This window comes from Stegostoma tigrinum, chromosome 18, assembly GCF_030684315.1.
Source record: "Stegostoma tigrinum isolate sSteTig4 chromosome 18, sSteTig4.hap1, whole genome shotgun sequence".
In the NCBI taxonomy this organism is placed as follows: domain Eukaryota; kingdom Metazoa; phylum Chordata; class Chondrichthyes; order Orectolobiformes; family Stegostomatidae; genus Stegostoma; species Stegostoma tigrinum.
Genome location: NC_081371.1, coordinates 47,747,151 through 48,035,508, shown reverse-complemented (window position 1 = coordinate 48,035,508; position 288,358 = coordinate 47,747,151). Strand labels below are relative to the sequence as shown.

The 288,358-nt window shown below is 42.9% G+C and overlaps 8 protein-coding genes across 16 annotated transcripts; 4 read left to right on the top strand and 4 right to left on the bottom strand.

The window, feature by feature from the left end:
* Positions 1 to 3,127: 3,127 nt before the first annotated feature.
* Positions 3,128 to 31,493, bottom strand: si:ch73-62b13.1 (Carbohydrate sulfotransferase 1-like). 2 transcript variants are annotated; one of them, XM_048548453.1, is made up of 3 exons: positions 31,466 to 31,493; positions 26,812 to 26,999; positions 3,128 to 5,309 (listed from the first exon to the last, which is right to left on the bottom strand). In XM_048548453.1, the coding sequence occupies exons 2-3, from the start codon at positions 26,954 to 26,956 to the stop codon at positions 4,195 to 4,197; spliced, it is 1,260 nt and encodes a 419-aa protein (XP_048404410.1). In that variant the 5' UTR covers positions 26,957 to 26,999; positions 31,466 to 31,493; the 3' UTR covers positions 3,128 to 4,194. The 2 variants fall into 2 exon arrangements, with proteins under 2 accessions (XP_048404410.1, XP_048404409.1); XM_048548452.1 differs by lacking the exon at positions 31,466 to 31,493 and adding an exon at positions 29,994 to 30,143.
* Positions 31,494 to 53,858: 22,365 nt separating this feature from the next.
* Positions 53,859 to 58,724, top strand: mterf2 (mitochondrial transcription termination factor 2). Of its 4 annotated transcripts, none has more exons than XM_048549174.2 (3): positions 53,859 to 53,942; positions 56,050 to 56,182; positions 57,175 to 58,724. In XM_048549174.2, exons 1-3 carry the CDS (start codon positions 53,936 to 53,938, stop codon positions 58,370 to 58,372), a joined length of 1,338 nt encoding a protein of 445 aa, XP_048405131.1. In that variant the 5' UTR covers positions 53,859 to 53,935; the 3' UTR covers positions 58,373 to 58,724. The 4 variants fall into 4 exon arrangements, with proteins under 4 accessions (XP_048405131.1, XP_048405132.1, XP_048405134.1 ...); XM_048549175.1 differs by lacking the exon at positions 53,859 to 53,942 and adding an exon at positions 54,212 to 54,318; XM_048549177.2 differs by lacking the exon at positions 53,859 to 53,942 and adding an exon at positions 54,214 to 54,237 and having other exon boundaries at positions 56,050 to 56,139.
* Positions 58,725 to 71,040: 12,316 nt separating this feature from the next.
* On the bottom strand, positions 71,041 to 87,451 carry zgc:153031. The gene is made up of 6 exons (XM_048548447.2): positions 87,047 to 87,451; positions 82,671 to 82,720; positions 79,273 to 79,369; positions 75,961 to 76,087; positions 72,891 to 73,006; positions 71,041 to 71,139 (listed from the first exon to the last, which is right to left on the bottom strand). The coding sequence occupies exons 1-6, from the start codon at positions 87,130 to 87,132 to the stop codon at positions 71,055 to 71,057; spliced, it is 561 nt and encodes a 186-aa protein (XP_048404404.1). The 5' UTR covers positions 87,133 to 87,451; the 3' UTR covers positions 71,041 to 71,054.
* A 2,532-nt stretch (positions 87,452 to 89,983) lies between these two features.
* Positions 89,984 to 118,521, bottom strand: cry1b (cryptochrome circadian regulator 1b). Of its 2 annotated transcripts, XM_048548445.2 has the most exons (12): positions 118,184 to 118,519; positions 114,104 to 114,212; positions 111,724 to 111,866; positions 110,613 to 110,797; positions 107,540 to 107,628; positions 106,832 to 106,972; positions 105,001 to 105,312; positions 103,639 to 103,790; positions 102,301 to 102,503; positions 99,825 to 99,920; positions 92,179 to 92,282; positions 89,984 to 91,771 (listed from the first exon to the last, which is right to left on the bottom strand). In XM_048548445.2, the coding sequence occupies exons 1-11, from the start codon at positions 118,339 to 118,341 to the stop codon at positions 92,179 to 92,181; spliced, it is 1,692 nt and encodes a 563-aa protein (XP_048404402.1). In that variant the 5' UTR covers positions 118,342 to 118,519; the 3' UTR covers positions 89,984 to 91,771. The 2 variants fall into 2 exon arrangements, with proteins under 2 accessions (XP_048404402.1, XP_048404403.1); XM_048548446.2 differs by lacking the exon at positions 92,179 to 92,282 and having other exon boundaries at positions 118,184 to 118,521.
* Positions 118,522 to 131,741: 13,220 nt separating this feature from the next.
* btbd11b (BTB (POZ) domain containing 11b) lies at positions 131,742 to 231,388 on the top strand. Of its 2 annotated transcripts, none has more exons than XM_059652514.1 (17): positions 131,742 to 132,652; positions 187,560 to 187,700; positions 201,496 to 201,700; positions 204,030 to 204,182; positions 205,288 to 205,453; positions 206,232 to 206,321; positions 209,349 to 209,450; positions 212,567 to 212,660; positions 215,699 to 215,834; positions 216,092 to 216,312; positions 218,857 to 219,035; positions 221,804 to 221,909; positions 222,364 to 222,466; positions 224,843 to 224,933; positions 225,627 to 225,695; positions 227,329 to 227,442; positions 230,527 to 231,388. In XM_059652514.1, exons 1-17 carry the CDS (start codon positions 131,824 to 131,826, stop codon positions 230,734 to 230,736), a joined length of 3,009 nt encoding a protein of 1,002 aa, XP_059508497.1. In that variant the 5' UTR covers positions 131,742 to 131,823; the 3' UTR covers positions 230,737 to 231,388. The 2 variants fall into 2 exon arrangements, with proteins under 2 accessions (XP_059508497.1, XP_059508498.1); XM_059652515.1 differs by lacking the exon at positions 131,742 to 132,652 and adding an exon at positions 169,506 to 169,814.
* A 9,699-nt stretch (positions 231,389 to 241,087) lies between these two features.
* Positions 241,088 to 275,418, top strand: pwp1 (PWP1 homolog, endonuclein). Of its 3 annotated transcripts, none has more exons than XM_048549596.2 (15): positions 241,088 to 241,289; positions 241,883 to 241,941; positions 242,093 to 242,265; positions 243,113 to 243,198; positions 243,389 to 243,485; positions 243,853 to 243,963; positions 244,261 to 244,391; positions 244,969 to 245,036; positions 245,822 to 245,918; positions 264,595 to 264,656; positions 265,374 to 265,485; positions 268,035 to 268,125; positions 270,730 to 270,851; positions 271,832 to 271,937; positions 275,120 to 275,418. In XM_048549596.2, the coding sequence occupies exons 1-15, from the start codon at positions 241,224 to 241,226 to the stop codon at positions 275,224 to 275,226; spliced, it is 1,488 nt and encodes a 495-aa protein (XP_048405553.1). In that variant the 5' UTR covers positions 241,088 to 241,223; the 3' UTR covers positions 275,227 to 275,418. The 3 variants fall into 3 exon arrangements, with proteins under 3 accessions (XP_048405553.1, XP_059508232.1, XP_048405555.1); XM_059652249.1 differs by having other exon boundaries at positions 241,113 to 241,139; XM_048549598.2 differs by lacking the exon at positions 241,088 to 241,289 and adding an exon at positions 241,322 to 241,586.
* c1qtnf13 (C1q and TNF related 13) lies at positions 248,602 to 249,648 on the bottom strand. The gene has a single exon (XM_059652620.1). It carries the CDS (start codon positions 249,646 to 249,648, stop codon positions 248,608 to 248,610), a length of 1,041 nt encoding a protein of 346 aa, XP_059508603.1. The 3' UTR covers positions 248,602 to 248,607.
* A 1,772-nt stretch (positions 275,419 to 277,190) lies between the features above and the next one.
* Positions 277,191 to 285,242, top strand: LOC125460959 (lysoplasmalogenase-like protein TMEM86A). The gene is made up of 4 exons (XM_048549199.2): positions 277,191 to 277,254; positions 278,567 to 278,595; positions 280,825 to 281,014; positions 284,815 to 285,242. The coding sequence occupies exons 1-4, from the start codon at positions 277,191 to 277,193 to the stop codon at positions 285,240 to 285,242; spliced, it is 711 nt and encodes a 236-aa protein (XP_048405156.2).
* Positions 285,243 to 288,358: the final 3,116 nt, after the last annotated feature.

Below are 288,358 nucleotides of genomic sequence, written 5' to 3'. Positions count from 1 at the left end.
CTCCTTCTGAACTTAGTTTTTACAAACTTAAGTATTAGTAAAAAAGAAACACCCCTCTCCATGTTTCAGTAGGAGTTTCTGGGAACCTGATACAGTTTCCAAATATGAGTATTTCTGGATACTGTATGAACCCTGCAAAGTTGAACTGTGGCCACTTTCCAAAGATTTGAATCCAGTTTGATTTTATCCAAACTGAAGATTTCCCATCAGTCTATGGCTGAGAGCAATTGATTTTGTCAACAAGGAACCCAGTGAGCAATGAGAAATCATCAAATTCCATCCTTTCTCTTCAGACCTTTGATGAACAGATGTGTTTTTTTTTTATTTTGCCTCTTTTTAGAAAAACACTTTCACTGTATGACTGTCATCTTGTTAGAGAGTGTCTGTGTTTGGGATTAAGGTGATATAATTTTAGTAGTGAATCACAGCTTAGCTGTTCACTAGCGTGTGCCACTTGTTCAGATATTTTTAATCAATCCATTCAGAGAGATTATGGCGCATCTCTAGAGCAGGTGGGACTTGAACCCAGACAATTAATGAATGAAAAGAATAAATGATTTTATTGTCATGTGTATTTTACAGTGGAAAATACAGTAAACTACAGTGAAAAGCTTTTATTCGTCACCATCATCCAACGTCATTTTGAATAGTTTAAGAATAAGAAGAAAATGAAATAATATAGCCTAAAGAGAAGTCCACCTACAGTCTGCTGACTCATATGTGAGTCCTAGGCTGGCTCAGAATCACCACCACCTCGCTGCTATTGATGCCAGACCCAACCAACATGAGGTCACCATCTTTTGCAGATGGGCCGAATCTCCTCAGCCACTGCCTCACCGCCGCTGCCTACGTTGGGCCCACCAACGTCAGAGTCACATCTCTCGCCTCAGCCCAGCTTATCGACATTGCCGTAATGCCCTTCTGCCACCACTTTGCTGCCACCAGCACCAGGCCCAACCCACAACCTCCTAACTCAGAGGCAGGGAACTACTATTGCATCACGGAGTGCTTCCAGCTTAGGAGCATTTATTTTTGATCAAGCAGTTGAATTCTGGAGTTAGGTGAAAGTCAGACCCAGGCGTTTGCCACTGGTTTGAAAATTAGGTTCTGTTATCATAAACAGATCATTTTGAGTTCATTAGTTTAAGCCTGGTGACGAGGTATCTTTTATTCTGGGTAGTTTTATAAAAGAGAAGCAATTGGTCATTTTGGTGTTAGACATCAAGAAATAGCTGAAGGCCCTGTATATTGAAAACATTCCAATGATGGCACAGAAATAAGACAGCTGCAGCACTGGTATCTACCAGACAGTCTGCAAACATGTCCAAAATTTTGAACAAATCCTACCCAGCTAATAATCGTCAGCAAAGTGAATGAGGAGGTACCTTACAGTGCAATTAAGCAACATTTACACAACAATAACCTACTCACTGACATTCAGCTTGGCATGTGCCAGGGCCATTGAGCTCATGATCTCATTATAACAAGGTGTGGAACTAGAGGAACACAACAGGCAGGCAACATCAGAGGAGCAGGAAAGCTGACGTTTCCAGTCTGGACCCTTCTTCGGAAGATGACCTCAATTTATGACCTCAATAGCTGTATTCCTAATATGGCATCAAGGCGATGTTTAACCAAGTGTGTTGCCAAGGAGGTTTTGAAAAGAGATCACTGGACTGGAAACGTTAACTTTGCTTTCTCTTCACAGATGCTATTGAGTTTCTTCAGCAGTTTCCCTTTTGGTGTCATCAGGGAGCCTACGGAGATGGTAAGAACTGCCGATGCTGGAGTTAGAGATAACACAGCATGGAGCATGAGGAACACAGCAGGCCGGGCAGCATCAGAGGAGCAGGAAAGTCGAAATTTTGGGTCGGGACCCTCAGAAGAAGGGTCCCGAACCGAAACATCAGCTTTCCTGCTCCTCTGATGCTGCCTGGCCTGTTGTGTTCCTTAAGCTCCACACTGTGTTATTGTCAACCAATGGAAACTGGGGGGGGAAGATTCTTCTCCAGTTGTAGTTATACTTACCACCAAAGAAAGATGGTTGTAATTTTTAGAGGTCAGTCATTTCAGCTCAGGACAACACTGCAGGAGTTTGTCAGGTAGTGTCCTAGAGCCAAGTATCTTCGGCTGCTTCATCAATGACCTTCCTCCATCATAAGGCCAGAATTGGGGATGTTTACTGATGATTGTGCAATACTCTACATCATTTACAGCTCCTCAGATACTGAAGCTGTCCATGTGCAGCAAGATTTGAGCAATATTTAATCTTGAGCTGACAGGTGATGACTAATATTTGAGCCACAAACGTGCCAGGCAATGAAAAATGCCATCTCTGACAAGGGAAAAATTTAACCTTCTCCTCTTGATTTCCATTGGGCTACCATCCATGAAACCCCAACCATCAAAAGCTTTGAGAGTTATTATTGACAAGAAACTAAACTTGGTCAGCCATATGAAAACCGTGGAACAGGACAAAGGCTGGGAGTTGTGCAGGGAGTAACTCACCTCCTGACTCCCCAAAGCTGTCCACCATACGTCAGGAATGTGATGGTATGCTGTCCATTTGCCTGGACAGATGCAGCTCAATAATAGTCAAAAAGCTCAGCATCATCCAGTTTGCTTCATCAGCACCCCATCCAGCACCTTCAACATTCACTCCTTCCTCCACCTGTACACAGCGGCAGCACTGTATATCATACACAAGATGCACTGTAGCAACTCACCAAGGCTCCTTCAACAGCACTTTCCAAACTTGCTCCCTGCCAACTTGAAGGACAAGGGTGACAGATACATGGGAATAGCACCACTCCAAGTTCCTCTCAAAGCCACTCACCATCCTGACTTGGAAACATAAAGCCACTCCGATGCCACGGGGTCAAAATTCTGGAATTCCTTCCCTAACAGAACTATGAGTCTACCTACCACCGAACCCATCCAAGAAGGCAGCTCACCACCACCATCCCCACAGTAATTAGGGATAGACAATAAATGCTGGTCCAGCCAGTGATTCGCCTATCTTGTAAACGAATAAAAAGGAATATGACATTTATTTATACATTAATTTCCATTGTCATTTCCAGCAGCATTGGCTCACACATAACATCAGAAAATAAATACACCGCCAAGCGCCCATACTGGTGAAAACATAGCCACGTGCAAAGTAACATTGGATTTAACATCAATCCTTTTTTAATTGAAATAAGATTACAGTCAGGCTCATTTGCAGAAGGTGCAACCTCCCCCACCCCCAAGATTGAAATCACCAAATATCTCCTATTTGAGGTCTCTCTCCTGCTAAAATATGATAAAATCTTTTATTTGCACATCTGTAAATACTTTACATCATTAATTACTATGAAGAGGGTGTCCTGTTGGTATAGAAGCCTCAGCTATAAAATAGGATGCCAGTAACAGTTCGGAGATGAAAGACAAGTTTATGACCCATTGAGAGGAACAATCTCAAGCTCTCCTTCCCCAGAGCTTCACTCTCTCTTTCTCTATCCTATTCGCACACTCTGTTTATTACTCATTCCTCATCATTCTCTTCTCCCTTAATCTCTTACTTTCACTCCCTCCTAATGTTGCCTGACTACCTCAGTCTTTCTTTTTCCTTTTCCAACTGCCCCCTCCCAAATTTTCTCCGTCTCTTTCTCCTATTCACCTACTGTCTCTCCTTCTCCTCCCCAATCTCTCTCTCTCCCTTCTAATATCAATAAACTCTCTTTCTTCCTCTCCAAAGCTCATTTACTCTTTTGGTCTTCTTCCTCAACCTTTTCACTCTCTCTTTGGTTATCTGTTCTGTCCCTTTCTCTCACCTAATCCTTCCGTCTCCCTTCAATCATTCCGTCTCCCTTCTGATAATTATCTCTCCCTCCCAATTCCCGGCTCTGTCTTTCTCTCCTTCCTGATTTTTCGTCTGTGTTGCTACCAGGGATTCAATTAGCCCAAAGTTGCTCCCATGGACTGGATAAGTTTCTTCTGGAGTCTAACTGGAGCCAGGGGCTGTAAAACCAATGGGTCCTTGAGGGCTAATTGTAGATGTGACTTGGGTCACCAGTGAGTATCTTCCTGAACCCAGATTAATATCCAGCCACAGTCTCTGGCTCCCTCTGTTGAATGGGCTTCGCTTATTTCCCCTTTGCTTCAGGAGGTTGCCAGTTAATCATTTAATGATTGCCACATCGGACGGGGCTACAGGAAGGGAGCAAAAGTCTTGGGTTCCACCAAGCTGTTGGACAGGTTCCGCAAATCCTTTAGTGATTGCACCAGTTGGTAGCCGAGTTGGTTCAGAGTGTCATTGCAGAGCTGTTGGACTGTTTGCACAATCTGGAAGGAGAGGTTGAGTCTCCAGTTTTCTGCAGTGGCTGATGAGTTCCTTGTGGTTGTGTACTTGTAATTTCTTACTGAGCCACTTGTTCCTCTGGTGTTCTGAAGTACCCATCTCTTAACTTGACTGTCCACGTCCAAACCGATGAAATGGTAAATCTCGGCGGTCTTCTTGAAAGGTTCCCTCGCCAGGTCTTCATATCTCACCAACATGTACTTGCCCTGCAGCCAGGGTGGTCTGCTTAACCCCGTGCCCGCGGAGTTGAAGAGGTCAGTGCAAGTGGTTGCTATTTGGGAAAGAACCACGCTGTGCGGCTTTCTGCCGGTGGCATTCCAGATTTTCCAGGCTCGGAAATTGTTTGTGAAAGTGCCCATCCTGGAGGTGAGTATGCCTCTGGGATCTCGGACCAGGTGGATGATCTTCAGGTTGAGCCGGGGGTCATCACTCAGTAAGCGGATGTCTTTGATCTCAGGGATCCTGACGGTCTTGATGGCCACGTGAGGTCGTGCCTGACAAACTTGTGATGCCAGGGTCAGGTTCAGTACCCTACACCACTTGGCACAGAGATGTTCAATCACCTCCTTCGAACCCTGATCCCAATGGCAAAGTGGGGGCTCACACAGTGCATTACTTGCCCCCCTCCGGAACAACACGGTAGTCTCATGGTCCCTGGGCACAGGTTTCATGTAATTCTCCAGGAAATTCAGGTTACAGTCAAACAAGTTGCGGAGCAGGTCCCTGTGTGCTCCCAGGAGAGCCCGTCTATCCAACACATTCCTCATCCTAGTACTTGTGTTTGCAAATACCTGTTGCACATGATAGAGAGGCTCATACAGATAAAAGATAGCAGGGTGCTGATTGAATAACTGTCCGAGGAAGGATGATCCACTCCTGGTGGTGGCAAAGATCAGGATGTGCTTTCTGGTGGGTGTCTGGTAATTAGCTTGTGGGCCAGTCACCCCAGAGCAGCCACTGACACCTGCAACAGGAGAAGAGAAAGGTCACACGCTATTGACAGGCTTTGGTATGTGGCCAGGTTTTATACCAGGCAAGGAAATATCTGACTCGACAACTACCCTTGTATTCCTTGAAGCAATTTTTAAAGATACCCGTTAATTGTTTATTTAAGATCAAATATACCCAGTGCCCCAGAAGTCCAGGTGTGAGTCACAGCCCAGGACTGTACCCAGTAATCCAATTTTGAACCACTGCCCAGAACTGTACCCAGTGTTTCAGATGTGATCCAATGTCAGGCTGTCCAGTTTCTTGAAGGTGGAGTTGCAGGTAGACAGGATAGTGAAGAAGGTGTTTGGTATGCTTGCCTTTATTGGTCAGTGTATTGAGTATAGAAGTTGGGAGGCTATGTTGCACACAGTTGGTAGCGCATGCCTGCAAAGAGCTGTCGGAGGAAGTGGTGGAGGCTGGTACAATTGCAACATTTAAAAGGCATCTAGACAGGTGTATGGATAAGAAGGGTTTTGAGGGCCAAATGCTGGCAAATGAGACTAGATTAATTTAGGATATCCGGTTGGTATGGATGAGTTAGACCGAAGGGTCTGTTTTAGAGCTATACAACTCTACAACTCCATATGCACCCAGTGCTCCAGATGTGTATTTCCCAGTGCCCAGAACTGTACTGTGTCCCAGCACTCCAGGTCGGAAAAAATGTCCAGAGCTATACCTTAAGCTCCAGATGTGAATCTGTGCCCAGAACCAGTACCTAGTGCTATGGGTGTAACTTCAAAGTCTTATGGAAAGATTGATAATGAGAGAGATTTAAAATGATTAATAAATAAGCAAAAGTGATGTGTGGAAAAGCTTTCTCACAGTGAGAGCTCGGGTCTGGAATGCACCGCCTGACAGTGGGTTCAATCAAGACATTCAAAGGGAATTAGATTCTTATACAAAAAGGAATGATGCACAAAGTTAGGGGGAAAAAGTGGGAGAATGATTTTAAATGACAAACTCATTTGGAGAGCGGGTGCAGATATGAAAATAGTTTATGTTAATTTACAAAGCCTGGTAATAGTACTTATGATGTTGACAAAGTATCAATCAATATTTAAGATAATCTTATCACAAAGGCAAAGAAATAAATTTGAAGCTTCAGGTACATTAGACAAATAAAAATTGTCAGAATTTAGTTTGGAAGGTGAGTTCATTGGAGTGCGTTTGAGGCAACTTCCTAGAACTAGTCTGAAACTAAGCAGGGAAGGAGGTATTTTTGATTTTGTCCTAGGTAATGAGACAGGGTTAATTAGTAATTTCATGCTTTGAGGACGAGCGAGCATAATGATAGAATTTCATGTTGAGTTGGAGTGGTTCATTAAGTTTGAAACTAGAGTATTGAACTTAAATAAAGCCAATTACATTGATAGGAGGTGTAGGTTAGCTAAAGCCGGTGAATAAATGGGATAAAACATAGGATCATAGACAAGAGATGTGTTATGTTCAAATAAATATTTCATAACTATCAACATTAAAAAATAAAAATCCCACAGGGAAATGGTCAATCTATGGCCTACTAGAGAGGTTAAGGAAAACAGGTTTCCCAAAGAGATTTGGAAGCCCACAGACTGGGGAGTTCATTACAAAGAGATAACAAATGCATTTAATCAGTTAGAAAAACAGCTAACACATCCAGAGATGTCATGGTCAATACAGACAGATGAAGTTGAGACATTGGAGAGAGTTTACACAACTCCAACAACCCATCTAAATGCACACAAGAAGAAGCTATAATTGCAAGTTGATTTCTTTGTTTTGTCCTGTAGGTCTGCTGTATCATTGGAGAACTCCAGTATATTTGTTGCACATAATCTCGCTCTCCAAAACCCACTGTCTAGGTTTTGTTATACCCACTGCCAACCCCCACCCAATATATTACTAAGAAAACATTCAGCATTTTAAAAGTGCTTTATTCCAGGAAGTGTTTGGAAAATATTTCGGTGACTGCAGCAATTGTCAATAAACATCATTATATCCCTGGTTTATGAGTCACTGAATCCACTGAGAATCATGCACGGAGCGGGCAGACAGTGAGGCTAGAAATCTAGATTTTGAACGAGTTCTCTCTCTCATCCAGCTCACTGATCATCAAATGTCACCTTGACTGAATTGGGGGAGTTGGAAATAGAAAGGTTCATCACCAAACAAAAGTTTCGTCTTTCAGCTACATCTCTATAAAATGACAAACTGTCATCTGTCTGCTCTGCAGGCATTGAAGAGGTGATGGTGCATTGAGTGAAATTGCTCTGTGAATAATCACTTAATCCTAGTGACCGGAAAAACAGAACAGCCCTTTCCCTGTGGGGTTTCTGTCTTCTCAGTGGGACATAACCTGGTATGGTAATGGAATCTTGTCAGTAGCTAAGGGACTGTAAGGTCTAAGAAATAGGAACAGGAGTGGACCATTCAGCCCCTCAGGCCTGCTCTGCCAATCAATAGGATAATGGCTGATCCAATACACTTCATGTCCAGTTTCTTGCCCATTCCCCATAGCCTTTGATTCCCCTACTGAACACGAGACTATCTCTCTCAAACCCAAATATACACAAGATATGATTCTGTGAGGATGAATGTGTCAAGCTGTTGCTTGATCATCTGTGGGACAGCTCTCCTGATTTTGGAACGAGCTGCTGGCTGTTGGTAAAGAGGGCTTTGCAGAGTTGGCAGAACTGGGTATGCCATTGTCATGACTCAGCGCCTTAAGTCAAAGTCTATCCAGTTCCATTCTTTTCTATGAGATTTATAACGATTTATAGTGTCATAGAGCTGTACAGCACAGAAACAGTCCAGATATCCTAAATTAATTGAGTCCTATTTTCCAGCATTTGGCCCATATCCCTCTAAACCCTTCCTGTTCACATACCCATTCAGTTGACTTTTAAATGTTGTAACTGTGCCAGCCTTCACCACTTCCTCTGGCAGTTCACTCCATACACCCTCTGTGTGAAAAAGTTGCCCTTTAGGACTCTTTCCCCTCTAGCCTTAAACCTATGCCCTCTAGTCTAGACTCCCCCAACTAGGGAAAAGACCTTGGCCATTTACCCTATCCATGCCTCGCCTGCTTTTATAAACCTCGACAAAGGTCATTCCTTAGCCTCCGACGCTCCAGGGAAAATCGCCCCAGCCTATTCAGATTCTCCCTATTGCTCAATCCCTCCAACCCTGGTGACATCCTTATAAATCTTCTCTCAACCCTTTCAAGTTGCACAAAATCCTGCTCAGTCATTTCAGAGGGTTATTAAGAATCAACAACATATGGGTCTGGAGTCACAGGTAGCTGAAATCAATAGGTTTCCTCCTCCTCTAACGCCTTTGACCTTGGATATTTTCCATGCGAAAGGTGCTCTAGAAAGGATATCAAAAATCACCTGTCAGCCTTTATATGCAACGACATAAATCATCTACCTCAAAAGGTTAGACCATACATATAAATCAACCCATTGCAGGTTTCCAGCAATTGCTGTTTTCTTAAAAAAAATTTGAATCTGCTCTGGTGAATTAGTTTTATGACATTCAATATTTACATTAAATTTTCATAGAAAATCAACCACATAGAAATAGGCAGCATAAATAATCCACATTGCTTGTACACTGACAACATCCTTCTCTTCATAATGATTACAGCTAAATCTGCGTTGTTTATTTTTGCTCAAACTTTGAAATGTCATTCTTGAGATTGGGTTCATTGATTCAAATTTCAAAGGTCTTCCTTATGTATATCAGCTTCACTTTGATCTAAAGAGCTGTCTTGTCCCACCATAAAATTGTATGTGGTTTAACACTGATAGCAAAATCTTCACATCGCACCACTGACCTCCTGTAAATTAACACCAGGATTTTGTCAAGTATTTTTCCTCAATATAATTGAGTTTTTGAACAAAGTATTTGGTTTGCAGAAATCTCCTACATCGGTTAAAAGTGCATGAATCTTTTTGATTTTCCTGGAAAATCAAGGAGTGCCAAGAGAAGTGGAATTAAAGCTTGCCATGTAAGTAGAGCAGGAGACCATTCAGCCCCTAAAATCTGTTCCATCATTCAATGATTGTAGAAACATTGGACTCAGGAGCAGGAAGGGGCCCTTCCTTCCCATGAGCATACTCCATTCAATGACTGATCCGGTTGTGACATCAGCTCCAACTTTCTGTCTCCACCCAATAACCCTTGTCCATCAAAAATCCAGATAACTCAGCCTTGCATAAATTCAATTACCCAGCATTAACTGTTTTCTGGGTTAGAGAATTCCACAACTAACATCCCTCTAACAGAAAATATTTCTGCTCATCTCTGTCCTAAATGGGACCTCTTATTCTTAAACTCCTTCCTTGAGTTCAAGTCCCCTCTTTGTTTAAGGTTGTGGTTCTGAAAGGGTTAGTGTTGGAGATTGCATGCATCTCTACCCAGCCTGATGACATCATTGAGTCTTGGATAGGAACAAGAAGAGATTAGCTCAAATGCGAACTGGAGACAGATGTATCATTCCTGGCTCCTGATAGTCTTAGCAATTATGTTTAAGTGGCCAATGTTACTTGTACCTGGTGGAACCCAAATTAGGGGAGAATCTATTGAGATTAATGATGATGGCAAGAGGTTTTCTTGAGGCTGTGAAAAAACCAGTAAGTCAAATGATGCTCAAGCAAATTCAACAATAAATAGAGTGACCAAGAATATCCTACTATTCATCAGTATTTCAGTGAAGGATGGCCAGACCGATTGTGCAGCACACACGATTTCTTTGTTCCCTAGCAACATTTTGAATCATAGATGGCTTACTAGTTTATGACTGAAGATTAGTTATTCCAGTTTCCCTTTGGGAAGGTGGTTTGGAAAGGATACACAGGAGCCTCTTAGACACTGTCTGGTATACAGTCAAAACTTGACAATGGTGCAGTTGTCAGAAATTTCAAAACAGATTGAAGATACCTTAACTCATGATGAAATCTGCAATTAAGCAGGGCTGCAAATGGTCCTACCATCACTGAAGAAAACTCAGATGGCAGCAACCAACTATATTTGTGAGAAGGTGCAAACAAGGCGAAAAAAAATGAGTAATACAATTCACTGAGCTCACTGAAAAATCTTTAACCAAAATTGTTCAGACACCACAGTGTAGCAAACAAATTGGTGCAGTAGATTTTGATTTGGTGCTGGCCAATAAGCTGACATAAACTCAACAGCAACATTTCAACCTTTTATCATCCAAAGAAGAATTATTGGTACTACTGACAGTAATTACACTAAGTAACCAGCAACCTTTCACCAACACAACTAAGGATATGAAAATGGCTAATCCATCTACAAGACTTCCACAGACGGCAAGTTGAGGTCATAGAGTCATAGTCACAGAGTCATCACAGCATGGAAACAGACCCTTCGGTCCAACTAATCCATGTCAACCATGTTTCCCAAACTAAACTAGTACCATTTGCCTGCATTTGGCCCATATCCCTCCAAATGCCTTTCCTATTCATGTACCCATCCAAATGTTCTCCCTCAGCACCATTTTTCCATGCAATCCCAATAGTCTTTGATATCCGTATGTATCTTAAATCCATTCATTCACCTTGGCTCCACATATTTAGTGTTAACTCTCAAAAATCTATTGGTTCCAAATTTAAAAGTATTGATTAAGCTAGCATCTACTGCTTTTTGTGTGAAGCTTGATAGGCGATGACCACATTGTTCTGGGCTCTCCAAACCCCAAACAAATGGGTTTCTTTTTAAACTATATCTTCAACACTGGCTACTTCAAATGTAATTAATTGGCTGTAAAATGATTTGGAACCTCTTATATTCATGACAGATGCAATATAAATGTACCCAAATCTTAATTTTATGCTTTTTATTCTTTCTGAGCGCTATCAGCTCTTTTCAAATTCCACAGTATCTCAAATGACTCACTCCCAAAATTTTTTTTTAGGAAACACAAAATGAGTTTATATTGGCATAGTGCCAGTGATGATTATCAGATGTACAGAACAGAATCTTTTGAACTTCAAAGAATCCATGCAGAGTGGAAGCAGGCTATTTAGCCCATTGAGTCCACACCGACCTCCAAACTGCATCCCATCCACATCCACTCCCCTACCTTATTCCTGTAACCCAGGGCTAATCCATCTAGCCTGTATAATACTAAACACTATGGGGCAATTTAGCATGGCTGCACATCTTTGGACTGTGGGAGGAAACCAGAGAAAACCCATGCAGACGGGGAGAGAAAGTGCAAACTCCACACAGACCTTCACCCAACACTGGAAATGAACCCTGCTGCCTGGTGCTGTGAGGCAGCGATGCTAATCACTGAGCCAACATGGCTCCCTAACTTCTTCTCAGGACATGGCCACTGCTGAGAGGCTGCATTGATTCATTCTCTGATTATTGTGGACTGGTTCGAGGGGACACAGTAATCGGAGAAGCCTAACATCGAGGGCAAATACTCAGAAAATCCATTTCTCTCAGACGGTTGTTAGTCTGAAGAATTTGCTTCACCAGTGGAGCAGGGTCGTTGAATTTATTCAAGGCTATGTTATATTGATTTTTGATAGGCAAGGGAGGAGAGGATTATGGGATGAGGAAGCTGAGGTGCACACAGGAAAATGGAGTTGAGACCATTACCAGATCAGCCAACATCTTATTTAATGATAAGATTTCCTGAAGGAGCCCCTGAAAATTAAAAGAATATGTCTTGTGATTGAACAAAAAGCATTTTGACCACTGCAGTTGGGTTTTTGTGATAAACCTTCAGTCCACATCTTCACATTTTCTAGTCTACAATTTATTGAAATTATAGAATCATCAGCACAAGAAAACTATGAGCCTTTCAGTATCTTCATCAGGAACAAAAACAAAGTTGCTGGAAAAGCTCAGCAGGTCTGGCAGCTTCTGTGGAGGAGAAAACAGAGCTAACGTTTCAGGTCCGGTGATCCTTCCTCAGAATCCAGCTAGTCACCGGACCCGAAACGTTAACTCTATTTTCTCCTCCACAGATGCTGCCAGGCATGCTGAACTTTTCCAGCGACTTTGTTTTTGTTCTTGATTTACAGCATCCGCAGTTCTTTTGGTTTCTTTTCTCCAGTATCTTCATGGAGTACTTGCAACTAGCAGGATGGTAGAAAGCAATCAAAATATGTTTCATCAACGTTCATCATACAAATCCTAAATTCCTCTTATATAGCAAACCTCAGCCAATGCATTATCCAATGTGTAGTCACCATCATAAAACAGACACTGGAACCAAATCAGTAGATGTGATAATTAACCAATTAAGAACAGTCTTTCTGTTTCTATCAAACATAAAAAAAAGAGAAGTAGGGGGAGCCCATTGAGCCTATTTCATCATTCAATGAGATCAAGACTGATCTTTGACTTCCCCAGTATTTTCCTGCACTATACCTATATGGAATCATAGAGTCATAGAGATGTACAGCATAGAAGTAAACCCATTGTTCCAACTCATCCATGCTGACCATATATCCTGTATAAATCTAGTTCCCTTTGCCAGCATTTGCCATATCCCTCTCCCTTGATGTTTTCAACACGTAGGAATCTATCGATCTCTGTCTTCGACTAACTCAATAACTGAGCTTCTACAGCTCTCTGAAGTATGGGAATTCCAAAGATTCGCCATCCTCTGAGTGAACAAACTCCTTCTCATCTCAGTCCTATTGGCCTACTTCTTATACTGAGAGTGTGTCCCCTGGTTCGAAACATACCTCCCCAACCAGGGGAAATATTGTTTGTGCATCTACACTGTTGAGTCCCTGGTAAGAATTGTGTATGTTTGAATGAGTGAGTGAGATCAACTCTCATTCCTTTTAATTCCAGTTAATACAGGCCCAGTCTATTTAAGCGATCCTCATGGAGCAGTCCCTCCACTTCCAGAATTAGTTTGGTGCACATATATCGCTCTCCCTCAATGGATAAGCATATCTTTCTACAAGTAAGAAGACCAAAACTGCACACCATGCTCCAGGTGTGGTCTCACACATGCTCTATACAATAACTGTGAGATATAAGAACATAAGAACTAGGAGCAGGAGTAGACAATCTGGCCCCTCGAACCTGCCCTGCCATTTAATAAGATCATGACTGATCTTTTTGAGGTTCAGCTCCACTTACCCGGCCACTCACCATAACCCTTAATTCCTTTACTGTTCAAAAATTTATCAAACCTTGCCTTAAAAAACATTCAGCGAGGTAGCTTCAACCGTTTCACTGGGCAGGGAATTCCACAGATTCACAACACTTTGGGTGAAGAAGTTCCTCCTGACCTCAGTCCTGCATCTGCTTCCCTTTATTTTGAGGCAATGCCCTCTAGCCCTAGTTTAACCTGCTAGCGGAAACAACCTCCCTGCCTTTACTTTATCTATTCCCATCATAATTTTATATGTTTCTATAAGATCTCCCCTCATTCTTCTGAATTCCAATGAGTATAATCCCAGCCTACTCAGTCTCTCCTCATAATCCAACCCTCTCAACTCTGGAATCAACCGAGTGAATCTCCTCTGCACCCCTGCCTGTGTTAGTACATCTCTTCTCAAGTTAGGAGAGCAAAACTGCACACAGTACTCCAGGTGTAGCCTCACCAGGACCCTATACAGCTGCAGCATAGCCTCCCTGTTTTTAAACTCCATCCGTCTAACAATGTCAGACAAAATTCCATTTGTCTTTTTAATTACCTGCTGCACCTGCAATCCTACTTTTAGCGAATCATGCACAAGGACACCTAAGTCCCTCTGCACAGCAGCGTGCTTCAATTTTTTACCATTTAAAACATAGTCTATTTTGCTGTTAGTCCTACCAAAATAGATGACCTCACACTTATCAACATTGTACTTCATCTGCCAGGCCTTTGCCCACTCACAGACTATCTATATCCCTCTGCAGACTTTCAGTGTCTTCTGCACACTTTGCTCTACAACCTTAGTGTCATCTGCAAATTTTAACATACCACACTTAGTCCCCAACTCCAAATTATCCATGTAAATTGTAAACAATTGCGGTCCCAACACTGTTCCATGAGGCACACCATTAGCCACTGACCGTCAAGCAGAAAAATACTCATTTACCCCCACTCTTTGCTTTCTACTGGTCAACCAATCCTCCATTCATGCCAATACATTACCTGTAATACTGTGCAACTTTATCTTACGTAGCAACCTTTGGTGTGGCACCTTGTCAAATGCCTTCTGGAAATCTAGATACACCACATCCACAGGTTCCCCATTGTCTACCATGCAAGCAATGTCCTCAAAGAATTCCACCAAGTTAGTTAAACATGACATACCCTTCATCAACCCATGCTGGGTGTTCCCAAGGGATATCTTTACTGCTTTACTCAAATCCTCTTGTAGTAAAAACCAACATACCACATGCCTTAAGTGCTCGTCATACTTGTATGTTCTCTTTCAGATCAACACCATTAAAGAAATACTCGGTGCTTTTGTTTTTCTCCCCAGCAAACCAGATAACTTCACATTTATCCACACAATATTCCATATGTCAATTCTTTTGCCCAGTCACATGATCTCTCCAAATCCCCTTGAAACATCTTTGCATCTTCCTCACAACTCATACTTCCACCTAGTTTTTTTTTGTCATCTGAAAACTGAGAAATATTACCTATAATTGCCATATCCAAATCAATTGCATAAATTGTGAGTGTCTGAAGCCCAACCACTGATCCTTGCAATAACCCACTTTTCCAAATCTCTGAGTTCTGTTCATTGATGAGCTAGCAATCTATGCCTATATATTTCCCCAATCGGTTATGCTCAAATTTTGATTTCTAAACATACAAATTTGATGATAATAAAGTGTGGAGCTGGGTGAACACAGCAGGCCCAGCAGCATCTCAGGAGCACAAAAGCTGACGTTTCGGGCCTAGACCCTTCATCAGAGAGGAGGATGGGGTGAGGGTTCTGGAATAAATAGGGGAGAGGGGGAGGCGGACCGAAGATGGAGAGAAAAGAAGATAGGTGGAGAGGAGAGTATAGGTGGGGAGGTAGGGAGGGGATTGGTCAGTCCAGGGAAGATGGACAGGTCAAGGAGGTGGGATGAGGTTAGTAGGTAAGAAATGGAGGTACTGCTTGAGGTGGGAGGAAAGGATGGGTGAGAGGAAGAACAGGTTAGGGAGGCAGAGACAGGCTGGGCTGGTTTTGGGATGCAGTGGGGGGAGGGGATGATACAATTTTGATGGTCTCCTTTATCTATTCTTCTAGTTATATGCCCAAAAAGCTCCAACAGCTTAGTTAAACATGGTGTCTGTCATCATTTTACATTGTCTATGCCCAATCCTAGCCCATTGTCTCAGAGTCCTATTATCATATTCTATCCTGTAAGTTCTAGAACATATATAGAACATAGAACATTACAGCGCAGTACAGGCCCTTCGGCCCTCGATGTTATGCCAACCTGTGAAACCAATCTGAAGCCCACCTAACCTACAGTATTCCATTCTCATCCATATGTTCATCCAATGACCATTTAAATGCCCTCAAAGTTCGCAAGTCTACTACTGTTGCAGGCAGGACATTCCATGCCCTTACTACTCTCTGAAAAAAGAAACTATCTCTGACATCTGTCCTATATCTATCACCCTTCAATTTAAATCTATGTCCCGTCGTGCTAACCATCACCATCTGAGGGAAAAGGCTCTCACTCCACTCTATCTAATCCTCTGATCATCTTGTATGTCTCTATTAAGTCACCTCTTAACCTTCTTCTCTCAAACGAAAACAGCCTCAAATCCCTCAGCCTTTCCTCATAAGACCTTCCCTCCACACCAGGCAACATCCTGGTAAATCTCCTCTGCACCCTTTCCAATGCTCCCACATCCTTCCAAAAATGCGGCGACCAGAAGTGTTTGCAATACTCCAAGTGCGGCCCCACCAGAGTTTTGTACAGCTGCAACATGACCTCATGGCTCCAAAACTCAATCCCTCTACCAATAAAACCTAACACACCATATGCCAACCTAACAACCGTATCAACCTGGGAGGCAGCTTTCAGGGATCTGTGCACATGGACACCGAGATCTCTCTTCTCATCCACACTACCAAGAATCTTACCATTAGCCCGGTACTCTGTATTCCTGTTACTCCTTCCAAAGTGAATCACCTCACACTTTTCTGCATTAAACTCCATTTGCCACATCTCAGCCCAGCTCAGCAGCTTATCTTTGTCCCTCTATAACCTACAATATCCTTCCGCAGTATCCACAACTCCATCGACCTTAGTGTCATTCGCAAATTTACTAACGCACCCTTCCATGCCCTGATCCAGGTCATTTATAAAAATGACAAACAGAAATGGCCCCAAAACAGATCCTTGCAGTACACCACTAGTAACTGAACACCAGGATGAACATTTCCCATCACCCACCACCCTCTGACCTCTAACAGCTAGGCAATTTCTGATCTAAACCACTAAACCGCCCTCAATCCCATGCCTCCATACTTTCTGCAATAGCCTACCATAGGGAACCTCATCAAATGCTTTACTGAAATCCATATACACCACATCAACCACTTTACCCTCATCCACCTGATTGGTCACCTTCTCAAAGAACTCAGTAATGTTTGTGAGGCACGACCTACCCTTCACAAAACCGGGTTGACTATCCCTAATCAAATTATTCCTTTCTAGATGATTATAAACCCTATCTCTTATAATACTCTCCAATACTTTACCCACAACTGAAGTAAGGCTCACTGGTCTATAATTACTAGGGTTGTCTCTCTACTCCATTTCTTGAACAAGGGGGCAACAGTTGCTATCCGCCAGTCTTCTGGCACTATTCCTGTAGACAATGCCGACATAAAGATCAAAGCCAAAGGCTCTGTAATCTCTTCCCTAGCTTACCAGAGAATCCTAGGATAAATCCCACCCAGGGGACTTATCTATTTTCACACTTTCCAGAATTGCTAACACCTCTTCCTTATGAACCTCAATCCCGTCTAGTCTAATAGCCTGTAACAGGTCTGCAGTTTTGTTTTCTCTCTCCCTTCTTTCTTAAATATTGGGGTTAAATTTGTCACTCTCCAATCTACAGAAATCACATGCTGCAGAGTCCACAGAACTGTGAAAGAAGACTACCAACACATCGACAGCCATCTGTTTCAACATGCTGGGATATAAGACATCAGGTCCAGGGGATTTGAATTTTCAAGCAAGTAACTAAATGTCTAAATGAGAATTGGACAGGTGATGTAATTTATGTGAATTTTAGTATTAACTTTGACAAAGTCCCGCACAGGAAACTGATAAAGAAGGTAAAAACATAGGGATCCAGGTAATTTGGCAAGTTGATCCAAACTTGGCCTAGTGGCAAGAGACAGAGGGTGGTGGTAGAGGCTATCAGTGTGACTGGAGTCCTGTCATACCACAGGGATCAGTGCTGGGTCCCTTATTTTCATGATACGTACAACTGATATTGTTGAGAAAGTTAGGTAGGGGATAATAAGTAAGTTTGCAAATGACATGAAAATTGGCCCAGTAATTGACAATGAGAAAGAAGCTCTTTGGTTACCGGAGGATATATAAACAGATTGGTCAGATGGGAATATCAGTGGTAGATAGAATTTGAGCCCGATAAATGTGATGTAATGCATTTTGGAAGAAGTAGTAAGGGAGTGCTCAATGAATGGTAGGATTTTAGGAAGATCAGGGGCATAGACCATAAGACCATAAGATACAGGAGCAGAATTTGGCCATTTGACCAATCATGTCTGCTCTATCATTCAATCATGGCTGACATGTTTCTAACCCCCATTCTCCAGCCTTCTCCCCATAACCTTTGAACCCTTACTAATCAAGAACACATCTATCTCTGTCTTAAATACAAGCTCAGTGACTTGGTTTCCACAGTTTTCTGTGGCAATGAGTTCCACAGATTAGCCATCCTCTGTCTGAAAAAAATCCTCTTCATTTAAATTCTGAAGAGGCATCCATTCACTCTAAGGCTGTGCCCTCAAGTGCTAGTCTCTCCTACTAAGTGAAAATATCTTCATGTCGACTCAATCCAAGCCTCTCAGTATTCTGTAAGTGTCAATGAGTCTCTCCCTTCTTCTTCTAAACTCCAACGAGCATAGACCAGTGCCCTCAATCGATTCATCATATGACAAGCCCTTCAATCCCAGGATAATTTGTGCAAACTTCATCTGGACCCCCTCCAACACCGAAAAATTCTTCCGTTGATACAGGACCCAAAACTGCTCACAGCATTCCAAATGTGGTCTGACCAGAGCCACATAAAGCCTCAGCATTACATCTCTGCTCTTGTATTCTAGTCCACTTGAAATGAATGCTGCCTTTGCATTGGCCTTCCTAACTGTCAACTGAACCAGCACATTAACCTTAAGAGAAACCTGAACTACAACTCCCAAGACCCTTTTCAAACCTTTCTCAATTTAGAAAAAAGTTTAGGCCTCTGTTCCTCCTACCAATGTGTATAACCTCGCACATTCCCAAACTGTATTCTAGAGGGATTTTGGAGTGTTTGTCCATAAATCCTTGAAGGTGGCAGGGTACATTAATGGAGTAGCTAAGAATGTATATGGGACTCTTACTTTTATCAGTTGAGGCACAGACTGTAAGAATAGGGAAGTTATAATTCTCAGGTGTTTACTCACATGTTCTATGTTCCCCTTCATAATATCTTTTCTTGGTTATTCTTTGCAGAATTCTAAAATACTCCAATCCTCAGATTTACCTTTTTTGTTGTAATTTTATAGGTCTTTTCCTTTGATCGAATATTATCCCTGATTTTTCTTGCTCGGAACCATTTCCTTCCTGGTGTTTGAAAAATTAAAGGAAGGCATTTTTGGTGTAAACTATGCATTTGTTTCGCTAAATGTTAGTTGCTTACTGTCAACCATCATACATTTAAATGCAGTTTCCCAATCCACCTCAGCCAATTTGCCCTAGTACGCTCTTATTTTCCTTTGTTTAAATTTAAAAACCTAGCTTCTAATTGAAATATATCGCTTTCAAAATTTAATGCAAAATCCTTATATTCACACTTCATAAACGCTCCTTTATAAGATTATTAATTAGTCCTTTTTAAGTGCACAGTATTAGGTCTAAAGTAGCCCATTCATTCATCAGTTCCTCTGCGTATTGCTCTAGAAAGCCATTTCACACATATTCGAAGAATTTTCCCTTTACAACATTAGTTGCAATTAGGTTCACCAAATCTCTGAGAATTCCGATGATTATTTGATTAGCTTTGTAACTCCCACCTCTAATTTCCTGACTTACATTACCACGGATATTTGGAAGCCTACAAACAATGTTTTTATGCACCTTAGATAATGGGAACTGCAGATGCTGGAGACTTCCAAGATAATAAAATGTGAGGCTGGATGAACACAGCAGGCCAAGCAGCATCTCAGGAGCCCTCTCTGATGAAGGGTCTAGGCCCGAAACGTCAGCTTTTGTGCTCCTGAGATGCTGCTTGGCCTGCTGTGTTCATCCAGCCTCACATTTTATTATCTTTTTATGCACCTTGCTGTTTTTTCTTCCACCCAAACTGTTTCTCCATCTTGAGCTTAAGACAAAGATGAACTCTCAGTACAGCACTAATTTCCAGCCACTACCCCACCAACCCTTTAAGTAACAGAGCTACCCCAACACCTTTTCCCAACTTTCTGTCCTTCCTAAACGTCATATACCCTTGGATATTCAGGTCCCAGCTTTGATTTCTTTGTACCCATAGCTCTGTAAGGGCTATGAGGCAAGACATATGAGTTTCCAATTAAACCAACAACTATTTTTGTTTTGTTGCAAGTACTGCAAAAACCTACTTGTGTGCCTTATTACACTATTTCTCTGTAAATAATTCAGTAATAGCTGTAAGTTGAACTTGTTGACCCTGTAATGTTGATACTGGCTGTAGATGAACGAGAGAGATTGGTGGTAAAGTTGACTTTGATCCATTATTTCAATAGCAGTTAGTGGAATTTCTTAATCCCACGAGTAAAAATCAGGTACAGAGTCAGCAACTGGAGGGCACAGATTTAAGATAATTGGCAAAAGGCTAGAGAGGGAGCTGAGGAGAATTATTTTTCACAGCGAGTTGTTACAATCTGGAATCCACCGCCTGAAAGACCATGAGAATGTAAGAATGTAAGAACTTCAGCCCCCGAGCCTGTTCCACTATTTAATATGAGCATGGCTGATCTCATCCTGCCCTCAACTCCACTCTCCATAACCCATTAACACATTATTAATTAAAAATCTGCCTACCTTCTCCATTCACTGCACTCTGGGATGGTGAATTCTGAAGATTCACAGCCCTTTGACAGAAGTAACTTCTCCTCATCTCTCTTAAATCTGCTACCTCTTAGCCTATAACTATGACCTCTTGTTCTTGATTGGCCCACACGAGGAAGCATTCTTTCTACATCTACTTTGTCAATCCCCTTTGTCATTTTATATATCTCATTTACCTCTCCTCTCGCCCTTCAAAACTCCAGAGAAGTATAGCTCTAAACCTTGCTTCATAAGACAATCCCTCATCTCTGAAATCAATCTAGTGAACCTCCTGTGAACTGTCTCTAATGCAACTAATACATCCTTTCTCAACTAAGGCTGAAACTGTGCACAATACTCTAGGTACAGTCTCACTAATGCCTTGTACAGTTGCACTTCCCTACTTTTGAATATTCCTCTAGCAATAAATGTTAAAATTCCATTTGCCTTCCTTATTCCCTGCTGGACCTGCATGCTAGTTTTTTGCAATTCATGCATGGGGATACTCACATCCCTCTGCACCAAAGTGCTCTGACATTTCTGTCTATATAAATAATAAGTTACCTTTCTATTCCTCTGACCAAAATGGATAACCCCTTAGTTATCCATGCTAACCTTCATCTGACAAATTTTGGCCAATTCACCTGGCCTATCCATATCTATTGGTAAATTTCTGATTTATTCACTGCAGTTTAATTTACTACCTATTTTAGTGTCATCTGTAAATTTGGCTACAGTACTTTCTATCTCTACACCCAAGTCATGAATGCAGATTGAAAATAGTTGAGGCCTGAAGACTGAACGCTGTGGGCCATCCCTCCCCCATCTAGTTATAACTTGCCAACCAGAAAAAGACGCATTTATCCCAACTCTCTGCTTTCTGTTGGTAAGCCAATCCTCTATCCAAACTAATAAACTGTCTCTAACCCCATGTGATCCACTCTTGTGTATGAACTTTTTATGCGACTGCTTATCAAATGCTTCTAGAGGTCCAGATATGCTACATTTACAGGATCCCCATTACATCTTCAATGAATGCTAGCAAATAGTCAAACATGATTCACCCCTTACAAAACCATGCTGACACTATTACCTTGTATTTTAATTTTTCAAATGTCCTGTTGTTGACTCCTTAGTAATGGATTCTAATGACTTTGCAATGTCACATGTCAAACTAACTTGTTTGTAGTCTCCTACTTTCTGCGTCACTCCCTTTTTAAATAAGGTTGCTATGTTAGCACTTTTTCAAACCACTGGGAACCTTTCCTGTACCATTGGAGTTTTGGAATATTATAAGCAATGGGTCCCCTATCACTGCTGCCACTTCCTTTAAAACCCTAGGATGTAGGGCAACAGGCCCTGGGGACTTCAATCCGAATGGCTTGCTCAGTGCTTTTTCCAACATGTTGATGGCTGTAAATTACTCACTTTCTATAACCTCTGAAAGGATAGTGGAGGCAGATTCAGCTGCAATATTCAAAGGGAAATTGTGAATTATGAACATACAAATTAAGATTGGATAAGGTTGCTCAGATCCTCTGCCTGCTCTGCTGTTCAGTACCAGAAGGGGGAACAGATTTGCAAGGCTTTTTGGAAATAACAAGAGAATGAAATAAATTGAAAAGCTCTTTTCAAGCAGAAGGCCTCCTTCTATGCAGTGCTCTGTGTTACAAAGCTCCACGCTCAAATCCCCCTCCAAGAGTTCAGCACAGAAATCCATGTTGGTGCCCCAGTACAGTGCTGAGGCTGTGCTATGGTGCAAGAGGTGTGGTCTTTCAGATGTTAGACCAAGGCCCAACATGTCATCTCAGGGGAATGGAAGATTCCATTGTGTAATTTCAAAGCAAATTAGTGAAATGTTAACTTGTGTATCCTGGCCGATAGGTATTCCTCAATCAACATGACAAATAGCCTGGTCTTTCTGACATTGCTGCTAGCGAGAGTTCATCTTCTGCTGAGGTGACATGTTCCCTGGTTTGCCCTGAGCTCTTTCCAGGAGAGAAATGAAATTTGGGTGCTACATTTCCTACATTGCAGTGACAACTACACTTCAAACTATTTAATTGGCTGTAAAACATCTTGAGACGTCCAGTGATCATGAAAGGGGTTTTATAAATGCCAGTCTTTCATTGCACCCCTGCAATCCTGTGAAACAGGTACACATGAAGAAGCACAGGTCCTAAGAAATTTGAGTAACATATTCTGCATTCAATTGAATCAAGCTTAGCTGACACCCAGAATAAAATCTCAGGTACAAGACCAATTCTGTCCAACTCAACTCCCTAAATCACTTCAATATTTTCAATAAAATCAATACCATGCTCAATTAAAAGTTATGACTCCTGAGCGATTCAAAGAATCAGCAAACTTTTTTCCCCTTTATTCTTTCAGGGAATGTTGGTGTTTTTGACAAAGCCAGTATTTGATGTCCATCCCTAACTGCCCTGAATTGAGCATCTTGCTAGCCCATTTCAGAGGGCAGTTAAGAGTGAACATGCTACTGTGGATCTGGAGTCACAAGGAGGTTAAACCAGCAAATTTGCTTCCCTAAGAGGCATTAGTGAATCAGATGGGTGTTCACAACTATTGGTAATGGTTTCACAGTCATCATCAGCTTTCAAATACAGATTTTATTCATTGAATGTAAATTCCACCAGCTGCTGTGAATCTGCGTTCCCAGGTCATTAGCCTGATGCTCCGAATTATGAATCCACTGACATTACTGTAATGATCCCAATTGAAGGCACAACTGCACAAGTCAGATCCTAGAATTAAATATGGCTTGATACAGCAGTTCTTTTTATTTTGCTTAGTTAGTTAAAGTGGTGGTTAGCCACTGAATCATATATATGTGAGGCTGCGCATTTTCTCTATCAGCAGAACGTTACATAAAAGAATGAAAGAAAACCACTCTAACTAAATATCGAAGACAGCTGGAAATATTTAAAATACACAGCAAATCAAAGTTTTAACCTGCTTCTCAACATTAACCATTATAAAAAATTGCAACCCCAATCTTAACTCCTTAAGTTTCTCTTTAACTAAATCCTGACAATTTCTTTGCTGTGGACTTTGGAGACAATTCAAAGTGTCCTTTCTCAGTATCACAACATGAAATTTTCTCAAATCTAAGAGCTGAAACTTTCCCATTTCAATAATCTGCAGATTTCTAGCCAAACTCTCCTGGTTTAGAAGTTTCACAAACTAATTTTTCTGCTGAGGTGACATGTTCCCTGGTCTGCCCTGAGCACTTTCCAGGAGAGAAAATGAACTTACTTCTGAACTCAATTCTGGTATCTTCTGAACAGATTTTTGAAATGTACTCAAACCTTGATTCTTCTGAACTGAAAACAATGGTGATGTCATGCATCTTTATATCACACATCTTTATATCATGAACAATTTTTGATTACGATCTCAGGGCTCTGTAGTCACTTGCTTTCTGACAATAGGCTGAATTTTATCACTTTTCCTTTCAAGACTTTGATTTTCTTTTTAATAGAAAACCATTTATAAATCTGCCCCCATTTCAAAATCCAAATTCCATAATTGATATTAATATATACATAGTATATAAATTTTTAAAATATTATATATATAGGCATTTACAGATTTCTTCAGTTAACAGCAAGCAGCTTTAAATATTCAAATGTGCTTTGGAATTGGGATTTATTTGTAATCTTCACTCTTTATATCTGCTTCCTATAATCTCTTCATTGGTTTGAGGACTTATTTAGATTCTCAGTTAGCGCCTCTTCAGACGGTTATGTTTTGCTAACTTCAAAGTTTCAAATTTGAAATATACAGGCTCACAATTTGTGTGACATTTTATAAAAGCATGTACTCATTACTGGATATCACATTACCCATAACTGGAACTCGCCAAATTATAAGATAATTACCAATGATTGTGAGAAAAACATTAATTATCTTGTTGTTGTGGGACTTGTAAAAGGGTTCATTAAATTGCTGCATTATTTTATCAACTGACATTTACTGAAATCCTAAATATAAAACAGGACTCTGATGTTCAACAGCATTATCATCACTGAATCCACTTTCGAGATCGCGGTGTTACTAGTGGCCAGAAACTGAACTGGAACAGCCATATAAATACAGTGGCTACAAGAGCAGGTCAGAAGCTGTGAGTTCTGAGGTGAGTAGCTCATCTCCTGACACCAAAAGCCTTTCCACATGTATAAAGTAGAAAACAGGAATGTGATTAACTAGTTTTCAATTAACTGGATGAGTGCAGTTTTAACAACACTCAAGAAGCTCAACACAATCCAGCCGTTTGATTAGCAACACCTCCACTACTATCAACATTCATTCTCTCAACCACTGATGCACCATTGCTGCAGTGTGAGCCATCTACTAAGGTTCCTCCTACAGCACTTTCCTAACCCATGACCACAACTATTTGGAAGGACAAGAGCAGTAGATGCATGGAAACACTACCATCTTCAAGGATCCCTCAAAGCCCTCACGATCCTGGCCTGGAACACTATCAACCATTTCTTCACAGTTGCTGGGTTAAAGTCCCAGAACCCCCTCTCTATTGCTGCAATGGGAGTCCCAGGGCCACAGTGATTCACAAAGGAGACTCACCACCAACCTCTCCAGGAAAAATAGGCTTGGGCAAATAGATGCTGGGCTAGACAGCAATGCCCATGCTCCAGGTACAAATAAAAACAAAACATTTTTTCTCATCCTCCTCTGGATGTAAAGATAATTCAGAACAATAACATTTTGAAATTTGAAAACTGACCTCAGGAACTTTTGGGGAAGGGTGAGGAGGAGGGCAAAGGAGGCATGGTCTGAGTCCCAAATTTCCATTACCTTTTGCATGAACAAATGATTCCTGTCATCCCTGTGAATGGTCTCAGTCTAACCCTGCACCAGAAGTAACAGTATCTCTCTATCTGACCCTCTTGAAACCTTTTATCATTGAACCCCTCAATGTGATTGCCATCAGTGATTCATCAAGGCACAAATATGCTGACTGTAGGAAGGTGTTTGAGAGCCCTGAAACATGCTGAATGATTGAGTGAGGGTTCACTCTAACGGTACCAGTGAGCGTTTGTATTTAGGGAAGAAAACTCAAAACTTATCTTTTTCCACTGTAACAGTAAATTAAACAAAATTAAAAGATAACAAGAAAGTAACGAAGGGAGTGGAACTGGCAAAATAGTTCTTTCAGAGCCAACCGTACAATGGCCTGAATGGCTTCCTTTTGTTTTGGCTCTTGCTATGATACTATTTATCTAATTCGCCTTTGAAAGTTAACTATTAAATCTGCTTCTGCTGCCTTTACAAGCAGTCCACCCAGTTCTTAACAGCTCATTGTTAAAAATGTATATTTAGAAAGCAGCTCTTTGAATTGATAGTGAAAGTCAACTCCACGTAGCACATCATGCATAGTCAGCAAATTAATTTGCTCATATGTTTGATGAGGGACTACCTAACTCCAGGATCTTATTCCCTATGAGTGCCTTCATTGATCACAAGTATTTGTTGACATTGATCTCTGTCAGAAGTCACACAACACCAGGTTACAGTCCAACAGGTTTATTTGAAATTGCCAGCTTTCAGAGCGCTGCTCCTTCATCAGGCGAAATCCTTCACATGATGAACGAGCAGCGCTCCAAAAGCTTGTGGTTTCATATAAAACTGTTGGACTATAACCTGGTGTCGTGTGACTTCTGACTTTGTCCAGCCCCGTCCATCACCAGCACCTCCACATCTTGACACTGATCTGTGACAAACCTGATTATTTGGACAGATTTGTGACTTCCCTAACCTGTATAAAATCTCAGCCATAAGTTACTTGCACAAACCAGACAAGTGTATTGAATTCTTTCCAGCATGGACATGACCACATCCAACAGGTTCAGCTCCAAGTTGGTTAATGAAGAGAAAGCTGAATGCAAACCACATTCACTGGCACTCCCGCAGACTTCAAACAGCTCCACTCCTGATTCTGCATTCCAGTTCCCCACTTCCACTCCTTATTCACCACTCCCACTCCCCCTTTCCCGACAGACATTCCCAATCCTAAATCTTCATTCCCATTTTTAATTCTCAATTAACCATTGCCATTCCCTTTTCTCCGTCTCAATTCCTGTTCATAATGCCCTCTTCCCTGTCACCAATTCCCCAGTTCTCATTCCTTATTACTTATTCACAATTCTCCATTGTTCCGCTCCCCCATCCCACATATTTACCTCTCTGCTGAGAGTGACAGTGTTTCCCAGGCTGTGTGTCAGGACAATGGGAGTTGATGCTGGTAGTCAGGGATCGGATAGCTGTGTACTGAATGCCTAGGGAGGCACAGACCAGGAGAAGGATAGTTTTCCAAGAGCACTCCATCCTTTCAATATTACATCACGGCCACGGTCTCCTCAGTGTGCAACTATAAGAGAGGAAATAGACATTTGATCAGTGATCATGTTAATCCCAGGGGTTCCAATGAAATAAACAGGGGATCCTTGAGAGATTAAATAGCTCACATGTAAAATAGACCCCTATATAGACCCCATACCTGTTTTTGACAATGAATGGATAGTTATTATTTTAACTTTGATTTAATGAGATAAAGCAGGAGAAATGTCGGCATAAACTTTATTGCTGGACTCGGGTAGAGTTGTTTAAACCTGCTTAAAAGACTCAGCAACTGCTGTACATTGTGAGAACAAATACATTGAAAAACAAGTACAGTTTAGAATCATTCACCATGGACAATTATTGATAAATAGATTCGCTGTGGAAACTGCGTGCAGTAAGTGAGTGTCTGAGCAGATCAAGTGGAGTTGAGACAGAGAGAATTGGGAGAGACAGCGAGGGAAGGGTAGAGGGGGATAAGGGGTGAAGCATGTGGGGGAAACAGAGAGAGGAAAGAACAGAGGAGGGAGAGGCTCTGTGAGGGAGAAGGATAAGGAGAAGGATGGGGAGAGTGGCTTAAAGGGGGCAAAGAGAAGGAGAAGGTTTATGTGGGGGTTTGCAGTGGCGGGGGGAGTAGCAGAGTGAAGAGGCTGAGTGAAGGCAAGAGGGACAGCAAGGGACATATAGAGTGGAGGGGGCTGAGAGCACAATGGGGGGGGGGCGCAGGGAAAGGGGAAGGTCATAATGAGAGGGAAGGTCTGAGAGAGGGAGAAAAATCAGGAGTAGGTGGAAAGGTTATGCATTACAACAATGTGCATTTCCATAGCAGCTTCAATGCAATTAAATGTCCTGGTCGCCACATCATTTTTCTATTTGTTTGTGAGATGTGTGTTTTGCTGGCAAGGTCTGTATATTCATTGCCCCTTCTTTGAGAAGAGCAGTGTGAATCTGAAATTAACTGAACATGAAGCAAGTCTGTCAGTATCAACAGTTGACAAACTAGAAACTAATTCAGAAACCCTTTCTGATTGCAACCACCAGCCCCCTCGCTTCAATTCAAACCGGTTATGTATACATATCCTGACAGCCACACAGACAGTGGGCTGTCAGTGTCCCTCTGTGTGTATATAGTCTGATGCCCTCTGTATGTGTATGTGCACACTGACAGCCTGGAGACTGTCTGCACACCTGTGACAGCTCAGACACTGTGTATGTGCTCTGACAGCCCTGCTCTGTCCGTGTATATACACACACTCTGACAGCCCTGCTCTGTGTGTGTATACACAGACTCTGACAGCCCTGCTCTGTCTGTGTATACACACACTCTGACAGCCCTGCTCTGTGTGTGTATACACGCACTCTGACAGCCCTGCTCTGTCTGTGTGTATATGCACACTCTGACAGCCCTGCTCTGTGTGTGTTTACACATACTCTGATAGCCCTGCTCTGTCTGTGTGTATATACACACTCTGCTGCCCCTAGGCATGCATATATGCACACACTCTGACAGCCCTGCTCTGTGTGTATACACACACTCTGACAGCCCTGCTCTGTGTGTGTATACACGCACTCTGACAGCCCTGCTCTGTCTGTGTGTATATGCACACTCTGACAGCCCTGCTCTGTGTGTGTTTACACATACTCTGATAGCCCTGCTCTGTCTGTGTGTATATACACACTCTGCTGCCCCTAGGCATGCATATATGCACACACTCTGACAGCCCTGCTCTGTGTGTATACACACACTCTGACAGCTCTGCTCTGTCTGTGTATACAGACACTCTGACAGCCCTGCTCTGTGTACACACTCTGACAGCCCTGCTCTGTCTGTGTTTATATACACACTCTGATGACCCTAGGCATGCGTATATACACACACTCTGACAGCCCTGCTCTGTACGTATATACACATACTCTGACAGCTCTGCTCTGTGTGTGTTTACACACACTGTGATAGCCCTGCTCTGTGTGTATATACACACACTCTGACAGCCCTGCTCTGTGTGTGTGATTATACACACTCTGACAGCCCTGCTCTGTTTGTCTGTATATACACACTCTGACAGCCCTGCTCTGTCTGTGTGATTATACACACTCTGATGTCCCTAGGCATGCATGTATACTCACACTCTGACAGCCCTGCTCTGTAAGTATATATACACACACTCTGACAGCCCTGCTCTGTCCGTATATATACACACACTCTGACAGCCCTGCTGTGTGTATATACACACACTCTGACAGCCCTGCTCTGTCCGTGTGTATACACACACTCTGACAGCCCTGCTGTGTGTATATACACACACTCTGACAGCCCTGCTCTGTCCGTGTGTATACACACACTCTGACAGCCCTGCTGTGTGTGTATACACACACTCTGACAGCCCTGAGTGTATGTGTACATACACACACTCTTGACTAATAGCGTGGAGAAAACACAAACGTCTTCTGGCAACTCAGATACTGTGGACACAATTTGAAAAATCTCAAGAACTGTGCGCCCACAAACGGCCAGTTGTGGGGATCTGTGTGTGCACATGCTGACAGCCCAGGGTTTGTGTGTGCACACACTGACAGCGCACACTGCATCCTCACACCCAGCTCCCTGAGCCACTCTGGTTTCAGTCAGTGCTGGAATCTCGGACCGGGAGATGTGAGCGCTGAGGGAGGGCCAGGCGCTCGGGTGTGCGAGAGACCGGGCTTTATCCAGGCTACTATCACTGTGAACAGTGAGGACGGAGCGGATCGGCTGTACAGAGTGGGTCCAAATCCTGGGACTTCTCCAATCTGCCCGGGTTTTTAAACAACAGGAAATCAATTCCCCAGGGGCTGGTTTATTCTTCCAGAAGGGGAATGACTGAAAGGAGCAAGCGAACCGTCCGCCCCGGCACCCTCTTAAATTTTTTCCTGGAGTTTTTTTTTTGGAAATGGAGATCAGAGAAGACCAGGAAAATAAGGTGGAAGAGCAAACATTTTGGGAACTTCTTAAAGCCACCCTCCACTCCCCGTCTCCCCAAACACTCACCCTTTCTCCCTTTTGATGGACACTCCAGCAGTATGAGACTCCGAACCCTTAAAAGTAAGATCCATTGCTCAGTCTGGTCTTCCTCTATATTGCCTGGGATGCATATAGCTGCCTGGAGGGACAGACACTCTGTCCTGGCATTGTTCTCCTGTCGCCCTGGCCTGGGGCTGGCCAGTGTTTCAGGTTCAGCCTCTCCTGCTATCCCCCCCAGCAACCCCCCCCCCCCCCCCACCTCTCTCTCTCTCTCTCTCTCTCTCTCTATCCCCCTACCAGTGCACATTCGCGGTATCTGACAATCACTGGAGTCTCATACACTGCGCTCTGCAGTTTTAACACGTTGCTGTGCACAGGCAGCCTGCTGACAACTTTTCCAACCCTGGCTGTAACACGTACAATCGGCGAGGTACAGAGAGATCCCACGGCCGCCACGTCGCATGAGGGGTTGGGGGAGGGCTATCAGTGCGTAAAACTCTGGCTTCCTGACGCGCTGGCCAAAATATTTGTCTCAGACAGTGCACCTTGTCATCAAAATCTCTGGGATCCTGCTGTGCACCCGCACTTGGAATGGTTACGATGCGCAAGGAGACCGTTCGGCCCATCGTCTCGGTGTTAGCTCTTTTCTCCACCTCCCCGCTTCCACTAGCTCGCTCAATGCTGCTTCACCTCCCCCGCTCCCGCAACCCTACACAATCTTTCTTTTTGTTCTCCCCTAGAACAATCCAATTCCCTTTTGAAACCGTCAATTGAAGCAGGCTGCATCAGACCCTTATAAGCCCTATCCTGTCCCGCAGGAAATTTTTTTTTAACTGTTTGCAGGTAGCTATTTCGTTCCTTTTGCCGATTATTTTAAACTTGTGTTGTTTTGTTCTCAGTCTTCCCACTAACTGGCTCACCGTCCACTCTGTCCGGGCCCCTCATGATTTTGAAGAACTTCCTCAGTTCTTCCCGGAGAAATAAACCAGTCCCAGCTTCTCCAGTTCAATCCTCATGACTAAAATCCCTCATCCATAGAATCATTTTCCTGACCTGACTACTGAACCTGTCCACTTGTCCCTGAGGGCCATGCCTTGATCAGTTGGGTTTTTAACAGGGAATCCAGCAGATTCCAGGATTCCTGGATTGATTGATTGATTGAAATCAGTTTCCCCATCAGGCTGTATGGGGATTCAAACTCTGGGACCAGTGGGATGTTAGCTGCAGCAATGTGATCGCTGGGCAATGTCCAAAACCCTTGGATTAACCACTTACATCTCAAATGGAATTTGTTAGCCCCCTGTAGCACTGGGAGTCCCTGCATTATGTGAATGAATAGGGACCAATTCTTCCCGTCCTCAAACCTGCCACAGCCTTTTCTCTTCTAAATGCACACAGCTTCATATTGTGAAGCAAGCACTCCACATGTAAATTATAATGAGAAGCTGTGAGGCAATGTTCAAAAAGAGGCAGGTGAAAAGAAATTGAAAGCATCCTACCTACAGCTGCTCCTCCGTCACAATAAACTGCGCAAACCTAGCAAGTTCCAGTCTCCTCCCTAGTATGCTTGAAAATAACTCTGTTGCACAGCCTTATTAGGCATTACAAACCCTGACCATTGGCTGTCTGCCTCTCAAACACAAAATGTTTCATCACTTGAGCCCGAAAGTACAGCTCCTCCTGTCAGTCAGACAATTACCATCCAAGCTAGACTTCAGAAACCTCCCCAGGTGATCTATCCATTGTCACCCACTGACCCTGATTGGGTTCCTAACTGCCAAAGACTCAAGCCTTTTTTTTCTGGCCCATATGGATGGAAGTGAATCAATAGTTTGCTCAGATTTATTGTGCATTATCTGGCTCAGATGCCATCTACTGACTTTGCAAATACGATATCTATGACAATGCCTTCTCCTTGTCTTATAACGTCAGATCTTATTTGCACAGTTCTTTTTAAAACAAAAAGAATCTACCTGAAAGTGAGCTGATGGAAGAATGAGCTGTAACACTTCTGGGAAAGCTAGCGAACTGTCGGTGCGAGTGGGCCACAGGAGGCACTTTGTTGTGGTTGTGCTTAAATAGTGAAGTCTGATCTCTGAGGAGGGTCTTCAGCGAGAGAACTGTCAACGTGTATTCAAAAAAATGTACAATGTTGATGAGGTACAGGTAACATTGCTTCATTTGGAGAAGCAACATTTCTGCTTCCCGCAGACACCCTGATGGGATCAGTTCCATCAGTTCCTGAGGAGTGTTGCCAAACAAAGTGTGCAGGTTCACAGTTCCTTGAAAGTGGAGTTGCAGGTAGATAGGATAGTGAAGAAGGCATTTGGCATGCTTGCCTTTATTGGTCAGTATGTTGAGTGTAGGAGTTGGGAGGGTCATGTTGTACTGTACAGGACACTGGTTAGGCCACTTTTGGAATATTGCGCTCAGCTCTGGTCTCCGTGCTATAGGAAAGATGTTGAGAAACTTGAAAGAGTTCAGAAAAGATTTGTAAGGATGTTGCCAGGTTTGGAGGGTTTGAGCTACAGGGAGTGGCTGAATAGACTGGGGTTGTTTTCCGTGGAGCGTCAGAGGCTGAGAAGTGACCTTTTAGATGTTTATAAAATCATGACGGGCATGGATAGAGTGAATAGTCAAGGTGTTTTCGCCAGGGTAGGGGAATCCAACACTAGAGGGCAAGGTTTAAGGTGAGGGGAGAAAGATTTATAAGGGACCTAAGTGGCAACCTTTCGTGCTGAAAGTGGTGCATGTATGGAATAAGCTGTCAGAGGAAGTGGTGGATGCTGGTACAATTACAGTATTTAAAAGACATCTGGATGGGTGCATGAATAAGAAGGCTTTAAAGGGATATGGGCCAAATGCTGGCAAATGGGTCTAGATTAATTTAGGATATCTGGTCTGTGTGGATGAGTTGGGCTGAAGAGTCTGCTTCCTTGCTGTACAGCTCTATGACTCTGTGATTCTACATGGTTACATTCAATCTGATACCCAAATGTCAAGCACAGAGGGGCATGGATGACAGTGGTGTCGAGGGAGTGCACTGGCACTGGTAATTTAGAGGCCCAGTGTAATGCTGCAGGAACACTGGTTGAAATTCCAGCATGGCAGCTGATGGACTTTAAATTTAGTTAATAAATGTGAAATATAAATCAATAGTTACACAACAACGATTGCAATAGTTGTAAAAACCCATCAATAATGTCCCTGGAGGGGAAACCTCTACCTTTCTGGCTTAGTCTGGCCTGTATTTGAGCCTAACTGTTGAACTGGCCCAACAAACCATTCACTTCACATCTCATGAAAGAAGACTAACGAACAAAAGCAACTGTCGAATTTTAAGCGTGCTAAGTATATGGTGTAGGAGTGCATAAATCCATCATCTTTACTCAGTCATCTCTGCTGACAGTGTTTAGGCCAGAAGATTGACTATAGTGGTGCTTGTAAAGGCGATCAAGAGATGCCAGGAGACGGTAGGGAGGATAAGCTAATGAGCTCCTGCAGATGACATCATTTAATGCCCTGAAATAGGAATTTTGGATATCCAACGTTTCTGGTATAGGAAAGGCATACTGTACGCATCATCATTGAGAGGGTCAACAGGTCTGGCAGCAACTGTGGAGAGAGAAAAGCAGAGTTAACGTTTCAAGAAACTGAAGAAGAGCCATTGGGCTCAAAATATTAACTCCGCTCCCCCTTCTTATTTAGTTTGACATTGTGCTTTATTTCAGATCTCTAACATCCACAGTATTTTGCTTTTATCATTGAGAGGGTCTTCATTTCAAGTTGGATGAAGGATATACCCATGGCTAATGGATTCAACTGTCTGTACAGGGAGAAAGTTAAACAATGCTTGCTGAGAACCATGCATAGTATTTGCTGAATTTCAAGATGTGAGATGTGGACAATATTACAGCTTATTAAATCTTAATCTTTAATTATTACATCCTTTAAAACCCAATGTGAATGGTGTTATTGGTGCTCCATTCCAGGGTAATGTTTAGTTATTTTATCAGGAACATCCTACTCCATCTAAACAGACAAAACAGGAACAGTTTGTACTAATGTTTCACAAAGACGTGATCAGACATGAAGTATTCAAAGGGAGACTGACATCTCAGTCAGAGTGATAGATGTTAAGAGTCTCATTGGAGGTGAGAGAGTCAAAGTGAATTCAGGGGAGAGAGGGCAAGAGTAATAAAATTCAAATAAATAAGCTATTGTTATTGGACCATATAATCATTGAATGGTTACAACACTGAAGGAGGCCATTCAGCCTATAGAATCCATGCTGGCCCCTCTGTAAGAGCAGCACAGACTGTTTCATTCCCTCATCCTTTCCCGCAGAACTGCAGCTGCATTCTTTTCTGATAATTATCAAATTCTCTTTCAGAAACCTCAATTCAAGCTGCCTCCATGCTCTCAGGCAATGCTTTTCAGATCCCCAACCATTCAGTGTGTAAAAAAGGTTTTGTAAATATTTTATTACTTCAGTTACACATCACCTTTAATGACCCTCCTCTGGCTCTTGGCCTTGTTGCCAATGGGAACAATTTCAGACCCTTGTGATTTTGAACACCTCCACTTTCTTCCTCTTCTCTGCAGAGAACAGTCCCATCCACTCCCCCAGTCTATCGGCGCAAATGAAGTTCCTCACCCCAGAACCACTCTTGTGAACATTTTCAAAATCCTTTTAAAGTCATCATATCTTTCCGAAAGATAAAGGCTTAAACATTTTCATGCTGTAATTAATACTTCTGAGTTCACACACTGAAACTTGTGTAATTCAAATAGAAAAGCTGCTAGATCCTAATGTGGCATGTGCCTTTGGAGAATGCAATTATCCCCTAACTGACTCAGGAAGACACTGTGGTGTCAACGTTTTAGGTCAGTGATGTTTCACCGGACGCCGACAACTCTGTTTCCCTCTGTACAGATGCTTCCTAACCTGCTGTGGATTTTCAACATTTTCAGATCTGCAGAATTTCCCTTTTTTTCTGAATTTGCCTTTATGTCCTTATTTGCCACGTGCCCTCTCCCCTGTTAAGCCATGTGGGAAATTTGTTTGCTGTTCTTGGTGCATTCCCCATGGCAAAGCTTCTACCAATCATTGTCCATTTACTCACCAATCAGCATTCTCCTCTCATGCCATATAAATTGCTGTTCCATTTTGAGATTTAGTATTCTTGCAATTCTGTCCTGATTTAAGATGAGAATCTCCAAGACAGTGGCTCTCTTTTTCAGAAATAGCAAGAACAGCAGATATAGGAATCAATGTTCACACAGCGTGAAGTTGGAGGAACACAGCAGGTGAGGAGCAGGGCAGTTGACATTTCAGGCCTGGACCCTTCATCAGGACTGGGGAGGGGGAAGGGACCTGGGGAATAAATAGAAAGAGGAGGGATGGGGCTGGGGGAAGCTCAGAGATAGCAAACACTACAGATGCTATCTTTCTCAGCAATACGTCTACGTTTGCAGGCAATAAAACTTAACCTAAAAAAAATCATTAGTCCCAAATCAATTCACCTCCAACATTGTTTATGTGAAATTAAAAATTGGGCACCTTCAAGCCAAACATCCTCATGAATCTCTTGAATTGTATAAAGAGTATATGAGGCATTCTTAAGAGGGAGATCAGGAAGGAAAAGAGAGGATATGAGATAGTTCAGGCAAATAATGTTTAGGATAATCTGAAGAGATTCTGTGAGTACATTAAGAAATCAACTAGAGACAGAGTAGGGCCCCTTAAAGATCAAATACATTGTCTTTGTGTTGAACCTCAGGAGATGGGAGAGATATTACATGAATATTTCACATCAGTTTTTACTGTGGAGAAAGAAATAGAGGCCGGACAACTCGGGGAAATAAATACTGATGTTTTGAAAACAGTTCGCATTACAGAAGAGGAAGTGTTGGAGGTCTGAGAAAATATAAAGGTAAATAAATCTCCAAGATTTATCCACATAGCATATCCTAGGACTTTATGGGAATTTGGGAAAAAATTGCAGGGACCCTTGCAGAAACATTTGTATCATCTATAAGTAGGGGTGAAGTGCTGGATGGCTGGAGAATGACTAATGTTGTACCTTTGTTTAAGAAGGGATGTAAGTAGAAGCCTGGAAACAACCGACCTGTGAGTTTGCCTTCAGTGGTGGGTATGTTGTTGGAAGCAATTCGAAAAGATAGGATTTTTACACATTTGGAGAGGCAAGGTTTGATTAGGGATAGTCAACATGGTTTTGTGTGAGGGAAATCATGTCTCACAAACTTGACTGAGCTTTCAGAGGAAGTAACCAAGAAGATTGTTGAGGACAGAGTGATAGACTTTGATTACTTGGACTTTAGCAAAGCCTTTGACAAGGTTTCACATGGTAGACTAATTAATAAAGTTAGATTACATGGGATTCAGGATGGCCTTGCCAATTGAATACAAAAATTGGCTTAACAGCAAAGAATAGACTGATGGTGGAGGGTTGTTTTTCAAACTGGAGGCCTGTAACCAACAACTCCACAGGGATGCTTGTCATTTATATAGGTGATTTAGATGAGAATAAAGAAGGCATGGTTAGTAAGTTTGCGGATGACACCACGATTGGTGGTCTAGTGAGCAGTGAAGAAGGTTGTCTGAGATTACAAAAAAGATCTTGATCAATTGGGTCAATGTGCTGAAGAGTAGCGAGTGGAATTTAATCTTGGTAAAACAAACAAGGGCACGACTTATACAATGAAAAGTAGGGCCTTGGGTAGTGTCATAGAACTGAGAGGCTAGGGGTTCAGGTAACTAATTATTTGAAGTTTGCATCACATATAGGTAGGGTGGTTAAGAAGGCATTTAACACACTTGCCTTTATTGCTCAGATCTTTGAGTATGGGAGTTGGGATGTTATGTTGAGGTTATACAGCACATTTGTGAGGCCTCTTCTGGATGGCTGCTGTTCTGGTTCTGGTCACCCTGTTTTAGGAAGGATGCTATTAAGCTGGAGAAGGTTCAGAACAGGATGTTGCTGAAAATGAAGGGTTTGATTTATGGAGGAAGGCTGGGACATTTTTCACTGGAGTGTAGGAAGTTGAGGGGTGATCTTATAGATGTATATAAAATCAGGAGGGGCATAGATAAGGTGAATGGCAGATGTCTTTTCCCTCGGGTGGGTGATTTCAAGGCTAGAAGCATATTTTTGAGATAAGAGGAAAAAGTTTTAGAAGACATGAGGGACATCGTTTTTTTACTCAGAGAGTAGTTAGTGTGTGGAATGAACTTCCAGAGAAAGTGGTGGATGTGGATACAGTCACAATGTTTAAAACATATTTGAATACGTATGTGAATAAGAAATTTTGGAGGGATATGATCCAAGCACAGGCAGGTAGGACTATTTTAGTTTGGGATTATGGTCAGGATAGATTGATTGGACCAAAGGGTCAGTTTCTATGCTCAATGACTCTATAACTCTATAACACAAAACAATTAAATAAGTAATAATGGGTGGCTTTAACACTGTATTTATAACAGCCCAGGGTGCTCCAAAGGAACAAAATCAGAAACAAAACTTGACATTGAACTACATAAGGAGATATTAGGACGGATGGCCAAAATCTTGTTCAGAAAATGTTTTAAAAGATCTGAAAAACATCTGAATGATGGAGGGAGAGAGATATAGAGGCTTAGGGTGGATACAACTAAGAATGGAGATGTACAGGGGGCCAGAATTGGAGGTGTGGCCCCCTTGTAGTTATTTTAATCAAACTGTTCAGAAGTGTTATTTGGCATATAACTAGGAATTTTGACCAGACCCTTCGGAGGTTGTAACGTTACAGGAAATTACAGAAGCAGGGAGGGGACAAAGAATGCAATTGTTCCAGGCTGAAACGTCAGCTTTTGTGCTCCTAAGATGCTGCTTGGCCTGCTGTGTTCATCCAACTCCACACTTTGTTATCTCAGTCTGTGAAACTTTCTGCTTTGTACAAGCTGTTGCACAGATCCTTTAGGATGTTAAGCCTTGCTGACCAACACCTGCTAACAGTGCGTCATGGCATATCATTCTTTATTCACTTTATTCACTCTGGAATGTGGGCTTCACTGATTAGGCAGCATTTATTCCCCAAACCTAATTGCCCAGAGGGCAGTTAAGAGTCAACCACTTCACTGTGGATCTGGAGTCACATGTAGACCACACCAGGAAACCATGACAGATCTCCTTCCCTGAATGACAATAGTGAATCAGATAGGTATTTTTTCCCTGACAGTTGACAATACTTTCACGCTTATCATTAGATCCATATTTCCAGATTCTTTATTGAATTCAAATTCCACCACCTGCTGTGAACCTGAGTCCCCAGAACATTAGCTGAACTTCTAGATTAATAGTCCAGTGATGATACCACTAGGCCATTGCCTCCCTTCTCATGTGCAATCAGCAGAAATAGTTCAGAGTTGATGATTTGGTGATCACATGTCTCAGGCTCTTCTCTGTGTTCCATTTCGGGGAGTATTATTGCGCTACATGGTGGGGAAAGAGCTCATAGGCATGAAGTCAGGCAAGAAATGAGAACAATCAGCAAGGAATGATCAAATGTCATCTTAAAACTTTGGGAGCTGCAAACAGGAGAGATGAAAGTACAAGAGTATTGCATTGCTTAGCGTTGTGCTAATAATAAAGAAAGAATTGCATTTACTTAGTGCCTCATCTTGCCATATTGTGGAATCAAGTCCCTGTATTCCTGGAAATGCCAGAAAAGTTAAAGATTTTAAAGCATCCACAGAATTCCTCAGTTTACCTGATTTTCAGACTGGGGTTGACTGAAAGCACAAACCAGGTTTCTGTACTTAACAAAAAATACTATTTACTACAAGTAATTAGATTCTTGCTACAGGTTAAACAATCAGCCTGTAACTCTACAAATTTAAAATTCTAATCCCCTACTAGTGACAGGCAATAAATGCTGGCCCTGCCAGTGATGCCTACATCTCATGGATGAAAACAAACACAGATTATAGGCAAAAGGAAAAATTTGGAAAGGAGTTCTGTGGTTCCTGTTTACAACAGTTGCTGAGATGACTCTTATGATTCTTATGCTGCTCAGAATGCTGTTTCTTAATTGCCCTTTTTCTGCTAGGATCTTCTTTGGACGTACTTTGTGCCACAAAACCTTCTTGTAATACAACTCTAAGGGAATTACATGCATTAAGTGGCGAAGGATTAACCACAAATAAATCTTTGGCAAAGGAGCCACATGCTTAAGTATGCAACCTATTATATCTTCCATTCAGTCAGTGTTTTGCTTTAACAAAGATGTTCAGTTAGCATTTAAAGTTTAACCAAAATAGTGTCTTTGAATGAACCAGTTTCAAGAGCAAGTGGTGCAGAAAACCTTTGTGAGGCTTAAGATCTGAAGTTTGTTTTCATAAATTGCAAGAGTTAATGTTTCAGTTTGAGATGAAAATTTCATCGTTGATTCAAAATGTTTCATCATTTTCTAAACTTAATTTCAGATTTCCAGCATCTGCTGCACTACATTTCATGTTAGAACAAATTTCCTCTCTAGATGCCATTTAACAGGTACTGAAAGTACTTATTGAGAGTTCTTGACTCCTATTCTTAACATTTTGTTATTCCTTACTCATTACGTTAAATGTAACACCTGCTGTACTGATGGAGCAGCAGATTTTGGAAAGAAGGTTGCAGCAATAACTCTATGAACCTCAAATTTTAAAATCATAATTCTCCCCTTTGCCATGACTCCCTGTGGAAAATTCACTGCCCATTTTCCCCAGTTTCAGAATATTTACCCAGCAAATCAGTCGCTCCCTTTACATTTCCCGACACCTTGAAGATTTCGCATAAAGATAAGTTTAATGTTTGGAGAAGCTGCAGGGAAATGCTATTTGCTCTGTGCTCTGTAATAAACCACACTCAGTCTAATCAAACTTTCAATGTCCAATCTGCTCACTGTGGTAGAACTAGAAATTTTTCTTCATGTGTTTACACTGTTATGTGACACAGAAATTGTCCTTATTGTACACTGATTTATCAGTCTGTTAATCTCTCCTGCTCACAACCAGAGCGCAGAGCATTACTCTCACGGTGTAATCACATGAAAACCTGTTTGTTCAGACAGTGAGAGGTCAGCCTTCAGTGTTAATAAGGCCAATTATAGAACATTGGACTGTCAGCAGACGCAATCAATGCCTTGGGAATTCTAACTGCCTTGTATTAATAATCTGATTATTGGAAGGCAATGAGAAAAGAAAACTATAACGGTTCCCTGAGCAAATTCCAACTGTAATCTGCAACATTTGTAAGAGATTTTCAGCCCTACTTTGTAATAGAGAATCAGAAAACATAATGTCAGTACTTGTCAGTGTATTGACATGGCAACAATGAGCGTTTTCTACTGAGGAGATCCTATTGATCAGTTGCTGCATTGCATTCTCCAAAGCTGGACAAGATTTAAGGAGGGAGAAATGGTTACTATTTCAGATCAACGACCTTGCTTCATTTTGAAATAAAGTTAACACCACTTATTTCATCTTTTTTTTAGCATTCAGCAGATTGTGGTGTAATAATAATTAAATAACAGTAAGTAACTGCAATGAGTAACTCATCTCCTGACTCCCCAAAGCCTGTCCACCACATATAAGGTACAAGTCAGGAGTGCGATGGAACACTCCCCACTTGCCTGGATGGGTGCAGCTCCAACAACCCTCAAGAAGCTTGACACCAATCAGGACAAAGCAGCCTGCTTATTGGCCCTACACATATAAACATCCGCTCTCTCCATCACCATGCTCAGTAGCAGAAGTGTGTACTCTCTATACAGAAATTTGCTAAAGAAATGTAGACACTATCTTCGAAAATCACGATGACTTCCATAAAGACGGGGTAACATATACATGGGAGCACCACTACCTGCAATTTCCCCTCCAAACCACTTACCGTTCTGACTGAGAGTCATAGAGATGTACAGCACAGAAATAGACCCTTCACTCTAACTCATCCATGCCAACCAGATATCCTAAATTAATCTAGTCCCAATTGCCAGCATTTGGCCCATATCCCTCTAAACCCTTCCTTTTCATATACCCATCCAAATGTCTTTTAAATATTGTAACCGTATTGGTGTCTACCACTTTCTCTGGAGTTCACTTCATACATGCATGACCCTCTGTGTGAAAAAGTTGCCCCTCAGGTCCCTTTTAAATCTTTTGCCACTCACCTTAAACCCATGCCCTCTAGTTTTGAACTCCCCTCCCCCAGAGAAAAGCCTTAGCCATTCACCTAGTCCATACCCCTCATGGTTTTATAAGCTTCCCTAAGGTCACCCCTCAACCTCCAACACTCCAGAGAAAATAGCTCCAGTTTATTCAGCTCCTCCCCGTGCCTCAAACCCTCCAATCTGACAACATTCTTGTAAATTCTTTCTGAACTTTTTCAAGTTTCACAGCATCCTTCCTATAGCAGGGAGACTAGAATCGAATTGCAAAAGCATCCCAAAAGTGGGAAATATATCACTGTTCCTTCACTGTTCCTGGGTCAAGATCCTGGAATTCCCTCCCTAAGGGCATTGTGGGTACAGCACCTGGACTACAGCAGTTCAAGAAGGCAGCTCACCTCCACCTTCTCACGGGGTACTAGGGACAGACAATAAATGCTGGGCAGCCAACGACAGCCACATCCCATCAGTAATTTAAAAAATTCATTAGAGAGCTCAACAGGTCTGTTGGCATCTGTGGGTAGAGAAATGGAGTTAATGTTTCAAGTCTGATATGATTGTTCTTCAGGACTAGAGCACACTGCTCATAAAGCAATTTTTTTTCAAATGGGAATACCTCATGAGTCTGAATTACAGCTTCACTAACAGTCTTTGGCAGATGCAGGAATGGGTTTGAAAATTATATCATCCCTGCCCTCTAACAATGGTATCTTGCTGAACATACTGCTAATCCCTTCAACATGTCTTTCTTTCTTAAGTCACTGGACTAACCCCAAACCTATCCTGGATTTATAATCCAGTGGCCCAGATTACTACTGTGAGGCCACGGGGCACCATTGTAGCATGTGAAATGTAACATTATAATGCAATTCTTTTGATGGAGATAGTGACAATGGAGATAGGTCCAGGATGTTGGCGTCAGGTTCAAATTCTATCATAGCAGCTGGTGGAATTTCAGTTCATTTAATAAATCTGGAATTGAAGCTTAGTCCTGGCATTGATTATTAAAATGTAACTATCATTAATTGTCATAAAAACAAATCTTGTTCACTAATATTCTTAAAAGAAGGAAATCTGCTGTCCTTTCCTAGTCTGGCCTACGTTGACTTCAGGCCAACAACCATGTGGTGGACTCTTAACTGCCCTCTGAAATGGCCTTGATTTTGTAACAAACTCGTCTGAATCACATGCTTTCTGGTTCAAGATCATCTCCAGATATGGAGCTCAAAAATCAATCTCAGTGCTGAGGGAGTGCTGCACTGTCAGAGGTGTTGGACGGGTGTCCCATTTACCCTCTCTGCTGGACAGAAAGGATCCCAGAGTGCTATTTTCAGAAAAAGCCAAGAGTTGTCCATGCTGTTCCGAACAAAACAACTGTCCCCAAAAAACAGATAATCTGGTCATTAGCGCATTGGTGTTTCTGGAGGCTTGCAAATTCATTGCCCCATTACCTATATCACGGCTGTGACTACACTACCTGGTGGCTGGAGATGACTTTGTGTTGTCCAAGGTCCTGAAAAGGGCTGTAGAAATGCTTCTACAGAGTACAATAAGGAGTGGGTGCTCTGCTAAGTTGATATGAACAGTAGTTTCCTGTGGGAGGCATGGATGGTTGACATTAGAGTGAAGATGATACTCAGTGACAGTAAGTACAAACATTGGTGAAGCCGTTAGGTCACTTAGTCCAAATTAGCTCTCATCGATCTGTCTCCTGCTGTAAAGGAACAATGATAACTCTGAGTAGGCGGAAGAATTAAAGGAGATCCTGTTGCACATTTGGAAAGTTGAATACACATGAGATGTCCTGGGTTTGGAAGCGGATTCAGCTCCTTTGTTGTTTTGATATAGTACATTGGCTGATCCTGTTAGTTACATGCATTCTTTAGTCTTCACAACAAAAATAATTTGTATTTATGTAGCAACTTTAAAATGTCCCCAGGTACTTCACTGGAGCACAACTTGCACAAAACCAAATATTGGATGAAGGTAGTTTTTAAGGATGGAATTCCAGGTTTTAGGGTCCAGATAACTAAAGGCTAGTACAGAGTTACAATTCACCAAAGCTCCTTTGATGGCACCTTCCAAACCCACAACTTCTCCCATCTAGATGTACAAGGAGAGCTGATGCATGGGAATGCCATCTGCTGCAAGTTTCCTTCCAAGCCTCTCACCATCCTGCCTTGGAAATGTATCGCTGCTATTTCACCATTACTGAGTCAAAATCCTGGAACACCCTCCTTGTAGCAGTCGGTGTGCCTGCATCCCATGGACTACAGCAGTTCAAGAAGCAGGGTCCCTACCATGATCTCCAGGATGGTTAGAGGCAATTCATGTTGACCTTGTCAGTAACAAGCTAGAAAAAAACATGCTTGCTCTATGTTCAGATTCCAAGACAGAAAAAATCACCTCCTGTGGTGCACATTTTTTGAGAGAGTTGAAGATTAAAGTTTGAATGGAATGCTCTAGACTGACACCAAGAGGAGCTGAGAGGTTGGGACTAAACTCAAGTCAACATGGATGGAGAAAGTGGAAAGATTTTTCTGCCTCTAAGAGAGCATTGGTTCTGGAGGATCCCAAAGACAGTTGAATTACAAAGTACAGGCCTTGTAGTCATTAAATACTCAGTCCGTAATGCACAGAAATAGACCATTCGGTCTATCATGTCTATGATAATGATTATGATCTTCTTTGTTTAACAGAATGATAGCCATGTGATACATTAGGCAGGACAATACTTTTAGGGGTTTACAATGGTTTTTGTTGAGATGTACCTTGAAGAAGGATGTGTTCCGTCATGCTTCTTTTGAAAGCAAGTGTTGCAAACTTGGAGCTGAGCTGTCTGCTCTGAGCACGGATACTTTTGGTTTGTTTTTAAAGTTGGAACAATAGAAACAGCATGAAGGGGTAGGGTCAAACTCTCACAGAAGCAGGGATTTTAGTGTTAGATTTTAGCAGTTGCTGAGGTGTTGATGGTGGATTTGGGATCTCTTTTTTTCTCTCTCTGCTACAGCTAAAAGCTGGGGTTCTCTTCCTGCTGCTGGAATTGCACATGAGATAATCTATTTTATTGAATTTGCCTTTGGCAAGGGTATATTTATGGGATGTTACTATATTGGAACAGTTGCTATTTAGTAGTTAAATAATCCATCATTCTGTTAAGTTTTCCAATAGAGTTAAGTTATTCCAAATCTCCTTTATTTTGTTTGTATTTTAACTATAGTGTACAAGCAAAGTGTGTTTTTCTTCAAGCATCTGCAGTTCCCATTATCTCTGGTTTTTCTTCAAGCCAGGTAGCTTGACCAATTGAGTTATATCTGGCACACCACACTTTACACTTGCTCTTTAAAAATAGGAAAATGTTAGGGTCCAGGCTACCTTCTTGATATATTTTGAGGGGCTTAGGTCTAGTCCATGACTCTGCCCCAGACGGCAGTGGAGGCCAAGTCTCTGGATACTTTCAAGAAAGAGATGGATAGAGCTCTTAAAGATAGTGGAATCAAGGGTTATGGGGATAAGGCAGGAACAGGATACTGATTGTGGATGATCAGCCATGATCATAATGAATGGTGGTGCTGGCTCGAAGGGCCAAATGGCCTACTCCTGCACCTATTGTCTATTGCCTATTGTGGCATTTTATTAGGAGCCTATAGTTTATCAGAAACACCAGTTATTCCTCTTGTTGTATAAAATTCCTTTATCTGTTTACTAACTTTCCAAAACTTTTTTTGTGAAAATTGTACCGTAATAAATGTAAACATGGTCACACTAGTGTTCAATGTATAGAAAACTGTGGCGAGGTTATAAATTTGGCACATGCACTGGAACCATATGCTAGGTTTTGAGATTCTGTTTATTTATAAATTTTGTAACTTGTGCTCTATTCAGGCTACAAGAGCAAGGCTGAGAAACTCCCAGCAGGACTGAAGAAACATTAAGGCTGAACAAAACTCAATCTGAAATTAATTAATCAAATATTCAGAAAGATAATCTAAGAGTGTGGAATGAGTCATTGGAATATTCGCGTAATGCAGCCGCACCCCCAGCAGGAGAGTTTTGCCAGCAAACCATAAACTGTGAACTGACAATGTCATTCCCTGCTGCATATTCTACCACTTAATTGCCAATGCTGCAAGCCCTAGTGTTACGAAATACATCATCTCCTGTTGTAATGTCAACCAAGAATTGCCAAAAACAAACATCAGAAGATGATATTCCAATTACGTGTAAGGTACGAAATTCTGTCTGTAATTATATTAAAACCTCTACGTCTTTTTTTCCACAGGATAGGGGGATTGCTCGCTATTTCCTACCTCTAATTGCCCCCAAAAAAGTGATGGTGAGTTGCCTTCATGAAACATCGCAGTAGAGTTGAGCGATTTCCCCTGGAGTGTCGGAGGTAAGGGTTAATTGTATAGAAGTTTATAAAATCATGCGGGGCATGGATTGGATGAATAGCTAAGGTCTTTTTCCCCAGAGAAGGCAAGTCCAAAACTAAAGGGGATAGGTTTAAGGTGGGAGGGGAAAGATTTAAAAGGGACCTAAGGGACAAATTTTTCATTCAGAGGGTGGTGTGTGTATGGAATGAACTGCCAAATGAAGTGATGGAGGTTGATACAATTACAACATTTAAAAGGCATCTGGATGGGTATATGAATAGGAAGGGTTTAGAGAGATATGGATGAAATTCTGACAAATGGGATGAGAATAGTTTAGGATATCTGGTCGGCATGGACAAGTTGGAGTGTGGTTCTGTTCCTATGCTGTATGACTCTATGACTCTAGAGTGTACAAGTACTCATGGTGCTGTTAGGGAGTAAGTTCCAGGATTTTGACCCAGTAACACCAGAGAAATGGTGATGTACTCCCCAAATCAGTTTGGTAAGTAATTTGGAAATGAATTGCGGGTGGTGAAGTTCCCATATACCTGCTGCCCTTGTTGTTCTGGACAGTACTAGTTATGGGTTTGAAAAATGCTTTGAGGGACCCTTGGTGAATTTGGGCAGTGGATCTTGTAGATATTATCTATGGCTGCAGTGACAGTGTAGGAGTGAATATTGAAGGTGGTGCTTTGGGTGCAAATCAAGCAATTGCTTTGTCCTGGATGATGTCAAAATTCTTGTGTTTTTGGGGCTGCACTCATCCAGGCAAGTGGGGAGTATTCCATCACACTCCCGACTTATAACTTGCAGATGGTGGACAGGCTTTGGGAAGTCAGGAGGTGAGATACTCACCGCAGAATTCATAGCCATGGTATTTAATTAGCTGTTCTAGTTCGGTTTCTGGTGGATGGCATTCCCCATGGTATTGCAGTGCTGGTAACATCATTTGAGTGTCAAGGGAAAATTTTTAGACTCTCTCTTGTTTGAGATGGTCATTATGGAGCAGTTTACTCATTGCAGTTCCTCATTTAACATTTCTCATTTTGTTTAAATGTGCATACAGTATATAGCAACGTACATTCAGGAAAAAATGAATTAAATTGTGAAAAATTATCATTTTCAAAATTGTGGCACCTCTTTTCTTGATTGGTGTACTGCAGGGAGTTTCAATTCTTTGAAACTGTGATCCTGGAGGGCTGTAATTATTAGTGCAAGACATTTCAAAATAAAAGCTTGCGGTCATTCTAATATATTACAAAATATTTAGAGTAGAACTATCTAAAGTTTTATATATTAAAAAAACACCTCAACTTTCACCAACCCACTAAGATCTGTGTCTGTTTAATATTCCTGCCTATTCAGTTTTGCTGCCATTTATAAATAGGAGCATTCTAAAACATGAATTTTGTAAAACAAAAGGCTGTAGTTTCTTTTAGTGTCAAAACCTTTGCTTCTCTCTGTCAGTCACATGCAATTCTGTGACTGCTTGTTAAATTTAGGATTTTTAAAATTCATTCAAAGTTCTCTATTTTTCTTTGGACAATGCGAAACATGCATTTTTGGAAAACACATAATGGTGGAATGACAACATTGTGAAGCTCCAGATAAATATGCTTTTCCTTCCTTTAATTTTGAGAAGTGCCCAGAGCACCATCTAGCGAGCAAATCAGCCCTGTGTAGAAACTGCCTATCTGTGCCCTGAGTCAGCCTGTCTCATTCATATCCATTACTGACAGGGGTGATCACTCTGAGAGTCTTTCAGCAATCATTAATGCGACAGGAGGTACTAAAAGAGAATAAATCATATAGACTGAAAGAGACATGCACAACATTGGTTATAGTTAGATTTATTGATGGCTGCAAACACACCAACCAAACTCATCCAACTTTTGAATCTGGCATTAGACACAGGCTTAAATTATCTTGCAGGTTACTGAGGATTGTGGGCAAGCAGACTGAACCATTCAGTGGGAAAGTCACGGTGCCAGTGTGAGGGAGTCACATACTGAATAATTTTCCTATAATGGCATTATGTTTCATAGGAGACCGCCTGTTTCTCTTAATGTAATTGGCTAACAAAAATCAACCAATCTGAGATTTTAAATTAAAAATTGCTCTAAGATTCTTGCCATTCACGGAAGATAATATCAAATTTTACACAAGATTTTGTGTGTGAAAATGTTTTGCTCGTGATTTTTAGCCAATACTAAACTTTCCTCAGGCAGATTTGGTGCAACAGGAAAGAAAAAATGCAATTATATAGCACTTTTCATAAGTAAAACCTTAGAACATCCTAAGCCTCAACATCATCCAAGACCAAGCAGTTTGCCTGGTTGGAACCCCATCCATTAATATAAACATTCACTCCCTCCCATTCTTGTCAATAAACTCTAGGGGTCAATGCCTGTATGAAGTGAGTTGGAGTCAGTTAATCCTGAAGGTAATTCTTTATTTTAAGAGCTTTCCAGGTCTTTTCGGATTATTTGTGCTAATCCGTAGAAAGATCCAGGTGAGTTCATCTGTGAAGCTCTACTTTGTCAATGGCAAGCAAGATTTTTAGAGCTCTTTGCTCAGAATTGAGATGAGAAGGGCACTTTTTCACCCACAGAGTGGTGTGCCTGTGGGATTCTGTATCACTGGAAGTGGTTGAGGCCAAAACATTTTGTATTTTCTGAAAGGAGGCAGATATAGCTCTTGGGTCTAAAGGGATGAAGGATATGGGGCGTGCAGGGGTGAGTGGGATTTGGATACTGAAGTCAATGATTATTATAAATGGTGCAGCAGGCTTGAGGTATCAAATGGCCTACCCCTGCTCCTATTTTCTAAGTTTCTATCAGCTATCATTTGATCTATAAAATAGAACTGCGTACATTGTTCAAATAATTGCAACTGAGTAAAGGTGTCACTGGATGCCCAATTCATGATGATGTTTCTGCTTTCCAACATGCACCTTGAAGACTTTGAACTGTGATGAGCCACATACCCTGGATTTCATGTCAGCATGGGTTAATAACTGTTCATCCGAAAGAAAAAAGACTCTGCTGTGGCTGTTCTGAGAATGGCTATAATGGATTAACTGTCAGGAACACAGCATGCTAGCCTTCCAACTTCTCTATAGCACTACACTTGCTTTGTGGCGCAGCTCAAAATTGCACAGCAACATTTCTAATTTATTTAGTTTCAGAAAGGCAATTTTAGAACCTTTAAACTTTGAAATAACATGTTTCAACTGAAAAGAAATTAGCTGTTTTCTTGGTTGTTAACACCTTATCTTACAGATTTGTATGACGATCTATTCACACAGAAAATGATGCTGTTTATTGGTGAGAACATCTCTATTGGTTTGAATGCATTACTGTCCAAAACTATTGTCTGGTTGGCCTTCAATTACATTTTTAAATATCTACCGCCAAGATGGTCATCATTGGGTATCCTGGTATGAGTTTGCCTCTACCAGGCTGTGTTGCCTGTTGCAGCAATGCATAGCAAAAGTCTTGTAACATAAGAAATTGAATGTGGATTTCACATACTATATGGTAAATGCAGGAAGGCTGTTTCTAATCTAGGACACAACAAGAACTATAGATTCTGGAGTCAGAGTCAATACAGTGTGGAGCTGGAGGAACACAGGAGGTCTGGCAGCATCAGAGGAGCAGGAGAGTCAATGTTTTGGGTTTACACCCTTCATCAGAACTTGATGCTTATTAAGGATCAAGGTTTCAAAGGGTATAGGGAGAAAGCAGAAACATGGTACTGAATTGGATGATCAGCCGCAATCAAATTGAATGGCAGACCAGGCTTGAAGGGCTGAATGGCCTACTGTTCCAATTTCTATGCTTCTATGTTCTATGGCACTGGAGAATGCAACAAATATTTATTACAGCTAACTATTGTGTACAAACATTATATGCTGCAGACACATAATTGTCTGGCCTAACGTTAAGTTACTTCCAAAAGAGTGCACATTTGAAATGAATCAAGACAAGACGAGTAGGAGACTATTATCATGCAATTATGCCATGAGCATACTTGTTAAAGGTATACTGACATACTAAAAGTATGAGACTTAACACAGCAGTCCTGATGTTGTGAAAGTTGGAACATCAATGCAAGTTCTGCCTTTAATGCCATCAATCAGAGACTTCTCTGATTGAAATTTTTAAACATGGGGTCACAGGACTGAAGTATGAGGAGAGGTTGAATCAGCAAGGATTATATTTGATCGACTTGGAAGAATCTCATAAAATTCTATAAAATTCTAAAAAGACTAGACAGGGTAGATGCAGGAAGGATGTTTCCAATAGCAAGAGAGTCTAGAACCAGAAGGAAAGAATCTACTGACACAGGAAAAACTATATAGGGTTGCGATGAGGGGAAATCTCTTTTCCCAGAGAGGGGTGAGCCTGTGGCATTCATGACCAAAGAGAGCAGTCAAGGTCACAACATTATATGATTTCAAGAAGGAGTTAGATTTAGCACTTGGTGTTAAAGGCATCAAATGATATGGGGGAGAAACAGAAACAGGCCGAGTTTGATGATCAGCCATAATCATGACGAATTGTGTAGCAGGCCCAAAGGGCCAAATGGCCTCCTCTTGCTCCTATTTTCCATGTTTCTATGCTTCTATGTAAACCAGAACTTGTTTCCATACCAGCATTTGTTAATGCCCATCAGCTACCACTTTCTACCCTACCTGACAGCAAAAGAATCTATGAGACCCTGGGATATTGGCCACAGAGTAGGAAAGGACCAGGAACTCTGAGGGAATCAGCAAAATTCCATTTTAGGACCAGGACAGTTACAGCTTTGTTCTGTTAGTGTATATTTGTCCAATGTTGATAGCATTTGCACTACAGAAGAGTTTGAAAGTGATTACCCACCAGGTGAATAAAGAGATCTCCTTGTGGGTCTGCTCCTGGGCCTGGCTAGGCTGTCTATAAACTGGTCCAGGCAACAGGCCATGGAGGGGTTCATTTCTGCCAACTGCCTGCCCCTCTTCCACAGTTATGTTCAAGCCTGGGTCTCATTGGAGAGGGAGCGTGTGGTGTCCACAAACACTCTCCACACCTTTAGGGAGAGATTGGCACTGCATTAGATTAGATTCCCCACAGTGTGGAAACAGGCCCTTCGGCCCAACAAGTCCACACCTCCCCTTGAAGCATCCCACCCAGACCCATCCCCCTATAACCCACACACCCCTGAACACCATGGGCAATTTAGCATGGCCAATCCACCTAACCTGCACATCTTTGGACTGTGGGAGGAAACCGGAGCACCCAGAGGAAATCCACGCAGACACGGGGAGAATGTGCAACTCCACACAGGCAGTTGCCCGAGGCGGGAATCGAACACGGGTCCCTGGTGCTGTGAGGCTGCAGTGCTAACCACTGAGCCACCATGCTGCCCCTTTATTTCCCCCCACCCCCAAAGACTCTTATTTTGGATTTTGGTTTAATCCCTATCATCCCCTTCGCTTTTTTTCACATCAGCATTACTCTAATCAGGCTTTGCTTCTCACTGATTTCCTGGCTACATGTTTTTTTGATGGTGGAAATATTGAATAAAGTCACCTCACTTACACACACACACAAACACACACACACACACACACACATGCACACACACACACACACACACACACACACACACACACATGCACACACGCACACACGCACATACACACACACACACACACACACACGCGCACATGCACACACGCACACACGCACATATACACACACACACACACACACACACACACACACACACACACACACACACACACTGAAGTGCTGTGGGGAAAAAAAAGCTTTGCTCTGTGCTAGAATATTGTAGGTTAGATGGGATTCAGTTTGGTTTCACAGGTCGTCCAATATTGAGTGCCGAAGGGCCTGTACTGCACTGTAGTGTTCTTTGTTCTATGTTCTAGTTGTGCAGGGGTGATGGGGGGGGGGTGCGCGGGGAATGCAATTGAGGACTGAGAACACCAGCCATTCACAATTCACACCAAAAACAACTGGTTTCGAATATAACAAAGTGTGGAGCTGGATGAACACAGCAGGCCAAGCAGCATCTCAGGAGCACAAAAGCTGACATTTCGGGCCTAGACCCTTCATCAGAGAGGGGGATGGGGAGAGGGAACTGGAATAAATAGGGAGAGAGGGGGAGGCGGACCTCAGATGGAGAGAAAAGAAGATAGGTAGGGAGGAGAGTAAAGGTGAGGAAGTAAGGAGGGGATAGGTCAGTCCAGGGAAGATGGACAGGTCAAGGAGGTGGGATGAGATTAGTAGGTAGGAAATGGAGGTGCGGCTTGAGGTGGGAGGAAGGGGTGGGTGAGAGGAAGAACAGGTTAGGGAAGCAGAGACAGGCTGGGCTGGTTTTGGGATGCAGTGGGGGGATGGGAAGAACTGGGCTGTTTTTGGAATGCAGTGGGGGAAGGGGAGATTTTGAAGCTTGTGAAGTCCACATTAATACCATTGGGCTGTAGGGTTCCCAAGCGGAATATGAGTTGCTGTTCCTGCAACCTTCGGTTGGCATCATTGTGGCACTGCAGGAGGCCCATGATGGACATGTCATCAAGAGAATGGGAGGGGGAGTTGAAATGGTTCACGACTGGGAGGTGCAGTTGTTTATTGTGAACCGAGCGGAGGTGTTCTGCAAAGCGGTCCCCAAGCCTCCGCTTGGTTTCCCCAATGTAGAGGAAGCCACACCGGGTGCAATGGATACAATATACCACATTGGCAGATGTGCAGGTGAACATCTGCTTGATACGGAAGGTCATCATGGGGCCTGGGATAGGGGTGAGGGAGTAGGTGTGGGGGCAAGTGTAGCACTTCCTGCGGTTGCAGGGGAAGATGCCGGGTGTGGTGGCATTGGAGGGGAGTGTGGAGCGGACAAGGGAATCGTGGAGAGAGTGGTCTCTCCGGAAGACAGCCAAGGGTGGGGATGGAAAAATAGCTTGGGTGGTGGGTTTGAATTGTAGATGGTGGAAGTGTCGGAGGATGATAGGGAGGATGACACCCATTATCACTGGTTTCGAATATGTGGAGGTGAAGGGGTTATGCTCCAAAAGCTTGTGTTTTCAAATAAACCTGTTGAACTATAACCTGGTGTCATGTGATTTCTGACCCAGTTTCAAATAGGAAACCCAGAACCCTAGAGGGCTCATCAAGACTGAGAAGTGTTACATTTCAGTAGGGGGCAAGGCTACGGTCCACAGTTATTCCACTCTGGATGACCACTTCGCAGTATGTCCACATTCTGCCTGCAAAACTGACCCTGTTGCAAGCTCCTTTAACGTACCACCCCATTCTCTGGCCAACATCTCTGTCTCGGGCTTGCTGTAGTTTCCAGTGAAGCTCAACACAAGCTGGAAGAACAACATCTCATTTTTCGTTTAGGAACTCTGTAGTCCTCTGGACTCAATATCGAGTTTAATAATTGTAGACCCTAAACACTCTCATGCCCTAGCCCCCTACTCCACACACCAGGACTTGTAATCACATAGTCTGCCCTTACTCACTACTTATTGTTAGTCATTAACAGACCCCATTAACAACTATTCACCCTACTAGCCAGATCATTATCGACTCCTTTTTCCACCCAACTGCTCTCCTCTCTCTTTGTGGTCTATCCTTTATCCTATCATTTATTCCCTAATCCATTCCCCTCCCTATTTTCTGCATATAAACTGATGTTTTCCCAGGTACCATCAGTTCTGAGGAAGCTGGACCCGTCACGTTAACTCTGATTTTCTCTTTACACACGCTGCCAGACGTACTGAGCTTTTCCAGCAACTTCTGTTTTTGTGTCAGTGGATGTTACATTCCGGGATAGACCTGGGCAGGGCCTGGGGGACTTGGGTTGAAGGGGTGGAGCACAGTTATACCCCGGGCAACAACAAAAACATAAGTCGCTGGAAAATCTGAGCAGGTCTGGCAGCACGTATGCAGAGAAAATCAGGGTAGCGTTTCAGATCCAGTGACCCTTGATCAGGACTAGACCTGAAACGTTGACTCTAATTTCTCTGTATTCATGCTGCCAGATCTGCTGAGATTTTCCAGTAATTTCTGTTTTTGTTTCTGATTTACAGCATCCACAAAACTTTCCAAATACAGTGGGGCCGCGGACTGCAACACTAAGGGGCGGGGCTACATGCTGGAGGCGGGGACAGCACTGAGGATATACTGGGGCTATGCTACATGTCAGGGGCGGGATTATAGGACCGGGGCGTGGCTACAGCTCAGGGGCGGGGCTGCAGCCCGGGAGCCGCGCTACAGGGTCACGTGGAACGGGGTTGAAAGGAATGGAGCGGGCTGAATAATACTGGGGTCGGGACCAAATGAAGGGTGCGGAGCTTTCAGGCGCTGAGGCGGGACAACAATGAAAAGTGTGTCCGAGATAACAGATGGGTTTGGGCGGGGCAGGACCGGAGAGGGCGGAGCTATAGGGCGGGCTGTCGTATTGTTCGGGAACCCGGCCCAGAGGGGCGGGGCTATACTGAGGAGGCGGCCGTATTGTTTTTCGGCTCCTGGGGCCGGAAAGGGGGCACATGGGCGGGGTTTAGGGCAGTGGGGCGGGGTTTATGTCGGAGGCGGGGTTATGTCGGGGGCGGGGCTACGGGAAGGCCCGTGTGCTCCGGCGGCGGTGGTGGATAGAGGAAAGTGCTGGTCCTTGGCCGCATGGTGGGTGAGGGTGGGGCGGGTTGGGCGCATTCCTGTGACCTGGAAGCAGCACCCGGAGTAGGTTTGGGCTATTGGGGCCAGGTGAGCCGAGGATCAGGGAGCGAGGGCGAGCAGGCTCAGGGCCTATTGCGGCGACGGTTTGAAAGCCCACTTTTGCTTGGCTCCAAAATCCTAGACTTGTCCATTTGGCCCATCAGACCTTGCTGACCAAGAGCAGCAGTCTCCAAATAGTCATCCAGTAAGGAATCTAATGTTGAGTCTACAGCACCCTTTTTCACCGCATCTACTATCACATCAACTTAGAGTAAAAAAGTGTGGGATACACTTTGGCCTCAGCTGGAGCTGTGTCCAGTTTTGGGATCCCCACTCCAGGGAGTATGTGAAGCATTGCTTCCCAAACGTTTTCCCCTCAGTGACTTCATTTTAATGGTAATACAATGTGAGGCTGGATGAACACAGCAGGCCAAGCAGCATCTCAGGAGCACAAAAGCTGACGTTTCGGGCCTAGACCCTTCTGATGAAGGGTCTAGGCCCGAAACGTCAGCTTTTGTGCTCCTGAGATGCTGCTTGGCCTGCTGTGTTCATCCAGCCTCACATTGTATTATCTTGGAAGTCTCCAGCATCTGCAGTTCCCATTATCTCTCATTTTAATGGTCATGACTGTCAATGAGAATGGAGCAAGGAAGAGGGTCTGAATTAGAGTAGGAGTAAATGGGGCATGCTCTCATTAGTGGACTGTGACTAGGAGGGTACTGCAACGGTCAGTACTTGGAACCTATATGATAAATGACTTAGTTTTGAGACTAAAGGCAATTTCAAAACTTGCTGAAAGTATAAAGATAATCAGATGTTTGTGCTGCGTGGAAAATGAATAGGAAGGATATTATTAAGTTGGAGAGGGTTCAGAAGAGATTCACCAGGATGTTGAGATAATACATTGTAGAACTGGAGGAACACAGCAGGTTAGGCAGCATCATAGGAGCAGGAAAGCTGACGATTCGAGTCGGAACCCTTCGTCAGAAGGGGTATGAAAGGTTTGAATTATAAAGAAAAACCTGGATAGGCTTGGACTTTTTTCACTGGAGCAAAGGAGGTTGTCATTTCCCTCGGGTGGGGAATTCCAAGACTTAGGGAGTGCATTATCAAGTTGAGAGGAGAGAGATTTTAAAAAGACGTGAGGGGCAAATTTTTTACACAAAGGGTGGTTCATGTGTGAAATGAATTCCAGGGGAAGTGGTGTAAACAGTTACAATGTTTAAAAGATATTTTGATGCATTCATGAATAAGAAAGGTTTGGAGGAATATGGGCTAGGACCATGCAGATGGAGCTAGTTTAGTTTGGGATTATGGTCAGCATAGACTGGTTGGACTGAAGGATTTGTTTCCATGCTGTGTGCTTCTGAGTGAAGTAATTTTAGGAGGATTTGGACAGGCACAGTGATTAGGCAAGGACATGACAGTATAATGTGAAAAGCTGTCAAGGTTATCCACTTTGGTTGGAAGCACAGATAATAAAAGTTTTTTTAAGTTGTGAAAAGTTGGGAAGTGTAGATGTACACAGGGTTTTCGGATCAAATCACTGCAGATGCTGAAGTCTATACTGAACACAGTACAAAGAGATTTGGGTGTGCTTGTCAGTAAGTCAGTGAAGGCTAACATGCAGATCCAATTAGCCATTAATAAGGCTAATGGAATGTTAGTTTTCATCACAAGCAGATTTGACCAAAGGGTCAGTGAAAACTTGCTTCAGTTGTATGGGAGCTTGGTTAGACCACACCTTGAGTTCAGTGCATTTTGATTTCCTTTTTTCAGGAAAAATATTACTGCTACAGAGAGAGTGCAACAAAGGATCACCAGACTTGTTCCCAGGGATGATGGAACTGTCCAATGAAGACAGATTGGGTAAACTTCGTCTGTACTCTCTAGAATTTTCAAAGAGTGGAAGGTGATTTAATTGAAACCCACAAACTACTTAAAGCGATAGGGTAAATGCTGATAAAATAATTCCACTGTTTGGTGAGTCTAGAACCAGGGGGCACAATTTAAAAACAAGGGGAATGTCATTTAGGATTTTTTTAAACTCAGAGGGTTGTGAATCTTTGAAATTCCAAAACCCTCTAGAGTAGAGAATTTCAGGTGTAGAATATAGTTACAGTAGATTTTGAAACATTTTTGAATTAATAAATGGTTATGAAGACAGTGTAAGTATATAATATTGATGTGTTCAATCAGCCATGATGGTATTAAATGACAGAGCAGACTCAATGGGTTGAATGGCCTACTCTTGATCTTAGAAGTTAGAGTTCTTTGGCAGCCATCACAGCCTTGGAGCTCACAGCCCCACTTTGGATCCTGACTGCAGCTTTCAGAAGGCCTGATGTGAAGGCTTTAGAAAGCATGCAGAGAAGATTTGTGAGACAGGTTCCAGAGATGAGAAACTTCAGTTTTGAAAATAGGCTGAACAAGTTGGAACTGTTTTCCTTGTAGAAGTGAGGTTAGAAGGAGTTTTGACAGTTATTCAAAGCCAGGCAGGATCTGGACAGAGTAAATAGGGGGAATCTGTTCCCACAGGTTGGAAGGATTGTGAACCAGAGGTGCAGATTCGAGGATCTGGAATATGCAGCCTGCGAACATGTTGGGGACAGGTCCAATTCTTGGTTTTCAAAGTACAATTATATAAGTGAAAAAAAGGTGCAGTGTTGACAGAGAAATAGGAGAGGGACTAACTGAGGTGCTCTTGCTGAGAGCTGGCAGAGGCTAGATGGGCCGAATAGTTTCTTTAAGTGCTGTACTATTCTACATTGACCTTATATTGGTGCCCTCTGCCATTGAAAACTGCATTTACTCTATCAAAACTATTTATGATTTTAAACACTTCAAACTTGTCTAGCACTTGTGTAGTCATCTTCTTCACTGTCAGTTTTCCTTCTGTCCAAGGTGCTACTCAAGGTTAGAAATGTCCAGATCGAGATCTGTCTGGAAGATGTTTCGATTGGGACTGTTATACAGTGGACGGTGTGGAGAACACTGGTTCCCCTCAGCCCAGTGCAGCCAAGGAACGTACAGAAGCTGCCTTCAGTTCACAGTCTCCAGTGCACAGCGAAAGGAAAATGGACAGACTGTGGAGAGTCTGAAGCAGCTGTCAGTGGACGTAGCGAGGATTCGTCAGCTGAAAAGCTGGGTTTTGCTTGTAAACGAGGCTTATGTCAATGAAACCGCCAACATTTTAAAGGAAATGGGAGTTGAGGGGAAGAAGGTAGCCGTAATTTTGGAACGGTACCCTGAGGCCGTTCTCTGCAAACCAGCAGAAATCAGAGCCCAGCAGGAGTTATGGGGTAGATTGTGCACCAATCAGAAAGAACTGGCAAGAATTATTGAGCGGTTCCCAGAATCATTCTTTACAATCAAAAACCACAAGAATCGACAGGACAATATCAAATATTTCCAAGCATTAAACCTGAATAACAGGATTATCAACCGCTTGCTGGTCAGTTCTCCCCAGACTTTCTGTAGCAGTGTGAATCAGAACAGGGCTGTAATTGAGAATTTACAGAAAAGCTACCTTCAGCTGGGTGGCAACCAGGCTAATATGAGGATCTGGTTAATGAAACTGCTGAGCCAAAATGCTTTCATTTTGTTGAAGCCTCCAAACTTGGTGTGTGAAAACTTGAACTTTTTGCGATCCTTGGGTTTCAGCAATGCTGAGCTCCTTAAGCTGTTCTCCAAGCTCAAAGGGTTGATAACTGAGCTATCGCCCGATATTATGGAGAAAAGCACTGCGTTCTGTGGACAGTCATTGCAGTGCAGCGACGAGGAATTGAGGATCATCCTGATGAGCTGCCCGGCCTTGCTGTACTTCTCAGCCCCTGTCTTGGAGGAGCGACTCACTGCCATTTTGCAGGAAGGGTTTTCAGTGGAGCAGGTCAAAGCAAGTCCAGCAGTTCTCGAGCTGTCTCCACAGATTGTGTACCGTCGCATCAAGAGGCTGGTCTCTTTAGGGTATGATGTAAAAAGAGACAGCCTGGAACTGCTCAAAGGAACCAAGAAGGATTTTGAAGTCAATTGTGGAAAAATGAACTGGAGGAAAGAGAGACCCTTGTTTAACCCAGTTGCCCCCTTGAGCATTGAGGACTAAGCAGCTAGTGAGCACTTGGATGCGTCAACCCAAGATGTGACCCTAAAACTGGAACACAGGAGCAGGAGTAGGCCATTCAGCCCCTACTGTACCATTCAGTAATATAACAGCTATTCTGATTGTGACCTCAATAACACTTTTCTGTCTGCCCAACTCTGTTGTCTACCAAAGTCTTGATTGTAGGATGTTGTGGTTTGTGTTGTGTTCAAGTTTAGCACTTGCTGAGAAAATGAGAGATTTCAGTGGAAGGCAGATTAGGATATTGAAATTGATGAATGATTCGAATTGGGCAACTAAGGCAAAAAGGAATGTTTTCACCCAAAAAGTCAGGGAAATCTGGAATTCTGCACATCCACACACAACTCCCCCCCCCCCCCACCCCCCCCCCCCCCCCCCGCCCACTTGGAAAATATAAAACACAACAAAACGTTTACCGTGTGCAAATAGGTGCAGATCAGTCATGGTCTAACAGAAGAGTGAAACAGTTTTGAGGTATGAAATAGCCTCTTATGTTCCAATTGTTAATAATTTGTCACAAACAGATCCCTCAAACTTGTAGTAACTTCTTCCTGTCAACCTTCCCATGAAAATAAGTAGATATGGATATCTACTGCAAGATTTGATTCTGCAATTGGACAACACTTTCTGAGCAATTCAGAGGGTGTTAATAGCTACATTGACAACTAATTTCAGTAAGTATGCGGCTTAGTTAGTTTGATAAAAGTGATATGCTTTTACAGGAAAGGACTCTTGCCCTGCAAATGAAAGGAATATAGACAGTACTTTTGCCGAGTTATTCACAAGCTCTGGAAATCTATAGTTCCCTGTTGCTTTCTCCATGGCAACACTTAATTCAATCAGAGTTGTCTAAGGAATCAATCGCTACCTTTTCTAAACAGTATAAGTTGTGATTGTTTGAAATTCAGCATTCTTTGTCTGTCTCTGTGACTGAGGAAAGGGTGAAGCTGCAAAATCCTGTGATTAATCACTATGCATAGCCAGCTGCGATTGTCAATCCAGTCAGCTTCTGCTCAGTGTGGGGATTTTCACACTTAAGTGTGCATGAGTGAAGACTCTGCTTTTAACAACTTTGAAATCCCCCAACTTATTGGTCACCATGACTTATTTCTCAGTGACTGCATCAGTTCTATAAAGTATTTATTGAAAACTGTCTTTCACTTTATAGTATTCCAATGTTTACAATTTAAATTATCATCTTCAAATAGATTATACCTTGAAAATTTGTTATCACTGATTCTAGAACTATATGACACAGCATGATAGATCTTCTCAGCATTTGCTCCAATATTGGATATGGCAGAAGAAAAAGCACTTCTTAATATCCTGAAGTAAATTATATTTTTATAAGGAAACACTCTTCAAAGGAGCATTTTCCTTGTTCACTGCCCAAAGTGGTGGGGAATATTTCGATCCAAACATATTAAAACAAGTATTTAATTTGTGTATATTCCTGTCACTGTTCATGAAACCCCTTTTTTCGATCTCATTTGGTTGCAAGTTATTATAGATGTCAATCAGATGAACCCAGAGAATGCCACAAACAGACTCATAAATCTTTTTCAAATTTATTGCATTTGTGTGTTTTGGTAAATATTTATTGGAAGGGATTAACATGAGAGTGAGAAGGTGGGAAGCATTCTGTTGGAAGCCATATTCAACATTTCTCACACCAGGTCACTTAAAAATTCAAACTGTTCCTGTCCCTCCTTCTCTCTTCAGTTATTTAAATAGAAATTACGTTATGAAAGATCTGCAGAATAAAAATGCAATAATGTTCATTGTAACTTGTTTCAACAACAGAAAATGCTGCAGTGTGTTCTGTCTGATAGTGAAATGTCTCACCTTTGAACATTGGCCTCTTGCTGTTTCATACTGTAAAACTAAAAATCATTTTTGATTAATTGTTCTATCAAGTTGAACCTATGAAATAGAAGTAGAGTCAGACCATTTGGCCCCTCAAGCCTTCTCTGTGATTCAATGAGATACTGGCTCAACTGCTTGTGTTTTGAATTCCACATTCACATCTATTCAATAACCCTTCCTTCAATGAATGTCTAAGTCCACTTTAAAAGTATTCAGTGGTCCCACCTTTATTGCCTTCTGAGGCAGAGAGTTCCAAAGTTGCACAAACCTGTGGGGAAAAAAATAAAATTGCTCCACACGATTGTCCTGAAAGGGCATTCGCTAATTTTAGAATCCCTAGTTTGGGACTCTCCAACAAGAGGTAACACTCTTTCCATGTTCACCTTGTCAAAATCCAGTCAGGATCATATATACTTCAATCAGCCTTCTAAACTGCAGTGGAAACAAGTCCAGAGTGTTTAACCTATTCTTGGAAGGCAACCCGCTAACTCCAGGTACCAATCTAGAAAAGCTCCTCTGAACTGCGAGCTACGTATTTAAATCTTTCCTTGAATAAGGAGACCAAACCTGCAAACAGTATTTGGGATGCACTGTATAACTGAAGCATAGCATCCTTACTTTGATTTTCAATTTATCTTTTAATTAAGGGTAGCATCCCATTAGCTTTCTCGGTCACATGCTGTACCTGCAAACTAATTTTTTTCTGATTCGCACCACACCTAAATCTCCCTTACTGTTAGAATAATACTATAATTTTAAAAAAAATTTTGGCCAAGTGAGCAACTTCATATATGCCCACGTTATACTCCGATCAGTTAGATTTTTGCCGACTCAGTCAACCTATCTGTATATGTCTACAACTGTCTGAAGTCTTCCTCACATCATACCTTCTGACCTGATGCCCATTTCAAGCCCACCGACTCCCACATCTACCTGGGATACACCACCTCCCACCCACCTTCCTGCAAAAATTCCATCCCCTATTCCTAAATACTTCGCCTCCGCCGCATCTGCTCCCAGGATGAGGCATTCCACTCCCGTACATCCCAGATGTCCTCGTTCTTCAAGGACCGCAACTTTCCTCCCGCGGTGGTTGAGAACGCCCTCGACCGTGTCTCCTGCATTTCCCGCAACTCATCCCTCACACCCCGCTCCAGCAATAACCGCCAAAAGAGAATCCCCCTAGTCCTCACATACCACCCCACCAACCTCCGGATACAACGCATCATCCTCTGACACTTCTGCCATCTACAATCCGACCCCACCGCTAAAGACATTTTTCCATCCCCACCCTTGTCTGCCTTCCTGAGAGACCACTCTCTCAGTGACTCCCTTGTCCGCTCCACACTCCCCTCCAATCCCACCACACCCGGCACTTTCCCCTACAACTGCAGGAAGTACTACACTTGCCCCCACACCTCCTCCCTCACCCCCAGCCCAGGTTCCAAGATGACTTACCGCCTCCCCCTCCCTCCCTATTTATTTCAGAATCCTCTCCCCATCCCCCTTTTCTGATGAAGGGTCTAGGCCCAAAACGTCAGCTTTTGTGTTCCTAAGATGCTGCTTGGCCTGCTGTGTTCATCAGCTCCACACTTTGTTACCTTGGAGGCAATGATTGGTTTCATTGATCTTCCACCTGAAAATGAATGCAATAGAACTTGCTATGATTAAGTAACCTTAGAATTTGAAAAAAATTCTGTTAATTTCTATGCTGTCTTTCTGATAGTTCCAGCTGTGTTAAATTTGGAAATCAGTCTCATAAATTTCACAAATATTCTTTGGGGAACCAAAGTCCGTCTTTGTGCTGACTGATAACACTGTGAAACATGGCAAGGTAGAAGGAGCAAACAGGGTTCACCATAAGTTCATGTACACTAGCTCTGTGACAAGTTCTTGAGAGTGCAATACCAAACTATTGATGGGTTTGAATGATTTGACTGCTGGTAAGACCATCTTTAAACTATTGAAAACATGATTGCAGTGCACCATATCATTGTTTGGATGCCTTCTTATCACCATTGTTTAAATATTAACCTGGATATGATCTGGAGACATATCAATAATATGCTCTTCATTGAAAGGTCAACTTTGCCTTGTGTTGTGGCATTTCTGCAGCAGTGAATAGGTTTACCGTCTCCCTTGTCCGGTCCTTTGATCCCTTGTTTGTACTTGACTTGAATTCACTGCTTTGTCTTTTGAAGTTTTCGCCTTTTCTTCCTCCTGACAGGACCACCAGCATTTTTCTATCACTTCTTGGCCAAAATGTGTCCCTCAACTCACACAAAATAGATTACTTGGTCACCCACAACTTTAGCATTTACTGTGTGTAAATTGGCTGCCATATGTTACAACAGTGACTACACTCCACATTTACTTCACTGACTTTAAAGCTCATTTGGGCATCCTGAGAAGGTCTGCTATGGAAGTGTAACATTTTCGTAAAAGACATAATTCAAACAGGAATATGGTACCTGCCCCTCAAGCCTGCTTCACCTTTCAGTGAGGTCACAATTGAAGCCGCTATGTTCATTTTAACGAAACTGCCTAAGACTGTAAGAAATTACAGAGCTGTGAATACAGCCCAGTCCATCATGAAACCCAGTCTACCTTCCATTGACTCCTACACTTCACACTGCCTCGGGAAAGCAGTCAACATAATCAAATACCCCCTCACCCCAGTTATATTCTCTTCCACCCTCATACATTGGGCAGAAGATACAAAAAACACGTTCGAACAGAAATAAGAACAGCTTCTTCCCCTTTGTGATCAGACTTATAAACAAACTTCTCATGTATACAATGGAGTTGATCTTTTGCTGCATCTTCTGTGCAACTGAGCCACTATATTCAGCATTCTGTTTATTACCCTGATGTATTTATGAAAAGTATGATTTGCCTAGATAGCATGCGAAACAATACTTTTCACCGTATCTTTGAAACACATAACAATAATAAATCAAACCATTGGTGCAAAGGGTTCTAGATGTCCTGGTACCTAATTATAAAACATTAGTTTGCTGGTAGACTAGGTAATTAGGAAGGCAAATGTGATGTTTGTTAGCAGGGATATGGAATACAGAAATAGGGAATATTAACTGCAGCTGCACAGAGTGTTGATGAGACTATTTCTGGAACTATGCATACAATTTGGTCTCATTACTTGAGAAAAAAGATAGCATTGCTCTCAAAGCAGTTCACAAAAAAATTGCTTGGCCCATTCCAAGGGTATAGGATTTGTTTTAAAAAGAAATATTGGGTAGATTGGCCCTTTATCCATTGCACTTTAGAATAATGAGGTGATGAAATTGAAAGATATAAGATCCTCAGAACTGGATACTGGAAGAATGTTTCCTCCTGTAGGATAGACTAAACCTAGGTGACATTGTTTAAACTTAAGAGCTCTCTATTTACAGTTGTCTTCCCCAGAGATCAGTGGAGGCTAGGTTATTGGAATTTATTCAAGGTTGAGATAAGAGGTTTTTGAAAGACAAGTCAAGTGTTAGAGAAGGGGCAGCCAACTGGAGCTGAGACCACAACCTGATCAGCCATGAACTTATAGATTTGTGAAGTAGGCTTGAAGGACCAAGTTGCCTTCTGTTTCTCCTAAGTTTTATGTTTCCAGTTTGATCCAATATCCCTTAATTATCTTAATGGTTGGAAATTTAACAACTATTGTCTTGGATATGCTCATCCGTGGAACATAGCTGTCTGTAGGAGAGAATTCTGAAGATTCGCAACATTGAGTGAAGGAATTTCTCTTCATCTCAATTCTAATGGCCTACCTCTTGAGACAATGCTACCTAATTTCAGACTCTTCACCCAGGGAAACAATATCTCAGCATCTACCCTGTGAAACTCCCTAAGAATTTTACATGTTTCATTGCAATTGCTTCATTCTTCTAAACTCCATGAAATATGAACCAAATCTACTCACAGTATCCTCATAGGGCAATCTTCTGAGCCCAGAACCCAGTTCAGTTAATCTTTACAATTCTCCTTCACTCCCATTTATTACCTTCTATTAGTAAGGAGACCTTTTATTCTTCATTCTAGACTCTCCGGTCAAGAGGCAGCAGCCCCACAGTAGCAAAATGCTGCAGATTTTGTAAAGTTGAGATAAAATGCTTGAAATATTCAAGCTGCATCTGTAGAGAAAGGAATAGTTAATATTTAAGGTCCCATCATCACAACTCTCAGCATCAAACCTGTCAAGCTATATATATTACAAGACTTGGTTCTTCTAAATTCCAGAGAATATAATTCCAGTCTGTTCAATGGATATACAGTGATCTAGTGGCAGTGTCACTGGACTACTAATCCAAGCCCCAAAATGATTCTCTGGAGACAGGGATTTAAATCCTACCACAACAATTTAAATTCAGTTAATTAATAGAAAAATCTGGAATTAAAAGCTGGTCTCAGTAATGGTGACTTTACCACTGATCGTGAATTGTTGTAAACGAAGCATCATCTTGTTCACTAACATCCTTTAGGGAGGGAAATCCACTATTTTTACCCAGTCTGGCTTAGCTGTTACTCCAAATCCACAGCAATGTGTTGATTCCCGACTGCCTTTGCCACTCAGTTCAAGCTTATCTAGGGATGGGCACAGAATGCTAGCTTTGCCAGCGATAGCTATATCCCCTGAAGGAATGAAGGGAAGAGAAGCTGTCTCCATGTAACAATTATCTCATTGCAAGAAAGGAAAGATAATTTCTGATCAAATAGTTGTGGGGTATGGAACTTGTGTTTTAATGCATGAAGATACTTTGTCAATCTTTTCATCCTGCATTGATCAGAATATTTCAGAAGAATACCAATTCAAGGGGAGAAAGCAAAATTCATACTGTATGGCAGGAAGGTGCAGATTGGTTCAGAGAAAATAGGAACTGCGGATGCTGGAGAATCCAAGATAATAAAGTGTGAAGCTGGATGAACACAGCAGGCCAAGCAGCATTTCAGGAGCACAAAAGCTGACATTTCGGGCCAAGACCCTTCATCAGAGAGGGGGATGGGGTGAGGGTTCTGGAAAAAATAGGGAGAGAGGGGGAGGCGGACCGAAGATGGAGAGAAAAGAAGATAGGTGGAGAGGAGAGTATTGGTGGGGAGGGGATAGGTCAGTCCAGGGAAGACGGACAGGTCAAGGAGGTGGGATGAGGTTAGTAGGTAGGAAATGGAGGTGCTGCTTGGGGTGGGAGGAAGGAATGGGTGAGAGGAAGAACAGGTTAGGGAGGCAGAGACAGGTTGGACTGGTTTTGGGATGCAGTGGGGGGAGGGGATGAGCTGGGCTGGTTGTGTGATGCACTGGGGGGAGGGGACGAACTGGGCTGGTTTTGGGATGCGGTGGGGAAAGGGGAGATTTTGAAGCTGGTGAAGTCCACATTGATACCATTGGGCTGCAGGGTTCCCAAGCGGAATATGAGTTGCTGTTCCTGCAACCTTTGGGTGGCATCATTGTGGCACTGCAGGAGGCCCATGATGGACATATCATCTAAAGAATGGGAGGGGGAGTTGAAATGGTTTGCGACTGGGAGGTGCAGTTGTTTATTGCGAACCGAGCGGAGGTGTTCTGCAAAGCGGTCCCCAAGACTCCGCTTGGTTTCCCCGAAGTAGAGGAAGCCACACCGGGTACAATGGATACAGTAGACCACATTGGCAGATGTGCAGGTGAACCGCTGCTTAATATGGAAAGTCATCTTGGGGCCTGGGATAGGGGTTGGGGGAGGAGGTGTGGGGGGCAAGTGTAGCACTTCCTGTGGTTGCAGGGGAAGGTGCTGGGTGTGGTGGGATTAGAGGGCAGTGTGGAGCGAACAAGGGAGTCACGGAGAGAGTGGTCTCTCCGGAAAGCAGACAAGGGTGGGGATGGAAAAATGTCTTGGGTGGTGGGGTCGGATTGTAGGTGGCAGAAGTGTTGGAGGGTGATGCATTGTATCCGGAGGTTGGTGGGGTGGTGTGTGAGAACAAGGGGGATCCTCTTTGGGCGGTTGTGGCGGGGGCGGGGTGTGAAGGATGTGTTGCGGGAAATGTGGGAGACGCGGTCAAGGGCGTTCTCGACCACTGTGGGGCGAAAGTTGCGGTCCTTGAAGAGCTTGTACATCTGGGATGTGCAGGAGTAGAATGCCTCATCCTGGGAACAGATGCGGCAGAGGAATTCGGAATAGGGGATGGAATTTTTGCAGGAGGGTGGGCGGGAGGAGGTGTATTCTAGGTAGCTGTGGGAGTCGGTGGGCTTGAAATGGACATCAGTTACAAGTTGGTTGCCTGAGATGGAGACTGAGAGGTCCAGGAAGGTGAGGGATGTGTTGGAGATGGCCCAGGTGAACTTGAGGTTGGGGTGGAAGGTGTTGGTGAAGTGGATGAACTGATCGAGCTCCTCTGGGGAGCAAGAGGCGGTGCCGATACAGTCATCAATGTAACGGAGGAAGGGGTGGGGTTTGGGGCCTGTGTAGGTGCAGAAGAGGGACTGTTCCACGTGACCTACAAAGAGGCAGGCATAGCTGGGGCCCATGGCCACCCCCTTTGTCTGTAGGAAGTGGGAGGAATCAAAAGAGAAGTTGTTGAGGGTGAGGATGAGTTCGGCTAGGCGGATGAGGGTGTCGCTGGAGGGGGACTGGTCGGGCCTGTGGGACAGGAAGAAGCGGAGGGCCTTGAGGCCATCTGCATGCGGAATACAGGTGTATAGGGACTGGACGTCCATCGTGAAAATGAGGTGTTGGTGGCCAGGGAATTGGAAGTTCTGGAGCAGGTGGAGGGTGTGGGTGGTGTCATGGACGTAGGTAGGGAGTTCCTGGACCAAAGGGGAGAAAATGGAGTCCAGATAGGTGGAGATGAGTTCGGTGGGGCAGGAACAGGCTGAGACAATGGGTCAACCAGGGCAGGCAGGTTTGTGGATTTTGGGAAGGAGATTAGGAAGGTGCAGATTGGTTGGTAGGTGGACGTTGATTGGTTGAGGCATTGCCATGCAGAATGTATCCATTAATGATGATTGACAGTGAAAAACAAGGCTTTGTTGAAACTCCAAGCTAGGCAGGTTGACGCTGATTGTCAAACCCTGGCTGTTAATTTGTCGAACAGTTTAAATGGGGATATTCGCCATGGTGACATCTCTACCAGGCAGAGTTGACTTCCCAACCAATCAACACGCTCCTGTTATACTATATAAAAATGTTAGCTTTCTGCTTGAACCAGTATTTTTACAAATTGTTCCGATAAGTGCAAGACATAACGCAAGACTTAAATCATCAGATTACTGCAGAGACATCATGCACTTCAGTTTATTTAAATCCCTGCAACCACAAAAAAGCACCCCCACACAGTAAACTACGTCAAAGGCAAATCTCTGGCATTTTGATGTTTTGACCCAAACGGCATTTTCAAATCGTTTTCTTTAAAATTTTACAATTGAAGCAGGGCACAAACTCTAAATTATCTGGGAATTAAATGAACTCACCAATTGGATCTGGTTTTAAGTGGGTAATAGAAATGTATTATTTGTTTGTATTAATCCCTTACTTTATAAAACTTAATTAGATTATAAGTACATGAGAATATAATGAACTCAACCTAACAACAAATGATCTACAGGCATTAATACAAAACCGAGAGGGCAATAGACCTTTCATTTCTTTTTGTAAATTAAGAATAATTTATTTGTATGCTGGAAATTATTGATTGTGTAATTTTTTACTGTTTTATTTCTCAGTTCAATAATTGCCTATGACTGTTACAAGTTATGATAACTTGTTTAATTTGTAATGTCCTCACAGTTCTACAGGTGACACCATGATAATCTTCAAGAAACCAGTCTGTTTGAGGCAATGGGGTTTGTACAATCTCTTGAGCTAATAAACACAATGTTAAAATGGGTTGAGCATATATATGTTTGATATATTTGTTGAAAAGACACCCCTTGATCTGTCTGAAAACCGTTGCTATTCCAATGTCCCTGACAAACCGTTACAGACTGACACATTCCAAGGTCCATGGCTAGCACTGAGGAAAGCATGAATGTGTGGGAGAATCTGTTCCCACTGTCTGAGGCCTTCCGGCCTTCATGTATGAATGCATATCTTTATAACTTGATTTGATCTATTACTGTCACGTACATTGACTTACAGTGAAAAATGTTATCTTACATGCTTTACAGGCAGATCAAATTATACAAGTGCTTTAGTGTAACAGAACAGAGTGCAGGATGTGGCGTTACATAGGCCGAGAAGGTGCAGAGAGAGGTCAACATTAACATTAAAGAGGTCCAATCAAAAGTTTAATAACAGTGGGGAAGAAACTGTTCTTGAATCTGTTTGTATGTGTATACAAATATTTATATTCTCTACCTGACAGAAAAGGGTGAGAGAGAGAATATAAGCAAGTGGGAGGGGTCTTTGATTATGGCGGTTGCTTTCCTGATGCCGCGGGAAGTACAGATGAATCTATGGACAGGAGGCTGGTTTGTGTGAACGACTGGGCTGTGTTCACAACTCTCTAGTTTCTTTCAGTCTTGGTGAGAGAAGTTGTAAAACTGTTCTGTGAAGCTTTCTATGGTGCATCTATAAAAATTTGTAAGAGTCTTTATAGAAATGCCAAATTTCCTCGGTCCCCTGAGGAAGTAGAGGTGTTGCTGTGCTTTCCTGCCCATAGTGGCAACGTGTATGGACCAGGATAGATTGTTGGTCACTCCCAGGAACTTGACGCTCTTGACTGTCTGCATTTCAGCACCATTGATGCAGACAGGAGTGTGTCTTCCACTCTGTTTTCTAAAGCCAAGGACCAACTTCTTGATGTTGATGGAGAGATTACTGTCTTTACGCCATGCTGATAAGCACTTTATCTCCTTCTGCGTTTTTTTGAGATCTGACCTACAATGGTGGTGTCATCAGCAAACTTGTAAATGGAGTTGGGGCAGAATTTGGCCACCCAGACATGAGTGTATAAGGAGTATAGTAGTGGGCTGAGTACCATGCCTTGCAGGGCACCAGTATTCAGGATTATTGTGGAGGAAGTTTTTTGCCTATCAACTTACTGACTGTAGTCTTTTGGTCAGGAAGTGAAGAATCCAGTTACAGAGGGAGGAGCAGAGAAACCTAGGTCTCTGGAGTCTGTAGATGAGTTAGTTTGGAATTACGGTATTGAAGGCGGAGCTGTAGTCAATAACTGGGAGCCTGACATAGGTATTCTTGTTATCCAGATGTTCCAGGGATGAGTGTAGGGCCAGGGAGATAGCATCTGCCGTGGACCTATTGTGATGATAGACCACTTAGGGATCAAGGCAATTTGGTAGGTTAGGGTTGATGTGAACCATGACCAACCTCTTGAATCACTTCATAATGGTGGACATCAGAGCCATTGGGTGGTAGGCATTGAGGCACGCTGCACTTTTCTTTGGCATTGGTGGTCTTCTTGAAGCAGGTGGGAACTTAAGATTGTCATAAGGCGTGCTTGAGTGGCAAATACTCACGCAGACCTTATGTCTGTTTCCATAGCTAGATTTCTTTCTGGAACAAGTCTCTAACCAATCATCAGTGGTTGCAGCTTCAAGGGTGCCACTCCACATCCAGCATGGACTCTCCTGAAAAGATTTATAGTTGATAAACAATGACATTTTGGCTATATTATAGGCTGCGACCTTTTTCATTAGAGTGTATGAGGTTGAAGAGTGGTCTTATAAAATCAGGAGGGGTATAGATAAGGCGAATGGCAGGTGTCTTTTCCCTAGGGTGGGGGGATTCAAGATGGAGGGAGATATTTTTAAGGTGAGAGGAGAAAGATTTAAAAAAGAGTGGCAACTTTTCTGCATGGAGAGCAGTTCTTGTGTGGAATGAACTTCCAGAGGAAGGACGCTGGTACAGTTATAATGTTTAAGAGACATATGGATACGTACATGAAGAAAAAATGTACGGAGGGATATGTGCCAAGGGCAGGAAAGTAGGACTAGTTTAGTTAAGGTTTATGGTTGGTATGGACTGATTGGACCAAAGGGTCTGTCTCTGTGTCATATGACCATGACACACATCCACGGTCAACAGACCCTGGCAACTCTGCTTCAGAGGCAAGGACACAACCCATTGCACCACAAGATATCCTCTATGTAGTAAACGTCACTGTGCTACTGCCTTCCATTATGGGAACGATCGATAAGTGCCTGTTCATTGGGAATGGTTGAGACTGACCTGCTAGAAGTCCTCAAAATTATGAACAATATATTCCCAGTCAAGGCCCTTCGGAAGAGAGTTGGATTATCATCAGAAGAGAAAAACAAATGCTATGCTTTAAAAGGCAGAGAAACAGAATTAAGTGAACTGCCCTTGCAAAGGGTCCAGCAACGACAAGACAGACCAAAAGGCCTCTTTCTGTACTGCAATCATTCTGTGATTATACGTACTTTTTAAATTCCTCAATAAAATATTAAAGATTATGAATCTTCTGGAGATCAAACCCTTTAGTTGATCAAAGTTCAAAATCACTCACTCATTCTGGATCTCTTCTGACCCTTCGCACCCCTTTTTGAATTTTTTTTTCAGGATCCCCGAAATTCAATTTAAACTTAAACATCAACACAATGTAAAAATCACACTTCAATACAAACCACACTGAAATGACTGCAACAGAGGCCAGTCTCCTGTGCACAGTACACTGACTGTGGCCAACCAGCTCGGAGTCAGTCCCTCAGGAGATTCTACATCTCCTGTTTATGTCCTGGACCTGATAAGCCCAGGTTAACAACCCTAAATTGAAGATCTCATAGTCAATGGATCCATCTGGTTCCAATCACCACACATACAAAGTTTAATATTGAGATTTATTCTTTGCAAACTTTTTGAAAGACTTGGAATTTGTACTTGATGCCATTTTCCTCTTGGATTTCAGTTGGAACTCCAGGAAACCTAAACACAAAGATATTACATGAAATGCCACAGACATCTCAGAACACTGATGCTTACTTCTTGTAAACCACAAGGCAAATATAAAGGGAGTTAAACAGTATCAGGACAAACAAGAATATGGAATTGAGGTGACCATAAGATCAGCCATGATCTTATTAAATCTTACTAAACGGTCTACTCCTACTCCTAATCCGTATGTTCTTAGCTGTATTCCACTTTTGTAAAACTAATTTCCACAGTCTTTCACAAACAGAAAGACAGATTTTAAGGAGTCTTTTGAAGGTCAGAGATTTGAAAGATTTTTGGGACAGAATCTCAGAGCGTGGAGACAAGATAGTTGAACTCCCTTTTCACTGAATGTAGATGGGAGGAAGGAGAGAGGAGCAATGCCTCTGAAATTGAGAGCACTTTGAACAGGAATTCCATGCAACGGAGAATACCAGGGGTATGGTGCTGGGAGCTCAAACGGGGTGAGAGAACTTATTCAGCCCTGTCATCCTAAGGGTCTTCCCAGGCTTTCCTTGATCAACAGCTATTTTGGGATTTGGTGGAAGCCCTTTGACAGTATGTAGATAGGCATTGCATCAAAGTTCTCTCAGCCAATTGGGAAGATTCTCCAGGAAATTCTCAATATAATGTCCTCCAGCATGGGGCCTAAACTCATTTTAACATTAGCCCTAATACTTGCCTTATCTCAAACGCATACCTGTGTTCCACTGTCCTGCCAAATGAACCTGCCTTGTATGAAGATTAACCATTCCTATTCCAGTTAGTATCATATCTCACTGTGAGGGTCCTGCCTCAATTAAATCCTTTCAAATGTGAGCCAAATTTTCTACTCTTCCCTCCTCCCTCAGTCTTTGACAGAGTAACCAACCTCACTTTGCCAGCCTTTTCCCGACCCCAAAAGTTATGTTTCCAATGTATTCCCAAAGATTCAACCATGGAACCACGGTGCAGAATATCCTTGGAGAAACAGGCAATGTGGATCGATCAGTCCACTCCACATTTCATATAATGCTGTTCTGATTGGCATCGCCCCTCAATCTCTTCCAGCCTCTCCTAGAGATAGTTCTAAATCACTCATTCCATGCGAAATATCATCTGCACTCGGTAAAAACATCCTTAGCATCAATGATAACAAAGTGTGAAGCTGGATGATCACAGCAGGCCAAGCAGCATCTCAGGAGCACAAAAGCTGACGTTTCAGGCCTAGACCCCTCTCTGATGAAAGGTCTAGGCCCAAAACGTCAGCTTTTGAGCTCCTGAGATGCTGCTTGGCCTGCTGTGTTCATCCAGCTTCACACTTTGTTATCTTGGATTCTCCAGCATCTGCAGTTCCCATTATCTCTGATACAATCTTAACATCAACGCCTTTGGTTCCCGTGTTCTCTGTGAAAGCCTGTGGCAGGCTGATCGACAAAGACTGACAGATGAGTTTTGAGTAGGTAAGGCAGAGAGTGACAACGTTGTGACTCAACACATTAAATGTCAGCTGATCTTAATCCCCACCCACACCGGTTTTCACATTCCCAAGACAAGCCTACTGATGCCACTCATGTTGCCCCTCTCTCCACTAATTCTCAGAGACTCCCCGCTCAAAGTCACTGGAATCCATTTGTCCCATCTCCTCAAATCCCCTACCCCCAGTATGACAAGTCCCATGGTCAAAGTGTGCCATATTTCATTTCCAAGGATCTAGTGATCCTGACCTGGGACATCTCTGGTAAAGCAAAGATTTTGATGCTTACTCATCAAGCAGCTTGAATGTGTCCTGGCCAAACTTTGGGAAGAAGGTGTCACAATTGAATTCAGCCATGATATTTGTGAGGTAGATCTGATCGCAGTTTGGATGCTTCATGGCTTCCTGTGAACAGAAAGTTAGAAGTGATTAGTAGCATTACAATCCTTTTATTCTTTCTGGAAACATGGGCTAACATTTTGTTGCCCAGCTCTAATTGCCCTTGAACTGAGACCCTTGCCAGCCCATCACTTTTGCTGTCACTGAATGCCCCACTATCAACATCCTGAGAGTTATTGATCACAAACTCAACTGGACTCACCACATAAATGCAGTGGCTACAAAAGCAGGTCGATGGTTCAGAACACTGCAGTGAGTCACTCACCTCCTAACTCCCCAAAGCCTGTCCACCATCTACAAGTCAGGAGTGTGATGGAATACTCCCTACTTGCCTGGATGGGTGCAGCCCCAACAACATTCAAGAAACCTGACACCATCCAGGATAAAGCTGCCCGCTCAATTGGCACCACATCCACAAGCATCCATTCCGTCCACCGTTGACACTCAGTATCAGCAGAGTGTACTATCTACAAGATGGACTGCAGAAATTCACCAAAGATCTGCAGACAGCACTTTCCAAAACCACTACCACTTCCATCCACAAGAACAAGGCAGCAGGTAAACAGGAACACCATCTTCAAGTTCCCCTCCAAGCTACTCACCATCCTGACTTGGAAATATATCACCGTTCCTTCACTGTTCTGGGTCATAATCCTGGAATTCCCTCCCTAATGACATTGTGGGTCAACCCACAGAAGGTGGACTGCAGCAGTTAAAGAAGGCAGCTCACCACCAACTTCTAAAGGGCAACTAGGGACAGCCAATAAATACTGGCCAGCCAACCATGCCCAAGTCCCAAAAAATGAATAATTTTTTAAAAATCCATTTCAGAGGGCAGTTGAGTCAACTACATTGCTGAGGGGTCACATGTAGACTAGTCCAAGCAAAGGCAGCAGATGTCCGTACCTAAAAGCCATTGGTGTACCAGTCAGGCAACATTAGAATAGCTTTTAATTCCAGCTTTACTCATGGATTTCAAATTTCACCCTCAGTCGTGGCAGCATTTGAACTCATGTCTCCAGGCTGTTACCCTGAGCCTCAGCATTATCCAGGCTAGTGAAACTGTTGTTAATATCATCATATCCCCTCACAGCACAGGATCTTTTAAAAGATCTTTAAGATGGTTACTGTAAAATGTATAAGGAGAGGTTCTTTCTCCTGGAGCAAATTACACAATGACGTGATTAGATCCTGATTACACAGTGGAAAATAATTGCTCACAATATTGTAAATAAGTTAGTTCAGAGCAACATTAAAGATCTATCTCTAACCAGTTCGACCTGTTTGGCTGGGACAATGGAGCAGAGGTTAATATTTCTGGGAATTATTAGGGCCAGGTTAATGTTCTCATTTGTTTTGGTTTCCAAATAGGGATTGCAGCAATCACATACTCCTGGTGAAGTGTAATGCTTTATATTGTGATATACAAGAACAATGAAAACAGGAAGATGAAAAGATGTGAGTTGGGTCGGATCGATTGGAAAACTGTTCTGACCCAGATGGAAGGAGTCCCTTGTCCTACTACTTATGGGTTGCACATTTGTTTCACCCAATTCTCAATAAGGCCAACTGTACATTTTCCCTAAATTAGATTTAAAATAAAGGGACTCATCAACCATCTTTCTTCAATAAACTCAAAATCATTGATGTATCAAAAAACATATCATATTCAATGAAGATGCAATAACTGGTTAATACAGTTTGTAATATGAAAACAGAAATGATTACCTCTCTAAATATTTCCCCCCACAAACACTCACACATCCAAAAAAGGAAGAGAATTATTGCTCTACGCACAGATTTGTTTGGCCAACACATTATCAATTCTTCAAGTTAAAAATATAAAGTGTAGAATACTTAGATGTATGTTAGTCTAGCATTCTATCAGATGTGGTGGTCCTGATCAAACAAATACAGGGTTTCTGGCAGATGCTGCTTGCTCAGAAAATGTAGTATTGAGAAGTGTTCCAGTTGTTTTTCAAACAGGACAATTAGTTTTCACACTAGTTTCACAGCAAAGGTGCTTCTGAAACTACAGCTGTTCCTTCTTACAGGCTTCCTCAAGGAAATATCAAAATCATCTCCAAACTTGCAGAACTCTGTTCAAACAGAACAGCCACTAAATCCAGTATAGTCAGATGCTTTCCCTGATGAGGGCAAACAACAAAGATCAGTAACTATCTAGAGCCATGCAGTTTCAAAAAAATACCTGGTTAAGAAAAATCCAACATGTTTTCCGTTGACCTTTTCCCTTTAAAAAAAAGAATGAGGTATCTCCACAATTCTGTAAACTCACATCCACAAAACTCATTAAACATGAAGACATTATAACAATTAAAATATAAGTTGATGTACAGTGGCAAACATTCACTGGACAAATAAATGGGACTTTCAATCAACAAATCCACAGGATCAAATCGTGTGCAACTCAGTGTTTTAAAAGGATGTAAAGATGGATGTTTAGATGTTTAGGTGGATGTAAAGAAAGTGCAATTTTTGGTCATCCAAAATTCCCTAGATTCTAGAATAATCCCCATGGATTAGAGGTAGCTAATGTATACCCTCTAATCAAGATAGGGAAGTGAAATAAACCAGGGAACTGTAGACAGTCAGCCTAACAGCAGCGTAATAATAAAAACAAACACTATACATGCTGGTGATCTGGAATAAGGCCAGAGAACGTGAAAAATACTCAGCGACTGTGAAGAGAGAAACAAAGTTAACATTTTGAGTCCAACATGATTCTTCTTTTTGAATTTGAAGGATGGTTAAAAAGTGGTGAGTATTAAGCTGCTGATAAAGGGATGGGGGTCAACAGTACCAGGATCTGAAGCCGTGTCCCCAAAACATTCTGTGGGTTTCTGCATTAATAGTCCAGCGATAGTGCAACTAGGCCATCACCTCCCCTGACACAACCCAGTCTGTTAAACACTTGTTTCAAATGTTTTTCACATCTTTACCTCAAAGGGTTTGACACCACCTATGACCCATAGAATTTCAATCTCTTCATTCAGAGGTGGCTCTGAAGCAAGTTGAATAGCGCTGGGCAGGTCTCGGCAGAGATAGTCTGCATTCTCAGGCACCGAACTGATCAAAAAAAAAGTCAAAGTCACTCCTGTTATTGGATACATATATAACTTATAAATTTAAATCATTCTTGAAGCATTTACCTGCTTTTAAATAAAAGCCACATATGATTTTGCTGTCAACTTTCATTTCTCTGATCAATGAAGAAATAATTAAGTAGGAGATGCTTTAGTCTTGTGGGTCTGGAGAATTAAAGGCATTTTTGTTTGAATTAGCAAGCAGATATAAGCTGGTTTTGTTTTTACAAGGAACATTTGTAATAAAAAAAAGCTTTGCTGAGAAAGAAGATGAGCTACTGAAGCTCATCAGGACAGGTGCAAGAATACCAAATTTCAACGGGAAGTGCAATTTGTATGGCATGAGAATGAATGCTGATTGAGAATTTGAGTGTTGCCAACCAAAGAAATAAATTCTTTTGGAACCTGTTTTGTCCAGTATAGTTTAGACTGGCTCAGTTTAGATTGGTATAATTTCGCTTGTTCCTAGACAGCACCCCAATTCAATTGTTCAATATGTGGGCCCTCCAAGCTAGTATAGTGTCATAGTAGTGTCATTGATTCGACTTCAACTCCCTGAAGTGATCAACAATAAATATTTGGAAATAATGAAGACCATCCGGTAAATTTTGCACCACATCCAAACTCTCTCTTTGACTCAGCCTCATTAGTCACCTGCAGTGCAGTGCAAAATTTAACAATTCGTAGCAATAATGGGAGATTTTAAATAAAAAAGAAATTAAATTTCCTGTGATCAGACATAATGGGAACTGCAGATGCTGGAAAATCCAAGATAACAAAGTGTGAAGCTGGATGAACAACGCAGGCCAAGCAGCATCTCAGGAGCACAAAAGCTGACGTTTCAGGCCTAGACCCTTCATCAGAGCTGGACGTCCATGGTGAAAATGAGGTATTGGGGGCCAGGGAATTGGAAGTTCTGGAGGAGGTGGAGGGCGTGGGTGGTGTCACAGACATAGGTGGGGAGTTCCTGGACCAAAGGGGAGAAAATGGAGTCCAGATAGGTGGAGATGAGTTCGGTGGGGCAGGACCCTCTGATGAAGGGGCTAGGCCTGAAACGTCAGCCTTTGTGCTCCTGAGATGCTGCTTGGCCTGCTGTGTTCATCCAGCTTCACACTTTATCTTGGATTCTCCAACATCTGCAGTTCCCATTATCTCTGATCAAATTTCCTGTCATTTATTTTCACTTCTTGTTAAAATTCTCCAATCTGCACTTCTCCAATACTTCAATCCTTGCTGGGGTTTGATTCTGGGTATTGTTCCACAGTAGACTGGAACTTATTATGACTCTGGGCTTGCTATACACTAGTATAGTGTCATGGGTTAGGTGCAGCTTTGAGTTCCAAGTTGGCACTTGCTGATGATGATGAACCAGCTGATCCGATCAAACTGACTTGCTCAGTTAATCAGGGCAGCTCCATCTTCAGCAGACCTCTTTACTTTATGAAAGATCAAACCTGTTAAGAAATGCCTGGCCATCATCGTGGAGGGAAAGCCCAGTACTAGGTGGTTCACCACACTCAGTGGAAAGGGGGAGTGAATATGAAAGACCTTGTAGATACCAGGCACTTGACAGGCTTTGGCCTCACCAGGGGTACAACTTGACATCCACTGAATGCTCTAACCCCTTTCTCGCATCAACACACTCCCCACTGCCCCACTGCTTCCCTGCTAATCGCCCCACACGAACAAATCTACCACCAAATCAGCATTTGGTTTAAAAAACATGTTGGAGGCAGTTCAGAGAGGTTTACTAGGCTGACACTTGGAATGGGGCATATTGACAACAAGGGAAGGTTGGACAGGCTAGGTTTATATCCATTGGAGCGCAGAAGAGAGAGAGGCAACTTAACTGAAACTACAAAATCCTGAAAGGTCTTGACAGGGTGGATGTGGAGAAGATGTGGAAAAATCTAGAACTAAGGGTCACTGCTTAAAAGACAGATTAGGCAAAGATTTTGCCTCAAAGGGTCATGACTCTTTGGAACTCTCTCTCTGTAAAGGTGGTTGAAGCAAAAGCCTAGACTAGTTTTAAGAAAGAGGTTGACAGATTCTTGATATGCAAAGCATGGAAGGTTATTAGGAGTAAGGGGAATACAGATTTGAGGTTACAATTAGATCAGCTCTGATCATATTGAGTGGCAAAGCAGTCTCATGGATCCAAATGGTCTATTCCTGCTCCTAATTCGGATATTCGTAAATGAACCAGCTACTGCTGCCGGAGGTGGGTAAACACTGCCAGTCTTCCTTGTCTGCAGCAATATCCTCTAGCAATAGCAACAGCTTGACCAATCTGCCAGTGCTAACCTCTCCCATGTTCATCCCAGTCCTCCCTTCAAGTTTCTCTCACTGTGGGACTGGGGACACCCTGGCCAATGGGTACGATTTTCTCACTCAAAACCTGCCCATGTAGAACCACATTGGGCTCACAGTAATTTCAGATTCCCGAATAGCTCAGAGTGCTATCTGAACATGGGAGTTAATCCTGCGTATAAGGGTAATCCCTGACACAGAGCAGGTCACCCATTGGTTAAGTCCATATCAAGTGTCAACTTCTTGACATTCTCCTCTGAAGTACAGACAAATTCTGAAGGTAAATTTTGGTTATTATATCAAAGGGCGATGACCATCTGACCTTTAGCCCCAATTTTCATCTGAGATCCAAAAATGGCTCCTAGTTTGCGCTTGGAATTTAGGGCCAGGGATCCAGGAGGTGTTGATATTTTCAACAGCTTTGACAAGGAACGGAAGGTTAGCAATGGGCTGTTGTTTAACAGCTGAGGTGAAAATAGCCAACACTTAACCAATTAACTATGTATCAACACACCCCCCACTGCCCCACTGCTTCCCTGCTAATCGCCCCACACCAACAAATCTACCACCAAATCAGCATTTGGTTTAAAAAAATGTGTTGGAGGCAGTTCAGGGAGGTTTACTAGGCTGACACTTGGAATGGGGCACATTGACAACGAGGAAAGGTTGGACAGGCTAGGTTTATATCCATTGGATATACCTTGTTAGGTTTTATGAATATACCTTGTTAAGTTTTCAGGGCTCACGCTCCACCCTTGGACTTCAAGTTATCACTTTCCCAGTAAAGAGAATGAAGGCTGGATCCTTCATCTCCTGTGTAAGCCCATTTTTCTCCATTTCAAGCCTCATACAACTTACCTCAAAGTTCTGCTTAAAACAACACAATAGCAGTTTGGCAAAGATAAATTGCCCTTGATGGCACTTCCTTTACCATAGATGACAAAATTCTTCTTGCCTGAAATTGAAATAATGTAAAATGACATCCACATTCTCTATTTCAATCAAGTTGACAGCTTAACTTAGAAATACAGAAAGGTCACTCAACTAAAAGCCATTTGTTCAGCTCATCATGATTATGCAAGCTACTTCCAATCCAACTAGTCCTACCACCCTATCAGTGCTTCCCTGCAATTTTTCTTCCTTCAGGTGTTACTCCAATCCCCTTTTGAAGCCACAAGTTCATCTTCCTTCACCAAACTCTCAGGTAGTGCATTCCACACTTTAATCATTTGCTGTTTACAAACTTTTTTCTCATGTGTCCCTTGCCTCTTTTGCCACACCTTACCTTGGTGCCTTCTGATTCTCAATCCTCCAGCCAATGAGAGCATATTCCTTTCTCCTATCAGCTCTGTCTAGACCCCTCATGATTAAGACCATTGATGTAGGAGCAGAAATTGGCCATTCAGCCCACCGAGACTGCTCTGCCATTCAATGAGATTTCCATCAGTTTGCTAATCCTCAACTCCACTTTCTTGCCTTATCCTCATAACACTTATTTCCCTTCTGTCTAAGAATCTTGAATATACTTTAATGATCCAACCTCAACAGCTTTCTGTGGCAAATAAACACGTTGATTAAGTAGTCCCTCAGCTCTCTGACATGTGCAACCCCTAGATTCTCCAAACTATCCACTGGAGTCTTTCATTCCCCCAGGCACTCTACTGAATACTCTTTGCACCCTCTCCAAAACCTTTACAACCTTCTTGAAGTGTGATTACTCCAGTTGAGGCTTAACCAGTGTTTCATAAAGGTTTACCATAATCTCTTTCCTTTTACACACCAGTGTTCCTATTTATAAAGTGTAGGATGCTAAAGACCTTACTGATTGCCATGCCACCTTTAAAGACTTAATGCTCATATTCCAGTTATTAATTGATTTGAAGTGTTCCTATCTGTCATTTCAGCTTATCAATCCTGCTGTAAAATAGCCCATTACTATCCTTCCCTTCCTCGTCAAAGTTCTCCAAAACAATGGCATTTCCTGGATCCCTGGCTGCTGTCCTAAACTCCAAGCATATTGTAGCATCTATATTTGAGATGAACTTTGGATGAAAGTTGGGGAAAATAGGTCTGACGGTCATCACCCTTTTGATGAGTTAATAACCTTTGACCACTACCTTCCAGAAGGACAAAGGCAGCAGATACATGGGAACACCGCCACCTTCAAGTTCCCTTCTGAGCCATTCATCATCATGACTTGGAAATATATCTCCATTCCTTCAATGTCACTGGCCTTGAGCAGTTCAAGAAGACAGCTCATTACCACCTTCTCAAGGATCAATAAGGATGTGCTGGTCCAACCAGTGAACCTTACAATTCATTAATGAATTTTTAAAAAAAGTTCACAGTCTCAATTTGGAGAGAAGTCTAAAAATGTTGAAGCTTATTATAGACTCAAACAATGGGTGAAATGGATAATCCTCTGCTCTGACACCCATTTTAGAATTGTATCCTTTGTTTTGTTTCCTCTCCTTGTTCTTCCATAAGTAGTCACTGCATTTCTCTGCATTACATTTCAACTTCCTCTCATGTCCTCAGTGTCGTCTCATTCCACCATCTGGTCTCTGCCTTCTTGAAGTCTATAGTATCCTGCTTATGTGTTTTCAATACTTCCAAATTTTGTGTCAACTGAAAATCAAGAAACTGCGCAATTCGCACTCAAATCTAGGTAATTAATATTGGTCAAGATACCAGTGGTCCTAATGCCTATTCCTAGGGATCACCAAACATTTTGGCTAGAAAGCAGGATGCTGCCTTCATAAATTTAATGAGACCAACACATGCTGTACCAATGGTCTGTTTATCCTCTGGTATCAGTGAACCATTCCTAATTGCTTTAGTTGTATACTTTCTTTCTGTAATTAATTAATGCATTCTATCTAAACTGCTGCTCCTTAACAATCGCAATAAACTATCTAAAAATTGCTTATAAATGGCCGACTGTCTATGTTAGGTAACTATGACCATGAAACTCCTAAAACCAACAGTTTCTTCCCCACAAATAACTTCATGGTCCCTAATCAGTTTAATCCTTCTTTCAAACACCGCTTTAATATTTATATTTATTATTTGGATTCATTTTTCATGTTAGCTTTTCATACTCATTCTTTCCTTTGCTTATTTATATTTTTTCATTGGACCCCTGAATTTACAGCATTCATCCTGATTTTTACTTGTATAACCAACTTGACATGTATTATGTATATCTTATTTTCTGTTTGGTCTATCTCTTTGGCATCAAGGGACCTCTGGTTTAATTTACTCTGTCTAGCCACATTGTGGGAATATATTTAGGGTAGCATGGTGGTTCAGTGTTTAGCACTGCTGCCTCACAGCGCCAGGGACCCAGGTTCAATTTCACCTCTGGTAACTGTCTGTGTGGAGTTTGCACATTGTCCCGGATTTCCTCTGGGTGCTCCAGTTTCCTCCCACAGTCCAAAGATGTGCAGGTTAAGTGGATTGGCCATGCTAAATTGCCCAGTGTCCAGGGACGTGTAGGCTAGTTGGGTTAGCCATAGGAAGTGCAGGAATATAGGGTAGGGTGGTGCGTCTGGGACCTTCGGAGGGACAGTGTGGATTTGATGGGGTGAATGGTCTGCTTCCACACTGTAGAAATTCTATGATATATCATTGCTAGACCTGAATGATCTCTTTTTTGAAAGGCGGGCCAGTTTTTCCTGCCGATCTTTGATTCCACGGAACAAATCAATAAAAGCCAATCTAGAACATTCTTAACTGTATGGTCAGTGAAATGGTAATTCAAAGATGTTAACTGATTTGCATCTTGAATTTGAATTTTACTTGTAAAGTTGCTGAACTGCTCACTTGGTTTGTATGTGGAATGAACTGTCAGAGGAAATGGCACAGCAGGAACAGTTACAACGTTTATAAGATGTTTGGACAGGTACATGAATAGGAAAGGTTTGGAGGGATACAGTCAAATGCAGGCAAATGGGGCTAGTTTAGTTTGGAAAATCTGATTGTCATGTACAAGTAGGACTGAAGGATCTGTTTCCATGCTGAATAACTCCATGACTCTAGGAGATGTCAGTATTCAAAACCAATTCTCTAATGTCAGACAGCAGATGGGAATATTTCACCTGCAGTCTCAATGGGTTACATCCTTCAGTTCAGCTTTGTTTACTGAGGGAAGTTACTTTTACTCCAAACTAGTCAAATTATCACTGAGGCAAAGGAATAAATAAGGAATAACGAGTCTGAAGCTATATAACTTCTCAGCAAGTATTGTGACATACCTGGATCAGAAACTGTAGTTATCTTCGAAAGAAAGTAATTAAATTCATTCCTGCAGGAGGGAGTGCACAATATAATGAATATTCAGGATATAATGGATGGGATCTTAACCACATTGAAGATAATCATATGTCAGAACGATTCTGGGTCTTGATTCCACACTTGCCATTGGCCTATCCCCAGCATGACTTTTTATGGAGTCCCCAATCAGGCCCTTAGAGCACTGAAATGTTTACACCGGCTACACTGGTGAAATATAGTTAGTACAAACAATTCTTATCAACACAACTATGTAATTGAGAATGACACCAATTCATGTCAACAGTTTATCAGCCATGGACATCCATGAACTGCCAGTGACATTAGACCCACATACTCAAAGTTTTAGCAAAGATCTGTAGCTCAGGTTGTGGGTGAGGTTGTTGACTTACTCAGACATATCCAGCTTGGTGAGCAAGTCAACAACCAGACCCACATATATTTGAAGTATTGGACAATGTCTGGGATGCAGATTGTTTACCATGTGATTTTGAAATTTTTCAGTCAAAAGTACAACTGCATTTTGGTTCACTCATCGTTTACAAAACATCGTGTTCTTTGGAAAAGTAGAAATATTTAGAGAGAGAGAGAGAGAGAGAGGCAAAGACTAACAGAGACAGAAGCAGCCTCTGTGTTAAGAATGCTGTATTTAGCTATATTGGCAGGCAGCTGACCCATATGGATTCTGTGCAGGAAATTCAGTGAGGAGTCAACAGCGGTTTTTTAAAAAAGAAAATTCCATAGGATGTAGGTATTACTGGCTAGGCTACACTTATTGCTCATCTCTAATTGCCCAGAGAGCCGTTAAAAGCTAACCATGTTGCTGTGGGTCTGGAGTTGTATGTCAGCCAGACCAGGTAAGGATAGCTGACGGCCTTCTTTAAAGGACATTAGTGAACCAGATGGGTTTTGAAAACCTGTTGGTTTGATCTGTGCTGTTAGAATTCAAGAAGTTGTTCTAAGAATCAGTAGGCAGCTAAGTCTTGGAATCAGAATTCAGCAGAGGTCCAGGGGAGCTGAGAAAATGAGAATTTTGTTGGCTCTGTATTGGGGGAACCCATGAAGGCCCTGGAAGAAGACTGCGAAAACTAACACTTCTCGGCAGCTGAAGCATTGTGAATTGAAAAGCTCACAAACAGTATTTGATTGATGCAACTGGCCAAGTTTGAAGTTCAGGGGAAAACCAAGGGTTGGGACCAACTCAGCGATGTTAATCTGAATATAAAATGCTGGAGTTATGTTGTGAATAAATACTAAAAGTACAGAATTAGAGTCCAGAGGAGTACAAACCCAGGAAAGGAGTCCAGAACTGGAGCAGTCATCAAGCCAATCCATGACAGAACAGCTTTTGAGACTAGCAGACTGGGAAATGTGAAGAATTGTGATCCCTATGAAGTTTAATGAGATTTGATGATTCAATTCTATCATTACTTTGAGGGGTGGGTAGTTGCTAAGACACACGTCACTAACATTTTTGACATTTGACATGGGGTGTCAACTCACAGTTTATCACCCACAGATTTACCACATGTTAAGAATATCGGGAATGTAGAGCGAATCTGAAATGAGGGATTAAGAGGGCTAAGAGAGGACATGAGATATTGCTGGCAAACATGGTTAAGGAAAATCCCAAAGCCTTTTATTCATATATGAAGAGTAAGAGGGTAACTAGAGAAAGGAGTGGCCCACTTAAGGACAAAGAAGGAAAGTTATGCGCTGATTCAGAGAAAATGGGTGACATTCTTAATGAGTACTTTGCATCGGTATTCAAGGAGAGGGACATGACAGATGTTGAGGTTAGGGATAGATGTTTGCTTACTCTAGGTCAAGTTGACATAAGGAAGGAGGAAGTGTTAGGTATCCTAAAAGACATTAAGGTGGACAAGTTCCCAGGTCCAGATGGGATCTATCCCAGGTTCTGAGGGAAGCGAGAGAGGAAATAGCCGGGGTCTTAACAGATATCTTTGCAACGCCCTTACACACGGATGAGGTCCCTGAGGACTGGAGACTTGCTAATGTCCCCTTATTTAAGAAGGGCAGCAAGGATAATCCAGGTAATTATCAACTGGTGAGCCTGACGTCAGTGGTAGGGAAGCTACTGGAGAAGATACTGAGGGATAGGATCTATTCCCATTTGGAAGAAAATGGGCTTATCATTGATAGGTAACATGGTTTTGTGCAGGGAAGGTCATGTCTTACCAACTTAATAGAATTCTTTGAGAACGTGACAAAATTGATTGATGAGGGAAAGGCTGTAGATGTCATATACATGGACTTCAGTAAGGCGTTTGATAAGGTTCCCCATGACAGGCTGATGGAGAAAGTGAAGTCACATGGGGTCTAGGGTGTGCTAGCTAGATGGATTAAAAAAACTGGCTAGGCAACAGGAGACAGAGGGTAGTAGTAGAAGGGAGTTTCTCAAATTGGAGACCTATGACGAGTGGTGTTCCACAGGGGTCTGTGCTGGGACCATTGTTGTTTGTGATATACGTAAATGATCTGGAGGAAGGTGTAGGTGGTCTGATCAGCAAGTTTGCTGATGACACTAAGATTGGTGGAGTAGCTGATAGTGAAGGGGACTGTCAGAGATTACAGCAGAATATAGATAGACTGGAGAGTTGGGCAGATAAATGGCAGATGGCGTTCAATCCGGGCAAATGCGAGATGATGCATTTTGGAAGATCAAATTCAAGGGCGAACTATACAGTAAATGGAAAAGTCCTAGGGAAAATTGATGAACAGAGAGATCTGGGTGTTCAGGTCCATTGTTCCCTGAAGGTGGCAACGCAGGTCAATAGGGTGGTCAAGGCGGCATATGGCATGCTTTCCTTCATTGGGCGGGGTATTGAGTACAAGAGTTGGCAGGTCATGTTGCAGTTGTAGAGGACTTTGGTTCGGCCACATTTGGAGTACTGTGTACAGTTCTGGTCGCCACATTACCAAAAGGATGTGGATGCTTTGGAGGGAGTGCAGAGGAGGTTCACCAGGATGTTGCCTGGTATGGAAGGTGCTAGCTATGAAGAGAGGTTGAGTAGATTAGGATTATTTTCATTAGAAAGACGGAGATTGAGGGGGACCTGATTGAGGTCTACAAAATCATGAGGAGTATAGACAGGGTGGATAGCAAAAAGCTTTTTCCCCAGAGTGGGGGACTCAATTACAAGGGGTCATGAGTTCAAAGTGAGAGGAGGCAAGTTTAAGGGAGATATGCGTGGAAAGTTCTTTACACAGAGGGTGGTGGGTGCCTGGAACGCGTTGCCAGTGGAGGTGGTAGACGCAGACACATTAGCATCTTTTAAGATATATTTGGACAGATACATGAATGGGCAAGGAGCAAATGGACACAGACCGTTAGAAAATAGATGACAGGTTAGACAGAGGATCTTGATCAGCACAGGCTTGGAGGGCCAAAAGGCCTGTTCCTGTGCTGTAATTTTCTTTGTTCTTTGTTCTTAATTCTGGGTGTTATAAATAAGTCACACATGTATTGTTGTTTGTATTATTGTTTTGTGTGTAGTAAAGTTTATCATTGTTTGTTCAAAACTGGGGCTTGTTCTCACACTTTGCCTACAGTTAAAACATTAGTAGTCCCTAACAAGATCATAACATAAATTTGGCAATCTGGACTGAGGTCATAGCAAACAGCCACACCTGCATACAGCACTGTCAGCTTTTCACAGGTTCAGTCTGAGACAAGAATATATTTGGTCGAAGCTCTGACATCCTTGCAGTTCTACCATCAAATCCATCTTGGTGGGAATGGTACGAGTGTCAACAGTGAAAGATTAATAGGGCAACTTTATCACGAGAAGGTTTACAATCAAGTGTAACATTATGCAAAAAATAGACACGATTTTTAAAAAAATAAAGCATAGATTTTACACAGGCTGCTTAAGGCAATAAAATGTTATTAGAGTTGGAGGTTTTAACCCAGTAACGTGTCCTGGCTAACAATCAGGTAAGAGAGCTGGAGCCCTCTTAAGTGTCTGACTCTTAACAGTTAAAGTTGCCACTATTAACAGTGGCAAAGACCACTAAATTCCAATGCAAAGAGAGAATGGATTTAAGTTTAAATCTGCAAAGTCCAAATTCCTCATTCTAATTGATATTTCTTCTTCCGGGAGGCCACGGGGGAAGATTAATAACATCATGGACCCAAAATGTATTTAATATTTCCGGAAAACAATATCCACTCTGACAATTCCCTCCATATCCAATTGCGAAAGCCCACGTACAGGTCTCTTCCCCTTCTCTCCCCGACCCCCGCTCTGTGAGTGTAGTGAAGGTACAAAATAAAACTATCGAAACGTTTAGTTTGGTTATCACAGTGAAAACTCACGGTAGGCGCCAGGGCAAATTTCCAGAAATGCCAATCCCCATATTACTATCAGCTGCTGCAATTAAACGCAGGGGTTTGTGATCCATTCTGATCTCATGGGCGAGAAACCTAACACAGTCACAGCCTGCGTCTCCTGCGCTGTTCAATCAAAGGCTCAGCAACAGCAAAGTCTAACTATGCTTTTTACTGAAAAACTGCATCTAAATCCAGATGTTGCGAGTCACTTTTTTTTTCCCGGCAGAGAGGCCGTGGTGTTGAGCACCACCCACAAATTGTCACTTCAAAAATCTACGAAAAAAATTTGAACCTGGGAATTAGGATTATAAACTTGGTTTGGAACAGCTAATCATTGCTACCAAGCACCCTCTCTTACCCGACAAAAATAATTTTGATTTTTTTTAAAAAATCATCCTGATTCAGACACGTGACACCTTGAGAGTAGGTGGGACTTAAAGCTGGATGGAAGATACGGCACTGCCATTAAGTAACGAAACCCTTAAAATTTAACGCGGTTGACTCGATGAGAACGTTTAATCCTCTAATGTAGTATCAGATCAGTTATCATCACACCACAAATCAGCTCTTTTTAAAGAAAATGGAAGCCATCCTTTGGAAGAAGAGGAAGAGCAGTACTGAAATGTGAAGTCCAGGATTTCCTGTTTAATGCACGAGCTCTTCAACTTGCAAAGGAACGTCATATTTTTCCGTGATGGTAAAATCATTTCAATTTTTTTAAAGATTGTTTATTCTTGTTATAATATTCATGTGATCATCTGTAGCACCGTCTGGCGAGTTAAGTTAAAAGTAAAAGATATTAAGGCCTGAATTTTCAGTCCCAAGGAAGTGTCTTCCTGGAATCAAAATGTATCTTTCTCTTCCCTCCACAGAGCTTGCCAGAGCTGCCGCGATTCTTAAGTTTGTTCCAAATCATCTGGTTTATTCTGAAACGTGTTTATTCCAAATCATCTGGTCTCCAGATAGTCCGGATGTATGTTGGCAGATGGTCAATAGCTCCCCTCAGAAGTACCGACGCACTGACTGTGTGGGAACTGAAATTCCCGATGGACAATTATCAAGCATCTGGGAAAGTCTTACTCTGAGTTAGGGTCTGAGACTTCAGACGGCTCCAACTCTCTTACCTGATAGTTAGCTAGGAAACGTTAGAGGATTAAAACCTTCTCCAACGCCTAGTTAACAAAACTGACTCCCCCAATCACTGAGTCACCGGAAACTCTCTACATGATGTGCCCCCTCCCCCATCCTGCTGCAGATACCCAATTCCTCAAAGAGTGCTGATGAACGGTCCAAACCCGAAACGTTGACCTTCCGGCTCATTTGATGCTGCCTGACCTGCTGTGTTCCTCCAGCTCCACACTGTATCAACTCCTATAAGACACACCTTACTTGACCCACCTTACCCTCAAGCACCTGCCACCTGTACCATTTCACACACTTGGCACCTAATTGCTCCAGCTGCAACCCTAATCCTTCACTTATCCACTAGCCCCTGTACCTCCTCATGTGCCTTTCTCAGCAGCAGCCAAAGTAGCTATGGGAACTTTAAACACAATACCTACCGACATGGAGCTGGAGAAAGCAGGCCTCCAATGATGGTCTTGGGCTGAGTAGATACCTGATTAGTTTTCCATGATGGAGGCATCTTGGACAGGTCAGACCCAGATACCTGATCATAAAAGTCACCAACGGGTGAGTGGACAATCTTAAGTAGGACTCTGATCGGCTGGATGTAAGTATGAGAATCCTCTGGTTGTTTTTTGCTTGCTGCTGCCACCGTTCTTGATCTTGTGCTGAAAGATCAACCATAAGCACCAACCAACTACTAAATTTGAGCTATTTATAATTAGCTTCCTTTTCTCTTTAAAGATATGTTTTAGGTGTGAATTAGTTGTCTCTTTAAATTGGGGCACACTTGTTATTTGGGTTGAAATCACTGGGAATAAATCTTCCAGTGGGACCATAGAACAATTCTGGCCCCTGATGCAACAATCTTGATTAAGTTGAACTGGGCTCATTCCAATTGCATTCCCAGTAAAGCTGGCATTGTTGAGCTGCATTCTTAAACTGTTGCAGACTGTGTTTCCTGCTAGGGAAGAAGCTCCAGGTCACAAGTAAGGAAAAGTGGTATAATTTAGGAAATTGCTGTAGGAATTTGGAGAATTTTTGCAATATATCCTATGCTAGTGAACCAATAATAGTGTCCGTTGAGCCCATTTGTTCTCTCCTAGGTTGCTGAACTTCTACCCATTGCAGCTTGATTCATCCAAAAAGTAGAAAATATTCCATTAGACTACCAACCTGAACCTTGCATACCACTGATCAATGTGACCTTGTAGATCACATGCATGCAAATATCACCACCAACTATGGCATATTGGAGAAAGTTGCTTGGAACAACTTGTCAATTTTATCTCTTCAGCTATTAATACAAATTATATTTACAAACATAAATTAAATTAGCAAAAGATGCCAGAAGAAATCTCTACTGAATTGCTTTACTGTGATCTCTTAATTATAAAACCTTGAAAGAAAGAAAGAAAGAAACAAACAAACAAACAAAATGTTCTGACAAAGGGTCATCATCAATTCAAAGTTAGCTCCACAGATGCTGCTGAGTTCTCAGCATTTTCTGTTTTTTTTGTTTTCCAGCATCTGCGGTATTTTGCATTTGTACACAGCATTCTCTATTTTTACATTTATACATACATAAAAATTGAAATCTTCAAACATACACAGAAAGATTGGTTTCATGTTCACAAATGCAGAATTCTGGTTCATTTTAATTTCTCATTTCCTCCTCTACTATCCTAACAGCATTCCATTTGGCCTACCATACTGGCCCAATCCCAATGTGGCTACTAGAGAAGATTAAAAAGCCAAACATTAATGCATATGAACAGAGAACAAGGAACAGAAACATTTCAATATAATATTTTATTCAATTTTAAAAAAACATTTTCCAGTTACAAAAACGGGAGAACAGAGAACTCAGCAGGTCTGGTATCATCTGTCGAGAAGGGTCACTGGATGTGTTAACTTTCCAAGATGCAGCCAGTGCTGAGTTTCTCCAGCAATTTCTGTTTTTGTTTCAGATTTCCAGTATCCACAATTTATTATTTTCCAGTTTGTGTTTTGACAGTTTCACTAGATGCAACACAAATATTTAAAAGACAAAAAGACAGCGAGGGTCTGTGTTCACCCTACAAATAATTAGGGAGTCAGTCTGCACTGTAGCATTCATTTTCATATATAGACTGATGATACCCAGCGCTACCTCATCACTCCCTCTCTCAGTCTGTCCATTGTGACTAATGTGGCAAACTTCTTGTCTGGCAATTAGTCATGGATGTGCATAATTGTTCCAGTCAAGGGATGGGTAGAGAAGTGAGACTAGTTGCTCAAAGTCAAACCTTGTTTTATAATGCTCCATTAAAGCACAGTGGAATGTTTAATTGCATTAAACGTGCTATATAGATGCAAAGTGCTGTTGCTATTCAGTTAGCTTATTTTTTTCTGCAAGCAATTATGATTATACATTTTTTCCACTTGATCTCTTAACACCAACACCAGGATATTGTGGGTTTCGTGAACTGCTGTCAGATTCGAATAGGGGTCAAAAGCCTACACAGCCTGAGGTCTGTGATTTTTCTGAAGTGTCTAAATAATAAGTGGATGGTAAGCCCATTCTCTGTTTAAGGACATCGGACAGACTCAGAAATGGAGGGCCAAGTGGAAGTTCTCTCTACAATATTTTACAAATCAGAAATAAGAGGGGACCAGCAGTGGGGTCACCATTTTTGAGGAGTGTACCCCTTCTCAGGCCAGCCTGTCACTTCAGCTACATCCAGGCTTTAAGGGAGGCTTGCAAGCTTGCCTGTATGCTGCACTGCCTTGGCTCCCACTCTTAAAATTTTGCTGTTTAGGCATGTGCCTTCAGTTGACTGGATGATCTCCCAGCACTTGCACAAACCAGACGGCAAACCAGAAAATAGCGGTCAGCTTCTGACAAAGGCCCAACAGGAGCTGGAGATCAAGCCCTAAATTTCCTGCATAGAACTTTTATAACTATTTTCAGCATTTAAGAGTCTGCATGTCATCCTTTCATACAATCTTGTCTAAGTTTGTACTGACTGGTGCAGACTCAATGCCTTCATGTGGATAGCAGCCAAATGCTAGCTAGCTTCAATTTTAAAAAAACGCCAGCCAGTCAGACCTGATTGAAGTGGGTGTGGGCATGGACGTGGGGGACCCACACAGGAAGGAGTAGGTCAACTATGAGACCCAAGGCTTAAAAAGGGACTAAAACATTTTCTTGTTTGAAGGTAGTTCACAATCAAATGCTCTACTTGAGCATCCACTTTAAAAAAAAATCAGAATTTAATGCTAAATTATTTAAATATTTATGAATGGATTATTATAAAAATAGATGTCTGTCACTAAACAGGCCATCAATAATTTAGTGTTTTCACTTCAGATATTCAAATGAAATATTTACAGCAGGACCTTTCATTCCAATTTTCTAGCAATAATCATTTTTATCAAAATGGAGTCAAACATATAAATGTATTTTCCAATCTTCCTTTCCATATTTCACATCATTTCTTTCCATAAAAATAAATAAAGTCCAGGTTGCTCAATCTGTACTCTAACCTTTCCCATTTGTAATTCTTCCTTGTATCCTTTTATTTTTCCCTTTTTCCAAGTGCCCTGAAAGAATAACAAACATGGAATTTAGCAACGTGCCCAGCTCAACTGTTCATTCTGCTCTAAGGGGCATCTGAAAGTAATTTCTAAAATATTCAATCCAAAGCTTTAATTCCTTAGATTGAATTTGCAGCTGATTTTAAAAACAATAAACGCAAACACTTTTCATTGCTTTTCTTGACTTTGTACCAAGCTAATAGGTAGCAGAATCTCACTTGACCCTACACATTCATGCCAACACTGACATTACATTGGTTAATGGATAAAGTAGTATTGGGAAAGGCTGGGAATATTTGGGGCCACGTGCTGGTAAAGGAGATAAAACACCAAGGTGAACTTAATGGTCGCTCACCGGTCATAACATTTGTATCTAAAAATGACTTGTACTGAGGGTGCCTGAATGTCCTTACCTAGTCACTGCTCTGCCTCTGAATTTTAGGTTCTACTCCTGGTATTCCTTCACCAGGACTGGTCTGTTTTCCAGAACTTAGACTGCTACCCAAGAAACTCTTGCCTGAAACACAAGAACGGTCACGACAGCTAAAATCAAGCTTACTTTAAATGAAAAATGTCCCTTCAGTGCCATGTTTATGTTTCCACAATAAAACACTGAACAAGCTACAAGTCTCTGTGCAATGCAGATACTGTCCCTTGTGCATTCTTATCCTGAGTGATCAGTTACACACAAACTGGGTATTACATTTTAATATAGTTTGTACAGCTGGCTACGTGAGACAGCACTGAAGTAGAAACAGATTGGCGAAAAGGAACAGATTCATTTAAATTTGAAATTGTATGCATACGTTTATTTTGTGGCACTTGGTGAACAGGGAAGTGGCAACATAATTCAATCAACTTGCACATCACTCAAAATCAGAAAATATTGATCTGGTGACACAAAGTTTAATGGGTATATTTTTTGATAGATTCTTTATATATTTGAAATCCATTTTAGTGATTTTTTGTTTGAAAAATTTATTTTGTTTACAAATAAACTTACATTCCTATTGGATAACAATAAACAAACTCATTCTTCAATAAGAAATAATGGGAACTGCAGATGCTGGAGAATCTAAGATAATAAAGTGTGAAGCTGGATGAACACAGCAGGCCAAACAGCATCTCAGGAGCACAAAAGCTGACGTTTCGGGCCTAGACCCTTCTTCAGAGAGGGGGATGGGGTGAGGGTTCTGGAATAAATAGGGAGAGAGGGGGAGGCAGACTGAAGATGGAGAGAAAAGAAGATAGGTGGAGAGTATAGGTGGGGAGGTACGGAGGGGACAGGTCAAGGAGGTGGGATGAGGTTAGTAGGTAGGAGATAGAGGTGCGGCTTGGGGTGGGAGGAAGGGATGTGTGAGAGGAAGAACAAGTTAGGGAGGCAGAGACAGGCTGGGCTGGTTTTGGGATGCAGTGGGGGGAGGGGACGAACTAGGCTGGTTTTGAGATGCGGTGGGGGAAGGGGGAGATTTTGAAGCTTGTGAAGTCCACATTGATACCATTGGGCTGCAGGGTTCACAAGTGGAATAGGAGTTGCTGTTCCTGCAACCTTTGGGTGGCATCATTGTGGCACTGCAGGAGGCCCATGAGGGACATGTCATCGAAAGACTGGGAGGGGGAGTTGAAATGGTTCGCGACTGGGAGGTGCAGTTGTTTATTGCGAACCGAGCGGAGGTGTTCTGCAAAGCGGTCCCCAAGCCTCCACTTGGTTTCCCCAATGGATACAGTATACCACATTGGCAGATGTGCAGGTGAACCTTTGCTTAATATGGAAAGTCATCTTGGGGCCTGGGATAGGGGTGGGGGCAAGTGTAGCACATCCTGCGGTTGCAGGGAAAGGTGCCAGGTGTGGTGGGGTTGGAGGGCAGTGTGGAGCGAACAAGGGAGTCCTTGACCGCGTCTCCCTCATTTCCCGCAACACATCCCTCACACGCCACAACCGCCCAAAGGAGGATCCCCCTTGTTCTCACACACCACTCCACCAACATCCGAATACAACGCATCAGCCTCCGACACGTCCGCCATCTACAATCCGACCCCACCACTCAAGACATTTTTCCATCCCCACCCTTGTCTGCTTTCCGGAGAGACCACTCTCTCCGTGACTCCCTTGTTCGCTCCACACTGCCCTCCAACCCCACCATACCCGGCACCTTCCCCTGCAACCGCAGGAAGTGCTACACTTGCCCCCATACCTCCTCCGTCACCCCTATCCCAGGCCCCAAGATGACTTTCCATATTAAGCAGAGGTTCACCTGCACATCTGCCAATGTGGTATACTGCATCCACTGTACCCGGTGTGGCTTCCTCTACATTGGGGAAACCAAGCGGAGGCTTGGAGACCGCTTTGCAGAACACCTCCGCTCAGTTCGCAACAAACTACTGCACCTCCCAGTCGCAAACCATTTCAACTCCCCCTCCCATTCTTTAGATGACACGTCCATCATGGGCCTCCTGCAGTGCCACGATGATGCCACCCGAAGTTTGCAGGAACAGCAACTCATATTCTGCTTGGGAACCCTGCAGCCCAGTGGTATCAATGTGGACTTCACCTTCAAAATCTCCCCTTCCCCCACAGCATCCCAAAACCAGCTCAGTTCGTCCCCTCCCCCCACTGCATCACACAACCAGCCCAGCCTGTCTCTGCCTCCCTAACCTGTTCTTCCTCTCACCCATCCCTTCCTCCCACCTCAAGCCGCACCTCCATCTCCTACCTACTAACCTCATCCCACCTCCTTGACCTGTCCGTCTTCCCTGGACTGGCCTATCCCCTCCCTACCTCCCCACCTATACTCTCCTCTCCACCTATCTTCTTTTCTCTCCATCTTCGGTCCACCTCCCCCTCTCTCCCTATTTATTCCAGAACCCTCACCCCATCCCCCTCTCTGAAGAAGGGTCTAGGCCCGAAACGTCAGCTTTCGTGCTCCTGAGATCATTCTTCAATAAATGTAGTTTCCCTGCTCTCCTTTCCTACAGCCACTAAGCAAATGGTGCAATTCCATTAACACCATTTGTTTTTGCCCAGTTGAGCCTCACTCACCCATTAAATTGACAGCATAAGCTCACACAGCTGAGCCAGAGCATTGCAACTAATAGCAGTGGTCCTACGCCTGAACCAAGAGACTTAGATTTAAGTAATAAGATGTAGGAGCAGAATCAGGCCATTCAGCCAAAAGAGTCGGCTCTGCCATTCAATCATGGTTGATCTATTTCTTAACGCCATTCTCCTGCCTTCTCCCTCTAATCCATCATCCCTTTACTAATCAAGAATCTATCTTAAATATTCTCAGTGACTTAGTCTCCTCAGTGGCAATGAGTCCCACAGATCCATCACCCTCTGGCTGAAGAAACTGCTCCTCATCTCAGCTCTAAAGGATCGTTCCTACGCCCTGAAGCTGTGCCCCAGGTCCTAATCTCTCCTACTAGTGGAAACATCTTCTCCAATTCCACTCCATTCAGATCAGTCGGTATTCTGTAAGTTTCAGTCAGATCCTCCCTCATCCTTCTAAACTCCAATACAGTCCCAGGTTCTCAACCACACCTCAACTGATGAGCCCTTCATCCCTGGAATTAGTCTTCTCAACCTCCTATGGACCCCCTTCATTGCCAGCACATCCTTATTTAGATAAGGGGCACAGAACTGCTCACAATATTCCAAATGTGGCCCGAGTAGAAACTTATACAGTTGGAGCTGTATATCTCCGTTCATGTATTCTAGCACTCTTGAAATGAATGCACAAAATGCATTTGCCTTCCTAACCACCAAGTGAACCCACACGTTAACCTTAAGAAAATCTTAAATGAGGATTCTCAAGTCCTTCTGCGTTTCAGGTTTCCAAAGTCTTTCCACATTTAGAAAATAGGCTACATCCCTATTCTTCCTCAGTACCAAAAACGTATAACCTCACATTTTGCCACATTGTAATCCATCTGCCCAATTTTCAGAGTTGTCCCTTTGTTTGTTGTGCCTGAAGTAAGATTCCTGACCCTTTCCATGCTTGGTCCTAATATTTGTTCTGGAAACTTTAGCCTCAGCTGAGTCCTCCCCTGTCCCCTTTAACTCTTTCCATAATTTTCCATGCAGCCACAAGCCCTACTCACAAGGATTCAGGTCCCAGCATGATTCAGTTGGAACCCATCCCATCGGAACAGCTCCCTCCTTCCCCAGTACAGATACCAGTGTCCCATGAATTCAACCAGTTTCTCCCACACCAACCTTTCAGTCTATGTTTACCTCTTTAATCTGGTTGAACCTGTGCCAGTTTGCTTGTGGCTCAGATAGTAATGCAAAGATTATCCTTTTTGTGGGTCTGCTTTTCAGTTTAGCTCCTAGATGCTCATATTCTCTTAGCATAATCTCTTTCCTCTTCCTACCTATTTCTATGTGGACCTCAACAACTGGATCTTTCCCTCCCCCGCCAAGTTCTTATGCAGCCTAGATGAGATATCCTGAACCCAGGCAACACAGATTCCAGAGGTCACAGTCATGGCCATAGAAAACAGTGCCAATCCCTGATTATGCTACCATGAATTACAACTACATTGCTCTTTGCTGCCCCATTTTAATTGGCTCCCTTTATCAAGGTGCTGTGGTCTATTTGCTCACCCTGAAATATAGCCCCAAGTCATCCTCACAGACAGCATGAGCCTCAAAGCTGTTAGCCAAGCTCAAGGGCTGAAGATCGTTCAACACTACTTCCAGGATCCCTCAACCTGCCTCGCTCATAGTCACACTCACTTGTCGCTGACCATGGACTGAATTTGAGGTGGTTAATCTAAGGGTGTGATTGCCTCCTGAAACACAACACCCAGGTAACCCTTCCCCTTCCTGATGTGTCATAGTATTTGAAGCTTAGACTCTAGCTTTGAGCCAGAGTTCCTCAAGCAACCAACAGTTGTCACAAATGTATTCCTATGAACCACAACAGGGTCTACAAGCTTCCATATCATGCAGTTACAACAGATCACCTGGCCTAATATCTCTATTGTAATTACTGAAATTGATTTACAAAAAAATTTTTATAGATTTTTAGCTTGTAGCCTGCAAATATTTTGCCTACATACCTTCAATCTGAAAGTAACACCGAACAGATAGTCAACCAAAGAACTACGATTTACCTCTCATGCTGGACCCTGAACCTGACCTTCAAATATCCTGTAAGAAACCTTAAAAATTAAAAGCCAAAAATAAGCAAAAAGTGTCATTCCCCAATGCACCAAATTCCCAAATTATATACTCACTCAGGCTATGTCTTGCTCTTGATGGGATCTCTCTTTCCTGACTATTCAAAGCTTAGTCCCACCTGCTCCAGATGGTGGAGATACCATGGCTGAACAGATTATTTAAAATATTTTAAATAAGTCCATTGGATGACACTGACAGCAATGAGGAACAGGAACCCTGGTTGGTCTTGCTGGCTGCTTGTGTCCGCACACGCACACGCGCACACACCCCATCACTCCACCCTACAGACTGAGCCACCAACTTAAATTGTTTTAAAGAAAATATCCTGAAGCAGTTTACCAAATGCAAAAGGCTCAGGTCAATAAAGAGTAGACTGCAATGAGACTCCACAGATTTACATTCAAAGTCAGTTCAAATTAAATTAAATTAAATTTTCAACTTAAAAGTACAGCATTTTTCCCATCTGAAAGAATGTTGCCACTTACTGCTACATATTATAAACCAGAAACACTTGGGCAAGAGAGTTTATCTTCAGATTAAACAAGCATTCTAGGGCAATTAAAAATAACAAATAAATGTTCTTTGCTGCATTCATAAAAAGAGTGGAACTGGGAGTGTCAAACTGCAATCCAAAACAAATTGCGTTTACTTCCAGGACCTGTATTGGTACAGAAGAATAAAAGGAAACATTTGAAGGCGGAATTCCAAAGAGTGGGTCCAGAAGACTGGAGAGACCACAGGTGGTGTGAAGCTTGTGTGCAGTAAATAGTACAGTTTATCTAAAGGCAAGTTTAGGGATGATAAATTTGAAAACAAGACAGCAAGGGAAACGGAGATAATTGTTAATCTGCAATACCTGAAAAAGGAGGGGAACAATGATACTTTAGTGAGAAGTTTAGGACATGACCGGCTGAATGGTAGGTAACCAGATTTTAAAAGAGACACAAAAAGGGTGGAACAAATATTTCAAACAGTTATAAATTCTTTGAAGAGGTGACCAAACACGTGGAAGAAGGTAGATCAGTGGATATGGTATACACAGATTTAAGTAAGGCGTTTGGTAAGATTCCTCATGGTAGGCCTCATGCAGAAGGTAAGGAGGCATGGGATAGGGTGAAATGTGGCAGATTGGATTCAGAATTGGCTGATCCTTAGACAAAGGGTGGTAACGGACGGAAAATATTCAACATGGTGCTCAGTCACGAGTTATGTACCACAAGGATCTGTTGTGGGACCTCTTCTATTCGTGATTTTTGTAAATGATTTGGATGAAGGAGTAGAAGGGTGAATTAGCAAGTTTGCGGACGATACAAAGGTGGATCAAGTTGTGGATAGTGTGGAGGGCTGTTCTAGGTTATAAAGGGATATTGATAGGATGCAGAGCTGAGAAGTGGCAGACGGAGTTTAACCCTGAGAAGTGTGAGGTGATTCGTTTTGGAAGGGCAAAATTGAAAGCAGAATACAGGGTTAACAGAAAGATTTTTGGCAGTGTGGAGAAGCAGAGGGATCTTGGGGTTCATGTAGACAGTTCCGTGAAAGCTGCCACCCAGGTGGATGGAGTTGTTAAGGCGGCATTATGGTGTGTTAGATTTCATTAATAGAGGGATTGAGTTCAAGATCCGTGAAGTTATGCTTCAGCTATACAAAAGCCTGGTTTGGCCACATCTGGAGTTCTGTGTCCAGGTCTGGTCGCCTCATTACAGTAAAGATGTGGAAGTGCTGGAAAAGGTGCAGAGGAGATTTACCAGGATGTTGCCTGCAATGCAGGAAAGGTCTTATGAAGACGAGTTGAGAGAGCTAGAGCTTTTCTCTTTAGAACGACCAAGGATGAGAGGTGACTTGATAGAGGTGTACAAATTGATCAGAGGTATAAATAGAATGGACAGCCAGAGTAGGTTTCCTAGGGTGGAGGTAGCTATTACGAGGGGGCACAGTTTTAAAGTGAGTGAAGGTGGATACAGGGGAGACGTCAGAAGTAGATTCTTTACTCAGGAGCGGTCGGGACGTGGAAAGCATTGCCGGAGAGGGTAATGGGGTCAGCCTCATTAGGGGCATTTAAGCGGCTATTAGATAGGCATATGGATGCTGATAGTATAAGGTAGGGGTAGGAGTTAGATAGACCTTAGGATTAGGGTAAAAGTTCAGCACAACATCGTGGGCTGAAGGGCCTGTACTGTTCTATATTCTGTGAAGCAGCACACTGTACATTAATTACAGTGGGCTCTGAATCATCTAAAGCAATTCAGCACCACTATTGAAATAATTTAAGAACCTTTGGACTTCTTAAATAAGCTATTAACTAATAGCAATAATATCTTGTGGTTTAGTATCATATTTTGTTTCAGTGCATCAGTGAAGCATCAAGGAATATTTAATTATTTTAAAAGTGCAATATAAATATATTTTGTTACTGCTATTTTCCAAAACCTATTTTATTCTAAATGTGGTAACTGGATTCAGTTACCACAAACAACAATGTTTGAGTTACATGATTCATTGAACAAAAATATTTAAGACTTAAAACAATATTAATCATATTCTCAAAAGGCTAATCAATTTATTTAAAGTAACTTGTAAATGATTATCAACCAAAAAAAAATGATCAGAACTGGGGAAGTCACATTCTATTTGGAAGTTAGCATCTGTGAAGAGACAATCAGAGTTGTCAGACCTGAACATTTCTAGCACTTTGTGTCTCTTTCAGATTTATAGCACCTTCAGTATTTTGCTTTTAAATGAACATTATACATGCTTATACAATGGAGCGTGCCAAGAGAACCTGAATGCACGCCTATTGGTAAAAGTATGGCTTCAGCCTCCAAATTGCTTCCCCATCCCAAAACCAGAAATCCAATCACTGAACTGATTTTCTACCTGCTATGCTACTGCATCCATGTGTGCTGTCTCCTTGTGAACATTCCATAGGTTCAGCACTTGTATTAGGGTTAGAAGGCACAGAAGCAAGAAGACCTAAAAGCAAGGTAAACTTTCATGAACAAAAGCTACCATTTAATGAATTACTGCATAATTTGCAATGTTAAACTAGACAGCAGATGTTTTCTGTAACTTGCACCCCATTAAAGGCTGACATTTCATTTATTGCAACACATTACTTATAGTTTGTTTCATTTCTGTATATTCTGTCTAACTGCTTGTGTTGATAAACACAACACAAAAATGTTTTTATTCTATTTCACACTGGACATGGTTGAAACAAAACTCCAAGAATACAGACTTGCCCTCTTGATAAATGTGATCCCAATCTTTATAGTCATAGAGATATACAGCACGGAAACAGACTCTTCGGTCCAACTCATCCATGCTGAGCAGATATCATAGATAAATCTAGTCCCATTTGCCAGCATTTGGCCCATATCCCTCCAAATCCTCCCTATTCATATACACCTCCAGGTGCTTTTTAAAATGTTGTAATTGTATCAGCCTCCACCACTTCCTCTGGCAGTTCATTTCATACATGCAATACCCTCTGTGAAAAAGTTACCCCCTCAGGTACCTTTCAAATCTTTCCCCTCTCACCTTAAACCTATGCCTGGTAGTTTTGGACTCCTCCAACCCAGGCAAAAGACCTTGTCTATTTACCCTACCCATAACCACATGATTTTATAAACCTGTATAAAGGTCACCCCTCAGCCTTCGACACTCCAGGGAAAATAGCCCCTCTCTATTTAGCCTCTCCCTATAGCTCAAACCCTCCAACACAGGAAACATTCTTGTAAATCTTTTCTGAAATCTTTCAAGTTTTACAACGTCCTTCCTATAGCAGGGTGACCAGAATTGCACACAATATTCCAAAAGTGGCCTAACCAATGTCCCGTACAGCCACAACATAACCTCCCAACTTCTCACTTTTAGATATTTATATATACTTAAAAGTGATCTCTCTTGTGGGACCGTCTTCAGTCTCCAACAGAAAGCACAGTCCACATCACTGTGCTAGGGTAGAACTGCATTCTGTGACAATTCGCATAAAGGGACAGTCCCCCTTTAAGATAAATGGACTTGAGGATATGCCTACGTTGTTAAGTAATAATCAACGTGGCATACCTGTTTCTGAATGGAACAAAAACCCTGTAGTTTGTTTTAGAACAGAAACAGAACTAGCCTGAGGAATGGCTAGAGCAGCACAATGTGCAAAACATGTTTCCTTGTGAAAGATAAACACCATTAAAGGTAATTAATCTATTCCTTTTTTTAAAAATCAGTAATAGTGAAAGCAAATACATTTGCACGGGAAGACTGAATTCAGGTCCCAATCAAAGCTAATAAATATAGAGATTGTTCTACAGATAAATTTTTCAGACATTGCTGGTGATCACCCCCTTTTCAAAATCGGCACAGACAGCAATGCAAAATGGGAAGATGGACTTGTGAGCACATCACTTGTTGATGTCAATGCAAGGAATATGATGTCATACACTTTCTGAGTAACAACCTGAAAATTGTATCTCCTAGCACTTTGGGATCATAGCTGTCAAAAAAAAATACACCTGGTCAGGAGAACTAGTCATTATGAAAGGCCAACAACCTGAGTGGACAAAACAATAAAGATAACAATATCTCATCCCAAACCAAATAGGGTTACTAACAATGGGTCTAAACAGTGAGCTGACTCAATATGATAAAGTGTCCTTACAAATATGTTGGGAGATTCAAAAGCAAATACACTAATTTATATAGGATCAGATTGAGTTTCCATTGAGATTAATTGAGATTCAATTTGCAAGCATTCAGAAAATTGGTTGAAGAAGAGTAAAGGAGACTGAGATTACTGACTGAAGATCACAGCAGGAATTTAGTTTCAGATCCAGATGAGGTCAATATCCAAGCAAACTACAAGTTTCGGCTACTTCTTCCGTTTGCTTGTAGTATGGTCTTTGGATGATATCAAGCTACTATGGTGTGCCTTAAAGATAGCTTACGTTTAGGGATTGCCCTGTAGTGGTTTGGTGGAAGCTCCCTACTTCCAGTGAACTATTTCACCCGACACCCAGGCAAAACGTTTGGCATCAGATCAGGCAAACACTTATCAATATATCAGAAGGAAAAAAAAGAGACTTCAAGTTAATTAATTCAAGGTTGCTAAATTGGAAACAAGGCATCTAAATGACTGTTGGGTAATTTAAACAGGTTGTTCACGGGACCAAACTCACTGGTCAAGCAGCAATGAATCCATATTTTCAATTCACAATTGCCATCTGTAGAAAGCTTTCTTCAGGTCTTGAGTCTTTGATCTGCAAGTTGTTCTATAACTGCTTAACGTTATTAAAGGAGAACATTAACATTATTGAAAACAGACTATAATAAAGAAAAAGGTTACTTCTGTCCTCACCCAGGCCTCTGTAGCGAGAAAACTGCTGGTAGATTTGCTTCATTCGTTCAATATTCAGGCGACTGGCTTCAGCGTGGTTCACAATGGGTTTTGGATAATGAACACCAATGATGCATTTTGCAGCTTTCTGTACACTCTCTGGAGCATTCCAAGGATCATAGATATGTTTGGCAGGAAAACCTCTGAGGACTGGCAGGTACCGCCTAAAAATACAACCAGGACTTGCACTCAGTAGAAAGCCAAAACCCATACATCTTATGATTGTAAATCATACATTTTTAATGTGAAACTTCTAAACAAGTGATGATTCAGATATAATTCAAAAAGGTTGTACTTCAGAAAGAAAAACATATTTCATAGTGATCAATTTCACATCCAAGTCAAACCCAGGTTTAAGATAAAACATCTTACCATCTAAGTCAACTCGCCCAGGTATAAAAACATAATTACTGATACAATTCAAATAGCACATCATTGAAAGTGACTGATCAGCTCATTGCATCTGCATTAGTCAATACATGAAGTGTCAGGACTGCCACCTCACTGGTTTGTGGGGTGTTCCTTTTTCTCTAATTTTGGTGGCAAGTATAGTTTTTGACCTGGCAACTGCAACAGCAAAATAATGGAAGAGGGCAGATTCCAGTCCTGTGAAACTATAACTCATAACAAAGTCAATCTTACTTTTTGGCTTTAAGCTTAATCTTAGAAAATACTTTTTGATGAGCATATGGAATACACTATATATGTGTTATAGTTTTGCTCTTCCTGGTCAAAAATAGAATATTTTTCAACACATGATAGAAAGCGAGAGATATCAAATCTTTGCAACTATAGCAGAGGAGAAAACCACAGATGGCTGGAAAGGGTGCAAGACTTTGTCAATGATCAAGAGTACGAGAGTGGAGGAATCATCGGTGATGGCATTTGAGATTACACAGAGAAGAGATACAGAGAGGACAAGAAAGCAATGAATTTTAAGGACAGATACATGAAGAAAATTAAAATAAAATAAATGAGAATGAGAAGTCACTCAGTTGAAACTATGAGAGGTAAACATGGGAGGGAAATGGGTGATAATTGGGGTTTTATAGAACACACATACCACACAAAAAGATAGTCAAGGTATGAGTAAAACAAATTGACTGACTCGTTGATAGGGCCCTTATCACCACTGCTGGGTTGGGTAGGGAGATTTGGCAAAAATAAAAACAAGCAGGGAAGCTTTGGTAAGGGCCATCCATGAACGAAGCTTCATAGTAAACCTGGATGTGGTACCACCAGCCCAGGTGATATCCTTCAAATATTTTTCTATCTTCAGAACAGATATACGTTAAGTACCTGATATAATCTCCATTGGGGTCGGTTCTACGTCCGAAACCCACAGGACAGTAGCAATGAAAAAACTGTTGGAAGAAGGAGCTGCAGGACAGCCACATCCAACTTCCAGCATTCACACTCCAGTCAGCATCCAGTAATAACTCTTCAAATACCTATATAAAAACAAGCATAACAATGAGCAATTAAATCTAGAACAGCACCACAATATTTTGTTCACAAATTCTTTTAATATTGTATTAGAAAGACACTTGAAATCCCAACAGTAAACTTAACAATTTGTGTTCCTAATACAAAGCTGTTTATGATTATTATCAATTTATGATAGTAATTGATTTGGCCACAGAATAAAACTGCCCATTTCTGCTCTGAGTTCTGTATCAGGATAATGAATTTGTTAATTGTAGCCTGTGTATAATTTTGAGAAATATCAGTCTTTGGAAAACCCAGTTTTCAAAATTATGAACTCTTTATCAAAGTGAATGTTTCTGCACAGTTTCAGTGACCTACTGCTTTCGTTGGTTTCTCAGTCCAAAATATTTGCATAACTTATTGAATGTCTTGATGACATGAGCCAATGTGAGAACAGTGGGGAACTGCTGAAAGGGAAAGAAGATCAGACAAGACGTGAGCTAAGCTCCAAATGCAGATGAGGTTGCTGCATGTAAAACTGCAGTAGCTAAGTAGTGATGTCCTACATGGTCAAAACACCCCGGCAACATTAACTTGCTAATTTTACACTTAAACTTGTGACAGCCGGGCAAAGCACTTGATTGTTACTACCCAGTAAACCAAATTTCAACAAGAAGTACACTGCTTTCAGTCAAAAATATGGAGCACACAAAATAAATGTGAGATGAGTGTACAAGCATTCTGTATAGTAAATTACAAGTTGCTTCAGGCAAAGCACACTGACAGATCACTGGAGAGTAACAGTGCATGCCTATATTGTAAGCAATGCCATCAGCTAGGAAAGGCAATGGCCTAGTGGTATTATTGTTAGATTGTTAATCCAGAGACCCAGATACCATCCTGGGTTAGGATCCTGACATGGCAGATGGAGGAAATTGAATTCAATAAAATGTCTGGAATTGAGAACCCAATGACGATCATGAATCCATTGTCAACTGTCAGAAAAAACCTGGTTCACTAGTGTCCTTTAGGGAAGGAAGCTGCCATCCTTACCTGGTCTGGCCTGTATGTGACTCCAGTCCCACTGAACTGCTCTCTGCGCAATTAGGGGTGGAAAATAAATGCTGTCTAGCAAGTGACATCCTCATCCCATTAAAGAATAAAAAGAACTGTAACAAAAAGGACAACTGAGAATAGGAAACCTATCTTTACTTTCGACCATAATTTAGTCACCTTCATTCCTTCTTCCCAGCTAATCCAGAGATCACCTCTTGTTAAAAAGCAAGCCACTGCATGACGGGCTAAGTGATGGATCCATCCTTCTTGACGCAGCTGTGTCATTATTGCATCGATCCAAGGAAATCCTGTCCTCCCTTCTGCCCACTTAGCCAGAGCCTCAGGATTCTGGTCCCACGGAACTTGGACACAAATCGGATTTCCTTCCATTTTATCAAACCTGGGGTTGTTAGTAGCCGCTGCATAGAAGAATTCACGCCACAATAGCTGCCCATACAGGGAGAGTGGAGGGGTGCTGTTTTTCTTCACCTGTTGAAAAAGGAGGGGAAGTTCTCAACATGTACACATTGTTCACTCGCTATAATATATGTTGATAAGTTCACTTCAGGCATAGTACATCTATGCAAATTCAAATACAGATGCCATGAATGAAGGAAATGGTTAACTTTTATTTTCTTGTAATGTGGGAACAAAGCCAACAATCCGTTGCAGTTTTCTGCCCAGTTATCCCTTGAGAGCCGGCCACCCAGTAGTAGGAATCAGACCAGAGATCAATTTTATTCCCACTTGTAAACTTCTTGCAACTCTGGAGAGTTCCCTGATTATTAAGACTCCTATCTCAACTTATTTTCAGATGTTTCTCTGCCAACAAAATGATCTAACACTCGACCCAGTACTTCCCAGCTCCCACAAAGCAAAAATAGACTCAAGCATTTACTACATAATTCCAATCAGGTACATAGGGAAGTAAAGATTACATTTCATTCCAATTGATGGAAGAAACACAAGCAGGCAAAGAGAAAAGGTTGCCAAGAATCTTTTTACGTACAGCATTGTGTGAATTATAATCTCCAATGACAGCTCTGCTGTAATTGAGTCTGGTGGACCCAAATTTCAATGGCACTTTTGATATAGGTAGCTGCCAATGACAGGTAACATCAAGCCTACTGATATTTCTACTCCACTGTACATGTAATGAAACTTCAAATTTATTTTGCAAAGTGACAGGAAGAGTAAGAATTCAGAGTAGTACTACGTGCACTTGGTGCAATATATTGGGCGAGTGAGTCAAGTATGAAAGAATATATCTTAATCCATACCAGAAGCTACTTTCATTTTCTTCATTCAAGATTCTATACAATTATAATTAAATCAACAGATGCAAGTGGATAGAGACACAGAGGAACCAGCTGTCTGGAAAGAACCAGTAAAATTATTATCAAAGTCATATCATAATCCAGCAGTGATGTTTTGTGAACTAAGCTTAAGTGCAAAAGATTTGATTTGATTTCTTATTGTCACATGTACCAAGATACAGTGAAGAAAAGTACTGTTTTTCAATTAACCAGGAAATTCATACCCTACTTATGTACATTAGATTAATACAGCAGAATGCAATATACCGTTTTAGATCTACAGAAAAGGTGCAGAGAAAGATCAACTCCAATATAAGAGATCCATTGATAAGTCTGATAACAGCAGGGAAGAAGCTGTTCTTAAATATGTTGATACATTTTTGTATAATTATTAGCCTAATAAATGATTTAGCTTTTAAATTTCAGCCAGCTCTGCCTGATTCTATTATGTATTAACATCAAGGATGTTTTTTCCCCCTCAATAATGTAAGCTACCAAGTTGCTTCTCCCAAATAGCAAACAGCCTAGTCTTTTTGAGGAAGCGAATAAAGATGGAAATTCACAGTTGCAGTCAGTATAAATGACATTATAAAAGGTTTCCTGCAAATCCCATAAGACTTCAGGGTTGACAAGTTGTAACAATCATTTTGTGCACTTCACAGCTAATTCTGGTGTATCCTTACAAACTGTACCTTCTTATACAAGTCAGTTAGCTTAAAATAAAAGAGGCGACATGACAAACAACCAAATCGCAGGTATGGACTTAGCCCAGTAGGGCTTGCATGAAGTGAAGTGGAGTTCATTCGTGGTCTTTCGAAGTTTGCAACCCAGGCCTGAAAAGGAAAAGAACAAAATTGGAAAGATATGATAAAAACAACCTACTCATTAAGTTTCTATCCTGAAGAAATGCAAAGTAAATTCATTAGCTCTAGGAAATACAGGTAAAACATTCAATATATTCACACGCCAAGTAGTTAATCATTTTATAGTACTACCGCAATATTTTCAATCTATGTCTAGAAGACAATCTGCAAAATATTAGTAACATTTCCAGTGACATTGTTCAGAAAATTGGGCCAGTGTCTCACTGTCAAAAAGTTCTTTTATTAGCCTACAACAAGAGTAATAATGTGCCAGTAAATCAACAAATTGAGGATAAGCTGACAAAGCTAATGATCCACTGTAGAGCCATTTCTGCACTTAGGTAGCAACCAAGAACATTAACAGAGCACAAAAAACATTATTGGTTCAACCAGCTCATTATTTTACATCATCCAGTCAAACTTGTAAAACCAGAGGGATTTCAAATATATTTCACTGTAAAATACTTCAGAAATTTAATATGCCATCCCTAGCTTTTATTGATTTAATTTTCCTTTCACAGTAAGTTTTCTTCTTACTTTTCTCTCCAAATGTCTTTCTAATCTTGCAAGGGCCTCTGTTTCACCACCTGGCCATACAGCTGAAGGAAGCCCTTCTGTATCAAAACCTAAGAATAGAAAAGCAGGATTAAGTCTTCTTCTACTGTAGAGATAAATAGATAGAGAAGAATGTCTAGGAGTCCTCCCCAGTGTCACACAGACCTAGCTTTGATTTTCAGTCTCTGCTGATTTAAGACTTGATAGGATTAGAGTCACAATTCATCTCATCACCTCAAGAACAATGATAAATTAGAGGAAAAAGTAGGTCAGGATTCCAACTCACAAACTATTACTGAATAGATATGTTACAGAATCGATCAGACTTAGGTTTGATATTGTGCAGTTAAAGTAAGTTACATTCACCATTGCTGCCTAACACAATGACTACTTAGGTGTTGTTGAAGGAATCAGTTTATGGAACCCAAGAAAAGTATAAGTAAAAAGTTGCTAAGGCGAATTTCCTCACATGATTTGGTAATGCAAATCTAATTGGTAACACTACCAAATTTAGCAATGACAGAAGACGGAGATTAAAAACAAACTGTTGTAAGTCAAGCAGAAGTCATATTAGACGCAAAGCATTAACACATTCTCTCCATGGATGTTGCCAGATCTAAGTATTTTCAGCACTGTTTTTACTGCAGATTTCCAGAGTCCACAGTATTTTATACCTTATCACAAAAATTTATTAATTAATTACATACTGTATAGGTAGGTTGCAGAAATTGGTTATAAATATCAATGGGTATCTTAGATGAAATTAATCATTGACCTGGTTACTGAAAAGATACATTGCTGGAGTTAATACAATGAGAATTCCTTGCATATTCTTGACAACCAAAAAATACCGACTTCCTCAGGGAAAAATGGGACAGTTGTAAATGCATCGATGATCCAATAATTCTCATTTTGATCAAAGCAGATTAAATCAGACTCAGTAATGATTTAATTCTGCTAACTTTAAATATGCTTAAAAAGAGAAGTTAAGAGGTTAATGTATGAACAAGTGGAAAGGACACACTAGAACTGCATGTAGAGATCACACAATGGTCAGTTTGGTTTATTTCCTGATCATCTGTTGAGAATACCATTGAGGTATATATATCAGAGCAATGTAAAATAGGGATGGACCAAAAAATAGGAAACATATTTAGTGCATTTCTTTTGCAAGACGGAATTATCAATCTCACTTCATCATTATATTTTTATTGACTGACAACCAGACTTCACATTTATTTAAATTTCTTAGAAATCATGTTTAATTAACTGATTGGAATTCTTTGAAGAGGTAACAGAGAGATTTCATGAGGATAATGTGATCTATATGGGCTTCCAAAAATCATTTGATACAGCATCGCACAACAGATTGCGAGTAGAGTTACAGCTCATGAAATAAAAAGTACAATAGCAACAGGGATACAAAACTGGCTCAATGATAAGCAATAGTAAAATTTAATAGAGATAATAGGAACGGCAGATGCTGCAGAATCCAAGATAACAAGGTACAGAGCTGAATGAACACAGCAGGCCAAGCAGCATCTTAGGAGCAGGAAAGCTGACATTTCTGGCCTAGACCCTTCAGTCTAATCACACTTACCACCGATGGAACTCTGTCCAGATTCTGAAAAAGAGTCTCGGCCCGAACTGTCAGCTTTCCTGCTCCTAAGATGCTGCTTGATCTGCTGTGTTCATCCAGCTCTACACCTTGTTATCTAGTAAAATTTAGTAGATATTTTTCAGGCTGGAAGATTTTAGTGGAGTTCCTCCGGGGTCAGTATCAGCACACTTGTTTTTCCTAATTTATATTAATGATCTAATTCTGGGGAGTGCAGGGTACAATTGCAAGAAGCCTGCAGACAAAAATAAACTTGCAAACATTGTAAATAGTGAGGACAGTGTAAAACTTCAAAAAGGAACATTGACAAGTTGGTGGAATGGGCAAATAGGTGACAGATGAAATTCAATGCAGAGAGCTGTGAGATAATACATTTTTGTGGAAAGAACATGAGATAGTATCGCATAAAAGGATACTATTCTAAAGGTGTTCTGAGCAGAGATACCCGAGCGTTTGCAGAAGTCAATAGAAGTAACAGGACAGTTGGAGAGCGCAGTTAATAAAGCATTCGGCTTTATTGATAGTGTCATAGTGTACAATAGCAAGGAGGCAATGTTGAACTTGTCTAAAACCCTAGTTAGACCTCAGCTTGTGTATTGTGTACAATGTGGGTACCACACTTCTGAAAGGAGAACACATTGGAAAGAGCGCGAGAGGTTTATGAGCATATTTCCATGAATGAGAAACTTTAAGAGAATAGCTCTGAGAAATTGGAACTGTTTCCCTGAAAAAAATTTAGAACTAAGAGGAGATTTGTTTGGAGTTTTCAAAATTATGGAGGTGTCTGAATAGATAGGAAGAAACAATCCCTACTCAAAAGGACCTGTAAATGTGCAGATTTAAAAGAGATTTGCAAAAGAAGATAAAATCGACATAAGAAATATTTTTCACACAGCCAATTGTTTGGGTCTGGAATGTACTGCCAGGAAGTGAGAGGGCAGACTCAACTGAAGCATTCAACAGGGCATGAACGCATTATGTGGCAAGAGCAGGAGAATGGCAGCAAGATGTAATTTTTATTCAAGAACCAGTACAAACACAATGGGCTAAATCGCCTCCTTTTGTATAGGAAGAAATCTGGGATATTGTGCGGTCCAGACCCGGAAGAAATCTTCTAGTTGAGGCAGAATCAATGCACGAAACGACAATGATAATATGCAACAGCAACATAATGGCCTTCTCATTCTCCACAGTTCTAAATCTTCCTTCGCTCAACATTATTTACCCAATTTCCTCAAGTTTTTTAAAAAATGCTACTCCATAGAGTAACAAAGTGTGGGGCTGGACGAACACAGCAGGCCAAGCAGCATCTTAGAAGCACAAAAGCTGACGTTTCGGGCCTCGACCCTTCATCTACTCCAAAGAGTTATTGTTTAGTTTACTCTTTGGGCAACGCAACTGGCCTGAAATCAGTTATGAAATACTTTTGGCTCATACCCAGTTCTTCGAGAGATGGAACTCCATATTTGTCATCATGGTCATCAAGGACTGGCGTTATACATTTTCCCATGCCCTCAGCTGTGATTGTTTCCACAGGCATTTCTATTGACTCCATTTGACTTATAAGCGTCTGGAAATGCTTGTACGTTAGAGGAGGCTGTCCACCATTGCGCTCTATAATCCTGTCAAAAGAAACCATTTCATCAACTAATTAGGACTTTTGTACCATTAATTCATATCAAACAGAAACTAATTAAATCTGTTTTAAATGAATTCACATCATTTTCATAATTTACATCAACTTGTCTGAAAAAATTAGTAATTGTGAAGTTTTAAAAGAAAGTACACTAGCATTGGGGAAAAAAAAAATCAACCAATGCTCTTTGTAACATCTGCTAAACATTGATGATAGAGTTAACCTTGTGAGAATATGCCTGCTACTTCCTGAAGTTAAAAAGGGGACAATCAAAATAGTATCCAATTTATTAAAAGGTAACAAAGTTAATGTCAAAGACAAGTTCTATTGTATCACTACTTTGCACAGTTTCTATTGTGAGAAACTGCAAATGAGCAACGTAATTCCTCCAGCAGCATTCCATGTCAACTACCACACACTACAAGTGAATCACTTTACCCTTCTAAAAATCCACAAAATGATTCATACACATACACCACTTCGGAGGATTATTATTAATGTCCAGATAAAGATAATAAAGGACACAGTCAACACTTGATATGTTGAGCAGGCTGTGTGTCATTGTTACTTTGTTTTAGAACATCATAAAAGGAATAACAAATTGAACAATAACGTCATGATATTTTTCAATGCAGATTCAAAATAAGTGGAAAATTCTATTTTAAACACTGAAAGTTTACAATCCGACATTAAATTATCATCTGTAAGTACTCAGTCTTTTAACAAGATATATAGATTTGTTATAGATATCAGTGACAGCTTCTGAACAATGGGTAACAAATGCAAGAAATGAGGACACATACTCAACAGATCTCCTAAAGTGACCTTTTGTTTTCAAAAATGTTTCTTACACTGGGTCAATTACATGACCAGAACCTTGCATGCAATCTTGCAGACACTTAAAAACCTTACATGTCCAAATCATACAGCGTGTGTGAAATCTGCACAATCACTTCTACTCCTGCCTCAATGGCCAACTTCTTGATAGCTGCATCTCGCTCCTTGCTGAAGGGTTCAGAGTCATATTCAAAGGTAAGACGAGAAATATTCCATTCCTAAAGAGATTTAAATAATTAAAAAAACTGTTAGCTTTATATTTTTGTGACATTTGAGGTTTTTCAGCACTTATATGGAGTTAAACACTTCCTTGGGGCAGTAATTCTTATGTTACAAGTTTTGCATTGTTTTTGGAACTTTAAAAAGATTAAAAACAAACATACTTTAAAAAGGAGGAAGGAGAGAGAGTTTTCAGGAGAGTCACCACCTGGTAAGGTCAGAGACGGAGATTACATAAGGCTCGGAGATCAACTTTTTATGAAGCAACTATGTAGTTTCACAGCTGTTAGACGGAAATTGCACAGGGGCTCTGGAGAACAAACAGGCAGTGCATAGTCATAGCTGACATGAGGTCTAATATTCAGCTTCACCGTAGCTGCAGTGTTAGCAGCCACTGCCTGAAACTATAGAAGTGGAAGACCTTTGATTTTGATTTTAAGACTTATGAAACATCTAAATCTTAATCTGTTCTTGTTTGTAAATCTGTAATAGTGATCAAGGTGAACAGCTTTTTATTATTATGTTAATACTGTGATCCATCTTTTGATTGACTTTTATTATTAAGGATTGGTATTAGTGTTTTTAAGCAGTAAGACTGTGTAATGCTGCATTTTTGAGCAAAGTGTGTTATGTTTTTAGGCACTTTCTGGGTCTGTTCAAGGGGCAGAATGGCTTTTAGTAGGGTGATTATAGAAATACAGTCGTATAGCACGGAAACAGACCCTTCACTCCAGCCAGTCTGTGTCAACCATAATCCCAAACTAAACTAGTCCCAATTGCCTGTGTTTGGCCCATATCCCTCCAAACATTTCTGATTCACGTACTTATCCAAATGTCTCTTAAACATTGTGACTGTACCCACGATGTGCACTTCCTGGCAAGTGCAGGAGATCAGGGAGAATTTGAGCTCTCCAGGAAGTATGTTTGGTTGCTTAACCTATGAGACTGTATGGATTAGTTGGAGCATCAATTAGAGGCAATGAGGAGTGAACAAAAGCAAAAGGGTGTGATGGATTCAGGGATAGTAGGAGCTGCAGATGCTGGAGAATCCGAGACAAGGTCTAGAGCTGGATGAACACAGCGGGCCAAGCAGCATCATAGGAGCAGGAAAGCTGACATTTCGTAAATTTGTCGTCAAGGTGTGATGGATAGCAGTTTCAGGCAGATACAGTCAAGTATAGACAGTTGATCTGCTAGACATGTAGTGGAGGTAGCGAAGTGATGCAGGAATCTCCTGTGGTTATCCCCATCATAAACAGATGCTGTTTTGGATACTGTAGTGGGAAGGTTGCCTGTCAAATCTTAAGGCTAAAATATTAGTGCAGCAATAAATACTCAAATCCCAATTTCCTAATGTGCTGTTTAAAAAAGATATTAATAAAACAGCAAGATGAGTATCAGCAGAAAACGACAGCTCAAACTATTACTTTACAATAGGTTCCAACATTCTGAAAACTGAATACCATACAACTGGGTAGTCTGCTTACTGCAAGCAGCACCCAGCCTCCAAGAACATTCTAGCCCCACAATATAATAAGCTTTCTGAAAGATGTTTCAAATATGGATATAAAAGACAGAACACTGCAGCTACTGGTATATATTTGTATGACATATGAAAGCACTAATCAGTTTGCAAGAAAAGAAAAACGCTTAAAATGAGAATAGGTGTGAGTTGAACATTATTATAAAGCCTTTCTAAGTAGTGATATGAATGTACGAATACCAAATTTACCAATTTTTGGAAGATATTTTTCCATATTAAAAGCTGTCCAATGAAAATGAGGCTTCAGATTTCTTACACAATTTTTTAGCATTTGATTCTTTATGAATATTGGCAGAAATCTACACCTTAAACAACAGAAGCTAACCAGCTTCCTACATTGATGTGAAAGTGATAATTCAGAGCTGGAAGTTATTTGTACAAATCCTGGGGTGCTTTTGGTCCATTTGAGTTGCCTGGTAGATTACGATATTTTGTATTGTGGATAATTCTTTAAAAATCATTAGGTAATGTGGAATATCACATAACCATTATGTCTGAGCTAGAGATATTCATTCAAATGATTTTATATGATTGTCCATTGAGAGAACAAATGCGGACATGATAGGCCAAATATCGTCTTTCTGTCATAATCCTGTGATTCTATATAGGTTTTACAAAACAATGCAGTATTTCAGTTGTTGGACACTATGAAATAAGATAAAATAAAAATGAAATGAAATGCAAAGTGTGCACCTTAAACAATCTGGGAAAGACATCAGCTGGTTGACCACGTACAACAAATAAGCGAGAATTTAATTTCCGCAAATTGGCATCAAGATCTTCAAGACACTGGAGCAGGAATCTGGAGATCAGAAAGAAAAAGCAATGTTGCTTCAATGAATTCCATTAACGGCTTATTTATCTTAGTTATCAAGGTTTTGAAACTAATACCATACCTTTGCGTAACACTTGGAAAATAATTCTCCCTCTTGCCCCATTTGAATTATAAATCATTGTCTTACTTTCATGGCTTCATACAGCTAGAATTTGGCCTGCAGATGATTTCTGTTTCTGAATACAATGCTTTCAGTGGATCCTTACAGCATTTTGGAGTGCTTCAGTAAATGTGGACAAGCCACATATGACTGCAGCTGGTTAACTACAAAGTGTCATCACAATTGAGACCATTTACCAATAATCAGTTCAGTAATAAAGGGAATAAAAGTCACATCAACATTCTTAACATTTTTTCCATTTTTCACAATTTTAACCAAGCGAGCTGCAACATAATTTGAGGTATATTGCTCCACAATGGAGAAAAAGATATCAAGTAAAATAGAGACTAGCAACCGAGGTCAAGAATTTCACATCCACCATGAGATTGAGTTCTACAACCAAGATCAGCACAGGATTTAAAATATAAAAGCTAAATACTATAGATGCTGGTCACCTGACATAAAAATAGAAAAGACTGAGAAACTGAGAACACACTGCAGGACATGTAGCATCTACAACGAGCGAGAAAAGGTAATGCTATATGCTAATTTAAATTATCTTTCTTCAGGACTGAAAGACCTGAGACATTAAATATCAGGTAGTAATGGTGATGTGGAAACTTCTAAACGCCGTCATGATGGACATAATTTGCAATAGGACATGGGTTTATCAACAACTGTCAATGTGGATTTGTTAAATCCTACAGACTGTATTGAGTCTTCCAATAAAATAATGAACAGGCTTGATTAAACAACAGTTGATATTTTTTATTAAGCATCTTAGATAGTTGACATAAAGTGCTACATAATAGTTTGTTTGCAGAATTGAAGCCCTTGGAATTAGAGGGAAAATAGAGATAGAAAAGCAGTTAAAAGGGACAGAACACAGAGCACTGGTGAATAGTGATTACTTGGATACCATGAGCAACATTTAGCTTTATAGGTCAAAATTTCAAAGTTTTTAGATGATACAAATATTGGAAATGAAGTACTTGAGGGGCAGATAGTAACCAAACTCAAGTGAATGTTAGCACATTGGTAAAATGGGCAGTCACATGACATAGATAATAAAATGTGAGGCTGGATGAACACAGCAGGCCAAGCAGCATCTCAGGAGCACAAAAGCTGACGTTTCGGGCCTAGACCCTTCATCAGACCCTTATCTTGGAATTCTCCAGCATCTGCAGTTCCCATTATCTCAGTCACATGACATATGTCATTTAAGACTGGGAAACGTGATGAACTGAATCTTGAGGGCAAAAAAAAAATCAGGAAAATCCAGAGAGTCTGGGCAGAATATGTCACCTTCAAAGATTTACGTACAGGTTGAGAAAGCTGGGAAAAGAAATTAGCTTTATAAAACAGAGGCACAGAATAAAAGCAGAGAAGTTATGTTAAACCGGAATAAAACATTGATTCGGTCTCAACTGGAGCGATTTGCTCAGTTAGCATCACAAAGTTGAAACCACACTTGGCTCTATGTGCGTGCATCAGCCAAAACAAAACACCACCCAGTCTAAGATAACAAGGTGTAGAGCTGGATGAACACAGCAGGCCAAGCAGCAGAGGAGCAGGAAAGCTGATGTTTCAGGCCTAGACCCTTCAGTCTGATCACACTTTCCACACTCTCTGTCCTGTAGGTTTATGGCATTTGAGATACATAATCAAATACTTTTTAAATGGGTAGAGTTTCTGCCTCAAACTAACTGGGGACACCTTAAAAGGGTTCATCCAACAAGGCCATATGGGTAGAGCTCAGGAATAGGAAGGGTGCAATCACTTTGATGGGAATGTACTACAGGACTCCCAACAGCCAGGTGACAGAGGAACAAACATGTGAACAGATTATGAAAAAATGTAAAAACAGCAGCAATGTTGTGGTGGGTGATTTTAACTTCCTCTATGTTGACTGGGACTTAATTAATGCCATGGGCTTGAATGAGGGGAGATTTGTTGGGTGTATCTGGGACAGTTTTTTGCAACAATATGCAAGTAGTCCAGCAATTGTTGCCCATCCCTAATTGCTCCAGAGGGTAGTTAAGATGCTGTGGATCTAGAGCCACATGCAGGCCTGAACAGGGAAGGATAACTGTTTCCTTCCTCAAAGAACAAATGGGTTGTTCCCAACAATCAACTTTGGATTCATGGTCATCATTAGCTTCTTAATTCCAAATTTATGTTGAATTCAAATTCTACAATCTGCCATGGTGGGATTCAAACCTAGAACATTACTTGGGTTTCTGGAATAACAATTCAGTGATAAAATCACTCGGCCTTCATCGCTCCCATCTGCGCTTGTAAACAGTGGACAGGCTTTAAAGTGATGAGTTTCTGCAATCTTACTAGCCTCTGACCTGCTCTTGCAGCCATTGTATTTACATGGCTAGCTCAGTTCAATTTACAGTGTATGAGTTTTGGAACGTACATTTCCAATCCAAACATCATCAATGTGATCATGTGCATATGTGCATAAGCGCATGTGCAGCCATGAGATCGCACAAGTACAACAGGAAATTTCAAATATATTGCAAGATCCAGGAAGACAGTAACGATTATAACAGTTCTATAAGCTTCTTTGCAAATCTGATTTCTACCCTGTTCTTTGTACAAGTGCAGTGTGACATTTATATAGTAGTTCAGATACCAAAAGCAAAGAAATTTACAGCCTGATTATAAATGTTGCTGTGTTTTCCTGAAATTTACAGCAGATTTACAATTTGATGCAAACTTACATGTTTTCTACTTGGAGTGGAATTTGACACAATAAAAACAGATTTTTCAGCTACATTCAGTCAGGTGCATTTCTCTCACCTTTCACACTGGTTTCATCGCCAAAACATGCAAACTATACCCTTGCCTTGTTCAACTTCTCCAAATATACACCTTCACCATCACCCTCCCCCCCCCCACATGGGTTGAATTTTATTTAAAACCAGTTTGTCCATCTGACCAGTCCATTAATATCTTTCAGTTCTGGGCACCACAATTAAAAGGAGGACATGAAAAATTTACATTTGGGCCACACAAAGTGGGGTCACGACCTGATGTGGAGCTGCAAGCTGAAATTTTGGGGTGTTGATCACAGAGGCTGCAACAGTTACCATGATTGCTCACAAAAAGACAAAGAAAGAACTGTGGGTGCTGAAAATCAGAAACTGCTGGAAAAACTCAGCAGACCTAGCAGCATCTGTGGAGAGAAATGCAGAATAAAACTTTCGGGAATAGTACTCCTTCTTCAGGACTAGTTACCTCTGCTTTATTTCCAAAGACGCTGCCAGACCTGCTGAGTTTTTCCTGCAATTTATGACTTTGTTCCTGATTGCTAACAGCTGTATTCATGTTCATTCACAGTTTCTTTATACTACCCAGTTTCCACTGAAAGATCATGAAAATTTTCAAGCCTCGATGCGGCGGCTTGGGTGAGGAGGCGGGGGCGGACGGTCACGTTGGGAAGAGGATTGGGAACATTTCCTAATCAACTCTTTCAGTGATGTTATTTCCACACCTCTGGAGCAGATGGGTCTTGAACCTGGGCCTCCCGGTTTAGAGGTAGGATAACTATCACGGCACCAGAAATGACTATCACGTTCAGTTCCTATACCGAGGGATGGGGGTACAGCAGGAAACGGTGCTGTTCCCATGGCAACACTACCTCCAGGCAGGTCAGCGGCGTCTTTTTGGTCGCCACGGCAACCTGCTGACGAGCCGGCACTCACCATGGTAACGCCTGAAGTCCCCCAATATACTCAGCTCGTCAAAAACTCTAACGGTCATCACAGTCACCACGGCGACCCCCAACGCCCCTGCGGTCACTCTCGATTGCTCTCTTCAAACTCACCGCCACCGGTTGATGCCCACACTGGACGAACCAGCGAACCAGGGGTCGACGATGTAGACGCAGCGGATGGTTTCTGAGCCCAGCAGAGCCTCCAGCAACGCCGGATTATCGTGGAGCCGGAGCCCCTTGCGAAACCAGTGGATCGAGTGGCCGCCCATGAACTCTCAAAGATAAAATAAAACCGGGTAGCTGTGGAAATGGCTTCGCAGCAGCAGACGAAAGCGACGTCGGCGAAGAAAATCTAACAGCGCAGCCTGAACGCCTCAAACTGTCACAGAGGTCGCGCGGACAGCCACGTGCCTCTCCCACCCCCAAAGCCAGAGCGCGATTCCATTGGCTTGGGCCTAGGCACGTGACCTACACCTCACGTGTCCGAGCGGCACCCCAGATCCCGGCCTCGCCTCTTCGCGTGGAGCTCCGCCTACGCCCGCCGTGATTGGTCACTGACGGAGGTAGAAATTCCCGGATGAGCCAGGCGAGGGCGCACTGGTGTCCCATTTAATTACTTTGGAGGGAATGGGAACTGCAAACGCTGGAGAATCCAAGATAACGAAGTGTGGAGTTGGATGAACACAGCAGGCCAAGCAGCATCTTAGGAGCACAAAAGCTGACTCCCCCTCCCCCTCTCTGATGAAGGGTCTAGGCCCGAAACGTCAGCTTGTGTGGTCCTGAGATGCTGCTTGGCCTGCTGTGTTCATCCAGCTTCACACTTTATTATCTTAGTTACTTTGGAGCCTGCTTTCTCTTCCCCCACTTCTGAGGAAGGGTCTAACCGTGATAAGTTAGCTTTCCTGTTCCCTCTGATGTTGCCTGGCCTGCTGTGTTCCTCCAGCTGCACACCTTGTTATCTCAGACTCCAGCATCAGAAGTTCCTACTATCTCTGACTTAAATAGCAGCTACGCCCCAAAGTGTGTTCTGGGATAACAGAGTGTGCAGCTGGATGAACACAGCAGGCCAAGCAGCATCTCAGGAGCACAAAAGCTGACGTTTCGGGCCTGGACCCTTCCTCAGAGGGTTCTGGGTTAAGGAGATCGTGGAGATGTTTGGGTATTGGACTGGACAAAGTCAGAAGTCACATGACATGAGCTTATTGTACAATAGGTTTATTTGAAATCACAGGCTTTCAGAACGTAGCCCCTTCATTAGGTGAAAGTTTAGATGCTTATTAAAACTTAACTCGTTGACAGCTTTTCTTAATCCACCTGACTATTTCCCTTTGTATCTGATATAATGATGTCTTGATAGTGGTTTATTTATAATTTCCTTGTAAACATGGTTGAGTTGTTTTTATATGTTAAGGGCACAATGTAGATGCATGTTGAGCTGTACAATTCTGGTGTATTTTCCAACTTTTACACTCTATCCAACCAACACTATCAGTCGTTCATTTCATGATCGCTGCAGGATGCTGTATGACAAGAACTGCTATGACTACAGATAGTTATCTTACTACAAAAAAATTCCACTGTCTGGATGTTCTTTGAGATGTCCTAAGAATGTGAAAATCTCTATATTAATACAATATAGATATTAGTATTTTGTAGGCAAACAATAACTTTCTCAAAGGTTATCAGACATTGTAAAATATAATTGCGCACTAACTTAATAGATGCTCTAATTGCCAATGATCCCAAATTGAACTACTGCATCCTAAATCTGTTTCAAGGCTTGGATTTGTATGTGTGTATTCAGTTAATGCTGTCATAATGTTAAGGATACAGCTTAACTTCAGTGTTGTGACTGAGAGCAGCATTGCAATATAAACCAACAAAACTTAGAATGTGTGCCAGAATCCAGCGTGTTCACATGTATCGACGACAGAGGTCATTACGGATGTGACTGATGTTGCCCTCAATACCATCATTCAGTTGTGTCGTCTACAATCAAGACTCTGAAAAATCAGCCTTGAGATCTGACTCAAAGCTAGGAGCACAGCCTCTTCTTGAATACTTCACTGAAGGATTTTGAGGCACATACCCTATATGCATTTTTTTCTCATGATCAGAATATCCCAAAGTAATTTTCAAACAATGAATTAAAAATAAACAAACAACTCGTATTTATATAATGCCTCAGGAGAATGGCAAGAAGTACCTAAAACAGGCCATGTGGTTGCTCACTTTCTGTTAACTCCCTTTAGGCTTTTGTCAAGCTATACATATGTGGTGTATGCTATCCCACTATACACAGAGATTGGTTAAAGCTGAAGCTGTTTTGATCACGTTCACTGGAGCCTGCTGCCCTGCAACATCGTTTCCTGCCTGAAAAATCTTCCTCTTCCTTGAAGTCAATTTGCAATAAGAAAGCACTAGGGGGAGTAGGAGGCCAGCAATTACTTCACATCGCTACACTTTGTCATTGTGAAAAATCATCCTGCCCATCAGAATCCACGTATCCCAAAGTCCGGCAAGACACAGTGAAGATGTCAAAGTATCTTCATTAGATTGAATTCCTAGCCATTCTAAATGTCAACAGGATATTTAATAATGGGTAATAACTGCTGCCCCTAGCAGAATACATATACTAACCATGAATAATTTATTTCAAAAAGCGTCAATCATAGAACATGGAAAAGTACAGCACAGTACAGGCCCTTCGGCCCATGATGTTGTGCCATGGAATAATCGTAATCCAAAAGTGAAATAACCTAACCTACATTCCCCTCAATTCACTGCTGTCCATGTGCATGTCCAGCAGTCGCTTAAATGTCACTAATGACTCTGCTTCCACTACTACCACTGGAAACTATTCCATGCGCTCACAACTCTCTGGGTGAAGAACCTCCCCCTGACGACTCCTCTATACCTTCCTCCTAACACCTTAAAACTATGACCCCTCGTGGCAGTCAATCCTGCCCTGGGGAAAAGTCTCTGGCTATCGACTCTATCCATGCCTCTCATTACCTTGTACACCTCGATCAGGTCACCTCTCTTCCTCCTTCTCCCCAGAGAGAAAAGTCCGAGCTCAGTCAACCTCTCCTTGTAAGACAAGCCCGCCAGTCCAGGCAGCATCCTGGTAAACCTCCTTTGCACTCTCTCCAAAGCCTCCACATCTTTCCTATAATAGGGCGACCAGAACTGGACACAATACTTCAAGTGTGGTCTCACCAGGGTTTTGTAGAGCTGCAGCATAACCTCGCGGCTCTTAAACTCAATCCCCCTGTTAATGAAAGCCAAAACACCATATGCTTGCTTAACAACCTTATCCACCTGGGTGGCAACTTTGAGGGAGCTATGCCCTTGAACACCAAGACCCCGCTGTTCCTCCACACTGCCGAGAATCCTGCCTTTAATCCTATATTCAGCATTTAAGTTCAACCTTCCAAAATGCATCACTATGCATTTATCCAGGTTGAACTCCATCTGCCATTTCTCAGCCCAGCTCTGCATTCTGTCAATGTCTTGCTGAAGCCTGCAATAGCCCTCGATACTATCAACAGCACCTCCAACCTTTGTGTCATCAGCAAACATACTAACCCACCCCTCAACCTCCTCATCCAAGTCATTTATAAAAACTATAAAGAGCAGAGGCCCAAGAACAGACCCCTGCGGGACATCACTTAATGAAAAGTCCCAAAAAAAAAAGCCATTTTGATAAAGACCCCAGATAACTTGCTTTTCAGTAATGATAGTTGTGAAATAAACATTAGCCAGAACACTGGGTAGCTCCTCACCTACTATTGTTTCAAGTAGAACCGTGAGATTATATATGTCTAAGTGGAAGACCATATGAGTTTAAAGGCCCTAGTTTTTTTTGTGAAGCATCACTTCATTGACACATACCATTGTCAATCACTTCTGAAAGTCAGGGCACCACTATTAACCTTAACACATATTGCAAGCATACAAAGAAAGCTATCTGTCCTTATGGCGACAAGGTGGTTTAGCAGTAATGTCACTGAACTAATAATCCAGAGGCCCACGCTATTCTTCTGTGGGCATGAATTCACATATCAGCACAGCAACTGGTGGAATGTAAAGTAAATTAATAAAATCTGGAATTCAAAGCTAGTCTCCATGCTAAAAACAGAAATTGCAGGAAAAACTCAGCAGGTCTGGCAGCATCTGTGAAGATGTCAAATGCTGGCCTTCCTGGTGATTCCACCCCCTGCCATATCCATATCCCATGAAAGTAAAACAAATTAAGTCAGGGGTTGATTTATCAACACAACCAATGCAAATGTATGAGCCGTATTCTGAGGAGGCAGCAATAGTGTTGCCATTATGTGTAACAGCTTTAGGCTGTGTGAGAGCTCAGCCTACCAGTAAGACTTGGGAAAGAGTCTTATAATTTGCATATAAAATAGGCATTCTTGCTCATTTCAATTTGATTTAAATGGTCCCACAGCACAATAAGCCAAACCTGCTCCTTTAATGTCACTCATATGGACAAGGGTTAAAGTATCTTTGGCTGAATGGTCCTTCAGTTACCACATGTAAAAGTGAATACAATAAATTGCTACATCGCTGAAGCTTTCACTCATCAGGACAAATAGAGGATATATCCTGTACAAAAAAAAGCAGGACAAATCCAATCTAGCCAATTTCCTCATCAGTCTATTCTCAATCATTGGTAAAGTGTTAGAAGGTGTCATCAACAGTGCTAGCAAGCAGCACCTGCTCAACAATTACCTGTTCACTGATACCCAGTTTGGGTTCCATTAGGGTCATTCACCTCATTACAGCCTTGGTTCAAACATGGACAAAAAGAGCTGAATTTCAGAGGTGAAGTGACATGACAGTCTTTAACATCAAGATCATTGACCAGAAACTTGAAAAATAAACACAGTGGCTACAAGAGCAGTTCAGTGGTGAGGAATGCTGTGGTGAGTAACTCACCTCCTGACTCCCCAAAGCCTGGCCACAAGGCAAAACTCATGAGTGTCTTGGAATAGTCCCACCTGCCTGGGTGGGTGCAGTCACAACACACTTGAGAAGCTTGACACCATTCAGGACAAAACAGCCCACTTGGTTCCCATTACATCCACAAACATGTACAAAAGATCTACAAAAGGACAAAAGAGCAGGTACATGGGAGCACCACGACTTGCAAATTCCCCTCCAAGCCACTCACCATCCTAAGCTGGAAAGATATTGCTGTTCCTTCACTGTTACTGGGTCAAAATCTCTTTAATAGCATTGTGGATCAGCTCACAGCAAGTGGACTGCAGTGAATCAAGAAGGCACCTCACCACCATCTTAATGGCAACTAGGAATGGGCAACAAATGCTGGCCAGCTAGTGACACTCAGACCCCACCCAATGAATGAAACAAAAATTTCAACTGATCACGACAATTTAAGCAATAGGGAACACCTCAGCCAATCAGATCAGCTGGCCAATTAGTTAGCTTCCTTTCTCTCATAGTATAAGTTGTGCTGATCGTTTGAAATTTAGAATTATTTTGTTTGTTGTATTGAATGCAAAACGAAAAGCTACGGTAACGTACCTGTTTTTAGCAATACTCAAGTTCTGCATTACCAAACCACTATCAGTGAAGGTGTTACCTACAGAGAAGTAAATTGAGCTCTTTGATATTTCTTGACTTCCATCTGTTAGCTTGAAGTAATTTTGTTTTTCTCGGTCTTGAAACATTGTATGGTATGTTTCCCCCAAATCCTAAGAATGAGAAACAGAAATAGCTGAAGAAATTCAGCAGGCCTTGTAGCATCTATGGAGAAAGACGGTAAGCAAAAAACAAAGAACTACAGAAATGGAAATCAGAAACAAAATAGGAAATTGCTGAAAAACTCAGAAGGTTTGGCAGCATCTGTGGAGAGAAAGCAGAGTTAATGATTTGGGTCCAGTGACCCTTCTTCAGTTCTGAAAAAGCCATAGTTGCAGCCTTAGATATTTACCAAGATTCTTAGCTGTGATGTTACCCTGTGGGTGGGTAGATCCCAAAGAGACTGAGCAAAGCAAAGCTTTATTATTGTATAATTTAGGCTTTCAGAGATGAGTAGAGTTTTGGTAATATGACAGTCTCATTAAAGAATCAGTTTCATCTTATAAATTTGTTTCTATCCCTCCGGCAAAGATTCATTGTTCACTTTAAGAGATAGATGGGGGTTATTCAGCAAGTAGATTAGATTTTTTTTCATTTTTTTACCTAAGATTTTGTACTTGTCACCTTGTACCTAAAATGATGCTGTGAATGGTAACATTGTAAACTTTTCACTGTACTCCTGTAGGCCTGTACTTGAGTACACATGACAATAAAACTTAATTCTAGTTCAAATTATTTTTATCCATCAGTGTTTTGAAGAATTAGAAGAGACCTTATTAAAACATTCTTAGAGGGTTTGACAAGGTAGATGTGGAAAGTTTGTTTCACCTTGTGGAGAGTCTAGGACCGGGCCTGTAATCTTAGAGTAAATTTTCACCCATCTATGACAGCAATGAAGAGAATCTTTTTTTCTCAGATGCTGGTGTATCTGAGGAATTCTTTAGCACAGAGGACTATTGAGACTTGGTCATTACATATATTTAAGACAAATACAGGCAGATTTCTGATAATTAAGAAAACAAAGGGTTATGAGGATAAAACAGGAAAGTGGACTTGAGGATTATTAGACGAGCCATGATCTCAATGAATGACGAATGGGACTTGATGGACTGAATGGCCTACTTCTGCTCTTAAATCTATTGGTCTTCATGAGACAGAGTTTCTATGTTTTAGTAAGTAAAACATTCATTATTGTGTGAGGTAGATATGTACGTATGAAGATATGAAATAGCAGCAGAGGCAGACCCATGGCCCCTTAAGTCTACTCCACCATTTGATAAGTTCATTGCTGATTTGTTTGAAGTACCATATTCCAAACTACTCTGATAACCTCTTCTTCCCTAACAAGAACCTTTTACCTCTGTCTTAAAAATTTTAAATGACCGCACTTCCACTGCCTCCTGAGGCAAAGAGTTCCAAAGTTGCATAACACTCAGAGAAAATATTTCTCCTCATCTTTGTACTAAAAGGACAACTCCTAATTCAAAGAGTGCTGTTTGTTCTCGAATCTCCAATGGGAGGAAATGTCCTTTCCACATTGACCTTGTCAGAACCATTAAGGATATCATAAACTCACCCCTCACTCTTCTAAACTGTAATGGAAATAAGCAAAGCCTGTCCAAACAATGCTCATAAAAAATACATGTTTTAGGTATCAATCTAATAAGCCTCCTTTGATGGTAGGCTATTTCTACCTTCACAGGTATGATATGTTTCAATAGCTCCTTTGTTACCAGTCCTAATGGTGAAATTTCTACTGTTCTTTTGTGCTTCTCGACCACAGGTCTACACAATTGAAGGAAGTGAAGTTCCAGAAGGAAGATTTTTAAGCTGTAAATGCTGGGTGAAACTTTCCAGAATTGTAGTCAACTTGCATCATGTGATTGATAGCAGCAATGCTTCAGTTACAGCACAGCTTACCTTTTAAAAACAAGCAAGTATAGCTTTTAAAACAATAAAGATTACTGTTCCTGTCTTATCAACATGTAAATTGTAATTCCTTCGCTACCAACAGGAAAATGGCCCCAAAATCCATCCTCACCTTATTCATTTTAACTATCCCATATTCCTACAAGGGCCAACTGAAACATCATTTGTCTGAAGCAGAACAAGTGTTAAGTGAACCTCTGCAACAATCAGCCAGGTTTCTGTGATAATTACAACAGATGGCAGTGCAGATAAGTTACGTGCAGCATCTCTCAAATTTCATCACAATTCTTCACTATTTTGAATGTCATAGATAGCATGATCACTATGATGAATCACTATTTACAAGGAAACTCCTAAAGCAAATCAAAGGACAAAGATTTTGTGTTTATAAATTTTATTCAATGCTTTGTGTGGAGATCAGATAATGTAAATATTCAGAGCACAGTGTCCAAAAATCAAAAAGGCAGTGCTGCCTAGCTCATTGTGCTTGTTCAGCAATTCAATGAGGTTGTGCTGATCTATAACATTACCCTCTGCTACATAGACCTGAATAATTAGTGTTAGCAAAAATCTATCAGATCCAAATTTAAAATTAGCATTTGTTTGAGCATAAATTACCATTTTCAGAAGAGATTGCCAAACTTGCATCTTTCCTGTGTTATTTTATAATTTCATTTTTGAAAAACATGACTTTAAAATTGAAACAACATTCCATGATTCTAAACTTCTCAACCAGTAGTAATAGTTTCCCTTTGTCTACACTATGTGTTCCTTTTAATGTTATATCGTTCCTTAAGCTCTTAAATTCCAGGAAATACAACTTTGCTTGAATAAGTGTTCCTCAGAATTTAACCCTTAGAGCGTGGATATCAAAATTGTAAATTTTTGCCCCACTCCCTCCAAGACCAATCTACCCCTCTGAATGTGTGGTGCCCAGAACTGCACACATTACTCCACAGGCTTTACACAGCTAGTGCACAAATTTTATCCCTTTATATTCTATTTTACTAGATATTAATGTCAACTTTCCATTAGTTATTTACTGAAAAGATAGTCATGTTGCTGGAGCTTTTCATCTTGCTTTCATTAGGACAAACATGAAAATGCCAAATTTCAAATAATCACAACAATTTATGCCACAGGGAAAAGGATGCTGATTAGTTGGCAAGTCAAGATTGGCCAAGGCATTGCCATGGAGAAGACAATGACAAACTATGGGCTCTTCAAGCCCTAGAGTGCTTCAGACCAAATGAGTTTCTCCAGAAATTTCTGTTTTTGTGTTGAAAATATTCCTTTAATTTACAGACAGCAAGTCCCTACCCATGAAAATCAGTATTTTCTAGCAAACTTAAATAAGCCACATTACAAGTTTGATAGATTACCTTAAAGGTGTTGTTAATCCAAGTATAAGTAAACTCATTAATTTTTTAAATTATTCTTTGTACCTATTCATTGCCTTTTTAAAAATTTTTTTGCTTGTTGAACTTTCAAATCTCTTTGGACCTTTAAGGTTTCTACCTTAACATCATTTGAAAAGTACCCTGTTCTATTTTTTTAAGTCCAAAGTGATTGGTCCCATATTTGCTCACATTGAAATCTACTTTCCACAGTTTTGCCTAATCATTCAATATTTCTTTGCAATAATTTGTTCCATCCATACTACTTACAACACCACTTATCTTTGTGTCTTTGGCAAATTTGGATATGGAACTACATTGTAATTGGTGGAGGTGGGGAAAATGACATTTGACAGGCAGATGTTTAAGTTGAGAAATGCTTGGAGCAGAGTTGGAAGCCCTCAAGAATATTGTGAAATAGAAGGGAAAATTTGCTCGGCTCAGCTGAGGTCCAAGTCTCTTGTTGAAATTTGATTCCTCTGGGAGAAAGAGCTGGATGTTTCCTTTAAATTGGTTCCAAAGTCATCTGTAAACAATGTTTGTGATATTTTCACAAGATTATAAATGGAAAAGGGATCTCCTGTATCTAATCAATTCAAAGGACAAAATTTAACAGTCATATACATACTAAGATTTCACTGGTATGTTATTTCTTATGAACTAAAGACAACTAGACTGTTTTACCCTCCTCTCATTTCTGCTCAAGCAAAACAGAAAGTAGTTTCAAAAGCAAGAACTGAGGAATGTAGTTTGGGAGTGGGTGTTAGAGCCTAAATCCATATCTGGCATGTGGGAATCTTTTAAAAGTCAGTTGATTAGAGTTTGGGACCAGTGGGTTCCTGTGAAAATGAAGGATAAGGACGGCAAGATTTGGGAACCTTGGATGATGAGATATTGAAAGCTTAGTCAACAAGAAAATAGAGGTGTATGTAAGGTTTAGGAAACTGAAGATAGATGGAGCCCCTGAAGAATATACAGATAACAAAAAAGAACTTAAACAAGGAAGTAGGAGGGCTAAAAGGCATCATTTTAAGGAAAATTCCAAGGCATTTCATACCAATTTAAGGAGCAAGAGAATAGCTAGGGGAAGGATAGGCCCACTCAAGGACAAAGGAGGAGATTTATGCACGGAACCAGAGAAAGTGAGTGAAGTCATTAAAGAATACTTTGCATCAGTATTCGCAAAGGAGAAGGACATGGTGAATGGTGAGTCTCAGGAAGGATATCTGGGGCATGTCAATATGGAAAAGGAGAACGTGTGGGGTGTTTTGGAAAGCATTAAGTTAGACAAGTCCTCAGGACCTGATGGGATCTAACCCAGGAGGCAGGGTGGAAATTGCTGGGGCCTTGAATAAAAGACTACAAGTCTATGGATTGTGTTTAATTCCAACATAGGATTTTTAAGACATTAAAGAGGAGATATGTCTTATACACTTTAGTCTATTATTTATCCACTCTGTAATGTTTAATCAATGTTACTTTTAAATGGTTTATTATAGAAAACATCTTAATGTGAAATTTTGTCATGAGTAATTGTGTAATGTCATAAATAATATATGGATTATGAGAATTGGAAAATGTAAATTCTTGGGTTGCAAAAGGCTTACCATTTGACGTGTTAGAACTCAAAAGACAAAAGATCAAATAGAACTAGGAATTGTCTGCTAGCTCTGTGGAAAATTTAAGCCAAAGCTTTAAATGGAGAGATAAAAGGGGTTTTATTAGTTTGGTTTTTGGACAATCCAGTGTGGGAAAACCCTAGGCATTTATGATGTTTGTTGCATAGCAACAGCCTCTGGTTGTGTGGTTTTCTCAGTATACACCTAGATAAGGCATTTACTAGAAAGGTTAGTGAGGAAAGAAGTCCTCTTGTTCTCGCCCACACTTTCTCTCTGTCTCACAATGAAGTATTGTGAGTCCTGAAAGTTTTAAATATTAGGGTTCCTAACTGAATCTGAAATCTGGTTTGAAAATCTTCTATCATTTTGCACTGGCAGCTACCAGATCTCCTTGACAGGAAATCAAGAGAAATGCGAGAATGTAATCAATTTTATTTTCTACACTCAAATCCTTGGTCTACAGAGACAATGTTTTTTTTTGGCTTTTTTCACTCATAATACCACTGTAGAGCAATGTTCGTATGAATGTATGTGGATTTGATGTAAAGGGGGATATAATTTAATCCAGAGACTGTAGGAACTGCAGATGCTGGAGAATCTGAGATAACAAGGTGTAGAACTGGATGAACACAGCAGGCCAAGCAGCTTCAGAGGAGCAGGAAAACTGATGTTTTGGGCCTAGACCCTTCTTCAGAGAAGATCCTTCATTTCTGAAGAAGGGTCTAGGCCCAAAACATTACCTTCCCTGCTCCTCTGATGCTGCTTGGCCTGATGTGTTCATCAGCTCTACACCCTGTTATCTATAGTTTAATCCATCACAGTTGCTTAGGTGATAACCAGTTTTTCACCCTTTATAACAATACATACTGTTGTAACAAGTTTTTTTTTAGCTTATTGAAGAAATCTGGTGAAAGTCTATTTTGTTTCAGGTAACTCCAATAAAGAGAAATTAATTGATCATTTTTGTCATTAAATAACATTTACACTTGCTATAGCTCATGGAGTCATGAGGCTCGATTCCACTTGTAATAACTCAGGAAATGTGGCTGGAAAGAAACATTATTTATTGCTGAACACCAAACTAGAGCTACTATTCACGGTATATACAGACTAGTCCCAGCCTGGACAGGCAGCTTTGTTATATTTTTCCCTGATCAACCTGCTCTGAGATAATATTGCACATTTGTAGAGGATGTGGGACTTGAACCTAGAATTACAAGCCCATTGCACCACAAGAACTCTTTGGGTCTGCTTTATTTTTAATTGTTTAATCAACCTGCTCAGAGATGTTATTACACACCTCCAGAGAAGGTGGGACAGCCTCCTGGCTCAGAGGCAGGGACACTACATTTCCACAAGAACCCCTTGGGTCTGCCTTTTTAGATTGTTTTCTTTATACTCAGAAATGTTCTTAAACATCAAATCATCATGACTTGGGTCTGCCTTATTTTTCTTTTTTATTTTAATATCTAGTTGCCTGTTACCGAGGGAAATCTCACCCAACATAGACGATGAAATCCATAGGAAGTTTAATTAGTGACTCCCCACAGGCCTCGTAGAGTTTTCACACCAATGCACTCCTCTGTCAGAGTTGTAACGAAGGTCACTGAACAGAAGAGCAGTTGTTCTGAAGAAGGAACACTGGATTTGAAAATTTAACTCTGTATTCTCTCCACAGATGTGGCCAGAACTGCTGTGGTCTTCCAGCAATTTCTGCTTTTGTTTCCTAAAAATGGGCTCTTGTGACCTGGAATGGTGCACCTGTGAAGGTAACAGAAGATGAATTAATAACAACTTGCAAAAGTGTAGGAAGAAAATGGTTTAATGGGGAAAATATAGGATTGGTACGAAGAACAGGATAACAACCGTTTCAATGCCGAAAAACTGTGTGAATCTATCCAAATGTAAAATTTATTTATGAAGGAAGGCAGCCAATTGATTGCAGAAAATTTACTCAGTTATTGTGAAATACCAGCATTCATCAGAAGATGAAACAACAGAAAAAAAGTGTCTGGTGGTGTCCCTACGTCTGAGGTAGAAGACCTGGTTTCAAGTACTACCTGCTCCAGATTTTTGATGTGCTTAATTGTTGCCAAATGTACCTAAGTACATTGAAAAGTTTTGTTTTCTGAGGAAGATCATAACTAACAATGACATACAGGCTTTGGGGTGCTTAGATAGGGTGAGACATATTAGGTTAAGACAGCACAGCAGGTGCACAAAGTCGAGGTCAACATCAGAATGAAATTGGAGGGGTCCATTCAGCAATCTAATAATAGCAGGGCAGAGACTGTACTTGAACATTTTGGTGCATGGCTTCAAGCTTCTGTATCTTCTGCTTGATGGAAGAGGTTGCCAGAAAGCATTATTGGGGTGGGAGGGGCCTTTGATGATGTTGGCAGCTTTTCCGCAGCAACGTGTAGTGTAGAATCCATGGATGTAAGGTTGGCTTCTGTGGTGGTCTGGCCTTGCGCACAACTTCCTATAATTTCTTATGATCCTGGGCAGAGCTGATCCAGTGCAGCAGGTCAGGCAATATCGGAGGAGCAGGAAAGTCAAAGTTTTGGTTTACAGCCTTCATCAGGATGGATCAGTGCTGTTGAAGAGTCCCGACCTGAAATGTCGACATTTGCTGCTCCTGTGATGCTGCTGACCTGCTGTGTTCGTCCAGCTCCGCACGGTATTGACTCTGACTCCAGCATCGGCAGCTCTTGCAATCTCCGAGCCGTTATGCATCCGGATACTACGCTTTCAATGGTGCATCTGTAAAAGAGGTGTGTTATTATATCTACGATCGAAAATATCTCACAATCTGCCCCCTGCGCAACACGAACCGGAGGATCCGAAAGCTTGCCCCTTTTAACAACTTCAACAACAGCTGTTGTGGTGGGGGACGGGATGAGGCGGTAAGCCAAGAGAACGCTCTCATTGGCTGGCGGGTGACAACCAATCGGAAAGTGGGTGTGGCTGATGATTTGCATATGGGGCGGAGAGAGGGGCGTACCCCACGTCAAAGCTACCAATCAGAAGGCGGGGGTGCGGCTTTATTTGCCTAGGTGGGCGGGGTCGCTGATGAATCAGCTGGAGCCTGAGGGGGGGATCTCCGCCGAGGCGCTGGCGGTGGGACGGCCTGGAGGCAGTGTAACTGGCGTCCGGCTGCTGCTCCTCACTTGGAATATGCAGCGTGGATATGGGCGGGCGGGCTAAACCTTGGGGTCGGACACTGGAGGACGCGAGCCGGGACTCTGGCTACGGGGGCGCTGCCGACTCGGTGCGCTCTTCCTCCACCAGCCTCTCGCTGTGCTGTTCCCCGGCCACTCATGGAGCGGAGCCCCGCGGCGTGGGGACCGGCGGTGGCAGCAGTAGCTGTGGCTCGGTGAGCGGGACTCTGGCCGAGGAGGCCGATATGCTGGAGTGCCGGCTGCCCGAGCCCGAGGAGCTGCCTTGGGTTCTGCCGCAGCTGCTGGCGGTGCTGGGCTCGGTACAGCAGCAGCAGCCACCGCTGGCTGAGTGTCCGCGGGACGCGCTGCGCCGCCTCTCCTGGCTGATAAGCCGGCCGCTCCTGCGGGTCGCGCGGGAGGCGCAGCGGCTGAGCCTGCGGTACGCCCGGTGCGGCCGGGCCGAGGTGCAGAGCGCCCTGCGGGCGGTGCTGTCCTGGCCACTGGCCCGGGGCTGCGTGGAGGCCGGACTGTCAGCGCTCTCCCTCTACAACATGAGTTGCTGCCGCGGCTTCAGCCAGGGCAAGTCGACTAGGTGTGGCCTCACCCTATCAGTAGGTAGCTTCTTCAGGTGGATGGTGGAAAGCGGACTCGCCCCGCGGATCCATCCGCACGCCGCTATCTACCTGACGGCTGCTATGGAGAGTCTGCTGAAGGAGCTGATGCTGCGGATCCTGCAGAGCGGGGAGGCCAGCTCGAAAATCAGCGTGGAAGTGATCGAGCAAACTGTCAACAATGACCCGGAGTTCTGGGGCATCTGCCAGCCCTATCTGCACCTCCTGTGTGGCAAGAATGCACAAGGTGAGTGCCACCGTGAGAAGTGGGCATCTGTCCTTTTGTCTAAGCCAGGATCTATCTGTGTGTATCTCTATTGAATTCCTCACTTGAAATGCAGGACTGATGATCCATCCGTTCATGGGATGTGGACTGTTACTTTAAAGCCAACATTTTGTTACTTATTCCTAACTGCCCTTGAACTGGCTCGGTCATCTCCGAGGATAAAAGCCAAATTAGTGTGGATTTTCGAGATCCGAAACGGAAAACAAGTGCCTGAGACTCAGTGGGTCTGAAAGTATCTGTAAACGGAGAAACGTTTCCAATTCTGAGACTGGCACCGTGACCTCGTTGGGTTTCTCCCGCACTTTGTTTTTATTTCAGATGCCCAGCATCAGCACTACTTGGCGTGTGATTTCTGAAATGACCTAGCCAGTTCAAGGGCAGTGAGGGGCAGATTATAAATGTTGGTTTTAAAGTGGCAGGATGGCCTCAAGGGCCTCGCTTTGCGCTTGTGACGCTATGATTTTCTTTCCCAATTTATTGGAATGTGGACATTTTTGGCTGGGCCACCATTTGTTGCCAATACCCAGTTGCCTTTGAGAATGAGGTCGACTCTCTGGGGGCGGGGGGGGTGGATTTTGACCTAGCAATGAAGAAACGGGCGATGGGTCCAAAAGTTTGAATGGGGAGTAGCTTGGAAGGGAACTTGTTGCCCTTCTCCTTCTGAATGGGAGAGGTTGTGGATTTGGAAGGTGCTGTCCAAGGTGCACTAGTGAATTTTTGCACTTCATCTCATAGATGGTGTACACAGCTGCTACTGAGCATTGATGGAAAGAGTGTTTAGTGGATGTAATAGCAATCAGGTTGGCTGTTTTGTTCTGGTTGGTGTGGGGCTTCCTTATGTTGGAGCAAACGGAGTATTCTACCACACTCCTGACTTTTCTGTTATAGATGAAGGCCAGGCTACTTCCTGAAATGATTTCAGAGGCCAGTTAAGAGTCAACTACATTGCCGTGAGTCTGGAGTAACACGTAGGCCAGACCAGGCAAGGATGACAGATTTCTATCTCCTGCAGGTCTTATGAACAACAATCAATGATCACTTTACAGTTGCCATTGCTGAGGTTAGCTTTTAACTCTGGATCTTATGGGTTGAATAGTAATTCTAGTAGCTACCATGGTGGAGTTTTGACCCATGTCCCCAGAGCATTAACATATACACTGGATTGGTAGCCCAGCAAGCTTACAAACCTGCCATCAGCTTCATGTGTGTGACTGTCTGTCTAATTTTGATTTTATAGCTTTCCTGCATAGCACCTTTCTCCATTTCACTGTGTTAAACCTGGTCAGTAAATGTAAGTTCTTCATGATAAGATTGAAGCTCAAGGGACCTAAATTTAACATGTCTTTTTTAGAACATGTGTTTTGAATAACTTGTTCTCCCCACATGACCTGTGGCTTTTCACTCCATCCTAGGAGTGCAGTGTTGTGTGACTGTTCACTGTCCCCTTGGTGAACCTACACCCTGGACCACAGCCTGCGTATGTGCATTGTGATACTACCACTGTGGTTTGATTTAGTGTTAATCTCAACAATAGAATTTTTTTTCTTGCTTCTGTGAAGTGAATGTTGCCAGTTAGTTGTCTGTCTTGAGCTGACCCTTAAAAGATGGTGGTGAGCTGCTGTCTTGAACCCATGCAGTCTGCATGGTGCAGGCATAGCCACAGTGTTAAGGCAGGTGTTCCAGGAAGCAACAGGGCAAATCTTATAATTCCAAGCCTGGATAGTGTGTGGCTTGGCAGCAGCTCTGAGATTGTGTGGTGTTTCAATGGGTCTGCTGCTATTGTCTGTCTTAGATGGTAGAGTTCACTGATTTTTAGAAAGTGCTGTTTGAAAGAACCTTGGTGAGTCACTGGTATTGCAATATGTTTGGTAATAACTAGTAGCCAAATGTGGTGAGATGTAGAGCGACTGATGTTAATTTGGTAAGGATTCTTCCTCACTGCAGAACTCCTCATGTTTTTGAGTTACTTTGATTCACCTGTTTTACTTTAAACAATGAATTAGGTGTGGAGGTAAGCCATTCAACCCCCTTGAGCATATTCTGAACTTCAGGTAAGACCATGGCTGGCCTGACTGTGGCCTGAACTCCCCAGTCCCGACCACTGCCTCCACTCTGCCTTGTTGAGGTAGTGAATTTCTCCCTGCATCAGTTTTGAATGGGTGACCCCTTGTCATTAAGCTGTATTCCTGATTTGTGTCTTGCCCACAAATGTGGGCATCCATTTGTATGGGGCTAGTCTGGGGAAATGAGGAAAGAGTTTATTTCCTGTTGGCAGGAGTTGAGCAGCAGGGAGACTATCTGTCTATAACGTGCACTTTTATCTTTGGATTAGGTTGCAGTCTCTAGCCTCCTATTGTAAGTTACATAAGCAGTTCCATATTTAAGATATCGATTATAGTCATATGAAATTGCATTTTAATTTCACAAACTTTAGGATCATGAAACACAGCTGTGAAGGTAACTCAAACTTTGAGAGTTTTGAGATGTAAGAGTAGCTGTAGTAAGTGGTGCCTGAATGCAGATTGGCAGCATCTGCTGGCATCAGATCTGGACAGGGCCAAGTACTGGGCAGGTGACTTGCTGATTTGGATCCCCCAAGCACTGCTTCACATTAGCACTATTTCATGCATAGAAATTGTTTTGGCCATTAATAATTTAACCAGTATGTCTTAACTTCTCAACAGAAAATGTTACTCAACTTTAATTATTAAAGTAGCCTTGTCACCATCAGTGGGAATTTTGAGCAGCATTAGATCCTGCAGTAGCTTTATTCCCCTCTACGGAGTTGATGGCATTTCAGCAGTTTGTTTATCATTATATATAAAACATCTAAATATCTAGTCTTAATAATATGCAATCATTAGCACCATTGAGATTGGCAAAATGGTATCTTTGCTTCTCTGATAGTAGGAACTGCAGATGCTGGAGAAACTGAGAACGAGGTGTAGAGCTGGCCTGCTTGCTCTGCTGTGTTCATCAGCTCTACACCTTATCTTTGCTTCTGTTTCTTTTGCTCACTTCCAATAACTATCTCAAGGTACTTTTAGAATGTTGCATCCTTGTCATGCACTGGTACAGAAAACTAGTAGCGCTGATTTTGTTGTGTACCTGGAACAGGAACTGTGTCCACTCTGCTCACAGGTGTGTGAAATATTGCACTTGCCACTCTATCGTGGCACTTAGCTTCCTGACTTACTCCAGTGCTCAGAGGTAATGGGAACTGCAGATGCTGGAGAATCTGAGAAGTGTGAAGCTGGATGAGCACAGCAGGCCAAGCTGCATCTTAAGAGCACAAAAGCTGGTGTCTTGGGCCTGGTCCTTTCGGGTCTAGACCCGAAACGTCAGCTTTTGTGCTCCTAAGATGCTGCTTGGCCTGCTGTGTTATCCAGCTTCACACTCTGTTACTCCAGTGCTAAATTCACTGACAGTCACACCCATTCCAAGGCATAACTTGTTACCACACTGCCTCACTTGGCTTGTAGAAACTGCAGAAACATTTTGAGAAAGAGGGCATTTTAGAGGTTCTATAGTTGGTTAAGTTGCTGAATGTTATGGATGATCCTGCTTTTTGATGCGGGACACCTACCTGTGGCCATTCTAGTAATGACACCACAGTTACTGCAACTGCTTGGATAGAGAGCATCTTGCAGTTGTGATAGAACAATCGCAGTATTTGTAGAAATGGTCCCAAGTGATGGAGGAACTGTGGGAGAAATACTCTGGCAACATGTCTGCCCATTCATAAATATACAAAAGATTTACCTCTTGCACTTGTCAGGATAAAGATGTTTTTGCCAAATTTTCAAACAACCACAACAATTTATACTTCACAAGAGGATGCTGATTATTTGACACGCTGACCCTGTTGGCAAAGTGCCAACATGGACAAAGCACCAGGGAGCAATAGGCTTCCAAGTTGCTTGTGTACAAAGTGTCATTTTGAGCATGTGCAAGTGAACCACGTTATGAACTCAACTGATTTTCAGTTTGTTGATTGTGCAATTATAGGAGCAAATGGGATTATTCAAGTGCTGTCCAATTGTGGGATCTAATCGCCGAGACATTTTGTTACACATTTTGCAAGCTTTGTGCAATGTATTGGCAACTCAATGAACCTCTATCTGTGATTAGATTGAATGTCTAAAATTTTTTTGCATCTCTAGTGATGCAGCACACCCTTGGTTTAAAAACCCCTCCAATTCTGCTTTGATTTGGAAGATATCACCATTCCTGCAGTGTAATATGTCAAAATCCAGGAACTCCCCCCTAACAACACTGGGTCTCCCTACCCGCCATGGACTAGCAGTCAAAGCAGCATCTGCTGTCTTTCCCAGGCCAATTAAGAATGGGGACAAATACTGGCCCAGCCAGCAGCACCCATATCCTGTCATTAATCCAGGAGCAGGCTTCTGTGTTTTATCAATGTGAGCATGTTTGGGAGAAAAGCATTAAGGAATGGGACTCTGAATAAGAGGAGCCATCAAGAAGTCAAGAAAAAATACATTAGCCATGAAGAGCAAGTTTACTATTCAGGATAGATAGGGGCACAGTAAAGGGAGGGAAAAGAATTCTGGTTTAAGTGGCATTTATTTCAATGCACGATGAGGAAGGCAGATGAGCTCAGAGCATGGTTTGGCTCTGGGGTCACAGATACTATAGCCAAAACAGAAACATGGCTGAGAGAAGGACAGAACTGGCAGTTCAATGTTCCAGGATGCAGAAGCTAAAGGCATGAGAGGTACAAGTAAACGAGAAGACTTCATAACACTTCAGTCTGTCAGAGATTACTTTGGGTCCAGTGACCATAACCCCACCCCCTTAGTTTTAACATCGTTATTTGGGTTTAAAAAAAAGACAGATCCACAGTTTAAGGTGCTAAAGTGGAGCAGGGCCAATTTTGGGGCCTTCAGGCAGGATCTAGCAGAGGTCAATTGGGTGAGTCTCCCTTTTAAGGAAAATGAATGACTGGCAAATGGGAGGCTTTTGTGATTTCAAGAGCACAGGGACTGTTAGGGTGAAAGAAAAAGCTGGCAGGTTTAGGGATCTCTGGCTGCTGAGGAATCTTGAGGCTCTGGTCAGGAAAAAGGAAGGCAGCATATATTGGGTTTAAGCTATTGGACTCAAGTGAATCCTGTTGATTTCTGACTATAAAAAGCGTAGGAGCACACTTGAGATGGAAATCAGATGAGTGAGAAGAATCTGGCAGATAAACTTTAAAGATAATATAGCTTAGAGTAAAAGGGTGGCTAGGGAGAGAATAGGTACCCTTAAAGATCAGCATGGCTGTCTGTGTGGAGCCACAGGAGATGGGGGGTGGGGGTAGAATTTTTAATGAAAATTTCTTCTGTTTACTGAAGAGAGAATCATGGATGCTAAGAAAATAAGGGGGAAAAAGTAGGCATGTTTTGGACTGCATACATTACCTGAGAGTAGGTGCCTGCAGCCTTAAAGCACATTCAGGTGGATAGGCCCTTGGGTCTGATCAAGTCCATCCTTGGATGTTGTAGGAGGCTAGGGGAAACAATTGCAGAGGCCCTTGCAGAAATTTTTACCTTAGCCACTAGTGAAGTTTTGGAAGACTGGAGGGTGGCTAACATTCTTTAAGAAAGGCAACAAAGACCAGCCAAGGAACTACAGGCCAGTGAGCCTGACATCAGTGGTAGGCAATTTATTGGACAGGATACAGAGGAACAAAATCAACTGACTCTCAGATAGTCAAGGTCCAATTTAGGAACAGTCAGAATGGATTTGTATGCAGGAAGTCCTGTCTGACAGTTTTTTTTTGAAGAGGTAACCAAGAGGGTAGATTAGGGTAGGGCAGTGGATGAAGTTTGTATAAACTTCATGGCCTTTGACAAGGTCCTGCATGGCAGGCTAGTCATGAAGGTTAGGTTGCATGGGATCCAGGGAGAGTTAGCTAATTGGATTCATAATTGGCTCAATTTCAGAAGGAGGCAGAGGGTGACAGTTCAAGGTTGTTTCTCAGTCTGGAGGCCTGTGACTAATGGTGTCACAAGAGTCAGCGCTGGGCCCTTTAGTTGTTGTTTATGTAATTGATCTGGGTGTGAATGTACAAGGCATGGTTAGTAAGTTTGCAGAGGATACAAAATTAGGAGGTATCACTAGGGAAAGTTCTCAAATTAGAGGGATCTTGACCAGAAGTGGACTGAGGATTAGAAAGTGCAATTCACATGTGAGGTGTTGCATTTTGGAAAGTCAAACAAGATAGAGCTTGTACAGTAAATAAGATCCTGAGGACTGCTGTGGAACAGAGGCACTCAGGAGTGCAAGTACATAGTTTGTTGAAAGTGGCATCATTGGTGTTTGGCATGTTGCCCTTCATTGGTCAAGGCATTGAGTATAGGAGTTGGGATATTGTTACAGTTGTATAAATCTTTGAGGCTGCACTTGGAGTATTGTACACAGTTTTGGCCATCCTGTTCTAGGAAGGACCTAGTCAAACCAGAAAGTATGCAAAGAAGATTTACAAGGATGTAAACAGGACTAGTAGGCCTGAGGTATAGGGAGGGGTTGGTCACTTTAGGATTTGTTCTCATGTTCCAAGGAATAAAGGAGTGATCTTATTGTGCATAAAGTCATGAGGGGCTTAGATAGGATGAATGTATACATATAGTCTTTCCCAGGATGGGGAATTGAAAATGAGGGCATAGGTTTAAGGTGAAAGGGGAAAGATTTAAGAACCTGAGGGGCAACTTCTTGACTTGGAGAGTGGTGCCTATATGGAATGGGCTGCTGGAGAAAGTGGCTGAGGCAGGTACAGTTACAAAATGTAAAAAATGGATAGGTACATGGTTGGGAGGGGTTTAGAAGGATAGGGATCAAATGCAGGCAATCAGAACTAGCTGAATGGGCACCATTTGTCAGCATGGACCAGTTTGAGCCAAAGATCCTGTTTCCATGCTGTATGACAAGGGTCATAAAGTCAATGACTCTAACCTTGTTTCCCACCCCTCTAGCTTGGGGTACCTTGGACCATGGGACAGTCTCAGAATAAGGGATAGGCCACTTAGGACTGAACTGAGGAGGAATTTCTTCATTGAGCGTGGTGAATGTTTAAAGTTTTCTACCCTGGTGACTCAGTCATTTGAGTATGTTCAATATAGAATTCAGTAGGTTTGTTTAAGCATTACAGGGAAATAGTGTTGAAGTTGAAGCCAGCAATCCCATTGAATATCAGTAAACTCGTCTGAATTGCCACCTTCTTCCTATTTCATTTGTAACCTCTGAGCGTTGCCAAATGAGCCAAGGTGACACCTAATCAATATTCCCAAGAAAAGATCACCTGTTACAGTCACTATCATTTGTTATTAAACAAGACCAGGCCCTTCCCTGTCTAAGGCTATTGAGAAACCTGAGATCTGTAGTACAACAAAATTGGTAACTATATACTGGTTCCTAGCCTGAGGCTGTTCTGTGGGTGAGGAGGGACTTGAGCCCGTGTCACCCTTTAATTTCCAACAGCTACAGATGGCTTTCTAGATTCTTGGTTACACTGCCACAATCTGATTAGAAAGATTAAGGAATTTTAATGTTCTGCCATGCAGTCTAAACCTCTCAGCACATTCTCATCAGTTTATCATTGTGCAGCTCATTTGTTTGGTTTAGAAAGGTGACTGTCTAGTTTAGATTATAACGGCTGTGTTTGTTTTTTCTCAAGCTAATGTCACTGGGCAGTGCTGTTCAGTTCACAGCTATGTAAAATGTTGCTGGAAGATACTGAGCTTCTTGAACCCTCATTGCTGAAAATATTCAGACTTCGGTGACTGACTCTCTCTAATACAGCAGAGAGATCTGGGCCCTGTAATGTCATGCACTGTGCATCCACCTGGGCAGGAAGTGTTTAGGTCTGTATCTAACCTGCTGAAAGAGCTGGGAGTGGCCCTGAGATATGCTATACATACTCCTGCTTTTTTAAACACCGAGTTGCTGTAAACTCAACACATTTTAAGCACATTTGTAAAGGCCCATTTAGACTGAGTTAACAGGCGCTGATTGTAAATACACCCTGAGAGACCCAGGGAGCTGAGCAGATTGTAAAAGGCAGTTTGTACCCACTATTTATTTGAATTCACAGCAAATGTAACAGATTGATGGATGACGATATGTCAGGACTTTCTAAAGCCAGGCTTTCAGGAGACCTTCATCTCCCTCCTGAGTAGTGTGCTGTATCCATACTCGTGTTTATTGTGTTATTAGTTGGTGAGGTGACTGGATTAGAGAAGGTTTGTACAAGCTATTTGGGATAGTGTCATTGATTCAGAGGAAATCAGCCAGGGCTTCTGTTGGGGAATGGCTTAATGTTGGATACCATACAGAGCTTGGATAAGAAACTGATTTGTATCACATGGGCATACATAAGTTTTCATAACTTTGTTAATCATTGTTAAAGTTAAAGCTGTGACTTTGAGCATGTTCCCTCAATATAAGACGACAGTTTGTGCCCTTGATTAGTGACCAGTGATCTGAGCTACAAATGTTTTCGTGGGTTTACGTGAAGGGGGACTAGTGGGGAAAGACCACTATCTGAGGTCTCTCTGCCAAAGTTAAATGGGGGCCCGTCCAGTTATCAGACCCTCCTGATGCTCCAAATGTATGTAAATATAGTCTTGAACAAGTAAGAAATGCCTTTGAGATAACAAGGGGGATGAACACAACAGGCCAAGCAGAAATGCCTTCGGTTTGTTTGCTGGATAGAGTCAAACTCCAATGTATGTTTGTTTCTTCAAATGCTGCTGTACAAAACCAAACTGCTTCAGTGACTATGCATATAAAAGATATTTTTGAGTAAAGTCTGTTTTTTGAATTTTCAAAAAATTGTGAAGGGGAATTTGTTCTAGGCAGTTATCCAATTGGCACTAACCATTTATGAACGTTTTGAAGTATTCAAGTTTCTGATCTCCTGGGCTATTAACCTGCAAGATTATTTTAAATTCTACATCAGGGACATTGTCATAATAGGCAAAGGAATTATTTGGAGTTGACTAGTTAAGGCGTAGTGGATAATGCTGGCAGCTTGAGCATAGGAGATACAGGAGTCTATTCAGTGTTGGTTAATGTGTTTTATTGTTGGATGTTTAAATGTGGGTTTGCTCCTAAAAATCTACACTTGCACATTCTGGGGAACATTTTCTGAAGACAAATCTCAGGCATGTAATTAATCTTTTAAAATTATTTCAGATATTGCTGGAATTATTTGACAAGTCTCAGCAGTTTTGGAGAAACAGCTAACGTTTCAGGTCATTGGCTCTTCAGGACTGAGAAAGAATAGCAATGTAATAGACTTTTACAATACTTGATATGCTTAGTCCAAGATTTTAAAAAAACTTGCTAGTGTTGAGTCCTGACCTGTTTACACTGCATTTCTGAAGCACTGTTATTAATGTTACAGCATGTTCAAATAAATGCGTTATTCAACAATGGGACAACAAATAGGAGATACCACCTCCTGTTAATCAAAAGCAGAATGAGATTATTCTAGGAGATTAATCACTTTAGGGGTGTGAAGAGGGTTTTTGCTGTGGTTTTTTCCTCCCTCGCCTAAGTGCCTGAGTTTTTATTCAATGTCCTGCCCTCTTCCAGGAGATGATGCAGTTTCTGATAGTGCCTATATTGTCTTGCATTATGGGTTTTAGAACGAGTTGGGTGGCCCAAGCAATATTTTGCAGTGTCCAGGTATGGCTCAGTTTCTTGCACACTCAGAGTCACAAGGTTACAAGTTCAAGTCTCACTCTAGGGCTTGAGCACAAGCTTTAAAAACAAAAATTGGAAACACCACAGTGCTTGTTTTGTAATTTTGGTATAATTGTCATTGTGACAAGTTTAACTTTGTTACAAATGGGCAGTTCTTTTCTGTATGGGAGGTCACATTCTCTTGACTTTGCAATGTATTTGCATTCACACATATGGTACTGTGTGGCATTATATATTGCAGAAAACATTTTGTGTAGATTGAGTTAAAAACTACATCCAATTTCTCATCAGGAGTGTTCATCTTTTGAGTTTATGTTGGAAGCTGATCTACCATGTGATTGTTCTCCAAATGATCTTGTCTCTGTAAGCTCTTAACATCAGTTAGAGGTGGAAAAGTAATTATGTAGGAACCAGGGGTACAATCCAATCTTGCATGATTTTTTAACAACAGTCCTGATAATATTTTTGAAGATAACTCTAGCTTTGTGTGACATGTGACCCACTTTGGGCATGAAAAATTTAATGATTCTATTACGTTCGGTCATGTGCATATTGGTTAGTCTGGCTATTCTGCCCCATGCCTTTTCCTAACTACCAGTCCCCTAAACTGGGAGCTGCAGCAAGTTTTAGTGCTTGCTGATGTTCTGCCTTCATGAGGAGGGTGAGGAGAATACTTGTTCCACTCCTTCACAGACTGCAACCAAACTTGTATTGCATAAGGGAGGTGATACTGTAGATACTGGGCTGCATACAATCTAAACGTATCAAACAAATCAACCCAGTGCCTCTGATTAACAAATGCAAAACCCGATTCACTGCAAATAAAAACACTCTAGCAATGATGCAATAAAGAAGAAATTTAAAGACGACAGACCAAAGAAGACTTGCTCCAGCATTTGGAGTTTTACATTCTACACATTGTGCGTGGCATTGGAGCTTATTCCTTGGGTTAGTTATGGCTGATCAAATTTTTTTACTGGGAGGTGGTACTGTAGATTCAGACTTGTCCTTTAACAATGCTTAACTTTTGGTGATGAGGCCTTCTAGCTGGTTTAAACTCCCCTATCAGATGAGGGGTTTCAGAAAGTGGGCATCTGTGCCCGTGACAAGTTGAGACTAAAAACAATTTGCTGTCTTGTGACCTCTCTCACACTCAATGTTGCAGACTCAGTATCTCTATTGAAGCAGCTTTGTGTTTTGTGCAAATGCAACATTATTTTTTCTGCTGTTGCCAGTGACCTTTGATTGAAAAGTGTGTTCTTTTCAAAAAGCTTGATACACATGTCCAGCTGATTTATGTCATAAATTAATATTTCAGACAACACTGGAGAAAGGTTACAGATTAATATAGCTGTATCTTCATTTGTGTTTCTCCCTCTGCAATTAACTGGATCTGGTCAGGCAATGTTCGTATGTAGGGAGAACTGAAGATTTAATACAGAAGTGAACCTTTTTTCTCTTCTGAATCTCCCACTTCAACTGGCTTTCCTGCAAAGGTGATGTTAGTATATAAACACTTGCCCCATCCTGGGTCTGAGGAACATTTTGTGCTTTCCAATTCACTAAAAGTTGCAGCAGAACTGGATTGTCCCCATCCAGCTTTTCTGGTGTACAGGGCAATGGAAACAAAACAAGCTAGGTTAACCACATAAATTTGAGTTGGAAAGCTAGGCCCTGGTGCCAACACTGAGCCCCCAGAAGTTGTTGGCATCGATTTGCATAGTGTATAAATAGATTTGTAAATGCAGCAAAAACCCAAAGCCCTGGAGAGCTGATCCAGAATCTTTGCTATATGGTAAACAGTGTAGGCTTCAAATGTCCAGTGTGCAAAAAACAAACGTTGGTGAAATCTCTGCACGATTTTTGTTTCAACATGTAAAATCTTGCTATGTAACTTTCTTTGTGAATAAATAAGTTACTTTGCAGTGGGGCAGTTCTCAAGAATGGAGCCTCCCAAGTAGGATGGCCTGTATATTCCTGTAGCTGAATTAATTCTGTCAAGCTAGTAATTACATTTGAAGTGCAATCATTTCCTTGACACTTTCACAGACTGTGTAGAGCATCTTCACTCTGCAAACTGTGCCTGCTAAACTTGTCAACAGTGCAGCATCTCGGAAAGTACAGGTTTTTATTCCTATAACAATACCTATCCCATCTTAATGTTAAGCAAACGGTGAATTGCAACTTGACACTTGCCATTTTTCAAACAATGCAGGAAATACTTTTCATTCCACTTATGCTGCTAAAGTTTGAAAGCTCATTGAGATAAGAGGCTGTAATTTTCCGATGACTGAAGAAGTGAAGACATGACTGCTGATATTGCAGTGTTGTGTATATACCATTCATAATTTCAGAGATGAACTTTTTTAAAATGGGCATATACTCTGTGCTGCTACAGATTTGGCTGAGCACTGAAGGTCAGCCATTGGTTTTATAATTTTGAAAACTTCACAATGTCCTTGGAACCCACACCCCAGTGATTATCAATGCTAGAAGTTTGGGTTAGAGTTGGAGCCTGAAACTAGTGATTTTGTAGATCTCCCTGAGAGGGCATTTGCAGTACAAAACACTCAAGTGATCATAGGGGACATCAAGGAAAGGAGCCTGTAGGATGTAGACCAGGGCTGGTCTGCTCTGGACAGAGTCCACAGTAATATTTGTCATATTTATGCAACATGTAAATGGTTGTGATGCAGTAAATTCATTGTTTATTGAAAATACTCTTCTAGTTAGACCACAATGACAAATGTTTCCGCCCATACCAAATCATTTTTGGGTTGAAGGAACCTACTCAACAGATAAGTGGGTGTAGGCCATTCGGCCCTGTGAGCCTGCTCTGTCATTCAATAAGATCATGGCTGATCTGACATTCTTTTTCCACCTTTTTTCCCCCAAACCTTTTTCCCTGACCTGATTCGAGAATCTGTCTCTCCATCTTGAACACAAAGGACCCTGCCCACCCCTCCCAACCAATCCCACAGCTCTGTGGCAAGAAGTTTCAAAATCTCTCTCAATTCCCCACAAAAATTTGTCCTCCTTGTCTGTTTTTAAATAGGCAACCCTTCATTCTGAGATCATGCCCTCTGAACCTAGACTCTCCCACAACAAAAAACATCCTCTGTACTCACACTGTCAAACCCCTTAACAATGCCACGTGTTTCAACGAGATCACCCCTCATTCTTCCAAACTCTGAGTAGAGCCCCAACCTGTCTCGCCTTTGCTCATAAAACAATTTCTTTATGCTGAGGATTGTCCTTTTGTGAACTGCCTCTAATGAAACGATACCTCCATTAAATAAGGGGACTCTATCTCTACTCACTAATCCCAGATGTGGTCTCACCAGCACCTTGTATGGTTTTACTAAAACTTCCCTAATGTTTATCCTCCAGCCCCCTTGAAATAAAGGCCCTTCCTGATTACCTGCTGCTCCTGTGTGCTAGCTATCTGTTTCATGTACAGATTACCCTGAGTTTGTGTCACCACTTTCTGCAGTTTTCTCTTTTTTAAATAATCTGCTTTCATGTTCTTCAAAAATGAACAACTTCAAATTTCCCACATTATACTCCCATTTGCCAATTTTTAGCCTGTTATTTAACCTATCAATATCTCTCTGTAAAAATAGTTTTAATCCTCATGTAGCTTGTTTTTCCAGCTATATTTGCTCTCTGCAAATTTTGGTTACAATACATTCTGGTTCTTCCTCCCTGTCATTATATATTGTAAACAATTGTCCCAGCACTGATTCCATGTAGAACCCCACGGGTCACCAACCTGAGGAAAGTACCACTTGTCCCCACTATTTCTTGCCCATGAACCAATTCTCTATCTAAGCCAAGGTATCACCTCCAACACTGGTCTTTTTTGACTTAACCTCTTGAGGTATCTCTTCAAATGCCTTCTGGAAGTCCAAATATAATATATCTTCAGGCTCCCCTTTGTCCAGTCTGTTGGGGCTTCTAGAGATTACTGCTGAAGGCTAGTGGATAATCAGTGTTTGGTCACTTCTAAATTAGCACATGCAACCAGATTACATACTGCTAACCATGTCAAATACAAATTAAATCTGCATCTTGTGATACCTGAGATGTTTTCCATTGACTTGGAGTGGTTCTGGAACTACAAATTTAGACTTAACCAAAAGAGGAGCACTAGAAATATTCCAAGGATCCTTTGCAGTGATTACTGAATGTGGGGACCATTTAATGTGGACAAGTTGGGCCTCTATCTGGCATTTAGTAGAATGAGAGAGAATTTCATTGAGGTAGACAGAGTAGATGCTGAAGGGGACATTAGAATTCGGGCCACATTTTTAAAAATAAAGAGCCTTCTAGTTAGGACAAGTGAGGAGAAACTCTTCAAAGGTCTGTTTTGTGATTGGAACATTCATCATGGGACCGAAGGGGGAGGGGGCTGTATTACTGCCTATTGAATGGAAGTAAATCAATTCCTGATCAAGCAAGGAGTCTAGTTTTGGGTATAGGCAGGATTGTGGTGCCAAGCTCATGATCAAATCAGCCATGATTTTACAGACTGGGAGAGCAGGCTATGGGGCTGAATGTACATTGTTGAACATACAAGTTTTGAGCAACAATAGACCAGAGTGCTTTGGCTCAAAGATTACCCCTGCTCCCCCAACTTAACCCTTTCACAGGGTATTTGAGACCACTATGTTGACTGGATTCATGTATAAATCTCAACTAGCTTTACTTCCCTTAAACTCTACCCCCAGGATTGTATCTCATACTGAGTTCATCATTCTTGTTCTCAGCAATATCATTGAACTCCTTGTTCAGTATTCCGTTAAATGATTTTTCATTTCTCGGAGCATAAGCATTGTGTGGGGCATCAGATTGTACTTGGAGCACTAAGAGCTGTTTTGATCACTTAGTTGTTTTTTCGAGTAAGATACATACACATGTGTATGTATATTACCCAAACTTTCAGTTCCTTCAAATTTCCAGTAATTTTCAGTTTCCTGTTTTATGTATTATTCAGCTAATGTTTAAACAGCCAGATTTGTTCAGTTGGTATTATTGCTAAATATCATTGTGCTTACTAAAGGCAGCAATCCTAGGGTATAGTAGTTTTACAGGTTAAAAGTATCAAAGCAAAATAACGGGAGGTCAAACTTTCAGTCTGCTCCATTGTTCAATAAACCTGTCACCATCTACGTCAACTCCACTTTCCTGCCCTACACTCATATCACTTAATCCCAATTCAGTCCAAATGTTTCTCCATCTGTTTCAAATAAACTCATCAACTGAACTTTGGAATTCTCTGCCCCTCAAAAGGTGCCAAAAATTTGCAATCCTTGAGTAAGCCACTATTTTTACTTGTTCACTAGAATGGCTGTTCCTTTTTATTCTCAGACTATGATCCCAAGTTCTAGTCTTTCCACCCAGCGTACAGTGTCTCTCAACATACACTGCCAGGCCCCTTTTTAAAAATTTCTTTAAATGAGATGATACCTCATTCTTATAAAACTACATGATACAGGCTCACTTCTGAATTCAACAGTGAGAGTGGGAGGAGCATCTGTTGCAGATGATGACTCTGCGGTGAGTGGAACCTAGACAGCTACAAAAAGTTAACAAAAAGGATCATCAGATGTGAAAGCAGCAAAGTGATTATGCACAAATCCCGTGGGGACTGATTCATAAAATCAATTACTGCTAAATGCAAAAAAAAACACGCTTGGAGACTCCCAGCATGACACGAGACATTGTGTGAGTCCAATTACTTGCAGCTGGAAAAATTCCCGATTAAACCCAGTTGAGAGATGACAGCATGAAAGGTTCTCTGTTGCTAGTTTGCCTGTTTGTTTTGCAACTCAATTAGTCAGGCTATCTCCTACATCATTGCAATTCAGCTGCAGATATGACTAGACCTTGATGTAGCAGTTTTGAGAATGTTGCAGAGATCCTGGAAACATCAGGATCCACCTCCAGCCTTGTAGCTGCTTTAGGGCCTGTTGGTATTCGTTTACCAGTTAATCCAGGGACCCAGGTTCAAATCCTGACCAGGCAGATGGTGGAAATTTGAATTCAACAAAAACCTGGAATTAATGATAACCATGAAACATTATTGAATGGTGAACCAGGTGGTTTTCTTCAATCTCCTTTGGGTAAGGAAACCACTATCCTTACCTGGTCTGGCCTGCATGTGGGTCTGGAGTCACAACAATGTGGTTGACTCCTAATTGCTTTCTGGGCAGTTGGGGATGGATAATAAATGTTGGCCTTGCCAGTCACACCCTCATCCAGTGAATGAATTCTTGAGGAGAAAATGTCCTGTGCTTCTCCAACCTTGTTCTCTCATGGAGTTTGGGAATGGAAATAAAGTCAAATGGTTGTACAGTATTTTGGAAATATTTCACCTGGAGTACTGTGTGAGATTCTGGTCTCCAAATTGAAGCAAAGATTGACTTGCATTGGGGGCAGTTTGGTAAGGGTCACTAAATTCAGTGGCTGAGTAATCCGCTGTATGTTCTCTAAAGTTTATATCATTGAAAGATAAGAGATTCTTAAGGTGTTTGAGTTAGATGCTGCAAGATTGTTTCCTCTGGTCAGGGAATCTAAAATATGGGCACATTCTTCAGTTAAGGAGCAGAGCATTTAGGCAGACTTAGCAATTACAGCCTGAAAAGGTGGCTCCAGCACTGAGAGAAGAAAGAAAGTTTGCTTTCGGTCACACCTTTTTGAAGACCTCCGGCCTGTCTCAAACTGGCTTTACGGCCAAATAAATTTTGACATTGTAACTACAATGTAGAATGCAAAGCAGTCAATTAGTGCACAACCAGCTCTCCTTGTTTTGGAATCAGGAGTAGGATGCCCACTTCAGAGGGCAGAGGGGTCCTGGACTTAATTTATCACCTTTTTTTAAAGTTGGAGACTAATGTTTGTTTTGTTGGGACCTGATGATTTTGAAGGTTGCTGTCTCTCTCGAAGGTAACATACACAATGCAGGCCAGCCTCGACCCATCCATGAAACCGATTTTATTGTATGAGACTGCCAAATCTTCCTGCAAAAACTGAGATGGGCTTCTTAAAATTTTTAACCTGCTTTAAATTTAAAGGGTAAAATCATAACATAAGCCAATACCCGCCACATTTCTGCAACAAAACCTGATAATGTGCTATTCGATACTCTGGCTCTAACCTCTGTACAAAATTGCAGGATAGTGATTCTCCCAAGAATGGGACTTTGAGAATTCTGGACAGCCTTAACAATCTAATCTTTAAGATCCTGTGGTATATCATCTTTGAAAATCCAATAATTCCATTGGATCTTTGTGTAGAACACTCCACCTGTATTTACTGAAATAAAGCTATTATCAATAGTGACACTGCAGATGGTGTATAAAACTCACTTCCACTCTGTATTCACTAGAGTTGTCTGTTGGCAGGCTTCAGTGATGAGCTGGAGTTATTAACATTAAAACAAAGATACTGTTTGGTCCACTGCTCTTTGCCAGTATTCTCTCAGGATGATAAAGGCAAGAGATTTGGGATGAAGGGACAAAGTGAAGTGTTGCTGATCCCAGTGGAGTTCCAAAAATTGCCTTTTATCTGAATCTGGGTCACAAACGTCTCTTCCTACGGTTTCTGTTGGGAGGTTGAAATGTCACTGAAAACTGAATGTTCTTCCCCTTGAAGGATTTCTTGCTTTCACCTGTGGCACAGTGGATAACAATCTCCCACAGTGTTTTTAAATTTATTCTCTCGTGGGATATGGCCATCTCTGGCTGGACCAACATTTATTGCCCTACTTGCCCAGAGGGCATCTGAGTAAACCACTGTCTGGAGTTACATGTAAAGCAGACAAGGTAAGAATGACAAATTTCCTTCCCTGAAGGCTATTAGTGAATCTAGGTCTGGTTTTGACTATCATGGCCATCATTAGACTCTTAATTTCTGGTGGTTTATTGAATTCAAATTCTACCATTTGTCATGGTAGGATTTGAACCTGGGTCCCCAGAATATCAGCTGAGTTTCTGGATTAATAGTCTAGTGATAATACTACTAGGCCATAGAATTGTATACCATGGAAACAGGTCCTTCCAACTTGTCCATCTTAAATTAATCCAGTCCCACTTGCCAATTTTTAACCACGTCCCTGTAAACCCTTCCTATTCATGTGCCCATCCAGATACTTCTGTAACTGTTGTAGCAGCCCATTCCCTTCATTGGCTTTCCTGGGATGAACAGCTTATTAAGAAATGTTGGACAGAACAAAACAGTCCTCTGTTCTGAAGGTCACTGGACCTGAAACGTCAACTCTGATTTTTCTTCACAGATGCTGCCAGAGCTGCTGAGCTTTACCGGCAGCAACTTCTGTTTTTGTTCCTGATCTTGCTGAATGTTGGAGCAGCCTCAAAGTGCCAAATTGTATACTCCCGTGCCAAACTGCTGTGTTCCAGGAAGCTGCTGTGTGGAAACCTGGAGCAGGACCATGGGAAGCTTTTAATGTTTTCTCTGAACATTTCTTTCTTTTTCCTCATCTTTTTAAAAAATGATTGCGGGTAGTTGGGTGTAGATCTGGATGAACAGAGCAGGCCAAGCATTGTCATAGGAGCAGGAAAGCTGAAGTTTCAGGCCTAGACCCTCCAGAAGGGTCTGGATCCAAAATATCAGCTTTCCTGCTCCTTGGCCACCTGTGTTCATCCAAATCTACACCTTGTCATCTCTGATTCTCCAGCATCTGCAGTTCCTATTATCTCTGTGGGTAGTGGGGGTTTGGAGGCACAAATCTATTTGGTTGCCAGTCCCATATCGTCTAATAGGATAATGAATGTTTGCTTTCCAGTTGATACAGGAAGATAGGGCAGCACCAGGATGACTGACTCATTCAAGGAGGGGGAGATCTCCTGGCAACTTGCAGGGTACATCTAAATGCAAATGGCAGCACTAATGGCATGATTGACCCTGACATGACCCTTGGGGACCCAGGAAGAGAACAGTTAAAACTTGAGCTGTCAGTCCCATAGATAGGAAGCTGGTCTTAGAAATAATTTGTCTTTTATTTCTCTGTCCTCTCAAAAGAAGCATAGTGTGATTCTCTTTCCTTATCCTTTGATATCATTGGACTTGGCAGTGCGGTGGCCCCCTTGTGCCCTGTTAGCCTGGCTGTTCTATTATCAGCTCATCAATCTGTTCCAGCTTGTAATGCAAAAGTTGGGAACTGTTCTGATGTCCCATCCTATGAAGGCCTGGGTTCAAGTATCTCCACTTCCAGAAGTGAAGTCTGAACATGTTGATATTAAAAAAAATCTTACAGTACAAAAGTAAACCAACCCAAAAGGAGAGGAGGAACACAGTCTTCATCTCTGTTCTCGTCACAGGTATCACAAATCAGGAATATGTGGGCCTGAACTGGTGTCTGAGCCCTGGCCCCAGCCCAGGCTGTTTAGCTGACTGACTTGGCTCTGGTTCAAACTGAGAGGAGTCAGCTGTTGTCAAGCCAACACCCAGATCACTTCCCAGAAGACAGTCCTGAACATGTCTGGGCAGCTTCATCCTTTTCACTGAACTACAATGCTGAAGCCAGGTGTCAGTGTAGTCACCTGACCAGCTCATTCATTAAAAACTGTACTTGGAGTATGAACACACCAGCTATGTTTCAGGTGTAACATCTGTGGAGAGATTTGTAGCTTGTTGCTTTGGTGAAAACTCTGAAGTTTCCAGTGAAGAGCAATATCCTGCATCTGTGTGGACTGAGTGCTAGTGCTACAGTCTGTGGATCTTGAATCACTTTCTTTGGAACATTAAAGCCATGTGACCCTCCATACAGAACTGCAGCAGATTAATTGTATTACACAAGAGCTAAACTTCGCTTTGCACAGAACTGAAGGATTTGCAGAATTATTTATTGTAGTACAATAAAATGGAAAATTGTTCCAATGTTTGGCAATGGATGTAGAACATCAGGCAGATTGTGTACGGCCTCTATCTAATATTTCAAATGTGATAAATGGTTTTTGGCAAGAAATGTGTGCAGAGAAGCTTTTATGCTGCATTAAATTCAGACTCATGCTGTACTCTTTTAAAAAAAAATGAAGTGGTACGATGTATATCACTGACATGGAAGATTAAATTCAAAGTTTTCTTCTGGCACTTCACTTCTGCAAACTTGGATTTACTATATTAATGACAGAATTTATTGAGTTTAGCTAATCTTCAGCTTTGGTTAATGAATCCAATACTTGCTGAATTGGTGGTTTGCAAGCAGCTAAGTGTTGACCTCTATGAACAGCCTCACATTCAAGTGAGGCTGTTCTTGGGGTTGGGTGTGATTCCCGAATTTCCTTCACTCTGGGCTTTTAATAATGTCTGCAACCGCCTGTCTGTGTGGCAAATACTCTACCTACTGCTTGCTGCTTTTTGCATCTTAGATTGGAAAAGATTATGGCTTTTTCTTGATCTTGCTATTTAAGGAATTTGCTACATAATCTCTTTCTGATTGCAATGCAGATGGTTGAGGAAGACTGGTGTAGTGGAAATGACCATGAACTAATAATCCAGAGGGCAGGTGAATATTCTGGCAGCACAGAATTCAAATCCCAACACTGCACCTGGTGGAATTTAAATTCTATTTAATAAAATCTAGAGTCTATAGCTGGAGTCAGTGGTGTCCATGAAACTAACCTGTTGTTGTAAAAACTCATGTGGCTCACCAATAGGAGGGAAATCTGCCATCCTTATCTAGTCTGTCTTAAACATGACACCCGAATAATGAATTATAGCCATGTAGTTGACTCTTAACTGCCAGCAAATGATGAAGCAACTTGCCAATTACAACAGGCAATTAGGAATGGGCAGTAAATACCAGGCTCAGTGACACGATTCCCATGAAAGAGCACTTGGGAATTTGACAATTGATTTGCGTAGAACCTTTTTTGTGTGATAATGTTCAAAGGTAGTACTTAAGGCTTGGAGGCAAAATGAGACACCGAACCTAGTAGTGCAGTATCAGGGTGAATGTATAAAGTGCGGAGCCAAGGAATGGTGTTAAGGGGGATCTTGAAGCAAGAAAGAAAGGGAGAGTGTTAGTGGATTAGAGAGGAAATTCCAGAGCTTGGGACCAAGGCACTTGAAGGCATGGCTGCCAATGATGGAGTGGGGAATATGAGACAGGCCTGAATCAGGTAATCCATATCTTGGCAAGCTGCGGGTCTCTGAGATTAGAGGCAATGAAGGACTGATCACTTGAGGCTAATGGTGAGAATTTTTAAAATCAAGGCCAGCCTTAACTAGGAGGCAGGAGGCTGGAGCCACTGAGTGAGTGTGGAGGATGCAGGCCAGCAGAATTTTAGATCACCTCCAGTTTACAGTGGGATCTAACTTTTATGTGGGAGACCAGTCCAGAGTGTGTTGAAATATTCTATAGCCCAGTTTAGAGAACAAAGGCATGATGGAGTCTCATTCTCAATGGAACTGAGATAGTCAACTCTGCCCCTGAAGCTGTGGAGGTGGAAATAGGTGATCTTCGTCCAGAGGTGTGGTCAGAAGTCCATTTCAGGGACAAATATGACTGGGAAAGTTCTGGGGACCTGGGTTCAACTTGTGCTGTGGCAGATTTGAATTTTAATTCAAAGATCTGGAATTAAGAGTCTAATGATGATCATGTAACCATTGTCGATCATTTGGAGAAGAAAGAAAAACCCATCTGGTTCACTAATCTTTCCTCTTTTAGGGAAAGAAATCAGTCATCATTACCTGGTCTGGCAATCATGTGACTCCAGACCCACATTAATATGGTTGACTCGTAACTGCTGTCTGGGTATAGAGGGATGGGTGATAAATGCTGATGTAGCCATGTTCTAGGAGAGAATTTGGGCGGGGGGGAGGAGATAAAAAACACCACCCTCTATGGCGATGTCATGTAAACCTGTGGTCAGAGCTGTTTAGGATCTCCAAGGTGAGCCCAACTGTCTGATCCCCCTCAAGTCTCTAGCAGCATTTGTTATGGCAACTACTTACAACTTGCATTGTTAACATGCACCAACTAGATTTTGACTAAAAGTCTTCTAGTCAGACCAGGAAGTTGCCTGCAGTAGACCAAGCAAACCTTGCATTTTCCTGCACCCAGTAAGGATGGTGGCAATAGCTTGTACAGTGTAGTGAGCTGGCAAGCCCATACAAAGCAGCAAGCAGAGCCACTGCTAAAACTATACAAGGTGCTAGTTAGACCACACCAAGAAGACTGAATGGTTTTGACCCCCTTTTATCCAAGGGAGGAGTAACTGGCATTAGAGGCACAACAGAGAAGGTTCACTAGATTGATCCTGGCTTGGAGGGGTTTCCTTATGAGAGAGGTTGAGCTGGCTGGGCCCATATCCATTGAGATTTAGAATGAGCAGTGACTTGATTGAAAAATAAAGATTCTTAGGATGGGCTTGACGAGGTAGGTGCAAAAAGATTTTTTTGGAAGCGTCCAGTAGCAAAGATCATAATCTCTGAATAAAGTATTCAACCATTTAAGGAAGAGGTGAGGAACTACTTCTGACAATCCTCTGCAGTAAGTAATGCAACAGATTGTCCAAAGTTGGGTTTTTTAATTCCCTCATGGAATGAGGGCATTACTGGCTAGACAGCATTTATTGCCCAGAGGGCAGTTAAGAGACAAACCATATTGCTGGGGGTCTGGATTCAGATATAGGCTAGACCAAGTAAGGATGGCAGTTTCCTTCCCTAAAAGACATTAGTGAACCAGGTGGGTTTTTCAACAATCAACAATAGATTCATGGTCATCATTAGACTAATTCCACATAGTTTATTGAATTCAAATTCCAACATATGCCATGGCAGGATATGACCCTGGGTCCCCAGAACATTATCTGTATCTCTGGATTAACAATCCAGTGATAATACCATTAGGCCCACTAAACTATTTGGTAAAGGAATCCAGGATTAAGGGAACAGAACACAAAAATTGAGTTGAAAATAATCAGATTAATCATGGAATTATTAAGTACCTGAGCAGATTTAATGAACCAAATGGTCTTCTGCTCCCTTGACTTATGGAGGCAGATGAACAGAATGAAGTCTTGTTAGCTTCATGTGAGCAGAGCACAAAACAAAAACAATTTGGGGGAAACGCAGCAGGTCTAGCAGCATCTGTGAAGAGAGAACTGTTACTGTGTTGAGTAGTGACCCATCAGAACTGAACAAAGTATAAAGTTTTTGAATTTTCAGGAATCACATCTTCCAGCTTAAGAGGAATATCCCCACCTCCCAGCACTGGGGATGGACAATAGAAAATGGCCTAGAGATGCCTGCATCCAGAATTAAAGCTTGTAACTTTGAGTGCAATATTTAAAGGAACATCTCTGATAGACACACACAGTCCTTTGAAGTAGAAGCAATGTAAATGAGAGGATTATTTATAATTTAGTGCTTTGTACAAGATTTTCCCCCAAACTTCCAGAAAACAAGTTCTAAAATAATGAATGTGTGATATCCTTTGACAAAGGCTTTGGAACGACCTGTTCATGGTACTGAAGAGGTTTTATTCCTGGAGTGAGTCAACCTACTGATGGTGTTGGGAGGGACATGTGTTCAGTGTTTGGCTGTCTGGTCTATCACTGCCTCAATCTGTTGAGCTAAGCACAGGGAGGGTATTATAATGAGCTGTATCATTTGTGTTACCAGTGTGCAGCCCACTCACTGACACTGGTACAGCTCGTGGTGATGTTGGCCTGTATCAAACCTCTTACTGTCATGTTGAAGGCTGGTGTTTCTTCACAGTTTTAAACTCAGTGAAGCAAGAGGCTGTGCTGAACTACATCTGAAATTAATTTGTTTGTGCAAGTCAGAGCAAGTCCAAGTTTCACTGCTATTTGTTTGTGAAAACAGTTCAATTTTGACATGAATGGATTGATATTGTGTGACTTAGCAAAAACCAGTTGACTGTGACTAGACTGCAGTGAATGCTTTTGTGGTATCAACTATGTTAATGTTAGATTTCAATTTTGGTCCGGTATAAAAATGGTTTGTTTGAGGGAACCAAATAAGTATAAATAAGAATTGTTTCTGGAGTGACCTCTTGCAGAGTGTAGTGATGCCTTTTAGTTTTTGGAATGTTTTATTGCTTTAGCATGAAATTAGGACTTTATTCCAATTCAGTCATGGACTTTACAAATAATGGAGACTTGCTCCTTGCTAGAATGTTTGTCATGATGCAATACATTTTCTGTAAATTGGTGAACATCATTTTGACGCAAACCTTAGACCTTTACATCAATTCAAATCATGGCATAACTTCTTAACCAGCCTGTTCATATGTAATCACACACCTTGGGAGTATGTGGGACTTGAACCCAGGCCTCCTGGCTCAGAAGTAGGGATGTAGCCACAGCACCACCAGTCCCTGGGATTGAACGTGAGCTTTTTGAAAGGCAGGTTCCAGGTAAATACTAGTTCCTTCATGGCTTTGGTCTGTCCCATCAACCTAACAGGCAATTTGTGCCCAGCAACATGCCTCAAATTACAGATGAGTGTTGCTCAATTAATTTGCACAACAGATGAAAATTGGTCCAGACACCTGCACATATCCTGCTGCTCCTGGAATACCTTTTCTAATTCCACTTGACTAAATCTTTAGTTTAATGTCTTATCTGAAATATGGCACCTCCCATCAATAACACACTCTTGATACTGCTCTGAATTGGTTTTTGTGTTGAGGATGAATGCCAATTCTATAATGCTACCGTCTAGTTAAACTGAACTAAATGTTTGCTGGCACCATATACCTGAAAGTCTTCACTATAGGTTATTTCCCTCCCTTTTTGAGCTAGAAACCACTGTTAGCCTGGGAAAAAAAAACTCAATATTTAAATCAAGCAGTGTCTGTGGAGACAAACAGTTAACATTTCAAGGTGATGAAAACTAGTCTATTTCTGACCTGGTCAGTTGTATTTTTAAATGGGAAATTTTATTTAGCAAATGCAAATCCTTTTTAGGTGATTGCCCCTTCTACTAGAAGATGAGCAGTCAGTGTAATGTGCATTATTTGCTTGTTCTGTTTTGAAGTACACAAGGAATTTGTGCTGAGACTTGCTGTGGAAGCTGCCAGTGCAGGGACCCCGGGCTTCCCTTGAATCTGTTAAACAAGGGCCACTTTCACTGCGTAGTCCAAAACCCACCCTTCAACAGAATTATCAAGAGAAACTAGTTAGTCATTACCCACATTGCTCAAATGGAAAATAAAATCAAATAAAAACCCTTGTCCAAATTGAAATTTCAACCGTTCAAGTTTTACAACTTGTGTTTATACAGTGCCTTTTTATTTCAGAGCCAAATGTCTCAAGGCAGCATTGAGGTTTATATTCAACACTCCCTTATCTCACTTCTTCTACTTCAGTGCCTCAGCCACTGAACAGGACAATTGAAAAGACGATTTGGTGCTCAAGTTGAAAAATGTTTTGCAATTCTGACAGTAGACTAATGTTACCAGACCTGCTGAACACATTTTCAATCTTAAAACTGCTAAGTTAATGGACCAAACCCAGGGACTTGATTCAGAATGTGCTGCAGCAAGAGGCACTCATCTACCCCCCCCCCCCCCCCAATAAATGTGGGGACATTTGCACTCTGTCCTTGAGGAAAAGGCCTACAACTGTACAAAGTGGGTTGAGTCTGTGTACAGGAACAGTATGTGGTGGTGTCAGATGATCAGGCTTTTCTGCGGCTGTATCAGAATGTTGCAGTGTAACCGAACCTCCCCTGGAGAATTCTTACCTCCTGGAAAATAATCCTGAGGAGTAGCGCAACAGAGTTGGTTCTCGGAGCCTGGCTGCTGACAGTCGAAGCTGCAAGAGTCTGCACGAAATAGGAAAATAGTCACCAGGATGGTACTGGGCGATGGCTGGGAATGAAAGACGTAGGCAGCAGGCAGAGCAGAGGGTGCGAAATAATGATTCTGATTGCGGCTGAGAGCGGGATTCACAGGCAAAAGTGTGAAACCTTTGCAAGAGGCAGGGGTCCCCTCAACATTATCTTTTAAGCCATGTGATAGCACTTCCCATGTATAACATTAAAAATCAGATTTTAGTTTAGGGTTTAATAACAGTTGCAAGGTTTTTCCTTACAAAAAGACTTTAGTCTTTCACAGGATGTGGGCTTTGCTGGCTGGGTCAGCATTTATTGGCCATCCCAAATTGCCCCTGGGGGTGATGGTGAGGTGTTGCTGCCTTGAACCACTGCAGTCTGTGGCGTATACAGACACCCAACATGGTGTCTGGGAGTTGCAGGATTCTTACCCAGTGTCACGGAAAAGGACTGGTGGTCAGGATGGAGGAGTTTACAGGTGATGGTGTTCTCCACATACATGCCACCCTTGGCCTTCCGGATGGTGGAAATTGAGAGTTTACAAAGTGCTGCTGAAGATTTGGTGGGATGCTGCGGTGCAGCCGGTAGTTGGTATGCACTGCTACCGCTGTGCATCTGTGATGAAAGGAATGAACGTTTCAAATAGTGAATAGAAGTGTTAATCACTCACCCAGGCGAGTGGGGAGTATCACATCACACTCCTGACCTGCGCCTTTAGAAGGTGGGTATGTTTCGGGGAGTCAGATGAGTTACTTGCTGCAGGTTCTGTCATGGACACAGTGTATGGCTTTTTAAAAGAAAAATAGGGAACAGTGCCCACGGTAGTGACAGGAGCTGCAATGCTGCATTTTGAGCCTAGGTTGGGTTGGGCAGACCTGACCTGGAGTTGGTTTGAACAGAGCAGGAACTTCCTTGCGAGCCCTCACGCATCAGGCCGGAAGGCCAGATTCCAGCTAAATGTGAAGCTGGATGAACACAGCAGGCCAAGCAGCATCTTAGGAGCCCTATTTATTTCAGATCCCTATTCCCCGTCTCCTGCCACACCACCCCCACCCCCCCCCCCCCCCCCCCCCCCCGGCCCTTCCACCGAAGGGTCTGGGCCCAAAACGTCAGCTCTTGTGCTCCTGAGATGCTGCTTGGCCTGCTGTGTTCATCCAGCTCCACACTTTGTTATCTTGGATTCTCCAGCATCTGCAGTTCCCATTACCTCAGGCCAGATTCTAGCCACTCACTCTGATCGATGGGAGCCCTGCCTCAAATAGCTCCTGGTGCAGAGGAATTGCCTGTACAGCCATTACTCAAGGCAAAGCTGTTTGAAAGCAATTGGCAGCAAAAGTGGAGTTCTTCCCATGGATGTTGAGGGCCAGAAAATGCTTCTGATTTCACAATCTCCTTGACCTATGTCCCGGTCACCATACCTTCTCATAGCTTTTTTGATTAAAAAGGTGAATTGCTGAAATTGATCCTACCTGGGGCCCCCTCTTTCCCCCAGCTCACTTCTTACTTAACGTAAACTGTTCACTGGTACTGTAACTTGAGATCTGATTTAGTAAGTTTTTAATGTATAACTGCATATGTTAGATGCAATTTGATATTGTCAGTCAGACTGGCTTTTACATCTTCAGTGTTGGTTGGTATTTATTCGACAATAGCCACACAGCCATGTGCTGCTGGCCTAGTGTTGGAGCCCAGTACCAAACCCCCTTCTGATCCACCTTGTACAGACTGGGGTTGTGTTACTGCATCATGCCATTTTATTCATGTGTTGTATTGCAGCTGATCTCACAGTTGCCAATAAAACTTACTCTGAATCAAATTTGAGTCTCAATCATTTTCAGTCTTGCTCCAGCTGCTCGGTGTTGCTTGATGGAGCTTTTCTATTCATTAATGGGTTGAGGACGTTGCTGGCTTGGCAGCATTTATTGTCCATCCCTAATGGCCCAGTGGGCAATTGAGTCAACCACATTATTGTGGTCAGGGGTCACCTGTAGGCCAGACCAGGTAAAGATGGCAGTTTCCTTCCCTAAAGGACATTAGTGAACCAGGTGGGTTTTTCTGACAATCGACAATGGATTCATTGGTCATCATTAGATTCTTAATTCCAGATATTTATTGAATTTGAACTCCACTGTCTGCTGTGGCGGGATTTTGAGCCTGTTTCCCCAGAATGTTATCAAGATCTCTGAATTAACAGTCCAGCTGTAATACCACTAGGCCATTGCTTCCCCAGGTTAGCTACACTAACCCAGGCAAGTGGAAAGTGTTCCAGCACAATGGTGACATGTGCCTCTTACAGACTTTGGGGAATCAGGAGGTGAACTACGCACTGTGGAATTCCTAGCCTCTGACATGACCTTGTAGCTATTGTTTTTATTTGGCCAGTTCAGTTTCAAGTCAGTGGTAACTCCCAGGACATTGATAGTGGGCATTTTTTTAGTCCAAGCCTGGATATTGTCCAGGTCTTGCTGTATGTGGACTATTTCTGTACCCGATGAGTTGAAAGATGTTGAACATTAGCAATCATCAGTAAACATCTTTATTTCTGGCCTTATGGAGGGAAGTCATTGAATCAGCTGAAGATGGTTGGGATGAGGACAGTTGAGGAGCTACTGCAGCTGAGATAATTAACCTCCAGAAACCATAGCCATCTTCCTATGTGCCAAGTATGACTCCAATCAGTGGAGAGTTTTCCCCTTGTTTCCCATTGACAGCAGTTTTGGTGCAATTCTCCAATGCCATGTTCCATCATATGGTCTTGATGTCAAAGGCTGTCACTCCCACTTCATCTCATTAGCATCCCAGAGGTGAGCTGAATGGCCCCAGTGGAACCCAAACTGGGTGCCACTGATCAAGTTGTTGCTAAGCAGGTGCTTACTGATGGCATCTTCTCTCATTTTACTGATTGATTCATAGGATGGGTGTTTTCCCACATTGTTAGGTAGGCACCAGTGTTGTAACTGCACTAGAAATGCTTGGCTCTGGTTGTGGCAAGTTCTGGAACACTATTGCTGGAACAGTGTCAGCCCATAGCCTTTGTAGTATGTTTGTTTGAGGACTGGCAGCTGTGATCTTGCAGATTTCAGGAGGAGATTGAGCTGGATTGCTCCCTTAGCACCACCTAGCCGAAGAGGTCTGAAGCATTTGCAACCTTGCCTTTTAGTACTAATGTACATCAGTACTAAAGGCAAGGTTGCAAATGCTTCCGACCTCTTTGGCTAGGTGGTGCTGAGGGAGCAATCCAGCTCAATCTCTCCTCCTGAAATCTGTAAGAACCATTTTATATTTACTGACAACTATTGTCATAGAAAATCTTTATTCTAGATTTAATAAAAATTGCATCTGTTTCTGATGGGATTTGATTCAATATCCCTAAAGTGTTGGCCTGTATTTCTGGAATACTAGTTCAGTAACTGCCTCCCCCATTCATCTCTATGGAATCCATAGCCAAAATATTAGCATAATATTTTGTTCCTTTTCATGCTTCATGTGACTTCCATTTTCAGCTCTGTGCAGCCCTTTTCTGTGTTCCTTTTTAAACTGCTTACAAAATTCTCCATTTTGTTGTAAAGTTCTGGTTTCACACCTCTGTCTAATCATTCTTCCTTTTTCCCCCTTCTGCGTTTTACCTTGTTCCTCTTGCCGTAGTTCTCTGGCTTTTGTCACTTGCTGTGCATGTATTAACTGGCTTGTTGTTTTATTTTTGGAATTATAGACCTGTGTGTGTTCTAGCATGTGTTTTGCAAAGGGCTGCAGTACCTTTTTTATCTGTCATTCTTTTGATCGGTTCCTCCAGAGGGTGAAGTTCATGGTTAGCAATGCTCTGCTGTTGAGCACAGTAGGTATGAACTACCATTTGTGGTCAGTCTTTCTTGTAGGATTGGGCCATTTAATATTATGCCACTGAATGAACTTCATGCTCCTGGGTGTGGGGCAACCGTCATTATTTCCTGAATTTTTTTTCTGACCATTTCCCTTTTATCCCATGGGAGCTACTGCATGCCATTACCCTCTGCATCAGCTGGGACTGTCTCTTTATCTGGACCCTTCCTGCTGAAGGAGAGGTCAAAGTACTGAGGAGTCCAACATTATCAGTTCAACTTCTTGTCTTGTGTGAAGGTGATGGAATTCAACTCTTGTTTTATGAATCTGCTATCTCAGTCAAGGGCCATGTTAACACAGGATTTGCAAATTAATTATTTCATGAGATATAGGTGTCACTGGCAAGGCTGGTGTGTTTGTTTATCCTCGATTTGTCCTGGAACTGAATGGCTTGGTGGACCACACTAGAGTCAACAGCTTTCCTTCTCTAAAAATGGCAATCAATGGCTGTCATAGTGACTATTACTGAGACTAGCTTATACTCCAGCATTTTGTTAATTGAATTTTAAATTCCCTCAACTGCTGCGAATGGTTCTGAACATGAGCCTGGACTTACTAACCCAGTGACAATACCACCACCACCCCCCCCACCGTGCCGCCCCCCCCCCCCCCCCACACCCCCCAAAAGAGAGTGGAGGAGTCTGGCAACTTGTACAGTGGCTAGAGGCTGCTCTGTCTTAATGTTGCCATTGCAGTGAGTTTAAGATGTCACACTGTCTGTTGCCTTCTGCCCCCTTCAGAAACAGCTAGTGCTGCCAACCAAGGGACTCCAGGGAGGACCTGAACCTCTAGTTTATAGTGACTCAGCAAAATGCCACTAAATTGAAAGGGAAGGTGGAATTTGGTATGGCTCCTAACTCCACGCTTTCCAAGCCTGTAGGTGATCGCTGCTCACCAGTGTTTTCCAGCCAGCCACTGTTGTCAAATTAATTCTTTAAACCCATTTCTTCACAAACATATATGGCAGCTGCCAGCTGCTGAAGTGGAAGGACAAATATCACTTGCACTCTTTTTAATATATGCCCATGAAAACTGATGGGTATTTCACAGTTGAATGGAGCAGGTTGCACTGCCTGGTGGGAATTCCGAGAGATGTTCCCAGGAATTTAGTGCCAATATTTAGGGAGTGAGCTCACTGGTACTTGCAGCTCCCTCTGATCCCAGTGAAACAGTAGGAGGTAAACTGAGCTTCTACATCTACCCACTCCCAAACACAAGCGGCAGGAAAAGAGCTGTTCACAAACCAAGGTGTGTTCAAGTCCCACTTGTTGTGAGCACAGAAATCAAGGCTGGCACTCCAGTAAAGAGGCCTAAAGCATTGTCAAAATGTGCTGGCATAAAAAATTTTAAATCTTCCCGCTCCGGACAGTGACCAATTCCCATGGCATCATTTCTGAGCCAGTTTCCTGGCTCTCATCCCTCAAATAACATCTGTAAACTGAATTCTATTTACTGTCATTTCACTGTGGGAGTTCGCTGTGCCAATTAGTTGCCATGCTTCCTGCAGTCAACAGTGAAAACAGTTTTAAAACTGAATGGCTAAGCAGAGTTTTTTGAGATGTCTGGTATTTGTGTAAAATGCTATTTTTAAAAGCGAGATTTTCAGCTTCAGGGTTTTCAGTTTGAGGAGTTTACTGATTTCAGACCTAGGTATTATCTCCATCCTAAGTCAGCAAGTGAAATCTGAAGTGAAACATTCAAATTTCCACTGACAATTGTCTTATTCGCACGGTGCAGCTGGACACATGTCTGCATGTGGGGAGATAGTATTACTGTTGCACCACTTGTGTTCTAGAGCACCAGGCAAGTTCTGTAACCAAGTGTTCAAATCCTGTTGTGGAAGCTGGTTGAATTTGTGTACAGTTAATTAACACTGATCTGGTATTAACAAAACTCTTCCTCAGGGTGGTATGGTGCAGTGGTAGTGCCCTTGCCTCTAGGCCAGAAGATTCGGGTTCAAATCCCACTTTGGCACGTGAGGGTACAGGAGGTGGATCTTAACATGTCCAACCAAGTTGGGTTTTCAAAACAAACTAATCTCAGTGCTGACTGTCATAAAACCTATATGGCATCCTAACACCCTCTAGGGGAGCAAATCGGCCATCCTTGCCTCTGTATTTGTGACTCCAGACCCGTAGCAATATGTTTGATCCTTATTTGGGATGGACGATAAATGCTGGCCTGGCCAGGGACTCCTGCATTGCATGAACCACTAAAAAGAACTCTAGTGGGGTGCTTTGTTGAAAAGCTGGTTAAAGCTGTGGTGACTCATGCTTCAGAGAAAACCACAAAGGTGGAGCAGAGTGAAATGCAGTAGTCAATTATGGAAACACAAAGCCCTGCACCCTTACAATCCAATCTGCACAGCTTCCTCATTTTAAATGTAAATTTAGGCACTTTCGTGTTCTGCTCCTTTTTTTGTTTTGAGTGGCTCTAGTCACATACGTAACCTGTAAGTTCCTCAATTTTGTGTTTGGCACTTTGCTGTTGGGCTTTTGTTTTATTAGCTGAAAAGTTCTAAGTGACTGAGTTTGAATTTCTGAAACTTAAAACTGCTTGTTTGTGTTCTCTTCAAATGAAATGACTGCCTTTGCCTTTGTTATTCATATCAAATTGCCAAAACACATCTGTGGCAGTATTGGGAAAATTACTTAACGGAAAATAGGAATTGCTGGAGAAATTCGGCACGTCTGGCAGTATCTGTGGAGAGAGTGTTAATATTTAGTGTTCAGTGACCCTCTGTTTCTCTAGCAATCCTTGCTTTTGTTTCAGATTTCCAATATCCACTGTTCCCTTTACTTTTTAGGGACAATTACTTCCTTGAACCGTGTTCTAGAAGGCTCCAGTATTAGTGATCCCTCCATGTTGCCAGGCATTCTTCCATATCGCATTGCCAAAGCAACTCTACACTGTGTAGCTGCCTTTTTAAAAATTCTTCAAAATCACTCTTTGGAGCCTTTGTGCTTTTTGTTTAGTCATTCTCTGGTCATGTGGAGGCAGCATCTGTGCGTGTTCTTTTCACTTTGGGCATTTCAATTGCTCATTTGTCCAGGTTCATGGATGAGCTGAAGGAATTCTCTTAGTCTCACCATGTACCCATTCCATAGCCTTGAGTCTTCAGTGTCTAAATCACTTCATACCATTTTCCATCACAAGGACCACCAGCTTCCACCTCTAAGGTTGTTTTTACCAGGACAGTGGAAGCTGGTGGACACTGGCACTGACATCTGGGTGACTGTTGCTAAAGTTCATGACCTCTGGACTGTTGAAAGGGCATCATAAGAGGCAAATGGTCACATCTAGTAATTCAGAGGCCCAGGCTAATTCTCTGGGGCTACAGGTTTGAATGCCTGGTGGGTTTTACATCTAGTCAGTAATGGTGACTAAACAAATATGATTTTGTTCTAAAATCCATGGTCTCTGAATCTTCTCAGCCATAAATTGATGGTCTTGATGAGCTAAGATTATTGGGGATAGGCAGGAAGGTGAAATAACCAGCCAGAGGCTGACTCTGTGGAACTCTTTGCCAAAGAAGGTTGTGGGGGCCAAGTCAGTGTATTTAAGACAGATGATTAGTAAAAGGCTTAAGGGTTGCATGGAGAAGGCAAGAGAATGAGATTGAAAAATGTATAATGGCAGTGCAGACTTGATGGGCTGAATGGCCTAATTCTGCTCCCACATTTTATGGTCTAAAGAGATCATCTATAATCTTATTGGTGGAGCAGGCTTAAGGGGCTGAATGGTCGATTGCTCCTAATTCGTATATCCTAATGTCCCTTCTTAAGAAGCAAAATCTAGAGATGGGCAACAAATACGAGCCTTGCAGATGACTTCGACATCCCATGAAAGAATAAATGGAAACAAAAATCAAGCAGGGCAGCTGGCCAGGTAAAGAAAATGGTTCAGATGAAATAGGGCAGTAAATTGTACATTATCCATTGTTGTCTTTAGTAAATGTGGCAGAAATTGCCTGAAGCTGGGTGCTGCGCTGTAGCCTGAGATGGTTCAGAGTTGGCCACATGGCAGAATGCAATCAGCTGAGTAGCTATTTCTTCCTCTAGTCAACTGACCTATGTTGGTTGGTTTCTTTCTCAATTCAAATTTAAAGCTTTCATTTAAATCCTGCTGTGACTTTTCACCCCTATAATCCTCCCAGAAGTCTTTCTCCACTTGTGGTATCTTGTGCATGCTTCTCTCTTCATCTGCCCTTCATCACTGGAAATTTCTCCCTAAATCTGAACTTATTTTTCGATTCCAATCTGATTTGCACCCCTTTTGAGATGTGTTTTGGAAATTCAGTGCCCTCCATAAATCCACAATTTCATCTTCCCTCCTTTTTGTCTATAGACCAGTGATGGTCAAACTGTCCTGAAAACTCCCCCACTGCCTACACTTGACCTGAAAGTGTGTGAAGGGCAGAAGCAGGATATTGTCTTCCACAGTGGAATAAGCAGTTCGAGGAAAAATCTGTCACGTATGAACTGAGGCTGAGCCCCGTCCTTAGCTGTAAGATGTGGTGGTGAGAAGGAGACAGTTTGCTGTGGCTAAGGCTGTCTGGCTAATAGTTGCAAGCTGCAGTGGGCTGTAATGATTTTCCACGTTGACTGAGGTAATGAGTTAATTATACTGTTACCAGTGTGCTGTAATCTCACCTTTCTGTCTTAGGAGTACACTGAAGGAGCCATGTGTTGAAAGCACCATGCATTAATCCTTTTAAGTGATAAGGAGACTGCACCCCTTCACAGTGCAGACACCTTCACGCCACACATCACCTATCAGTTCTCTACTTTAACCCTAACAGTATCCCCAGTGACCATAAACTCTCAATGACAACATCCTCACAAACTGTCTGGTGCATTGACTTGTTACCAGCCGTCATGAGAAGTACTAGCAACTCTGCCAAGCAATTAAACATTGACTTTCCATGTCATTGATTGAAAAAGCTAAAACTGGGCTCCGTTATTGAAGAGTGATAATGGGAACTGCAGATGCAGGAGAATACAAGATAATAAAATGTGAGGCTGGATGAACACAGCAGGCCCAGCAGCATCTCAGGAGCACAAAAGCTGACGTTTCAGGCCTAGACCCTTCAGGGAGGGGGATGGGGAGACGTTTCTTAAATAGGGGGGGGAGAGGGGGAGGTGAACTGAAGATGGATAGAGAGTATATGTGGGGAGGGATAGGTCAGTCTGGGGAGGATGGACAGGTCAACGAGGTGGGATGAGGTTGGTAGGTGGGAAATGGAGGTGTGGCTTGAGGTGGGAGGGGGGGGATAGGTAAGAGGAAGAACAGGTTAGGGAGGTGAGGACGGGCTGGGCTGGTTTTGGGATGCAGTGGGGGGAGGGGAGATGTTGACGCTTGTGGTGGCTCAGTTGGTTAAGCATCAATCTACCTGGGCACAAGAGAGCTTGAAATTAATAGATTGACTGGCTTCTGGTATTGAAATGACCAGGGAAACCGGACCTAATGAACTTGAACTTGAACTTGATTAACTTCATCGCCCTTTCAAGAACTGCTCCAATTTGCGTTACTTGGCCTCATAGCAATAGCTTTCTCCAACTGCCCATCAACCCCTGTAAACCAGTGAAGTTTGACCAACTCTTTGCCTGTTCTGATACTTCATCCATGGAAGTAATGTTTCTAAATAATGGATGTTCAGTGTATAAGTTCAGTCTCCACTGTCTGGATGGGTTTTCCTAATTGCACTTTCATTATTTGAAAGATCGTTATTAAGTTACCTCTGTGTGTCTCTTTTTTTCGAGACAGTGGGGACCCAGTCTGTCAACCTTGATGCGATCCTCCCACACTTCCGCTACCATTCTTGTAAATCTTACACTACACAAAGAACTAATGTTTCCAAATCCTTTTTATAATTGAGCAACTGGAACTACACCCATTGTTGTTGGCAGGGATTGTAGTGTCCTCACTGTGATGCTCTGTCCCATGCTGTCTGATCAGTCTGACATTGAGATTGGAATACAACCAAGTCTGTGTGTGACTAGAGCCATTGCCAATTGGAGAAATAACTAGCAGAATATCACTGCTACTCTGCAAAATCCAGTCATTGCATTTAAATTGTATGTAGAATGTGGTTGTTGCTGGCTGGGCCAGCATTTAGTGCCCATGCCTAATTGCTCTTGAGAGGACTAGTAATGAGCTGCCTTCTTGCATTGCTGTAGTTTTTCTGACTGGTAGTACCTACATCTGAAATTTTTTTATGGGGTTTGAGACCCACTCTAATGCAATGTTATGAGTGCTGCACTGTCGTAAGGTGTTCTGAGTCTGCACTGTTGGGTGGATGCCTTGGATCACAAGGCACAAATTTAAAGAGCACTGGAGTTATCTTTGCTGTGATGCACTATCTTTATCCTTAAATCATTTGGTTACAAAAACAGAAGGTCAGCAACCAGAGGGTATGAAATTGGGCAAGGAGCCAGGGAGACACCAGATTTGTTCTCCCAGCCAGATATTGTCAACCGGATTGCACTCTGGCAGATTCAATGACCGCTTTCAAAGGCAAATTGGGTGAAGATTTTTGCAGGGCTACGCAGCGGGGGAGAGGGCACGACGCTGGGACTAATTGGATAGATCCTGCAAATACCTGGTACAGACAAGATGGGTTGAATGGCCAGCTCCTGTGGCCCTGTCATTCTTCAGTTTGATGATCTGCCCACTGTCAGCTTGCTCTTTCTGCGCAGAAATTGGCTCGGATTCACGTGATCAGCGATCACGCTTGCGCAGTACTGCGCAGCACGGCTTGGGGTATCCCGAGAGGGTGAGAGGCGCCATAGCAATGCAAGCTCTGTCTCCAAGCTGCTGGACACCGGTGAGAATTTAGTATTTGTGCGAATACCCACAGCAGTTATTGAGTTTGTTTTTTGAGGTGACGTGAAGCCTAACCGAGCGTGTATCTCCTCTCCTCGTGTCCCACTATGTTTGAACAATAAAGGGCCCTGACATTCTGTAGATACATCCTTCAGCTAACACTAGCTGGGGGGCCATCTGTTACACAGATGTTCTGTATAGATGTTCTGTTAGGTGAACGGCAGCTTTAATGAGGATAAGAATCTCAGACTAAACAGTTGAGAAAGGTATGCGACTGAAGACAATAGCCCCTTTCAGCAAATGCAATGATATCCAACAAAAGAGAAGGGAATAGTGTGCCGGGGGCTGGAGTTTTCAACTTGATGTTGTCAGGGAGGTGTGGGGGGAGTGCAAGGGTTAATAAATGAATTGACTCCAGCGGGTGGGGAGATAGACTAAGGAAGTAGGAATGTACTTTTACTGTCCAGAGTTGAGAGAAATAGTCAAACAACGTTTTTGCTTTCTGCCTGCGTGTGACGAAACAGCTGGACTTCAGTTGAACTGAGCCTTGTCTGGAATGGGTGCGTTACAGTTTGCAAGTTATTGGCTGCGTGGGAGAAAAACAGTAAATGAGAACCACATGGGTGACGTGCTGGTGTTACCGTGGCTGCCAGAGAAGGCACAGTGCTGACACTTTGCTCCAGATAAACCGCACTGCTGGCAGGAATGGGGACAAGCTGGGACTACGTTGGAAAGGCCGCTCGAATACGAGGCACGGTGGCCAGCCCTACTGCGCCTCAACACCAGGCACCCGGGTTCAATTCCGGCCTTGGGTGACCGTCCTTGTGGAGTTTGCATGCTCTCCGTGTGTCTGCTTGGGTTTTCTCCCACAGCCTAAAAGGTATGCAGATCAGGTGGATTGGCCATGCTAAGTTGCCCATAGTTTCCTGGGATGGGCAGGCTAGATAGGTTAGCCATGGGACATATGGAGTTACAAGGAGAGAGTAGGGCAGGGCCTGGGTGGGGTGCTCTTCAAAGGGTTGGTGTAGACTCGATGGGCCGAATGGCCTGCCTTCCACACTGTGTAGGGATTCTATGATTCTGTCGGCACAAGTCCAATGGGTGGAATAGCGTTCTTCAATTTGACGATCAGGCCGCTGCCACGTTCCTGTTTTTTTTTTGGAGCTTTCTGTACAGCATTTCTGCCACACTGCTACAGTGTGCCTGGTTTAGATGTGTGTTGGGATTGGCCTGTGGGTAATCAGACAGAAACACGGTAACTGCCCAGCAGCACTGTGCTATAGAGCACTTCTCTCTGCATTTAGGATGTCATATCAGTGACAGTGATATCACCCAGTAACTTCATATTCTCTGCTCAAAACCAGGAAAGAAATTGCTCACTCCTTCTAGAACATTCTTTTGGTTCACCATTCTGTGGGCTGATTCACGGGAAGTTAGGATACCCCTCCAATTTCTAAGACCACAATTTGAGTCACCCAAGCTTGTTGACACCATCCCCTGCTGATTCATTGCAAGTTTGGAGGCAGAGTCTAGCTTCTGAGCCTGGGGCTCCTGTACTCCATCTATTCTTGTTTCTTTATTTCTTCCTCTCCTTTCCTTTTTTCACTTTGTTTTCTCTTATAGATGGGCCTGTTTTTATACCTATCTCAGGCAGTCCCCTTGACTGGGAAGTAGCACTCCAGCCAGGGTGGGGTAGTGCTTGCTGGTACAGATCTGTCAACGGGATGGTACCCACTTGGGATGTCAATCTGGATTTTTTTCTTGTGTTGTGTGTGCTTTTTTGAAGTGGGTCTTAAACCTGCATGCTCTAGTGGGAGAGCCCTACCCACTGGCAGACACTGGCAATGTCATTTTAATGCAGCCGTGATGTGAGCATGCCTGGAGACAGACCCCTCGCTGTGTACCCTCAGTTTCTGCCACCTTGTCAGCAGAGGATGAGCCTCAAGTGAATAATGCAAACCTGAGATCAGCTGTTTAAACGTCGATGTGGAAGCAAGTTGTACAAATGGAGTTGTCTCGAATGGTGGAGCAGGTTCTCTGGTCTGAATGGCCTTGCTCTGTTCCTGTGTTGTCTGGCTGAAATCTGGATGGTTATCTTTCTCTGTTTAAGCATCAGATCAAAGCTTTACCAAAGTGGCCCTGTTGGAGAAACTGGGACAAATCTTGGGCTTTGTCCAGGATGTGTATCACTGCTGAGGTACATCTATAGAATAAACGGTGAAGTAATGAGTCAGTGGTCAAGATAGCTAATGGTGAGTTAGATATGGTAAAGTCTGGACCTGGAGTCACTGCTCTTGGCAATTCTTGAGGTCTCACCTCACTTCATTGTCAGTGATACTTGTTCTTGTGTTTGGGGGATTTGGTCTGCATAACCCTCTGCTTGTTAGTCTCTGGTTCCTTTTTTAAACATCTTCATCCTTGTCTTCAAATCTGTATGGGACCTCGCCTTATCCCTGTAATCACCTTCAGCACTGCAACCACCTGAGATCACTGCACTTCTTCAGACCTGGTCTCTTGAGCATCTCTGTTTTAACCACTTTACTGTTGTAGTTGTCCCTAACTTGACTGGACTCTGAGCTTTGGACTACCTCAGGTGTAGTGTCATTACTTAATATTCCTGATTTAAGGCACCCCCAATAATGAGATCATCTGACCTTGAAGCCCTTGTGTGACTCCATGTTCCACTTGTCTTAATATTCCTGTGAAGTGCTTTTTGTATTTGTACAGCACCTTTTTAACAAAATGCAAGGATATTGCAGAAGAACAGACCATTTGGCATCTTGTCTCAGGGACTGCCCTCTCCCCACAACCCTCCTTTCCCTAAGAGACTAAACATTGACCTCTGCCAGCAGCCTTAAGGGCATTCAGTTATAAACCTGTTAACAGACAATGAAGATTTCCAACCCTCTGAGGAAATTTCTCCTCAGTCTGAGATGATTGGCCCCTTATCCTCAGACTCTGCCTACGTATTACATTCTCCAAGCCACATCTTAGATGACCCTGTTAAATCCCTTCAGAATCCCTTGCTGTTGGTGAGATCATCTCACTCTGGTAAACTCCAGAGAATATAAACCAAGTTTAGTCTGCTCCTGATTGTTGGACAACCCTTTCATCCCAGAAACTAGTTTAGTGGACTTTAACTGCACCACCTCCAATGCAAGTAAATCTTTTTTAAAATATGGAGAGCAGAACTGCATAGTGATCTTGGAGTCTCACCAAAATACTGTATGATAGTGAGAAGACTTTATTTCTGTATGTCAATCTAATGCAGTGTCTGTAGAATACAGCATTACTTATTTTTCAATGACTAGCTATGTTTCCACACCCCTTAGAGGTTGTAGTGCTAGCCCCATTGTGCGTCTGTGTAACAGTCCCCATCTTGAGAACCTTGATTACAGGAGGTGAGTATGCCTCTCTCTGTGCTTGGAAAGCCCCTGCTGCTCTGAGGAGATGTGGCACACCTGGGATAAATTCGGTCAGAGCTGTGCTGAGCATTCGGTCTGCCTCATGGCAGGAGACTTGCACCGAGAGGGCAGGTGTGTTATTGCAAAGGTTAGAGACGCACCATTTGATACTCAGCCTTGGTAAATGTTGTGGTAACTTCATACTGCAGCTGCCCTCCGGCCGATGGTGAAAGTGTCGAAGACTGAATGATCTCCTAACAGAACTGAAACTGTGGCAACTTTCTAACCACCCTGCTGGTGTACCTGCTCAGACTGGTGTTGCTGAAAGCACCCAGGTCTCTTGGGGAAGCCACTTCCTGCAATCTGACCACACGCTCTGCCGCTGTTAAGAGTAGGAGATAGGAGCAGGAGTAGACCATCCATTCCCCTCGAACCTGCTCCACCATTCAAGAATAGTCATGGCTAATCCTCTGACTCACTGCATGTTCTTGCCCCTTTAACATCCATTGCTTTCTTGACTTAAGAAAAAAAAACTTGTGTATCTTGGCTTTAAATATATTCAACAACTGACCCCCTCTCCTTTCTGGGGTTGGAAGGGCCAGCAGGCTCAGACAACCTTCTTGTTTCCCTTCCCCCACCTCCAAATGGGAGACAGGGAGTCGGGGGGTGGGGGCGTGTGTCAGCTGAGGGTCTGGACTGGGTCTGGGGCTGGGGTGAGCTGAAACTGGAAATGGATAGCTGGATGAGAAACTGATGGAGACTGGAGACCAAGATGAGGTCAGCTCTGAGCTATACCAAATGACAATAGAGAAGGATGCTAATTACATTCAGCAGTAAAGCTTAGACTTTTTTCACCTCAAGTTAATTTTGTCATTTCAGAGCCAAATCCTAGGCTGGGCAGGACTTTTCTCTCCTATCTCCTGGTTATTCAAAGCACTGTTTAATAATGAGTTAGTTTACGAACCCTCCCTTCTGTGAGACAGTGCTCCAAGTGGAGGGAAACTGTACTGAGGTCTTCTGTGCTGTCTGTGTGATGAACAGTGCATTATAACCCGAGTCACACAGACTGCACAAGGGAGTATCGTTGTCTGTGCTGGATTCAGATGGCCTGAAAACAAAATAGAAACAGTTTTTTTTGAGGTTTCCTGCGTTTTGTTTTTGAACCTCTAAAATGTATATAGCTGGTCTCACTGCTCTTGGAATCTGGTTCACAGGCCAAGTTCTAAAAGTTAGTCCACTGTTGTTTATTTCAGCACCGCTTTGTTTAATAACCAGGAATGCAAAATGTTCAATTCCAGGTTCAATCAGCAAAGCAACTCGAAAATAAATTGGGCTGTGTGTGCATGAGCATGCATTGCAGTGATGCATGAACTAACAGGCATTCCAGTGCTGCTCCAGTGAGAATTTGAAGCTGATTCTGCATTTGTATAAGAGTGCTTTTATGGTATTAACTTTCTACATTTGCTGCACTTGCCCCTGTTTGAAGAAATATCTGGGGATTTTGCACTATGGTGTTCTTTCACAATTTCCACTCATCCCCATTTCAAGGAACATTCTTCCATCTGCTAATCCTGCATGCTGGTGATAAAGCATTAGAAATAACTTTTTGTGGCATTTTCAGGAAGCTTGCACAAAGGAGGCATACTGTAGACTGTGTTTGAGTTTTCTTCCCCAAATGTCATGGTGGATAGCCTCTTTTTTAGTTTGTGGTTGGGCACAGATGCTCTGTCAGTGGCATTGAGTGACTATGTAAAGATGTAGTGGAAAGTGGAAAGCGCAAACCTCTCAGCAATCCAGGAATGGGACTTTTGTGGATTGACAAGTCCCGTCACAGAGGTAACCAGAGTTCCTGCATTTACCAAATCTCCTGGTGAAATTTGAATTCAATTTTTAATTACAGAAGCTTGAACACATGCATCAACAGGGTAAGGAACAACTTCTTTAACTTTGAATAATGCCGTTCTCACTAATGTTGATCTTGCCCTGTGCAATATAATCTGTACCACAGTTTTTTTATTGTATGGTCCGCCCATACTGCTTGGAAACAAAATATTTCACTGTACTTGGGTGCACTTGACGACAACAATAAGTAAACCAAGTTAGAAAGGGTGTGCACGTGTGTGTGTTGTGGATCTGGAGAGACACCAAGGGAACGTTGTCCAATTGTTTCAGAACTCCCAAGGACAGTTCTTGATTCTGAAGCAGTCATACCAGATGCACAACATTAACACTCCCTCTCCCCCCTTGCCTCCCCCCCCCCCCCCCCCCCTCATTTCCCCAGCATTGCCTGACATAAACAACCCATTTGATCCTCTCGTGTCCTTTTTAGTGAAGGAAATCTGCCATCCTTGCTTGGCCTGCCCCACATGGATCCAGGTCCACAGCTATGTGGCTGACTCTGAGCTGTCCTCTGAATTGGCCGAGCAAGTTGTGTAGTTCAAAGGTGATCAGTGATGGGTAACAGATGCTGGCCTTGCCAGTCACACCCTCCAACCCATCAAATAACAAACTGCCTTCATTCTTCCCCTTGGTGAAAACCAGCAGTAACGATGGCAATCTCATTTGTGCTTTGTGATCTTACTGCTGTCTAAAATGTAAACAGACTCCTCCACCTTGGTGCCAATAAAGCCAGTCAATGCAAGTTGGGACCAAGGGTGTGTGCAGGTAACTATATATTGGATTTAACAAATGTAATTATTACTTGTGTGATTTGAGCAGGGGGTGGGGGGTAAACACATCTTGAAGAACCAAAGAATCCCTATGGTGTGGAAACAGGCCCTTTGGCCCAACAAGTCCATACTGCCCCTCAGACCATCCCACCCAGACCCATTCCCTTCTCCAAGCTACACATCGCTGAACACTAAAGGCAATTTAGCATGGATTGTGGGAGGAAACCCACAAAGACACAGGGAGAACGTGCAAACTCCACACAGACAGTAACCTGAGGGTGGAATTGAACCCAGGTTCCTGGCACTGAGGCAGCATTGTTAACTGCTGAGCTCCCATGCTGCCACACAGCCTTGAATGTATTCCTTTGCTCCCTGTTTAGTATATGTTATGGTATAGCCTGTAACTCCAACTCAAGGTTGGTTTGATACTGTCCTCTTCAGCTTCTGTAATTTCACCAATATAGAGAAGTTGAGGTGGGAGTGATTGCTTATAGCTCTTGAGATGGGCATTTTGAGGCCCAAGGGGTTAAATGTGTCTACCGCGTTACTAAATATTTTAAAACTGGGCACTTTCAAAAAACAGTAGTGGCCCCCTGAGGAGATGATCTGGGCAGCAGATGGGCCTCCAGCCAAGAAATTAACCTCAGTTATACATCACTGTCTGGTGCAAGTGAGTGTTCACCTTGATCAGTCCTACAAAGAGATCTTGTCACTAAAATGACCTGATTTACAGAGCTCCATCTGTCTCGACTGATCGTTTTCAGTAATGAGGTAAGAAAAGCAGAAACTCTAGGTACTTCACAGCAGATTTTCCCTTTTTTTAATGCCATCTGGAATGTATTCTTCACTCTGGATGGTGCACTTGACCACCTTTTCCAGCAGCCAGCATTTGCTTTTCTCCTCCTTAGGAAAGCCAATGCTTTCTCCTCGTGAGCCCTGTGGTGTTTCCCAAGTCATAGGGTGAGCACAACAGATAATAGTACCAAAAGCTTTAGGCTATCTTTAGACATTCTCCACTTGGCCCCTCCCACCAGTTCTACCAATCAGCAATATTTGATTGGGACAACACATCCATCCTAGGACAAGCCAAACAGAGACACACACGAGAATTCCTAGAAGCATGGCATTCCAACCCGAACTCCATCAACAAACACATTGGCTCCAAATCAATCTACCACCCCCTGAGAAAAAGAACAGGAAATGACATCACCAATGCAGGAAATGACATCACCAACCCAAGGAAACCTAACCAGATAAATAGAAAGCAGGACATGACACCAGTGCTTCACCAGAGGCTCACTGATGTTACCTAGAATGGTGACGACGTCTGAAAACTAACCTTCCAGCTCAGCGAGCAAACTCACATCCAGCAATATCCATGGTTAAATTTCTACCTTGGTTCCCCTACCCCACTCTATTCCCACATTCTTTGATGCCCTTGGCGCCCAATAGTCTTGAGTGCTCAAGTGCTTCCAGGACCCCAGAATCTTTTGATCCCTGCACTCATCAGTTTTGCTACCTGACTTTCCAAAGTCTTTTCTCCATTTACAAGATATCACTTCACGAGTGTGGAATACTCCCCACTTACTGGACACTGGACAAAATGGCCCACTCGAATGGCACCCCATCTATCACCTATCAACATTTAATTCCTTCGCTACGAAGCACAGTGGCTGCAGCATGTTCAATCTACCACATTCACAGCAGTAACTCCCCAAGGCGGCTTTGACAATACCTTACAAAAACCTGATCTCCATCACCTAGAAGGATAAGGCTAGCAGATACTTGGAAGCGCCTACTCTATCCTGACTTTTTGAAATATTATCAGTGTTGCTGGGTCAAAATTGTGGAGCCCCCTTAAGGCTTTTCTCAATGTTCTGGAAGTCCCTCTGAGCTGTTTAAGACCTACCTCCATGACCAGATGTCCTAATATCTCCCATAACCTGGTTTAATGTTGGACGTAAGCTTTATAAAGCTTATAGGAAGCACCTTGGGAGATTTTGTTCCATGAAAGACTCTGCAGAATTGTAACTGAGTAATTTAAGTTACTCTTGTGGTTGAATAAAGAAGGCGATAGATGTGCGTGGTGAATTTGGACTGAGTTTTTGAACGAGAAATGATGATGCTTGTATAAAATGCAAGTTGTGACACAAACAGAATTGGAGTCATTTCTTAAATGTTCTTTAGTGATAGTTGGGTGTCACTGACAAAGCCAGTATTTATTGCCCGTTGCCTTTGGGAATGTGGTTAAGAGCCTGTGCCTCAAACTTGCTAAAGTCCAATTTGACTTGACCATGTTGGATGTAGAAAACTGGAAGTGAACCTGAGGCAGGCCCAGTTGATTAGTTTCTACTTAGGCATAGGCATCTGAGCCCAGAATGAGATTATAGCGATGGGAGGAGGTTTGTCAAACAAGTAGGACACAGTGGAAGATTTCAGGAAAACGGACATGTTTATGGCACGCAGCAGAGCACTGCAAATTAGTGTGGACCCGTGCAAGGCGATGTAGTTGTGGAGTTAAAAACAGGGAACAAGAGCATGCGTTCAGGAGAAATATAATGAAGTTGCATATGGACAGAGGGACATTCAGTTCAGTGTTATAAATAGTGACATAGAACACAAGCATAGAGAAGTAGTAATGAATTAATACAGAACACTAGATCATAATTCACTGTTACAGAAAGCTCATTAAAGGCAGTGAGAGCAGACAGTGTAGATTCACCCAGATTGGGGATGAAATATAAATTCTGAATCAGTGGCTGTTAACTGGAGGTCTTGAGGGATGTGAATACACGAGTCACTATCGTGCTGAACTGTTGAAAGGGCTGCACAGCGGACTGAGATCTTGTGGCTGTGTTCTTGGGAGCTGGAATTTATCATGAAGAGTGACTGTTTTCTCCCTATTTTGTCTGGCTGGAGAATAGGAGTGAGCATTCCTAATTTAAAACTGTTGTATGGAAAATGCCGAGCAAGGTCAAGAGCATATCTCACGTTGTGGGGTAGGAGTGGGAAGGGTGTGGGAGCTTTGCTATTAGGGAGCAGTCTTACTGACAAGGAGTGGCTATGCTGGAGATCGCCACATCTTTGGGAAAGCTGAATTGAATATTTTGAGCAGACACAAATAACGAAGGCAAATTCTGAAAGAGACTTTGCTTGCAGCTGGTTTCTGAGTTAACCTCTTTCTAATGCACGAAAATTGAATTAATATTTTTCCGGAGGATCTCAAAGCTTATGAAATATACCCTGACCAGTCAAACGTTAGCAGCGAGATTTAAGAACAGAGACAGAACTCTGCTAATGAAGAACAACACCATTTATATAATTTTGGTGCAAAAATGTGGGCACTATCCTTGGTTTTTATAAGTTTAGACATGGGGACCACTACAAGAAGAGGACTGACTGCTCAACTTGTTCCTGTCATTGGCTTGTAGCTGGGTAGAAAGCTGACTCAACCTGTAAGAATTGAGTGGATTTCCAGGTGAGTTTCTTTCTCTAGGGTGTTATGAAGGCTGGGTTATTGAATGTACGCAAGGCTGTGTTGGATAGACTTCAAATCGACAAAGTAGTGGAGTCAGATCAGCCATGACCTGAACAAGGTGGTTCGAGTGGCCTACTTCCTATCATAGAATCCTACAGCAACAGGCAGCCATTCAGGCCTTGGTGTCAGTACTTGCTCTTTGGAAGAGTCACTCAGTTAATCTCAATGAAAACAGAAGTTGCTGGAAAAGCTCAATGGGTGTGACAGCTTCTGTGAAGAGAAATCATCAGTCAACATTTCAGGTTGAGTGACCCTTTCACCTATTCTTACATTTTGCACCACTAGGCCCCCCCCACCACCACCACCACTCTATCACAACCTTGTTCTTTGTTGATCAAAAACCAAGCCTTGAATATATTCAGGAGGTCGATGACTCTCAGAAGAAATGTCATCACGTTTTTATTCTTAAATGAGGGGGAGCCCCTCCATCCTAAACAGTGCTCCCCTGCTGCAGCCACTGTCACCCATGAACCACAATGCTAGATTTTCCTCCAGCATTGAAATCTCTCAGCACCTTCTCTGTAAAATCCCCTCCCCATTAAGTGCAACGTCACATAGGTTATGGAATGATGTGACTTATTTCCTGTTAATTAACACTGTTTCTGTTAGAGTTTTATCTCGGGTGTCAGAAACATGGAGCAAAAAGATTTCATCATCTGATCAGAAGCTGCAACTCCTAAGTCTGTCAGTGTGTGCTGAACAGAGTGCCTAGGCTGTGTGCTGTAGGATAATAGAGGGCAGGTCCAGTGAGAGATATGGAGGAGCGCCATCCTTTGTAACATTGCAATAGGAGCCTGGTACTAGCTTGGAGACATCTGCAAATTTCTGGCTTCAGCAAAGCAATGAAAAGAGGTATGTGTAGTGCATGTTGGGACATGGGGAAGTGACAACCTAGTGGAAATATTGCTCAACTGTTAATTCTGAGACCCAGGTAACGTTCTGGGGAAGCTGGATTCGAATCCTGCCATGGCAGGTGACGACAGAATTTGAAGTTGGAATTTGAGTCATATGATGACCATTAAGCGATTGCAGATTGTCAGGAATAATCCATCTGGTTCACTAATGTCCTATACATGACTGGCCTACATGTGACTCCAGACCCTTTTACTATTAGGTATTAGTCTAGTTGACTCTGAATAATCCTCTGGGCAATTAGGGTGAGCAATAGCCAACAATATCCTCATCCCGTGAATAATCTATTTTTAAAAGAAAGTAGTACTCAGTCCTGTGAAATTGAACCTTATTATTTTCGTGCAACATTCAAAGGAACCTACAGCACAGGAACAGGCCCTTCGGCCCTCCAAGCCTGCGTTGATCAAGATCCTCTATCTAACCTGTCATCTATTTTCTAACGGCCTGTATCCACTTGCTCCCTGCCCAGCCCTGTACCTGTCCAAATATATCTTAAGACGCTAACGTGTCTGCGTCTACCACCTCCACTGGCAACGCGTTCCAGGCACCCACCACCCTCTGTGTAAAGAACTTCCTATGCATATCTCCCTTAAACTTTCCACCCCTCACTTTGAACTCATGACCCCCTAGTAATTGAGTCCCCCACTCTGCCAGGGGGGGGGGGGGAGGGGAGAGGAGGGGAGGGAGGGGAGAGGAGGGGAGGGAGAGAGAAGCTTTTTGCTATCCACCCTGTCTATACCCCTCATGATTTTGTAGACCTCAATCATCTGTCTTTGTAATGAAAATAATCCTAATCTACTCAACCTCTCTTCATAGCTAGCACCCTCCATACCAGGCAACATCCTGGTGAACCTCCTCTGCACCCTCTCCAGTGCATCCACATCCTTTTTGTAATATGGTGACCAGAACTGTACACTGTACACAGTACTCCAAATGTGGCCAAACTGAGGTCCTATACAACTGCAACATGACCTGCCAACTCTTGTACTCAATACCTCGCCCAATGAAGGAAAGCATGCCATATGCCGCCTTGACCACCCTATTGACCTGCGTTGTCGCCTTCAGGGAACAATAGACCTGAACACCCAGATCTCTCCATCAATTTTCCCTAGGACTCTTCCGTTTACTGTATAGTTCGCCCTTGAATTTTATCTTCCAAAATGCATCACCTCGCATTTCCCTGGACTGAACTCCATCTGCCATTTATCTGCCCAACTCTCCAGTTTATCTATGGTCTGCTGTAATCTCTGACTGTCCCCTTCACTATAGCTACTCCACCAATCTTAGTGTCATCAGCAAACTTGCTGATCAGACCACCTACACATTCCTCCAGATCATTTACATATCACAAACAATTCATTGTAACTGAAACACCATTCTTTCTAGAGACAGTTCTGTGAAATGAATTTGTTGTGCCTTTTTGTTGAAATGCAAACAAGAGACCTCTGTTTGATCTTCTGTAGTTTAATTGGACTTCTTTCCGAAAGATGTAAATTAATGCAACACCAAATAACGTTATAAAAAGAAAACCTGAGACTATCTATCCCTGCCTCCACTCTGCCTTCTTTCTCATCTCCCTCGCTCTCTCCCCTACGCCATGACCCCCCACCCACCCCCAATACTAAACAGGGGAATGGGTTCAGTTAAAATAGACTTTAGCAGTCTTTCGCAAATTATTTTTGGCCTCCAATACATTGACATCATATCTTTTAAAACTGGGGTTGTTCGGTAAAGAAGTCAATGTGCTGTTTTCTTTAAACAAATCCCATTCTGTCTCATCCTCCCCTAAATTTTCCTTAATGTGGTTTCCTCGGAGTGTTCAGCCAAATCCCCTCCTGCCCTGTCCCCGCGGCACAGTCACAAACCCTTGAATCGCTATGAATTGATTTCCTGTCATTTGCTCAGAGGTAGCTCTGGTAACTTTTTGTGAACTCCAATACCTATTTAAACAGCCCCTGTTTTGAAGGTTTTTATTGGCTGTCTTTGAGTTAGCTAATCTGTGTAGAACCTGTTGGGTGAAGAATTAAACCTGATAGTGCTCACCCCGTGAGAAATTACCCCAAAGGGGAAACCTTTAATCCAAAAAGAAGCAGGAATAGGCCATTCAGCCCCTTGAGCCTTCAATCATACAATTAGATTGTGGCTGATCTGATATTTCTGCCTATTTCTATGACTTTCTCATACTCCCTTGTTTAACAAAATTTATCCACTCCTATCTTGAAAATATTCAACTATCTGTTTCACTGCCCACTGGGGAAGAGAATCACAAATTTTGCAAACTTCTTAAAGAAAGACCCCTGATTTTTAAAGTGACTCTGGCTCTAGAATCTCCTGTAATGAAAATCATGTTTCCTTTTTTGAAATAACTCCACGGAGGCAGCTATCCCATCACCATGTCACCCTTTTTATACTTGGAGTTCTTGACACTTATTCAGCTCTCTGGGTGAGCAGAACCTTTGACCCTCCTGTTTCTCTCTGTCAGCCTGGGATCCCTGATTGGGGCTGTTAACCTGGTCCAATCAGGGCACTCGTTCTTTGAGGTCCACATGGCTGACCTTGTTACAATCACTACACATCAATCCTGTAAAGACCATACAGTAGCTTTTATGTTTCACACCAGTTACCTCTCTCTCTTACTCTTCTGATCTCTAGCAATAGAAGCCCCACTTGTCCAATCTCTATCCATAAGACAGTATCTCATTTCCAGTCTATATTTGGTAAGCCTTCTCTGAACTGCCTCCAACACATTTGCATCCTTCCTTAAATAAGGTGATCAGTCTGGCAACTGTAAACCTGATATGGTGTATGAATGAAACTTAACCTTCCTACCTCAGTTTTCAATTTTCCTTGTGATAAATGACAGCATTCTATTAGCTTTCCTCACTACTTGCTGCACCAGCGTACCAGTTTGCAAATCATGCACCAGGACGACAAGATCTCTCTGCATTTATGCCTATTCCCTGCTTTCCGTTAGCCAGCCTGGTTTTTATCCATGCCGATCTCCTGTCCCTACACTGTAAGCTTGTTTCTGTCTCCAGTTCTGGCCTGGTCTATTGAGAGTTTCCGACATTTCGTTTTTCTTAGTTAACTGGAATCTCCTTTTTCCTGAGGAGTGTGTATTTCGTGAGTCCACGTTGGTGGAAGTTTAAACTGTAGAGCAGAGTTTGATCCATCTTTGCTCAACTGAACATTCCTGCTGAAAGCTTTGATTTATCTGAACTGGCTGAACTTCAAGCAAAACAACACGAGCCATGGGCACACCCACTGGTAGAAGCTGGGATCCAGACTACAAGCCATCCCAAACTCAGCTACATCCAATGTGGTTTTTTGATGTTGATTGACTGAGTTTTTATTTCTCTTGGCACAGTCAAACCACACAATCCAAGAGCTTTGATTTATTTTAATAAGTGCAGGAGAGGCTGAATAAAGAACTCCTATATTCTGCAGCAACCTTTGGTCGCCTAACTGTTTGTCCAGTAAAAAAAAATAAACTAGGAGCTTCGGTGGCAAATTAGTCGTTGCGTCTTTCACCGCCCAAACCTTGTATCAGAAAGGGACACTGTCGTTCTTGAAACATCTTTTCCTGAACATGAGACATCCCAAAGCATTTTACAGCCAATTAAGAACATCCTGAAGTGGAGTCACTGTTGTAATAAACGCACGCAATTCCTTTTAACTTTTTCCAGTTATAAATTCTTAAGAGGATGAGGACCAATTACTTCTGAATGTTCCTATATCAGCTGACTGCACTTCAGCCCAGGGCTGTTTGATTCTTGACTCTCCCTCTGTTATCACCAGAGATGGACGAGTAATAAATGTAATGGTTGCAGCTGCATTGTTTCCAGTAACGTGCTGATTCATTAACAAGCTTTTAATGCTTAGGTAATAAATGTTGATGTCCCATTGCTACCTCTCGCTGACCTACAACAACCTTGATAATGGCCTCATGTGTCCCCATACATGGCAAAGTAAAGGTGCCTGGTTTAGTGGTGTTTAGCTTCTGTTGTAGGATTAATAATCCAAATCAGTTCACATCCCACCATGATTATGAAAATTTTAATTTGGTTGTAGAAGGTCATTAAACTGAAATGTTAACCCTGTACCCCTCCCCGTAGATGCTGCCAGATCTGCTAAGTATTCCTAGTATTGGCGGTACAAATATTCAGCCTCTAAAGGATTCTAATTTCTGTGAAGAATCTGGATTTTGGCCAAAAGTGTCGATTAGTCATAAATTCTTCTTTTAGGTTATTGATGATGGTTCGGGGAAATAAACCCACACTTCTCTGGGCTAAATTTCACCTGCCCATTCAACCAGCCTGCCTGTGTCCTCTTGCAGTCTATCACTGTTCTCTGCACCCTACATACTGCTTCTAATTTTAGTGTCTTCCTGCAAATTTTGAAATTTGTACCCAGTCCTCCCAAATCTAGGTCATCAGTATGAACCGAGAAAGGTGTTCAGAGTCTCAGAACACTGTATACTTCCACCCACTCCTTAAAAAACAGATGCTGCCCATTTCTTTGTCTTTTATCGCTCGGTCAACTTTATATCCATTCTCCTGCTATCCCGTTGATTCCACTACCTTGAACTTTGTGGCAAGCCTGTTGGTTGACAGCCTATCAAAGTGATGGATGGGTTTCAGTTTCTGATATGGAAGTCAGCTACCTGTTGTGCACTGTAGGGGTTTCCTGTGATTGACAACATCCTCAGGTTTATGGCTTTACTGCCGGTGCCTCTATTTTTAATCAACCTGTTCCAACATGAAGTGGCACACTCCTGGGGTAGGTGGGACTTGAACCCGGAGGTATGGACACGTCTACTGCATCACAAGACCCTTCGCGTGTCCTCCAGTGAAATAGAACCCAATTAGGGTGGGAAGGTTGGGACAAAGAGCAATACCGATCCTCTAACTCCTTCCCTCCAACCCCCTCCCCACGTTGAATTCACCATTTGCTGTCATCTTTCATCTTCTGTGCTAACTTTCTATAAAGCAAAATGGACTCGTGTTAACAAGTGTACTTTTCAATTTTTAAAAAAAGTTGCCTAGCCATTATGAAAAAAAGGTATCAGGAAATATTATTTTTTGGTGTAGGTTGAAAGTTGAATAGCTGTTCTTGACAGTACGTGTACCACGGTCTTTGTCATTTTATCTTTACAATGATTTACCTACAAGGCAACAAACCAATAACATCAACTCAACCAGACAAACCAGCCCAGTTCGTCCCCTCCCCCCACTGCATCCCAAAACCATCCCAGCCTGTCTCTGCCTCCCTAACCTGTTCTTCCTCTCACCCATCCCTTCCTCCCACCTCAAGCCGCACCTCCATTTCCTACCTACTAACCTCATCCCGCTTCCTTAACCTGTCCCCCCCCCCTACCTCGCCACCTATACTCTCCTCTCCACCTATCATCTTTACTCTCCATCTTCGGTCCACCTCCCACCTCTCCCTATTTATTCCAGAACCCTCTCCCCATCCCCCTCTCTGATGAAGGGTCTAAGCCCGAAACATCAGCTTTTGTGCTCCTGAGATGCTGCTGGGCCTGCCGTGTTCATCCAGCTTCACACTTTGTTAGCTTACACTCGCTGAATCAGCTTCTGGATCGGACCTGACTATCTGCAATATTCTTTCAAGCAACATTGTTTTGGTGCTATCTTTCCAATCCCATCCCATTTCTTCCCAAAGCAGCAATGTCAGTGAGTTGCATAATCACCCAGTTATATAATAACTTGCACGACATCGTTGTGAAAATCAAACCGTCTTTGATCCCACAGTAAAAAGAATATCTCTTCATTGAGTGTTAGACAAATCTTGTTTGAAGAACAAAGATGTTGAATAAATTTTGTCGTCATTTCACTCAAGATGTCACACACACGTCACCATGTTTTCTGACAAACAAATCCAAAATGCTCATTGGAACTGCCTGGATGTTTTGGAGAAAACTTTCCACATAGGACTATTTTTGAAAGGATATGGTTAAACCAAAGACCAATGCATCTTCTGATTTGAAATAAGACAGTGTATAAATAGGAATATATATAGTATTACGCAGAGAATGCAGTGGACAGAGTGATTAGTTTGAGACTGGACCATAGGGAGAGAGTGGAGCACTGGGATTAGTTAGGAGTTGATAGCAGGCTATGGGAAGACCTGGAGCAGTAGTATTAATTTTGTCTGTTCTTAAAGTTTCAGTGCAGCGATTATAATGGTGTTGATGCTGTTAACAACATGTTTGGCTCTGTGTCTCTGGCTAGGAAGAGAGCTTAGTTCCTGCAGTGTGAAGGGTTAAATTTGAGCTTGAACATTTGGACAAGCTCAAAGTATTGAGAAAATCCCTGAAACATTCTGGTTCACTCGCATAGGTGAGAGGTTGCAGTCAGGGCTAGCCCTAAGAGTTTGTCTGTCTGCTACAGTATGCTGTTGTCTTGGTGTACCAGCCGCTTTGCTCCAATGGCTGCCGCTGTTTTGCTCTTTTCCAAACCTACGCTTCAGCAACTTCACAGTTTCAGTGCTTTTTGACAAGTGATGAAGCAAGTTTCCCACACAGCCTTTAACAGGCGAGTTGACCAAACTCTTGGTGCTTTCCCGTATCTGGGCATTGAGGGGTCGCACAGTATTTGGGGTTGTGACATTACAACCAGGGGGCAAGAGTCCAAGGTTTGTAAATGGGAGTGCTGTGTGTACCAGACGTGTCATTGACAAAATTCTGGTTAATAATCAGCGGTCATCAATCATTGTCTCCCTGTTTTAAAACACATATAAAGTCATTGTTATTGTCATTGGACCTGAATGCAAAATGTCACTATTTGCAGAAGTTTTGGAGTAGGGGCTGGGTTCAAGGCTTCGCTCCAGGGATCTGCCTTTGCAAATTAATTTGGGGAGATCATCATCAGTGAACTAATGATGACAGTTTTCCAAAACAGGGCCCTCAAAGAGTGACTCATTTCTTATTTCAGTGATGACTGATTTTGGTTCTCCCCTGATCTGAGTGGTATCTGTTTATACTGTCGGGAATTTTTTAAGCCTTCACCATCACTTTTGCTTTACAGGCTGGGGAATGTAAAGAGGTGCTGTGTGCTCACACTAGGTTTCAAAACAGCAGGAATCCATTAAACTGAGTGATGTAAAGCCAAAAACAGCTGGAGACAATAACTGGATCATCAGATGAATTTAGAAAGTTACATACAACATGGAAAGTTTGTGTTTTGGTTTGAACTGGTTTATTGTCTAGAGAAGATTGTTTGTTTAATTTCTCAGTCCTAAGACAGTGTCATTGCTGACATAACTCTGATCCAGAATGGCCTTAAATCCCTCGCCAAACATATGCACCCACACTCGATCACAGTCTGAAGCCATTTATTGGCCCATGATCCAACAATGGGTGTGTTGAGTAACACATTTGACTTTTTGTCCTTGTTTATTGACTCAAGCAATCACTTCCTCGTTTGCTGAATTTAAGGTGATTAGCACCCCCCCCCCCCCCCCCCCCCCCCCCCCCCCCCGCTTAGTCTATACAGGGAACAGTCCTCAGTAAAAAACGGCATTGCTTATGTTTCTCCACAAATACAGAATGGGTTTGGACTGAAGCCCCAACAATGTGCGCGTGCCCTGGATACTGCTGCACTTGTTTAGCAAGAACCACTCTCACTGTGGTCGCCAAAGGCTTCCACTCGACCAGTGGAATCTGTCACAAGGAACCTGTAGCAATTCCCAGCATTCCCATCCATCGATCTTGCTCAGGAGGGATCTTTCAGATGGAACACTGAGATAAAAGGGGGACAGTAGATTAAACACAATCAGTCACTGACAATGTGGTTTTTTTATGATGGGTAAAAGGGCTTGGATTTTACCCCTTGTTGAAGTGGCTAGCTTGAATTTTGCCGTATGTCTCAAATCAATGCTACACAGGCAAGTTAATAATACTGGCTCAAATTATGTGTTTCTGTAGACACTGACGTTGAGCAAATGCTGGTTTCTTATAGAGATGTCGAGCTTTTCGTTCTTCTACACAGGATATTAACGCTTTTTTAAAAAATTGGCCTGTTTGTAACTACCAAGAGTTGATGCCCTGTGTTTAGGACTTTCTCGTCTCTGTTTTCTTCCAGGAATCCTGAGCCTGCCCGAGAGCCTGAACTTGAACAGGGAGATGTGCAAGTCTGAAGGAACACCAATGTACAGTCAGTCTGAACTCCGAGCTATTGAACAGGCCTTACTGGTCACCCGTGTGGGAAGCATTGCTGAACTCAGTAAGGAAAGAATTCTATCATTTAGCCATTTGTACCTATGCACACTGCTCCTGCCCAGTGAGTGAGATTTTAGGGGGAGACAGTGACAGGGTAATATCGCTGAACTAGAAACCCAGAGGCCTAGGCTAATAGGACAATAGTGGTATGATTTCAGATCTCACCATGGTGGCTGGATTTTAATTTCTTTTTAATCAAACATGGAATTAGCTCCTATCCATGTCTGTCCCTTGTCTTTTGATGAATTGTATTGGGCTCAATGTAAATTAATCAGGCAAACACAAATGATTTACTGGTGATGGTTAATAAATGGGGAGAAAGGAATATTTCATGTTGGGGGAGGGGGAAACAACATTGTATGTATGAGAGCCCTTCTGGATGTAATAAGAAGGTCTGGAATTGAAAATGGACCATCAGTCATGGTAATGGTTAGACCCATCTGGTTCACTAATGTTGTTCAGGGAAGGAAATTTGTAAAGCGAAAAGATTATCAGCTGTTCTTACCTGGTCTGGCTGTCCTTTACTGGGTCGCGCCAATGTGTGACTCTAAATTCAAAGCAACATAGTTGATTCTCAATTGTCCTCTGAAATGCCCCTAACATTTAACTGCCCTAGAGATGTAACTCTCAGAGCTTGCTGTTCAAGGGCAAATGCCCGCTTTGCGAGCAACACTTGCGTCCCAAGTGTAAAGAATAAAAATAAGCACTAAAGGAGACCTCACTGGGTTAAATTATCTTGTCTCACTGCCAAGTGCAATGTTTGAAGGAGTAACTAGAATCAAGGTCAGGTCAGCAATAGTTTAAGAAATTGAATTTAATTTCCTCCAGCTGGTGAAGAGTCTTGAAAAGCTGAATGATCTCCTCCTACAAGATAGAATGGTGAGGTTGGGGCCAGTACTCGGAATATTATCAAGTTATAATTTGACTCAAATATAGGGCAGGGGTCATCCTGGGCCCAAGTTAGGATTGCCCTTGTTTCAGATTAAAGCCATGGCTAAGGCAAAACCAGTGTTTTTATTTTGGCTGTAATGGCAGAGGAGCTAGAATCTCCACTCAATGGCTGCAGCAACGCGAAGCCACCTCAAGTTAACTTTTCCTGTTAGGCTGCTCGTTGTAGCTGTGAATAGGGAGCTTCTATGAGCAACTGAAATGGAAACTCCAAGACCACAAGCTGTAGAACTGAGCAGATGACACATGCCTTTAGGCAGATCACTGTTACTTTAGGAAGAAATAAAGGATAGTGAAGGAGTAGACATATGATAAAATTTCATATTCAGTTTAAGTTGAAAGATTTGGGTCTGAAATTAGTCTTAAATTTATAATAAAGCAATTACAACGATATGCAGATACATCTGGGTAAAGTGGAGTGGAAAAATAGATTAAAAGGTAAGATGATGAGGAAGTGATGGCAGACATTTAAGAATATTTTTCATAACTCTTCAACAAAGACCTGTTCCACAGAGATAAAAACATGTGGGTGGGGTTGAACCATCCATGGTTAACTGGGCAAGTTAAGAATGACATGAAATTCAAAGAAAAAAAAGAACAACACTACAAAGATTAGTGACAGCACAGAAGATTAGGCACAATTTAGAAATTGGCAACAGATGACCTTCAAAAAAATGAAAACTGGAGTATGAGAAAACCATCAAAACAGACCACATGTGTTTCTACAATTATTTTTAAAAAAGGAAGAAAGTAGCCAAAGCAAGTGTGGTTGCTTTAGAGTGAGAGACTGGGAAATTAATAATGGTGAACAAAGATGGCAAAAAATTTGAATAAGTCTTCTGTGTAATGTCTTCATATAGATGCAAGAAACCTCTCAAGAATAGTACAATATCAAGAGGCTAAAGGAAGGGAGGGATTTAATATAATCATGATCAGTAGAGAAATCAAATTAGAAAAGTGAATGGGACTAAAGGCTCATGGGGCTCAATTATGAGAAGTAACAGCAATTATTCTCATTTGAGCAGAGAAGGTGAAGAGGCAATTTGATGTTTTGGGATAATTTTGTGTCGATCAGATATATTTGGGGGGCAAAATTGTTTTCCACTGAGTCTGTGATTCCATGACCTAAATATGGGATCATCACCAAGGGAGGGCAGGAGAATTATTTTTACAGGCGGGTTATTGGCTCATGGAATTCTTGGCCAGAACGAATGTGGAAGCAGAATCCTGAACAATTGCTACAAGAGAAACTTGGAATATCTGCATAAAAGATTGAAACTGAAATTGTAGAGAAAGGGATTGGTACTAAGGGGTATCTCTCCTGTAAGCCTGGACTAGCTCAATGGAACTGAATGTCCTCTCTGTGCTGTAGAATTTTGTGTGTGGCTGTAGATTTGCTCATTGAGCCGGTGTGTTTGCAGATTTTTCATCACCTTGCTGGGGAACATTATCAGTGTGCCTCTGGTGAAGCACTGGTGTTCCCTGCTGCTTGTTATTGCCTCAGTTTTCTGTGGTCGTTAGTCTAACTTCTGGTTTTGTTCTTCAGTGGTTTGTATATTGGGTCCAGTTCAATGTATTTGTTAACAGTTCTGGTTGGAATACCAGGCCTCCAGGAATTCCCTGGCATGTCTCTTTTGCTTGTGCTATTATGGATGTGTTGTCCCAGTCAAATTCCTGTCCTTCTATGTCTGTGTGTAGTGAGTCCAGTGAGAATTGGTTGTGTCTCTTGGCTAGTTGGTGTTTTGTGTATCTGTATTGTCAGTAGTGTGCCTTACTGATGTCTCCTGAGCTGTGTAATTTCTTCCTGGTTGTTGTGACCCAGTACCATAACTCTGGTGTTGGGGCTATTACCAACAGATACCCTCACCCAGCACTCATTCTTAGAGTGGACCTTAACTCGCAGCTCTCTAACCCAGAGGTTGGAGTGCTTATGATAAATCTAAACACCTCTGCCTCCAATTTCTTCCCAGAGCCCAGTTGAGCACGGGCTGTTGAACATGCTAGTTGTTGTTCCTGAAGCCCAGTCGATATTCGATGCTGTTAGCCATATCACATGCACAGTCCACACACGCTTTTACTGTCTAAAGTTCTCCCACCTCCCCCAGTTTGGAAAACAGTAGTTTCACTATTTCCTGATGGTAGTGGTGACGAGAAAGTGATTTGCACAATAGATATGTGGCCTTTATTCCTGTTGCTACGCTTGATGTATTTGCATAAATGAAGGCAACAGCTGGAAGGCGATAGCAAAGCTTTTGTCCTTTTGGCAAATCAGGATTACTCTGGAAGGAGACAAGATAGTACCATCATTGAACCTTGGCCGATTCCAACTTCATGTAAACCCAACTGATCCTTTTCCTTCAGAATAGATACAAAAGGTGAGCCAAATTCATCAGTGTTATGGTTAATTATATAGTCACTGTCCCACAGTTTGTTTATCTATGTCTCCATCCACATGCTTCATTAATCTCTCTTCCCTTTCGACAGCCCAGTGTTATTTAGGATGAGGGATTTAAGTGATGTGACCGTTCTGTTATGTAGGCCAAATTCTTCAGGGTTAATGAGTTCTGTCTGGTGTCTCACTGCTCAGTAACTGGAGAACTGCCAAACTAACTGGTCATGAGACCAACTACAACAGATCGGCAGCACCTCTATGTTCCAAAGCCCCACCCTGACCATCTGGTTGTACCTCTTGTGAGTTTTCCTCCACTCGTTGGACCAGTACTTCTCCAGCGTGGCTCCTCTCTCCCCAACTGTGACTCCACACCACACCCTCTCTCCTCTCCCCATGAGGCCGTGGCTTCCAGCCCTGCCTCCAGGGGAGCCACCTTCTCAACCTCCTGTGGGCCCTCCCTTTTCCATTGTTTCTTGTTGTTCTGTAACACAATGTGGGCAGAGGACCTTCGTTCTTCAAGCCGCTGTAATCGGAGTGCACGCGGAGAATTGGGAGGACTGCATGCTGCCCATCAGCTGCACTGTCCCAAATGCTCCTGCCTGACCCAGCAATGATACGTGTGTGCGGAGCATTATGGGTGATGTGGCTGAACCTGTGGAAGGAAATACAGCCACAGCTAACTCTGGACTGTTTCCTAGGATGAAGCTGGGATGATACCGGTTTTGTCTTAGATTGTCTCTGTCTCTGAAGAAGTTGATTAGAAACTTTTGTTATGCATAGCAAGTGGGACCTGAACCGGGAACTATTATCCCAGCTGCAGGGACTCTACAACTGCACCACTAGGCTCCTTCTACATTGTCCTAAATTTTTAATAATGCAACCTGCTAACACATAGGGACATTTTAAGAGGGTCCCCTGCATTGTTCTTTTGTTTTTCAAATCTGCCTGTTCAGAGATGTGTAATAACACCTCTGGAGCAGGTGAGACTTGAACCCAGGCCTTGTGGCCCAGGGGTAGGGACGCTACCACACCACCACAGGGGCGCCTTCCTGTATGAGCACGGTGAATAGAAAGTAGCTGTTCTTGTTCTTGAGCCTTTCATTAAGGAGGAGTCACAACCTTTAAAGTGAAAGGCAGGAGGTTTAGAGGGGATCTGGGAGAAGACATTTTCACCCAGACAGTGATGGGGGCCTGGAATGTGCTGCCTGGGAGGGTAGGAGAGGCAGGAAACCTCAACCTTTTAAAAAGCATTTGGATGAGCGGTTGAAGTATATAACATGCAAGGCTATGGGCCTATAGCAAGAAAGGGCTTAGTGCAGGCAGTGGTATGTTGTTGGGGGCACAGACTCTGGGTCAAAGGGCGTCTGCTGTATTGTATGATTTTGAATGGTTGAGTAAATTGGGTCTGTGTTCTCTGGAATGCAGGGCGTTGTTGAATCATACAAGGTCCTGTGTCAGCTCAACAGGATTGTCTCAGAGAAGCTGCTGTCCCCTGGCTGATTGTAGCCATAATGTGACCGGCCAGACTCTCAAAAATTGTTCGCCCGTTTGGGACTGGGGGTGAGGAGAAATGTCTTCATTCCGAGAGTTATGAATCTTTTGGAACTCTCCACCCCTGAGGGTTGCATAGAATCATCAATCCCTGCCCTGTGGAAGCAGGCCGTTCAGTTGACACTGACCCTCTGAAGAGCATCCAACCCAGACCCACCCCTTACCCTATCCATGCATTTCCCACCCTAGACACTATGGTCAATTTAACATGGCCAGCCCATCCTAATCTGCACGTCTTTGGACTGTGGGAGGAAACTGGAGCACCCAGAGGAATCCCACGCAGACACGGGGAGAATGTGCAAATTCCATACAGACAGTTACCCGAGGCTGGAATCGAACCTGGGTCCCTGGTGGAGAACTGGAGCTGAGGACGGAGATCAACCGTGGATGTATGAAATGGCGCTCAGGCTTGAGGGAGCTCATAATGTGGACAGCCAGGGAGACCAAATTCCTTGTAGTTTGTTAACAGCAGAATGGCTGCACATGTGTCTACTGGATTTTGCTGCTGTGCATGAACATTCTATTATGGTCTTGTGATTTCTTCTTCATAAATTTAATAGGGTATATCTCGTAGATTCCTGTTGGGTTGCTGCAAGCTAACACCATCTCAGCCTTGCATCACTTTTATTACTACCATCTCTTGGCCCCTCAACCTTCCAGCCTTGCTAAACGTGGCACAAAACCCTTGACATACAGTTCAGATGATCGGTGTTGGCTGGCTCGTGATTGAAAAGTGCCTTGCTTAAGTGAATGCTGCTAAATCTTCCAAGATGTTACAGAGAAAAATGTCTGTGAGCACTTTTAACATTTGCACTTCAGAAATAGAAACCCTCTGTTTTGACTGCATTATTAAACAGTGCTCTACAAACAATACCACTTGAGTAGTAAGGTCATCCAGTGTGTTGTGGTTATTCTACACTCTCGGGAACCCAAGCCCATTTTATGGAATCTTTTCTCGCAATCCAGCCATTAGAACCTTGCTCACGTTCTAGTGAGCCTGCAACATGCTCCCTCTGAGGCCAGTATACTGAAGCTAAGGTGCAGCACCCATAGCTGTATATAGTTATCTCGCATCTACATGACTGGGACTTTGCACAACTATGCCAAGATGGCCTTTCTTTTATAATCTAGCCCTCTAATTATGAAGACTACCCTTTCTTTAGCCTTAGACATTAATTTTTACCCGATTACTGCATTTAAGCTACCAGAACCATTAAATCTCGGGACCATCGCTGTTCTTAGTTTTCCACCTTTTAAGTAGTACTTAAACTTTGTCCTTTTTGGTCCAAAAGATTAGGTTGCAGGGAGTCACTTAGTGAAGGACAGTAACAGAGCCATTCTGCATGCTGTCTTATTTCCAGAGTGAAATATTACAAGAATATACATCCTAACTCAACCCGACCCCCAGCTTCAGTTCTTTGTTAATGCATGGGATGTGCGCTGGCCAGCAATTTTATTGTCTGCCCCTAGCTGCCCCTGCAGGTGGTGGTGAGCTGCCTTCTTGAACTGCTGCAGTCCACATGCAATGGGTTGATTCACTATCTCCTTAGGGAGGTATTTCTGGGATTTTGAGAAGGGCCTCCTATGGACATAATTAGTGAGGGGGCAAGAATGGGGGAGCGTTTCTCTCTAGGGCCAACTGAGCTCAATTGTTTCACCTTCTCACAACCTCCAGTGAGGGGATGGTTGTCGCCATACTTTCAATCTCCCACTAGTAACATCCTTTAGGTTACCATTGACCAGAAACTCAACTGGACTCCCCACAGAAACATGATGCCTGTAAGAGCAGGTCTGAAGCTAGGAATACTGCAGGGAATAGCTCAGCTCCTAACTCCCCAAAGCCTGTCCACCATCTACGATGCACAAGGCAGGAGTGCGATGGAATACTCCCCACTTGCTTGGATGAATGCAGCTCCTAACAACACTTGAGAATCTTGACACCATCCAGGACAAAGCAGCCTGCTTGATTGGCACTGCATCCATCACCAGTGCTCAGTTGCAGCAGTGTGCCTCATCTACAAGATGCAGTGCAGAAGTTCACAAAAGATCCTAAAAACACCACCTTCTAAACCCACAGCCACTTCCATCTAGAAGAAAAAAGGACAGCAGATACATGGGAACACCACCGTCACCAAGGCCCCCTCCAAGCTACTCACCATCCAGAGTTGCTGTCCTTTCACTGTCGCTGCGTCAAAATCCTGGAAATCCCTCCTGCATGGCATTGTGGGGCAACCCTCAGTGCACAGAGTCAAAAAGACAGCTCAGCACCACCTTCTGAAGGACAACTAAGGACAGGCAATACACACTGGCCAGCCTGAGACACCCACGTCCCATGGGTGAATTTAAAAAAAAAGAGACTCACCAGTCAGCTGCTTCGGGGATGATTGATGGGTGATGGGGTGAGTTTCTTCAGTGGTCGGTTGGTGTGTTAGTTGTCGCTTTACACACTCCCACCTACACTGTATAAATAGACATCTCTACTTATATTTAATTACTTTTAATCAAGCTGTTCTGACAAGCCCACCTCATGGATGGCCCAGAGGGAGGGACGCAGCCACTGCATCTCAAGAGTGTCACCTTTGTAGAGCTAAATGAAATTGCAGTTAATCACCTTCACTCCATATGTTAAACATATTGACATCTGATGAACACTAAACAGTTAACCGTATTCCAGTATGTGTTGAAGTTCACTTGCTATAACTTTGTTCAGTCGCTCAGTTCATAGAATCTTCATTGAATCCCTATAGTGTGGAAACGGGCCCTTCAACCCAAAAGGCCCATGCCGACCCTTGGAACATCCCACCCAGACCCATACCCCTATAACCCACCTAAGCTACACATTCCTGAGCACTGTGGGCAATTTAGTATGGCCAATCCACCCAGCCTGCACATCTTTGGACTGTGGGAGGAAACTGTAACACCCAGAGGAAACCCACACAGACATGGGGAGAATATGCAAATTCCACACAGACAGTCGCCCGACGGTGGAATTGATCCTGAGTCCCTGGTTCTGTGAGGCAGCAGTACTAATTACTGAGCCAAATTGATCAAATTTTCAGGAATTTTATGCTGCCATCTACGTCCATTCTTTTACTTTGTTATTGGCAACCACAGATATATAGTCTGTATGGTGTTCTCTAAGTCATTGGTGAATATAGTGAAAAACTGAGTATTTAAAAGGTCACTGATTGGACTCTGAATGTTCAAGCATGCTCTGCTGCTGCTTACACATAACCGCCATTACTTGCCATTGTCCAGTGCTGTGAGGTGAATAATGGAGGAGGGAGCAGGCCGACGACCCGACTACAGAAGAAACAGAAAGTGCAGAGATCACTCAACCCCTTAAGCCTAAACCACCATTCAGTGAGATAACACCCTTCCTCTAGCAGGGTGACCAGAATTGTACTCCAGCGACATGATATTCCAACTCCTGTACTCGGCGTTCTGACCCATGAGGGGAAGCATGCCAAAAGCCACCTTCACCTGTCCACTTCCAAGGAACAATCCCCCTGCACCCCACGGTCTCTTTACTCGGCATCACTGACGTTGTTAATCTTTTCTGAACCCTTTCAAGTTTAACAAGGATGTTGCCAGGACTGGAGAGTTTGAGCTACAGGGAGAGGCTGAATAGGCTGGGGCTTATTTCCATGGAGCATTGGAGGCTGAGGGGTGAACTTGTGGCAGTTTGTCAAATCAAGAGGGGCATGCATAGGGTGAAAAGTCCACGAGGTAGGGTAGTCCAGAACCAGAGGGCACATGTTTAAGGTGAGAGGGGAAGATTTTAAAAGGACCTAAGGTGCAATGTTTTGACACAGTGTGTGTATGAAATGAGCTGCCAGAGGAAGTAAGTACAATGACAACATTTAAAAGGCACCTGGACGGGTATATGATGAACAGGAAGAGTTTAGAGTGATATGGGCCAAATACTAGCACATGGGACTAGATTAATTTAGGATATCTGGTCAGCGTGGATCACTTGGACAGAAGGGTCTGTTTCTGTGTTGTATGACTCTGACTTCCAAGGACTCTACCATTAACCGTGCAAGTCTGGCCCTGGTTTGTCTTATCAAAATGTGACACCCCTCATTTATCTAAATGAAACTCCATCATACATCCTTTAGCCGTCTAGCCCCATTGATCAAGATTCCATTGTACTCTTAGATAACCTTCTTCACTGTCAGCTATACCACCAATTTTGTTGTCATATGCAAACCTACTAACCATGCCTCCTATATTCTCATAGCCACTCTCCAGTCTTCTGTCACTTCATCCATGGCTATCAATGACATCAGCATCTCTGCGAGGTGCCCTGCATTTTCTTTCCTAACTACCCACAATGTTCCGGGATGCATTTGATCAGGTTTCAGGGATTATCCACCTGTTTATGCATTTTAAGACCCCTAGTGCCACTTCTTCAGTAATATGGACTCTTTTCAAGAAATTACTGTTTATTTCCCCGCGTTCTCTAGCTTCCATATCTATCTTCACTGTTGCAAAATATTCATTTAGGATAAATACTGACTTAGGTAGATATGGAGAGAATATTTCCACGTGAGGGAGAATCTGAAATTAGAAATGGGTAAACCGACAAAAAAACCGGAAGAATTTTGAATGCTTGAAATCTGAAATAAAAGCAGGAATTGCTGGAAAGTCTCGGCATCTGTGGAGAGAAATCATAGTTAATGTTTTGGCTCCAGTGACCCTTCAGAACTGGACCCAAAGCGTTAACTCTGATTTCTCTCTATAGATGCTGCCAGACCTGCTCAGACTTAACAGCAATTTCTGTTTTTGTTCCATCAGTTCAGGTTAGTTTCCAATAAATCCAATAGGGAAAAGGGGGGAGAAATTTCCTTATCTGGTGAGTGGTTAGACTGCAAAGCTCATTTTAATAGGCTTCAGTGTTATCAGAAGGAAACTAGACAGGTACGTGGGAGAAAAAGGGCATAGAAAGTTCAGCTGAAATGATACAGAGGGAATGAGACAGAATTTATATGGAGCATAAATACCTGTAGAGATTAGAATAAAAATAGTGTTGGATTGGCAGCATCTGTGGAGAGAGAAGCAGAGTTTGTTTCAAATCAAATATGACTCCTCTTCAGAACTTAAGGGGGAAAATGGAAAACACTGAACAAGGTAAAACGCAAACCCCAGAGGAGAGAAGAGCAGAGCTTCTTCAAAGTTGGCATTAAGTTCTGAAGAAGTGACCAGTTCAACTCAACATTAACCTTGTTTCTCCCTTCACGGGTGCAGTCAGACCTGCTGAGTTTCTTCAGCAATAATGGGAACTGCAGATGCTGGAGAATCCAAGATAACGAAGTGTGAGGCTGGATGAACACAGCAGGCCAAGCAGCATCTCAGGAGCACAAAAGCTGACGTTTCGGGCCTAGACCCTTCTTCAAAAAAGGGGATGGGGAGAGGGTTGTGACATAAATAGGGAGAGGGGGGAGGCGGACTGATGGATAGAGGAGAATATAGGTGGGGAGGTAGGGAGGGGATAAGTCAGTACAGGGAGGACGGACAGGTCAAGGGGGCGGCGTGAGTTTAGTAGGTAGGCAATGGAGGTGCGGCTTGAGGTGGGAGGTGGTGTGCTCCTGAGATGCTGCTTGGCCTGCTGTGTTCATCCAGCTCCACACTTTGTTATCTTGGATTCTCCAACATCTGCAGTTCCCATTATCTCTGATCACAATTTGGACAGAGTTTGACAGGGTAAACACAGACCCTCTGCCATCTGGAGATCTTAAAATGCCATGGCACAACGTCAGAATAAGGGGCCAATCACTTAGGACGGACATGAGGAAACTCTGAAAGGGATGGGAAATTCTGGAATTCTCGACCTGGAAGGTTGTGGAATTGCCATTGTTGAATACATCGTTGGCTGGGGCAGACAGAATTCAGGTCTCCCTGTGAATCGGGACGTGGACGGGAAAGGAGATTTAAAGCCCAAAATCAGCCACGATTGTATCAAATGGTGAAGCAGTCTCGATGGGCAGAATGGCTTCTTCTTGCTTCTGTTATAGAAACTTTGAAAAGACGTGCAGGTGTAAGCCATTCGACCCTTTGAGCCTGCACTACCATTCATGCAATCATGGCTGTTCATGTAATCTCAGCATTCCACTCTCGCCCTCTCTCCATACCCCTTGATCCCTTTAGCTGCAAGGGCCGTATCCAACTCCCTCTTGAATATACTGAGTGAACTGGCCCCAACAGTGGTCCCAACAGTTTGTGGGAGAGAATTTGACAGGTTCTCAACCATGAGTGAAGAAATTCTTTCTCCTCTCAGTCCTGAAAGGCTTACTCCTTATTCTTAGACTGTGACCTCTTGTTCTGGACTTTCCCCAACATCAGGAACATTCTTCTGTCCAGAAGAACTGTCCAGTCCCATCAGGATTTTATGTTTCTGAGATCCTTCCTCATTCTTCCCAAATTCCAGTGAATACAAGCCAGTTGATCCTGTCTTTCTTCACATGTCAGTGCTGCCATCCCAGGAATCAGTCTGGTGAACCTTCACTGGACTCCCTCATTAACAAGAAAGTCCTTCTTGAAACTAGGAGACCAAAACTGCACACAGTACTCAAAGTGTGGCCTCACCAAGGCTCTGTATAACTGCAGCAAGGTGTCCCTACTCCTACACTCACATGTTGCTATGAAGACCAGCATGCCATTAGCTTTCCTCCCTGCCTGCTGCACCTGTATGCCAACCTTCGGTGACTGTTCCACCATGACACCCAAGTCTCGTTGCACTTCACCTTTTCCCAAACTGCCACCATTCAGATAATAATCTGCCTTCCTGTTTTTGTGACCAAAGTGGATAACCTCACATTTATCCACATTATATTGCATTTGCCGAGTATTTGTCATCTCAGCTAGTCTGTCTGAGTCACCCTACTGCCTCTTAGCATCCTCCTCACAGCACACACTATCACCCAACTTAGTGTCATCTGCAAATTTGGAGATATTGTATTTGATTTCTTTACCCAAATCATGAATGTCTTGTCTTCTTGAAAGACCAGCTGCCCTTGGCGGCACGGTGGCTCAGTGGTTAGCACTGCTGCCTCACAGTGCCAGGGATGTGGGCTCAATTCCAACCTTGGGCGACTGTCTGTGTGGAGTTTGCACATTCTCCCTGTGTCAGTGTGGGTTTCCTCTGGGTGCTCCGGTTTCCTCCCACAGTTTAAAGATGTGCAGGTTAGGTGGATTGGCCATACTAAATTGCCCGTAGTGTTCGGGGGTAAGTAGATTAGGTGGGTTAGCCATGGGAAATGCAGTGTTGCAGTAGTAGGGTACAGGATGGCTCTGGGTGGGATGCTCTTCAGAAGATCGCTGTGGACTTAATGGGCTAAGTGACCTGCTTCCACACTGTAGGGATTCTGTGATTACCCTGGATGTACAATATGTGGCACAGTGGTTAATTTTTATATGACCTTCACATTGGCTTTGTGAGCCACTCAGCTGTGTTAAAGCGGGGTTAGGATGGATTGGTTCAGGACCACCACCAGCTCCTGTAGACAGCTAGAGACTAAGCATTAAGTCAACCTGCAGGCCCCACATCCTAAGAATGGATAAAACCCTCCAGTTATCAGATGCGTTTGGTGACTTTGGTTTGTGACTCACGGTGCCGCACGACGTATTTGATGGTGTAATAAATGCCTTTAATTCGCAGTTTACATTGCAGCAAACATCTGTGAGAATTTAAATTGCCAGTTGCCAGAGTCTGCATGTGTTTTCAGGATTGAAACATCTGTAAGCTATTTGAGAGCGGCCAGAATTCTGGGCAGAATAGTCTGAAAATAGACACTGAGAGCGATGCTTTAATCCTCAGTGAGAAAACAGTGAACCCATAGAACCGCAGTCCACACCTCACATTCTTAATTGGAACGGACTTGTGTGCAAGTTCTTCACAAACAGGTCATGGCTACTGTTGTTCCGCTGTGTTCAGTCCCTCCCCGTTTTTCCCTGTTTTTCAATTCTTACTTTCTTAATATTTAATTCATGTTTTTGTCAATTGTACAATCACATGGCAGAAAGCCTTTTGGCTCATCTCTGTTTTAAAAAAAAAACTATCCCCCTTTTCCTGTTTCTCTGCCTTTTTAATAATGACATTCTGATGTATTCTTTTTCCATAACTCCATCAAAAGGTGCAGAAGAGGGAAAAGACAAATGGCCAAAGATTTACATCTTGTACTCATCAAATTTCGAGCGATCGTGACAATTTAAAACAGTGGAGTTGTAATTTAAGTGAAACAAACAGAATAAGAATGGGTTGTTTCAAGAACATAGGTTGGACAGGCTGGTCCTGGAGTTTTAGGAGTGTAGGAGGCGACTTTATTGAAACATACAAAATCCTGAGCGGTCTTGACAAATTGCAATTGAAAGAGTGCTTCCTCCTGTGGGAGAGAGCCCAAAGCTAGGAGTCACTGTTTAATAATAAGGGGTCACCTATTTATGTACAAGATAAGGAGAATGCTTTTCTCATGGAGGGTCACGAATTTATGGAACTTCCTGCCTCAAAAGGCAATGGAAGCTCAGCCATAAAAAATTTTTTTAATGCAGAGGTGCATCGATTCTGGATGAGCACAGGGGTGAAAAGGTATTGAGGGCGAAATTAGATCAGCAACAGTCTTATTGAATAGCACAGCAGGTTCAAGGGGCTCGGAGATAGTAAGAACTCCCGATGCTGGAGTTAGAGAAAACAAGGTGTAGAGCTGGATGAACACAGCAGGCCAGGCAGCGTCATAGGAGCAAAAGCTGCCATTTTGGGTCAGGGCCCTTCTTCAGAAAATAGGCTTAAGGGGCTGTCTGACCTACTCCTGCTCCTCAGTTTGTAGGCACGAGACCCACTGTCCAGTCTCTCTCCGGCTGAAGATGTAGGCCATGTGAGGTTGAATTAACCCCTCGATGTGTTCCATAGGTGACCTGGTTTCTCGGGCGATGTATCATCTGCAGCCGTTGAAGTGGACCCAGTGTGGGAACGGAACGCCAGTCCATCATAAACAGGGACCACTGCACTGGGAGTCCGAAGCACTCTATACCCTCTGCTACTTCATGCACTGTCCGCAGATGGAATGGGAAAACCCAAATGTGGAACCATCCAAAGTCAGCCTCACTACAGAGAGGTATCGTGAACGGGACAGCACCCAGCTTCTTTACTTTTCTAACACCATTAACTTACACGTCATTCACAACAGCCAGCAAGTAGCTGTTCTCGGCCTCTCGCTCAAATCCACTCCACCCTCCTGGTCTGTCGCCATTGAGATTAATCTCTTACTGAGCCCAGAATATCTCTGGGGGTTTGGCAGATGAATTTTTCTGATCACTTTCCAGTTCCTGTTGGTGGTTTGGAAGAGGGGTGTCTCCAGCAGAGTGAAGGGGTGATCAGTGCAAAGAGGTGAGATGGAGAGATCGCTGCTGCACCTTTCTGAATGCTGCTTCCTCACTCCCAGTTTTTTTTTGTCCTGGTTCTGTCCAAAACATGTAATGAGTAACGCAGTTAGGCACTGCTTGGAACTGAGATTATTTCTTGTCTGGCAATGCGTTACTGAATATAAGCATCATCCATTTAATTTAAACTGAGTCAGCTGCTGCAATGGGAAGTTAAATTTTCGCCCAGCTTTTGAAGTGCCAATGAATTTGAAAGTGATTGGATGCCTCAGGGTAGAAAATGCATCCTGAAAAACAGACAACTCCGGCATTCTGAATTTACATCCCTTTCTGTCTTTTAAGCATCTGTGAGCTTGGTGGATCCCCGATTACAGCTCCAACTCCAAAACCTGTCAGTCCAAGGGGAGGTGGTGGCACAGTGTCAATGTCATTGGATCAGTAATCATTCTGGGACAGGGGTTTGAATCGCACCATGGCAGATGGGGAAGTTTAATTAAAATCTGAACAAATGATGACCATGTAACCATTATCAATTGTCATTAAAATAGCAACCTATGTGATGTACTCACGTCCCTTTTTAGGGAAGGAAATCTGCTGACCTTTTCCCATGTCTGGTCTATGTGTAACTCCAGACCTGTAGCAATGGGGTTGACTCTTAATTAGGGATGGGCAGTGGGATGATTTGCCTACATCCCATGAAACGATTGATTTTTTTTTTTTGGAAAGGTCTCGCTGCAGAGACTGGAGTGGGTCACAGGTGTTTTTTACTGAGCTGGGGCTACACTGACACAAGTGCCATCTTTCTGGTGAGAGGTGAAGCAGAGGCCCCATCTGCCCTAGCCCATCAGGCTGTTTGAAGAAGAGCAGGACGTTCTCCTTATCCTGAGCCCGACATCTCTCTCCAAATCAAGAACTGGTTAACCGGCTAGTTTTCTGTTTGCTGCATCTTCTGTCCGTACAGCTGAGTAGATTGGAAAGGTTCCTCATTGGACTTGAGTTCCAGGATGATCCAGACAATTGAGGTTTTAGAAAGTCATGAGGGGCATGGATAAGGTGAATGACCAGGGTCTTTTTCCTGGGGTGGGAGAGTTCAGAACTAGCTGGGGAGTGGGGCATATATTTAAGGTGAGAGGAGATAGAATTAAAAAGGATGCGAGGGGCAACCTTTTTACTCACAGGGTGGTTTGTGTGTGAAACGAACTGCCTGAGATAGTGGTGGATACAGGTAGAGTTACAATGTTTGGATAAGTGCATGATTAGGAAGGGCTTGGAGGGATATGGGCCAAGTGCAGGAAAGTGGGGCTAGTTTAGTTTGGGAACGTGGTTGTGATTCGTTAGACCAAAGGGTCTGTTCCCACGCTGTATTGCGGTGTTTTAGGTTTTATTGGTAGAAGGATTGAGTTCCGGAGCCGTGATGCCATGCTGCAACTGTACAAAATGCCAGTGCAGCCTCATTTGGAGTATTGCGTACAGTTCTGGTTGCCCCTTTACAGGAAGGATGCGGAAGCATTGGAAAAGGTGCAGAGGAGATTTACCAGGATGTTGCCTGGTCTGGAGTGAAGGTCTTATGAAGAAAGGCTGAGGGACTTGGGTCTGTTCTCATTGGAGAGAAGAAGGCTAAGAGGGGATTTAATAGAGACATGCAAGATGATCAGAGGATTAGATAGGGTGGACAGTGAGAGTCTTTTTCCTAGGGCGATGACGTCGGCTTGTACAAGGGGGCATAGCTACAAATTGAGGGGTGATAGATTTAAGACAGATGTCAGAGGCAGGTTCTTTACTCGGAGAGTGGTAAGGGCGTGGAATGCCCTGCCTGCCAATGTAGTTAACTCAGCCACATTAGGGGCATTTAAACAGTCCTTGGATAAGCATATGAATGATGATGGGATATTGTAGGGGGATGGGCTTAGATTAGTTCACAGGTCGGCACAACATTGAGGGCCGAAGGGCCTGTACTGTGCTGTTCTATGTTATGTGACAGAGTGATTTTTGAACTCGGTCTGAATATTTGGGTGATATGTTTGAGTGAAGTTTGGAGCAGTAAGACTGTGCTGTCATCTACAGGCCGTTTCTGGTACTGCCGCCTTTGATGGAGTGGATCCGAGTGGCTGTAGCCCATGCTGAGCACCGCAGAAGTTTTTCCATCGACAGTGATGATGTGCGACAAGCTGCCCGCCTCTTGCTTCCTGGAGTTGATTGTGAACCTCGCCAGCTAAAGTACGACTGTAACTCTGAACTCAGTTGACAATGGGCACTCAAAAAACACCAGATGGGCTGGACCCAGCCCTATAGCACTGAGAGGTTAATGGGGATAGGAACGTGTCTCCCTAACTCTTCCCCTTCCATTCTCCTGTTTGACTGTGGGGACTCAGTCCGCATAGATTTAAGATGAGAGGGGAAAGATTTGAAAGGGACCGAATCGGCAACGTTTTCAGGCAGAGGGTTGTGCATGTGTGGAGCGAGCTGCCAGAGGAAGTGGTGGAGGCTGGTACAATTACAACATTTAAAGGCGTCTGGATGGATATATAAACAGGAGGGGTTTATAGGGATCCGGGCCAAATGTTGGCAAATGGGACTACATGAATATGGGATGCCTGGTCGGCATGGATGAGTTGGACCGAAGGGTCTGTTTCCGTGCTGTACAGCGCTATGACTCTGTCCTTTCTCTTCCTCTCAATTGTTCTCAGCCCCTGCTCTTCATCGGCTGCTGGTCAGGGAGGTTAATAGGGCTGAGAGATCCACGTGAAGGCTGTTAAACAGAATCTACAGACAGGAGGGCTCTACTGGCACAGTGGTGACGTCCCTGCTCTGGACCAGAAGCTTAATGTTCAAGTCTTACGTACCCCAGAAATGTGTTAAAAATAGTGACAGGGAAAATTCAGGAGAAGCAGCACAGGATTGAGAGGGAGAGAGAAAAGAGGAGAAAGCATTATAGGAGGAACTGTAACAAAGCCGAGAGAGGCAACGTAAAAGAATGGAAGGAAAAAGAACAAGTATTCTCTCTCATGGAATACTTGCTTGAAGCTGGTAAGATTGCAATCCGTGGCTAATTTATTGAAGCCTGTAGGAATCATGTGCAGGGAAGATGTAAAGAGATTTCATTGGCATTACTGCCTGTCTGTAACCAATTTGCACATTCTTGGAATATTTGCATGGAATGTCATGACACACTGGTGAGATTTGAACAGATGACTTCTGGGCTCAACAAGACAGACATGATGCCCCACTTGTACCCCTCATGATTTAACTTCTGTTTCTCTCTTTCTCCTTCCTCTCCCTCTTTTTCTTTCTCTCTCTCTCTTTCTCTCACACTGTCACACAGAGCTGATGATTGCTTCTCTGCCTCCCTGAAACTCGATGCGGCAGCGACTGAGGCCAAGTTTCACCAAGGCCTTGGATTCCGCATGTTGAACTGTGGTAGGACAGACCTGGTCAATCAGGCCATTAACCTTCTGGGACCTGATGGCATCAACACCAGGAGTGAGCAGGTACAGCAGTGGACTGTGAGCTGAAGCATGTCAGAGCAGAAATCAGTTATCATGGGTTCAATTGCTTGAAAAATATAAATGGCTGGCAATTCCGTGCCATTTTCCTCTGGCATTCATTTAACATCCCCAAACAGTGTCATACAGCACGGAAACAGACTCTTCGATCCAACCTGTCCATGCTGAGCATAATCTCAAACTGAACTAGTCCCACCTGCCTGCTCCTGGCCCATGTCCTTCCAAACCTTCCGTATTCGTATACTTTTAAATATTGCAATTGTACCCACATCCACCACTTCCTCAGGAAGTTCATTCCACGCACTAAACACCCTTTGTGTAAAAAAAGAAATTGTCCCTCATGTCTTTTTTAAATGTCTGTCCTCTCTCCTTAAAAATGTGACTTTCTGATATCCAGTTTAATGCAATGATTTAGCTATGTTTCCAGTATTCACGTGCAATTATTGTGGCAATGCGACTAAAACGATTTCTGTGGGTTCTTTCCTGGGAATATTTTGTTGAAGAATCAGTGACATGAGTCACCTATTTTTGCAAATATTGCTGTTGTGTCCAGTTCGGCTGCTAGCACGTTTTTTAACAAGTACCTTTCCCTTTTGATAGGAATTTTGAAACTCACAAGTACTGTACCTGTTATTTCAGACAGTTTTAACTGCAAATAGCACGGAGCATCTCATAAGGCAGTTAGCATTTATCTTCTGTTAAATTAATCAATGCAGGTCCAACTGTTGCATCATTTGTGAATATGGACTTTTTAAACATGCAGGGTCTGAGTCCTCTGATGTATGCCTGTGCTCGGGGAGACGAGGCCATGGTTCAGATGCTGCTTGATGCTGGGGCAGATGTAAACTGTGAGGTAATGAAAATGATCGAGGCCGCAGGAGCGAGTCTCGTGTTTATATAGCTCCTTTCCCTGACCACCTGATGTCACGGGATTTACAGTCCTTTTGAAGCGTGGTTCATGCTGTAATGTGGAAAATGCATCAACAAATTTTGTGCACTGCACGCTCCCACGTGCTGCAGCGTGATATCCAGGTAACCTGTTATTGTGATGTTGATTTAAGGGTTATACGTTGGCCCACACATCAGGGAAAACACACCTAAATTTCAAAAGAATCACATGGTGTATAATCTTTTACACTCACCTGAATGAGCAGACAAGTTTCCGGTATAAGGTATTATCTGAAAAGAAAGCACCTCCTTCAGCACTGTCCACTCATTGACAATGCTTCCATGAAGTGTGTTGGAGGCATTTTACTGTATTAACAGGAATATTTAACTGGAGGTTGTTATTTAAACAATAAGTTTAGCATAAAGAAAGGAGGTTCTCCAAAATGTCAAAATACTCTGCACCTAAATATTCCGTCAGTAGCAAGTATGTGATTTGTTGAGGGTCTGTGTTAGTTTCCACCTGTTGGACCAGATGTCTTTATGGATTAATTGTCGGACTATTGTTTAAGGTGCACATGGTTGTACCAGCCATTCCCTCTGATCTGCTGTGTAATCGTGGTGCTTTCTAATTGCAGTCATTGAATATATGTGCTGGTTTTGCCATTTGTTTACACCATTGACATGAATGGAATTTTGCTGTCAGAGAATGTCAGTGTAGGCGAAGACCATGTTGCCAGTGCTGGTTCTTAAAGAAAATCCTGCATTTATATGGCACCTTTCACAATCATTGAACATCTCCAAGCACTTTACAGCCAATAAGTGTATTTGAAGTGTATATCACTTCTGTCATGGGCATGCAAGGTTATCCAATTCCCTTTTGAATATTTCCACTGAGTCTGCTGACGGACTTGGGTCAGTTCTCATCGGAGAGTAGGCGGCTAAGAGGGGATTTAATAGAGATATACAAGATGATCAAAGGATTAGATAGGGTGGACAGTGAGAGTCTTTTTCCGAGGATGATGATGTCAGCTTGTACGAGGGGGCATAGCTGCAAATTGAGGGGTGATAGATTTAAGACAGATGTCAGAGGCAGGTTCTTTACTCAGAGTGGTAAGGGCATGGAACGCCCTGCCTGCCAATGTAGTTAACTCAGCCACATTAGGGGCATTTAAACAGTCCTTGGATAAGCATATGGATGACGATGGGATAGTGTAGGGGGATGGGCTTAGATTAGTTCACAGGTCAGCGCAACATCAAGGGCCGAAGGGCCTGTTCTGCGCTGTATTGTTCTATGTTCTACGTTCTATAGTAATTTAATTAAAGAGCAAAACATTCTTCAAGAGCTTGTTCTCTCTCAGACTAAAAGAAAACCCATAGAATGCTGGAGAAATTCAGCAAATCTGGCAACGTCTGTGAGAGAGAAACGGAGAGAACATTTTGATATTGTACTCAAAACATTACCTTTGTTTCTCTCCCCATAAAAGGTGCCAGACCAGGCAAATTTCTCCAGCTTTTTCAGAGTTTATTTCAGATTTTTAACATCTATTGTTTTTTGCTTTTATTTGAGCTATTAGAGGTTGGTAGGAATCTGCTCTGATCAGGAGAGTTTACAAGAGAACAAAGTAAACAGTTGTGTTTTAGGCTTTTGCTTCAGACGGTCAGAGATTAATTTTCTTTTAATCAGGGGAAACATCTATAACTTTGAATAAAGCTCTTGGGTTTCATTTTGGCAGCTTTGCATAAATGTTACCTGAACCTGAATGTGTGAAACAGTTTACAACGGTTGAGAATTACTTTACCTCAGTGGAAGCAGTTTAGCTTTAAACTTACAGGTCAGAAGTGTTTGGTTAAAATCCTAAAGAGATATTTTGATGCTAAGAAAATCCAAGCTCAGTTGTGTGAAGGATTGATGAAGAAGACATCAGATTCTCAAGACCAGGGAACTGAAACCACAGCTGAGACAAACCCTGCCTGTGATAGAATGGGAAATCTTTCTGGGTGTTTGAGTACTGTAAAAATGTGCTGTTTAGATTAATAGGACCATAATTTACTTTGTGTTTCAAAGCCTTCAAACATATGCTATATTTAAATAGAGAGAGAGAGTGTACAAACTGCAGATATTGCAGTCAGAGCCAACACAGTATGGAGCTGGAGGAGCACAGCAGGCCAGGCAACATCAGAGGAACAGGAAAGTTGACGTTTTGGGTTGGGACCCTTCTTCAGAAATGGGACGGGGAAGGGAGCTGGGAAATAAACAGAGAGGAGGGGTGTGGCTGGGGAAGGTAGATGGGATGGTAATAAGTGAGTGCAGGTAGGGGGTCGTAGGGATTGGTCAGTGGTACAATGGGGCAGATATGTGGGAGATAAGATGGACAAGTTTTGTCAGGGCAAGGAGGTGGGGATGAGAGGGCAGGTTGGACATGGGATGAGGCAAGGGATAGGGAGATTTTAAGACTGGTGATTTCCATGCCGAAGCCACTGGGCTATAGGCTTCCTAGGCAGAATATGAGGTGCTGCTCCTCCAGTTTGTGGGTGGTGTCATTGTGACACTGGAGGAGGCCCAGGATGGGCATGTCACCCAGAAAATGGGAGGGGTAGTTAAAATGGTTCGCGACCAGAATGTGGTGTTGTTTGTCGTGGACATTTTAAATAGTCAAATAATTTGGTTTATCACATTTCATCTTCATCTCTTCTGTGTAATAAACTTGTATTTGTGTTTGTGTTTTGGTAAAAGACCATTTTGTTAAAACCAGAAAAAAACAAAATATTATCCAACAAGCCAGTCTGGGATCTGACTTGTCTAGTTGTAAAACCAACTGGGATTATAGCACCACATTGCAGTGTGTGTACGTCGTTGAGAGTTGTGTGTTGGAGCATGTGTGCATTGGTACACGTGTGCGATTTTCCGGTGCAGAAAAGTCTGTTGGACTGTTCATGTATGTTGGTGTGTGTAAACTCCGTCTGACTTGATAACCTGTTCTCTGTGCTGCAGGTCCCCAACCCATCCCACAAATATCCGTCTATCCCTGTGGAGACACGACACTGGACAGCCCTGACACTGGCTGTGCTCCATGGCCACATTGCTGTAGTTCAGGTAATCTATGTTCATCATCAAGCACCACTTTTTCATCTACGCAGGAATTAAATCAGGCAGAAAGGGCCTGACTTTATTTCACCTCCTGTGGTCTGTGTCATGGACTATTCTCTGGTCAGTGCAGGCTGTGAATTTGAAGTAAATGTAGAAGTTCTGAAAATGTCTTTCCATTGCAGCAAGACATAGTCGGGTACAGGAAAGAATTTCAACATCTGTCCACCTTGATTTTTGGTTTTCTTACACAATCTTACATTGCTTAATGGATGTGGTATGGCCGCTACCTAACCCTTCTGCTTTTGTTCACTCACGGGTTCAGATTTATTGCCCATCGCTAATTACTCCTTATTCTGAGTTGCTTGCTTGGGCCATTTCAGAGTCAACCACATTGCTGTGAGTCTGGATTCACATATAGGCTAGGCTAGCTAAGGATGGCAGTTTCCTTCCCTAAAGGGCATTGGTGACCCAGATGGGTTTTTACAACAATTGATAGTGGCTGTATGGTGGCCATTAGGCTATCTTATAATTCCATATTATTTTTAATGCAAATATCCCCATCAGCCACGTGGGATTTTAAACCGCATCCCCAGACCATTAGCTTGGGGTTCAGGATTATTAATCTAGAGAAAATACCACAGATCATCACTTTCCTGATCAGCTGTAACAATATTTAAACTTTCTTTCATTCTTCTCTTTTTAAATCAGGTGGGTAAATTTCCCTTTCCTGGCACTGTGGATCAGACTAAACACTCCAACGGATTCCCCACACGCTGTCTCACGCAGTGACAGGCTTTGCAGTCTGAATACAGAGTCCATGTTGGTTGTGTAGATACTTTACCAGCAGTTTGAACAGGACCTGTTTTTGCAAACTGGGTTCAAGATGAGATGACAGTGCTCGAGGCTGGTTTACAGAAGGTTTTCCTGAATAACCTCTCACACAGGGACCTGGGACAGGATTCAGCCTCAGCTGATTGGGGGAAGTGAGGAGTCACTGTGCAGTAGTTGTCATTGCAAGCCAGACCTCATTCTATAGAGCTTTGGGAAAGAACCTACTCTGACACCAGACTGACACGTTCTGACCTTCAGAGGAGGGTAATATTGACAACTTTCCATTCCTTAGGGCATTGAGAGGGAGCTACTGTAGGGAAAACTGGATATTTTGTTTCCTCTGTACTCATTTCTTTTAGCAGCTGCCTCTTCCCCCGTGCACCTGAAATCCCACCCTGCTCTGGTGCCTGACCAACCCTAATAGCCCCTTCGCTGCTCCTGAAATTCCCTCCCAACTTCTGATTCTACCTTCTGCTTTTCAATCCCTCCACCCTTCCTTCCCTACCACTGACAACCCCTCCAAGAATCAAAGAATTGTTACCGGATGAAGGAGGCCATTTGGCCCATTGTGTCTGCACTGGCCATCGCAATCAGTTGGTGCTGTTCCCTTGCTTTCTCCCTGTAGCCCTGCATACGCCTCCTTTACCATTAACGATCTCAGTCCCTTTTGAAAGCCTCAATTAAGCTTGCCTGTCCCACACTCTCAGGCAGTGCATTTCAGACCCAAGCCATTTGCTGCATGAAATTGTTGTTCGTCCAAACATCTTTACTTCATTTATGAATTACTTTTAAATACACACCATCTCGCTCTCCAGTGGGAATGTTTACTTCTACATGCTCCTGTGACTTTTGAATACTTCAGTCAGGAGTGTGATGGAGTACTCCCCACTTGCCTGGATCGGTGCAGCTCCACCAATAATCGATGCTTGACACCATAGAGGACAAAGCAGCCCGCTTGATTGACATCGCGACCAATCCCTCCATCACCAATGCTCAGTAGCAGTAGTATTCTCTGTCTATGAGAGGCACTGTAGAATTTTATCAAAGATCCTTAGACAGACCCATGACCACTTCCATCCAGAAGGACAAGGGCAGCAGATACAGCGGAGCAATGTCACCTGCAAGTTCTCCTCCAAGCCATTCACCATTCTGACTTGGAAATGTATCGCCGTTCCTTCGCTGTCACTGGGACAAACTCCTGGAATGCCTTCCCCGAGGGCAGTGTGGGTCTATCTACAGCAGGGGGATTACAGCGGTTCAAGAAGGCAACTCACCACTACCTTCTCAAGGGCAACTAGGGATGGGCAATAAATGGAACTGAGATCGTTAATGGTAAAGGAGGCGTGTGCAGGGCTACGGGGAGAAAGCAAGGGAACAGCACCAACTGATTGCGATGGACAGTGCAGACACAATGGGCCAAATGGCCTCCTTCATCCGGTAACAATTCTTTGATTCTTGGAGGGTTTGCCAGTGGTAGGGAAGGAGGGGTGGAGGGATTGAAAAGCAGAAGGTAGAATCAGAAGTTGGGAGGGAATTTCAGCCAGCGATGCCCATGTCCCACATGTGAATGGAGAAAACAAACTCTTCCCAACCTTTTCCAAGGGGAATGATTCCAACTTCTCCAACAATATTGACATTGGTTCCAGGAATGAGCCACTACCATTCTGCTAAACTACCTCCACACTCTTTCCAACGTTGTCATCTCCTTCTGTGAGAAACTACCTACCAGATGCATGATAACTATATCTGTACATTATTGCAGGAGGAATTGAACATAAAAAGGCCCTTGCTGTCTGTGTTAAAAATGCAGGCGTCTTCAACCGGAAAATATTTTCTAATCAATCTGTTCACTGTTGTTATTGGGATTTGAACGCAAGGCCTTTTGACCCGGGGTAGGGCCACTACAAGAAGAGCCAATCTAAAGTAAAGTCATCATAGTCTTACCTAATCATAGGTGTGCTCTGTAATATAGAAACAGAGAGAAATGACTGGTGGTATTTTAATTTGAGGGTCACCGTGACTCAAGTGAGGGGAGTAGTTGAGAAGGAGAGTTCTTCATGGTAACCCTCAGTCAGTGTGGGAATTGAACCCACACTGTTAGCCTCATTCCACACCACAAACTATCTGTCCAGAGTCAACCTTTCTTTTTAAAACGGCTTCAACTTATTTTTCTAATCCACCCGTTCAGAGATATGATTACACAACTCTGGTGCAGGTGGGACTTGAACTTGGGACTCCCCGTTGAGGGGTTTTCACAGCGTTAACAGCTCTCTCCTCCTCTTCTCCTGCAGTTGCTGCTCGACGCTGGTGCGAATGTCGAAGGGTCTGTCGGACAAGGGGGTGAGAATTACTCTGAGACCCCCTTGCAGCTGGCAGCTGCAGCCGGTGAGTGAGTCGGGAACACTGTATGTGTTTGAGCATTCTGTCAGTATCATGTTCATTCAAGTCCACTGCCCCGGAAATCGAATGGTGGGGACACGTTTGTCAAAGAATCCATTCGGATTTTGCTGAGAGGCGGGAGACACCAGAGGTTGTGGACGGGGGTGGGGCACAATTGAAAAATAAGATATCTTCCTGTTTAAAATGGAGATGAGTTGATATTTTTTCAGAGCCTTGAGTTTTTGGAGCTGTTCTCCTCTGCCCAGAGAGTGGTGGTGGTAAGTTACTGAATATTTTAAAGACGGGAGTAAATAAATTCTTGACTAATAATGGAATATAATAGTATAGGCAGGATGGGGTGCTGTTAGGCAGGCAAGTGAATTAGAAGCCACCAGCAGATCAGCCAGGATTTTCTTGAATGACAGAACAGGCTTGAGGGCTGAATAGCCTTGTCCTGCTTCTACTCTGGATTTTTGTAATCTCGATTCCTAGCCTCTATCTTCAGAAGCCTCATTGCCAGAGTTACGGAAGAGAGTTGATTCCTCGGATTCAGACCCTAACTGCAAGCTTGCGTGATGATGTTTTTCTACTTCTGTCTACTTTCAGCAGAAAGCCTGTTGTTAGTTGTGTTTCTGCATTTAGTTGGAATGTGCTAATAGCTGCATGAACAACCGATTTTAGATAAACAGTCAAATGTGTAACAGAACTTTGCTAAAAGCAGCATACAATCATACATTGAAATGTTGGTCTTTCTTTTCTCTATTCATTTGTGGGGTGTGAGTGTCACTGGCTGGCCAGCATTTATTGCTCATCCCTAGTTGCCCTCGAGAAGGTCGTGCTGAGCTGCCTTCTTGAACCGCTGCAGGCCACCTGCTGTAGATAGACCCACAATGCTGTTAGGGAGGGAATTCCAGGATTTTGACCCAGCGACAGCAAAGGAACAGCGATATATTTCCAAATCAGGATGGTGAGTGATTTGGCGAGGAACTTGAAGATGTTGGTGTTCCCAAAAATCTACTGCCCTTGTCCTTCTAGATGAAAGTGGTCGTGGGTTTGGGAGGTGCTGTCTGAGGATCTTTTGAATTTCTGCAATGCATCTTGTAGAGAGTACACACTGCTGCCACTGAGTATCCCACGGTGGAGGGATTGATGCATGTGGATGTAGTGCCATTCAAGTGGGCTGCTTTGTCTTGGACAGTATCAAGCTTCTTGAGTGTTGTTCGGGCTGCACTCATCCAGACAAGTGGGGAGTATTCTATCACACTCCTGACTTGTGCCTTTATAGATGGTGGACATGCTTTGGAGAGTCAGGAGGTGAGTGACTCGCTGCAGTATTTCTAGCCTCTGACCTGTTTTTGTAGCCGCTGAGTTTATGTAGTGAGTCCAGTTGAGTTTCTGATCAATGGCAACCCCCCAGAATGTTGAAAGTGGGTGATTCAATGATGGTGACACTATTGAATGTCAAGGGGCGGTAGTTAGATTGTCTCTTATTGGTGATGGTCATAGCCTGGTATTTGTGTGGCTCAAATGTTACTTGCTACTTGTCAGCCCAAGCCTGGATATTGGCCAGATCTGGTTGCATTTGAACATGGACTGCTTCAGTATTTGAGGCATCAGGAACAGTGCTGAACATTGTGCAATCATCAGTGAGCATCTCCTTCTCTGACGTTATGGAGGGAAGGTCATTGATGAAGCAGCTGAAGATGGTTGGGCCCAGGACACTTCCCTGAGGAACTCTTGCAGAGATGTCCTGGAGCTGATATGATTTTGCTCCCCACAAGCACAAACATCTTCTTCCTATGTGTCGGGTATGACTCCAACCAGTGGAGAACTCTACCACCGACCCCCGACCCCCCCCCCCCCCCCCCCCCCCGGCCACACCCAGTGATTCCAGTTTGCTTGGGCTCCTTGATGCCACGCTCGGTTGAACGCAGCCTGGATATCAAGGGCTGTCACTGTCACCTCACCTCTGGAATTCAGCTGATTTGTCCATGTTTGAACCAAGACTGTAATGCAGTCAGGAGCTGAGTGGCCCTGGCGGAACCCAAACTGGACGTCACTGAGCTGGTAATGCTGAGCAGATTCTGCTTGATAACAATGTTGATGACACCTTCCATCACTCTACTGATGATCGAGAGTAGACTGATGGGGTTTTAATTGGCTGAGTTGGATTTGTCCTGCTTTTCCACATTGGGTAGATACCGGGTGTTGTAACTGTACCGGAACAGATTGGTTAGGGGAGCAGCAAGTTCTGGAGCACAAGTCTAGGGAAGAGCAATCCAAAGGCTTAGGAAGTGTGTGGATAAAAAAGAAAACTGCCTCATCTCTGTATCAAAGAGGTGCCATCTTATTCGTAAAGTGTGATCAGAGATAATGGGAACTGCAGGTGCTGGAGAGTCCAAGATAACAAAGTGTGGAGCTGGATGAACACAGCAGGCCAAGCAGCATCTTAGGAGCACAAAAGCTGACGTTTCGGGCTGCATCTAGGCCCGAAACATCAGCTTTTGTGCTCCTAAGATGCTGCTTGGCCTGCTGTGTTCATCCAGCTCCACACTTTGTTATCTCTTATTCGTAAAGTGTTCCCTTTTGTCCTGTATTCCCCAGGAGAATAAACTTGCATCAACCCTTCAAAGCCTCCTCAGAATCTTAAATGCTTCAGCTCATGTATTGATCTGCCTGTTGCTGGTTTAGGCCATGTTCCCAATGCTTCTTGTTTTTTGCTTATTCACATTGTTGCGTTTTTGCCTGTCTTTCTTTCTCTCGCGCTCTCTCTCTCTCTCTCTCTCTCTCTCTCTCTCTCTCTCTCCCCCTCCCTCTCCTCTGTGTTGCAGTGTCACACTGTCAGAAGGTCAGGACTGAGGGGGGAGTGCTGCTGTGTCTGAGGGGCTAGTTAAATGCAAAGTTTGGTCCCCCCCCCCCGGGAACAGGCAGTCTGCAGTGCTAGAGTACCCATCACACATACTGGTTTGTAGTGAAACTGTCAGACTGTAATCTTTAACTGAGCACAACTTTGTTCTGACAGGACAAATGTGTTGGGGTTGCAGGTAATTTTGATCTCGTGAGTTTACTCCTGGAGCAGGGAGCAGAGCCGATAATTGGGACGTCGTGTCGGAATGGGTTCTCTGTCACTCCACATGGTGACATGAGTGCATACAGCCAGGCTGCTGCTCACGGCCACAGGTAACTGTCCGGCGGGGGGGGTCACTACCTCTTGCTATGAGAGGGCAAGTGTTTGGATGGAGTGGGGGAGCGGATGGGTGAATGGACTCAGTGAATATGGGCCTTGGTTCCTTTGGGTGGGGTACAAGGATGCAGTTAGCTGTGGTTTGTTCAGCTTCCTGCTTTACTTTATGGGTTTGTATGTTTGGGATCGCGGTCTCCGACTATTCCCTTGGGATGAGCGTTTATTCCTGTATTTTCGCATCCTGCCTGTTTAGGAATGTGTTTCGGAAATTGCTGGTGCACTCTGAGAAGGAAGCAACGAACGTCCTCTCCCTGGAGGAGATTCTAGCCGAGGGGACAGACCCCACAGGGTCAACCTCAAATTCCACAGGCTCCAACCGGACCAACAAGGTCCGACTGAATGCTCTGAGGGAGGCCATTTATCACAGCTCAGAGCATGGGTACGTGGACATTACCGTGGACATCCGAGGTTTTGGTAAGTGTGTGCCTTTCTCTCTGTGTATGTGTCTTTCTCTCTCTCTCTCTGTCTCTCTCTCTCTCTGTCTGTCTGTGTGTGTGTGTGTCTCTCTCTCTCTTTCTTTCTCTCTCTCTCTCTCTCTCTCTCTCTCTCTCTCTCTCTCTCTCTCTCTCTCTCTCTCTCTCTCTCTCTCTCTCTCTCTCTCTCTCTCTTCCCCCCCCCCTCTATGTCTGCGTCTGCCTCTCTCTCCTCTTCTCTCTCCACCAAACTCCAGAAGGATGAAGACTATCACAATTTTCCTCCACAACAATTAGTGACAGAACTCTGAGCGATTTATGTGATTTGAAGTCTGGGTTTTTTTTTCTCCGTTTCATTTCAAAAAGCACTGTTACATTAAACCTGAAGAAATCAGAACAGAAATTGGTTTTGCAAAGCTCTAAGTCCATGTTCCATCTATAGTTACCGTTCTGCTCCGATCTGTGACTGACCTTCCTCCAGCATGTCCCTCACCGATTCCTTGCATTGTCTCCCGCTCAACGAAAGAGTTTAATTTGGATGTTTTGGGATTCTGAATTCTCTAAGATGCAAACAAGAAATGATTGGCTGTTAGCTGGTGGATTCTAGATCATATTCTGCTCTTCGTTGGCCAGTGCCAGTCATTCTGTGCCTCAAGGGCCTTAGATCAAGTCTGGGCTGTTCATCTGAAGCTCCATCAGCCCCCTGAGGTAAATGTGAAAAACCCCATGGTACTATTTCAAAGGACAGGAAGTTCAGCCCTCCCAAAGTCCTGACCAATGTTTATACTTCAGTTTGCAAATAGGGAATTTATTTGTTATGTGTGCGGCTTCAGAGAACTTGCTGTGTGCAAGTTAGTTGCCGTGACACTTTGGCAGTACAGTGGACAAGTTTTCAGATGCCCTGAAGCGCTGCTTCAACTTTTCTCCACACACCATGTTTGACTCTGAGGTGCTTCAACATAATTTTTGATATTTATGGTGTTCATTCCATATATTGTACAGCCCGAAGGCAAAACATTTCAAACTGAACATGATAGAAAGGGAAGTAAAATTGAACTTTTCTCCATACATGTGCTCAAAGCTCACTGATCTTTCAGTGCCAAGAATTGGCCTTGACCAAGTGCTGCAGACTTGGGGTGGGGCGTGGGGGTGGGAGAGGTGCACAGCCGCTCAGTGGTTAGCACTGCTGCCTCAAGTGCCAGGGACCCAGGTTCGATTCCACCCTCAGGTGACGGCAAGCTCCCCACAGACTTGTTCTCCCTGTGTTAATGTGGGTTTCCTCTGGGTGCTCCGGTTTCCCCCCACAATCCAAAGGTATGCAGGCTAGGTGGAGTAACCGTGGGAAATACAGGGTTGCAGGGATGGGGTAGGGGTGTGGGTGAGATGCTCTTCGGAGGGTGTGTGTGGACTCACTAAGTTGAATGGTCTGCTTCCACACTGTAGGAATTCTGTGACTGGCATACTCTGAGTGCCAGGACGGAGGGACACACTAACACTTGGAGCAGCTGCTGCAGAGGGTCATTGAGGAAAGGTTACAACCTGAGGCCGTTCAGCCCTCCCACACTTAAGGAGTGGGAACTGTGTAGGGCCCTTCTGTTGTATGTTGGAGCTGGAATGGGCTTGTATTATAGCCTGCCTTATCACCTTCCTGCCAGCTCCTGACCTTGAAACAAATGATTTATTGTCACTTGTATTTTCCAGTAAAAAACTACAACTGCCGCCGCTATCTGGCACCGTTTTGAATATTTTTAAGAATAAAAGGTATAACTGAGAGCCCATCTTCATTCTATTGCTTCTCACCCCCAGGTTTGATTGGGAACGTGGGGTTTAAGGGCGTGGAGGTGTGCGCGGTCTTTGAGTCAGGTGACCCCTTGCTAGATGTTTAATGGTCGTGTGGCACGACCACCTTCTACCAGGAGCAGTTGAAGATGGGCAACAAATGATGACCCAGCCAGCGATGCCCATGTCCCATGAATGAATTGGAAGAAGCTTGCCCTTAGTGTAAAGAGAATTTTTTTTGAAATGAACGATTTAATTGAGTGTGTGAATGTGGTGACAGGTTATAAAATTTTACAGTACAGAAGGAGACTATTCGACCCATCATGTCCGTGACAGCTCCCGAAAGAGCTACCTCTAGGTGGTCTCACTCTCCAGCCCTCCCTCTGTGGCCCTCTAGATTAATCACTTGCAAATATATATCCATCACTGTTTTGAAACCTCTTATCAAATCTGCCTCCACTGCTCTCCCTGGCAGCCTATTCCAAATCCTAAAAACTATGAATAAAGAAGTTTCTTCTTGTCTCATTTCTAGCTGTCTTGGTGACAATCTCAAAGATGTGATCCCCTAGATACCGACTTAGCGAGAAATGGAAACAGAATAACCTCCTCTAACCTGTCAAAATTGTTCATAATTCAAAATTATGAACATATTATCTTATTCCTCATGTTGAAACAGTGGGCGATGACCCTGCAGTTTGATGGAAGGTAGTGTTGCCTGTTTTGTAGTGCTGTAATGTGTATCTGGAATACTGCCTTTGTCACCCAGGTGTGCCATGGAACCTGCACTCGTGGCTGTTATCCCTGAACACGGCATTCCTGCAACACCGCAGACTGGTCATGCAGTGTATCCTGAAGGAGTTCAACACTATCAAGGAGGAAGAGTACAGTGATGAGCTCCTCCTGCAGGGTCTACCGCTCCTGTTTCAGATTTTGAGAGCCAGCAAGGTAACATATGGATAATGATGGGATAGTGTAGGGGGAGGGGCTTAGATTAGTTCACAGGTCAGCCCAACATCGAGGGCCGAAGGACCTGTTCTGTGCTGTATTGTTCTATGTTCTAACATCTTACAGTTTGTACAAAGTCCAATGATGGGAGTCATTGTATGGGTGGTCATGTCAATGGGCTCATAATGTAAACTAACGTATAGGTGGGATGTTCAAACCTCACCATAGCAGTTGGTGGTCTTAAAGTCAACCAAAGCTGGAATTTTAATCCTAACGGCTAAATTAATGACAACTTTGTAACCAGTTGTCAAAGAGGCCCACCTGATTCACTATTGCGTTAGAATCCCTACAGTGTGGAAACAGGTCATTGGGCCAACAAGTCCACACTGACCCTCAGAGCATCCCACCCAGACCCATCCCCTGACCTTATCCCTGTAGGCCTGCATTTCCCATGTATGTGACTGACACAGAATATACACCATAAATATCAGAAATTGTATTGCAGCACCTCCAGAGTCAAACAGTGTGTGGAGAAATGTTAACTTTAACATGGCCCCTTCACCTAGCCTGCACATCTCTGGACTGTGGGAAGAAACCACAGCACCTGGAGGAAACCCTCGCAGACACAGAGAATGTGCAAACTCCGCATAGTCACCTGAGGGCAGATTCAAATCCAAGTCCCTCGTGCTGTGAGGCATCAGTGCCGTCCTACTAACCTAAATTCTTTAAGGAAGACAACTGCTCTCCTTACCTAGTCTGACATAGAGAGTAGAGAGAGAGAGAGAGAGCGCGAGAGATGGGACAGACTGAATGTTGGGTGGGGAGTGTGTTGCTTGTTGTCTCCCCCGAGGGAAGTTGGTTGCCATTTTGCCCCCTTTAACATAAAGAGAGCCTCCCTCCTCCCTGCCTCTGGGGTTCAGGAGTGGAATCTTTCCAAAGTGAGAGTGACCTCTCCTTTCCCTCAGCAACAGGAAATCCCACCAAAGCTGTACACACTACTCCAGGTGCGGTCTCACTAATGCCTTGTACAGTTGCGACAATACTTCTCTACTTTTATACCCTATTCTTTTAGCAATAAATAGCAAAATTCCATTTGCCTTCCTTATTATCTGCTGTACCTGTATACCAGGATGGCACATAGGCATACAGCAGGGAAACAGACCCTTCAGTCCAACTCGTCCATGCTGACCATGTTTCCCAAACTAAACTAGTCCCATTTGCCTGCATTTGGCCCATATCCCTCTAAACCTTTCCTATTCGTGCACCTGTTCAAATGTCTTTCAAATGTTGTAACTGTACCTGCACCCACCACTTCCTCTGACAGGTCATTCCACATACAAACCAATCTCAGTGTGAAAGTGTTGCCTCTCATGTTCCTTTTAAATCTTTCCCATCTCACCCTAAACCTATACTCCCTTATTTTGGACTCCCCCATCCTTGGAAAAAGACCCCTCAACCTCCTAAGTACCAGTGGAAAAAGTCCCAGCCTATCCTGAGAGATCAAACCCTCCATTCCCAGCAACATCCTGGTAAATCTCTTCAGAACCTTTTCCAATTTAATAATACCTTTCCTACAGCAGGGTGACCATATTGTACGCGATATTCCAGAAGTGGTCTCACCAGCATCCTGTACAGCCTCAACACGATGTCCCAATCCTATAATCAATGGTCTGCGCAATGAAGGCAAGTGTGTTAAGCTCCGCCTCAACCATCCTGTCTGCCTGTGACGCAATATTCAAATAACAATGCCCCTGAACCTCTCTGTTTGACAACTCTATCCAGGGCCCTATCATTTAATGTATAAGTCATGTCTTGTTTGTCTTACCAAAATGTAATATCTCCCATTTATCCAAGCTAAACTCCATCTGCCACTCCTCAGTCCATTGACCCAATTGATTGTGCTCTTAGATAACTTTCACTTTCCATTACACTGTCAATCTTGGTGTCATTCACAAACTTACTGCCCATGTCTCCTAAATTCTCGTCCAAGTCGTTTATAAATGACAAACAGCAGTGGACCCACACCAATGTCTGCGGAATACTGCTGGCCACAGGCCTTCAGTCCAACAAACAACCCTGCACCACCATCCTCTGTCTCCTACTGTCAAGCTAATTTCATATCCAAACTCCCTGAATCCCATGTGATCTAACTTTATTAACATGTCTAGCCTGCAGTCCTCAGTCAAAGGCTTTACAAAAGTCATTGTAGATTATGTCTACTATTCAGCCATCAAAGATCATTTTGGCCATGTTTCCAAATACCTCAATCAAATTTGAGACAAGTTTGACAGCACATTTGCACGACAAGATTTCCTTCCCTAAATGTCATCAGCGACAGTTTTTTATTGACTGAATTGGCAGGATTTAAACCTGTATTCACAGATGATTGTTGTCGGCATCTGAATTACCAGTCCAATGACATTAACTTTAAGCCGCCATCTTCCGCTGCTCATGTGGGTGCAAACACAGGAGAGAATGGGAATTGGTCTGCATTTGGGAATGGGCTACAGACATTTAGATGAAGTTCAGCAAAGATGAAAGTTGGGAGGCTGGTCAGTGGACCATTGGAGCAGCCATTTTGGTGGGGGATAAGGAGCAGATGAGCAGAGGCAGGACTGGAGCCACGCGTCGTTATGGAGGTGGAAGGAAGTTGACTTGGAGATTGAGTATTAAAGTGTTGTTGGTGCCCAGGATATGATAAATACATCTTGCAATCCTCATGGTCACCCTGCTTTATTCTGTCTTTTCTGTTTACGCTCTGATTTCAGAATGAAGCAATCAGTCAACAGTTGGCAGGGATTTTTGTCCAGTGCTACGGTCCTTACCCAATTCCCAAGTTTACAGAAATCAAACGGAAACAGATTTCCCGGCTAGGTAAGTTCTGAGTTTGCTATTTGTGTTGCAGTTTGACTCTGCGTTTTGTACTGTAATGCTGCATTTCAGTTTGTGAGAGAACCCTGCATTTTGTACTGTAATGCTGCCCTGCATTTTTAATTGTAATGCACCGAATCCTGATCATTCCCCATGGATAGAGCAAAACATGGATCCTACTATGATGTAACTCTTCTCTGTACCATGTGATCAGACTAGATGAATCATTGGGAAAAAATTAATTGGATTTGGGGCTAAATTCTTGAGTAAATGGATCCACAGGATTTCAAGGACTGAATGTATGACCCTACAATTCTGCTGTAATTTAAACTTGCATTTTATGTTGTAAAACAATCCTGTGTTTGTGTTGTAATGGAACCCTGCATTCTATGTTGTAAGGTAATCCCCTGCGCTTTGTGTTATGATTTAATATTGCATTTTTTTTGCTTCTGTCCAGACCCTCACTTTCTGAATAACAAGGAGATGTCTGACGTTACGTTTCTCGTGGAGGGAAAACCGTTCTACGCACACAGAGTGTTGCTGTTCACTGCCTCGCCCAGGTAAACCACTCTCGTTAAAATGTTCCATGCTTTGGGTGGGTGGATGGAGGAGGGAATTTTTTTTTTAAACTGTGTACATCACCTGCCCCAGGGTTTGCAACACGCAACACCAATAAACCTCAGTTCATGGTTAAGCTGACCAAGGGGCTTCACACAATACGACAGAAACACAGGACAAACATCTGGCACTGAGCAAGGAGCAGCAATAAGGTGGTGGAAAAGGTGACACTCAGGAAGGATTTGATGAAGAAGGGAGCCAGGAAAAGGGGGACACAGTACATTAAAAATGCCCTGGTACCCCTTTAATGGATGAGAGCTGGGCAATGGTTATAAACATTACTGGTGGGAAGAACATGGTAGATGCATCAATTGCAGAACTGTAAACAAAATAACCAATATGTTGGGAGATCCTGGAGGTTGTATCCGGTCAGAAAACAGGCTGAGGAGACTGGGGAGGACCTTGATCCCAGTTCAATTATTTCATTTAATCTCAAGGGGTAAAGGAATCCCAGTGGATTTCAGAAAGTTTTTATTATTTGCAATCTGCCTGTCCTTCACATAGTCTTCAGTGTAGTTCCAAACGAAAAGCTTACAATAAGTAAGACAGTGATTGTTCTTAAAGGCAGAATTGGCAGAAAGGAAGAAATCAGCTGTAACTAGTCAGTGAATGGATACAGGCTGGGGGCCATCTCAGAAATCGATACTGGGACAATACGTTGATTGAAGTGACTCAGGGATCAGTACAGGGGGGAATGCACCGTGTGAAAACATGTTAAATTTGGAATCGGTCCAATGGCTCACTGTACCCCAACAAGATGCAAGAAATTAGCAGATTCCTGCAGTCGGGTGAGATTCATGTTCCATGCTGGGAACGATTTTCCCACTTAGAAAATCCGTCTGCAAGTTCCTCTTCAGTCGCACACAACAATTGGTTCCAAATCCTGGAATTCTTTCCCTAAAGGATTGTGGGTCAACCTACAGCACGTAGACTGCAGCGGTTCAAGAAGGCAGCTCATTGCCACCTTCTCAAGGCCAACCAAGGACAGGCAATAAATACTGACCCAGCCAATGGCACCTGTGTCCCAAGAGTGAATCAAAAAAGAGCTCCAGTTTCTGTTTTTTTATAAAGAAAGGTGGCATTTTACCGATTGTGTGTTATTGAAAACACTGGGCAGAATCTACCCACATTCTGGGTATGGTGTGACTACAGGTAAGGGAGGGTGGGGTATTGGCAGGTGGCAGATACATGTTCGAAGGGGTCCAGCTGTGAGGTGACGAATCGCCAATCTGCATGTCCAAGGCCCCAGTTAGGAGAGACTTCACCACTAGGAGAGATTTCTCCTGCAGCAGAGTGGCCCCACGCCTCAGGAGCAGAGGCTGCAGCTTAATGGAAGCAGTGACCCTGTGGGAGTTCAGAGAGTCACTCAACAATCAGGCCATACAGTCATACAGCACAGGAACAGACCCTTCGGTCCAACTAGTCCATGCTGACTGAGTTTCCCAAAGTAAACTTGTCCCGTTTGCCTGTGTTTTGCCCATTTCCCTGTAAACATTTCCTATTTGTGTACCCTGTCAAAATGTCTTCTAAACTGTGTAACTGTACGTGCATCCACCACCTCCTCTGGCAGTTTATTCCATACACGCACCAACTTCTCTGTGAATAAGTTGCCCCTCCAATCCCTCTTAAATCTTTCCCTCTCATCTTAAACCTATGCCCTCTAGTTTTGAATTCCCCTATCCTCGGGAAAAGACCTGGGCTATTCACCTTAATGATGCCCCTCACTATTTTATTAACCTCTATAAGGTCACCCCTCAGCCTCCTATGCTCCAGTGAAAAAAGTCCCAGCCTATCCAGCCTCTCCTTAGAACAAAGACCCTCCAGTCCTGGCAGCATCCTTGTAAATCTTTTCTGCGACCTCTCCAGTTTATACTGCCCTTCAGCAGGGCAACCAGAACTGCACACAGCACTCCATAGATGGCTTCACCAACGTCCTGTACAACCTCAACATGACGTTCTCACGCCTATACTCGATGCTTTGACCAACAAAGTGCTGCCTTCACCCCCGCAGTCTACCTGTGACACCACTTCCAAGGAACAATGTACTTGAACCCCTAGGTCTCTCTCTGTTCAATAACAGTCCCCAGGGGGTTCACTGGCAGCAAAGACCCAAGCACCATGGCCTTTGATCAGAGAGCCTTGACGGCTTTGCTTCTCTTAAATAAGAAAAACAGTATTTATCTGCACACCACTCTTCCTCCCACATGCCCATTGTGGGGCCTTTCGTTAAGGATGACCTGCCCAGAGCCATGTTTGCATTAGCCTTCCTGTGAACTGCTGTCCATCAAACTAACCCAGTCTTATCTGTGTCTCTTTAGGTTTAAGAACCTTCTGTCGAGCAGGATGTCCTCGGACAATGCATCCAGTATTTTCATTGAAATTGGCCACATAAAGTACAATATATTTAAGGTAACCAGAGCAAGAATAAACAGCTTTGCGCAAAATGTTAAAACAGGCAGTTAGAAAGCTGAAGGATGGAATGGGATAATGGAGAGCTACCTGGATTGCTGCACAGGGAGCCAGTATGGACTCAGTGAGCTGAATGGCCACCTTCGGTGTTGTAATAACTGCTCATAATGAAAGGCTAACATTGGAACAGAGAAGCATGAAGCCTTTCAAGCCTGCCCCACCTTCTAATAAAGTCAGAAGTCACACACCAGGTTATGATCCAACAGGCTATTTGAAATTATAAGCTTTCAAAGTGCTGCTCCTTCACCAGGTGAAGTTATTGGTCGACTCCAATTTCCAATCTGATCCCTTGGCTATCCATCATCTATCAAATTCAGATAAAATACTGCAGATGCTGGAAATCTGAAACAGAGGCAGCTGGAGAAACTCAGCAGGTCTGGCAGCATCTGTGGAGAGAGAAGCAGAATTACTGTTTTGAGTCTGGTATGATTCTTCAGCCTGAAGGTATAACAGTGAAAGGGGGACTGCTGGGCCATGGTGTTTAGTGGGTAGGAGCCAATTATATGAAATGCTGCATTTTGTATTTGAAGAAAAGGATTTGTGTGTAATTTCATACTTCAGCATCTGGTTTGGGCAGCATTTATCGTTTCTTTCCTGCTGTTTGATATTTTTAAATTTTTTCCTCCCCTGCAGATGGTGATGCAGTATCTTTACTATGGCGGTACAGAGACACTGCAGATTAGAAACAGTGATGTATTAGAGGTGGGTTGAATTTTGCACTGATTAAATCTGGTTTTCTTTGCTGGGCCCAGGTGAAGCCCAGGCAATCCGGAATTCTCTTTGAAAATAACAACGAGAAGTTTGAAATATCAGTGCCGGTAGGACAGGGCTGTAATGGGGTTCCCATTCCGAGAAATCCACAGGAGTCTCTTGGATGGTCTTTTCATGTGACCTTTCCGGGCAAATTCTTTCTCTATTCTTCAAAAGAGAGGAATGTGAACTGGGAACAAGAAGGCCATTTGGCCCTTTGAGCCTGCTGACCATTCAGTAAGATCATGGCAGATGTGGCTGTGGTCTCATGTTCACTCCACTGCCTGACCCCATTGCCTTGAGCTTATTTGTCTTTCAAAAATCTATCTCACTCAGCGCTGACAATATAAAGTGGATCCCACCTCCACTGCTCTCTGGAGAGGAAGATTGTATAAGCTAATGGCCTTGATTTATCTTCTTAAATGGGAGACTCCTTATTTGTAACTTCTGCCTTTTCTTTCTAAATTCCTCCCATGAAAAAAGGAGAAGCATCCTCCCATCATCAACCCTGCCATTCTCTTCGTTTAGTTTGGTTGGCTGGTATGTGATGCAGAGTGACACACACACACACACACACACACACACACACACACACACACACACACACACACCAGCAGCACGGGCTCAATTTCTGAAGGTCTTGCCACCTCAACATTGCCCCTCACTGGGCTTGTGGTCACCCTCAGGTTGATTCTCCACCAGTCGTCTCTCTCCTGAATGAGAGAGCCGCCCGATGTCCCTCTGGGAGTTTGGAGATGATTGCTTGCCTCTCAGAATTTTATGCTTCAGTAAATTCACCTCTCACAGTTGTAAAAGCCAATGGGCCCAAGCTGCTCCCCAAAAAAATATGGAGACCAAGAAATGCACGCCAGTTCTCCAAATGTGGTCCTACCAATAGCCTGTACAGTTGTAACAAGATTTTCCTACTGTTATAGTCTCCTCCTCACTCTTCTCCCTGCCCCCACGCCTACCACCACCCCAATTCCATAATAAAGCCATTCTGTTTGCCTTCCTGATTTTTTTTTTTGTTTCTTGCACTTGCATGCTGACTCTGTGTGTGATTAAATACACCACAACACTCAGATCCTTCTGTATCACAGCATGCAGCAGTTTCTCCATTTATTTTTCCTGTCAAAGTGGACAATCTCATTTTACCACATGGTGCTCCATCTGCCACATTTGTGCCCACTCTCGTCACTCCATATCCATATGCACCAAGATCTTGACAATATCCAGGCTTCGGCTGATTTGTGGCAAGTACGATTCATGCCACTAACGTCAGGCAATGGCCATCACCTTCTGACACTGTGTCTGTGTGTCTGTGTGTGTGTGTGTGTATATGTATGTATGTGTGTGTGTGTGTGTGCTCAGTGTCAAGCACAATCAAACTTTTATTTCTTTGCTACTTTACAGTTTTACTCACATCTGGAGCAGTTTAATTTCTAGTCTGAGAATATTTCCTTAATACCCAACTAATGACCAATTGCGTCATGAGTATTTTTAAATGTACTGCTGAGAATGTACCTCCTAATAATTGAACTTTATTCGGGCTGACACTGACATCGAGGTCATGTTTCTGTTCCAGTTATTGTCAGCAGCAAAGTTTTTCCAGCTTGAGGCTTTGCAGCGACACTGTGAGCTCCTATGTACAAAAATCATCATTGTTGACAACTGTGTGGAAATGTATAATCACGCCAAGGTGAGTGTAATTCTCTTGCTCTCGCTCTTGCTCGCGCTCTCTCTCTCTCTCTCTCTCCCTCTCTCTCTCTCTCTCTCTCTCTCTCTCCCTCTCTCTCTCTCTCTCTCTCTCTCTCTCTCTCTCTCTCTCTCTCTCTCTCTCTCTCTCTCTCTCTCTCTCTCTTCCCCCCCCTCTCTCTCCTCCCCCCCCTCTGTATCACCCTCTATCACTCCCTGCCTCTGTGTATCTCTCTCACTCGCTCGCGCTCTCTCTCTCTCTCTCTCTCTCTCTCTCTCTCTCCCCAACCAAATCTTGTGCTGTTTCTCTTCCTTGTTTTCTCTTACTCCTTTGCTATGGCTATCACTGTCAGTCATGTTCTTGTGCTTTCTCTCTCTCGCTCTCTTTCTCATGCTCTCAATCTCTTGCCCTCTCTCGTGCTCTCGATTTTGTTTTTTTCTCTCAGTCTCTGACACTGCCTCACTCTTGCTGTTGTTCTCTCTTTTAGTCTAACACACTCACTGCTTTCTTTGCACTCATTCGTACACTCTGTTTCCCACGTGTGCTCTGTCTGTTTCCCTAGCTGTTGTCTCATCATCACTCGCTCTCTCTAGCTTGTTATGTTTTCTTGCTCTCTGTCCTCTTTATCTTACTCTCACTGTCTTTCTCTCATGTTCTTTCCCATGTGCTCTCATTCTTTCTCTCTCGTGTTCTCACTCTCAGTTTTGCTTTCTTGCACTCTCCGCTGTCTCTCGCTCCCTCTCTGCCTTCGGGAGATGGTACAATATCAGGGTAAAGTCAGGCTTTCTCTAATTCTGTGGGAATGAATGTTTAAATCTGGTCATGGGGGTGGGCAAGAATGTGGAGTTAAGGATGAAATCCAATCTAACCTGATCTTATGGAATGGTGAAACAAACTAGAGGCGCTAGCTGGCCCACTCCCAATCTAATTTCTATGTTCTTTTTTCGCCCCTTTCTGTTCTTTTTTCCATAAGACCATAAGACGTAAGAGTGGAAGTAAGGCCATTCGGCCCATCAGGTCCACTCCGCCATTTAAATCATGGCTGATGGGCATTTCAACTCCACTTCCCTGCACTCTCCCCGTAGCCCTTCATTCCCTGCGAGATCAGGAATTTATTGATCTCTGCCTTGAAGGCATTCAATGTCCCGGCCTCCACTGCACTCTGCGGCAATGAATTCCACAAGCCCACCACTCTTTGGCTGAAGAAATGTCTCCTCATTTCAGTTTTAAATTTTCTAATTTTAAGGCTGTGCCCATGGGTCCTAGTCTCCCAGCCTAACGGAAACAACTTCCTAGCGTCCACCCCTTCTAAACCATACATTATCTTGTAAGTTTCTATTCGATCTCCCCTCAACCTTCTAAACTCTAATGAGTACAATCCCAGGATACTTAGCCGTTCATCATACGTCAAACCTACCATTCCAGGGATCATCCGTGTGAATCTCGACTGGACATGCTCCAGGGCCAGTATGTCCTTCCTGAGGTATGGGGCCCAAAATTGGACACAATATTCTAAATGAGGCCTAACTAGATCTTTATAAAGCCTCAGAAGCACATTGCTGCTTTTATATTCCAACCCTCTTGAGATAAACGACAATATTTCATTCACTTTCTTAATCACGGACTCTACCTGCAAGTTAACTTTTAAAGAATCCTGAACCAACACTCCCAGATCCCTTTGTACTTCTGCTTTACGAATTTTCTCACCGTTTAGAAAATAGTCCATGCCTGTATTCTTTTTTCCAAAGTTTACTCACATTGAATTTCATCAGCCATTTCCTGGACCACTCTCCTAAACTGTCTAAATCTTTCTGCAGCTTCCCCACCTCCTCAGTACTACCTGCCTGTCACCTATCTTCGTATCATCGGCAAACTTTGCCAGAATACCCCCAGTCCCTTCATCCAGATCATTAATATATAAGATGAACAGCTGAGGCCCCAACACTGAACCTTGTGGGACACCACTTGTCACCGGTTGCCATTCCGGGAAAAGAGCCTTTTATCCCAACTCTCTGCCTTCTGTCAGACAGCCAATCCTCAATCCAAGCCAGTAGCTCACCTTGAACACCATGGGCCCTCACCTTGCTCAGCAGCCTCCTGTGAGGCACCATATCAAAGGCCTTTTGGAAGTCTAGATAGATAACATCTACTGGGCTTCCCTGGTCTAACATACTTGTTACCTCTTCAAAGAATTCTAACAGGTTTGTCAGGCACGACCTCCCCTTACTAAATCCATGCTGACTTGTTCTAATCTAATTCTATTCTAGAATTTTACCAACTACCGAGGTTAGGCTAATCGACCTATAATTTTCCATCTTTTGCCTTGATCCTTTCTTAAACAAGGGGGTTACAACAGCAATTTTCCAATCAGCTGGGACTTTCCCTGACTTCAGTAACTTTTGAAAGATCACAACCAAAGCCTCTGCTATTTCCTCAGCCTCCTCCCTCAGAACTCTAGGATGTAGCCCATCGGGGCCAGGAGATTTATCAATTTTTAGATCTTTTCGCTTTTCTAGCACTTTCTCTTTTGTAATGCCTACCATACTCAACTCTGCCCCCTGACTCTCCCTAATTGTTGGCATACTACTCATGTCTTCCACTGTGAAGACTGACACAAAGTACTTATTAAGTTCTTCAGCTATTTCCTTATCTCCCATCACTAGCCTTCCAGCGTCAGTTTTTGCCCCTTTCTGTTCTTTTCTCGCCCCTTTCCATCTCCCTGTCTCCCCACCCCCTTCAGAGAGTAGTGAGGTACAGCTGGGTGTCAAAGGCCTACATCTGAAACCTGAAGCTGGATGCTGCAGGGATAGTGCCTCAAGAGGTAGAAGTGTGGGGAGCGGGAGGAGAAGCCATTGCAAGGGGACTTTCTGCATTGTGAAGGGGTGGAAAAGAGTGCAGTTTCACCGACTTAGATGGAGAAGGCAATGTGGTCAATTGTGTCAAAGGCTGCAGACAGGTTGAGAATGTCATGGTGTGATAGGATGGATTTGGGAGAAGGCCAACACAATCAGGCTTGGGGGTGGGTTGGCAGTTTGCAGAGTTAGCTACTGTTGTCTGGCTCACTGTATTTTGTTTGTCTTTCTGCAGTTTGTTGGAGCTGTTCACCTTTCTGCGTTCTGTGAAGGATATTTCCTGAAGAATATGGTCTGTCTAATGGAGAACGAAGCTTTCAAACAATTACTGTACTCCTCTGTGGAGGAGTCACAGGGACATGATGTACTGCATGATTTAGAAACTACACTGGCAGCACGAATCCAGTCAATACGTCTGTCAGCCTCAAAGGGATCCATCGTGTGACCCAGGCATATCATTGACTTGTTTGGTTTCAGACATTGTTGGTTAAGCTTCGATCCTGATGAAAAGTAACTGCATCTCGCTAAGAGGTGTAGGAGCGAAGGACAGAATTGGGATGGGTTCCATTGCAGCCCTCTGTGCTCCACCTTTTACTCTGTACAAACGTATTCCAAGTGTCTCTCCAGGATCCCCCATCGATCGCCTTTTAGACTCTCAACCAGCAAAAGCACATTTACTCAGCTCCTGCAGAAGCAATCACTTGACACGTGTTTGGTGCAGCCACAAGGGGTTAGAGCGTGTCCCAGACATCACAGTGTCTGTCTCTTAACCTGTTTCATATTCACTGTGAAGCCATTGCCTAGAGAGAGGGATGGTGGTCAGGGCAAGTCAGGAAGTGTTTGACAGTTTTGCACGTTCTATGCATGAGGTGGTTTGTAAGCGAAGGATGAATATTTAGAAAGTGAAGTGTTTTCTCTGGACCCAGAACCATGCACCAGCCTAGCCCAGCTCAGCAGTAATTGAGGGAGACAGTGGCACAATGGTAAGGAGCAGTAATCAGGGGCCCAGGCTAATGTTCTACAGTTACTGTTCACATCCCACCACGGCACTGAGTGGACTGTGGATTCAATCAATTAATAAAGAAAAACTTAATACATCTGGATCTGAATGTTAGTCTCAGTGATGGTGAGCATCAGACGATCATCAATTGTTGTAAAAACATGACTAATTCACTAACTTGCTTTGGGTCCTTCCCTGGTTTCGTCTACATGTGAGTCCAGACCCACAAGATGATGCTTAACAGCCCTCTGACATGCCCTAGAATTGCCACTCAGTTGAAGGGCAATTAGGGATGGGCAACAAATACCATTGTTGCTAGTGATACCCACATTGCATTGAAAAGAATAAGTTTCCGATTCGTAGCTACCAGGAGCTGAGTTGTGGATCCGACAGTTCGCTTGGTTTGTTTCATTTGTTCAATCTCAGAGTGAAAAGCACCTTCTGTTTTAACCGGACTTGAGGCATTATTTTTGGAAATGCAGGAACTGCAGCCCAGAGCAGAGCTACTAAATGTGTGAAATTAGAGAGTGAGTCTGCTCCATTTGAAATAAAATATTCAGAGACTTCAGCGATCTAATTCTCTTTATCAGTAATCCCACAGGAATTCTTTTGATTGTCCTGAATCATTTCTCCCTTCCTGGAGTTCCAAAGGAACAGCCTTCAACTCTACTACCCTCTACAGTTTTAGTGCCCATTCCTGCTAAATTATTTTCTGAGGATCCCTTACACTTTCCTATTAACGCAGTCATCCCCCATTTAATTTCTCACAGTTGGTTTTAGTGCACCCAGTCTTATTGCAAAGTGCATAACCTTACACTTTCCCACATTGTATTTCATTTGCTCTCCCTACCTGTCGAAGCCCTTCTGCAGCCTGCCTGCTTCCTCTAGTCTACCGGTCCCTCCCTTGATACCCTTGTATCATCCACAAGCATAGCAACAATATCCTTAGTTCCATCGTCCAGATCGTTAATATATAGTTCTAAAGCAAAAACAGATTTTTGAACAGTAAAGGAACTAAGGTTAGCGGGCAGGTCAGTGGAGCTGAGTCCATGAAATGATCAGCCATGATCTTGTTGTATAGCCGAGCAGGCTTGAGGGGCCAAATGGCCTTCTGCACCTATTTCTCATGTTCTTATAACTTGAATAGTTGTTCCAACACTGACCACTGTGGAGCTCCCCTAGTCACCAGCTGCCGTTCTGAAAAAGACCCTTTTATCCCTACTCCCTCCCTTCTGCACATCAGCCAACCTTCTTGCAAGTACCTTATCCCTTACACCATGGGCTCTTATTATATTTAGCAGCCTCCTGTACAACACCTTGTCAAAGGCCTTCTGGAAATCCAAATAGATCGTGTCCGCTGGCTCTCCTTTGTCTAACTTGCTTGACAGCTCCCCAAAGAATTCTAGCAGGTTTGTCAGACGTGACCTCCCCTTGATGAACCGGTGCTGACTCAGCCCTATTTTACCATGTACTGCAAACTCATCCTTAATAATGAATTCTGAAATCTTACGAACAATGTAGGCAGTTAGCCTGATTTCAGTTTTCCATCTGCATGCCTCCCCCTCTTAAACAGGAATGTTACATTAGCTCGCCTGTTTCTGTTAAAAGAATAGTCTCCGCCTGACCTAAAACCTGATTCTAAAATGATTTAGTCTTTTCTGTGTATCATGGTGAAGTTGAACCTTTATCATTTAACATCCCAGATATCCTGCTAAGAATTTCATTTCCAAAAAGATGTGGGGTTAAAATTATGTCTTTAGGTCAGGTTTGGAACGGTTAGCTAAAAAGGAACGTTCATTTGCACAGAACCATAAATCACATGTCAAATTGACCTCCATAAAATGCAACTTCCTAAATGATAATATTGACATTTACCACAGTCTGCAGGAACAGAAAGTGTTTAGGGAACCTAATAGAATGGTATAGTTTATTGTCAGGGGGATTGAAAACACAAGTGGGAGCTCATATTTCCAATTCTCCAGCACGTCAGTGTGACCACATTTTGGAGCACTATGTGTAGTATTGGTCTCCTATTTAGAGCGATGGAATTGCAGCGGAAGTAGTTTAAGGGAGGTTTACTAAACTAATATCAGAGATAATGGGAACTGCAGATGCTGGAGATTCCAAGATAATAAAATGTGAGGCTGGATGAACACAGCAGGCCAAGCAGCATCTCAGGAGCACAAAAGCTGACGTTTCGGGCCTAGACCCTTCATCAGAGAGGGGGATGGGGGGAGGGAACTGGAATAAATAGGGAGAGAGGGGGAGGCGGACCGAAGATGGAGAGTAAAGAAGATAGGTGGAGAGGGTGTAGGTGGGGAGGTAGGGAGGGGATAGGTCAGTCCAGGGAAGACGGACAGGTCAAGGAGGTGGGATGAGGTTAGTAGGTAGCTGGGGGTGCGGCTTGGGGTGGGAGGAAGGGATGGGTGAGAGGAAGAACCGGTTAGGGAGGCAGAGACAGGTTGGACTGGTTTTGGGATGCAGTGGGTGGGGGGGAAGAGCTGGGCTGGTTGTGTGGTGCAGTGGGGGGAGGGGATGAACTGGGCTGGTTTAGGGATGCAGTGGGGGAAGGGCAGATTTTGAAACTGGTGAAGTCCACATTGATACCATATGGCTGCAGGGTTCCCAGGCGGAATATGAGTTGCTGTTCCTGCAAACTTCGGGTGGCATCATTGTGGCAGTGCAGGAGGCCCATGATGGACATGTCATCAAGAGAATGGGAGGGGGAGTGGAAATGGTTTGCGACTGGGAGGTGCAGTTGTTTGTTGCGAACTGAGCGGAGGTGTTCTGCAAAGCGGTCCCCAAGCCTCCGCTTGGTTTCCCCAATGTAGAGGAAGCCGCACCGGGTACAGTGGATGCAGTATACCACATTGGCAGATGTGCAGGTGAACCTCTGCTTAATGTGGAATGTCATCTTGGGGCCTGGGTTGGGGGTGAGGGAGGAGGTGTGGGGACAAGTGTAGCATTTCCTGCGGTTGCAGGGGAAGGTGCCGGGTGTGGTGGGGTTGGAGGGCAGCGCTCCACACTGCCCTCCAACCCCACCACACCCGGCACCTTCCCCTGCAACCGCAGGAAATGCTACACTTGTCCCCACACCTCCTCCCTCACCCCCATCCCAGGCCCCAAGATGACATTCCACATTAAGCAGAGGTTCACCTGCACATCTGCCAATGTGGTATACTGCATCCACTGTACCCGGTGCGGCTTCCTCTACATTGGGGAAACCAAGCGGAGGCTTGGGGACCGCTTTGCAGAACACCTCCGCTCAGTTCGCAACAAACAACTGCACCTCCCAGTCGCAAACCATTTCCACTCCCCCTCCCATTCTCTTGATGACATGTCCATCATGGGCCTCCTGCACTGCCACAATGATGCCACCCGAAGGTTGCAGGAACAGCAACTCATATTCCGCCTGGGAACCCTGCAGCCATATGGTATCAATGTGGACTTCACCAGTTTCAAAATCTCCCCTTCCCCCACTGCATCCCTAAACCAGCCCAGTTCATCCCCTCCCCCCACTGCACCACACAACCAGCCCAGCTCTTCCCCCCCACCCACTGCATCCCAAAACCAGTCCAACCTGTCTCTGCCTCCCTAACCGGTTCTTCCTCTCACCCATCCCTTCCTCCCACCCCAAGCCGCACCCCCAGCTACCTACTAACCTCATCCCACCTCCTTGACCTGTCCGTCTTCCCTGGACTGACCTATCCCCTCCCTACCTCCCCACCTACACCCTCTCCACCTATCTTCTTTACTCTCCATCTTCGGTCCGCCTCCCCCTCTCTCCCTATTTATTCCAGTTCCCTCCCCCCATCCCCCTCTCTGATGAAGGGTCTAGGCCCGAAATGTCAGCTTTTGTGCTCCTGAGATGCTGCTTGGCCTGCTGTGTTCATCCAGCCTCACATTTTATTATCTTTACTAAACTAATACCTGGAATGGACAGGAAGTCTTATGAGGAAAGGTTGGACAGGCTAGGCTTGGATCCACGGGAGTTTAGAAGTGAGAGAGGACTTGATTGAAACACCCTTTAAATTTCAAAAATGTACTTTATTCATTTAAAAAAAAACCTTTGTATATGACCATAGTCACAACAGTACTCTTGGTTCTGTGCAGTCTTTGCATGTTGGGAACGTGGAGTTTGACCCTCCTGACAGTTTGAACAAACCCAAGGTGAATCACAGAATCATGCACCACGGAAACAGACCCTGTCTATGTTGACCAAGTTTCCCAAACTAAACCGGTCCTACATGTATGCATTTGGCCCATATTCCTCTAAGCCTTCCCTATTCATGTACCTGCCCAAGTTTCTTTTAAATGTTGTAACTGTACCTGCACCTACTACTTCCTCTGGCAGTTCATTCTACAAAGAAACCACCCCCTGTGTGAAATTATTGCCCCTCAGGTCCCTTTTAAAGCTTCCTCCTCTCACCTTGAAAGTACATCCTGTTGTTTTGAACTTCCCCCCACCTTAGGACAAAGACCTTTGCTATTCACCCTATCCATGCTCCTCATGATTTTATAAACCCCTATAAGGTCACCCCTCAATCTCCAGTGAGCAAAAAGTCCCACCCCATCCAGCCTCTCCTTAACTCAAACCTAGTCCTGGCAAAATACTGGTAAATCTTTTCTGAAGCTTCTCCAATTCAATAATACCTTTCCTATACCCATCCTATAGTACTCTAAAAGTGGCCTTGCTAATTTTTTCTACTACCTCACCATGACCTCCCAACTCCTGTACTCAATAGTCTGGTCTAAACACCTTTTTACGTCCTGTCTACCTGTGACACAACTTTCAAAGAACTATGTACCTGAACCCCCAGGTCTCTTTGTTTGACACCACTCTCCAGGGTGCTATCATTGACTGTATAAATCCTGCCCGTGTTTGTTTTACCAAAATGCAATACCTCCCATTTATTCAAATTAAACTCTACCTACCGCCCCTCAGCCCATTCTCACTAGTTACAGTGTACCAATCCTCTATTCAAGAGAATGCATTACATCTCACCCAATCTGACGGGCTTTTTGCAGCAGAATACCAAATGCCTCTGGAATTCCAGATATATTACAGCTACAGGACCCCCATTACCCACTTTTCTTGTTACATCTTTGAAGAACTCTAGCAAATTAGTGAAATATGATTTACCTTCCTTAAAACCATGCTGAATAGATCGCCTTAACTTTCTCGATACCTCATTACTTCTCCCTTAAATAATGAAGTCCAACAATTCCCAACCAATGACAGATATTAAACTAGTGTCTTTCGACCTTTTTCCCTTTCTGAAAAAAGATGTTGCATCAATATTTTGCCCCAATCTACCAGAATCCAGAAAAATTTGGAACATAATGAATGGAGTTATCCATTCATTATCTGTGCTGGCCATCAGTTCAGACTCCAATGTGTAGGCCATCATGCTCTGGGGACTTGTCTGCCTTTATTCCCAATAGTATAGTTTGCTCAGTACTTTTTCCCCTAAGTAATGGCAGTTGCATTAAGTTTCTCCTTTGCCATGATCTCTGTTACTATTGGGATGCTTTCAGTGTCTCTACCAACATGAAAATTTAAGCAAAATATTGATTTGGTATCTTCCATTTGTGCTCCCTACAATCAACTTCCCAATCTCGTTATCTAAGAGACCCAATATTCACTTTCCCTACTCTTCCCTTATAGACTGTACTCATCCAGAAGACAACAGTGCAGGTAAATTATTGCATTTACCAAGGTGACAATCTGTAACAAAAAAAAGCTGACTAATTCTGACTGACTTCTGTGCAAAGGCAGATTGTACTTTTTTTTAGTGGCCAAGTATGATTCCAGTCTGCGGCAATACTGTATTCGTACTTTTAGTTGCCAAAAAACTGCAACTGCCAATTAGCCTCATCTAGAAGTACTGTTCCTCTGTTTCCTATCGTTACCGTCTTAAACAGGAATTCTACAAAGCAGAATCCCAAGGAATCCAATGAACTGCAAAATGTGAGCATGAGATGAGTCTGGTGCTGGCAATAGTGCTGGGGACCGGTGAACTGTCACAAGTGATGTTTCATTGTTGAGCTATTAAACAAAAGGCCTGTTTATTATCAGGACATAGAAGATCTCATGATGCTTTCCAGAAGAAGAGCAGGGAGTTCTCCACACTGTCCTATCTAATACTTATTCTTCAATCAATGGTTCATGAGCTCAATATCCTGTTCCTGCTGTGGGAGCTTGCTGTGTGCAATTTGATTACTGTATTTCCTACATTAGTGACAACACCTCAAGAGCACTTTATTGGTTGGAAAATACTTCGTGACATTCTGAATTTGTGGAAGGGGCTTTTAAATGACAATTGTAGTATTGTATTATTTGAAAGCATAAGAGTGTTGCTGGAAAGGCTAGTATTTAAAACCTGAAAACATTCTGGCAATTAAACCAATGATGTGATCTCCACAGTCTGCAACATTCCAGGGCAAACTGCTCCAGTGGGTGGGTCAACTTTCATCACCCAGTCTGCAGCAGTACCATAAGGTAGCCCACCACCATCTTCTCAAGGGTAATGAGGCTGGGCAAGAAATGTTGGTCTGCCAGTGACAAGTGAACAAAAAAATTGTTTAGGTTCAACAATGGCATCTACCCCACAATGGAAAATCACCTAGATACGTCTTGTTCACAAATCCAATCTGGACAATTACTGATGATCAAGAGTAGACTGATGGGACGGTAAAGTGGTGGAAGATATCATTAGCAGTGCTGCCAAGCAGCAGCTGCTCAGCAATAACCTATTCCATGATACCCGGTTTGGGTTGCACCAGGGTCATTCAGCTCCTGATCTCATTACAGCCTTGGTTCAAACATGGACAAAAGAGCTGAATTTCAGAGGGGAGATAAGAGTGATCAAACCAAACCCTTCAAACCAAAGCAAAATTTGACCAAGAGTGCCGTAAAGGAACCCCTGCAAGGCTAGAATTACTAGGAATCGGGGAGATATCTCTGCTGACTGAAATCATCATTTGTCATTTAAGAGCCCTTTCCACAAACTCAGAATGTCACAAAGTATTGTCCAGCCAATAAAGTGCCCTTGAGGTGTTGTCACTAATGTAGGAAATGCAGTAATCAAATTGCACACAGCAAGCTCCCACAGCAGGAACAGGATATTGAGCTCATGAACCATTGATTGAAGAATAAGTATTAGACAGGACACTGTGGAGAACTCCATGCTCTTCTTCTGAGGAACATCATGAGATACCTAACACATAGGGAAATAGATAATAAAGTGTGAAGCTGGATGAACACAGCAGGCCAAGCAGCATCTCAGGAGCACAAAAGCTGACGTTTTGGGCCTAGACCCTTCATCAGAGAGGGGGCTGGGGAGAGGGTTCTGGAATAAATAGGGAGAGAGGGGGAGGTGGACCAAAGATGGAGAGAAAAGAAGATAGGTGGAGAGGAGAGTATAGGTGGGGAGGTAGGGAGGGGATAGATCAGTCCAGGGAAGACGGACAGGTCAAGGAGGTGGGATGAGGTTAGTAGGTAGGAAATGGAGGTGGGAGGAAGGGATGGGTGAGAGGAAGAACAGGTTAGGGAGGCAGAGACAGGCTGGGCTGGTTGTGTGATGCACTGGGGGGAGGGGACGAACTGGGCTGGTTTTGGGATGCGCTGGGAGAAGGGGAAATTTTGAAGCTGGTGAAGTCCACAATGATACCATTGGGCTGCAGGGTTCCCAAGCGGAATGTGAGTTGCTACTCCTGCAACCTTCGGGTGGCATCATTGTGGCACTGCAGGAGGCCCATGATGGACATGTCATCTAAAGAATGGGAGGGGGAGTTAAAATGGTTTGCGACTGGGAGGTGCAGTTGTTTATTGTGCACTGAGTGGAGGTGTTCTGCAAAGCAGTCCCCAAGCCTCCGCTTGGTTTCCCCAATGTAGAGGAAGCCACACCGGGTACAATGGATACAGTATACCACATTGGCTGATGTGCAGGTGAACCTCTGCTTAATATGAAAAGTCATCTTGGGGCCTGGGATGGGGGTGAGGGAGGAGGTGTGGGGGCAAGTGTAGCACTTCCTGCGGTTGCAGGGGAAGGTGCCGGGTGTGGTGGAGTTGGAGGGGACGGTGGAGCGAACAAGGGAGTCACGGAGAGAGTGATCTCTCCGGAAAGCAGACAAGGGTGGGGATGGAAAAATGTCTTGGGTGGTGGGGTTGGATTGTAGATCACGGAAACGCCAGAGGATGATGCGTTGTATCCGGAGGTTGGTGGGGTGGTGTGTGAGAACGAGGGGGATCCTCTTGGGGTGATTGTGGCGGGGGTGGGGTATGAGGGATGTGTTGCGGGAAATGCAGGAGATGCGGTCAAGGGCGTTCTCAACCACTGTGGGGGGAAAGTTGCAGTCCTTGAAGAACTTGGACATCTGGGATATAGTTGTGGTTCTTAGAGCCAGAAGGATATGAGTCATTCAGGTTAGTGTTCATCAAGACCTTCGAACCATCAGAAGTGGGGAAGTTTTGATGATGCTTGCACAATATTCAGCATCATTTGAAATTTCTCTGGTACTGAAGAACACCATTTCTAAATACAGCAAGACCTGGTTTTGGGTTGAGAAATGACAAGTAGAATTCTCACTGCAAAAGTGCCAGGTAATGACCATCTCCAGTGAGAGAACCCAACCAATGCCATTTGATATTCAATGGCCTTACCATTCCTGGATACCCTGTATATCCTGGGGTATTACCATTAACCAATAACTGAAATGAACCAGCCATGCAAATATTGTGGCAGCAAGGGCAGGTCAGAGTCTGGGAATTCTGCAGTGATTAGCTCATTTTCTGACTTCCCGAAGCCTCTCCACCATCCACAAGGCACATATTAGGAGTGTAACAGACTAGTCTCCACTTGCACGGATGAATACAGCTCTGACACTATTCAAGAAGTTTGACGGGACAAATAATCCTGCTTTATTGACGTATCATCTACTACATTAAACATCTGCTGTCTTCACCAACAGTGGCAGTAGTTTGCATCATTTACAAGATGCATAGCAACAACCTATTAGGGTTCCTTAGAAATAGCCTTCCAGACCCATGAACTTTATCACATAGAAGAACATGGCATCCAATAAATCAGAACACCATCACCTGCAGGTTCCCTTCTGAACCACACATTTTCCTGACTTGGTGGCTTACTATCACCTTCTCAAGGGCAGTTATGGATGCAAATAAATACTGGCTTAGCTGCAGTTCACATGGTTTCGGTATGATCGCGGTAATGTTAGGGAGAAAAGTTTCAGGGCCTATTGACAAAGCTGTAATAGTGATATAGTTCCAAGTTAGCATGGTGTGTGGCATAGAAGGGAACTTCCAGGGCGTGGGATTCCCTTGTGCTTATGTTTCTAAATGGTAAAGGTTTCAGGTTAAGATGTTGATGGAACCTTGGTAAGTTTCTGCAGTGCATCTTTTGGATAGGACACATTGCTGCTGCTGAGCATCAGTGGTGGAGGGAGGGATTGTGGATTTGGTACCAAGCAGGCTGCTTTGTCCTGGATGGTGTCAAGCCTCTTGAGTTTTGCTGGGGCTGCACTTATCCAGGCAAGTGAGGAGTATTCCATCACACTCCTAATAGTGCCTTGTAGATGGTGAACAGGCTCCGCAAACCAGGAATGAACACACTGGCACTAGACATCATCGACCACGCCCAGTAAGGGGCGGGGTCACTTCGAAGGGGCGGGACCAGCGTGATTGGGCGGGACCACCGTAAGGGGGCGGGGTCGTTGTAACAGGTTTGTGTCGGGGAGGGTGATGACAGCTCAGGAGAGGGTGGGGCTTCACTCGGATGTGAGCTAGCGGAAGTCCCTCCTAGTCCGGACGCCGGCAACGGAACACGGTGTGAAGTGAAGAGGCCGCGGCTGTGGAGGGCTGGCATCGGCCGACAAAACCAGCTGCTCCCGTTATCATCCCTCTGAGCGTCATGAGCAGCCTCAGGCCTTGTGTTAGCTGGGTCCCCCGCGGTGTGGCGAAGGAAACCCCAGAAAGGGTCAGGATTCGGGCGAGAGGGGGCCGGGGGAACAGGAAAATTTTAGCTCTCGAACTTATGGAAGGCTTGTTTCACAGTTAGAGAGCTCTTCTTGAATTGTCTGAAGAGTCTACTAAAGGAACTTTCAGTCAGTGAAGACCGATTTGTCTGGACTGGAATCTTTGTAATGGGTAGCGTTGGGAAATAATTTGCTACTTTTCTTTCACTGTCCTCTATAGTTAGACAACTTTATAAAAAATTATTTTCATATACTATGATTATCTTGTAGAAGAAAATCAGCTTTCTACGAATATGCCTGTGAGTAACTATCATGTCAAATAAAGAAATAAAAGAAATAATCTGTCAGGCCAGGAGTATTTCTGGGATTCAATTTGGCCAGTTGTACCATCTGCTGGATTATAACACCTCCCAAGTGTTATTGGAGCACTCAATCCTAGAACCTGTTGCTGGAGACTTCTTGGGAAACGGCTAGTTTCAGTTTTCAGAATGCATTGAAATGCACAAATGTTTGGCTTTCTTCCAGCTGTGGAGTCTTGATATCCGGGCAAGTTACTTTTCCAGTGTTAATAATTTCAGTCAATTTTTGTTTCTAGGTGATTCTGAGTAAGGAGGAGTTGCAGCAATTAATCCTCGATGCAAGAGAAGAATTTGAGTAAGTTGCACGTCTTCCCCCTTCTGCACATAGCATCCCTTAATTAAAGAAAGGAAGAATAATATTGGTGTGGCAGCCGAAAAATGGCAAGTGGCAGAATGTCCGAGGCTTTTCAACGGTTAAATATGCTAAGTATTATGTTTGTTTCCAGTGGTCAGAAGGAAGATGAAGAACCGGCAGAGGAAGGACAGAATGAGGAGTTGATGATGGATGCAACAGACATTCCTACCTTGGGTGATTCCAGGACCCCAGAGGAAGGAGAAGAGCAAGAAGACAATGACAGCCTGGCAGAATATGACCTTGATCAATATGATGAGGAGGAAAGTGAGTGTCATAGAAGGACTTAATGCCAATGAAGGCTCTGTCATGTGGTAAAACCACAATGATGTTGTTTATCATTTCAACTCTTGAATTGAGTCAATCACTCCTGCCTCCATAAAATTCCCATTTCATGCAGGTGAGTTTTGCTACTAAGCTTTTGATGCTTTCATCTTGACCTATTCAAGATCAACTTATTTCTTAATAGTGCCACTTTTGCAAAATAGATCTGAACAAATTCTTTTTGTTTGCTCATCCTCTCCAAGATCTTGTCCCTCCTTTATCTCTGTCATTTCACCCACCTTCAGCAACGCTATGAGATATCTGTGCTGCTCTAATTCTGACCTGTCAGACAACTTCTGTCTAATCGCTTGCCCCTTGGTGGCCATCCTTTCACCTGTATAGGCCCATGCTCCGCCATCCCCTTCGTAAACATCCATGGGTGGCCCCAGGAACAGTGTCATTGGTCAGGCCTCGCTGCTGTATCCATCCTGCAAAGACCTGTGTCTGACAACCAAATTCCTCTTCTACTGTCATCCCTAGTCACCTGCAATGAGTGTGGGATATGATTCAGGCCTCAAAGTCCCAGACCACCAGAATACAGCGTCTGTGAAATTGGCTGCTGTTTTCTGACACCTCAGAATGATGTTGGATGAACCATGTACACATGATCTCTTTGCAGCATTTGCAGCTAATAGACAGTGTGACTCATTGTTTGTAACACATTTTGTCCAGCCCTTAGTTAGATGCCACTTAATTAATTAATGTTTAAGCAGTAAACATCCCTGGAACAATTAACTGAGGCTCCTTATTTTATAGAGCTTTAAATGATGACCCTTGATGTTCCATGTAGGTGGTGTGAATCTTGGCGACAGTTTGGGAGGACTCTCAGTCTACGCTAGCAATGAAGATGATCCATATGTCACCCTCAAAAATACAGTAAGTTGGAGTGTGAAGCTTATCAGACTCATTGTTGTCCACTCTCCCTTCCTGTGACTTGTTTTGTTATCGAACATTGTTACAGAAATTTTAATGATTACTAGATGTATAAATGTCAAGTGCTGTGCTTCTACTTTCAAGAAACAATGTTTCAGTAACTTGAAATTTAAAGCCGCATTTTCTGTTGTAGGATCACTATGAAGATGAAGATTTCAAAATCAAGCCCACTGACAATCTGATAATTGTGGGGAAAGCTGAAAGGGATTGCTGCAGCCTAGAGATTTATGGTGAGATTGCCAGTAAAGAACCTTTTTAATTTAGACATCCCACTGTCACAGGTTCTAGTTGTAGATTATCTGGACATTATCATGGTTTTGGTTCTGAGATCTTACTGCACACCAATTGACTACTGCACTACATCACAATAATGTCTATACTTCAAAAGTACTGCATTGGCTATAAAATACTTTTTTGTTCTGAGTTCATGAAAGGTGTTATACAAATAAAAATGTTGCCTTTTAATTAGGCTGGATGTGTTTCCAGTATTCTGCTAATCCATGTTGAATGTTGTTTTGGTTATTGGTGCTGCATTGTGTCATGTGTAAGACCTGTTTTGCACACTTTGACACATTCTCAATGTATTGTCATTTGCAGTTCACAACCAGGAAGAGCAATCTCTCTATGTTCATCATGACTTTCTGCTTCCTGCTTATCCATTGTGTGCTGAATGGCTTAACTTTGATCCAAACCCAGAAAAACTAACAGGTCAGTTTGGAAAAGAATACTATTCAAGGAAATTTTCACCTAGTAGTTGTCATTTTGATACTGGTTGTAGTGCTCAAAAGTTCGGGCTATTGGCTGCGAGACCCTCGATAATAAGGTAAAAACTGATTAGAGCTTTGTCTCTTGAAGCTGTTGTCCACTCCCAGAGCCTGGCCGTGTGTGTTGGACAGTCTCTAACCACTTAAAACCTGTTTTGATGAATGTTGTATCTTCTGTGCCCAAGGCAGATGTTCCATCCCTTTTTCCCCTCCATCCCTGATTAGAGTTTTCTCCTCGTAGGGAATTATGCTGCTGTGGGTAACATGACTCCTGTGATTGATGTGTGGGATCTGGATGCAGTCGATTGCCTAGAACCAGTTTTCAGTCTGGGGAACAAGAAGACAAAGAAGAAGAAGAAGCAGGGCAAAAAGGTATCGAGCCTGTGTAGTTACTACACTGTAGGTGGCTTACATGAATATTCGCTCCATGCTGCTACTGGTTAGCACTAGTCAGACGGAGTGATCAATGACTGATCTGTCTCTCCAGTCTGAGTACACATCTGGCCCAACTGAAAGTCCAGCCTGTTTGTCATTGAAATTTGTCTGATTCTCAACATCGCATTATACATAAATGATGATGAAAGAGAGTGGACCCTTCCTGTCATTTTTCATCCGTCTTCATCTGCCAGCCTGGGCACAAGCCAACTATTGCTCATCTGGGGATCAACGATTGAAGAATTAGCCCTGCCACCTCGCTGTTCTATGGTTGATGGTCATTCTGATGTTCTCTGACAATGGGTGTTTCACCACAGTCAGACTGTGTGTGTGTGTGTGTGTGTGTGTGTGTGTGTGTGTGTGTGTGTGTGTGTGTGTGTGTGTACTGTTGTACTTGTGGGCTGAAAGCCTGTCTACATTGCTTGAAACTTGTTTTTCTGTTAGCCTCTCTGTGGAATCAATTGGTCGGATGTAAGCCTGAAATTTCTCATTTGTTGTTAATTTGTTACTTCAGAGTGCAGAGATTGGGGAGGAGGGACACACGGATGCAGTTCTTGATTTATCTTGGAACAAAAACGTCAGGTAATATCTACAGTGCCACATTATCATTTCCTTTGTATGAATATTCAAATTGTAATGTGGAGAAAAAGAATAATGGAAGTTTGCACCTCCTTCCATTAAGTGCTGAATGTAATATTTTGTATATTTGATAAAGTAATACGCAGTGCTTTCTGTTTTACCACAAGGTGTCAGTATTTGATGAGAAAAATGAGTTGTTATTTTAAATTATAATGTAAGTGCATGTTTTATTACTTAATTTCACAAATTATCAGTGAACGCTAGTGAATTCCTGTACTTGTACTAATTCTCCCACAAATTTAGGTCTGTGTAATTAAACATTGGCTGGTTAATGGTTCAGGGGAATTAACTGTAAAAACGCTCATCTGAGTAGCTGCCAGAAGATGGTGCTGTTTGGCTTATATTAATTTTCTTGTCTGTGTCATTTAATACTAGTAACCAGCAGGGAGCAAGACAATATTTGTTTTGGTGTTGTTAACCAGTGGGACAGGAGGAACTGGACGGTTTACTGCTAGTATCCAGTGAGGAAGTGTGCAATTTCGTGTTAGTAGCTAATACGTAGTGAAGAAATTTACAAATGATAGAGCACCTTGTGTTATAGTGATTACAGTTCCAGGACAGATGGTTGTTCCTGGCTTTTGTTCTTGCTCTAAGTACTTTAATGAAGCAAACATGATGCAGTGCAAATATGGAGGATAATTCAGTACAGCATCATGTTTTGCTGATTTCCTGAAGGATAGGGATCTGGCTATGAGGCTGCCACTATGATTTCTTTTGTCATACTGTAGGTCTGTTCTGGCTAGTGCATCTGCTGATAAATCAGTGATTCTCTGGGATATGTTGCAGAAGAAACCTCTGACGAATCTCTTGTCACATACAGACAAGGTAAGCTGAAACAATCCTTATATTACTATTGTTATTTAAACCCAGAATCCCAAAGTTGATGATTCTCTAACTAGCCAGCTTGTAAACCCAAGTTTCTCAGCTGTGATCTGTGTAGCTATTTTCTATTAACTTAACCCACCTGATTAGCTTTACAATGCACCTCTGTACGCGACTCTGCCCTGACAAGTACAGCTCTCTTTTACCCTCCTTTTTCTTTGCTCCCTCTTTTAAGGTGATGCTTTTAACCACCTGGACTCTGCACTCAGTGATGTCCTCTCTGAACTTCACCTCTCTACGTCTCCTTCCTCCTCAAACTGTCTACAATACCTACCACCCTGACCAAGCTTGTGGCCAACTGTCCAAATATCACATGACTAAACATAAAATTTTGTTTAATGTTCCAGTGAAGTGCCATAGGCTGCTTTACAATCAGAAGGCTGTAGTGTCTGAATTGAGAGAGGACCAAAAGGAATCCATTCGGTCCATCAAGCCTGCTGCACCATTCAGAAAATCATGTGTGCTGTGTTTGTGCTTAAAATTCCATCTGCAAATGTACCCTGATCACCAGTGATTCCCTTGCCTAACAAGAACCTGTCCACTCCTACCTTAAAAATAATCAGTGACCTTCCTTTCACAGCCTTCTGAAGCCAATAGTTCCAAAGTGTCTCAGTCCTCTGACAGGGAAAATAAACTCCTTATTTCTTCCCTAAATGGGTGACCCCTATTAAAGCAATCATCCCTGATTCTGGACTCACCCACAAGGGGAAATGTTTTCCACATCCACCTGACCAAAACCGTTCAGGATCTTGTACACGTCAGTGAAATCATCCCTTACCCTTCTAGGTGAAAATAAATTCAGTTTATCCAACCTATCCTCAAAGATAAGCTGTAATTCCAGTTGTCAATCTAGTAAACTCCTGCTGAGCCACCTCTGATGCATTTATATCCTTAAATAATGAGAGAAAAACTGTGCATTGCATTGTATTTGAGATGTCATCTCACCAATGCTGTGTATAATTGAAGCGTCGTAAATGTAAGGTTATTTTCAGTTCCTCTTGTAATAAAGGATAGCATCCCACTAGTCTTCCAGTTTGTGTGCTGTACCTGCATTCTAAATTGTAAACTTCTGCACTTTGGAATTGTGTAGTCATTAATCTGTTAGAGTAATAGTCTGCTTTTTCATTCTTCCTGCCAAAGTATTCAGCTTCACGTTTTCCCTTATACTTAACCTGCCATATTTTGCCCTCCCATTTAACCTACCTATATGCGTCTGCAACCTCCTTATGTCTCCATTACAACATAGCTTGCTACCTGTTGTTGTGTGGGATGTGAATTTAGCTACCATGCTTTCACATCCCTCATCCAAGTTGTAAAGTTGAGTAGCTGTGAATGCTGAATCTCTCAATCAAATCCCAGCAGTTTTTAGTTTGCCTGATTTGTCTTAACAGGTGGGTGTAATCTCTGATTTGTTTGATCCCAATGATACTGTACCATTTCCAATAATGAAAAGTCAAAGAAAAATCAAAGATTTGAATACATTACAATAAATTCAAGCGTTAAGTACCAGCACCAGAAGTTTATGCTAAGTTTATATGACGTGCTGGTTTAGTACTCCACCTGGAGTGTTGTGTTCATTTCAGGGTAGTAAACATTAGAAAGGATGAGAAGGCCTTGGAGACGGTGCAGAGGAAATTTCTTAAATTGGCTCTGTGGATCAGCGTTATTTGTTCTAGGGAGAAACTGAAGAAGCCCCAGTCGTTCTCTCAGCAGAGAAGGTTAAGGTTTGATTTGATTTATTATTGTCGCATGTACCTAAGTACGGTGATAAGTTTTTTGTTTTGTGTGTCGTACAGGCAGATCATACCATACAAAGTGCATTAGGCTAATAGAACAAAGTGAAGATTACAATGTTACAGCTGAAGAGAAGGTACACCAAAGAACGAGGTCAGCATTAAATTTAAAATTTGAGATGTCCATTTAGAAGCCTAAAAACAGCGAGGAAGGAGATTTGATAATGTTTTCAAATTCACGAAGGGTTTGGATCGAGTAAATAAGAACACATTGTTTTTAATACAGTGTTCTGCAGAAGAGTAATTGAATTCAAAGTATTAGCTGCTTCTCCACAAATACATTGAGATCTTCTGACTTTCTCCAGCGCTTTCTGTTTTTATTTCAGATCTCCAGCATCTGTAGTGTTTTGCTTTTATTCTGTAGAAATTGTTACTGATGGGCTGATAGCTGGTGGACACAGATTTAATATGACTGGCGAAAGAACCGGAAGTGACATGAAGAAAAACTTTGCTTTAACTTAATGCACGGTTAGGATTTGGACTTCACTGCTTGATATGGTGGTGGATCGAGATTCACATTGACTTATTAAAGGGAACTGATAAATGCTGAAAGGAGAAAATATTGCAGGGGTTTATAGAGAGGTTTGGAGGTAACTGAATTGCTCCTTAAAGGTGTTGATGCAATTCTAATGAGCTGAATGACCTTCTATGCTGCACTGTTGTATGGTTCAAATTTTCTTGGTTTCTAAACTAGCACCTGTAGTTAGGTATAAAGCTGCAATGAAAGATACTTTTTATGGTAAAATTCAGCCATGCTGACTGCTGTAGACATTTGGAATTAAAGCAGAACTTCTGCAATCACTGAACAATTTAGCACAGTCATGTAGACCCACGGCTCTTTAGGTGTTTGTGTCTGGATAAATGAGGAATCCAGTGAAGGTGATGTACTTGCCATGGTTGCTGTACAAACCAAAGCGTGGGTGCTGCTGGCTGTACAGCCACACTTTGTCCCCTGCGCCCAGCTGGAGCATGACACTCTGGCTTTGCATCTCCCTGTGCTGAGTGTAATCTTCGTTGAAAATCATGGCCTGCACCTCACTGAGATTCTTCATCAGCTTGACCGAGATGGCCTTCCAGGGATGTTTCCCAACGTTGAAGGAGAAATAGTATGCACCTGGGATCTGGCATGTGAAGAAGCCGCTCAGCTTGTCAAAATGTTCACCGATGTTGATGTACTCTGTGTCAAATGTTACTGCTGCATATGGCAGGTTCTGCACGTTCTCCCCAAGCAGTGACTTGGTTCTGGCTGCGGAAAATGCAGAACGAATGTTGTCCTTTGGCTGAGGTGCTGTGAGGCGGCTCAAAGTCGACTGGTTTCTTTTCGGTTTAGCAATGGAGTGAGAGCAGTTGGACGTGACACTGAGTGAAGGCAGACTGTTGCCTATCCAACTGGGTGGAAATTCAGGATAGACCAGGTAGCCAGTGAAGGTTGTGTATGGTCCTGTGTTACTGTATAGAGCATACTTGGAGTTACCATGCAGTAACAACCAGACAGTATCACCTGTTTTCAATCTCAGCATCAAGCTCTGGCTCTGTACTTTGCGATTCTTTTGCCGATGATCATCGAAGGCTATTGCTTGAACCTCGTACCTGTTCTTCATCAGCATGACCGAGAGTATTTTCTTTGGATACTTTCCAACGGTGAATGAGAAATAATAAGCCCCAGGGATTCTGCAAATAAGCCTGCCTGTGTCTGGCCGGAAGTCATTCCCAATGTTAACCAAAAGTTTGTCAAATGTAACTGCATTCTGGAAACATCCCATCATGCTGCTGGTCCTGGCTGCAGAGAAGGCAGATTGATCATGGAGACTAGTGTGGTAACCAGTTGCTGCTGCAAACAGCTGATGGTAGAGAGAATCAATAACTCCGATCAACAGCATGACTCTCAGAATGATCATTTCTCCCTGAAACAAGGGATGCATTTGAATTGACAAGGATTAGAAATAAATATTGTCTAATCTAACAGTATACTGTTTGTTCTAATTGCCTTCATTTCACAACCTTGGGCTGCATCTAGAATCTACTAAATGAAAGGCAATGAAGAGACCCACAGCGAAGGCATGTTGTTAACAGGACCAGTTTCTGATTGTTAAATACATTTCTAAGAGATGTATATTTGTGTAACGTCAGGTGTATATTGCAGGACTTGTGAATCAGCCCATTTGAAGGTTTCCTTCTCTTTTTTTATCCTTATCTGGCATTCTCCTAAACACACTGATACTATTCACACTGGTAGCAACTTGCACATTCTCACCACTTCTCAGATAAAGAAGTTTCTTTTGAAATCCTAATTATTTTATTGGTGACTATCATATTCATGGCCTATTATTATTTGCTTTTATTCATCATTGGAAGCCACCCTCTCTGTGCCTATTCAAGCTCTCTGTAATTTTAAAGACCTGTGTTAGGTAACCCACCCTCAGCCTTCTCCTTTTGAGAGAAGAGATTTAAGTCTTCCTTTTTGCCTGATGCGTATAATTGGAAACATCAGTGTAATGATGATACTTGACTGGTAATCCAGAGGACTGGATTAATGTTGAGAGAACTTGAGTTTAAATTCCACCACAGCATCTGGAAGAATATAAACTCAATTAATTAATATCTGGATTAAAATGCTGTTCACCATAACAATCTTACTGTAGGATTGTTGTAACAGCATTTCTGGTTTAATAAAGTCATTCATGTGAGTCCTGACTGCCATCTGAATTAACCGAGCAAGCTGCTACCCAGCAGGAATTTGTTGGGGTTTTGGAATTTTAATCTTCCCACTGGGCGGGCAACAAGAGCATTGACTGGTGCTGGTGACAGGGCAATATTTAAAAGAATGTTTAATCAGACCAAAACACTAAACAGCTTGTTAGGTGTATTAAAAATACCGAAATAAAATCTCAAATAGTTTTCTGAACAACTCTTGCACTGTTCGCAAGGCCGTGTAAACTGTGTAACGGTTTTAGAATGTTTCACTGTGAATTATTCTGTTGGTGTCCCCAAGGACCTTATAATTTCATGGAATGAAGAAATGAAAGGATGTGGTTCCTGCTTGTGAAAGTTTCTCTGGAGAAAATCAGGTCCATTATGTTCCAGATGCACGCGACTTGAAAGTAAAGTGGAAGAAGCAGGCCTGGTTGATGGGGCATTTTGCAAACGCTGTCTCTTCCTCTGCATTCTTGTTAACTTCCCTCATTCTAAGAATGAATGTTCTGTGTAAATAGAGACTGGGAAAATTTATATTCACTATCTTTCTAAAGTAGATTTTGGGACAAAGATTTCTTCAATCCAGCACTTTGTTAACACAGCAACTCGAGGGGATTCAGGAGCAGAGGGACCTGAGTGGATAAGTTCAAAAATAATTCAGAATAAAGGAGAGCAGTTAGAAAGTAAACAGCATCTTAGAGTTTCTTAATGGAGGCATTGAGTCCAAGGAGCAAGGAGGTTTAGTTGAATTTGTATGACACACTAGTTTGACTTCAGCTGGGATATTGTGTTCAGTTTTGGGAACCGTACTTGAGGAAAGATGTGAAGATATTGGAGTGAAGAAAAGATTCATGAGAATGGAATGAGAAATTTAAGTTTTTGAAGGTAAGTTAAATAAAGGTTGTTTTCCTTGGATAAAAAAAGGCTGAGAGGAGATCTGATAGAGGTATTCAAAATGCTGACAGATCTGGGCAGAGTAGATAGGGAGAAACTGTTCCCTCATGACAGGATCAAGAATAAGACTGTGCAGATTTAAAGTAATTGATAAAAGAAGCAAAAATGCTGAGGGGCAGTCGTCTCCTCTCTGCGATTAGGGTCTGGAATGCACTGCCTAAGAATGTGTTGGAAGCAGGTTCAGTTGAAGCATTCAAAATGATTTTGACTGTTCACTGAATTGGAAGAAATGCAGTATTATGAGGAGAAGGTCAGAGAATGGTACTGTAAATTGCTGATTTGGAGAGTTAGTATGTACATTGTTAATCACTCATGAGACTTGGGTGTTGCTAGCTGACCAGCATTTATTGTCCATGGTAGCACAAATGGCATCCTCCTGTGTTTGTAACAATTTTGTGATTGTTTCCCCATCAGATCTCGATTTCCATTTATGCATTATTCCTAGAACGGTATTAGCGTAAATTCCTGGAATTTAAATGCACCTGATTATGCATTTAAATCAGTTTGCAAAGGAGAGTTTGCAATTGTTGAGGACTCCACAGTCCCCACTGACTGATTTCAAACAAAATCCCTTCATTCCCTCAAATATCTGAATTCTCCCTTTCAAGTGTCACTGCTGCTCCCTGGGCAGTCCATTCCATAGCCTGTTTGAAGTGGGTACATCTTGCCTAGCCTTAAACTCCAGTCCACATACAGCAGAGCCTTTGGCACCAGCAACATAATATTGAAGCGTCATTTATCAGTTACTTGAGGAATGTTGAATAATGTTGGCTGATCCCTCTCTATGGAAACAGAAACATCCTCAGCCATTTCACTTCCTGGGATTGCACTGTAAGGTTTAAATGATGAATGCAGCGCACCAGTCAGTGTAAAAGAAGCATTCTAAGCATGTTTTATGGAATTCTCTGACTTCCTTCAGTAAATGGTGCATATTATTCTGATAGTTTCAACATTGTAGTGAAGTTTGACTGAAGGGGAGAATTTACGTGTGTTGGCACTGGCTGTTTACGCAGGTTTGGTGACCAAAATTTAATCTTTTTAACATGTACTTGTCCCTCGCAGAGTCTATTCCATACACTTATCACTGGATCACTGAAGTAGTGTTTCACGGATTAGTTTTGAATTCCCCTCTCTGCCCCAGTCCCACTTCAAGTACAGGCCATGTCCTCTGCCCCTTTTGATTAGAAGGAGGATCTAGGATTGAAACTTATAGAATACCGAAAGACCTGCATAGAGTGGATGTGGAGAAAATGTTTTACCTAGTAGGAGAGACTAGGACCTGAGGGGACAACCTCAGTGAAGGAATGACCCTTTAGAACTGAGATGGGGAGGAATTTCTTCAGCTGGAAAGTGGTGGGCCTGTGGAACACATTGCCACACAAGTCTCTGGAGGCCAAGTCATTGAGTATATTTAAGACAGAGATAGATAGATAGGTTCTTGATTGGTAAGGGGATCAAGTGTAACGGGGAGAAGGCAGGAGAATGGGGTTGGGAAACATTTCAGTTGTGATCAAATGGTGGAACAGACTCAATGGGTTGAATGCCCTAATTCTGTTCCTATATCTTATGGTCTTTTCTAGACCGAGTAGAACAACTGCATGACATTACCAGTCCCTGTGAGTCCTAAAAACAGCAATCATATCACTTTGTCTCTTTGAATCATTTTCCTCTTCCAGCTGCTGCTGCAGCAAAATCATTTCAGTTCTCAATCCTGCAGATTTGTTACTGCACACAAGGATGTTCTCTTTAACACTCAGATGTTTGCCACAGTGTATACTCTGGCTCTGGCTCCACTCTACTGATTTAAACAATCCAGTAACTGCTTATAAATAGAGAGTAAACATTCATTTAGAAAATTAAAAATAATCCTGTACTATTTAGAAAAAGTAAATATACTTACGAGAAAGGCCAGTTTGATCTGTAAAGTGGTGAGATATAAATGCTGAATAATTAAAATGCAGACAACTCTTATTGAAGCTCTGTTTCTGCAGCGATGAGAATACAAAGTCAGTTCAATTTCTTTGTGGATTTCTCATCGCTGTGCATGAGATGCACTTTTGTGTGTTCTGGTTTGCCTGTTAATGTTTGGTGCCAAGTTAATAAAAGATGCCATGTACCATAAAGAATAGGGATCAGCAAACTAAATTCCTAGAAGCATTTATTTTGTACATCAGCATTCCAACAGCTTACCATCACTACACTGTAGTGGAAACTCATTCCAGTATAACCCTAATTTTAATGTTGCTTCTGGTTCCACTGCTAGACTGAGGTGGAGCTTTGACTGAATATCAGACATGGTACATCTACAGGTAATGTTTGAGTATTTAAAGGTGCTTTTCCATGCTATTGGCAGGCTCTTGTTATGCACTGTTCTTTATGCAACATTTGAAGTGTATGTGGGTGATCAATGTATATGAGCTGCAGTGTGTCTAGGTGCAAGAGCAGGCATTTAAGACCAAGTAAAAGGCCCTTCTTAAAATAAATACTTTCTTGCCCTAAATGTTAAATTGTACCCTGCTGGTGTTTTAGGCTCAGTGTGCATATAGTCCCTGCGCAGTATGGAGCTTAACCTAATTCAATTCCTATATGAACAATTCTCTCCAAACTGCCCTGTGCAATGGACTGGCAAAGCACTTGATTGTATCAAAGCCATCCAAGAGAGCCCACTGATATCACTTTAAAGGAATTGGGGAAGGGCAATAATGCCAAAGCTGCCTATGTTCCAAGAATTATACTGTTTAAATTATTTAGTCTTTGCGTTTGTTATGTGCTTTGTTGCATAGTTCCTTCCCTTGTTAGCATTGGCTAGAAACAATGACTTGGATTGGCAATGGAGATTTTGTATGACTCAAGAAATCTGTGAGCAATGCTATAGCTTGTATCCGGTAAACAATTCCCTGAGAGTGAGCAATTCAGGTAACAGACATAGACTGCATTGTAAACAACTGTAAAGTATTTTTTTTGAGCTGGGTACCTGCGAGGAATTGCTGCATATTTCCGTGAACAAATAGAATTGTTAATACATGATGTAAGGGAATTGCAATGTGATGTCAGAGCTAATGAAGGTGATTGTAATTTGTTATGCAGAGTTAACCATCTTCTGTCTAACTTGACTATCTTGATTTCTTTTTTTCCCCCGGAGTTCTGGAAAATCGCCGGAAGATTAGCTTATTCCTCATTTGTGAAATTTTAAATCAGCTTCAAAGCAATTCCTTTTATTCACAATTTTTGGGTCTGATCCCCAGAAAAAGTAATTACAGGCTGTTGTCTTGACAGGATGCAATTTGTCCACTAAACCCATCTGTTAGCCTCCAGCTAAATCACCCCATTAATTCCACAAGTTACTTGGATTTTGACATATCTGAATGTTCAAAGCTGCTTGATGAGATTCTGTAGGATGTAGCTGTTGTTTGTTTCCCGCAGTTTCGAGTTAGCCTGCTCTGTTACATCAGTATTACCCCTGCTCCAGAACAGCAAATGAGCAGCTGTGTGAACCATTTTGTTCAGTGGACTGAACAGATTCCAGCCTGTGCCTTAATAAGATGTACAGCTTATTGTGTAATAGGATGCACATGAAGTGAATGGAAAGTGTTTTGGTCCCCATTCCTGACAGTCTGGTGGCAGGAAATGATTGCTTTGTATCTGGTATACACCAGATTTGCCCAGTATGAGACCTCCAAACCCCTCTGTGAGCCTTGAGCTGTGGAGATCTAGTGTATCCAGGCAACTTGCCTGCAAATTCCAAGCCAATATGATTCTGCCAATACCTTTTTATGATCCAGGGTGGGTGAGAAGGGACATAAGGTGAGAGGAGCACTAACAGAGTCCCACTGCATCACTGAATGGTGCAGTATCCACCTGGTGTTTAACCAATCTGCTGTGTTTGTTATTCTGGACGTACTGAGCTCAGTGATGTTGCAGTTCTCATTTCACAGTGTTACACCTATCTGTTATGCACTATGGGAGGCTGGCCTATCACTGTAACTTAGTTCCTTTTGGAAGTTTCAATTAACCTTTCAAACCGCGGAGTATTATGTGTTTGAAACTAGTCTGTAGTAAGCACAGTCAAACCCAGAATCTGCAGCAATTTTTTTTCTGGCATGGGTGTCCCTCGCTGGGCTAGCGTTTGTTGTCTGTTGCTGGTTGTCCTTGATAATGTGGTTGTGATGAACTACCTTCTTGAACTGCTACTGTACATGGACTCACAATGCTGCTAGGGAGGGAATTCTGGGTTTTTGATCCAGCTGCAGTGAAGGATCAGTGATATATTTCCAAGTCAGGACATTTCCACTCAGGCTAAATTGTCTGTCTTGAGCAATATAGGTGAAGTCCTGAGCAGACTTGCCTTCTTATTTAGAAGCCAGTGCTAGCAGCAGCATTTAATTGGGCGGGGGGGGGGGGGGGGGGGGGGAATATACGTGCACTCCTGACAATAGTAGGATAAAGCAAATTCCCAAAGTAAGAACATGTTCAGAGATGGAGACAGTTCCATACATTTTAGTTTGTGCAATACTTTGTCCTTGTAGATTTTGCATTCCTGCTTTTCTGTTTTTTTTTAGAAAGGAAAAATTTTCCACGGGAACCTTTGGAGGGTAGCTTTAGAAAAGATTGAGGCAGTGAAACTCTGCAAGTCAGTGACAGTGCAGCAAGAAAATTACAGAATGCAACGAGCCAGTGACAGGTGAATTTCAGCGAGCCTGCTTGTTACGTCAGAGTCAGTGACAACACACTACAGCATGTGACAGTGGGGTGAGCCATATGTCAGAATGCACAGCTCTTCAGATTTGCCTAATTCCTAGAATATCAACGACTTGTCTTGAGTTTATAGATACAGGAGGCCTGATTATTTGACAATTAAGTATCTGCTGTATCTCAGACTCTAACCATTTAGAAGTTGCACTAATTATCCTTTCATTACACAGAGGGTGGTGGGTGCCTGGAACGCGTTGCCAGCGGAGGTGGTAGACGCAGACACGTTAGCATCTTTTAAGATATATTTGGACAGGTACATGGATGGGCAGGGAGCAAATTGACACAGACTGTTAGGAAATAAATGACAGGCTAGACAGAGGATTTCGATCGGCGCAGGCTTGGAGGGCCAAAGGGCCTGATCCTATGCTGTAATTTTCTTTGTTCCTTGTTCTTTATTAAGCATTGGATTAAACCTTCAATAACACTGGATCCTTCTCTTGCTTTCGTGCTGCAGCTGGTAATGTTGAATTTTTCCATGTCAGTGTTCAGGTGCTACAGTATGTGTCATAAGAATGTTTGTATCATATTAATAATTCTGATGTTGCCAGGAATTTAAAATTCCTGAGAGATCTTTCTCATCATACATGTAATGAGCAACTTTCCTTCTTCAAAATGAAACTCTTTCTCAGTTAAGAGATAACAAAGTGTAGAGTTGGATGAACACAGCAGGCCGAGCAGGAAGGCTGATGTTTCGGGCTTAGACCCTTCTTTAGTTGCTGTGTTCACAAGAATATTGCAGCTCTGAAGAAATCTGATAACGAGAACGTAGGAGGTTGAGAGGGTGACGAAATGAGGGGCTTTGATAGAGTAGACATGGAATACCGGTCTTTTCCTTTAGTTGAGAGGCCACTTGTCAGGGAGCACAGAGTTAAGGTGATTGTAGAAGGATTAAGGAGACGTGGAAATCTCCAAAAGCAGTGGGTTGTGGGTATCTGGAACTTGTTGCCTGGCTTGGTGATTAAGGGTGACACCCTCAAATCATTTAAAAGGGACCTGGGTCTGTAACTGAAGAACTTGAACCTGCAAGGCTACAGACTAACTGCTGGAAAGTGGATTTAGAATTGGCAGCTGGCACAAACTCGATGGAAATTGAATTCAGTTTCCGCCATCTGCTATGGTGAGATTTGAACTCAGGTCCCCAGAACATTTTTCTGTGCCGGAACTTTTCTGTGGATTCTAACTAGATGCCTGACCACAGCAGCTCTTGGTTAGGGAGTAGTAGAAAGACTCGGGCTTCTTGTTACTGCATGTGGTGAAGATCAACAGATAGCAACGTCCTGGAATTTATAGACATCAATAGAGAATGAATGAGTCCAGCTACAATGTTTCTTTGTAGCCAAATAACCACAAGTAATGATCTTAAGAGATTTGCCAATGAATAATAGACACTTGGGTGTGGTTCTGAAGAATAAGCCCTGCCTGTGGGACAGACACTTTTTAGGAGTGGAGAACAAAAAAATGACAGTGAAAATAAGAACTCTCGGTTGGACTGATGGATTGATGGATCCTATTTAGCTACTCTGTCTGGCTCTGCCCCCTGGAGACAAGTACAATGTACTCTATATGCAGATGTTTGTAAGGGCAGCAGATTGAAGCTGGATAAGACTGTAGGGTGAGTGAATTTTCCCATTCTGTTTATCCTCTGCTAATCAGTTTTCACAGCACATGGAGATAAGGAATAGTAGCTCAGTGGTAGGAGATTAGCGTCTGAACAAACAGGATCAGAACATTATTCCTATTTGCCCATGCTTTAATACATATAGTGAAAATAAAGTTCAGTCTCTTATAAAGGACATCATGACCAAGCTAAAACCCATTATCAAATTTTCACTGCAGACCAGTACTGCTCTTTTCTGCAGTGAATGTATATCAAATACTAATTACTGATCGTCACTCCACTTATACTTTGTTTAGAGTTCAGGTTTGTTTCTCAGTTTCTTTTTAAGTTTCTGCCCTGTATTTGCAAAGATTAGAGTATGGTTTCAGTTTGATTCATTCATGGAATGAGGGCATGTCTGGCTAGGTCAGGACTTATTACCCATCCTTAATTGCCCAGAAGGCAGTTAAGAATCTGCCACATTGCTATGGGTCTGGAGTCACATACAGGCCCAAATAGGTAAGGATATTAGTGAACAGATTGTCATTTGTCAGAAAAACCAATGAAGTCATAGTCATCATTAGACTCTTAATTCAAGATTTTTTTCTAAATTGAATTCAATTTCTGCCATCTGCTATGGTGGGATTTGAACTCAAGTCCCCAGAACATTACCAGGCTCCTTGGATTAACAGTCCAGCAATAATACTACTAGGCCATTGCCTCCTTCATTAGAGGAGGGAAGTCTTATTTATAGCTGTGCAAGGTGCTGGTGAGAGCACAGCTGGAGTACAGTGAGCAGTTTTGGAACCCTTATGTAGGGAAAAATGTAATTTCATTGGAGATAGTTCAAAGAAGGTTGACTAGGATGATCCCTGGTACAAAGGGCTTGTCTAATGAGCAAAGGTCGACTTGTATACTTGCTGGAGTTTAGAAAAATGAAATGTGATCTCATTGAAAATACAGGATTCTTAAGTGACTTGACAGGACAAATGCCACAAAGGTATTTCCCCTTGTGGGAGAGTCTAGGACCAGAGGGCATAGCCCCAAATAAAAGGGCACCAATTTAAAGTTGAGATGAGTAATTTCATCTCTGGTTGAGTGTCTTTGGAATTTCTTGCCATAGAGAGCTGTGGGACAGAGTACTTGTGTATATTTATAGCTGAGTCAGGTTCTTGATCCATAGAGATATAGAAATTTACAGCACAAAAGGAGGCCATTCGAACCATCATGTCTGTACTAGTTCCCAAAGAGCTACCAGCCCTAAGTGGTGGCATGGTGGCTCAGTAGTTAGCACTGCAGCCTCACAGCGCCAGGGATCCGGGTTCGATTCCAGCCTCTGGTAACCGTCTGTGTGGAGTTTGCACATTCTCCCCGTGTCTGTGTGGGTTTCCTCCGGGTACTCCGGTTTCTGCTCTCAGTCCAAAAATGTGCAGGCTAGGTGGATTGGCCATGCTAAATTGTCCGTAGCGTTCAGGGGCGTGTGGCTTATAGGGGGATTGGGTTGGGTCGGGGTGGGATGCTCCAAAGGGTGGTGTGGACTTGTTGGGCCGAAGGGCCTGTTTCCACACTAATCTAATCTAATCTAATCTCTGTAGCCCTCTGAATTCATCCCTTTCAAATGCATATCCAGCTCTGTTTTGAAACTTTCTCTCAAATCTGTTTCCACCACTCACCCAGACAGCGCATTCCAGATTCTAACAACTCTGCGTAAAGAAGTTTCTCTCATCTTATTCCTAGCTGTCATTCTGCCAGTCTTGAAATTGTGACCCCTAGTTACTGGCATATCAACTAGTGGAATCACAATAGGGGAATCGAGGGTGAAATGCTTAAAAGTGGAAGTGAGGAATGCCAGGGCAGCCATGATCTTATTGAATGACAGCACAGGCTAGAGGGGCCAAATGGCCTGTTCCTGTTCCTATTTCTTATGGTCTAATTGTTCTCTGCCAATATATCTTTCTCAAGATAATGGTGCAAAAGCTGCTCATAGTACTTACTCCATGGAGTCATATAGCATGGAAACAGACCTTTTGGTCCAAATTGTCTGTGCCAAGTAGATACCCCAATCTGACCTAGTCCCATTTGCCAATATTTGGCCCATAGCCCTCAACACTTCCTATTCATATACCCATCCAGAGACCTTTTTAAATGTTGTAATTGTCCCAGCCTCCTCCACTACTTTTGGCATTCCATATACAGATCACCTTCTGTATGGAAAAATTGCCCCTTAGGTACTTTTTAAGTTGAGAAAGAAAAGATTTTAAACTTATGCTGTCTAGTTTTGGACACCCTTACCTTTGGAAAAAGACCTTGGCTAATCACCTGATTAATGCCCCTCATGATTGTATAAACCTCCACAAGGTCATCGCTGAGTCTCTGCTCCAGGGAAAAAAATCCCTGGCCTATTCAGCCTCCCCCTATAGCTCAACCCTCCAGTCCTGGCAACATCCTTGTAAATCTTTTCTACACCCTTTTCAGGTTAACAACATCTTTCCTATAGAAGAGCGACAAAAATTGCGCAGTATGCTAAAAATGCATCACCAATGTCTTGTACAGCCGCAACATGCCATCCCAACTCAATGTGATAGGGACCAATGAAGGCAAGCATGTGAGGTGAAGCTACCTTCACCACCCTGTCTACCTATAACTCCACTTTCAAGAACTGTGCACCTGTACCCCTAGGTCTTTGTTCAGCAACACTCTCCACAGCCCTACCATTAACTGTATATGTCCTGCCCTGGTTTGCCTTATCAAAATGCAACATCTCTCACTTATCTAAACTCTATCTGCCTCTCCTCAGCCCATTGGCCCATCTGATCAAGGTCCCATTGTAGCCTGAGGAAACCTTCTTTCTTCATTGCCCACTACTCCTATTTTGATGTCGTCTGCAAACTTACTAACCATACCGCCTATATTCACATGCAAATTATTTATATAAATAACGAAAAGTGGAGAACCCAGCACCAATTGTTGTGGTACACCACTGGTCACAGGCTGCCAGTCCAGAAAACAACCCTCTACCACTACCCTTTGTCTCCTACCTTCAAGACAATTTTGTATCCAATTAGCTAGCTACCCATGGATCCCATGTGACCTAACCTTACTAACCAGTCTACCAAGGTGAACCTTGTCAAACACTTTGAAGTCTATATAGACAATGTCTACCATTGCACCTTCTTTGTCATTTCAGCGAACTCCGTCAAGTTATTGAGACATGATTTCCTGTGCACAAAGCCATGTGGACTGTCCCTAATCGATCCATGCCTTTCAAAAGGCATATAAATCCTATTCTCAGAATCCCTTCCAACAATTCACCTGCCACTAATGTTAAGCTCATTGGTCTGTAGTTCCCCCTGCTTTTCCTTCCAGCCTTTCTTAAATAATGCCACCACATTAGCCAGCTATGGTCCAACCAGTGCCTTGTATAGTTTCAGTAAGACTTCCCTATTTTTATGCTCCATTTCCTTTGAAGGAAAGACCAACAGTCATTTGCCTTCCCTAATACCTGCTGAATTAGGATATTAGCTGATTCATTCATGAGCATCCCCAAATAAATAATATTTAGCTCTTCTATTTTCCCTTCCAAAGTACATAACCTCACATTTTCCCACGTTATATTCCATGTGCCTAGTTTCTGTTTGCTCACTGAACTTTTCTAAACTATAATCCTCTGTAGACTCTTTGTCATTCTCACTATTTACCTTCCCATTTCTTTTGTCTCATAGAATATAGAACGATACAGCGCAGAACAGGCCCTTTGGCCCTCAATGTTACACTGACCTGGAACTTGGTCATTCAAAATCCATCCCTGTACGAAATAGCCACCTTGCTGAAAAGGGAGTTTAACTGCAGATTGCATCTTCACATTGAGCTTTCAAAATACTTGATCCTCATCTCGCACAAATTGCTGAAACATGCACAAATGTTCTCAAATCTGTGAACTCCCAGACTAGCTAGTAAGACAGTACCAGTTTGCACCATTGTAGCATATAAATGCATCATCGTGCATTCTCAGCTGAAATAACTTGCAAAGTAGAATTTGTTGAGGTTGGTCGGCTTGCCGAGCTGGTTTCTTCTTTCACAGATGTTTCGTTACCACGCTTGGTAACATCCTCAGTGCAGCCTCTGATGCATAGGTGTGTTTTCCTGCCTGGTTTTTAAACTCTGGGGCCCGTTGAGATGGATTGCCTCACTTCTGGTTTTCCTTCGTAGTGGAATGTATGTGGGGTTGAGTTCAATGTGTTTATTAATAGCATGCTTCGTGGAGTGCCATGCTTGCAGGGAACAACACACCCCGATTCTACAGCCTCCCTAAAATGCACAAGCCGGAAGTCCCCCTCAGACCCATAGTCTCCCTGCCAGGCACTCCATTGCACAGATTGTCCAAAGAACTACAAAGGAGACTCCGGCACCTAGTCAACAGGTCACCCCACTCTATCCACTCGGCCCAAGAATTCCTCAACTCCATCAAAGTCATAAAGATAGAGAACAAAGGAACCATAATAAATTTTGGTGTCACTGCCCTATTCACATCAATAGATATACCACTAGCAAGGGGAACAATGACAACACTACTAGAACAAGAGCACGACCCCAGTGAAACCATCTCCAAGAACAAATTAATCAAACTATTGGACCCATGCCTCACTACCCACTTCAGTTTCAACGGCCAAACATACAAGCGAATCAGTGGGACACCCATGGGATCACCTGTCTCCAGACTCTCAGCAGAAGCAGCGATGCAAAGACTAGAAAGGACTGCCCTTCCGCAAATCTAACGAAAACGCCAAGTAAACGACACCTTTGTCATTGTTAAACGGACCAAAATGGAGGAGATACACAAACTTATGAAGAGCGTCCTCATCGGAATAAAATTCACCAGAGAGGAGGAGAGGTTCCTGGACGTCATGGTAGAATGCAAGACAGATGGGAAACTGCAAATGAAAGTACACCAAAAAGCCACACACAGAGACCAGGTAGTGGACTTCAATAGTAACCATCCCAGCGCACACAAAGCTGCATGCGAACACTATTTAAAGGGGTAACAACACACTGCAGCAACACGGAACTACGCCGAGAGGAAGAAGAATATCTCTTCCAGGTTTTCAAGGATAATGGATATCCAAAGAATTGGGTCAAAGGGTGCCTGTACGAACAGCATTAGAAAGAGACTACACACCCTGACACACTCATCACACTACCCTATATCAGGAACACGTCGGAACTCACCACACTACTACGACTGCGGGTCATCAGAGTGGCACACAAGCCCACGTCAACCCTACTACAGCTGCTCACCCAAAGTAAAGACCCACTCCCCGCCATGGACAGGACCAACGTCATCAAGATCCCCCTGCAGAGACAGTGAAAAACACTACATCGGACAAACAAGAAGGAAACTGACAGCAAGAGTACATGAACACCAACTGGCTACAAAAAGACACAACCAGTACACACTCATCTCAATCCATGTGGACAAGGAGAACCACCACTTCGACTGGGACAACAGCAAGATCCTGGGACAGGCTAGACGGAGACAGGCACGAGAAGTCCTAGAAGCAGGGCACTCCACAGAGTACGCTATTAATAAACACATTGAACTTGACCCCATATGCATTTCACTATGAAGGAAAATTGGAAGTGAAGCAATCCATCTCAATGGACCCCAGAGTTTAATCAGGCGGGAAAACACACCGATGCTTCATTGGAGGCAGCACTGAGGTATGGTAACGAAACATATGCAAAACAAGAAATCAGCTCGGCAAGCCAACCAACCTCAACAGCCTCAACACCCACAACCCGAGCTACAAATCTACTCCAATTCTTTAAATAGGACATATCTCTAAATATAGCATGAAAACCAACATATTATCCCTGTACAGTGCAATAAATTATTCTTTTTTTCTCCCCCCACTTTAAAAAGAATCGCCTCTATATTTTTAAATTGGTCAGGCAGGAGTTAGATGGTGGAACGAGCTGCAAAGTCCCTGCACCTACCAGTATCTGGCACTAGGTGGAGGGCATCAGTTAAGTTCAAAACCAGTAGAGAAGGTACCAGCTTCATGACAAATATTGCATGTAAAAGCCAAAGGTGAGGGCATGGGAAGGAAGCAAGACCAGGCAGGGCTGGGGAGGTTGGTACACTGGGAGGTGAGGCCACACTGGTGGGAGGGAATGACAGTAAACCAGGACTGTAAATCTGATGCAAACAAGTTCAGTTGAAACTCAATTAAGTGGGACACTTAAAGCCAGGACTTACTGTTTTCAATCAGTCCTGAATCCAAAATTGGCTTTAACTGATGGGCTGCCTTTATCATTTGATTTTGATTCTAATTTGAATGTCATCCCTCCATATCCCAGATGATATTCTTAACAAAAAGAAAGAAAGGAATTGTACTTGACTGTCTCATTCTTTTAAAGTCACTGAATCTGTTGTAAGGTTTCTGCCTGCATAAAATGTTACGTGGTCTACCTCCTGAGTAGGTGGTGTTGGTAAGTCTTCCTCCTTGAATCACTGCAGCGGCTCCTGGGGTATTGGAACCACCTCTCTCACAGCGCTGTGAAAACTTGAATTGCAGTAGTTTGAGAAGACGCAGCCCCTTCCTATTTTTGCATTGGGATTTTACAGGATCCTTGTACACAGTAATCTGATGCAAGTTAATGGGGTCTATGAATATGATAACCTGATGTAGGTTTACAACATCTGTGCATGCTATAATCCGATGCAGTTTTACAGGATCGTGTGCACGGTAATCTACGTTTTTAATCCTAAGGGTGTTGAATTTTGTTTGTGTAATTACAATTCTTATGCATTTAATTTTTTTTCTTTCAGGTACAGACTGTCTGCTGGCATCCATTTGAAGCACAGACACTTCTCTCGGGATCATTTGACAAGTGAGAGCTTGGCATCTGCTTCAGTTTCCTAAATTGTACCCTTGCCTCTGAGGACTGGATGATGTCTAAAGCACCAAGACAAGCACCACCTCATGTTTGCAGTCTCATTCCCATGTTTCATGGTGCAACCAATCTCCACCTCTGTGTAACTTCCTCCAGACCAATACTGGTTGCATGGTGTAATATATACTGTATGGTGTATTATAGACCCACCTGTCCCGGGGTAGGGGTGATCTGAACTGGCCTGTCCTGGGGGTGAGGGGGATCTGACCAATGGCAGATCGTGACATTTTGAATTTGGTCAAGTCTTGAATTCAAAGCTGACAAAAGTGTAAACACTCTGTTTTCAAAATTCAGAATTAAATCTGTCATCCTTGTATGTGGTTGTCCATCCTGCAAAATGGGAGCGTGAACCCACTAGGGATGGGCAATGCTGGCTTAGCCAGTGTTGCTCAAATCCCATGAATTAACTTTTAAATTGATGTAACTTTTTCTGGGGTCATAATAATTGTCTACTCATTTCTCACTGTCCCTCCTGGCCTGCAGAGAGGTGTATGGTGTTGGTAGCTGAGAGCTGCACTTTGGTGTGAATCACTTGTGATCTGAATGGTCTTGGGTATCTCTGAGAGTATCAGGCTGACTGATATCACGTGAAGCCAAGACTGAAACTTGCCTTCAATCTGATGGTATTGACTGTAACATCTTGGATATCTACAGGTCAGCCAGACTGTATGACTGCCGGAATCCAAAGGAGAACTGTCGCACTTGGAGGTTCAGTGGAGAGGTTGAACGAGTGACGTGGAATCATTTTTCACCATGTAACTTCCTGGTGAGTTTTATTCTGGGTACAGGCTGGGTCATTGGTGATAGAGAATAGAAACCCTAATTAAATCCAACTGATTTATAGAGTCATACACTTGTACTGCATTGAAACAGATTCTTTGGTCCAACTCATCCATGCCGACCAGATATCCTAAATAAATCTAGTCCCATTTTCAACATTTGGCCCATATTCCTCTAAATGCTTCCTATTCATATACCTTTCCAGATGCTGTTTAAATGTTGTAATTGTACCAGCCTCCAGCACTTCCTCTGGCAGCTCATTCCATGCAAACAACACCCTCTGCTTGAAAAAGTTGCCCTGTAGGTCCATTTTAAATCTTTCCCCTCTCACCTTAAACCTATGCCCTCTAGTTTTAGACTCCTCTGCCCTGGGAAAAATTCCTTGGTTATTCACCTGTCCATGACTTTATAAACCTCTATAAGGTCATCCCTTAGCCTCTGATACTCCAGGAGAAAAAGTCACAGCCTATACAGCCTCTCCCTATGGCTCAAACCCCACAACCCCAGCAACAACCTTGGAAATCTTTTCTGAACCCTTTCAAATTTAACAACATCATTCCTATAGCAGGGAGACTAAAATTGAATGTAGAATTCCAAATGTGTTATAACCAATGTCCTGTGCAGCTGCAATATGACCTCCCAACCTCTACACTCAATATACTGACCAATAAAGGCAAGCATACCAAATGCCGCCTTCACCATCCTGTCTGCATGAGACTCTACTTCCGAAGAGCTATGATTTGATGTGCTGCCCCCACCTGGATACAGATGAGTAAAGGTGTAGTTAGATTGCAGCCTTATGACTCCTTGGAGCAGGAAGAGGAGAAGGGAAACATCATCTGATATTGTAGGGATGAAGTGACAAGCAGGACAGACAGCATCCTATGTTAGCAGCATTGAGAGGCCCAAGTGGTTTGCTGCTTTCGTGGTGCTAGGGTGAAGGATAGTGGAGGGGATTGTAATCAGTGTGGAGACTGGCGAAAAACAGTAGAGGAGGGTGGAAGTAAATCTGGTTTGGAGAGTTTTGGAAATCACCTGCTGAATCACAAGACAGGGTGAAACCTCGACCGATCAGCTGCAACCTTTTAACCAGGTAACTAAAGTAGTGAACAGGGGAATGTCTGAGGATGTCATTCATTTGGACTTGTAGGCATTTGATAAATTCTCACGAGACTGTTCTCGAAAGATGAAGATCATGGAATTGAAGACCATTTTGTATGGGTTTAGCAGCTGATTGAGTGACGGGAAAGGAGAGTCAGGATAATATCTTGCAATGTTCCCTCTAAGCTGCCTCTTGGAATTTCCATGCACTCCAATCAGCATGCCAAGCATTGACATTTGGTTTCAGAAGCTGCAGCTGGGTATGGACCTCTGGGAACACAGATGTGCAGTCTCTTAACTTCTTGGGATGTGGCAAAGGCTTTGTGTAAGGAGCCTCAACTATTCAATGCATTGATTGAGATGGGGATGGAGAACCACATCCAATTTTACCAGTGCCATCAGGATAGAGACAGCAGCATGAGCAGCGTACTTAGAAGCATAAAGTTCAGATATTGATGGCCAAAATTATAACACATGGATTTTGTTGTAGGCAAACGTGGGCCATCCACTTATGGTTTCAACGGAAAATACCGAGTGCTTTCTACATTGAGAGCAGAGGTCCAGAGAGATTTGTGGGTCATGATTCAGCTACACACAATCCTGCTAGACCGCAGCTGAGGCTCTACAAGTAGTTCTGGGCGTCACACTTTACGAAGTCTATATCTCCCTTTGATCAGCAAAATGTACATTCACTGGAATGATACCCCCATTCCAAAGACTGACTAACCGGGAGAGATGACACACAATGTTGTTGTAGTCCCTGGAATCTAGAAACATTCAAAGGTGAATTGATCAGAGTATTCAAAATATTAAGAGGTACAGGCAGGGTAGATATAGCGAAACTAATTTCTACTCGTTTGGGAAATGTAAGGCTGGGGGCCATTGTCTAAAAATTAAGCCTGACCATTTGGAAGTACAATTAGGAAATGTTTCTACACAGAGATAAAGTTTGCAACTTCTCTGCATATGGCACTTGTTGCTGGATCAGTTGTTAATTTTAAACCTGAGATTGATCAATCCTTGTTAATGCAAAGGTGTAAATGGATTAAAAGCAAAGGTAGATATTTGGAGTTAGGTCCCATATCAGTCATGATTTAACTGGATGGTAGAACAGGTTTGAAGGGCTGAACAACCTCTTGTGTTCCTGGCAAGATGAACCAGTTTCTGAGGAAGCGCCTCTTTTGAAAGCAAGAGAGTTACTGGGATTTTACAGCTCAGAGTTTGACAGTTTGGTTGCTGCGTTTGCTGTGAATTCCAGAAAGGCATATTAAGAAATTTTGAGATAGTGGGAAGAAGGGTCCAGACCCGAAATGTCAGATTTCCTGCTCCTCTGCTGCTTGCCCTGCTGTGTTCATCCAGCTCTACACCTTGGTATTTAAGAAATTTTAATCTCTTTTTTTGTTTGAAGGTTAACAATAACTGTGGATCTTTCAGGCCAGCACAGAGGACGGTTTTGTGTACTGTTTGGATGCTCGTTCAGATAAACCACTTTTCACGCTGAAAGCTCATGACGGAGAAGTAACAGGTAAGAAACAATTTATTAACTAATCACAATTCAGAAACCCCACGCTCTGTTCCTTCGCTCTATTGGCTCTGACTTCCAAACAGTGTGACAGAATTTGTTCTTGCCTGATTTCATCTTTTCATTGTTATTTTGACCCGATTGTTTCAAACTTGAGTAAATGCATGTTTTTTTAATTGATAATGGTCTGTATCATTGAGTTCTTGAGTGGGGTTCTAGAGACTAATGGGAACAGTTTGGCGCAAGCCATACAAATTAAATATCAGTACTTATCACTTTGGAGTGTTTAGCTGTAGTAGAGTCTAATTATTAATCCAACATGCCCTAATCCAGATTGATCCATATGAGATACGGGTGAGGCCACTTATGAAGATGTGTCCAGTTTTGGTCACCTCATTACAGGAAGGACATAATTGGTCCAGCGCAAAGACAGGAGATCTACAAGAATGTTGCCGAAAATTGACTGCATCTGTGAGGAAAGATTTGATAAAGTAGAGTTCTTCTTAGAACAGACTCGGGAGTGACTTCATTCAGATGTACGATATAATAAGGGGCTTGGGCACAATGGACAGGGAAAACCTGTTTACCCCCCCCCCCCCCCCCCCCCCAGCAGAGAATTCATTCACCAGGGGCCACAGAGTTAAGATGATTGATAGAAGGATTAGAGAGGACATGAAAATCTGTTTCATGCAGGAGTTAGTGGCTGTGTGGAGCTCATAGTCTAATTTAATTCAAGCAGAAATCTCAACTTATTGAAAAACATCCTGAATCTGCACCTGAAGTACACAAAACCCTAAAAAATAGGAACAGGAGTAGGCCATTTGGCCCCTCAAGCCTGCTCAACCATTCAATAGGATCTTGGCTGATCTGATATTTCTCCTGCCTACTTTCCTGTCCTTTCCCTGTAACCCTTTTTTCCCCCCATCTGTAACTGTCCACCATCTACAAAATGCAGGTCAGCTCCAACTGCATACCAGAAACTGGATGTCATCTGAGACAAAACAGCCCGCTTGATGGGCAGCACAGCCTCAAATATTCACTTACTCGACTGCCAATGTTCAGTACAGCAGTCTGTACCATCTACATAATGCACTGTAGAAATACACCAAGACTCCTTAGAGACAGCATCTTCTAAACCTAGGGCTACTACTGTTGAGAAGGATTGGGGCAGCAGGTACAGGGGAACACCACCACGTGTGAAGTCCCCTTCAAGTCTCTCTCTATTCTGACTCAGTAATATACAAATATCCTTCAGTGATGTTGGGTCAACATCCTGGAACTTACTCCTTAACCACATTGTGGGAGTACCAATAGCAAATGCATTGCAGTGGATCAAGAAGGCAGCTTTTCCCAAAGCTCTTCTCAGTCTTATCAATAAATACACCTATGCCCCTGAATGGAGCAAAAGACCTCCATTAAATTTTCCTCCCTTCCTTCAGTCTTCTATATTGTGAACAACTTTGAAGTCAGAATCACTGTTGCAAAGCTGAACTAGTCACAAATTTGATCCCGGTAATTCAAAGGATAAGCAACGACTGATTTTATCACAATAAGTTGTTTAAGACACTGGAGCAGCTCATTCTTCTGGCTTCTATGCAATTGTACACCACTAACCTGTGTCACAAACAGGTTCTTGTGGTGGGAGAGAGAAGGGGACGGATGGATAAGGTCCCATCTAATGCTTCAGACAATGCAGCATTCCTGCTAACAACAGTGTTATTAATCTTGTAATACAATGTCAGCCCAGGCCAGTCCCTCAATATGATGTTTGTGGCTATGATTTGAGAGGGTGCCCTTGTCCCACAGCAAGTTAAAGTATATGTTTTTGACTTGGCACCTCATAACCACAACCTGCTGCAGTTACAGATTTACACGTGTATAGAGCAAAGAAGTGTGATGGAAGTCAGTAAAATTTAGGAAATTGTAACCATACCCACATTGTGCTAGATTTGGTGCAGACTCACCTATACAACAGGGTGTTGTCACTGCCAGTCGTGGTGCTGTCCCCATTGGCAAAACTGATCTGGAGCTAAGATGCCACAGTAAAAAGCAACATAGAAGAGCAGTGACCAAATATCTTCAAATTCTTGACTAAATTTCCTGCTCAGGCACTTAAACTGTAGCCTGGCAGAGACCCTGGTATTAATGGATGTTTAGTTTATGTGAACAGGATTGGCATCCAGCTGTGGCCATGGCCCTATTGCCAACTCAATGACTGTAGGCTTTGCAAAGTTATTGTCACTGTGTGTCATCCAGTGGGGGATCTGATGAGGTAGGCAAAGTTCTATTGATGTTAAGAGTCTCTATTCAATTCTCATTGGTAAAGCATGTGTTTGAATTTTCCTTTAGGTAGCAATCCTTTATCTGTGTTTGTATGAATTACTGTTGCTTTGCAAATTGTGCTCCATGTCCCCATGGAGGTCAGGCACGTAAATGAAGTTAAGGTGCAGAACAGCCATGCTTGGACTGAATAACAAGATGGGCCTGAGGCCTGTTCTTGTGCACTTAATTTCCCCCTCTGTATTCTTAAGAGTTACTCCAAGACCTGATTGCTGGCAACAGCGTTTGATAAACTACCTTAGTATCAAACTCGATTTGTTTCTTCAGGTTTGGAGCTCAGTAGCCAAATCCAAGGCTGCCTGGTAACGTCATCTTCTGATAAACATGTGAAGGTTTGGGACATTTTGGGGAATAAGCCCAGCTTGGTGCTTTCCAGGGATATGAAAATGGTAAGTGACTGAAAAGCTGAGAGGAATAAGCTTGAAGGGAACAACCAGCGAGAAATCTTTGTTAATCTGGTCGATGTCTGAATGATAAAAGGAAGTGTCTGCAGCCCCCAGTACAATGCAAATGCAGACTATTTTTCCCTTCAATAGAATGACCCCCCTCAGGTCAAAACTATCAAGCTGTGTGGATGTTTTGTGAGATAGCAAGTACTGCAGATGCTGGAGCCAGAGTCAATATGGTGTGGAGCTGGAGGAACACAACAGGTCAGGCAGCATCAGAGGAGCAGGAAAGTCGATATTTCAGGTTGAGATGCTTCATCAGGACTGACCCATCCTGATAAAGGGTTTAAACCAAAACGTTGACTTTCCCGCTCCTCTACTGCCTGGCCTGCTGTGTTCCTCCAGCTCCACACTCTGTTGACTCTGAATTGGATGTTTCATGATGCACCTCTGTGGCCATCACTTCCTGAGATGGGGCTTGAACCCTGACCTTCTAGAACACCTGCCCTAATCTTTCCCCAGTTAGTATCAGTTGTTTTTAGTCACAAATAGAGGATGCACGAATACACACTCGATTTGCACATCAGCATCCTTCATAGCAGTTCAAATGTTGACAGTGCCTGTTGTTCAAGAATGTTAACTGAGTGTCAGTGTGTTGCTGCAGCTATAGATTAAAAGCTGTTAATCAGTTGGTGAACTGTATTTATTTTGCAGCTTGTTTTATTGATGGAGGGGGTTATTTCAAACTTTACAGTTTGATATTAGTGTGTCTCTCAGTCCCAGTACAATAAGATCCCAGTCTCTGCTCCTGGTGCAACTTGTAATGATGGTGAGACAGCAAACACTGCTCTGGTGAGGTTCCGAGATGGTGCTGCGCTAGGGCAGGGTAAGTGCTGAGTGAAAGAGCTTGAGGGCATGAGGCGATTATTGAACTAACTTGCACTGTAGTTACAATCCTGTGACATTGCCCCTTTCTGTTGCAGGGTGTGGTGTTCTGTGCAGCTTGTTGTCCAGACTCTCCATTTCTCTACTGTTTTGGAGGCCAGAAGGGAGGTCTGCGCATGTGGGACATCAGCAGCGTCCCTGCAGGTAATGGCTGGCACTGATCACCTCTGCTTTCTGAATACTAGCACCTCACTGGCATAAACTGAGCATGTTTGTGTAGCATGTTCTTGATCATATAGACAAACGTTTGCAATCATTCCTGCAGTTGGGAGATGAGTGACAATGAGATGTTATTTTAATAGAGTAATGATTGAGGTTAAGAAAGGTGAAGGGTCCTCATGACATTGAATCTTTTACCACAGGTGTGATTGAGTCAGAAGTTGTATCTTTGAAGAGAAATTTGTAAAATTATTTGATTTAGAGGAAGGTGTGTGTGTGTGTGTGTGTGTGTGTGTGTGTAAAAATGGTGAGGTCCCATTTCAATTGTTCCAGCAGAGAATCAGTGCAGACTCAATAGGCTGAATGGTTGTCTTTTACATCATAAACTTTGGCTCAGTAGATCGCTGGTTGTCTTGCCTGTCTCTACCAGCTCTTGATGTTTGAGCTGCTGCTCATAATGTTATTAAAATGTTCTGTGATTTTGACCAGTGACTGTGAAGAACAGTGATATGTTTCTAAGTCAGAATGATGTGTGGGGCTTGGAAGGCAACTTGTAGGGATTCATGCCTCTTAGCATATACTTGGCGTGTAATAATATTTTTGATAACAGATGAAGTAACCTCACTGATGGGACTGGTGTTGGTATTAAAGAAGATAAAATGGTTTATGGGTCAGAGGATTTATCGTAACCGGCACAAAAAAAGCGATAAACAGAAACTATTTTGTTGGTGCAAGTGGTGACCAGGAACGTGTTGTCCTAAAAGGCATTGAAATAGATTGAGTAGTAACTTTTCAATAAGGAATTTTTATAAATACTCATGCAGAAATATTATAGGGCTATGAAGAAAGAGCTAGGGCATGGAGTTATAGAACATAGAACATTACAGCACAGTACAGGCCCTTCGGTCCCCGATGTTGTGCTGACCTGTCATACCGATCTGAAGCCCATCTAACCTACACTGTTCCACGTACGTCCATATGCTTGTCCAACGACGACTTAAATGTACCTAAAGTTGGCGAATCTACTACCGTTGCAGGCAAAGCGTTCCATTCCCTTACTACTCTCTGAGTAAAGAAACTACCTCTGACATCTGTCCTATATCTTTCACCCCTCAATTTAAAGCTATGCCCCCTTGTGCTCGCCGTCACCATCCTAGGAAAAAGGTTCTCCCTATCCACCCTATCTAATCCACTGATTATTTTATATGTTTCAATTAAGTCACCTCTCAACCTTCTTCTCTCTAATGAAAACAGCCTCAAGTCCCTCAGCCTTTCCTCGTAAGACCTTCCCTCCATACCGGCAACATCCTAGTAAATCTCCTCTGCACCCTTTCCAAAGCTTCCACATCCTTCTTATAATGCAGTGACCAGAACTGTACACAATACTCCAAGTGCGGCCGCACCAGAGTTTTGTACAGCTTCGCCATAACCTCTTGGTTCCGGAACTCGATCCCTCTATTAATAAAAGCTAAAACACTGTATGCCTTCTTAACAGCCCTGTCAACCTGGGTGGCCACTTTCAAGGATCTGTGTACATGGACACCGAGATCTCTCTGCTCATCTACACTGCTAAGAGTCTTACCATTAGCCCTGTACTTTGCCTTCTGGTTACTCCTACCAAAGTGCATCACCTCTCACTTGTCTGCATTAAACTCCATTTGCCACCTCTCAGCCCAGCTCTGCAGCTTATCTATGTCTCTCTGCAACCTACAGCATCCTTCGTCACTATCCACAACTCCACTGACCTTAGTGTCATCTGCAAATTTGCTAACCCATTCTTCTATGCCCTCATCCAGGTCATTTATAAAAATGACAAACAGCAGTGGACCCAACACCGACCCTTGCGGTACACCACTAGTAACTGGTCTCCAGGATGAACATTTCCCATCAACTACCACCCTCTGTCTTCTTTCAGCAAGCCAATTTCCAATCCAAACTGCTATATCTCCCACAATTCCATTCTTCCCCATTTTGTACAATAAATGCGGAGGATAATGCTGTCAAATAACTGGCACATGAGCTGAACAGCCTCCTGTGCTGAATCATTTGTCTATTGTGTGGTATTGAAGGCAGTGCTTGTTTAGTTGAGTGATTGGAAAGCTGTTACATTGTCAGTACTGTGTGTAAGCTGTTCCTTCACAGTGTAATGTCTTTGGAAACTAGTGTTTCGGATGCTGTGTGAGAAAGTTTGGATATTATTCAAGTAGAATTCCAGATTCCCCAGAATCTTAGATTTCAGGCATTGAACATTGAAACACAGAGAGTAGCTGATACTGCACACAGGTTCTGTACTGAGGTGTTCATAGTAATTTGCATTGGAAAATGGTTGTATTTAAGTTAGCACAAAGGATATCTTCTCATATCCAGTAGTTATATTTTCTGAAAATATCTGGCCTCATGTTAGCCTTGGCTTAGATGGCAACATTCTGGCTTCTGAGAATCAAGGCTGTATGTTCAGATCCTTCTCAAGAATGGGCACTGTATAAGCATTTTCAGGTGGCAGGGCATTCTTCCTCAATAAAAGCTAAATACTGTGGATGCTGAAAATCTGACCTTCAGGTCTGGTAGCATCTGAATAGAGAGAAATAGAATTCATACTGATATGACTTGTCCTTACAATTCTCTTCAGAGTTTTGTTTGTTGAGCTGAGTGGCTCTCTAGGGCATTTTAAGGGACAATTAAGTGTCAGTCACATTGCTGAGTGTCTGGAGTCGCGTGTAGGCCAGAGCAGGTAAAGATGGCAGATTTCCTTCCCTAATGGACATTAATGCATCAGGTGATTCCTGCTCGTCTGCTGCTTGGCCTGCTGTGTTCATCCAGCTCTACACATTATTATATCATTAGAACCAGTTCCTTTTCACATGGAGATTTTCATGAATTCAAAATTCACCATCTGCCATGGTGGGATTTCAATCCTTGTCCTCGGAACATAAACCTGGAGCTCTGGATTATTGATCCACTGACATTACCACTACACCATTGCCCGTCCATGGTTTATAACATGGCCTGCCTTGAAGAATTTTTAGAACAGAATTGTGTGACCTTATCACACTGTTGCCCTATCCTATTTGCTCCTTTCTTTGCTTATAAGCCTTACTCTGATTTTGTGGAAAATGTGGAAGTTTAGTCCCTCATTTCCTTGTTTGTGTTACTGTGTCAACTTTTAGTGAACATGGCCTTTGGATCTCGTGAAAGATTGCAGGTGGCTGCACCATGGAGGTCATCGGTTACTAGCTCTGGGACTAGCAGCACGACAGTGCAAATGGAGTCTTAGTCTGAAGAGCGCAGACACTTACAACCTCAGAGGACATCTCCATTCAAACTTCCAGTTCCTCTTGTTATATGCATTGAATACATCAAGGAAAGACGATGCCAACTGATTCTTTTTAATGTCTTGTTACCTTATATACAATTACTGAGCAGGTATCCTGTTTCATCTGTGTAATAAAAGTGAACATTGCTTATAGTTGTGCAAGTTAATGGTTTCACATTATTGGATATAAATATGAGATGGTTGTGTGAGGACTTGTAAAGAATCTCTGATCCATGGTAACCATCAGTGCTAACAGAACTCAATTGACCTAAACCAGTTTGACATTGAGGGTGAATACAGTCAGCATTGGTTTAGAAACATGGTTATTACATTAACACACATCCACACCTTTATAAATCAAATATTTTTTTCTGCCTGAAAGAATCAACTCTTAATGGAGATTATTATTTCAAAGGAAGTGGACAGCTGAGCAGCTCAGCAGGGGGCATTGTTAAAGTGAAGGCATCTGATCTTAGCTAATGTTGTAGTGCCAGCTATTGAATCAGCAGTCCACACAATACCATTGTCCTGCCTCTCTTTCTAATCCTGAGCATTCTTCATTTCCAGATAACTGACTTTCTTTTGAATGTCCTAATTAAACCAGCCTCCACAGCATACTCAAGCAGTGCATTCCAGATCCTCAGCACTTGTTGCATGAAGTTTGTTCCTTCTATCATTTTCGATCCTTTGGCCTCCTGTATTTTTATCATTGGAGGAGACTGGGTCAGCGTGAGTTTTGAAGAATGAAGGCTGTGACCTTATTGGAGCTTACAAAATTCTTACAGGATGAATGTGGAGAAGCTGTTTGTCCTGAACAATGAGTCGAGAACCAGAGGGTACAATCTGAACATCAGTTTTAAATAGATTAACCCTTAAGTAAAGAATAATTGCTTCACGTTGGGTGATTAGAAGTATCTACCATAGAGAGCTGTGGAGGCTCGGTTATTGAGCATGTCCTAGACAGGTGGATAGATTTCTAGATGATAACAACATCAAGGGATATGTAGGTAGTGTGAAAAATGGTGTTTAGATGATCAACCATGATCTAATTGAAAGCCTGAACAGGCTCAATGGGCTCTATGACCTATTCCTGATTCTGTTTCGGTTTCATCCACAAATTCCTCAGGCATATAACTGAACTACAGGAGGAGAAATCGAGCAACTGAATTGAACCATAGCAATAGCCTTTCAAGCCCGACTTGCTGTTCATTTCTATCATTACTGGTCAAACACTTCAGTGCATTTTAACTGCTTTATCCCCAAAACCATTTGTGCCACTGGTAATCATAAATCTCTTAATCTTTGCCTTAAACATGCTCAAAAGACTGAATGTCTACAATCCTGATGGTAGGAAAGTTGAAAGATTCAAGTCTCTGACAAAACAAATTCTGCTAATCTCCCATCCAAACGGCATCCCCCTTATGAAATTGTGCTCCTGGTTCTAGATTTCCCCAACAAGAGTAAATGTTTTACGCTGTCCGTCCTATAGATGTTGTAACTTTCAATGAGAGCACCTCTCATTCTTGGAGACTGAGCCTGGTTTGCTGTTGTGTGTGGCATCATATGTATAATGGCAACACAGCTGCTTTAACATTATAAAATATCCGAAAGAACCTCATATGTTATTGAACTAAACTTCACCTTGACTGACATGGGGTACAGGTGTAGGTGACAAGAATGGAAAGGTGTGGGCAAAGTTTTCGGAGCTTAGGATCCAGGCATCTGAATGTCTCCCTAGCAATTCAAATTAGGAACCTGAAGATGACATGATTAACTGATATTTTGGCAGTTTGGATCATTGGAATTGATTACAGATGTGGGAGGGGAGGAGTTGGCAAAGCTACTTATAAATGGTGTCATCAAGATGACAAATAAGAGGGAGTTAAGGATCTATCCTTGTGGATACCAGCAGAAATGGTGTAGGAATGGAAAGTGAAGACATCACAGATGATTCTCTGGCCGTGACTGAAGAGATAAAAATGAGAACAGGTGAGTGAAATCCCAGCCACCTCATCCACAGTGACAAAGAAGTCTGTGAGTTCTTTGCACCTTATTCACAATGACGTTGAAACATTTAAAAAATGGCTTGCAGAAAATAAGCTGAGAGTTGTATTTGGATTGCAGGGTGATCTCCACATAGTGTGTGTATTTTATATATATATATGGAGATAATGGGAACTCCAATGATATTTCACTGCAATGAGGACTGTAAATCACTTCAGAAACCATCTGGGGCATAGAGTGAGAGCAAAAGAAGCATAAAATAATAAGTCGCAAAATAGGAGTTGCTGGAAAAGCTCAGCAGGTCTGGCAGCATTGTGGAGAGAGGTAGTGTTAACGTCTGGGGTCAAGTGACCCTTTCTCAGAACCTACCGGAAACGTCAACTGATTTCTCTGCACGGATGCTGCCGGCGCTGCTGAGCTTTTTCCAGGAACTTATATGTTTGTTTCTGATTTACAGCATCCGCTGTTCTTTCGATTTTTAAATAATAAGCTGTGTTGGCTCTTTCAGTAACAACAACATTGATCTTTCCTGTAACATGTTGCAATAATCTTCCTTGCAACAACTGTATCGGCTCTTTACATTGGTCCTTCCCTTAACTGCATTGATCCTTCCTAGAACATGCTCCACTGATCCTTCCTGTAACAAACTGCATTGCTCCTTTCCACAACTACATTGATCCTTCCCTCAACATGCTGCACTCGGGTACTTAGAACAGCTGTACTACTCCGTTCTATAACAACTGTTGTGCTGTTTCTTCTCCCAATTGAGTTAGTCCCTCCTGCATAATACTGCATTGGCCCTTCCCTCAACGTGCCCTGTGCTGGAGCTGCTTCTAACAACTGCATTACTCTAACTAACAAGTGTGAGTCCATCCACTGACGCAACGATGAGATAAATGCGCACATTATTTTATAAACAATGAACTGGTTACGTTTTAATTCATTTAAAATCTAACATCAAAGGTAACTGACCATAAACAAGCCATGGTTTACCAACATTGCCCACGTGCTACTGTTGCTATGGGAACTATTCTCGAGCAATGAACTCAGATAAATCTGCAATTCAAAGTGAGAGCTGGGACTTGCAATCTAATGGAAATTTACAAGGTAACTGTCGAACTCCGGGCATTGAGAACTTGCCCCAATCACTGACTTCCATTTACACCCGGAAACGTAGTAGCTTCGTGCAGGAATATAGGGTATTCCCAGCAGGAATATTTATAGGCAACAAGAATGTTAAACATTCCCAGCAACATTAAGGATTAATTCCCAGCCAGAATGCAATGTTTAATCGCAGTAGCGGCATTTGCTCCGATCATTAAACGGGTAACGAATTATATTACCATTGGTGATAGAAAACTTGGAGAAAACACACAATCACTGGGAAGTGTGAGGTGTTGCTTTAAAAAAATGCAGATAAACAGTAACAGAAATTGTTCTATTGCTTGATGTCCGTTAGCACTTAAACGTGAGCCAGTGTGTGTAAGTTAATGTCATTACAATGAATTTGGGGGTTCACTAAAGACAATAAAAGTTGTATTACTAAATTTTTTTAAAAAACGAAAGAACTGCGGAAGCTGTAAATCAGGAACAAAAACAGAAGTTGCTGGAAAAGCTCAGCAGGACTGGCAGCATCTATGAAGAGTTAACACTTCATGTCCGCTGACCCTTCCTCCAAACAAGCTGAGCTTTTCTGGCAATTTCTGTTTTTGTTTCGAAAGTTGTATTGCAATTTGTAGAAATACACATCCTAGTTGATGATAACTCATCACTGATTCCTCAACTAGAGGCATCATCTCCTGTTGCATTATTGCACTAAAACACTATATCACTAAAAGTCAGCTAGATGGCATCATGCCATGTGACACTCTAGTATGGGAGGCCTCCACTGTACCCACAGACTTACAGTGACATAATAATTAAGTACCTATACCAGATTGTATAGGCTCTTGTGATGCAGTGGTAGTGTGACCTTTGACCTGGGTTCAAGTCCTACCCATTCCAGCAGTGTATCATAACATGTCTGAACAGGTTGACCAAAAATACCTGTAAGCTAGACTGTATAATTAAATGCGATATTCATGTCCAAAGTTAGTTGTTAACAAATGTCTACCTGACTCATTACAAACCCAAATCTATAGTGTCAGTTAAATAGGCTAACGTAGAGGTAATCATAGCACCATAAGATATAGGAGCAAAATTAGGCTATTCAGTCTGCTCGATCATTCAATCATGACTGATATGTATCTCAACCCCATTCTCCTGCCTTCTCCCCATAACCCTTGATCACCTTGCCAATCAAGAACCTAATTATTTCTGTCTTAAGTACACTTGATGAGTTGGCCTCTGCAGTCCCCTACAGCAATGAATTCCCTTCTGCTGAAGAAATTCCTCTTCATCTCAGTTCTAAAGGGTTGTCCCTTTACTCTGAGGTTCCACCCTCGGGTCCTAGTCTCTCCTACTATTGGAAGCATCTCCTCTGTGTCCACTGTACCCAGGTCTCTCAGTATTATGTAAGGGTCAATCAGATCCCCCTATATCCTTCTAAACTCCATCGAGTACACACCCACATTCCTCAACTGCTCCTCATATGACAAACCTTTCATTCCTGGGATCATTCTTGTTAAACCTCTCTGGAACTCCTCCAATGCTAGCACATCCTTCCTTCAATATGGGGCCCAAAACTGCTCACAATATTCCAAATGCAGTCTAACCAGAGTCTTATACAACCTCAGCAGTACATTCCTGCTGTTGTATTCTAGCCCTCTTGAAATGAATGCTAACATTGCATTTGCCTTCCAACTGTGAACTGAACCTGCATGTTAACCTTAAGAGAATCTTGAACTGGGACTCCCAAGTCCCCCTGTACTTTAGGTTTCTGAAGCCTTTCCACTTCAGAGAATAGTCTAAACTGCTATTCTTCCCACCATAGCATTACCTTGTACTTTCCCACATTGTATTCTATCGCCCACTCTTCCAGCATGTCCATGTCCTTCTGCAGCCTCCTGGCTTCCTTAACACTACCTGTCCCTCCACCTATCTTTGTGTCATCTGCAAACCAATCAACAATGCCCTCAGTTCCTTTGTCCATATCAGTAACATTTAATGTGAATGAATACCTGCAGTCCCAACACACACGCCTGTGAAATGCCAATCATCATCCACTGCCATTCTGAAAAGACCCTTTATCCTCACTCTATGCCTTATGCCAGTCAGCCACCCCTCTATCTATTCCAGATCATATCAGAATTCATGTTATCAAAATCCTTAACAAATTGGAAACCCTTATTAAACCTCTCATCAGGCTGCTGCAAGCAGTCTTTGTTTGGGTCGGGCTATCCTGATGACTTTCATGCCCCTGTTTCTGTTAGAGTCTGTGAAGTTGGTGCTTCAGAGCTTTTATGGATCCTCTTTGTAACAGGGAAGTGAACTTGTGCGCAGGGGACTGACAAACTCTAGATGCATAAGCACAAAGCACCAAGCCAAGTGCTGACATGACCTGGTGGTGTTCAGTATGTAGAGTGGTGGACTCAATGGTCTCCTCTTTGATTTCAGTTTGTGATTCCCTTCACTCTGGCTCTGCTGCTGCGATTTGAATTTGGGTTACCAGAAAAACCTCTCAATTCATCAAAGGCCCTCTTCCGAGTTTTGCCGATTATCGTTCTTATAGCTGTGGTGCAGGAGAAGCACCATGGAAATGAATTCTCGCTTCGACTGTCCGCAGGGCTCAGCTTCTCTGCTGCAGGTGAGACGTGTCAGGGTGGCAGCTGCTCATGAACATTCTAGTTCCAACTGAAGAGGTAAAAGTAGGTCGTGGGCCTGGAGAATTTATTGCCAAGGCTCAGGGTGTGAGGGCCCTGATTCATTAGGTGTTCTCTCAGTTTAGTCAGTTGGACAGCTGGCATGTAATGCACGGTGACATCAACAGTGTTGAGTTTGTTTCCTGCACTGACTGAGGTTACTATGGAAGGTTGTCCACAGGTGACCCTCAGGTTAAACCACCACTAGTTTCCTCTCTCTAGTAAGGGAGCAGCCCTATGGTCTGGTAAGACCTTGGAAGATTTACTTTTCTACAGATTCATTATCTTCTACATTGTAGGCTCCATCTTTCCTGCCCTACATCCCAAAATCTCAGTTGTTTTCCATCACTAAACCTTGTGTGGTACAATTAGCTTTAGAAACTCAACACTACATTTTCACTAGGGGAACAATATAACCATAAAGAAGGGCTTTTGGCCCAAGGTACCTATGCCAGCGCTTTGAAAGAAGGGAGTTGATCTGATTTTATTGCAATATCTTTGGCCACAGATGCATTTAAAAGTGTCAGTGACAGTGTCTGTGCTTCCAAGATTTAAATCCTCTGTCAAAGTTGCAGATCCTAGGAAATTTAAAGCCCAATACTTCTTCATTACATGTCATCAAATCCACTCAACTTACCCAGCGGTTTTATGATTTGGTTTGTGACAGGAACAAATCCCACAACTGTTCCAATCTTAGTGGACAAGACTTTAGAATAATGAGTCAAACAGGAACTGACAATCAGAGCTCAGATCAGAGGATTTACGTTCCAGCACAGAGACCAGGCTGATATTCCTAATGTCGATATTAAGGGACTGTCGTGTTGTTGAAGGGTCAGTTCTGAGGCAAGGCTGCACTATTGGAGGGTCAGTCTTGATGAAGCACTGCATTGTCAGAAGGGTCAGTTCTGAGGGAACTGTCAGAAAGTTAGTACTGAAGGAGTGCTGCACTGTTGGAAGGTCAGTCCTCAGGGAGCACCACATTGCCAGAAAGTTAAGTGTCAGAGAGTTACTACTGAGGGGTCTGTAAACTGTTGGCGAATCACTACTGAGGAAATGCTACACAGTTGGAGAGTGAGGAACAGGACAATGCTGAACAATCTGAAGGTAATTACTGAGAAAGCACTACGCTCTCAGGGGGGCAGTACAAAAAGATGTTGGCCTAGCTAATGAGGCCCACAATTGTGAATTAGTAAATAAAGAGGAGTACTGAGAAAGTGCTAAAACATCCGAGGGATAGAATCAGCATTTAGTGTCTATCCCTATGCAGCTGAGCATCTTGGCCAGCCCATTTTTCACAGGTAATTAAAGGTCAACTACACTGTTATGGGTCTGGTATCACATTAAGAAAGAGCGACAGATTTCCTTCCTTAAAGGGTGTTAATGAATCAACAGATACTACAGAATTCAGTTACCATTAGTCTATTGTACAGATTTATTTAATTCATTATTAGCTCCCTAGCTGGGGTTGGGACTTCAAACTGATTTCTGGTCTTATACTGTAGACAGAGATAATGGGAACTGCAGATGCTGGAGAATCCAAGATAAAAAAGTGTGGAGCTGGATGAACACAGCAGGCCAAGCAGCATCTCAGGAGCACAAAAGCTGACGTTTCGGGCCTGGACCCTTCATCGGAGAGGGTTCTGAAATAAATAGGGAAAGAGGGAGAGGTGGACCGAAGATGGATAGAGGAGAAGATAGGTGGAGAGGAGAGTATAGGTGGGGAGGTAGGGAGGGGATAGGTCAGTCCGGGGAGGATGGACAGGTCAGGGAGGATGGATGGGTCAAGGACGTGGGATGAGGTTAGTAGGTAGGAAATGGAGGTGTGGCATGAGGTGGGAGGAGGGGATAGGTGAGAGTAAGAACAGGTTAGGGAGGCAGGGTAAAGCTGGGTTGGTTTTGGGATGCAGTGGAGGAAGCGGAGATTTTGAAGCTTGTGAAGTCCACATTGATACCATTGGGCTGCAGGGTTCCCAAGCGGAATATGAGTTGCTGTTCCTGCAACCTTCAGGTGGCATCATTATGGCACTGCAGGAGGCCCATGATAGACATGTCGTCTGAGGAATGGGGGTGGGGGAGTTAAAATGGTTCGTGACTGGGAGGTGCAGTTGCTTGTTGCGAACTGAGCGGAGGTGGTCTGCAACGCGGTCCCCAAGCCTCCGCTTGGTTTCCCCAATGTAGAGGTAGCCACAATGGGTACAGTGGATGCGGTATACCACATTGGCAGATGTGCAGGTAAACATCTGCTTGATATGGAAAGTCATCTTGGGGCCTGGGATGGGGGTGAGGGAGGAGGTGCGGGGGCAAGTGTAGCACTTCCTGCGGTTGCAGGGGAAGGTGCTGGGTGTTGGAGGGGTGTGTGGAGCGGACAAGTGAGTCCCGGAGAGAGTGGTCTCTCCGGAAGGCAGACAAGGGTGGGGAGGGAAAAATGTCTTGGGTGGTGGGGTCGGATTGTAGATGGTGGAAGTGTCGGAGGATGATGCGTTGTATCCGGAGGTTGGTGGGGTGGTATGTGAGGATGAGGGGGATTCTCTTTGGGCGGTTATTGTGGGAGCAGGGTCTGAGGGATGTGTTGCGGGAAATGCGGGAGACACGGTCGAGGGCGTTCTTGACCACTGCGGGGGGGACGTTGCGGTCCTTGAAGAACATGGACATCTGGGATGTGCGGGAGTGGAATGCCCCTCCCCGCACTGCATCCCAAAACCAGCCCAGCTCGTCCTTGCCTCCCTAACCTGTTCTTCCTCTCACCTACCCTGTCCTCCCACCTCAAGCCCCACCTCCATTTCCTACCTGCTAACCTCATCCCGCCTCCTTGACCTGTCCGTCCTCCCCGGACTGACCTATCCCCCCCCCTACCTCCCCACTGTACTCTCCTCTCCACCTATCTTCTCCTCTATTCACCTTCGGCCCGCCTCCCCGTCTCTCCCCCTATTGATTTCAGAACCCCTCTCCCCATCCCCCTTTTCTGATGAAGGGTCTAGTCCTGAAATATCAGCTTTTGTGCTCCTGGCCTGCTGTGTTCATCCACAGCTTCACACTTTGTCATCTTATACTGTAGTCTTCTGGGTGACTGATTGCATAATGTAACCTTTGTGAAAGGTCCCCAACACTGGGAGCCTGCTGTGCACAGATTAGCCGCTACTCCTATGACATCACTACAGTGACTTCACAGCAAGGTCCTTTCTTGATTGTAAAACACTTTGGGATGTCTTGAAGTGACAGGGGCTAAGCAATTGCAAGTCTTTCTGCAACAGGGTCAAATCAAATGAGCCATTTTGAGTAACCGAATGAGTTTTGTGCTGTGGCTCAGCTGGTCACACTGTCGAATTCAGGACCTTATGAGTCAAGGGCAAGTCCCGGTCCAGAGATTTGCACAATAACCTCAAGGCTGTCACTGTGTGGTGTGTTGAGGGAGTGCTGCATTGTCTGCGAAACCCTCTTTCCAATGAGATAATAAATGGAGATCCTGTCCATGCTTGTTCAGATGGGTGGGAAAGATTCCATGAGGGAGCTCTTCCCCAATACCCTGGTCAACACTCACCCCTCAAATCAACTGCACAAACAATGATGATGAAATGCTAATTATCACACTGGTGTTTGTGGGAACTAGCTGTGTGCATGTTTTCCTGTTCCTTTTTCTATCTGACAACAGCGGCTGCCCTTCATTGGGTGTAAACGATTTATGAGATATTCAGAGTCATGAAAGTAGCAGTACTTTGGTTGCAAATCTTTATTTTTAACCTTGCAGGTGACCTGTGTTATCTTTACAGACAACAATACGTCATCATTGGGATCATCTGTTTCAGCATTGCCTACTGCCTGTATGCACTGGCCTTCAAACTGAAGACTGACCATTTCCTCCTGGCATGTTTGGCATGCTTCGTAGCGATTGGGGTTTATCACTTCATGACTCCCAAACTGCATGGGATACGGGGTCCTGCTGCAATGGCTTACATGACAACAGCACTCCTAATGATCTGGAGGGCAATGGCTTGGTACAAAAAGTCGCGGAAATACAACAGCTTGGCTGCCCTTCTAGGGGCTATCCTACTTGTGGTGTCTGAAACTGTCCTTTCTACTCACATATTTCAGTTCCCTATCCCTCAAAATGAATTAATTGGGAGATACCCCTATTACTTGGGTCAGTTACTCATCTCTTTGGCTGCCCTTTCATAAACAGAAACAAACAAGAAACCATTTACTTATTCCACTCTTACACATTTTTGGGATGTAATTTTCATTTACTCACCCTCCCCAACCTCACTGCCTCCTGCCCCTCATCTTCTTACGGCCACTGCTCAGCTGAAACCTCTGGTCACTGGAGGGACCGGGATGGATCAGGCTGCTCACTAACTTGTCAGAAGATGAGTCGCTGAAAGCTGCCGTTGGTCACAGAGTCAGACTAAACTGGGAGAAGCTGGAGATGCTGTTGACGTGGTGTTTTGCACCTTGCAGAGTTACAGTCTTCATCAGATCCTCACCCCAATCCTGTCAATCCCCGAGGGATGTTGTCAGTTCCATGGCTTGTAGCAGTTTGCAGGGAGGCTCAGAGGGAGAAGATGCAATCCTCAGCCATTAAAGCCAGCTCTACCCCCCACCCCCCACCCCCCACCTCTGTTCGCGATCTGAATCTGGAAACAGAAACTAAAAAGACAAGATGTTTGGGGGGGGGGGAGGGGGGGGGGGGTGCTTCTGTGCAGGTACACGTTCCCTTCCTCTTACACACAAAAAAAATCCTACGACTCAAGACCATTGCTTTTCTAACCTGTCAGACCAAAACTAGTGAAATGCTGAAAGAGATACTCAACAATTAAATTTGAGAGGGAATAAAGATTGAAATAACTTGCTGATTTGTGCACATCACTGTTTAATTCAGAATTGTGGTGACCATTCAGCCCCTCAAGATCTGCTCCAGCCCCTCGAATGAGACCAGGTGATAACCTCTCGCTTTCTCCCCCATACCACTGCACACTGACGACAGCTAAAGAGTCAAACAATGCCCTCTTAAAGTCTCAACTGAAACTGCCTCCATCAAACAATATATTCCTAACTTCTCGCTGAGTGCAAAGCGTTTTTTCTCATCTCACAGTTTGCATGTCATTTTAAATCAGTGTCCTCAAGCTCTTGATTCTTTTGCCAGCAGGAATTAATTTTCCCGATCTACTTCAGCCAGTCGGCTCACGAGCTTGAAAACCTCTTCTTATCAGATCTCCTCAGCCTTTTTCTCTCAGTCCCAACTGAACGAGGACTTCATTAGAATGCAATCAGGGAACTTTTTTTTTTAAATGGTACAACTGCCCATAAGACTACTGCTTGCAGCTATTTCCAAATATAAACAATCTTAAACCCTTCTCATTCCTTCATTACCAATAGCCCTTACTGCCTTTAGAACATGCAGTGACTTTTCCCTCTGACCACCAATCCTGATACAGAATAGTCATAATTAAGCAATCCAAGCATTATCTCAAAACACAACAGAACTTGTGAGTCCAAAGCTAGACTCTTGCTGTGCAGAGAGACCTGTTGGTAAAGTTTCTCAGCTGCAACCATCAGGACAAATGCAAGAATGCCAAACTTAAATCGATCAACAGCAGCACAAAGGATTCTGATTGGTCGACAATTCGATATTGATTGGCCAAGGCCAAAACCCTCAGGAACACACCACCCCATTTAACAACATTCATAACTTAGCAAAAGATGACAACTTGCTATAAATAATCAGTCGAGGCAATGCAGGTATTCCAGGGAGTGCTGAGGAAGGATCGTGCTTCTTAATAACCTTCATATTAAAGCATTTCACTGAGAATGGGGCTAGAAACAATTGGATATTCATTTATAAAAATGGGGGAGGGCAGAGAAATTTTTTTTTTAGCAGACCTTCTGATCTACGAGCATGCTGTGGATATCCATAAATCAGATTCTTTCAATTCACTAATGACTTGAAATCTGGCACAATGCATGTGACATTTTATTCCACAATAGCAACCAGACTGCAACAAATAGGAGCAGGAATTTGGCTGTTCAGCCCCTCAAAGTTGCTTGGACAGATCAAGGCTGTACTGTCAAAGGGTCAGTACTGAAGGAGGGCCATACTGTCAGGGGATCAATGCCGAGGGAGTGCCGCACCATCCGAGGGTCAGCGCTGAGTCAGCGCCGCACTGTCAGAGGGTCAGCGCTGAGTGAGTGCCGCACTGTCAGAGGGTCACTGCTCAGGGAGTGCCGCACTGTCAGATGGTCAGTGCTGAGGGAGTGCTGCATCATTGGAGGGTCAGTACTGAGGGAGCATTGTACTATCAGAGTGTCAGTACAGAGGGAGTGCTGCACTGTCAGGTTTATACTGTAGGAGAGAACCTTATAGGAATCTGTCAAATATTTTCTGCATCAGACAGAATATTCGTTTTAAACAGAGGTTAAACATGGAAATAAATCTTGGGAATGTGTGAAGTTTCAGGGGTTTCTAATGTCAGTACTGTTGGTGGAAAGCTGTCTGCAATTACAATCAAAGGATTTTGACGTGTTGAGTTCTCATAATCAACTGTTCGTTCGTGAAACTGGCCACAGGAATCTAAACATCAATAGAATTATTAACATATGACTGTAGGATTAAAAGCAAAATTTGTTTTAAGGCAATATTTTACAGATTAGCTGAAACATCCATCACCCAAATGCTTTCATTCACTTTCAGTAAGGCAATAAACCTTTCAACTTTCTGTTAACACTGAGTTCCTTTAATCACGTCCTTTTAGTCAGAGTGTAGGTGGTTTGGAGTTTTGTTTTAAAACACTCAGTGAGTTGAAAGCTCCCAGCCCTTTGGAGTAATAGACTTGCAAATATTGTATGAAAACACTTTCCCCCTAGGTTTCAGATATAAAGCAGAAACTGTAAACTGCATGAAATGGCTTCATCACCTTGTATTTTAATACAATTGAAAAGATTGTTAATCTGTATCTAAATGCTATACATAAATAAACTTAGCATTTTCATATTTTCTTACAATGCTCATTAACATTTCTAGATTATGAATGGATTCAAAGCATGCTGTAAATAAATTCAAATGATGTCAAAAGCCACGTCATGTTCAGAAAGGGGAAAGAAACTGTTGCAAAGCACAAGGTGAAAACTGATTAAAAATCAGATAATTTTATAAAGGAAAAGAAAGCAGGAAAAAAAAGTGTGATCTTTAAAGCTCGTGAAAGTGATGTCTCCAGTACATTAACCTCTGTCTTACCAAGTCTGCTAAAATTATCACATGGGAAAAGAATAGCAGTTTATTAGGTTCAGTGTCTGTGATT

Coding starts and splice junctions, on each gene's coding strand:
- si:ch73-62b13.1 (XM_048548453.1), bottom strand. CDS start 26,956: ATGGAGTGCTCTTGGAAAACTATCCTTCTCCTGGTCTGTGCCTCCCTA. Junction 5,310..26,811: donor CTGTCACTCTCAGCAGAGAG/GTAAATATGTGG, acceptor CTCCTGTTGCAG/GTGTCAGTGGCTGCTCTGGG.
- pwp1 (XM_048549596.2), top strand. CDS start 241,224: ATGAGCAGCCTCAGGCCTTGTGTTAGCTGGGTCCCCCGCGGTGTGGCG. Junction 244,392..244,968: donor AGAAGAAGCAGGGCAAAAAG/GTATCGAGCCTG, acceptor TTGTTACTTCAG/AGTGCAGAGATTGGGGAGGA. Junction 270,852..271,831: donor TTTCCAGGGATATGAAAATG/GTAAGTGACTGA, acceptor TTTCTGTTGCAG/GGTGTGGTGTTCTGTGCAGC.
- mterf2 (XM_048549174.2), top strand. Junction 56,183..57,174: donor GAATTTTCAAAGAGTGGAAG/GTGATTTAATTG, acceptor CTTCTGTCCAAG/GTGCTACTCAAGGTTAGAAA.
- btbd11b (XM_059652514.1), top strand. CDS start 131,824: ATGGGCGGGCGGGCTAAACCTTGGGGTCGGACACTGGAGGACGCGAGC. Junction 201,701..204,029: donor GTCAGCCTCACTACAGAGAG/GTATCGTGAACG, acceptor TGTCATCTACAG/GCCGTTTCTGGTACTGCCGC. Junction 227,443..230,526: donor AAATGTATAATCACGCCAAG/GTGAGTGTAATT, acceptor GTCTTTCTGCAG/TTTGTTGGAGCTGTTCACCT.
- LOC125460959 (XM_048549199.2), top strand. CDS start 277,191: ATGGAAAGTGAAGACATCACAGATGATTCTCTGGCCGTGACTGAAGAG. Junction 278,596..280,824: donor TTGCTCCGATCATTAAACGG/GTAACGAATTAT, acceptor CTTTGATTTCAG/TTTGTGATTCCCTTCACTCT. Junction 281,015..284,814: donor GCTCAGCTTCTCTGCTGCAG/GTGAGACGTGTC, acceptor TTAACCTTGCAG/GTGACCTGTGTTATCTTTAC.
- zgc:153031 (XM_048548447.2), bottom strand. CDS start 87,132: ATGGATCACAAACCCCTGCGTTTAATTGCAGCAGCTGATAGTAATATG. Junction 79,370..82,670: donor AACTACAGTTTCTGATCCAG/GTATGTCACAAT, acceptor TTTCAATTTCAG/GCAAGAAGAATTTTGTCATC. Junction 71,140..72,890: donor ACATTCAAGCTGCTTGATGA/GTAAGCATCAAA, acceptor CTTTGTGTTTAG/GTTTCCTGGAGTTCCAACTG.
- cry1b (XM_048548445.2), bottom strand. CDS start 118,341: ATGGGCGGCCACTCGATCCACTGGTTTCGCAAGGGGCTCCGGCTCCAC. Junction 114,213..118,183: donor GTGGGCATCAACCGGTGGCG/GTGAGTTTGAAG, acceptor TCTGATCTCCAG/ATTCCTGCTCCAGTGTCTTG. Junction 105,313..106,831: donor TAACTGACTTGTATAAGAAG/GTACAGTTTGTA, acceptor CTTTTTCAACAG/GTGAAGAAAAACAGCACCCC.
- c1qtnf13 (XM_059652620.1), bottom strand. CDS start 249,648: ATGCTGTTGATCGGAGTTATTGATTCTCTCTACCATCAGCTGTTTGCA.